Here is a 266494-nt window from a genome sequence, read left to right as displayed (position 1 = left end):
ATACATAATTTTATTTATCACTTATACTTCAATAAAGGTAAAAAATATATATTTTGTTATATAAAATAATAACAATAGTAACAATAAATTCTGCAGAAGTGTAGTGGTTATGAGCACAGACTCTGAAGCTGGACTGACGGTGTCCAAATCCTGGCCCACTACTTACCGGCTAGGTGACCATGAAAACATTGCATATCTTCTCTGCATAGTTTCCTTGTCTGCATAATGAAAATATAATATTGCCTACCTCATTGGGTTGTTAGGAGGATTAAATAGTTGATATTTGTAAAGCTCTTAGATAAGGTCTGGCATAAAAGTAATATCTAAGTGCCAGTTAAATAAAAACACATAACCTCATTAGTGCTTCTTTAAAAAAAAAAACACATAATTTATCATTCTATTCTCATTTAATTTCTCATTACAATAGTTTAAAATTTAACTATTGGGGAGCCTGGATGGCTCAGTCAGTTGAGCATCCTACTTCAGCTCAGGTCACGATCTCATGGTCCAGGGGTTTGAGCCCCGCCTCGGGCTCTGTGCTGACAGGTCAAAGCCTGGAGCCTGCTTCAGATTCTGTGTCTCCCTCTCTCTCTCTGCCCCTTCCCCACTCGTGCTCTGTCTGTGTCTATCTCTGTCTCAAAACTAAATAAATGTTAAAAAAAATTTTAATAAAATTTAACTGTTAATATATATATAATGGAATATTACTCAACCATAAAAAATGAAATCTTGTCATTTGGGACAGCATGGATAGAACTCGAAGATACTATGCTAAGTGAAATAAGTCAGAGAAAGACAAAGACCATATCATTTCACTTACATGTGGAATCTGAAAAAAAAAACAAAACAGGGGCACCTGGGTGACTTAGTCAATTAAGCATCCAACTCTTGATTGAGCCCTGCATCAGGCTCTGTGCTGAGCACAGAGCCTACTTGGGATTTTCTCTCTCCTTCTTTATCTGCCCCTCCCTACTAGCTCTCTCTCTCTCTCTCTCTCTCTCTCTAAAAATAAATAAATAAACATTTTAAAAATTCTTGATAAAATAACACTTAATTGTTAACATTTATATAAAGATGAAAACCTAAGGTAAATAGAAGGAAGTTTAATTATCCACAACAGTATGCTCCACTAATTCAATCCTCATTCTTTTTTTTCTTTTATATTGTGTTTATTAAGGCATGATTTATTTTTTAAAATTTTTAAAATTTTTGAAATATTTTTTTTATTTTTAAGTATCTCTACACCCAACGTGGGGTTTGAACCCACAATCCCAAGATTAAGAGTCATATGCTCTATTGAGCCAGCCAGGTGCCCCAAGGCATGCTTTAAATAGAGCAAGATTCACCTTTTTAGGTGTATATTTCCTTGTGTTTTGACAAATGCATACAATCATGTAACCATCTTCACAATCTAGAGGATATTTTATTACCCCCAAAAGTTCTTCCATTTAGAGTCGATCTTTTCCCATCCGCATCTGGGAACCACTGATCTGATTTCCGTCCCTATAGCTTTGACTTTCCAGAATATTATATAAATGAAATTACACAGTGGGTAGCCTTTTTTGTCTGGTTCTGTGTTTTCATCCATGCTTAGCATGTATCAGCTGTTCATTCCTTTTCTTAAATTTCTATGTTTATATTTTTAAGTTTATTCCTTCATTCTTAACCATTAATCCATTGTTTACTAAGCCTAATAAATCCTAAAACATGGATAATTGTTTGTATTGGAATAGACAATTCTCTGTAGCTAAAATGAGAGTCCATGAGTCAGGGCTTCCCCTGAGGGAAACTTTTTAGATGGCAGGGCTAGGTACAGGCTACAAAGGAGAAATTGTCCAGAAACTCAATGACACCAAAGGCCATTTATACCAAATGAGCTTGTTATGTTCCATATACTCCTTTCAAAATATTAAAAGCCTCAGAGTCAAGTTGCTTCTCAACAAAATAAGGAGTCATTCAGTCCATCAGACTCAGTTCTTACATTGTTCAGTTGACAATTATCTGGCCGTCAGAGGTCTGGGAATTGTGTCCTTGGGATGGAGAGGGAAGTAGAGGGCAAGGAAATTAATGTAACATATTTTATCACCTTTCCCAAGTCCATCAGCACTTTGTTTAATATTTAAAATTTTCCTGTGTATTGGGGCAAACTACTGCTTCAGCCCCTTTAGTAAATTCAGTGCTATCTGCTGAGCTGTGGAGTTCTCTGCCTTTGAGAGAATATGCAAGAAGTTTTTGTAAATTGGCTCTTAGGAAAGAATAGCATTCTATATAAAATTGCCATTTGAAGTTCATTTATGCTGTAGTTTTGTTTTACATTTCATATTTGTGTTCAGTGTTTGAATAAAAAAAATATACCAGTTATCAATATGTCAGAAGCATTCCAACCAATATCTTTTAAGTATTTATTTTTGACAGAGCGAGCACAAGCCGGGGAGGGGCAGATTGTGAGGGAGACAGAAGATCTGAAGTGGGTTCTGTGCTGACAGCAGTGAGCCTGATGCAGGACTCTAATGAAAAGTCAGATCCTCAACTGACTGAACCACCCAGGGGCCCCTCAAAATGATTTTTTAAATACTTCTTTAGATAATCTGTGAGTAATAAAAAGATTCATCCCATCTCTCTCTCCCCAATGTAGATATATCAAATGGGAAATGACCATCAGTAGTAAGTCTTAAATCAATGTTGAAAAGCAGGAATTTCACAATCCCTACTATCAGAATTATTTATAGTATGCAAGTACTTTAATAATCATTAATGAGATAAGATGACATTATTGAATAAAAAATATAGGGGCGCCTGGGTGGCTCAGTTCGGTGGGCGTCTGACTTCAGATCAGGTCATGATCTCACAGTCCGTTGTTCAAGCCCTGAATTGGGCTCTGTGCTGACAGCTCGGAGCCTGGAGCCTGCTTTGGGTTGTGTGTTTCCCTCTTTCTTTGCCCCTCCCCCACTCACGCTCTGTCTCTGTCTCTCAAAAATGAATAAATGTTAAAAAGAAATTTAAAAAAAAATATATGATGCACTTGGATTATAATTTTTATTTAAATATCTTCAAGTAACAGTGAGCTCATTTTTGTGTAAATACAGTAAAACCTTGAATTGGGTTAACTTATTCTTGTGAGTGTTCTGCAAAACGAGCCAACATTTCTAATAAATTTTAACTTGATAAATAGGCGATGTGTTGCAATACATACAAGTAGTATGTGATGCTGAATGTCACATGATCACATTTGAGCCAATGGTTTCTCCCTCTCTCTCTCTCTCACTGCAGGATTGTGGGTGATCATCTCCCCTGCCCAAATACTCAGTCTCAGACCATGGTGTTTGGCAGAAATCAGTGATTTTTCTGAACCTTGGAAGGTGCCCACAACTGGCACTAGTGTATTTTTTGTCACTTCAAAAAATACAGTCCTTTGCTTTTCCATTCAAAAGTAAGTTTAGGAATGCTTTGTTTCATTCTAGGTCAGGCTGCCTACAGATATAGATCCTTTCCTCTGCTGCCTTATTGCCAGTTACATTAAATACGGTTTATGACAAGAGTTTACTAATACTGCACTGTAGTCAACATCTGTGCGAACATATACAATGGCCCCAGGCAGGAAAAGATTCCATTGAGTCAATAGATAGCAGTGATTCTGTCAGTGATAGTGAAAACCAGGAAGGTTTTCAAAGGTAGGTGCAGGTTAATTTGTTTTTCTTTACATTTTGTATTTTCTTCGTTACTTTGTATTGTATTATAGTATTGTAATCATTTTCCTATAAATATTTTTGGGTTGTGGAAAGAATCATTTGAGTTTCCATTATTTCTTATGTGGAAATTAACTTTGCTATACAAGTGCTTTGGATTACAAGCATGTTTCCGGAATTAATTATGCTCACAAACCAATGTTTTACTGTATATAATTATGAATTCAGATAAGCTCTGACCACAGTAATTGAAGTCTTAATTAAATATTAAAAATGTGTCACTATGTATCCAAGTTTTTCAATGTTCTTTTATTTCCTGTTACAATTTTTTATTTAAACTTTAGTCAGTTAAAATTTAGTTAGTAAACATATAGTTTCAGGAGTAGAATTTAGTGATTCATCACTTACATATAACACCCAGTGCTCAATACAACAAGTGCCCTCCTTAATCCATCACCCATCTAGCCCATCTCCCCACCCACCTCCCCTCCAGCAATCCTCACTTTGTTCTCTATAGTGAAGAGTCTCTTATGGAATGCCTCCATCTCTTTTTTTTTTTTTTCCTTATATTCATGTTCCATTGCTTAAATTCCACATATCAGTGAAATCATATGGTATTTGTGTTTCTCTGACTGACTTATTTCACTTAGCATGATACACTCTAAAAAATGGCAAGATTTCATTCTTTTAGATGGCTGAGTAATATTCCATTATATACCACATCTTCTTTATTCATTCATAAGTTGAAGGATATTTGGGCTCTTTCCAATGTTCTAAACACCACAAGTACCCCATGGCTCATTGATTATACTGCTTTGAAATCAGAAACATCCTGTACATTTAGATCATATTGCCATAATTACTATTTAAGTAAAATATGTACATATTCATACATAAAAATATACACCCATACAAAGAGAGTTGGTGAAAAGTCAACTTATAAATTTCATTTTGTGTATGATATGAAGTTACTACACTCATATAAATCTGAGTCCTCCTTGGCACCTAAAGATGAGAAAATCAAAGCCTCCTGTGAAAACTTACTACAAATATTGGGTCATTATTCCTAATGCATAGAAAATACTAACACAGGCTTCACTCACTAGTTGGAGAGTATATTATTTTAATTTTTTTTAAGTATGTGAATGATATCGTCTCCTGAGATTTGGAAGAACACATGGACCTCATTTCCTTGTTTTACACAGACTTACTTTTGTTTTCTCTGGAATAATTGCAATCATAAGATATTATTCGATGAGTGAGATTTTATAAATGTGCCTTGTCTTCCCTCTCAGCATCATCTCCACTTCCATGATTTTGGAATGAGAGGAATCTGGAGAATTATCCCTGGAACATCTGGAATCTCTTTTTCCACAAATATTATACCTAGCTAAAACAATCAAGGGACACTTAGAACTTTGGCAATTTCTCTCCCTGTTAACTTAACTACAATTAAATGTATACACATTTAATTATAAGAAGAGATTCTTTATTAATTTGCATCTTATAGTCGATCTCTAAGGCCCATTAGTTGGCTCCAGAAGCTACGGTGCACTTAATTTACTAAATTTGTTCTGGATTCTGTTCATTTTTTAATGAATCTATTAAACACTCTCCAAATTATTTCAATTACTTGGGACATGGAAATCATCTGTTAAAGAAAGAATTAAGAAGTTATTGTGCTCCTCAGGCACGAGCATTGGCCACCACACCCTTGTTTCAAATGTACTTGGCTCATCCTAATATATCCATCCTACCTACTTAAGGAAGTGAGGATTCTGGTTTCAAAAGTTATATGCAATTCAACACAATGCACATTTACTGAGATATTACTTCCAGGATGCAAACATATATACGACATAGTCATTGCCCTCCAAGGGCTCACCTGATTTGGTGGTAATAGATACAAGCACTGATATCCACATCAGTGATATCCACATAATACCAGGATGAGTTCTATTATAGAAATGCACACAACAACAGATAAATAGGGTAGGGTAAAAGGACATAGAGTCATAAGGAATCTGAAAAGAGCTTATGGATGTGGTAGACTTTAAGCAGACCTTCAAAGAATAGATGGCACTCCAACAAAGATCAGCTGAAGGGAACTTAGCAAAGACAAAGACAGAGAGGAAAACATTCAAATGGGTTAAAGAAATTGTTAGTAGCCTAGCAGAGTTAAGTCATGGGTCACTCAATAGTACAAAGTGGGGGAATAAAACTTAATGTTTTAAAAAGCATATTTATATTTTATATTTTAATACTTAAAATCTTCTTAAGTAAAACACAATATTTTAAAAGCTTAAAGTATTTACAGTAAAGGAGGTGGGAAGAGGGGCCAGGAAATATTTAAAAGCCAATTACAATAAATCCTGACTTTAATAATATTTTCATCTTTTAATAGCCTAGTCAGTATTTCAAGACAGTATCTATGCTAATTATTCTATTTCAAGGTACTATGGTTTTTTTTTTAAATGATTTCACTAAACTAATATACTACTGGACTATATTCTCCAGAACCCTCTGTCAATAGAGAGGTGCATAAAGACATCAATAACATGCCTACATCTTTATTCTTGTAGAAAAAAAATGTATTTCTAATATTCTGTGTGGTTTCCTTGTAGAACCACACCCATATCTCTGCTTCCAAAAGAAGACATAGCTCAAGAAAAAATGTGCATGAATCAGTAACCATACATAGATTTGAATTCCGTTTTTCACATAGCAACCTCATCTCCTTTCCTAGTTTCACTCCAAAGTGGTTTTTCAGCAGCCTGAGAGTCAACACAGAAAAGAGAAATGGAAAACATATCTTTAAGTCCCTCTCTGATGCAAGTCTATGAGTGTTACTAGCCCTTTAAAGTATTTAGAAAAATAAATACCATTCCAAATTCCAAATCCTGAAGAAAGGGAATGAATTGCAAGTATAATCAAACTAATTTTAGGTTCAAAAAAAAAAAAAAAGGAACCTAACAAAAACTCCTTTATTGTCATTAAGAACTTGAAGTGTGATTTCTCTGAAAGGACTGTTCTACCGAATATTCTCTCTGGCAATACTGGGCCATGGGAAATATGTGCTCTGGTCCTGGGGCAGCCTCTGACTAACCACTTGACCTAAGGAGAGCTCCATACATCAGCAAAGCTCAGTTCCTTGTTTGGAAAATGAGCAAGTGAAAGCCCCTTCATATTCCAAAGTATTACTACAGGAACCATTCATGAATGAGTTTTATAAATTCTAAAAATTAATGAAATATAAGCTATCACTATTCTTACAAGCAGACTGTTTGAGAAGAATCTTATTCAATTCTTTGCTTAATAATGGACAGTGTGGGATCCTGCAGTTATTTTTAGCCATTAAAAACATATTTTCAGTGGGTAAAAGGACAAGACAAGTGAGCAATCCCTAAGTTTGGCAGGGTTCCCTTCAGACTGCCTGAACTCAGAAAGAACTTCCAACTGAGCGCTGATCAAATAGAATGAACTAAAAGGAGAGTGCTTGTAGAGAAAAGATGGGAAAGAATAATGAAAGTGTCTGATATCCTCCTGGAAAAAAAAACAGACTTTCCATTTGCCTAAAAGTAATGTACATAACTAAATATTATTCCTTTACTATCTATGACTATGAGAGTTTCAAACACAACTATCTATAAACGATTTTATTTGGTTACATAGAGAAAACACAAAAATGACCTGTGTGGATTCCCAGATCTTTGTTTTGATACTGCAAAGGACTTTCACAACTACACCCCATTGAATTTTCTCAAACATCTAGTGGGATAAGAATCTCATTTTATATGTAATTAATATTAAGTGCAGTAGGGTTAAATGACATGCAAAAGTTAAACAACTAGTAAGTAAAGCATGCAGGACTAAAACCCAGATCTGACTTCCAGTTCATCCCTACTTCAGAAGGTCTAAGCATTCCTGGGTGCTCATAAGATCTTTTTTTTTGGGTGTTACAGGTGAGTCTGTGAAGTTTTCCCTTTTCCAAGTACATATATTAATGAGGCCAGATTTTTTCATATACTTTAACTATTACAACAAATGGCAACAGATTGAAATCAGATGCAAATATGAGAATCATGCTGTTTGCTTTTAAGCCTGAATATAAAGAGATTTGCAAAAATGTAAAATGGTGCCACTCTTTTCATAAGCTTGTTGTTCTGTTAAGTATAGCTATTTTCATAATAATACACTATTTGTGTTAACACAAAATGGGTATATTATTATTATTTTCAATTCATTGATAACAAAAAATTTCTTAGTTTTAATTTCTAAAATAGTGAATATCAATAAGTATAATCTACTAAACTTTACTTAGGATCCTCAATAATTATAAAAGTACAAAGGGCTCCTAAGACCGAACCAAAAATTTGAGAAACACTTATTTATACCATAGTCCAAGCATGTCCATTTTTCTTCTACATGTTTATACAGTATTTAATGTTCAAGTTTACAAAGTAGGACATGCTTTCCCTCCCACACTAGAGAAGAGAAAATGCAGAAAATATTTTAAAAATCATTTCTGTATAAACCTACCACCCACCTTAATACAATCATTGGTTAACATTTACAACATTTATTTCTCTTCAAATACTTTTTATTCAAGAATACATTTTAATATGTAATCTCTTGCTTAATATACGGCTTTTTTCCCAGTTAACGTAAGAATTTAATGCATGCTACTAAAAATTCTATGAACAGCTTTTAATGACTGTATAATACTCTATCACATCCATTCTATAACATATTAAGCTATTCCCTTATTATTAGTTACTTAAGCTGTTCCCAATCTAAAATATTACAAATAAAGGAAAGTAGAGAGAGTTCCTATCATCCAGAAGTTCTCCAGCTTCTGGATGATAAATGAAGGCACCTGGAGGCACACACATACTTTGTTGTGGATGTTGCAGCTGTTGAACTGGCTTTAAAATAATGTTTATTCAGGTTTATCTATTTAGTTTATTAGTGATATTTAAACTGAACGTCAAATGACAAACATAGCTAGCCATGAGAACTTCCAGGGGAAGACAACTCCAGCAAAAGCTCATACAAGTGCATGAAGACTGTATTTCCTCAATATATTTAAGGAATGAGATAACCCATATGGGATTACTGCTTTTCTCTTATATGGGAAAAGTTTTCCATAGGCTCTTGTTGGTTTTTATTCTGCTACCTTAAACTTTAAAACCTTGGTATGATATATATTTAGATCTAGGACTTTATTACTCCTCCCTGGAAGAAGTATATATTACACTTTATCCTGCCAATTTTCCATATGGAGGCTGGGATGATGAATGTTATTTTTATATAATAAATATAACTATATATAGCTAAGATAATTAATGGATTTATAAGTATATAATCTAGTCTGGCAATCATTCATATTTTGTAGTACTGCTGGAATAAAGTGAGCTCTCTTACCACCACTCTGTGATTATTTGATTATGAGCAAAGGACCTTATGAATACGAAACTGTATGAAGTTCATTTTTTAACTTGGATGACATATGGATAGTAAAAGAGGAAATATGTGGTAGGAGATACCAATTTTGTAGAAATCTAGTGGTAAAGAAAGACAGGATAGAAGGCTTACTAGAAAGATGGGAGGGACAAGAAAAAGTTTTATTTATTGGTTTGTAGACCTATAGGCTAGAATCATTTATTTTCTTCAATGATATGTGTGAGAAGTCAATTTAATCGTTTGAAAATTGCTTTCATAATAAATGAAAAATAAATTACAGGCCTGAAAATCGAGTCCTTACCTGTCATTTCAGAACATATATAAGTCACAATTTTGAGGGGTATAGATAAGTAATAATAATAAGTAATCATTAGAAATGATGGCCAACACGAAGATGCGGAGAAAGAGATTTCTTTTGCACTGCTGGTGAGAATGCAAACTGGTACAGCCACTCTGGGAAGCAGTATGGAGATTCCTCAAAAAATTAAAAATAGAACTACCCTACGACCCAGCAATTTCACTACTAGGTATTTATCCAAGGGATACAAGTATGCTGTTTTGAAGGGGCATATGCACCCCAATGTTTATAGCAGCACTATCAACAATAGCCAAAGTATGGAAGGAGCCCAAATGTCCACTGATGGATGAATGGATAAAAAAGATGTGATATATACAATGGAGTATTACTCGACAATCAAAAAGAATGAAATCTTGCCATCTGCAACTACTTGGATGGAACTAGAGGGTATTATGCTAAGTGAAATTAGTCAGAGAAAGACAAATATCATATGACTTCACTCATATGAGGACTTTAAGATACAAAACAGATGAACATAAGGGAAGGGAAGCAAAAATAATATAAAAACAGGGAGGGGGACAAAAACATAAGAGACTCTTAAATATGAAGAACAGACAGAGGGTTACTGGAGTGGTTGTGGGAGGGCGGATGGGCTAAATGGGTAATAGGCACTAAGGAATCTACTCCTGAAATCATTGTTGCACTATATGCTAACTAACTTAGATGTAAATTAAATAAGAATTTTAAAAAAAGAAATGATGGCTAACATTAGGCCAATTTTACCCTAATATATAATTTATTCATCAACTATTTTATTTAATCATTCACTCATTTAACCAAGTTAATACTTTTCCTTCTCTAAAGTCCTATGCACCTATTAACCTGAATAGTTAATTCCCCACATGTAATATGGTGATGTATATTATTATGTATGCTTTCACATAAGGTTTTATCTCTTTAGTAGACTATGGCTAGGAGAAAGAATCAAGATTAATTTTTTGTAACCTTCTGTGAGCTGGATTCCCATAAATATGAATTGTTGGGCAGGCCTATGATCAAAAAGGAAGATTGGGTACTTTTTTTTTTAAGTTTATGTATTTATTTTTGAGAGAGGGAGAGAGACAGCGCAAGCAGGGGAATGGCAGAGAGAGAGAGAGAGAGAGAGAGAGAGAGAGAGAGAGAGAATCCAAGCAGGCTCTGCACTGTCAGTGTGGAGATCACAAACCATGAGATCATGACCTGAGCCGAAATCAAGAGTTGGACGCTCAACCGACCCAGCCACTCAGGCACCCCTATTGGGTACTTTATTAATTTTGTTCTTACTCAGCAAAGATTTATATAATCCACATATGAATGGTCATTAAACACTTAAATGTAAAAATATCTGATTAATGCTAGCAAAAAATATGAACCAGGGGACACTGCTATAAGTAACTACAGAGTAAGATTTATTAAGGTAACATTTAGTTTTTTCTCTTCTCTTTAAAATGTTAAACAACCTTCAAAATTGTTTTGAATTAATCAAATCACAAAGCTGTAGAGTAGCCAGTTAAGAAAATAGAACTCTAAAAATTCAGTTGATAAAGGTTGTTCAATTTAAAGTCTAAATTATGTACAAATACAGCTTTACAGAACTTTGTACAGTTAGAGTTTCTATCCCAATATAATAAATTCCCAAAGGAAGCAACAGATTACTTGGTTTTCTCCTTTTGCCCCTTCAGATTCACTTGCCATCCTTTTTGCACATCTCTTTGCCCCAAGAAGCTGACATTTATAGGTTGCATCAGCAGACAATCTTGTCCTCTGGCTACTTGTTATGGTTTGGCCATTGGGAAGCACAGTAGGGAACTGGAAAGCAGGAAGAGAATGAGGTCAGAGTATTTATTCTCCTGGCCCCCTCCTGCCAGGCTGTGGTTAGAGAATGGCTACATTCCTGTGGAGTAGCTTTTTCCTACAGCAGTATTTCTCCAGGTTCCAGTAACTTCTCTCCTCTTTTTCTCCTTTAGGATTAGAGGTGATAAAATCAGGCCCTGGGTGCTTTACCATTTGCTATTGGTCTTACTTTCCTTCCCACACCTTTGTTAAGAGTGCTTTCATTATCCTCCTTTATCCCTTTGGAGGATTTCATTTCTTGTTGGCCAGGATCCTGATAGATACAATCTATCAAAAACAGAATGCATCTAAGTGTTGGTTGGATACAGAAGAGTATTGGTGAGAGACATACAAAATGATAACAGAAAAAATGAACCAGGTGAGATCAAGGCAGATATTTGCTTTAGCAACTTGTGGATAAGGATTTCACCCATTTAAGAGTGCTTAAAAGCAAAACCGTATAATGAAAATACAGAAAAATTACATTTCTTGAACACTTTGTGCCAGGCATTCTACTAAGTGCTATCCAGGCATTATATCATTTAATGCAAACACTATCTTGAGATACGTTCAAAGATAAGAAAACCAAAACTTAGAATGGTTAAGTATAATCAGCCAAAGACAGTGGTTGGAATTGGGTTTCAAACCAGTATTTTTTATTCCAGAGTTCATTCCCTCAACTACAATGCACTATCACCAAATAGTAGTTATTCAGCCATATAGTTTCTACTTTTTTCAATAATTTTATATATATATATATATATATATATATATATATATATATATGAATGAGGAGGTAGCATAGCATCTTAATCAAATGACCTTTAATATTTACCAGATCAAAGCTCAAAAGTCTATGGGAAAGGATGGGTTGGCAGAAAGGAGAAGGAGAGCTTCACTACAAATGTCAGAGTCAGTCATGCCAATCATGGATCCTGAGAACTAAGTGAAGACGGACCTTGACAGAGTGTTCAAGAAAATAAATCTCAGTCAAAGCTATAGACCTTTCTACCTTGTTTCTTTGCTAATGTTCTTTCTCTACTTTTCTACAATTTCCAGCCCTGATAATTGCCAACATGGAAACTAAAAAATAAAAGGAGAAAATAAATGCAAGCAGAAGGCAGAGGAAGAACAGGACAACACATAAGAAAACAAGGGACATAGTTTACACAAAGAGTTCTTCAGACTCTCAACAAAATTAGTATATGCTATTTCTATTAACAAATCACACAATAAATTATGAGACCAAAAGTTTATATATTAATAGGAGATATAAAGTAAGTTTATCAATATTCAAAAAAGAAATGGAAGATAAAATTAAAAATATTTAACACAAAAGTCATATGTGAACATAAAAGAAATGTAATAAATATTACTGAAAACAGAGAGATAGTGAACAAGTTAGAGGTCCTTACACAAAAATGAAGTGGAAGATAATACAATTATTCAAATATACAAAGGCAATGATAAATATTAGATGACTAGAGAAATCAGAAATTCCATATATACACAATTGGTGCTCTTGAATTATAAAACAGAACAAGTGGAGGGACACGAGGGTAGTATAATCATTTAAACATCTAGCTGTTGGTTTCGGCTCAGACATGACCTCATGGTTCATGTGTTCAAACCCTGCATCAGGCTCTGTGCTGACCGTGTGGAGCCTGCTTGGGATTCTCTCTCTCCCCCTCTCTCTCTCTGTCCTTCCCTTGCTCATGTGTGTTCCCTCTCTCTCCCTCTCTCTCTCTCAAAATAAATAAATAAACTTTAAAAAAATAGAACAATTGAAACAGAAAATATATACAAAGATATGAGAGAAAAGAACATTTTTAATTAAAAGAAAGAACATCTTAAGTATACATATAGAAAGAGTACATGTATCATAACAAAGTTGTTACTGGATGATCAACACCAGGTCATATCTTGTTGGATTTACTGAATTTTCATGATATATAAAAATTATATAAATATTGAGGCAGTTGAAAGTCCAATACAAAGGAGACAAATTAAATTGGCTTGGAAAATTTTTATAGTAAAATTCAGCACCAGAAAAAATATGGAGTGATGTCCACAAAATACTGAGGGAAATGAAAAGTGGCTCAATAATTAATCTTTAAAAAAAAATCTGCAGTGATCAAATTCAGCTAATCAAAAGATGACTTTAAGTACAGTAAAATGGGGATTCCATGTGAAAAGATTATGCATGCTACAAACTGAAAAAATTATGACTGAAGGAAAAGAAAAACCATGTGTTTTTGATGGCCTGAATAACAACTAGCCCAAATTAAGGAGCTGGAGAAGAGAAAGGAAAATAAAATGTACTAATTTTCACATCTTCCATCACTAAAAGTCATTACATACTATCTCAAAATGAATTTCAGAACAAAAGGGCATCTCACTTCTAGGTAGGAAGTAGAAAGCTAACAAGTGCATTGCTCCCATTCTAATAATAAATAAAAGCCAGATAACCTTCACAATCATATTTTTCTTTAACCCAACAGAAGCCTGAGGTTACAGGGCAGCCAAGCAGGCAGCATTCCAACAATATGAAAAGAAGATGGGGTTGTAACACAAATTGAAGAAGAAAGAGATAATGGGCAAAAGTAATGCTTGGGGAGAGAGTGGATGAGAGTTTCTCCAAAACAATAAAATATATTAAAAATATTGATTCAAGAAGCTCAGAGAACACCAAGCAGGATAAATACCAAAGAGGAGAAACAAGACACCTAGCTATATTACATTCAAACTTCTGAAAACCAAAGGTAAAAGAGAAAATACTTAAGGCAACTAGACTAAAAACACAGAAGACAATAGAATATCATTTTTAAAGTAGTGAAAGAAATAAAAAATTCTTTACCTAGTATAAACATCTTTCAAAATAAAAAAGAAATAAAGATCTTTTTTTAGACAAACAACAACTGATAATTCATTACTGGAAGCCCATTACTGGAAGCCCTACACTATAAGAAAAGTTAAAAAGAATTATTCAAGCAAAGCAATAGAATAGAAATATTGTGTGGGTCCACACAAAGAAATAAATATCTCTGGAAAAGGTTAAAATAAAAGTAAATACAGAAGATATTTTAGTATTGTTTTTTACTCTAAAATACAACTGAATGTCTAAAGCAACAAAAATAGCAATTATAACATATGAAAAAGTAAACTATATGATAAAATAGTATAAAAATGGGAATGAGAGAGTGGAATTATAGTGTTGTAAAGTTTAACACTGCATGTGAAGGTTGACTTTGAATCAAAAATGTATATTATAAACCCTAGAGCAACCACTAGCAAAGTATTAAAAAGAGGTATTATTCATAAGTTCATAATGGAGATAAAATGGAATCATACAAAATATTATAATCCAAAAGCAAACTAGACATAGCTAAGGAGAGAATTTGTGAATTGGAAGACATAATTTAAGAAAATATCCAGAATGCAACATAAAAAAAACAATAAAATAAGAAAAATAAAAGGGACATTAAGAGGTATAGAGGTTAGGGGCACCTGGGTGGCTCACTTGGTTTAGCATCTGACTCTCTTTTATTTTAAATATTTATTTATTTTTGAGAGAGAGAGAGAGAGAGAGAGCACAAGTGGGAGAAGGCTGAGAGGGAGACACAGAATCCGAAGTAGGCTCCAGGCTCTGAGCTGTCTGCACAGAACCCAGGATGGGGCTTAAACTCACAAACCATGTGATCATGATCTGAGCTGAAGTTGGATGCTTAACTGACTGAGCCACCCAGGCGCCCCAAGCATCGGACTCTTGATATAGTCTAAAGTCATGATCCCAGGGTATGGGATCAAGCCCCACCTAGGGCTCTGTGCTAAGCATGGAGCCTGCTTAAGATGCTCTCTGTCTCTCTGTCTGTCTCTCTCTCTCCCTCTGCCCCTCCCCCACTCATGCATGCTCTTTATCTCAAATTAAAAAAAAAAAGGATATACATGTTAGAGTAAGAAACTATAACATATATCTAATTAAAATTCCAAAAGAAGAAAATCAAGAAAATGGGAAAGGGGCAATAGTTTAAAAAGATAATGGCTAATAATTTTCAAAATTGAAAATTAACCTGATCCTTAAAGTTAGAAAATGTTAAATAAATAAATAAATAAATAGATAAAGGAAAAGAAAATAAAAACTGAAGCACATTATATTAAAACAGCAGCACACCAAAGACAAAATACTATAAAGGCAGCATTAGAAAAAGAAAGGCAAATAACTGTGAAAGGAACAATAAATAAACTAAAAGCTACTTTCTCTACAATATAAGGAACCAGAAGTCAGTGTAGTTACTTTAGGAATACACTTTAGGGAGAAAACAAAAGTTATCTCAGAAAAGAAGTCTGAATGCAAGCAAAGAAAATTTTATATGTATGGGAAAATCTAAACAATTATTCACCATATAAAACAATTTCTAAAAAGTCAGATGGGTTAATAAAATAAATCAAAACTAAAACTGTATATACCTGTTGGGATTGGGAAGTAAAGCATTTTAAGCTCCTGGTTTACTTGGTAAGAAGTTAAAAATATTAATTTTAGATTATTAATTTTAATATGTGTGTGAAAATGTCTAGGATAATAATTAAAAGAAGAAATAAATTAATGTATAAAATACATTATAATTGGGGATGGAGGATTAAAATGTGAATTAAAAACTAAACTCTATTAACCTCTTCCCTGAAAAAGCAAGAATGGAAAAAACAGAAAAAGTAGGGTAATCAGAAGAATAAAATGCAATGTTAAAAATTAAGTTGTAGTAAATGTAAATAAACTGAATTATGCAGTTAAAAGCTATACGTTATCAGACTGGGTCATGAGGAAAGGTAGGGTTTGAATAAAGGGGAAAGAGGTGAGAAAAATAAGTGCAAGGAAAGTGTGGAGGATGGAATAACTTTGACTTAGTCAAGAGGCAATAAGTGAACTGGCCAGAACTAGGCAGAGGTTTCATATTCAGAAGCAGGAGAAGTTAATTTTTCCAGGTTTAGAATTCATGTGGTAGAAAAGAGAGCTGCTGAGCAAAATAAAGAAATGATACAAGTAGTATATAAGCATGTAGCATAAATGAAGGAGACAGATTAGAATATGAGATTCCACCATTCACTTTGAGGAATGATTCGCTTTAAGGAAGATTCACTGTGGGCATAATGAATTTGAGAATCATTAAAATCATTATCTTTGTTGGACGATTTGGCCAGAAAGTATGAATGAGAATGAGGATAAGGGAATTTGGGATCAGAGACATAATGGTCATTCATTAACCTTTCCTAGAGAACAATTTCAATAACTCATATTTCACTGCTTGTTATACTTAAATTTATCAATGTTTAAATGAAATCATTTACTCTTTAAAGAGTTTTAAGAGTTCAATTGAGAACCATATTATTACAGATACACTCTAAGCTTCTCATCTGCTAAATATTTTTTTCTCTAGTAGCATGGAAATATGTTAAAATGCTAAGAGAGAAATTTAAGCTCAGTAACTTTGCACTGGTACAGATAAAGTATAAGTCTGAAATGGAGTTTTTAAAGTATATTTTGGAAACAAGAGAAAAGATGTCCTTCAAACATACATACAAGTCAAGGAAATAAAATGAGGATATATCATGACTATAATATAATTATTCTGCCTTATTTTTTTGCACCCTCCCAAATCTAAAAGTGGCATTGCTTTCAAGTTCTAACCAAAAGAGAAAAAAAAAAAAAAATAGAATGAACTTAAGTACAACGTAGTCAAGAACCAAACACCAGAACTCTAACTTACAATCAACACACCCATCCCATAAATACAGGAGAAACTCTGGTGGCACAGTAGAATTACAGGGAGCAGACCAGTATTTGCTTTGGCAGATGTGGGGTCTGTGCAAATAGGAACACAGCTGTATGAGGAGTATTTTAGTGTTTCTAAAACTGCTGAATCAGACATAAAAGAATATCCAAAGTTGCAATGTATCAGCAAGTTTAGAGAACAGAGTGCCATTCTGAGTATTTTTTTTTAATTTTTGTAGATTAAGTGACCTACATTAAGCATTTTTGTCACCATGTCAGTCGTAACATAATACTTCCAGGTTCAATATTGAGGGCCACACCTTACATGACTATAGTTCTTGTTCCAAGTTAGATATGTTACTATTTGCCACAAATGTAGCACAGGCAAACTTCAGAAGAGCTGGTGATCTTTTAACCTAAGAGAGACTTAACTGAATGCATAATCAGTTACATATGTCTGAGAATTTCAATAAAAGTGAAATATCTCACGTTGAAATTCTGAAGAGCAATGCTGGAAAATTATTGCGAATAGAATTGGAGAACTTGGTCCACAGCTCTCCCTGTCAACCTTAATTCCACATAAACGTTATTTCTCCAATTTAATAATTTATGCTATTTTATGGAGAAGTTTAGGTCTTTAGCATTTCAAAATGGAAATAAAAAGAAGTACCTTTTCATTTACCAAGCAGGGCTTTGCCCAAAGACGTTTGCTGAGTGAATAATGACCAAATGGTCCCTTAGTGCTTTACTTGTCCCATTTTTGGAAATTTTTAGGACTTCTTTCTGGACTAATTAACCACAACCTATTACACCTTACCTTGTTTCTAAATTACATGTTCATGTGTGTCTGACTTCCCTACTGATTCAGTTTTAGACCTATTTGCGCTTCAGTAATTGTCGAATTGGCTTAAACTTACTTTCAAATTATCAAATCCATTTCATCTTTAAACCTGAATCTCAGCACCCTAGAATATTTCCCTACTTTATTTTTCCCTTTATATTTCTTGTCCCAATATTATTTTCTTTAATGAACATTTCACAAAGACTACAAATAGACTTCAAAAGACTTCATCCTGTGGGCTGACTCCTGATTGATTGATAGTGACCACCTGGAACATTTTACTAGGAAAAGCTTTAGGACAAATCTCTGCATTAAGCAGGAAATAATATTGTGCTGGGTTAATTATGTCTGCTAGGACTTGGAATGGTGGGGTGAAACTGATAGAATACTTGCCATTCATTTTCTTTTTTTATGGAAATCAGTTTCCTTTTTATTGAATTATGTTTGACATAAAACATATAAATTTAAGGTATGCATGTTGACTTGATAAATTTACAAATTTTAATATGATTACCTTTGTAGTGATAGTTAGCACCTCCATCACAACACATAATTGCCATTTCTTTTTATGGTGGGAATAACCAAGATCTAGTCTCTTACCAAGTTTGATGACTACAATACAATATTGTTGTCCATATGCTGTATATACTATGTACTGGAGTTCCAGGACTTATCTGATTACTAGTTGCAAATTTGAACCTTTAAACAATATCTCTCCTTTTCCCTCACACCCTGGACCATGGTAACCATCATGTTACTTTAGGTTTTTGTGAGTTTAGCTCCTTTATACTCCATATATAAGTGATATCATGTAGTATTTGTCTTTCATTGCCTGACGTATCTCACTTTGCATAATGTCTTCAAGGTCTATCCATGTTGTCACAGATTGAAGAATTTCCTTCTATTTCATGTTTTCTTTTTAAAATTTATCTTGTTTTTATCTTGTACTTTAATTCCAGTATAGTTCACATATAGTGTTAGTTCCAGGTGTAAAATAATACCTATTCAACAATGCCATACATCACCCAGTGCTTATCATGACAAGTGCACTCCTTAATCCCCATCACCTATTTCACCCATCCTCCCACCCACCTCCCCTCTGATGACCATCAGTTTGTTTGTTCTCGATAGTTATGAGTCTGTTCTTGGCTTATCTCTCATTACATCTTTCTCTCTCTCTCTTTTTTCCTTTGCTCGTTTGTTTTGTTTCCTAAATTCCACATAGGAGTGAAATCATATGGTATTTGTCTTTCTCTGACTTACTTATTCACTTAGCATTATTCTCTCTAGCTCCATCCATGCCATTGCACATGCAAGATTTCATTCTTTTTTTTTGGCTGAATAATATTCCATATATATATATATATATATATGTATATATATATATATATGTATATACATATATATATATACACACACACACATATATATGTATATATATATATATATATATATATATATACACACACACACACATACATACCACATCTTCCAATATATATTCCAATATATATGGAATATATGTATATATATACCACAATCTTTATTCATTCATCTGTTGACAGACACTTGGGCTGATAGACCATAATTTGGCTATTATAGACAATGCTTCTATAAACACAGAGGTGCACGTATCCCTTTGAATTAGTGTTCTTGTATTTTTTGGGTAAATACCCAGAAGGGCAATTCCTGGATTATAGGGTAGTTTTATTTTTAACTTTTTGAGGAAACTCACAGGAAGGTTGAGATCCCTGCCTTGAACAAATAGCTTTTTCTATTTCCTATTTCTATTTTCTATTTTGTTAGCCAAAAGAGAAGAATGCTATTTTTAAGTCAAAATATCTGAATTAATAAAAGAACAACTCTTTTGTGTTTAGTTTATACCAGTCAGCACCATGCTTTCCATGGATCATCTCCTTTAGCACAAACAATTCTGGAAGGAAAACCTACTTCCATATTTACCATCATCATCTCTAATTTAGAAATGATGAAATTGAGTTTGGGGATGTTAAGTAATGTGCTCAGAGCCTCAGCACAGTGAATAACAGAGAAAAGTTATGAAACCCAGGAAATCTAATCCCAAATCCTATATTCTTAATTACTATGAGGGCTATGTCTCTAAATGAGAAAATAGGCCATCTCTAAGTCTTACTAAAATTATTGAACTGAATATTAATGTTTAGAAACAGCACAGTATTTGGCCTTGGGTTAGATTCCTATGTCCATGTTGTACTTATGACCTAACCCCATCTCTATGAGCCATTCTTGCCTGTGTGTAAAATGGATATAATGTTCCCTAAATGGTGAAGTAATTATAAAGATTAGTAAAATAATTGCATTATAAGATATTTGACCAATAGTAGATGTCAATAATTATTGGCTGTCTACACTCCTATTTTAATTTCCTATAATTCCTGTAAGTGATCAGATCATAAGGGTTTTTTTAAAAAAAGGATATGTAATTTACTAGAGAAGCAAAAGTAATGAACATTCTTAACTATGAATTTGTGTAACACGCCAGAATCAAGATATCACATAAAGAAAAACTGGTGGAGTTTTTAAGTAATTACAGGACCAAACTCATACTACCCTGTCAAAATCCTTATTTCCTAAAATGATCTGTTTCAAGTAGAAGAGCAATTACTCCCCTTCCCTGCTACAAACTACTCTTAGCCTCTCCTAAGTCTACAAAAAAACTTTAAAAATGATTATTAGGTGTGTATGTCACACCATGGCCTAGGAGTGGAAGAACTGAGTATGTAGTGGGAGAAGATAAGAGGAGATATGTGGAGATAATGGGCCCCTGACATCACTGATTAGGAATAGAGAAAGAGATGATTCAAGTGAGTTCAGGCTCATTGATGGGCTCCATAAGATGGACAAGTGGTTAGAAATATGTCAAAGTCAGGTTGTATGACTATAACCACACAAAAGATGGCAAGAGCAAGAATATCCTACCTCAACCCAAATGCTGAAAGGAGCCTCAGGGGAGTAAATTCAACAAAGGAGGACAAGTACAGCACTCAGAATCTTAAGGACATACAACACTCAGCTTGCACGGAGAACACAAGTGGATTCACAGTGGGTGTATATGCCCTCCAGGAGAGCTACATTCAGAGGCAGAAATAGTAGTTGTCTGTACATTGTGATTTGAGGGGAAATAAGAAGTTTCTTCTCCAAAAATATATCTTGTGATGAATAAAAGTCCTTTGAGCTAAGGAGTAGTTCCCTGTTAACTGAAGTGTTAGAGCCAAGCCTGAATACCATTGAAAAGGAAGGAAAATCCACTAATCTTTGTCATTTACAACACACCTGAAACAGTATTTGCCCAGCATACTCACCGTGACAGCAATTTTGTGGAAGTTGTTAGAGATTAATAAAATGTGGGAGGTGGAGAGGGGAAGAGCTGCCACAGGGGACCACATAGCTTTGAAAGGTGACATTAGATGGCTTTGATAAGAATGTCACCTACTTGTAAAGTTTGTAGAATTATTTTCAACTATATTGTGAGTAGCAATTCACTAAGCATGTCTAGGTAATATGAAACTTGGAAGCCTAAATTAAGATTCCTTGATTGGAAATATTCAAGATAATTTTTATACATAGTTTAATTTATACTTTTAAAAGTAGCAAAGGTGATTTTGTAAACATAACATTGGATTTGTGCAATTAAGGACTGAAAAATTGGCCATGTGTGCTCCCACAAGATTGGAGTATATTTAAAAGAAACTAGCAACACCATTGCAGATCAAACAAAAACTTAAGTTTTCTTCTGTAGTAGATGTTAACATGGAATCAAACAAGGGTACATGTATGACTTTTCAAACTTAAACAAGAGAATGCAGGGGTGCCTGGGTGGCTCAGTTGGTTAAGTGCCCGACTTTGGCTCCAGTCAGGAACTCACAGTCTGTGAGTTTGAGCCCCGCGTTGGGCTCTGTGCTGAAAGCCCGGAGCCTGAAGCCTGCTCCAGATTCTGTGTCTCCCTCTCTCTCTGCCCCTCCCCTGCTCACGTTCTGTCTTTCTCTGTCTCTCAAAAATAAATAAACATTAAAAATTAAAAAAAAAAGAATGTAGACTAGAGTTGTGAAGTTATATTTTGAAAAATTGGCTATATTTTCTAATTGGTTTCTGCAACCCCTATTGTTAACTTTAAGTATACAAAGTATTTTTGCATCATTGAAACACATTTTCAAAATTAGGCCAATAGTAACTCAGGGAAAAAAAATTAATAAGCATTTCAGCTTCCATTCTGTTGAACTTAAACCACAAAGAGCTTGCTCTGTGCTATGGGCTGAATGTCTGTATTCCCCCAAAATTCATATGTTAAAATCCTAATCCCTATTTATTTATTTATTTACCCTGAGCAATTTTATTTTATTTTCTTTTTTTATGCTACTACTGGGTATTTTATTATTATTAGTCCCATTACAATACCCTTTGCATTGATGCAACTATTTTCCCTCTCATAAATACATTGTGACATAAATCTAGGTCAGTTTCATTCTAGTGCCATAAATCAACAATGTATTTTAAAATATTAAGTAAAATGCATGACAAACTGAGACATAATAGAATTATCCCTATGTAAACACAAATTGATTATCAACAAACTTACAAAAGTTTAAGTAAATCCAATAATAAGCAACTTGTTGACTGTCAAATGATTTTTGTAATTACAAAACATTTGATTTCTCAAAAAAATCATTTCATAATAACATTTTAATCTAATGATCAATCTGTTTTTAATTTTAAAATAATAAAGCCTCCCCACATATCAAAAATAATTTTAATATATTAACTTCATATTCATTTGACATGTAATTACTTTGATTAATACATTAAAACTAAAATAAATGTAGCACCTACACTAATTCAACTTATTTAGTTATTTTATTTTTTTAATTTACACCCAAATTAGTTAGCATATAGTGCAACAATGATTTCAGGAGTAGATTCCTTAATGCCCCTTACCCATTTAGCCCATCCCCTCTCCCCACCTCCTCCAGTAACCCTCTGTCTGTTCTCCATATTTATGAGTCTCTTATGCTTGTCCCCCTCCCTGTTTTTTATATTATTTTTGCTTCCTTTCCTTTATTTTCATGTTTTGTATCTTAAAGTCCTCATATGAGTGAAGTCATATGATACTTGTCTTTCTCTGACTGACTCATTTCACTTAGCATAATGCCCTCCAGTTCCATCCAAGTAGTTGCAAATGGCAAGATTTCATCCTTTTTGATTGCCGAGTAATACTCCATTGTATATATATATATACCACATCTTCTTTATCCATTCATCCAACGATGGACATTTGGGCTCTTTCCATACTTTGGCTATTGTTGATAGTGCTGCTATAAACATGGGGGTGCATGTGTCCCTTCAAAACAGCACACCTGTATCCCTTGGATAAATACCTAGTAGTGCAATTGCTGGGTCGTAGGGTAGTTCTATTCTTAGTTTTTTGAGGAACCTCCATACTGTTTTCCAGAGTGGCTGCACCAGCTTGCATTCCCATCTTAATCCCTTTTTAAAAGGTATCACTAGGTGGAGCTTTGGGGAGGTGTTTAAATCATGAGGGTAGAACTCTCATGAATGGAACCTCCTTAGTAAAGAACCTCCAGGGGTGCCTGGGTGGCTCAGTCAGTCAAACACAGATTCTTGCTTTCTCTCAGGCCATGATTTCATGGTCCTGGGATCGAGCCCTGTATCAGGCTCAGCATGGAGCCTGCCTGGGATTTTTTCTCTTTCCCTCTCTCTCTGCCCCTCCCCCGCTCATGTTGTCTGTCTGTCTGTCTGTCTGTCTCTTTTTCAAAATAAATAAATAAACTTAAAAAAAAAGAGACAGAGAGAGCCTCTAGAGAGATCCTTAGTCCCTTCCATCATGTGAGGATACAATGAGAAGTCTGCAATGCAGAGGAGGGCTTTCCCCAGAACCTGACCATGCTAGCTCCCTGACCTTGGACTTCCATCTTCCAAGGCTGTGAGAAATAAAGGTCTGTTGTTTATAACCACCAAATTTGTGGTATTCTGTAATAGTAGCCCAAACAGACTGAGACATGCAGTTATTTTACAGTTTCACTGAATCTGCTTTACTGACCTTCATCAGTCATACAACTTCTTTTTTCAAGTTTCCAGTAGGTGCCAGTTTCTGGTCTAAGTGCTAAGATTAAAAAGATCAATAAGCTGCCCACAGGAAGTGCACATTCTAGCGGCTTAGAAAAGCTGATAAATAAGTATAATAGAAGGAAATAAGTGCCCTGGGTCACTGCTTTTTCTGGCCAAATTTCTTGAACAAGTTCTCTACATTAGCTGTCTTCACTTTCACTTCCTCATTCTTTGCTCTACTCTGTGCAGCAGGACCACTTCCCACTGAAGAGGGTCCCCCTGTGATCACTAAGTCCCATGCAGAAGTCCACATGGTTACCTTATCAAACCCTGGGAGCATTCAACACTGTTGCTACTCCATATGTTTACAATTTTTCCTGTTTCTGTTTTTACTCCTGCTTCTCTGATCACTCTCTCCTTTTAATGTCATTTTCCCTCTCTCAATCTTTACTTGTTGCAGTTATTAAAAACTTAACTATCATCTTCTTTTCTTTACTCTCCTCTCTCTCCAAAATCTTAATTGGAATGTGTATGCTAGAGAGTCTCAATATACTTTTCTCTTACTTTTGAGCTACACACTCATTTATACAACAGTTCTCTTAATTCTCCTCTTGGTTGTTTTAAAGGAGTGTCAAACTCAGCTTATCTGAAACCAAATCCATTAGTGTTCTCCTCCAATCCACCCTTCTTTTCCTACTTATTTTCAATCCCAGTTCAAAAGCCACTTCCTCAGGAAATTCCATGCAGCAGAGACCAAGGGCATTTGGTTCACCATGTATGTACAATGCTTTGCATAATATCTGTAACATAATAAGGGATTAATGCATACTTGATTTGAATGAATGGACAATCTATGGGAGTACAGAGGAACCAGTCATTAATTTTATCTGGAAGTCAGTTTGATGGAACAGTTTACTCTTGAAGAATGAACAGGATTTTGTCAAAATATAAAGGACGCAGAAGAGGCAACAGAAGTAAAACAATGGAAGTATTAAATGTTTCAGGAGAATGAACTGAGGACTATAGAGCAAAGAGCATGGGAAGCAGGGACTAGAAATTAGGAGGTGGGGTGGGGGCAGTCAGTCATAAGGGAGGAGAGGGAAGATTAGAAAAAGTGATGAAAAAAGTAGATTGTGACCAGAGTATGAAGAGTCTGAACTTCATCTCACAGTCAATGAGGACCCACTGGGGATTTCCAAGCTGAGGAGGAGAGACGATCTGTGTTTAAGAAAGCATACTGTATTGGTTATTAAGCTATTGATACTCATCTCCAATCCATACATCTATACTTTGTTCTAGAATGCTAATGCTGAGACTGCAAATCACTGTCGTGCCAGCTGTTTCTGTTAGAATCTGCCAGTAGGGGACTGGAAAGGGACACTAGAAGATTCGTAAAAGGGAAAGTGGACTCTCTCCTTCCTGTTTGCTTCGTATTTCTGTCAGAGTCGCCCTGCCATGGTACTTGGGCTTCTTGTGGCCTTCCCAAAGCCAGTCTTTTCAGGCCCCCATGGAGGTACCAGTAACTTCCAGGCACTGCCCATTCCCCCAAGTCTGAGTTTCCATCCATAAAGCCATTCCTCTAATTTTCTAGTTTCTGAATAATACTCCAGCGTCATGTCTCTTTCCGTCTTCTAATAACTTATTGTTCAATATGTCTCCAATTGTCCACATGTGGCTTCTGTTGTTCTTACTGGACCCTGATTGACATAAACACTTCCCTATTGGTTGCAAAATACAGTGATAAGAACCAAAGTTAGAAGACCATTAAAAAACAATTTTAATATTCTAGATAAGAGATAAAGTAAATCAAAAAAGCTGGGAGAAGTGAAGATGATGATGAAAATAATAGTCAACATTTATGGAGCACTTACAATACACCAAGCACTGTGTATATACACAATCCCTATGATACAAGATACTATACTTATTTCCATTTTATAGACAAGAAAACTGTGAGGTTTTAAGTAACAGGCACCGGGGCACACAGATAGTAATGGTGGAGACAGGATTTAAACCCCAGTCTTCTGGTTCCAAAGTCTTTCCTTTTAACAACTAAAAAGGGATTGAATTCTTGAATTCAAGGAATCATAGAGAGGGAGAAGTGAAAAAAAATTAAATTCAAAGACATACTTTGGTGACTGGGTGGATGATAAAACTATTAATGATAATGGAAATTTTTTAAAAATATCAAGTTTGGGTACCTGGTATGAATAATTAATTCAGTTTTGAATATTTTGAATTAAAGGAGCCTGTGGGACATGTGAGGAGTGATGTCAGTTGAAAGCTGAATTTGAGTCAGATCATTTAAATGGTTGACATAAAGATACAAATTTCAGAGCTCTCAGAACAGAGTTCTTAGAACAAAGATAAAGTCATGAAAGCAGATGGTAATGCCTGCTCTGAAAGGGAGACTACAGAAAGAGAGTGAGCAGAGTTTTCGAGCTGTTAAGTATAAATCCTATGGCTCTTTTTTCTACATAAAGCATAGCAAACAGTCTTCAGAAGAAATATATATTAAGCAGTGAAATGGAGACACAGAGAATGAAAGGAAATATATGTGCTATGACACAGAAGAAAAGTATGAAACTATTCAAGAGGTTTTTTTTTTCTTTGAAAGGAAACATGAAGCAGAGGGAAAAGGGAGATAAAGACAGTTCAGAACAAAATGCTTTAGTTCCTACACTAAAATGCAGGATCCCGTAGATTGATCTTAAGCCTTAGAATGATTTGGCGGCAGAAACTAGGATGACATCAGCAAACCAATCCTCAGCCGAGTAGAATGAGTCACATTTTTGTCTGTTTCCACTTGATTAAAATATTTTACATTTGTTGAGCTTGAAAAAAAAAGGACAGAGGAAGCCATTGAAAGTGGAAAACTGAAAGTCCAAATATGGTTTGTTTCTGACTCACCAAAATTGCAGCATCATAGGAACTAACTTTGACTTAAACGGACTTTAACAAAAACAAAACAAGCCAAAAAAAAAAAAAACAAAAAAACCCCTCTATTCGAGAAATAATTCCCCAAATCACATAAAAGTGTTATATGGCTTTCTTTAACTTTTAACTTAATACCAAACAGAGAAAACCTTAAAAAGTATAATCTTCTGTAATTTTTTTAAATATAGATATCAACTGTAGAAAAAAGGGGTAATATTTAAATATCATCTGGTCTTTATAACTTATCTTGGTCAGTTCAGTATAAACACCTAGTTTGGAGGATTCAAATATACCTAAACATTTGCTTCTGTGGAACAGAGCAGGCAGGAAAAGCAGAGTAAAGAAGTGGGAACAGATTTGCTTCTCTACAGGGATTCATGCCAAATAATCTGCAAACAATCCATTTCCTGGCAAATGTCTGCTAACTGGTTTGCTCATGATTTTTTTTTTTTTTTTTACTGTAGTTGCTAATACTGACCTTCAGATCCTTTAACAACAAGAAAGATTTAGAATTAGTCAGAATTCACTTGGAAAGGAAATCATTGCTGCTGACTTCAGGCAGTTATTTTTCTATTGTAAGGCCCAAATTTTGTAAGTGAAAGAAGTCTTTAAATTATAAGGCACTGAATAAACCTTAGTTATTATTTATTTAATACACCAGAGCATGTAGAGATCATCTATGAATGGGAACAACACTTTGGTATCATTTCATATTAAGACAATAGGCTGTTTTCCAAGACTTCATTGTTCTTTGCCCTGTAGTGACATTAGTTAAATATTTTTCATCAGTAAAACTTATTAAATTCTTCAACAACCAGTAGGCAGGTCTCTCTAAATATAACCAAAAACCACAAAGAAAAAATACTGAGAAATTGATTCAGCTAAAGTTCAAAACTATATTATTTCAAAATAAATTTAGATGACAAGTGCCACACCATTACAAATTATTATTACTGTTGTTGTTGTTGTTGTTACCATAACTTGTGATAGACAAAGAATTAAGATTGATATTTTAAGAAGAGTTCTTACATATCATTAAGAAAAAGGCAGACTCCAGTAAAAAAAAAAGGGGGGGGGGCAAAACTATGAATAGGCAAATTACAAAAAAAAGGCCAATAATAAATAAATACATATGAAAATAATTATCAGGCTTACTAAAAATCAAGTAATGAAAAGTTAAAAACAGTAAGCTACCATTCTCATGTCATACTGACAAAGATTAAAAATTAAAATACCCAGGGGGATTCTGGGAAAATGACAAAAGTAGAAACAGTACAGTTTTTAGGCCTTCCAGGAAACCTGACCAAAAATGGAAGGAAGAGTAAAACTAAAACCCATTGACTACATTTACAACAAAATTAGATGGCCAATATCCAAATGTATGGGGACAAACCACCAACAACCTCAAACCTGCATGGAATAGAAAGTGGTGCACAAGAAAGCCAAGGGAAGCCAAGAGGCATCTGATTACTTGAGAAACAAGATAATCCTCAAATAGTTGCCAGCAAATATTCACTGAAAAATCCAGTACCCTGATTTGAGATCAATTGCTTGGAGGGGGAGGTGGCACAGTGAGAGTGATCCACCCAGGTGGATAGGATTATTTTGTTACTGACATTGTTTAGAATTGCCAGTGGAGGCTGATAACATAAAGCAGATCATCACTCAGTAGTTTAGTTTTTAAAAATTCTCTACAGACAATGTGACCCCTTTGAGTCAAGCCACTAATCTCTACTGGCTGTCGTTAGATTCATTCATCAGTTCACTAACTCACTTATTCATGCAGTATTCTTTTCTCTAGGTTATAGAAGATGAGAATTCAAAGATACAAAAACTATCTGCTGCCTTCAGATTTCAACATCTAGATGTAAACAAACAAAAAATATTATATTGTTACTAGTGCTAGAGATTGTATATTCACTAGGATGTATTAATAAGATTAAATAAGTCATATTACAGAGTAGCTAGTAGGATTCTAAAGAAAAAATAGCATAATAAAATGGTCAAGATCACAAACTGGGGTCAAGCAACTCTAAATTCTATTCTGGATATTTGTACTCACTAGCTGTGTGAAATTGGGCTTCTGGGCTTTCTCAGTCTCCATTCCTTCAAACAGAGAAAATAGAAATACCACCTCAGAATGTTATTAAGGAATAAATAAGCTCAGTAATACTCTGAGCCCTTAGCATTGTTTCTGACGTATTATGTATATTCAAAAAATGTACATATTTTTATTATTGAATAGATCTAATAAAATCTAAATTTGTTGGAGAAAAAGGTATGGACCAAGCCATGAATATTTAATTGATCAGTGAGGACCAACATGAAGAAATTGCAAAAGTTTACTTTGAAAGAACACTAAAAAGAAAGGGGAGGGGGGGAGGCAAGAGTAAATTTCCATGTGACAATATTGTAATGGGCCTGCCTCCTTTAATAAAAAAAAATAATAATAATTCTTTTTTTTTTAAACTATAAAGCTTCTTCTTTTTTTAAATGTTTATGTACTTATTTTGAGAGAGAGAGAGAGAGCACGTGCACATGAGTGGGGGAGGGATAGAGAGAGAAGGAGAGAGAATCCCAACCAGGCTCCATGCCATCAGCCCCTGCAGAGGGGCTCAATCCCAAGGTTCGTGGGATCATGATCTAAGCCAAAATCAGACATTTAACCAACTGAGCCACCCAGGTGCCCTGAATTTAGTAAAATAATTATTAAAAAAATTAACACTGGTTCATTATTTAAGAATGAAGATTCATTAGTTACAAATAATATTGAATAGCTCCCTACAGTCTTTGCATTTATTTACTTCCTGAAAAAAGACGGGCATCAGCATCTTATTGTCATAGAAAAACATCAACTGTGGAGGTCAGAAATTCCTTAAAGAGGATCAGGTCTGTAATCAGTGTAAACAAGTTGAGTATATTTACTCTTCTGAATTCTTGCATGTGCCCTAACAATAGTGCACATAATCATATCTTTACAAAATCTGAAAAACATAAGATATTATAACTGTAATCAATTAAGGTCACTTTCCATGCTGACTTCTTTGTCACACTTTCCCTTATGATCCAGTAGTGTTGGAGCAGCCATAGGCATACTGAGAATTCAACAAAGGAGTTGAGTTGGGGATATATTTATTGTTGATTTTGTGGGATATATTTATTTTTTCACAGTCCCTTCCACATATAGTTAAGATATTGCTAGCAGACCCAGTATAGGAATGACTTCCAGAAATACTCCTGCCCATTGTGCTCACAGGCCCAGCAACTAACACAAAGGCTCAGGGCTAGAATGTATATGTTAACATGAACATGTCCTATGGTGCCTTGCAATGAAATAGTGGAGAAAATATAAGCTTTGAAATGCATGAAAGCAGAAACTAGTCTAGAAAATTCTTCCAATCATCAGCTGTGTTCAAGTGAGTTGAACTATTAGTTTAGTATATTTTTCACAATTATTAGTTATACCAAAATTCACATATAACAAGAAGGAAGTATCCTAGTAGAAGCCAAAAACATTAACTTAAAAAGATTGGTTAAAGCTCAGTCAGAAAACTTCTATATACATGACATTTGTCTGGTTTTTAAATTCATATTTACTATTATTTCTTGTCTCATTTTAAGCAAATATTAATTTGCATACCAAATTTGTATTTGTAATTTCATACTCTTTTTCTTATAGAAGACTTCTCTCAAATTGAGTAAGAATCTGGAGGCACCTCTGTGTAAGGGCAAAAATGAACTGGATGAATAAAAGCATCATATTCATGATGACTTAGGTAGGAAGGCAGAGATTACACTGTAAAACATTAGGATATAACATATAAAACAGAATTATAGATACCAGAGTTGTTCATATCATGTTAGAGCTATAAGTGAACCAGCAAAAGTATAGTTTATATTTTTTAGGATAAGGTAATTGGTTGGTTACACAAGACTTGGCTTGGAATCCAGGTTGAACTGCAATGCAAGCCTCACAGCACCTTGGCCAAGCAATCAGGGATGCTGTGGAGCCAGGGTCAGCTTTACAAGCTGTGTAGGTGCAGTAGAAGTGCCCTGTGCTTGTTCATTACTCCACTGTCATCTCCTTGAACTTTTTAGTAAGTTTTGAATAAAGTGGTCCACATTTTCATTTTGCATTGAGTCCTGAAAATTATGCAGCCAGTTGTCTGTAGAATACACATGGCCCATCACAACAGTCCATGTGGGGCTGAAATAGACTTTTAATGTCTGCCTGGCTGTCGTGAGTTGTGGCCTTCTATAAGAAGGACATGACATCAGGTAAGGAGACACTCTGCAATGGAGGCCCACCCTGAAGGAGTTGATAGCTGGGCAATAGTCTCCTGGAGGGGGAAATAGGTAGCCTATTTTCATGTCCATTATTGGCCCAAAGTCCATTTACTCGATGTTGTATTCAGATCTTACTGCAAGCACTCTAAAGATAACTTAAGTTGCCCAATTTTCTCCTTCCTCATTCTAAGTATGAGTCTAAGCCATTTTTCAAACTCTTAATGACTTAGAAAATTTTTCGCTGAAATTTATTTCTTAGTGAGAAGAAAATTCTTTAGTGAGAGAACTCATTATTTTAAATGCATTTTAAATTTACAACTTTAACATAAATTCAGTGCACTAAAAAAAAAAGACAAGTACTAATTTTCTACTGGGGTTTAATATGCCAGCTGGTCCCACTTTAACCAATAGAGACAATTTTAAGTGTCTGTCTTTTTAAATAAAACTTCACTTAGGGACACTTGGGTGGCTCAGTCAGTGAAGCATCTGACTTCGGTTCAGGTCATGATCTCTGGGTTCATGAGTTCAAGCCTTGTGTCGGGCTCTGTGCTGACAGCTCAGAGCCTGGAGCCTGCTTTGGACTCTGCGTCTCCTCTCCTGGCCCCTCCCCTGTTGGTGCTCTGTCTATCTCAAAAATAAATAAGCATTAAAAAAATTTTTTTTTAACTTCACTTAGCTATACTTTCCAAGTAGACTATCCAGATAAGGCCATATTTTAGGAAAATTTTAAATTCAGGGGATTCTTGAAACACATCAGTAATCCCAGTTATAAATTAGAAAATAAAACACAGGTATCTACACTATATAAAGTAAAAGACCCAATGTAAATAATATTTAGCATCCCAATGTTAATTCTGATGCTCTGTGGTATGTAAGCAAGATCATAAGCATGGAGGTCATCACCAACCTTTCCCACCCCTCTTACCCCACTCTTTTTACCCCATAGCAATATTTTTTTAACTTATAGTTCATATTTGCTATTTTCATTGCCTATCTCCTCCCTCTACAAAAAGCTCTATGAGATCAGGGCTTTTTGCCAATTTTGTCCTCCGTTGTATCTCCAGTACAAAGAAGAGTGGCTGACCAACAATCAGTACTCTAAAATAAATTGTTGAAAGAATGAATAAGTGAGTACATAGTAATTTATAAAAACCTTCCTAAAATTGTAATTAAAAATATAAAGTCCATAAATCCACATTTACACAATTAACAAAGGCAAAGTGCTATTACATTATAGCTCCGCAGAAACCAAATGGAGATGATAAAGTAATACTCAAACTCTTAAACACTCCAAATTATAAAAAGTTACAGCATAAACCAGTTTGAAGTTCTCTAAAAGTTACCTTAAATAGCTGAGAGACGTTATTCTGATTCTTTTTTTAAAATAGAGAAAAATTTAGAGAATAGTATCTGGTACTAGTAATTAAGCTTGGTTTATATTTTGCCAATCAGGGTATAATTAAGATTTTACCATTCACAGAGACATGGAAAACTTAAATCCTCAGGGTAGGAAGTGACAGCAAGGAAAGAAATGTTAAAAAGGAAATAATACTGCTAAGATTAACACTGAAAGCACATGTTTGGTATAAAGCCAAATCCAAACATTATAACTTTTTTTTTTAATGTTTATTTATTTATTTTGAGACAGAGAGTATGTGAGTGCATGTGAGCAGGGCAGGGGCAGGGGCAGAGACAGAGGGAGAGCAAGGCTCCCTGCCAGCAGCACAAAGTCTGGCTGGCATGGGGCTTAATCCCACAAACTGTAATCATGACCTGAACTGAAATCAAGATTCAGACGTTCAACCAACAGAGCCACTGAGGCACCCCTAAACTTCTTTATGAAAAGATACTGTTTTTGACAGTATTAGTATTATACTGTTATATATATATATATATATATATATATATATATATATATATAGTTATATAATTACATATAGAAGTATATATAGAAGTATTATAACTTCTTTATGAAAAGATACTGTTTTTAAAAATCCTTATTACTTAACATATAGTGTAGTATTGGTTTCAGGAGTAGAATTTAGTGATTTATCACTTACATGTAAAACCTGGTATTCATCCCAACATGTGCCCTCCTTAACGCCCATCACCCATTTAGCCCATCCTCCCATCCACCTCCCTTCCATAACCCTCAGTTTGTTCTCTGTATTTAAGAGTGTCTTATAGCGGCTGCCTCCGTCTTTGTTTTTATCTTATTTTTTCCTTACTTCTTCTATGTTCATCTGTTTTGTTTCTTAAATACCACATATAAGTGAAATTATATGATGTATTTATCACTTATATTTATTTACTACTTATTATTTGTCTTTGTCTAATTTCACTTAGCATAATATACCCTAGTTCATTCAAATTGTTGCAAATGGCAAGGTTTCATTCTTTTTGATTGGCAGGTAATATTCCATTGTATATACATATATGTACCGCATCTTCCTTATCCATTCAACAATAGCCAAATTATGGAAAGAGCCCGATGTCCATCAACTGATGAATGGGTACAAAAAGATAATTATTTAAGAAATGTAAACAGATAAGCTTACATATAGGTTACTAAAAAAAAAGAAGGTGCATGGAATTTAGACACGAGCTCCTCTTAACTCTTGTAGACCAGGTTTCCCATTTAATAGATTAAAAAAAATTCATTCACTTTTGTCTTTCTCTTCTCTCCTCATCTGCTCCTCTATGGCAACAAGAGTGAAGAACAGTTCATGGCAATGTTATAAAAGTTGAACCAAAATGTGACAAATTAATGACGCTAGACAAAAAAGTGCGTCCTGGAGAAGACCTCAGCAGCCTAGCTCCATGTACACCATGTGTCTACCATAACCTTACTGTCTACAGAATGGAATTGTCTATAATGCAGGTCTATTCAAGATCAAATTGAAAAGCATTTAGCTTCTGATAAATGAATGTGTTCATGATACAGTTACACCACACAGAGTCCATTCTAAGTTATATCTCTGAAGCCTTAAAAAAAATTCTAGGGCATGACTAAAATTAAACAATTAAAATAATGCTTAACTATTTCAATTGATCCAGGTAAATTGGTATCATTTTGTTGTCACTTAAATTTCCTCCTATTCTCAAATAGATTTTAGCTAGTAGAGTAAATTCAGCTGAGTGTGCTTTGGAGTTTAAGCCATATGTCTTCATATGTTAGTGTACATCAAAATTACCTGAGATGACTGATAAAAATGGAAATTCTTAGGCCCCTTTCCCAAAGACTAGTCCCAAGGACTAGGGCTTTGGTCCACATATTAAGAAACATTGGAACAGATACCTGTAAATTTCAAGCTTTTGCTAGAGTTTTGTGGGAGTTTCTAACACTATTATGTGAAACAGACAAGGAACACTTGGATAAAAATATTATTGAGTATTATTTTTCATAATATATTCTCTAATACATCTAGGTCAATACAAAATATTTTATATCTCCTACCAGTTGTATCCTCCTCTCCAGGAAAAGTGCCAGTTCAAGTTTGTTCTCCTACAAAATCAAAAGAAACATCTGTGTACTGGTAAATGCCAGAACAGAAATGACTGGGTAATTTCCTTCTTGGGCTACCAAACAGACCGATCCTGGGCACTTGAAAAAGCACTTAAGGGCTTGACTCTGGGCCATTAGACTTTGGCCAAGGCAAACCTGTCTGCTTTCCTCCACAGAAGGGGCAGTTGTGTTTGCAGTTTAGGAAAGGAAATCACTGATGCCCAGTAGAAAGCCTCCCAGAATTAAGTGGTACGGCTCTGCCGCAGGCTGAATGCAGAACATCACTGAACATATGAAAAACAGATCTCAGGGCAAGAGTCAGTCACACTGGTCCTGAGAGCGACTTCACATGAGGTTGCTCTAGTCTCCTGTGCTGAGAAATTCTCATTCACTCAACACAAGTGTTCCCAGGTTGTATGTCACAATAACCCATGGATAACACTCAAGAACTATAAATAAATTAATTCTACAGTTCCATCAAAAAGGACAAATATCTGGGTTTTATCTAAGTGAAACCAGCTAAAAATGTACTCCTGTATGAATTAGTTTTATACTAAAATATCTTACTAGCTTATGTTCATTAGGAAATAAAGTTCCCCAAATGACTTAGTACATAAGAAACCTCGGCCAAAACAACTTCCAAATGAAGCCGTGTCAGAAAAGGCACCTCTCTCATCCAAATTTAAAGTTTTTTTCCTTATCCACACTATTTCACACACAAGATTTAGTGCAAAAAACTATATGTTTGAACAGTATTATATGCATATAACCAGGCTGGCCTACATTTGCATAATCCATAGTCCTGTTTTTCAAAATTCAAATTTGGGTCTTCAATCATTGGGTTTCTGGGAATAGTAGACCAATCTAGGCAGTCAGAAGGTCAAAAATAAGCCAGGAAATCTAAGAAAAGCTAATCAGGTTGTAATGATATGTACATGTTCCCCTAAAGACATGTATTGGAATATTCACAGCAAAATGATTATTTATAGCCAAAAATCAGTAACCACCCAAATGTGTACCAACAACAAAATGGATAAATTTGTGGTTATAATCACACAGCAATGAGAATGAATGATCTATAATTATGGAAAATTATGCAAAAATAAGCATAATGCTGAGCAAAAAACCAATATTATGTTGTTGGTACATACTGTATATTTCTATTTATATAACACTCAGAAAAAATTAATCTATGGTATATCAGAACAATGGTTAATTTGAGGGAAGAGTAAAGGTACTGATTGGGTGTTGGCAAAGGGGGGATTTCTGGGTTGTTCACAAGACTCTTTAATTATTTAATTACTACTACATGCGTTTTTTGAGAAAATACATGTACACTTTTATGCATATAATACTCCCATAAAAAGTTTATTAAAAATCCTATGAGATTGGGATACTTCTGAGGAAAATTACATAAAAGTGAATTATGAGTGAGAGTCAAGAGCAAGGAAAGGTGGTACCAAGGAGTGCTAAGAGAGAAAAGGAAGAAGGTGGAAGAACTATCTCATAAAGTAACTGCCAGTCTCCTGAAGGGGGAAGATATGGGGATTGAGAATAAAATGTAAACCAAAATGCTTACAGAACATCAAAGATCAAACCAAAAACCAGTTTTTCCCTTAATGAGAAAATACAAAAATCAAATATATTCAAGAAAAATAAATGGCACTGGGTTCTCCAACTCACAGTTAAAAATATAGAGTTCCCTAGCTCATACAATGTAATCTCCCCAGAAATCAGTTGTCCTCTTAATTTAGATGAGATAGATAAAATATACAATGGGAGATAGATAAAATATAACAGAAGGATCATTTTTATAAAACTAAGAAATATAAGCTTGAAGCATGAGCTACTTTAAGCATAATGTGAACTTGATAAATCAAAACCATCGATGCACCCAAAAACCATATCTGGAAGTGAGACAATTTTAGAGATGTGGGAAAATATTTACAAATTATTTGAAAAGCAGAGTTAATATACTCAATTTGCTAGGAATTTTTACAAACCATAAAACAAATGTTAACAGAAAAGCAAAGGACACAGACCTATCACAAAAGAATACAAGTAAATGAAAAGTCAGTCAATCTCAGTGTGTATCAAAACAATTACAGCATTTTGAAATCACACAACTGACAAATATTCTTATAAATATTAACGACCAGGGTTGGTATAATAAAGAAATATGATGGAGATATTTATGCTAAAGCCTCTTGGAGGACAATTAAGCTGAATCAAAACACTTGACTGTACCTACTCAAGTCTGATCCCCAGCTATCTTCACAGAAAATCGGGAAGAGGTAGTTGTGTGGGAACAGGGACAACAGGACTCCAGGATCCAAGTTAGGAAGCTTGCTGGGCTGCTCTAGGGTATAGCAGATAAAGGAACAGGTGGCTGGATTTCCAGGACCTTTGCTATGACAGGAGCTGTTTCACAAGGAGGAGGCTAGAAATGAAGAAAAATATTCATGACAATCTGACCCAACAGGACCAGCTGCAAAATAACAATGGGCAGAAAACATGAATAGACACTTCTCTAAAGAAGACATCCGAATGGCCAACAGGCACATGAAAAGATGTTCAACGTCGTTCCTTATCAGGGAAATACAAATCAAAACCACACTCAGATATCACCTCATGCCAGTCAGAGTGGCCAAAATGAACAAATCAGGAGACTATAGATGCTGGAGAGGATGTGGAGAAACAGGAACCCTCTTGCACTGTTGGTGGGAATGCAAATTGGTGCAGCCACTCTGGAAAGCAGTGTGGAGGTTCCTCAGAAAATTAAAAATAGACCTACCCTATGACCCAGCAATAGCACTGCTAGGAATTTATCCAAGAGATACAGGAGTACTGATGCATAGGGGCACTTGTACCCCAATGTTTATAGCAGCACTCTCAACAATAGCCAAATTATGGAAAGAGCCTAAATGTCCATCAACTGATGAATGGATAAAGAAATTGTGGTTTATATACACAATGGAATACTACGTGGCAATGAGAAAGAATGAACTATGGCCTTTTGTAGCAACGTGGATGGAACTGGAGAGTGTGATGCTAAATAAGCCATACAGAGAAAGACAGATACCATATGGTTTCACTCTTATGTGGATCCTGAGAAACTTAACAGAAACCCATGGGGGAGGGGAAGGAAGAAAAAAAAAAAAGAGGTTAGAGTGGGAGAGAGCCAAAACATAAGAGACTGTTAAAAACTGAGAACAAACTGAGGGTTGATGGGGGGTGGGAGGGAGGGGAGGGTGGGTGATGGGTATTGAGGAGGGCACCTTTTGGGATGAGCACTGGGTGTTGTATGGAAACCAATTTGACAATAAACTTCATATATTAAAAAAAAAAAACCTCTTTCATCTTAAAAATAATTTCTAATATTATTTCAACCTAAAAAACCCTTACTATATCTTAATTATCACAGACTCTCAGGGAGATCCATATTTGAATTTGGCAAAACACCAATTGTATTCTCTTTTCATTATTTTTCTAGAAGATAAAGCTGTTATTTTTTTCTTATTTACAACAAAGAGAATATGAGGAGTGTTTTGAAACTGCTTGTTTTTAAACAAAAAAAAATACTTTTCAACTATGAAAAATAAAAATAACTTTAAAAACAGAATCAGAACAACAGCAAAAACAAACAAATTACAACAAAAACCCCTTCACCTATAATGCATGTTCCAAGTTGGACATTGAATTTTGAGGATTTTCTGAGTTTTCTTCTATTTTTATGTTCTTGTATTGTTTTTTCCTATTGTTTTCTACTTCTAGAACAACGACCGACCGAGGTAAGCTACACAAGTGTGACAATTACCATGTACTGTCGCTGGCTCCCGGGCATGGGCTCTGGAGTTAAACTTCCTGCTTCCCTTCCCAGTTCTTCTACTAATAAGCTGCATAATTTGGGGCAAGTTAAATATGTTCTCTGTGAATATGTTTCCTCTTCTATAAAATTGGGAAAATATGAGTAACATATCCACAATGTTTTTTTGTGAAAATTAAATATCACTGTCTAAAGACTCAGGATAACTGTTAATGCAGTACAAGTGCTCAATAGTGTCTATCATTACATCTTTATCTCTTAACTGTTTCCTTCAATACAGATAAAAAGCACAGAGCATGATTTGTTGGCAATCACATTCTCAAGTACTCAAACCATAAAAGCCTCTGTGGGTAACAAGAACAAGTACTAAACAGAGGAATGACAGAGGAGTAACGACAGCAATTTGGTGGCATAGGATGCCACAGACCCTCTTTCCTCCGACAGAATCACTGATTCAACAATATGCAGAATTCCCTTTATGAGAAATCCAGACAGGTAATAGGCTCCTGCTCCCCAGGAGAGCGCACGGCCACACTGAAGCTGGTGGGAAAATTCACGGCACTGTCTTGCCATGATCCCTCTCCCTGGCACAGCATCACACAATGGAGAGGAAATTCCTACCTCCTGGCTTCTCCTTGGGAAGGAAAAGAGAAGAGCAGACCATACATACATCTAACATTCTGTGCTTATAGTTATTAATATTGTACTTCTCACTTAAAAATTTAAGAGGGTGTATTTCATGTTATGTGCTTTTTACCACAATGATGATGATAAATAATAATAATGATAATAATAATTCTACCAGAGATAAAGAAATAATAATTTTACCAGAAATAATAGGAACCCAAGAGGATGGAGGAAAGAAAGAGGAGAGCCTCTTCTGAAAGAAAACCTCACAAAAACTTGAAATGCTCATCCACACGCAACACTTCTGATCCCCTCTCTAAAAAACGTTCACTTTGTGGAAAAAACGCATTTACAAGGGATGTCTGGGTAGCTCAATAGGTTAAGTATCTGACTCTTGACTTTGACTCCGGTTATGATCTCACACTTTGTGAGTTTGAGCCCTACATCAGACTCTGCACTGGCAGTGAGGAGCCTGCTTGAGATTCTCTCTTTTTTTCTCTCTCTACCCCTCCTTGCTTTCCCTCTCAAAAATCAATAAATAAACATTAAAAAAAATCTATGAAATTGTGTTTAAGATAGCCATGCACTCATTAATGTGGATGCCTATTATGTGCATACACAACTGGCTTGACTCCCTAGCTACCTGAAATGAGTCTTCCATTTTGTTTGATAACATCTTTTTTCAATTTTTTATTATGATAAAATGCACATAATATTAAATTCACCATCTCAACCATCTTTTTTTTAATTTTATTTAATTTACATCCAAATTATTTAGCATATAGTGCAACAATGATTTCAAGAGTAGATTCGTTAGTGCCCATGACCCATTTAGCCCATCCCCCCTCCCACAACCCCTCCAGTAACCCTCTGTTTGTTCTCCATATTTGAGTCTCTTATGTTTTGTCCCTCTCCCTGTTTTTATATTATTTTTGCTTCCCTTCCCTTATGTTCGTCTGTTCTGTGTCTTAAAGTCCTCATATGAGTGACATATAGTCATATTTGTCTTTCTCTGACTAATTTGTAAGCTGTTTCGAAGGGACGCAAGTACCCCAATGTTTATAGCAGCATTAACAACAATAGCCAAAGTATGGAAAGAGCCCAAATCTCCATCGATGGATGAATGGATAAAGAAGATGTGGCATATATATACAATGGAGTATTACTCAGCAATCAAAAAGAATGAAATCTTGCCATTTGCAACTACCTGGATGGAACTAGAAGGTACTATGCTCACCATGTCAACCATCTTTAAATGTACAGTTATGTGGTATTAAGTATATTCATAATGTTGTGAAATCATTACCACCATCCATCTCCATAGCCTTTTTCATTTTGTAAAACTGAAATGCTATGTCCATTAAACAATAACTCTTCTTTCCCCTCTCCCACCAGCCCCTGGCAACCACATTACACTTTCTGTCTCTATGATTTTGACTGCTTTTAAGTATCTCATCTAAGCAGAATCATGCAGTATTTTCCTTTTTTTGACTGGCTTACATCACTCACCATAATGTCCTCCAGGTTCATCCATGTTGTAGCATATATCAGCATTTCTTTTTTTTAAAGGCTGAATAATATTCCTCTGTATGTATAATACCACATTTTGCTTTTCCATTTTGCTTGTCCATAGATGGACACTTGGGTTGCTTCCACGTTTTAGCTATTATGAATAATACAGAAATAAACATGGATGTACAAATATCTCTTTGATACTGGGTTTTCAGTTATTTTGGTTATATCCCCGGAAGTGGAACTGCTGGATCATATGGTAATTCTATTTTTAACTTTTTGAGGAACCACCTACTGTTTTCCATAGTGGCTAGACCAGATTACATTCCCACTAATACAGCACAAGCATTCCAATTTCTCCACATCCTCAAGAACATTTTTTATTTTGTTTTTTTTTTATAGTAGCCATCATATTGGGTTTGTAGGATGGTATGTCATTGTAGTTTTGATTTGCATTTCCCTAATGATGAGGGATATTGAGTGTCTTTTCATGAACTTCTTGGCCATTTGTATATCTTTTTTGGAGAAATGTCTATTCAAGCCCATCTTTGAATTGGGTTGTTTGGGGTTTTTGTTGTTGTTGTTGCTGAGTTTTAGGAATTCTTTCTAAATTCCAGATATTAATCCCTTACTAGATACATGATCTTCATATGTTTTCTCCACTTCTTTGGGTTGCCTTTTTACTCTGTTTTACTCTGTTGACATTTTTTGGTGCACAAAAATCTTCAGTTTGCTTGAAGTCCAATTTGTCTTTTTTTTTTTTTTTTTCATTTGTTGCCTGTCCCTTTTTTGTCAGATCCAAGAAATTATTGTCAAATCCAATGTCATGAAGCTTTTGCCCTATGTTTTGCCCTAGGAGTTTTATAGCTTTAGGTCTTAAACTTAGGTACTTGATTCATTTCAAGTTAATTTTTGTATATCATGCAAGGTAAGGGTCTAACTTCATTTTCTTGCATGTGGGCACCCAGTTTTCTCAGCACCATTTGTGCAAAAGACTGCCCTTTCTCCAATGAATGGTCTTGGCACTCTGGTTAAAAATCATTTAACCACATATGGAAGGGTTTACTTCTGGGCTCTCTATTCCATTGATTGATCTGTATGTTTGTCTTTATGCCAGTGCCACATTGCTTTGATAAATAGTTGATCTGAAATGGAAGGAAGAGTTAAGTGACAGAGATTTGGTGCAAGGATATGCTATTGACTGACATAAGAAAGAGATGATTCTTAATTATCATGTGCCTGTCCAAAAAAAGTACTAATTTACTCCAACTTGCATCTTAAAGCAAGGGGCTATGATAAAAGAGTGAGTAAATATCAAAACTCAAATAACTATAAATTTTATAGATTTTCAATAAATCACTATATATATATATAGTCTTTATAGATTTTCAATGATATATATATATATATATATATATATATATATATCATTCAAAATGCAAGGCATTAGAGACATTGTTGTCGACAGCTTCAGCAGTGATGGAAGACAGAGCCAGTGGCTTTGGTAGCAGTAAAAAAAGATGGGGATGATTCACCTATCAGTGCCCTCAACATCGGACACAGGCAACAGCTCACATGTAGACCGCAGCAAATCAGTAGTAAAATCATGATGTAGCTGCAAGCACTCAACTCCAGAGAGCAACTGCAACCTCTCTTGCATGCATCCACAGCAATAACTTGAATGAGCATGAATGACAAAATTCCCTGTTGGGAACACAGGAAACATTACCACAATGAAGTAAAGCAGGAAAAAAAAAAATAGGTGATTCTCTTGCAGTTGATTGGAGGCTTTGTGTCTGAAGTAGAGAGGAAAAAATATCTGAAGAACAATAGGAGTCAATGGTGAAAGAGCGCTGGCATTTCTAAAGAATGGATGGGTTTGATTTGTATTTCCCTGATGATGAGTGATGTTGAGCATTTTTTCATGTGTCTGTTAGCCATCTGGATGTCTTCTTTGGAGAAATGCCTGTTTATGTCTTCTGCCCATTTCTTAACTGGATTATTTGCTTTTTGGGTATTGAGTTTGATAAGTTCTTTATAGATTTTGGACACTAACCCTTTATCTGATATGTCATTTGCAAATATCATCTCCCATTCTGCTGGCTGCCTTTTAGTTTCGTTGATTGTTTTCTTCATTGTGCAGATGGTTTTTATCTTAATGAAGTCTCTAGTTCATTTTTGCTTTCATTTCCCTTGCCTCCAGAGACATCTAGTAAGAATTTGCGACAGCCGAGGTCAAAGAGGTTGCTGCCTGTGTTCTCCTCTAGGATTTTGATGGTTTCCTGTCTCACATTTAGGTCTTTCATCCATTTTGAATTTATTTTTGTGTATGGTATAAGAAAGTGGTCCAGTTTTCCCAACAACATTTGTTGAAGAGACTGTCTTTTTCCCTATTAGATATTCTTTCCTGCTTTGTTGAAGATGAGTTGATTATGTAGTTGTGGGTCCATTTCTGAGTCCTCTATTCTGTTCCATTGATCTATGTGTCTGTTTTTGTGCCAGTACATATTGTCTTGATTACTACAGCTTTATAATACAGCTTATAGTCTGGAATTGTGATGCCTCCCACTTTGTTTTTCTTTTTCAACATTACTTTAGCTATTTGGGGTCTTTTCTGATTCCATACAAATTTTAAGATTTCTTGTTCTAGCTCTGTGAAAAATGCTGGTGATATTTTGATAGGGATTGCACTGAATATGTGGATTGCTTTGGGTAGTATAGACATTTTAACAATGTTTATTCTTCCAATCCATGAACAGGGATTTTTTTTTCCATTTCTTTGAGTCCTCTTCAATTTCTTTCATAAGTGTTCTACAGTTTTCAGAGTACATCTCTTCTACCTCTTTGGTTAGATTTATTCCTAGGTATCTTATGGTTTTTGGTGCAGTTGGAAATGGGATTGATTCCTTGATTTCTCTTTCTGTTGCTTCATTATTGGTATATAGAAATGCAACAGAATGAGATATGACCTCACAGCAGTCACAATGGCTAAAATTAACAACTCAGGAAACAACAGATGTTGGTGAGGATGCAGAGAAAGGGGAAACTTTTTACACTGTTGGTGGGAATGCAAACTAGTGTAGCCACTCTGGAAAATAGTGTGTAGGTTCCTCAAAAAGTTAAAGATAGAGCTACCCTACGACCAGCAATTGCACTACTAGGTATTTGCCCAAAGGATACAAAAATACAGATTTGAAGGCACACATACACCCTGATGTTTATAGCAGCAAAATCAACAATAGCCAAGTTATGGAAAGAAACCCAATGTCCATCAACTGACGAATGGATAAAGAAGATGTGGTATATATTCATACAATGAAAAATTACTCAGCCATCAAAAAGAACGAAATCTTACCATTTGTAACAACATAAATGGAACTAGAGTGTATCATGCTAAGTGAAATAAGTCAGTCAGAGAAAGACAAATAGCATATGATTTCACTCACATATGGAAATTAAGAAATAAAACAGCTGAACACAGGGGAAGGGAAGGAAAAACAAAATAAGATAAAAACAAAGCAGGAGGCAAACCTAAGAGACTTAACTATAGAGAACAAACAGAGGGTTGCTTGAGGGGAGGTGGGTGGGGGGATGGGCTAAATGGAGATGGACATTAAAGAGGGCACTAAGTGGGATGAGCACTGGGTGTTATATACAAGTGATGAATTACTAAATTCTACTCCTGAAACCGATACTACACTATATGTTAATTAACTTGAATTTAAATAAAATCTTGGAAGGAAAAAATACAGAATGGATGGGATCACACCTGAAAAAAATGCATTCTATTGTGTGAATATAATTGAGACTGAGTTTATGCCTCAAAACTGCTATGGCTTGGGAATACTGATGTATCAATAATATTTAAGAGAATATGCAGATAGATTTCTGGTACACCAAGTTTGCTATTTCAGAATTTTCTCCAAAAAAGGCAAGAAATTTTAGTCTAAAGAAAATATCTAGAAACAATAGTCTCCAAATCAAAGATATATATAATCATTATACTGAGGGTACAAATTATTGCTTTCCTGTTGGTGTCTGTACCTGTATTCTTACTGCCTTCATTTTGTTTCCAGGTAATTAGAGGCTGAGATCTAGGAAAGATAAAGTGTTTAAAATGCTTCCATTTAAGAATAATGTTATTGCTACATTCTAAAGCAAAACTACATGTAGTCACAAGTTAAACAGAGATGATTAAAAATGAGACGTTAACATTTCTAAATTGTGCTGCTGCTTGTCAATGAATATAAACATATTAAATAGTCAACAAGACTTGAGACTTAAGAACTATGAAAAGTAGAAATGAGAAAAGCATATGGAAATAGATGCCTTGGAGTCATTAAACATAACTCTGCTACTACAGCATTACTTTTGTATTCAGAAAATAAAATCTAAGACTATATTTGTTATATCATATTTCTGCTCTTAATCTTTCTATCTCTATCAGTGCAGAGCCTGCTTGGGATCCTCTCTCTCCTCCTCTCTCTGCCTCTCCTTCCTCAAAATATATAAATAAATAAACAAAAAGATTCTGTTTTATTTCTGATTCTGTGCTATTTTCTTTCTTTTCTCTCTTTTATTTTATGGTCTATTTTTCTATGATACCTATTCTCAGGATATTGTAAGTTGTGAATTCTGTTTGTAGTTCCATTGGTGTTTACTTTTATATCTTTTAATGACATAAGGGTATAGTTGACAGCTTAACAGGTTCAGTAATGAAATAAATTCTATTGATTACCTCTGAAGAAATTATTAAATTACATACTTTCTCAACCTTTTTCCACCTCTCTACACACACCCTGGTTTTTGCTTTTATGCTCTGGGATTTTGAAATCACAAAAAATTGTCACATTTAAAAAAATTATTTAAAATTATAATACATATTATTCAAGGGATTACATTTATTTTTTATAATTCTACGTATGATAATAATTAGACTAATTAGACTCAATTAAATGCTTAAATAGACTCAAAACCCACTACCACTCCCTTCACACCATGGACTTGCCATTCGACAATTCTTTCTTTTTTTTTTCCCCCTAACTAGCTGAATTGAGTGTTTAGATGGAGATTTTGGTATGATAGATATGTAAGTAATGTATTTCTGAGACTTTGGGTACATAAGAAAATTTTTTGTTGCATTTATATGGGAATAATAGCTTGGTGAAATATAGAATTCTTGAATCACTCACTCTTTCCTAAAATTCTGGTAAATCATGCCCCGTGTATTCTGAGAATATAGCAGAGAGGTAAACAGCACAGTACCAATAATATATATATATATATATATATATTATATATACATATACATATGTACATATTATATATATATATTATATATACATATACATATGTACATATTATATATATATTATATATACATATACATATGTACATATTATATATATATATATATATATAAAATTTAGCTCTGCTAATTACTTGTTATGTGATATTTAAAAATTACATAACCTTTTCTTTGTATTCTAAATCTGTGTTCTCATCTGTAAAATGGGACTATTATCTCTCAGGTTAGATGTAAGAAATTAATGACATGTACTGTATTAGTGCTATCTAATAGAGACATAACATGAGCCACATGTTATAAATTTAAATTTTCTAGCACTCACATTTAAAGGGGAAAAACAAAAAAAATATATTAAATTTGGGGCGCCTGGGTGGCTCAGTCCGTTAAGCGTCCGACTTCGGCTCAGGTCATGATCTCACAGTTCGTGAGTTTAAGACCCGCGTCGGGCTCTGTGCTGACAGCTCAGAGCCTGGAGCCTGCTTCACATTCTGTGTCTCCCTCTCTCTCTGCCCCTTCCCTGCTCATGCTGTGTCTCTCTCTGTCTCAAAAATAAACATTAAAAAATATATATTAAATTTAAAAATATATTTACTTAACCCAATATATTCAATAATACATTGTCATTTCAATATGTAAACAATATAAAAATATCAATGGGATATTGCATTCTTTTTATACTAAGTCTTCAAAATGTGGTGTATATTTTGTACTTATACCTTATAGCTAAACATATAGCATATATAAAATTTGGACATGCCACATTTCAAGTGCTCAGTGAGCACATGTATCTAGTGGCTATCATACTGAAGAATATAGAGCAATATAATGCAACTCATTAGAATACCTGGCATAAACATTCAATAAATTATATATATTTTTGTTGTCTTAATATTATAAAGAAGTTTTATTTATTTTATTTTACTCAGAAAACTCTTTTACTTGCTTTCTAAATAACTTGTTTCTTCTGCCTAAATATATGCAGGAGTCTACTTTTTTAGCTTAAAAACTTTCTAAGTAAAGTCTTTATTGAAATATAATACAGAAAAGAGCACAAATTATAAGTGTTGACCCAAAGGATATTTACACAGTGAACATGTAACCACCACTGAAATCAATAAACAAAACAGTATCAATATCTCAGAAGCTCCCCTATAATAGTTATAACTTCCCAGGTGGCTTCAATCACTATGATGTCTAATTTTACCTATTACTAAACTTTATACAAATAGAAACATATGATGTCTATCCTTTTATGTCTGGTTTCTCTTGCTCAGCATTATGTTTCATACATATTGTTGCATGAGAGTTTGGATTATAATTCTTTATTATATAGTATTCCATTGTATGAATATACATTTATTTATGCATTCTTCCATTCTACTTTTGATACACTTTTGAATTAAATCCACTTTGAAGCTTGTGCAAAAACAACCAACTATAGCAGGACTGACTGTCATCCTTAGACTGGATTGCACACACTATTGGCCCTTAGCTGGTAGCTGAGAACTTGCATTTGGAAAGGGTTCCTGCCACCCTTATTTTAAAAGGCTCATTGTATCCAGACTGTTTATAAAAACAATATGGTTTATGTGAACATTGCTTTCCTTCTGGAAGACTGGCATTCTGGTGCATGCCATGTAAAGGCTGCATACTTGACCAGCCCCAGCAAAAACCTGGAGTACTGACCTCTACAGAGGTTCCCTGGTAGACAGCATTTCACAGATGTTATTTATACCTTCTTATTGGAATAATTAAGCATGTCCTGTGTGACTGCATTGGGATAGAATTCTGGAAGCTTTTCAGGCTGCCTCAGGACTTTGCTCCATAAGCTTTGCCCTGTGCTGATTTTGCCTTGCTTTGTTACCCTTTTGCTACAAGAAATTATGCTGTGAACATGACTTTAGGCTTGTTGAGTCCTGTGAGTCCTCTAGTGAATCATCAAACTTGGGGGTTGGTCTTGGCAATCCCTGACACAGGGCTATTACAAATAGCACTACTATGATAATCTTGGCCATTCCTTTTGGTAAGCATATGTTGAATATATATATACAAAGGGGTGAAATTGTTGGATCATAGGATAGGTATTCAGCTTTACTAAATACTGAAAAGTAGGTTTCCAAAGTGGTTATACCAATTCACACTCCTATCAATAGTTTATGAGAGTTCTAGTTACTCCACATCCTGTCCGACACTTGGTATTTTCAGTTTAGCCAATTTGGTGACTGCAAAGTGACCTATCATTTTGGTTTCAATTTGCAATTTCCTTGATGACTAACAAAAGTTGAGCACCTTTTCAGATGTTTATAGGCTTCTTGTATGTCCTTCATTGTGATGTGTCTGTTCAAGGTCTTTGCAATTTTTCTACTGTGTTGTCTCACTTTTTCTTATTTTGTAGGCATTCTTCATGTATTCCATAAATAAGACATTTATTATTTATATATGCATGTGTGTATGTTTATAATATGACAAATATCTTCTCCCACCCACTCTCTTAATGTTATCTTATAATAAGCAGATGTTCCTAACTTTAGTTTATCAATTTTCCCTTTATATCTAGCAGTTTGTGTGTCTTATTTAAGAAATATTTACTACTCCCAAAGTCATAAAGATGTCCTCCTATTCTTCTTCTAAATGATTTACTCCTTTAACTCTTACATTTAAGTCCACAATTCACTAGAAATGATTCTTTGTAAGTGTTGAGGTTTTTCTTTTTTCTTCAAGTCCAATAACATCGCCAGGATTGATTCACAATTCATTACTATTTATTTTTTCTGTAATAAGTTGTACGCTTTTGATCGTTTACATCAGTTCAAGAAAGTTTTTCTTTGGGGCACCTGAGTATGTCAGTTAGTCAAGTGTCCAACTCTTGACTTTGGCTCAGGTCATGATCTCATGCTCCGTGGGTTCAAACCCCACATTGGGCTCTGCACTGGTAGAATGGAGCCTGCTTGGGATTCCCTCTCTCTCTCCCTCTCTCTCTGCCCCTCCCCACACATGTTCATGATCTCTTTCAAAACGAATAAACTTAAAATTTTTTTTTCTTTGTAATTATATTCCTAGATACTTTACTGTTCCATTTCTTCTGTCTTTCTTCTGGTAACACTATTGCTTCCCATTCCAATACGCTCTATTTGTGATAATTTCTCTAAAAATTATGTTATCCTTCTGTTTCATTCTCTTTTATTTTCTTTCAACTTTATCTCTTATTTTATAGAGTTCACAAAAGAGGATGAGAGTAAGATCATAGAAATGTTTACCACTACAACACAATAGCAGCAAACAAGGCACCTGGGCTCGAGAAGTGAAATAGAAGTCAATATTATAGTAAAAAAAAGCTTTTTTAATTACATATAAAATAACACACATAATAAGTAGCACAGAATTCAAAGGAGTGAGGAATCACATTGGCCCAGTGTTAAAAAGGAATGTACCTCAGAGAAGTTGATGAGTTTGAGGATATGATAATAAAAACATTACTGTGGGAAGAACCAAACTATGTATAATAGCTGGTATTTTGGTTATCTTGGTAATATATCTAACCACTATGGACCATACAAATTTGTAATGACAGAGTGTGTATTTTTAATAATGAACCAAAATCTATATTTTTATTTGGCACAAATTTTCCATTTGTTCATGGAAGTTTATGAAAGCCAAAAAATAATAATTAAATGTGACAAAGAAAGTATAATTCTACATTTGATGGGCTTTTGATTTCCTTGGCACTGAATATCTCAAGGTCTAGTTATGATTCAAATAAATGTAAATGTCATCATGTTATTTAAGATTAGGTGTTAGAGCTATTAGATCCATTCTGAAGCTTTCATTGAGCCAAATGAAAATAAGAACTGACCTTAGTCAAGCTTTTCACTGAAATTAAATATCCTCATCATAACTAAAATTATCAATGGGATTCAGGAAGAAAATATACTCTTTGCAAGCTATTATCTTCTGCATTCAGAAGAGTTGAAATATATATGCATGTAATAAAAGTTCATGCTAATTTTTCAGAATATTTCCAGTTATACTTCTTTTTGGCTTGAGAATTTGCACTGTTCCAATATCATTAGATCCTTTCAGCGGCTCTGTCATAAACATGATTTTTTTTCCTTGTGCTAATGTTTCAAAATGCAAATAAGGTAGCCAGAAGGACATGTCCAAAGGTGTCTTACTGAGTATTACCATCTTGATGAGTTAATTGCTGGCCAGGAACTGGGCCTCCCATTTTGCAGCTTCACAGACCTGATTTTTCTTGTACATTGACAATGAATCATACACCTGAAGTATGAATTCAAAGTTCAAATGGATACACATTCAGTGAGAAATAAGATTCTAAACAGAACTAGAATATTTGTATCTCTTGCTAGGAAAATGTACATAAGAAACCAAACATAATTAGAGATCACTTTTTTAAAAATTAACTACTTAGAAAAATTAAATATTTGCTAGATACTGCTGAAAGTAGCATTATGTATCCTTTTGCAACAGAGATCAAAAGTTCAAATGCCCTAGGGTTCAGGAAGTTAATATCCATTAGCAAAGGGATCCCAAATGAAGACTGCTGAATTGAAGGACTGCAGGACTTTAACAAAAGAGTTACCAGATACTCACGTCTAGTTGATCATTGTAATGAGGGAGTATAGATCCAGAGTTGACAGATCTTCTGGTTTTTAAATTTTTTCCAGTTTAATTGAGAAATAATTGACATACATCACTGTATAAATTTAAGACACATGGCATAATGGTTTTACATATATCGTGAAAATGATTTCCACAATAGGTTCAAATAACATCAATCTTCTCATATATTGATACAATAAAAAGAAAAGAAAGAAGAAAAAAAGAGAGGAAAAACTTTTTTCTCCTTGGAATGAGTACTCAGGATTTACTCTCTTCACAACTCTCCTATATATCATACAGCAGTGTTAGCTACAGTCACCAGTTACATTGCATCCCTTGTACTTATTTATCTTATAACTGGAAGTTTCTGCCTCTTAACAACCTTCCTCCAATTCTCCCTACCCCTCTCCCCACCTCTGGTAACCACAAGTTTGTTTTTGTTTTTGTGTTTAGACTCCACATATAAGTGAGATCACACAGTATTTTGTCTTTCTCTGTCTGCTTATGTCACTTAGCATAATGCCTTCAAGGTCCATCCATGTAGCTGCAAATGGTAGGATTTTCTCATTTTTTTTATGACTCAATATTTCAGAGAGTGTGTGTGTGTGTGTGTGTGTGTGTGTGTGTGTGTACGCACAACTTCTTTATCCAATCACTCATTGTTTCCATGATGTTTTCATTTAGTTCCATGACACTAAATTGTTTCCATGTTTTGGCGATTATATACAATGCTGCTATGAACATGGGCATGCAGATACCTTTTCAAGTTAGTGTTTTCATTATTTTGAAAATATTCCCAGAAGTGAAATTGCTGAATCATATTGTAGTTCTATTTTTAATTTTTTGAGAATTCTCCATACTGTCTTCCATAGTGGCTGCAACAATTTACAAACCCACCAATAATGAACATTCCTTTTCTCCACATCCACACCAGCATTTGTTGTCTCTAGTCTATTTGACAATGGTCATTCTAACAGGCATGAGGTGATATCTCTTTGTGGCTTTCATTTGCATTTCCCTAATGACAAGTGGTGTCATTTTGATTTTTAGTTTTATGCCATAGTGGTTAGAGAAGATATTTGGTACGATTTCAATCTTCTCGAATTTGATAAGACTTGTTTTATGGCCTAATATTTAGTCTAACCTAGAAAATGTTCCATGTGTGCTTGAGAAGACTTTGCATTGTGAAGTTGCTGGAAAGAATGTTCTGTAGTCTATCAGATCCATTTGGTCTACAGCATTGTTCAAATCTGCTGTTTCCTTATTGATTCTGTATCAGATGGTCTATCCATTGTGGAGAGTGGGGTATTAAAGTCGCCAATAATTATTGTATTACCATTTATTTTTCTTTTTACCTCTCTTATTTTTTGCTTTATATACTTAGGTACTCCAATGTTAAGTGTGTAAATGGTTACAATTGTTATGTCTTCTTGATGCATTGACCCCTTTATCATGATATAATTAGCTTGTCTCTTTTTTACCATTTTTAATTTAAACTATTTTGTCTGCTATAAGCATAGGTACTCCCTGCTTTTTTTTTTTTTTTTTTTTTTTTGGTTGCCATTTGCTTAAAGTGTCTTTTTCATCTTTTCATTCTATGAGTGTCTCTAAGGCTAAAATGAGTCTCTTACAGGCAGCATATTGTTGGATCTCTTTTTGATGTTGTTTTTTGTCTGGTTGTTTGTTTTACCCTTAAGTCATTCTATGCCTTTTGATTGGAGAATTTAATCCATTTATGCATAAGGTAATTTTTAATAGGTAAGGACTTACTACTGCTATTTTTTTTATTGTTTTCTAGTTGTTTTGTAGATCCATTGTTCCTTGTTTCTTATCCTACTATCTGTTTTCTGTTTTGATGTCTTTTGGTATCAGTATGCTTTCACTTTATTGTGTTCTTTCGTGTAATCAGTAATTACACAAAATCTGGTAGTACCAGATTTTCCCTTGTGATTTCCATGAAGCTTACATAAAATATCTTAAACTTATAACACCCTATTTTAAACTGGTAACAACTTAAATTCAGTAGAATTATATACTTGACACTTTCACTACTCTTCCTCTCATATTTTGTTATTGTTGCTACAATTTATATGCTTTTTATATTGTGTAACTAATAACAGATTATGTATTTGTGTTATTTTTGTTACATTCTTTTTCTTAACTTTTAAACTGAAGTTGTGAGTTATGCACCACTATTTCTATATTGCAGTCTAATTATGACTACGTATTATAATTATCAGTGAGATTTTTGCTACCTTTTTGTGTTTTTATGATGCTAATTGGCATTCTTTTACTTACACTCAAAAACTCCCTTTAGCATTTCTTGTAAGGCAGATCTTGTAGTAATGAACTCCCATAGGCCTTCTTCACTCTTTTTCATTCTCTTCTCTCTCTCTCTTTTTTTCCTGCTCCTCTTACTGGATAATTTCCAATTTCTAATTTCCAGGGTCACTGACTCTTCCACATGGTCAAGTCTACTTTTGAAACTCTACTGAATAACACATAAACATTAGTGACATACGATAGGGGATTAATGGATCAATGAATCAGTCAATAAATCTGTGGAGGAAAAATCTAAGACATCAAAATATGCTCAGAAATACACATCATGAACAAACCCATGTTCATTATATTTTGATTTTCCTATCCATTGGTATGTGTTCCCTAAAACTGGACTTCAAACTTCCAACTCTAGTCACATATTGTTTTATCATCAAAACCAAAATACAGTTGATCATTGAATAACACAGGTTTGAATCGTGCAACTCCACTTTCACATAGATTCTTTCCCCACAAATACAGCACAGTACTGTAATGCATTTTGTCTTCTATATGATTTTCTTAAAGCATTTTCTTTTCTTTAGCTTACTTTATTATAAGAATACAATATGTAATACATATAACATATAAAATATGTGTTAATTGTCTATGTTATTAGTAAGGCTTCCAGTCAATAATAGGCTATCAGTAGTTTCGTTTTTGGATAGCCAAAAGCTATATGCAGATTTTCAACTACATGAGGCTGGGGTGGGCACAGTGCCCCTAACCCCCGTGTTGTTCAAGGATCAACTGTAGCTTGACACTCAGACAAAAAAGATCCATTAATCCCTCATTGTATACTAATATTATTTTATATAACTTTAATTTTCATTCTTCAACCTTCTGTAATGTTCACTGGTGCCTTATTTTCTTCTACATCAAATATAATCATCACCTCACCCCACCATATATCCTCATTTATCTCTGACACAAGTGACAGAAGAACACAGTTCTTGAAACTGAAGCTTCAAGAGGAGCATTGTCTTGCCCAAGGCTATATAATCATCATCATCATCAGCAGCAGCAGCAGCAGCAGCACATCTAGGGTTCAAATACAGCTCTAGCCAGCAGCAAGCCCTCCTTCTTTTCACTGTATCCCTCACAGACAAATATACCCTACTGGATCCTACTTTACTGTGATCACTTCTAACTGAAACCCTATCTGTTCGCATTGTACCCATCCTTTATGTCCAATTCAAATTTTGCTGCCTTCCATTTAAATATACATATTTTTGTGATAAACATCATTACTATAATGCTGAAAATGTCAGATTGAAATATGTTAACTTTAAAATATGCTTTCAAAAATAAAATATAAAGTAGAAAATTTGAAAACCATACAGCAGGCTGAACTTCATGGTGGAAAGAATAAACAATGGATAAGGGAATGGGTTGCAGAGAGCAAACTGTCAGATGATACTGCAGAAGCTGAAAAAGTTAAGACACAGACCTCTCAGTTCCCAGCAGCTTTCAGATATAGGATGGAGCACCCTGGCCAGTCCAAATCCCTCCAACCTTATACTCATGGTGTCCAAGACTAAATGGAGACACCAAAATAAATGAGCCAAGGGTCTCATGATATGAGACTCTGCCCTGTTTTGATGGAGGATACAGGATCAATTAATAGGAATGCAGTGAGCCCCTGAATGGATCAGGAAGATATAACCACTCAGGAAGAAAAGGGCAAAGAAAAAAGCAAACTAGGAATACTAAAGCCAAGTGAGTGGTGATCAATCCTTTTCCATTTGGTAAAAGGATGGAGGGCAGAAGAATACCAGAAGCTTACAGGAAGGAGAGGAAAGTGAGGTAGATATATCAGAGAATAAACATAGCCTTATTTGATAGGCCAGATTTAACTTCATTAGATTTTAAGGGGGAAAACAAGTAGAAAGAAAAGGAAAGAAAGAAAGAAGAGGAAATGAAAAAAGCAAAAGGGAAAGGCAGAAGGAAGCAAGGAAAAAAGAAAGGATGGAAGAAAGAAGGAGAAGGTATTTGTCTTTTGCAATTATGTTCAATCTAGCAAAAATCTAGCACCAAACTGTGGGATTTATGACTATGGTTTCTTATAATTTATAAAAATTCCAGGTTTCATGAGAGTAGCATTCATGCCTCTTTTTTTTCTATTCAAATAATTCAACAGACCACAACAGAAATACAACAGAGCAATATTTTATAAAAGATACTACTTCCTTGCTATCACTCACTCTAGGCACACAAACTTAATTGCAACAATTAGATAAATTTAATACATGGAAGAGATGCTTTAGGTAAAAACTAAATTGATTATTTGAGATGATGAAGCTCAAACTATGGTATGCATACTATATGTGTTTTACTCTAAAGTTAATTTCAGCATATTTAAAATTTCTCAAATTAAATAATATACTGTTGGGATCCAATATGAACTTCTATCTTCGTCCTCACCAATCAAGACAGTTTCAACTTTTAGCCAAGACAGAATTTGCTTTAGGTCTAAAGAGAATGCCTCTTCCTGGGTTTCCCAAACACCTCCTCTGTGTGCACAACTCTGTCCTGTGCAATATGGACCTTGTAGAATGCCATTTGTGCCACTAAACTTGATTTTTTTAGTCTCATACATTCTTTAAGACATTTCTGAAACTTAAATCTTTATCAGTTGATCTCTTACATTAGCTTTGTCCAAAAATATAGTGTCCAGAAGACTTGTGCATTTTCCCTAATTTCTCTACAGATGAATTCTTTCTCTTATTATTCTTTCCTTTGGCTTCCTTCCATTGGTATGTTTTTATCCTTCATATTCTTAATTGCAGTGTGGTAATGGGACATTTTTAGAGTTAATCTTGCTTGGAAGAACAGTTTACAATTTGGGTAGAGTTAGAGTTGAAACATGTTTTCCATATCATTACCATTACAACTTGTGTTTAGTATGATTCTTCTAACTGGAGAAGCTTGTGGTATGTGCTGTTGAACCATTTCATGGCTAATATTATGGAAATCACAAAAGCATTTTGCCTGTGATGAAAATGAATTATATTTTAACAAAAAGAGATTTGTTGATATTGTCAATTTTACTCATGGACCATTATAAATATTTATGATAATATTTGGTTATTTTAAACAGACATATGGAAAAAATCAATCTTCCTAGGAAAATAAAGTATATTATATGAAACTTTCCAACGGTTCACAAATAATGGAAAAACCTAGTTCTAACCCAGAAATATAATTCAAATTGTGACAGGTCATGCATCAGTTAATTTCTCATTAGTTCTAGTTTGATATATTTATTTCATAGAATAATTTATCAAAAGAGTTGTCCCAGCTATGTCAAAACTAAGGCTGGGAATTGTAGCAAATAAAATTGGTGACATCCTCAATAGCACTTAGCTAATCTTCCTTGACCACATGAGACTAGGGAGCCACATAGAAAGAAACTGAATCTGTCCACATTTGGGCTTTGGTTATATGTAGACATGTGATATACTGCAGTGTGGGGATGGGTAAATGTAACTAAAGCCAAATAATAGGCTGATAGTGAGGCTTTCCTAAAAGAAATATCATTAAGTGTAGAATGTGGAATATATCGAATATGGAATAGAGAATATGGAATAATGGAAAAAAAGCATAAATGGAGAATAATTTCAGTCCAGTGGGCCAGATTTAGCAAAATATCTTCTTAGTAAAAGATACTGGTGGTTGAAGATAGAGCCTAAAGAGATATTTGAAGAAATCAGATCCAGCCTTCCGGACTGGAGAGTGCTACCTGCGGTCCTTGAGAAAGAGAAGACTATGGGGTAAATGTGAAACAACTCTATTGCTTCCTACCCAAAGAACTTCAAGCCAATTTTTCTGAGGAATAACAATTGCCCTTCCACTTGTAAACAAAACAAAAAGCAAGACTGAGATGAAGGAAATGTTTCTCTGCTGGTCAAATAAAAGAGGTCACTCTTGATCTAACACAGGTCAAATAGTGAGAAGGTTCAAACATAGGTAGCAGAGAAGCTGGTTGTCTTTGAACCTTAACAAGGGATCTGGGCAGGTCATGGCTCCAGTGCAGATAGGTCAAGATTATGCTGACAACATCAAAGATGGTACAAGAAGCATCAAAGTGAAGAGCAGAGTATTGGACAACAGCCCAGAGAGTTGGCATGTACAAAGGTAAAGGTGGAGGACTATGAAGTGAATTAAAGAAGAGGTAAGAAATGAACCTTTCCTTGGGAAATCCCAGAGAGCCAAATAAAAGACAGAGAACCATTTGACAGCTGGGGACTGTTTACCCAGCAGTCTTATTTAGTGTTCGCAAATCAGTGGGTAATGATTTAAAGGGGCTGTGTACCCCATCCTCTCTCCCCAAAGAGGTTCTGTGGTTAAATAGGATTGTGAAATATGCTCCCATACCCCCCTTCCAGATTTATAATACATATTAGAGTCTGAAAAGCTCTGCTGCAGAGAAACCCAAAATGATTAATGATCAATGTATCTGCCCATAGGGAATCTTTTTTTTTTTTTTTCAACATCTCTATTGTCACACTGATGTTTACATGGCACATTAGTTTAGAAAGGCTAGTTCAATTTTTTTTTTTAGTTTCTAAACTAACACAACATAGCATATAACCCAATGCATTGAACAATGATAAGTTCTAAAGATATATTTATTTGATGAATGTTCAAAACCTTTAAAATCAATACATATTCTTACTTTCTAGGAGTAAAATTAACTTATAATTCATTTGGAAAAATTCCCCAAATAATTTAGCTGCACTTAAAAAAAACATTAGTTTTAGTTAGTTGTTACTATTATCTCCCTAACATTATAAAAAGGGAATGTATATATTTAATCTACAAAATGTCACAGTTTTTATCCTAATAGCATGTGCTTTTATCAATGTCCAAATTAGTAGTTTTCATTCCCAGGATACAGCTTTGTATGTCATAATTTATGTTTGTACAATAAAGTCTGACATTTCAGAGAAATTTCCTTTATCTACAGCTATTTCCATGTTTTAAAAAATTGGAGAAGAAACAGATGTTGAATTGTGATACATATTTCAAACTATTTCAAAAATATTTGGCAGCAAGTGCTGGAGCACTAATGGAAGAACAGCTCTGTATAAATGGCGAGTTTATTTTGCATGCACTTTTCCTGAAAGAAAAACTAATTTGAAATGAGACAAAGGAGAAATATTAATGTGTATTATATAAACATTTATTAATATGGAAAACAACTTTTAGAGAATATTGTATTTCATCATAATTTTCAGTCTCTATAAAACCATATAGATGTACTCATACATGTAATATATTGAAAATATTTCAAGTACTTTCCTCTTACTATAATCTGTGATTTACAAAATTAACCCTGATGATTTTACCCATCCTTTCTACCTTTTAATTTCTACTACAGCTTTTAAACTAACACTTTCTTGAGAAAATAGACTAATCCATTATCCACTACTCTTCTACAATAATTTCTGAGAAATTCTTGTGGTTGAGTAACAATTCAAGTTCCTGTGCATATCTGGTCACTTTGCATAATATGGTCAAGCTATGTTTCCACATCATTAAAACACCTTTAAAGTATTGTTAGACTTCTTTGGTAGATAGATTAAAAGATTAGTCCACTAAAAAGAAGGTTATTATAATATTTCAAAGGATCTGGAGGGGGGGGGGAATGCATTAGTTGGCTTAATTCAAAATTTGCAGTGAATGTTTTTAACCATTTGTCACAGGGGTAGCCAATTCTGTAGTTTTCTTTGGCATACCAAGAAAGATTATACCAAAACACAGTTCTGGGGATGAAGTTAGCAATATATAGGATAGACATGCATTATATCAGATTATTTTTTCCTTTGCTAAAATCCTCTCTGAGGGCCGCTGAAATGTAATACCATTGGTAACACTAGTTGCAATCATATACCAAAATAGTGAAAATTCAGAGACTGTCTACATGTCACATCAAAAGAAGGTAGCAGTTTTAAAGAAATGAACCTGTCATTAATGCAAAGTTTATATTCTTTTCCAGTTGGCTTTGAACTTTAAGCTTTCCTATATATGCTATGGCCAAATTCCAGCAACTTGCTAATTTATAACTAAGGAGTAGATTGGTTATAGTTTCCTATGGTAATTCAGGATCCAAAATTTCTGTATTTAAAAATAATCCAGAATTTATTAGGTGTTTTAGCATACTTGAAGTACAATAGTTATCTTTGTCATTTTATTACAGAATTCCAAATAAAGGTTTTAAAAGCAGTCCTTTTATCTATGGTCACTTTTGATTAGATACTCCTGCTTAATTATTTAATTAAAAATAAAATATTCAAATAACAAAGACACCACTCAGTCACAGATCTCAGCTGGATTAAGTGTTCTTATCCATATATCATTCCATGTACATGGGTATGGTTGTAAAGAGGAGGAAAGAATAGCATATTTGACATCTGGTCTATAGCTAAGCTATACCTTCCAAATAAAATACACATTATATGAAAAGGATAAACAATATTCAAGATCCTTAAGGTTGTAGGGGACTAGAACAGCAGCTCCCATTTATTTTAAGGCTTACTGTATAAAGAATACCATTCCTACAGCTTTACATATACTAACTCATTTAAATCACACAACAAACCTATGAAGTTAGTACTGTATTATCCCATTTTATAGATGGTGACTAAAGCATAGAGTGATTAAGTAACTGCTAAGATCTTGCAGTTGGTAAATAGAGGAAGCATGGTTAAAACTCAGGCAATTTGACTTCATAATCCATGCTCTTTACCAAGTAATGAAGTTTAATAAGGCTCTTTTGCATTTCTAGAGACAAATATTTTAGCCAGTTGCTCCAAATGTTCTATGTTCAACCAATTTGGGGTCATTTTAGCTAGAATCTTCAAAAGAGTGTCTAAACTTACTGATGTGATTTCCTGCAACCCCTTCCCTCTCCTACTTGAAAATTCATCTTAGTGCACTACTATTTTCTCTATTTTCTTCTTTCATCTAAGGAATAAATATCCCTATTCCTTTCCAAAACTAATTAAAGGTTCCACTTTAGTGTGCTTAATTTCATTCCCTACCATACCCTATAAATTATCTTGGTGCAGAAGTATCCCCATACTACTTGCTGCACGCTATTTCTTCCCTCACCCAAGACTAACATATTCACATCCCTAGTTGCCTCAACTCTACTCCACTCCAGAGCCATCATCCCATCTTCACTCCTTTACCTCTTGCAATTTTTATTTTAATTTTAAAAGGGTGGCTAAACCAGTCACCATAATTTAGTCAGAGACCAAAAAGAAATCAAAATATGCATTGTTAAATTGCTTTGGTGTAAAGAGATCAAGACTTGGATCCAAAAATCTATCCTGGTTAATGGTGTGGATTCTTGGCATCAATAAGTTTCAAAATGTGAGCGATAATACCTATCCCATTGGGTTCCTGTGAGAATTACATGTGATCAAGTGTGAAAATACCTCTCAAACTCATCTTGGAACACAATAGATAATCACGAAATATTTGCTGAATATGAATTATGATGGTTATAGTAATAAAGTTAAAAATTATCCTTTATTAACAAATGAAGAAAGAGATCAGAATGGATAAAAAGGGAGAGAGCACATTTGTGTGAAGGAGAGAGACAGAGGTCAAAATGGAGAAAGAGAGAACAAGATTGTATAAGCACTAATTCCCAGGAGATGCTCTGGAATTCATTTTATAGAGCCACCTACTGTGTTCCGGGCAGTGTTCTTGGCACCTGGGATTCATTAGTGAACTAAGCAGAAAAAAAATCTTTCTACTGTCTAATTTTGCCTACTCCAACAAATTAATCCTTCTAAAGAGCCACCATGATGGGTTCTTTCCTTGTTTGAAAGTCTTCAGCAGTTCTTCATTGTCTATTTGATGAAATTCAAACCCCTTAGTCTGTCACTCAGTGTCTTTTTTATTTTTATTTTTGATCTTCAATCTATTTTTTCCATCTATTTCTTACTATTTTAACTTTTCCCATATGTGAATTCTCAGGAGACTTAAGAAACAGTATTTTGAAGGGACTCTAGAGCTCCTTTAGAGTTTCAGAGCTGAAGATATTTGAGTATGACTAGGATATTTGAGAGGCTTGAGGAGAGGGTGGAGTTGCAGATGATGGGGCTGTGAAGAAAAACCGGACTGGGGCTCGATTATAAAGGAAATGATATGCCACACTAAGAAGTCTGAGCTTGCTCTTAAAGGCAACCAGACATTATCCGTTTAACGAAGGAGTGATATGATCAAATCTGTATTCTTCAAAGGTAATTCTGGAGACAATGTTAGAGTAAACTTGAAGAGGAGAGGTCTAGTGGCATGGAAGAAAGCTGACAGTATTACAGTAATGATGAGAGGTGGCGGTAGCTAAATAAGGCAGTGGAACTGAAGTGAAGTGAAGGATCTCATTCCTAAGAAACCTTTCAGTTATTACCAATGAGTTTCACAAAGAGATTTAATGGTTATATGGCTCTGGAGTCAGACTTCCTTTGTCCCAGTCCTGTCTTTCCCGCTTACTGTCTGATTTACGTCATTTCCTTATATCCTTTTTTCTCATCTGTAAAGTGTAAATAATCACAATATCTACCTCCAAAGATGCTGTGAGAATTAAATTCAATTATCTATGCCAAGTATTGGCATTGTGACTGGGTAATTAAGTGTTCTATAAGTGTTAGCTATAAAATTATATCCCTAAAATGTGGAAAATCAGATGCATCATTCAGGCTTTAGGTCTCCCTCCCAGCTTTGTGTGTCTTCAAATTTGTTAAATGTTCCTTATATTCTACATATACTGCATTTTTACCTCTGGTGGATCACACTTCCATCTGCCCAAATCCAGGCTAATACCACAGTCCACAGTTTAGTCACCTTTAAAATTCCCAGAACTTAAGTTAATAAGGTTTGAATTAAATTTGATCAAAGTTCTCTAAAAACCTTACCAAAGAAGCCCCTGAACTTTCATAGGACTTTGAGTCATCCTGAACCTTACCACATACAATCTTGCATTTGAGGGCTTGCTGTATATAACTCATCTCCCCTCACTACTCCACGAATCACTTCCCCACTGCAATTCTTCTGGTGCTTTACCCCTGATCAGAGTTTATACTTGATCAGAATTCTTAGAAGAATAAATCCAATGCATAACTATTTATTGAATCACTCACTCATGCAGTGAGAAATAATTCAAATGAAAGCCACCAAATAGATTATAAATTTCTTATTGCCATAAACTGACTGTCCTTGCAGTCAATAATAACCTTTCATGTGTCATTGTCGTGGAACCTGTTGCTAGGAAGTAATCTGAAAGGTGTTCATTAAGTAATCTTGAGTTCATACAATTTGGTCTTCTGTTGATTGCCCTTGAATATTTTATTATTCTCACAAAGTCTTTCCAACAAGTGAAACTTAAATCTTCTCAATTAAGATAATTTTAAGTTTTAAGCATATGCTGTGCTATAATTTAACAGAGATGATAGTTGTTTATCCTGGTTGGGTCACATTACATTTCATCGTGTGGGCAGGCATCTAAATGTTTCGCAAATAGCAGTTATGAGGGGTGTAAATATTGGTTGGCTTATACTTAGTTTAGAAACTCAAGGTTTCTATGGCCAATGATTTAAACCGATATCACTGTTCCACTAAAAGATCTTGGGCAGGGCTTTATAATGTCTTGGGAGGGCAGCCAGGCAAACACATGTGTCCTCCAGATTTCCAAGCCTGAGACTGAGAAGGGAAAAAAACCTGCCTGAGCACGCGCAGGGCAGACCGCATCCTCATGGCCACTTCTCCTGGCCTCTGGTGTTGTGTTCCTGCCTGGGCCCTTGACAACACTCCCACACTAACGACTGCCACTCGAGGCCCTGTGTGACATATAACATTTCCCCTGACATTACACTGACATTACAGAATCAGGCTACCTCTGCTTGTCACCAGAAGCCAAAAGACAGTATTTCACTGCATTAAAAGCAAATGCTGCTGAGGGATGCCAGGAAAAATGTGAACCTCTGGCCCATTTGGGAAGTAAACCAACTCACAGATTCTTGCTTAACCTAGCAACAAAACTCCTATCATTTGCAAGCATCAGGACACGCTTCTTTGATTCTAAAGGCATCATAATCATTCTGTACCTTATGAACTCTATCCTGCTATCCGCAACAGCTGTTATGCTTATTAATAAACTATACAAAGAAAGCATTTGCGCACTCCATTTTACTTCCCTTCCCAAGGAGTAAACTTAAAGTCATAGAAGGTAAAAGTGAGATGTCATTCCCCCTTCCGCCAATAGAAAATAGGCTGGCCAGGTTCTTTCCCACATTATCAGAACGATGTGCTCTGATCCAACCACTTTGGTTGATATGAGTCTAAGAATCCAAACATAAATTTCAAATGCTGATTAGGTGAATATGTGATTAAGTTAATTTAAAAATAGTTAAAATCCAAAATATTAAAAGTCTAGTTCAAATACAAATTCCATGTGAGTCAAAAATTTGCACTCCCCAATTAATTATTAAAACAGTCAAATTTGTGTAGTCATTTGACATTCTTTCCAGTGTGCAATAAAATTTATAGGGTAATTTTAATGCCATCTGTACTCTTACTTTTTCTCCACCTTCTTTTCCCCAACCCCAACTCCCAAAATCTCTGTTCTGAAACCCACTATTATTTGGACAAATGTTTGAAAAATCATAATATCTTCACAAAACAAACTAAATTTATGCTGCACATGATATAATAATTCTTTGTGCATCAAAATGGTCACTGTCAAATACATAAATATTTTATGTTTTTTTAAATTTTGACATGATTCAATTTGATAAAAAGTTATTGATTCTTACAGGCTGTTTCCAATGCTAGACACTTTATACAATAAAATAAGCTCTCTCAAAGACCTTATAATCTAATTGGTAAAATAGCTATAAAAATATTTACTTATAACATGCGGGGTGGGGGAATGATGTAAGAACTAAAGTGAATTGCAAACATGTTGCAAGAGCAAAGTAGGAGAAACTATTCATCTTGTTGAGGGAAATCAGATAATGTTTCATAAGGGGAGTGGCACTCAAGCACCTTGAAACATGAGACTGTGATAGAAAAGAACTGGCAGAATATTTTATTCTCTGGAACATCAGCTTTAAAAGTACAAGGAGGATGAAGGGACTGACAGATAATGTGGAGTGGACAGAGTATATGGAGGGTTGGAAGAGGGAGGTGGGGTTTTATAGGTGATTAGAGAATGGTTTTGACCTTCAGCATTTATTTATTTATTTATTTATTTATTTATTTATTTATTTATTTATTTATTTATTTACTATACACTCGGATGTATCTAGTGCATGTCTGCTATATCCCAAGCAGAGCACTTGGTACTGAGGATTCATTCAGTGGGCGTTAAAATTCAGTCCACACCTTCCTGTCTAGAAAATCTAGAAGGCATATTTAAAATTTTTTGTTTCATTTTTGAAGGCAACAAGAAGCTTCAGAAGGTCTTTGTGGAAACAGTAAATGAGACTGTATTGCGAGAGCACTCTATGGTAACATGTTACATAGATTGGAGGGACAAAAGATTGAACGTGGGAAGATGGGTTTGTCTTGAGGGACACTTATTTCCCTCCTGTCTACAGAATGAGACAGAATGAGGGCAAATAGCAGTACTATCCAAGGCTTCTCTTCTCACAGTGAGGTAGAAAAATGACTAATCAAACTGATGAATTTCAAAGGATAAACAAGGCATAGAGCCTTGACCATTTCTCTTCCTGCCCTCTTGGGAGAGCTTCAGAGAACTTATGTTCCCCTCAGGTTCTCCAGGCTCCCAGTTATCCACACTTAAATGCAACTGGGTGAGTAAGGCTGGCTAATTCAGGACTTTTAATTAGGAAAGTAAATTTGGAGATCTTTCCAAATCAACAGAGTGCCATCAATATTTTTTGCATACTTTTTTGAATGTATCATATCCACTATTATTGGAATTTAAATTACTTATAAATGTTTCTATTACAAACAATACTGCAGTTGGTGAAATGCACATTACTCATGTTACACACCTTTCAGTTTATCTTTAGGATAAGTACCCAGAATCAAAGGTTATCTACAGTCATAATTTTAGTAGACATTGCTAAATTGTCCTTCATAGGAGCTGCACTAATTTAGGTACAGCAACATATGAAAGAACCAATTTGCCCCCACCATGTTTACCAAAATATTATTTACATTTTTATGCAAGGTTCCTTCATTTTTAGATGATGTCTCTTATAGACCATTTTTTAATTGTGGCACACTGAAATTTTTCATTTTTGCTATATTTGCTATTTCATTTTGCTATTTTTGCTATTTGCATCATATGATGCTTGTAAACTTAAATAATCCATGAGATTCTGATATACAAAAACTGTGCAAACATCAAGGCTTGTGAGTTCCTTTGATTATTTGATTTTAATGTTTTATTATGTCATTTATCTCATAATATACAGAAAACATTATCTAACTCTCAATGTAATGAAATTTAATTTTAGCATATGACCATAAAACAGATTTTGCCTTTTGAACTGGAATTTGAAATACAAAAATATCTGTATCCTATTTAGATTTAGTGTTTATTACCACAGGTACAGTAATTAATGTCATCATTGTCAATTAAACACTTTAAACATGCATGATATGTAGGTAAATGGATCAGATCTTAGGAATAGAGAGAAAAATAAGATAATGGCTGCCCCCACCAGTTAACAATTATCATAAAATATATTTTTAAAACAATTCTTCCAGGTATAATATAACCTCAAATGGAGATGTATATATTTTATCTTACCCATTTAAGTCTTTTTAGCTATAAGCATACTACATCACTTTTTTTAGTTTATTTATTTTGAGAGACAGAGTGAGCAGGGGAGGGACAGAGAGAGAGGGAGAGAGAGAGGATACCAAGCAGGCTCCACACTCAGTGTGAAGTCCAACATAGGGTTTGAACTCATGAACCATGAGATCATGTCCTGAGCCCAAACCAAGAGTTGGATGCTGAACTGACTAAGCCACCCAGGTGCCCCTATAATATCTCTTATAAAATACACCTAATCCCTTTTGTTGTGAAATAAGCATATTTAAGTTTATTGTAAAAATAAGTTCTGTTTGGTTAATTCCTGTCATTTCTGCTGTGAATTTAATTTCTGTCAATGTTAAGAGTATAGTTCCAGATGATTAAACAGATAATACCACAAACTTCGGCAGAGTGACCATCTGCCCCATATTTTCTTCCACTGTTCCACAAAAACTAAAATATTTGGGCCAATAACTACCCTAATGGTATCTAATTCTGTGGCCAAAATAATTCATTGTATTGTTGCTTTTTTTCTATAATTTTAAATTATCATCATTTTCTGAACAGATATCTTGGCTAATAACACCCTATCATCTTATTGGGAATAGAAGATGATAACTAATTCAGTAAAAAAATGAAAGTGTCCAATTTTTGTTTAACATAGTAATTCTGGGCCCAGTACTGCTTAAAGAGCAATATGGAGTTTCTTAATTAAATCCTACCTGCAAGTGGAAGATTGTAAGGGGAGGTGATATGTGTTTGAGTTTGTGTGCAAAATGGGAGGCATGCAATATTAAAAGGATTCTTTTTCTTTCATATTGGGATTTTATTTCTCTCACCTGAAGGAAGGACAGGGAACTGCAGCAGCTCAGAAAATATCCTGGTGGTTAGGGGGGCAAGAATGGTGACACAAGAAGAACATACAGGAGAATGGATGTTAACCTCAGCCCTGACAGCCAAATGGGTCTAGGCAAATTACCTGCCAAACCTCCATCTGTCTGTTCAACTGAAAAGGCTGACCATATGGTCTCTAAGATCCCTTCCTGGTCCAATATTCTAGTGATGTTCTGATAATTTCAACCTTATCCAACCATGACTCTCACCATCAAAACACAGCAGATTAGAGAAGTAAAGCTTATCTGAGTAGGAAATCTGAGTAGGAAAGTAGTGAATTGTGACTCCTTTTACACACATCAGTCAAGTAATCTGTAATGAACCCGTGATCCATTTTAGCTGAGAAATGGCTTTGGTGGCAGAACAGTTGTTATCCAAAGAAAAATTTCCTTCTCAAAATGTGAAAAAATATATAACTGAAAGTGGTAAGCCATTCTAAGATTTTCCATTTATAAAGTCCTAGAGTAATATTCATTCAAGTCTAATTTTCCAAGGTTATTTTTAACTTCACACAGTAAAAATGTGATTGTTCTCCTTTACTATGGCAACCATATGTCACTAATTTTCCAAGGCAGTCTCAATTCCAATCATTTTGTTCCAAATTTAGACCAAGTTTTAGACGTTTATCTCTTTTTTAAGTGTAGGGAATATGATTACTCATATACTTAATTATTCCCTTTTTGTGTCTTTCTTCCCTGATTATAATAAAAAACATGACATGAGAAGACTAGACTAAGAGATCCAGATTTTCATATTTCATATCTTCGCACTTGGCTGATGGCTACACAGACTGATGTAGTGACTAAAGAGGCTGGATGGACCCTGACATAAGATTTACCCTTTAGGTAGACACAGATATTGGGAGATATTTGGCTATAGTAACCGACCACATAGAGTTAAGAAGCCTGGGAAGGAAGGCAAAGTCAGGACTGCTCTATTGTTGATGACATTTACAAATGGAGATATTAGGGTCCTTAACAGAAGAAAGAAGCCAAATAAGTTTAGGTAGCTAAACAAACTGGCAGTTGTCTTCTAGGCAGAATATACAAGGCCCAAAGAACCTTGGCAACTGGGCTGAGATCCCAGTTACTACTAAAAATCCACACAGGGAGGAGATAGATAAGGGCAAAGTGGGTTATCAAGTTCCAAAGGAAACACCCAATATTAGGCACAAGGACATATGGAAGTAAGTAAAGTGTTTATTTCTTTAATTTTATTTTATATTGCCCGTAGATATGATATTGCATCCTTAAATCCAGCATACATCTCTAAAATATAAGTTGTTTATGAATTTTGTTGTATTACAGGCCTCTTTGAGAAACTGCTGAAAGGTACAATGTCAGGAAAAAAATACATACACATATGATGTCTTATGGAAATTTCAGGGGATTCACAGCTTCTTAGAAAGTTACCCACAGACTTCAATTTTAAACCTTTAGCATAGAGAGATGTGACTTTGTTGGGTGATCTAGGAGTGCAGTGACCAGCAAATACCAAGTCTAACTGACAGCTAAGGCTATTTAGATAGACTACTGACCAGTGAGGATGTCCCAGTTTCTAGAATTAGGAGAATAATTAAGAGTCAGCTTCCATGGGAAGCTAACGCTATTTATTACCACCATCTGAGTGCCCTATTTGGTTTAGAAAGTGGAGCAAAGCTGACTTGTGATGTGAAAATCAGTGGACCCAGCTAATGGGAGCTGAGTCTAACAAAGGTTGAAAAATAAGGTATCCAATGAGGTTGAGGCAGTCAAAGAATCTGCTGCCTGTGGACCATGCCTGTGGACACAGACAAAAATAGCGGGATTTTAAGGGTCAGACTTGAATAGTAAAGGTCAGAGGACAGGGTTCTGCTAATGGTTTTGGCAAAAGGTAAAAGGAAGGAAGGAAGGAAGGAAGGAAGGAAGGAAGGAAGGAAGGAAGGAAGGAAGAAAGAAAGAAAGAAAAAGAAAGAAAGAAAGAAAGAAAGAAAGAAAGAAAGAAAGAAAGAAAGAAAGAAAGATGGTGACCAGATGTTCTCCATTTAAAATCTGTAAAAGGGAAATTACATTACAGTAGGAGGAATTCAGGTTATATAAAAGGAAAATCTTCCATCCAATGAACTTTGTAAAGCATTAGATCTAGTAACTGATGAACACTGTTATTCTTCTTCCATGAAATGTTAAAAAATAGAACAGATGTTTGTGTGTTTTCAGTGATTTGACAATAAGGTTGTCAGAAACAAGTGATCTGGTCAGACATATTCAACATATTCAAACTCTCTGAAAGACTGGCACATCTATATTTGACATTTATTTGACAATTTTTATAATTACTTCTGAAATCCATTGAATTCCTCTTCTCTGACAGTTCACCCAAACCTTTCTATCCAGAATTTTGAGGATAAAATTATGCTTAATATAATTCAGTCAACATAATCACACAGAATCCATTCATCATCTTCAGTATTCCTATTAATTCAAATTAGTACACATTAATAAAAATTAATAGCTAAAATATGAAAATACAGCAGTGCAATTATAACTTTTGAAGTTCCATTTTTTAAGCAAAATAACTCTCATATCTACATATGCATATATGTGGAAAATAGTATCTTAAGTAAAGTACACTCTGGAAAACTATGCAGAAAATAATGGAAAAGTAAATACAAAAGAAATTCTGGAAAGACTGTTAGAAAAGTAATGAGATTTACAGATTGACCAAAAAAACCACGAAACCTCCAAAGGATAGTTGACATTTGGTCAGTCAGTCAGTCAGAAAAGAGAATTGGCTGCTGGTCAGGAGAAAATGTGACTCATAAAAATCTATCTCCTTCATCATACAATGCATAGGAAGCAGACATCCTGCTAGCTAGTTTTTGGTCTTAATTCTAAGAGACAGTAACTACTTTATATATTCGGCTTTGTGACCAAGCTTAGATTTCCTATTCTTTCAACTTGTGATATACATAGCTCAGACTCACACAGAATTTGGGGTAAACTGTCACAATCCTCCCATCCATTCACACCATCCTTTATTTTGGCCAATTGCTGAAGCAAAATTGCCATGTCTATCACCTCCAGCTGAAGTTTGACTTTTTAGCCAAACATTAGGAAGCATAGTAGTGACTGCTATAGCAACAGACTAAACAGACAATCTAAAAGGCAGAGTTAGAGGAAAAGGTAAGCAATTCCAAATACAGAGAGGTATGAAAGCAGTTAAAGAATTTTCAAACACAACCCCAAGGCATAACAAGTAAAAGAATCCACATCAGCTAATAGTATTCTTCATAAAAGTGTAACTATTTTCTATCAGTTTTTGATAAAAATCGATATTTTTGTCACTATTACCATCTAAGAATTTATTAAATGGTTTAATCTCAATTTCTAATGAACTAAAAATTAAAAGAACAGTTTCAAAATAAGAATTCTAATCCAAATTCTAACTTTTTAAATAAGATTATATACAAATAATTTGAAATTATTCCATTCCTTTAAAGTTACTGCCAGCTAGCTTTCCAGTTGAAAAGGAAAATATTAGCAGCACCAAATGTAAGCCACAAAGGAAAAAAAAGATACCACCTGTGCAGACTCTACCTCCTTCAGTTTTTGTCTCTAAAAGTTTTTAGTTTCCTCAGTCCTTCCATTATTAACTCACACACACACACAACAAAAAACTCCTGGAACTAATAAGTGATATGAAATTTGCAGGATACAAAGTTAATATACAAAACTCAATTGTTTTCCCAGGTACCAGCAATGATCAATGGATAAAATTAAAAACACAATACCATGTACATTAGCATCTCCCAAAATGAAATACTTTGGTAACAGAACATGTATAAGATCTGTATGAGGAAAACTGAAAACTGATGAATGAAAAAAAAATAACTAAATAGAGATATATTGCATGGTCATAGGTAGAAAAACTCAATATTATCAAAATATCAATTCTCCCAACTTGATCTATAAATTCCATGAAGTCCCAATCAAAACCCCAGCAAGTTTTTTTGAGGATATTGAGAAACTGCTTCTAAAGTTTACATGGAGGAGCAAAAGATTCACAATAGCCAACACAATATTGAAAGAGAAGAACAAAGGGTACTGACACTAGCTGATTTTAAGATTTACTGTAAGGCTACAGTAATGAAAACAATGTGGTATTGGTGAAAAACTAGACAGAACAATGGAGCAGAATAGAGTCCAGAAATATATAGATAGATAGATATAGATTACATTGATATAGATAGATATAGATAGATATAGATAGATATAGATATAGATATAGATATAGATATAGATATAGATATAGATACATAGATACAGATGATATAGAGCCAACTGATCTTTGACAAAGGAGCAAAGGCAACGCAATAGAGAAAAGACAGACTTTTCGTTAAATGGTACTGGAACAATTAGACATCCATATGCAAAAAAATTAATCTAGAAACAGACCTCACATCCTTTACAAAAATTAATTCAATGTGGATCACAGACCTAAATGCAAAATTCAAAATTATAAAACTTCTAGAAGATAACATAGTAGAAAATCTAGATGATCTTGGGTTTGCTGATGACTTTTTAGGTACAGCACCGAACATGTGATGCATGAAAGAAATAATTAATAAATTTAACTTCATTAAAATTAAAGATTTCCATTCTGTGAAATATACTGCTAATAGAATGAAAGGACAATCCACAAAAATAGAAAATATATGCAAAACAATCTGATAAATAAAATACTATTACACATTTCTTCAAATGTATTATATAAAATCCATACCAAAAAAAATGTCATGGGACTATTTTCTCTATAACAAGTTAATTCTAAAATTCATACAAGATGATAAATAAGATGTGTTGTATTGGTTCAGCAAAAGACAAATGATGCAATGGAACAAAATTAAGAACCCAATGACAAATGCATGCATATATAAACACTTTAGAGGGGCGCCTGGGTGGCTCAGTAAGTGAAGCATCCAACTCTTGATTTTGGCTGTGGTCATGATTTCACGATTCCTGGGATCAAGCCCTGTCTTGGGCTCTGCACCGTCAGATACTCTCTCTCTCTCCCTCCCTCTCTCTCTCTCTCTCTCTCTCTCTCTGCACCCTCTCCCTCAAAATAAATAAATAAACTTAAAAAAAAAAAACTTTGCCAGGATCCTGGGTGGCTCAGTTGGTTAAGCATCCAACTTCAGCTCAGGTCCTGATCTCACGGTTCATGATTCAAGCCCCGCATCAGGCTCTGTGCTGACAGCTCAGAATCTGAAACCTGCTTCAAATTCTGTGTCATCCTCTCTCTCTGCCCTCCTCTGATCACACTCTGTCTCTCTCTCTCAAAAATAAATATACATCAAAAATATAAAAAAATAAAAATAAATAACTTTGCGTATAAAATATGGAGCATTGCAAAGCAGTGAGGAAAAAGATGAACTATTTAATATGAATTGACGATTTAAACAAGAAAAACATATTTTTAATTACAGAAAAATATAGAACATATTTCTGATTTCACTTTTTTTTAATCAAACACAAAAATGTAAATCATAAGGATGACTGGGTGGCTCAGTGGGTTGAGCTTGATCTTGGCTTCAGCTCAGGTCATGATCTCATGGTTCCTGAGATTAAGCTCCATGTCAGGCTCTGCAGCACAGAGTCTGCTTGGATTCTCTCTCTCCCTCTCTCTCTGCCCCTCTCCTGGTCACATGCACACGCATGCTCTCTCTTTCTCTGTCTCTCAAAGTAAATAAATAAATTTAAACATATATATAAATAAATCAAAAAATTAATTATGAGAGTATGAGTGGGGAAGAGGGGAGAGAGAGAGAGAGAGAGAGAGAGAGAGAGAGAGAGAGAGAGAGAGAGAAAATCTTAAGTAAGCTCCACACCCAGTGTAGAGCCTGATACAGGACTTGATCTCACACCCTGAGATCATGACCTGAGCTGAAATCAACAGTCCAATGCTTGATGACTAAGCCACCCAGGAGGATATATTTGAAAAGCATGTAACTGACAAAGGGTTTGTGTACTATAAAGTCTATACCAGGATACATGTACAAGAATGTTCCAAACCAGCAATAATTTAATAAGCCCAAATTCAGAAATAATTCAAATGCCCATTAACAGTAAAATGGATAAATAACTACTGGCATATCTATACAAAGTAATACTATGCAGTGATGAAAGTGAAAAAACTACAACTATTTGCATTTAGCATAGATAAATCTTAAAAATGTAAATTTAATAAAAGGAAGGTAGACTAAAAAGTACATTTACTATATGATTATATTTATAAGTTCAAAAACAGAAAAAAACTATTGTTTAGAGATACATAAATTAGTAGTATATTTATAAGAAAAGCAAAGAGATATATACAGTAAATATCAGAATAATCATTAACTCTAGAGGAAAGCAGGTTAATAAGCAGGAATGCCCATGCTAAGTGTTTGAATATGATAAATATATGTACAACCCAATAAAAAACAATCCTCAGACTCAAAAAGAAACAACAATAAAATTGAAATTTTGATTGTATGCCTCATAGTAGAGCTGAAAGAAGATCTTAAAAGCAATTGAAAAAGGACAGATGACCTAAAAAAAAAGACCATTTCTCACAAGATAACATCTTCAAATTTCAGAGAAAAAGTACTGTCTAAAAAGAATTCTTTACTTAGCTAAAATATTGTACAAGTTGAAGAGGGAAAGAAAGATTGCAGAAGAAGACCTAGTAGAAAAGTGATCTTCCATTTAAGCAATCACAGTTGGGCAGAGGAACATACTGAATTGGTACCAATTGTTTGAACATTTTGAGGGGCAGATAGATTCTTCAGGACAGTTATAAAGGGCCAAATGTTATTTTAAAAATCCCTGGTAGACTAAGACCATGTATAAAAACTAATTCAAAATAAATCATAGATCTAAATGTAAGAACAAAAAAATAAAATTCTTAGAAGAAAGCAGAGGAGTAAATCTTGGTGACTTTGGATAGGCAATGGTTTCTTGTATGACACCAAAAGAATAATCAAAAGAAAATAATAGACCCCATTTCCAAATGAGGTCACATTCAAAGTATCAGGGAGTCAGGGCTTCAACAAATCTTTTTAAGACACAATTTGATCCACAGCAGATGTGAATAGACATTTCTCAAAAGAAGATATACAAAAGGCTGCTAAGCATATGAAAAGATGTTCAACATCATTAGCTATCAGGGAAATGAAAATCAAAACCACAATGAAATACTACTTCACATCCACTAACATGCCTAGAATAAAAAGATAATAACAATTGTTACAATGAAGAATTCCTACAGCATAAAAGATAATAACAAATGCTGGCAAAGAAGTTAAAAAACTGAAATCTTCATATACTACCAGTAGGAATGTGAAATGATGCTGCCACTTTGAAAAACACTCTGACAGCTCTTCACAAAGTTAAACAGAGTTACCATATGACCCAGCAATTCCACTTGTAGGTATATAAATAGAACTGAAAACATATGTCCACATAAAAAATCTGTACACCAATATTTATACCTCCATTGTTAATAATAGCCAAAAGACGAAAACCACCCAAATGTCCATCAACTGATGAGTGGATAAACATTTATATGGTAAGTCCATACAATAGAATATTATTCAGCCATAAAGAGAAATGAAGTACTGATATATGCTAGCACATGGATGAACCCTGCAAACTTTATGCTGAGTGAAAGAAACCAGACAAAAAAGACATATTCTAAAATTAAATACTATTACTGTTTGCATCTGTGAATATACTATAAAACAGTGAATTGTACACTTTAAAAGGTTGAATTTATAGTATATGACCTATAGCACAGTAAAACTGTTATAAAAAGAAAGAAACTAAAATATTGCCTCAAAAGAGTTTTCTGTCACTAGTCAAATGAAATATATAGATAACCTATGACCCAGCCATTCTACTCTTAGGTGTGTGTTTGTAGTTTTTATCCAACAATTCTTGGATGGTTACATAATAAAATCTCTGAAAATGTTTATTATGGTGCAATATGTAGTCCTGGGGAGTTGGAGGCAACCTGCATGTCCATCAGTAGAAAAGTACAGGTAAAATACAGTAGATACATACTGTGTAGTATTAGGCAACCACTCAAATGAGACAGATTAGATGCACATATTTCAATGTTTCCATGTGAGGGAATCTCAACAATATGATGCCTGGACCAAAAAAAGGGTATATACTCATTATTTAAAATTTATGCACAAAAATATTCATTTTGCAGAAACACATACAAATGAAAATATACACATTAAATGCATTTAAGTGGTTGTCTAAGGGCTAAGGAATAAAATAAGAGTAATGTATATAGAAATAAAAGGGAATTAATTCCTATGTCATGTGCATATCATCTTAAAATAGCAATAAAATAAGAATGCCAGGGAACTGAGGAGCCACGATAGCAAATGCAGAGTAGAATGGAGATTGCTGCCCAAGGCTGGGCTTTTAGAAGTTCCTAGAGACATGATTCACACGAGCAGGCTGACTCCATTGAATGGACCAGCACTAATTAGAGCAAATATAGATAATGTATCTTACATTATATTTATGTTTACAGAAATGCTTTTAGGGTCAAGAATAAGGGATTTACTAAAAGTCATTTGGCTGACTATGAAAATGACTCTAACAAATCAAGTGAGCCAACCAAACTCATCCTAAGAGTCTTGCCAGATATATTTTAGTTGGTTTCATAGCTCAGTGCTTTTAATCAATCCATTTGTTGTTGTTTTTTTTAATATTTTCATATATATTACAATTCCTCCTATATTTTTTTATTTACTAGCACAAAAATATATCTCCATATATTTAGGTTTCATTTGTCTCCCTACCTCCAAACTGACATTAAAAAAAATTCCACTTTTTTTTATATTCAGTAAATATTCAGATAGACTTCCGGTTTATTTTTTCCCACACCCTTTGGGTCACGGAGGTGTTTTTTTTTCTTTTATCATTTAAAACGGAAGTTCTTCATTACTATGGTCTTTTCATTTACTCAGTCTTATGAGCACCAAACTAAAAATTCTAAGAAAATTGTCATTATTTCCACAAGAACAAAAGTTATCATTTCACTTCTTAGATATAACATTCTCTTCTCTTTGAATAAAACTTCATTTTGTTGCCTAAAATTGTCAGTTCCAGCACCATTTCTCTGGCTTACTGAATATGTGGCAGAAGTTTAAATTATTTCCAGACCTCATGCTATTTTTATGTTAGTCATCTGAGCAAATTCTATTCAACATACTCTTCACTTAGAAACAACTTTTCAGACAAACACCCTACCTCCAAATAGTAATAAGCAATGAGAATTACTGTGTCTGAGGTTCAGAGAAAATCCATGTCTGACAAGTATAGATTTACCTATTACGTAATGGTTTAAAATAAAAGAAATTTCTCAACTTTGAGTGAGCATATAGAAAACAATAGGCTTTTTTCTGGGAATAAACTTTAAAGAATACACAAAGTTCACTTTACCAGTTGGCCAAAAGATGAATCATCTCTTTTTAACAAACAAAACTTAGAGGGCACATAAACGCAACTCCTAGTGGCTACTTCGTATAAATTTAATTCACCATTAAAACAATACCCTTTTTGCACAGAGCTATACATTAGGGAAGAAAACAATGTGTAGCTTTTGGTTAAGACAATTTTCTATACATGAGACTTGAGTGTTAGCAACTTCTGAGCAGTTGCTTAACCCCTTAGAGCCTTAGTAAAAGAAGGATATTAAATAAGATGATCACTCATGTCCCTAAAATTGTATAATTCTCTGAAACAAAAAGTCTAGCCTCATCTTAGTGGAATGAAATGAGAGATTCCAAACATTTGGTCGGTTACCAACTGCAATACTTAACCATTTTCATGATCAGGAAATTCTTCTTGAATAACCTAAATCTTAAGCCTTTCCAATAATTCTTTCTATAACGTGGCTAGGAAATAGATGATTACTTTCCCTTGTATGGAAAAAATTTAATTCCATACTAGAATAGAGCTAATAAATCACACCTCACATTTTCTTTTCCAGGCTGAATAGCCCCCAACTTTCCTTAAAAATTTCAATTTCCAACTATTTAATCATACAGTGGCTTTCCTGCGATTCTACTCCAAGTTTTCTAGATTTTAGCTATGGATCTCAAACCCAGACAACAAAATCCATAGAGGGTCTGAAAAGAGCTGAGTGTAATTCTCTACCAGTTGTGGACATGGACAAGCAGCACAGATATTCAGGACCACCAATTTTGTGAAATGATTATAACCTGCTTTTGGCCAAGAATGCCAGCGTAAATCACTGAGTGGTTCTCCTCTACCATCCACAAACCAGAAGAACGTACAAATAGCTTTACTTTACAGTATTCTATGGAAAGATAGATTTCAAGTTAGGTGGACCAGAACACTGGCTATTTTCTGATCTCAAACAATAGCAATGTGGACATGTGTTGTGCTTTTGTACTGAAGTCTCAGATAAAATTACCTTGCCATGATGAAAGGCAGTATGATGACAGAAAGTATAAAACGTTTTGAATGTGAGCTCTGATTCAAAATTGTATCACTTATTAGCACTTGACAGCCTATGTCCTTCCATAGGTTATCATTTAATTTCTCTGGGCCTTAGTTTCCTCAAACACCATTGAAAATACCAATATGTACCTCCTAGGATTGTTGTGAGATTTTAATAAGATAATTAAGGTATAATCCTGATGTATGTTACCCTCCTGTCCACTCAGGCTAACTCTGGCACAACACCAATACAAAATTAGAATTCTTGACAAGCATCAACAGGAAATCCATTTATAGCAAGCATATTATAATTTGAGTATTTTTGCTGAAGATTTACAAGGTCTCAGGGGGTGCACATACATTTCATTCACTCATAGCTCTCTTTAATTTTCCCCAGATTTTGGCCACAAGGTCTGTTTTTTCCTAAAGTTCAGTCTTGCAGGTACCATCTCCTTTCTCTTGTATCATTGTCACCACTTTGACCGTCCTGCTCTTTGTTATTGTGAACAATTAGGCTCAGCCCAAGGTTCTGCATAAACACATAGACCTTCCCCTAGAAAGTGCTCAGCAAATGACAGAAATCACTAGAGAATTATAGGTACCTGTTTTTCCTACTACAAAAGCAAAGGCCTTTCTTGATAAGGTGCTTGATGGCCACCTTCCTTCCTTCATTCATCTTTGTGGGAAACTGCAGTAAAGGGAGTTATTATGTCATGCCAAAAACTAAAAATAATAAATACTGAATCATGATAAGTATGTTAATCTCAAAAATACTGCTGTTTTCTGTTTTACAATTTATAGTTTCAAATATTTCTAGTGTCCATGGTCAACCACTATAGTTAAAAAGTCAAAACCAAATGCATTGATATTCTTCTAAGCAAGAACTGGAGGTAGTGATTGAATAGGCATTATTATTTTTTAAGCCTGTGTATAATTATTTTTATCTTACTTAACCCATGTCTTATCTCTAGTTATGGTATTCCAGTTTTGCTCTGCTAAATGAATTATTTCTAAAAGAATAGGCCTTGGCTGGGGAAGCTCTTCTAGGATTTAATTTTTTTTGGCTATAGTTAATCAAACTTTGAACACACAACAGTGGATTTTACTGAGGCTCTGAGCCAATTAACAGGAAAATAATATTTAAGACTACTTACTATTCCATTACAAATCTTTCTTACTTTTGCATAGAATTTATTCAACCATGTGACACTTGTTTTCTAAACTTCATAATTTTTAAATTATGTTAGCAAAGTATTTTTACTAGGATTATATTATTTTCATTAAAAAAACAAAATATTGCCTTCTAAATATCTGCAGCATATTTTTCTAATTCACCATTTAACAACTTTTTTCAAAATATTATTTATATAGTAAATTAATGAATATATAATAGTTGAAACATGGAATATTCCTTTAATTTTGTATATATATTTTTTCAAATAAAAGAGAATGCTTTCTTTAAAAATTTCAACCTCTTGGAATTAATGCTACTGCTCATAATTTAGAGGCAAATCTTACAGATTACCATTAATTTGCTTTGCATTATATTTTAAGCCTTTCCTTCTAAATACCACCAACGAATCTATTAACTGCACATATGTAAGACTATAGAAAGCTTTTTTATTTCTAAAAAATAATATTATTTTTAATTACTTACAATAAGCCAACATGATAGACCAATTGATTTAGTACTTGTATCAGGTTGAGCCTTATGAAATTGACACTTTTTAGGTAAAAAATGCCCAAATATCACCAATTTCCTACAGTTCAAACTAATAATTATCTTTCTGGCCCAGAAGAAAAATACTGACACATATTCCTTCCTATTGGTCACACATTAAGCCACTAGGAAATTGTGGTTATCTGTCATATGCACTACACAGACAGCTTAGGATTTCAAATTTTTATCTCAAACAAAACCAACTTTTGTATTTCTTTTCTCCAAATTAGGCAGTCCGTATGTTAAAGGCAGAGTTGAAGTTGGCCAAGTTTGGGGACTTTTATTCATTGCATGTAATGATCACCACACACTATTTAATGCCATGTATTTCCTGGATTTTGTCTGCTGAGATGTCTTACCCACTGGCTTACTTATGGTAAACTGTTTCCTTTGAGGTTAAGGACATAGAAAAACCTGGGAAATTTTTTCTGATTTCACCAATGACATCAGACTTCCAAGATACCGCTAAATATGTACTAGATTTTAAAAGTGAATGTTCACCATATTGCATACAATTATTGTCTTATTGCCACATTTAAATTCTGCTAAGGAATTGCTCACTTATGAGTCATATTACACAAGTTTGAGTCACTTAAGGCTCTAGCATTTTAGAAAAGTATATATAAAAATATATTTAAACAGAAGTTGGCATGTTTTTATATTATTTCTGGAAAATAGCATCATAATTTAGATTTAATATATTTTAAAAATACAAGATTTATTTTTTCCTATGCAATAATATATTCACTTATTTCATACTTTTTGGCAGTTTTCCAATATTTTTTAGTTATTTCCATTACTTCTGTTATTTTGAACTTCCCATTCAATTGCTTAAATCATGTCTAAAAATTCAATTCTTAATTTGGTTGCATTTTAATTTTCATATTTTTCTAATGTAGAAAACGTATATTTCATGAATGCAGATCATTATAGATTAAGTTGATTTTTTGGAGTAAAACAGATCTGCTTTTGAATCTCAACTCTGTTGTGTCATGTATCAGCTATGAAACTTCGGGGACATTATTTTACCTCTATAACTCTGTTTTGTCATTTTTAATGACGATAATAAAAAAATTATATGTAAAAGTTAATTTAGGTATCAAATATACATAATTTTATAATAGACATATATTAAGTGCTGAATAAAAGTACTATTTATTAATAGTATTATTATTTACCCAACAAACCAAAACAAGAAGTTCTCTAACCATAGATCTTTTAATTATCTAGGGGCTATCTACACATATGAATAAGTTAATCAAAATGTTCTTAACATGGCCCTAAAATTCGCTGAAGCACAAAACAGAATTAAGGTAAATCAAATAAGCAAGAACAAGTATGGCTTATTTGGTTAAATAATGGGTTGAAAACCCAGGGGCTGGGTTAATTATTACCTGTGAATTTAAATCAATCATCATAAATCCTTGCCCCTCTCTATGTCCCATAAAAGCAAAACATTACAGACATTACAAAGGCCTACCTAGCCATTTTTCCTAGACTTAAGAATCACAGGGCAGAGTCCTTTGCAGGCTATAGTTTGGGAAGACACTAGGTTTCAGAAACAAGAAAAGCCTTGCTAGCCTCAAGTTATACACAAATCCTATGGAAACAATATATGTTAAAATAAAACCAAAGTAGATCACCCTGTATTGTAATTACATATAGTTAATCACAGATCCAGCATCTTCATCACAGGCTTATTTAAAATATTTTTAAAAATTGGCCAGTTGTCAGTGTCTATTTATTACTTTACCAAATACATTGGAGAAAACAATGGTGATTTTCCAGTCCCCACTGGCAGTATTTGAGTAGGGGTTAGGAAATTTCTTTCCCCTATAGGGAAAATCAGAATATTTTTAGGTTTCCAAAGTGAATGAGTCTTAGGGAGGTCCAAGTAACATTCCCCGGAAACACTACTTTTATTGCTAAAAATAGGGAGTTTCCTCCAGGAATATAAATTACCCCCACTCCCAATACGCTAGCAGCAGACACCTGAGAGATGTTCAAATGAGAGCAAGAAATCATAGAAACTGTAGATATGTACTGTGGTGCAGTCAGTACTAGCCATAAAGCCAGAATAGACAGGGTATGGTCAGTGCAGGAGATAAAGCCAAACTGATCAGTGTATCCAGGGTGTTCCATATGAAAAATAATCTATGTGAAAAATTACATAATTAAGTCTGTGGTCATGGGGCTAAAGCAGGATCCCCTGGTAAAATAGGAGATGTGATTTCCAATCCTAGTGGTTCAAACAAAGAGATAATCAGTACTGAGAATGAGCTATGAGCACACAAGGCAAATTAAGCACTACTGGGCCCAGTGTATCACCTTCAACAACGTAGTATAGCAAACAAAGCCTGGGTCTAAAGTTATGCTTGAATCAAAGTAGATGACTTACTTGAAGCTAAGTGGAAGTATTTGAGAAACCCTGCCGCCAACTGGTAAGTCTTGGCTTGAAATTTTTGACCAGAACCACATGACACAGAGGAATAAGGGATGGCTCAAAGGTGAATTAGGACCCTGACTATAAACAACCATGCCTACATAGATGTAAATGCTTAGAAGAGAAACTCACTTTAAGCTAAATATAAAGAATTATATTTATTCCTAAGTTAGTCGTTGGACAGAATTTACCTTAGGCGTTTTTTCAAATAATCCTTTGATGTGATTTCAAGTTATCTCTCAGATATTATAACCTGATAATCTGAAGGTTGTTATACATATAGCCAGGAATTGCTGTGCAAATGACATCCTTAGGGTTAGAGAAATGTTAGTTCCAGAAATGTGACCCAAACAGGAAACACTTGGGGTGACTAGATATTACGAGGAACATAAAGTTTACATACATGTGTGTGCACAAATATTTGTATTTCAGTTAAAGTTCTGCTTAATAAATAGGAAAGTATCTTAGAAAATATTTTCTGCCACATTTTTAAATCACAATTGATTGTATCTTTATTGTATTCTTCCCATTTGTAAGCTGAATTAGATATTCTCCTCCTGGCCAGAAACTGGGGCACAAATAGCTAAAGTTAGAAAAAAAAATATTAAGTTCCCATGAAGAATCAAATACTTTTTTAATTTCTGGAAAATTAATTAACAAAGTCATTTCTCAGTGACAGTAGAGTTTTCCACCTTGGCTTTTATTCAGGAAATTTTCCTGGAGGATAGCAGATGGCATTACCTTTTTGTTTGGTTCATAATTAAAGAGAACATACAGGTCTGTCAAAATAACTTATTGTATACCAACAACCTGCAAAGCACACTTCTGGGGAGAAATAGAAAATAAAACATTAGAGGGCATGAGCCCTGATTTCAAACAGCTTTTAGAAATTTTTCTTTGCTTTCACTCTTAAAATGCATTATAAAGGATCTCTTGCAGGGTTTTTCTTATATATCATTTGGCATATTCTGAGCTCTTTCAGTCTGAAGTCTTCCATTTTTCTTCAGTTCTTAAAAATCCTATGTTATTATTTCTTGAAATACTTTTATTTCTTTTTAAAATTTTTCTCTTTTTCTGGAACTGCTATTAGATATGGATACTTCTTTTAATTCTCCATATTTCTTAACTATTTTCTCAATCTATCACATTATCCCATTCTAATGCCTTCTAGGAGAGTGTATTGACCTTAAATTTAAAATCATTAATGAGCTTTTGAGCTGAATCTTTTCCTTTTAGTTCAATTTAATGAATTATCTTAATAATCATGTGTTCATAGCCATCACCTCCAACTGGTTCCTCTCCATAAGAGTTTGTTTCTGCCTCATGTTTTATTATACTCCTTTAGCTCTCAGAAAAAAATTTTATGCTTATTTCAAATTCTTCTGTTTAATTTGTACTTCTTTTGAAATGTGTTATTCCATATACTTACAACATTAAGGAGATAGGAGTAAACTTACGTTCAATGCATCACTGAAGGAAAACAATGGTAGGAAGATAAAAAGAAATAAAAAATGAAAAAAAAAACAGACATACCCTACTATATAAAGGAAAAATGACACAGATTGGAGAGAAGAGGGTAAGCTTTCAAAATAAAAGGAAAAACAAGCAAATAAGATAAAAGTAAAAAACACAGATTCCTAGACAACAGTGAAGAGAAATATCTAAAGACTTAAATGACAGATTCTTTTAAAAAACAAACATATAATAATGGATAGGAAAATAGAACCACTTTCAATTGGTTGACATATATAAGAGTTGGCTACTGTCAAATCTTTAGTATGTGTAGTTAAGGTATAATGAATATAGCACTTTTGTAAGGAAGTCAGAAAGCCACAAACACTTTTAGACCAGATATCAAAACCTAATTTTTAAAAGGCTAATAAAAACAAAATTTTAAAGATAAGGATTTGTTATTTTTGTAGCTAGTGTTTTGTAAGATAGTTTATTAAAAAGAGTCTATAAAAATTGCTGAATTGAATTGAAGTATAAGTATATAAGTATCAGGTACAAATATAAGTATCAGGTACAATATGTCTAAAGTATTTCACAAGCAGAGTAAGAAGTTGGAAAGATACCACTGGGAAAGGGAAAAGCTTCAAGTTTTCAAGTTTCAAACTTATGTAATGCAAAAGGGTTTATTCAAATGGAAAGTTAAAATTAGTTCTTTTTAATTTAAACTTATCATCCCAACATAGATTTCCTTTTTCCCTGGAATTTCATGAGCCATGTATTCTTCCCTACAATAATTTAAAGAATTCTTTTTCAACATTTTTGCAGCATTTATTTTGAGATAGTATAACTACCTGTTGGGATCATTCTTGTAGGTATAGGTGCTGTTGCTTCCTACTATGCTTGAAATTACTGTGCAAACTCTATTCTTCATATAATTATTTTAAAATCAATTTTGGGTTTTATTTGTCAAAAATTCAGAAATGGCAAAATTAAAACCACCAAAGCTATGAATAGTAGTGACTAAGAGTTTATTTGTCATATAAGAAAAGTTCCCAAACCAGGAGCTCTCAAATTTAAAAGTGATATGAAACTCAGGCATGGTATCACAGGATGACTTAAGGAGCGAAAATCAGGAAGTTGTTTAACCATTACAGTGATTTACTAGGACTATGGAGTTTTCCAGGTAGCTGGGGATTGGCTAACCGTGATTATCTTATACCATGTTTAGGGAGATAACTTAAGTTTCTTTTATGTTTATCAGGGCATTTACAAGAAATAAACTAAGTTAAGTTTCTCTTACGTTCATAAAATAAGTTAGATTTGGTTTTGCTTACATGGCTTTAATGGTTATGTCTGCTGAGGGGATTTGCAAGTCTGCTCTCCATTTCAAGTCAATTTTAACAATTTCTTACACTTTTTGCTTAATATCAGATAGTATACAATAAGAATTAATATTATACAGGTATTCAACAATAAACTATAAAAGAAGAAAATAAGAGATCTGGAATATGGTTTGTTTCAGAGAATTTTTCTAATCCATTCCAGCCCCCAAATGAATTTCTTGACAATATTATTTCAATTATTTCTGCATTGTCAGGATAGAGTATATACATTTTACATTTGGGCAAATATCGTGAAATAGTTCTTATCTGTTTGATAAATTAAGGCTCACAGTCTGAAGGATTTCTATGTATCTGTAGGGATAAAATCCAAGCAATTACCCAGCTATAAATCAATTTTCAGTCAAAAAGAAGGAAATAATTGACTTTGAATCAATCTGCAGCTTCCCACTCAAGAAAGCACAGGATTATAATTTATTAACCAATAATTCTAACACTATTTAATAAGTATACAATTTTTTCTTATTGGAATGTATAAAAGTGAATTTAAAACAATGTATATGTACATCTTATAATAAATTAGCTTTATAATAACCTTGAATATTTATTATATCACTTAACCTTATAAAACCCCTGTGAGATTGCCAGCATGGATATTTTTATTATTATTGCTTTGATTCTATAAATAAAAACTAATGAGTTCAACTAAATCAGCAGACATGTTCATTTCATAAAACTGATATAAAGTGGAACTGTACATCTAAACATAAATTGAACTGAAAGCCAAACTAGTTCATCATATTCAGTAATAGTAAAAGGAGCTTTATGCATCAAACCACTGACCTAAAATGCCACATGGTTATGAATAACTAGGAAAGAACTACAGCTGGGCAGCCTACCTCATGTAAAATTGCAATGAATGGCATGGTTTACATGAGTAAATACTTTGAGTTTACTGGATATTTAGCAGACAGTGTCTCAAAAAATCAGACTCTCCAAGCAGTGACTAAAGGATAAAAATGTGGTTTTCACCAACCCATCTTTATGTTTGTTTAATGAGGCAAAGAATCTCAGTCCCATATTAATTTTTTGATTACCAACTACACTGAATGATCAGAATGGCTGCCAGTAATATCATCTCTAAGAACAATTAAATTCAGCTGTCTACAAAAAAACTTACTCATTCAACGAATATTTACTGAGTGTGTACTATATCTATGGAGATATAGCAATGTACAAAACAAAGCCCCTGGTTTTGGGAACTTAGATTCCTCTGAAAAGATCAAACAATAAAGAAACTACTAAGTAAGTAAGTGCCATTAAAAAGAATAAAGAAGGTGAAGGGGTGATCAGGGGTGATTTGGGCAGACACCTGAAGGGAGTGAGGGAATGAGGTTGAGGATATACATGTAAAAAGAGTTTCCTAAGCAGAGTATCAGCAACTAACTGCAGAGGCTCTGAGTGTGCCTGGCATATAAAAATGGAAATCCTTCTCTCATCAGGCCAAGTGAGGCAATGGGACAAGGCTGGCAAGTGGAGGACAGTAATGAGAGATGGTTGACTAGAGCATCTGGAAGGAATCTGTGTATTAAAATTTCATAAGTTGCCAAGGGATCAAAAAGGAGCAAGGTCTAAAACACAGAATATCACAGCAGAGAGCAGTGAGTCTCTAAGCATATGTAGTCAAGGTACAAAATGTTGAAAATGGTAAGGGTAGGTTCTCACTTAGCCTCAGTCCTTTAAACATGCACATCTCATCCACGCATCACCAGTCAGACCTCAGGAACTTCCGGAATATGAACTGCCCCCTGCCACCACTACCATAACCAAGGGGAAGTAATATATGTTGAGAATAACATTCAGATATATGTCAGAAATCCAACTGCAATGTCTTATCAAAAAAAAAAGTTTGCCTCCCTCACTTTCAAATTTAGAGGTTAGCAGTCTCATGCCAATGTATCAACAACATAGAATCATCAGCATCTTCCATTACTTCAGGGTTATGAGATAGTTATTCCATATCCAGCAACCCCCATCCCAAAGAGGTTCAACTCCCCACAAATCCTCAGTTAATTCTACAAAAATACCCATTGAACTTTCATTTCTCACTCAGTGGCCATAACTGTGTTAGCTACAAGGGAGTCTGGGAGTTAGTTTTTGTAGAGACACCTAATGCTACCTCCAACAATGTTGGAATCTGAAGCGTTGAGGAGTTATGATACAAACAACCATAATTCAGAAGTCAAGTAAAGGAAAGATCCACATTCTACTTAATCAGCAAGTAGACCCACTAGGGCCAGTGACAAATCAAGTGTTCTTTGACCTAAAAATCCTTTGCATATCAGCAGTAGGAAGTGGGACCCCACATTGTGAACATATTAACATTGCCATTATTAATAATCAAAAGGTGAAAATGAAATAAATAAAGATAAAATAAAACTTGATGACATATAATTTTCTAGCTCCATACTAGCTCTTTATTCAGCTCTGGAAATATATAGATATGATAATGTATTTAAAATATTTATGTGTTTCTCTGGAATGTTAGTGCAAAGATAAAATGATACTAAACATTTCAAAAAAAAAGCATGATATTATAAAACAAATATAAATGTTGGTAATATAAGATCAGCAATTCCACTCCTAATCCTTCTGGTTTCTTGTCTGATATAGTCACTGCCAACTATTGCACTTGTAATACGAAAATAATAAAACTATGACCAGAGTAAAGAAAATTATTAGAGAAGCTAGTAGAAGGCATATATTAGCTCTAAGAAATGTCACATAACAGAATGTAAAATTCTGTTTGTTTTTATCTATATAGAAATCTATATAGAAATAAGATGGATTGATTTCTAGCACATTATTTGTACACATGTTGCCTTCCACTCTTGAGTTATATGTCTATGTGGATCCTTGATTCCTCTTTCCTACATCAGTGATTTTGCTATCTGAGTGGGATACAGAGACAAAAGAGGTTAGTACATGTGGGCAGGATCAGAGTAAATTGCTTGATTCAGAAGAGTTTTTGTGTTTGATGATATTTGAATACTTTTAAAAGACCTAAATCATAGAATAAATACAAAATTGCTATTAGATACTACAAATAATATACATCATATTTTCTGTTAAAATCAATCTGAAGAGGGGCGCCTGGGTGGCTCGGTCAGTTAAGCGTCGGACTTCAGCTCAGGTCATGATCTCGCAGTACGTGAGTTTGAGCCCCACGTCGGGCTCTGTGCTGACAGCTCAGAGCCTGGAGCCTGTTTCAGATTCTGTGTCTCCCTCTCTCTCTGCCCCTCCCCTGTTCATGCTCTGTCTCTCTCTGTCTCAAAAATAAATAAACGTTAAAAAAATTTTTTTTAATTAAAAAAAAAATAAAATCAATCTGAAGAGAAACAACTAAAAATCTATGATGGTTATTGAACAAATCAAGCATATATAGTTTTCTACATCTTAAAGTATAAAACTGAGAAATAATATTCAAGGGCTGCCTATTCAACTTCACCAGTGTATATATTTGCCTCCTATGTCATCAAAATAGTTAAGGGTTTTTAGTTAAATGCAAGGAGGTAAAGAGCTATGGAACCTTTGTGTAGAGAAATATACTATTAATATTTAAAAAGTAAATGCAATAAAAATAGATAAGGGAAGGTTGGAAGATGGCGGGGAGGGGGACGCTGGGCTCACTGCGCATCCTGCTGATCCCACAGATTCCACCTACACCTGCCTAAATAACCCAGAAAACCGCCAGAGGATTAGCAGAATGGAGTCTCTGGAGCCAAGTGCAGACGAGAGGCCCACGGAAGAGGGTAGGAAGGGCGGCGAGGCAGTGCGCGCTCCACGGACTGGCGGGAGGGAGCCGGGGCGGAGGGGCAGTCTGCCGGCCAAGCAGAGCCCCCAAGTCTGGCTGGCAAAAGCGGAGGGGCCGGACAGACTGTGTTCCGACAGCAAGCGCGACTTAGCGTCTGGGAGGTCATAAGTTAACAGCTCTTCTCAGAAAGCGGGAAGGCTGGAGGACAAAGGGAGAGAGAGCTGCTGAGCCCCCGGACGACAGAGCTCAGTTTGGCGGGGAACAAAGGTGCTCGCCAGCGCCATCTCCCTCGCCCATCCCCCAGCCAAAATCCCAAAGGGAACCAGTTCTTGCCAGGGAACTTGCTCGCTCCGCGCAAACACCCAACTCTGTGCTTCTGTGGAGCCAAACCTCCAGCAGCGGATCTGACTCCCTCCCGCTGCCACAGGGCCCCTCCTGAAGTGGATCACCTAAGGAGAAGCGAGCTAAGCCTGCCCCTCCTGCCCCGGTGCACCTTGCCTACCCACCCCAGCTAATACGCCAGATCCCCAGCACCACAAGCCTGGCAGTGTGCAAGTAGCCCAGACGGGCCACGCCACCCCACAGTGAATCCCGCCCCTAGGAGAGGGGAAGAGAAGGCACACACCAGTCTGACTGTGGCCCCAGCGGTGGGCTGGGGGCAGACATCAGGTCGGACTGCGGCCCCGCCCACCAACTCCAGTTATACACCACAGCACAGGGGAAGTGCCCTGCAGGTCCTCACCACTCCAGGGACTATCCAAAATGACCAAACGGAAGAATTCCCCTCAGAAGAATCTCCAGGAAATAACAACAGCTAATGAACTGATCAAAAAGGATTTACATAATATAACAGAAAGTGAATTTAGAATAATAGTCATAAAATTAATCGCTGGGCTTGAAAACAGTATAGAGGACAGCAGAGAATCCCTTGCTACAGAGATCAAGGGACTAAGGAACAGTCACGAGGAGCTGAAAAACACTTTAAACAAAATGCAAAACAAAATGGAAACCACGACGGCTCGGCTTGAAGAGGCAGAGGAGAGAATAGGTGAACTAGAAGATAAAGTTATGGAAAAAGAGGAAGCTGAGAAAAAGAGAGATAAAAAAATCCAGGAGTATAAGGGGAAAATTAGAGAACTAAGTGATACACTAAAAAGAAATATATATGCATAATTGGTATCCCAGAGGAGGAAGAGAGAGGGAAAGGTGCTGAAGGGGTACTTGAAGAAATAATACCTGAGAACTTCCCTGAACTGGGGAAGGAAAAAGGCATTGAAATCCAAGAGGCACAGAGAACTCCCTTCAGACATAACTTGAATCGATCTTCTGCATGACATATCATAGTGAAACTGGCAAAATACAAGGATAAAGAGAAAATTCTGAAAGCAGCAAGGGATAAACGTGCCCTCACATATAAAGGGAGACCTATAAGACTCGTGACTGATCACTCTTTTGAAACTTGGCAGGCCAGAAAGGATTGGCACGAGATCTTCACTGTGCTAAACAGAAAAAATATGCAGCCGAGAATCCTTTATCCAGCAAGTCTGTCATTTAGAATAGAAGGAGAGATAAAGGTCTTCCCAAACAAACAAAAACTGAAGGAATTTGTCACCACGAAACCAGCCCTACAAGAGATCCTAAGGGGGATCCTGTGAGACAAAGTACCAGAGACATCACTACAAGCATAAAACATACAGACATCACAATGACTCTAAACCCGTATCTTTCTATAATAACACTGAATGTAAATAGATTAAATGCGCCAACCAAAAGACATAGGGTATCAGAATGGATAAAAAAACAAGACCCATCTATTTGCTGTCTACAAGAGACTCATTCTAGACCTGAGGACACCTTTAGATTGAGAGTGAGGGGATGGAGAACTATTTATCATGCTACTGGAAGCCAAAAGAAAGCTGCAGTAGCCATACTTATATCAGACAAACTAGACTTTAAATTAAAGGCTGTAACAAGAGATGAAGAAGGGCATTATATAATAATTACAGGGTCTATCCATCAGGAAGAGCTAACAATTATAAATGTCTATGCGCCGAATACCAGAGCCCCCAAATATATAAAACAATTACTCATAAACATAAGCAACCTTATTGATAAGAATGTGGTAATTGCAGAGGACTTTAACACTCCACTTACAGAAATGGATAGATCATCTAGACACATGGTCAATAAAGAAACAAGGGCCCTGAATGATACATTGGATCAGATGGACTCGACAGATATATTTAGAACTCTGCATCCCAAAGCAACAGAATATACTTTCTTCTCGAGTGCACATGGAACATTCTCCAAGATAGATCATATACTGGGTCACAAAACAGCCCTTCATAAGTTTACAAGAATTGAAATTATACCATGCATACTTTCAGACCACAATGCTATGAAGCTTGAAATCAACCACAGGAAAAAGTCTGGAAAACCTCCAAAAGCGTGGAGGTTAAAGAACACCCTACTAAAGAATGAGTGGGTCAACCAGGCAATTAGAAAAGAAATTAAAAAATATATGGAAACAAACGAAAATGAAAATACAACAATCCAAATGCTTTGGGACGCAGCGAAGGCAGTCCTGAGAGGAAAATACATTGCAATCCAGGCCTATCTCAAGAAACAAGAAAAATCCCAAATACAAAATCTAACAGCACACCTAAAGGAAATAGAAGCAGAACAGCAAAGGCAGCCTAAACCCAGCAGAAGAAGAGAAATAATAAAGATCAGAGCAGAAATAAACAATATAGAATCTAAAAAAACTGTAGAGCAGATCAACGAAACCAAGAGTTGGTTTTTTGAAAAAATAAACAAAATTGACAAACCTCTAGCCAGGCTTCTCAAAAAGAAAAGGGAGATGACCCAAATAGACAAAATCATGAATGAAAATGGAATGACTACAACCAATCCCTCAGAGATACAAGCAATTATCAGGGAATACTATGAAAAATTATATGCCAACAAATTGGACAACCTGGAAGAAATGGACAAATTCCTAAACACCCACACTCTTCCAAAACTCAATCAGAAGGAAATAGAAAGCTTGAACAGACCCATAACCAGCGAAGAAATTGAATTGGTTATTAAAAATCTCCCAACAAATAAGAGTCCAGGACCAGATGGCTTCCCAGGGGAGTTCTACCAGACGTTTAAAGCAGAGATAATACCTATCCTTCTCAAGCTATTCCAAGAAATAGAAAGGGAAGGAAAACTTCCAGACTCATTCTATGAAGCCAGTATTACTTTGGTTCCTAAACCAGACAGAGACCCAGTAAAAAAAGAGAACTACAGGCCAATATCCCTGATGAATATGGATGCAAAAATTCTCAATAAGATACTAGCAAATCGAATTCAACAGCATATAAAAAGAATTATTCACCATGATCAAGTGGGATTCATTCCTGGGATGCAGGGCTGGTTCAACATTCGCAAATCGATCAACGTGATACATCACATTAATAAAAAAAAAGAGAAGAACGATATGATCCTGTCAATCGATGCAGAAAAGGCCTTTGACAAAATCCAGCATCCTTTCTTAATAAAAACCCTTGAGAAAGTCGGGATAGATGGAACATACTTAAAGATCATAAAAGCCATTTATGAAAAGCCCACAGCTAACATCATCCTCAACGGGGAAAAACTGAGAGCTTTTTCCCTGAGATCAGGAACAGGACAGGGATGCCCACTCTCACCGCTGTTGTTTAATATAGTGCTGGAAGTTCTAGCATCAGCAATCAGACAACAAAAGGAAATCAAAGGCATCAAAATTGGCAAAGATGAAGTCAAGCTTTCGCTTTTTGCAGATGACATGATATTATACGTGGAAAATCCGATAGACTCCACCAAAAGTCTGCTAGAACTAATACATGAATTCAGCAAAGTTCCAGGATACAAAATCAATGTACAGAAATCCGTTGCATTCTTATACACTAACAATGAAGCAACAGAAAGACAAATAAAGAAACTGATCCTATTCACAATTGCACCAAGAAGCATAAAATACCTAGGAATAAATCTAACCAAAGATGTAAAAGATCTGTATGCTGAAAACTATAGAAAGCTTATGCAGGTAATGGAAGAAGATATAAAGAAATGGAAAGACATTCCCTGCTCATGGATTGGAAGAATAAATATTGTCAAATGTCAATACTACCCAAAGCTATCTACACATTCAATGCAATCCCAATCAAAATTGCACCAGCATTCTTCTCGAAACTAGAACAAGCAATCCTAAAATTCATATGGAACCACAAAAGGCCCCGAATAGCCAAAGTAATTTTGAAGAAGAAGACCAAAGCAGGAGGCATCACAATCCCAGACTTTAGCCTCTACTACAAAGCTGTCATCATCAAGACAGCATGGTATTGGCATAAAAACAGACACATAGACCAATGGAATAGAATAGAAACCCCAGAACTAGACCCACAAACGTATGGCCAACTCATCTTTGGGAAAGCAGGAAAGAACATCCAATGGAAAAAAGACAGTCTCTTTAACAAATGGTGCTGGGAGAACTGGACAGCAACATGCAGAAGGTTGAAACTAGACCACTTTCTCACACCATTCACAAAAATAAACTCAAAATGGATAAAGGACCTGAATGTGAGACAGGAAACCATCAAAACCCTAGAGGAGAAGGCAGGAAAAGACCTCTCTGACCTCAGCCGTAGCAATCTCTTACTTGACACATCCCCAAAGGCAAGTGAATTAAAAGCAAAAATGAATTACTGGGACCTTATGAAGATAAAAAGCTTCTGCACAGCAAAGGAAACAACCAACAAAACTAAAAGGCAACCAACGGAATGGGAAAAGATATTTGCAAATGACATATCGGACAAAGGGCTAGTATCCAAAATCTATAAAGAGCTCACCAAACTCCACACCCGAAAAACAAATAACCCAGTGAAGAAATGGGCAGAAAACATGAATAGACACTTCTCTAAAGAAGACATCCGGATGGCCAACAGGCACATGAAAAGATGTTCAACGCCGCTCCTTATCAGGGAAATACAAATCAAAACCACACTCAGATATCACCTCACGCCAGTCAGAGTGGCCAAAATGAACAAATCAGGAGACTAGATGCTGGAGAGGATGTGGAGAAATGGGAACCCTCTTGCACTGTTGGTGGGAATGCAAATTGGTGCAGCCGCTCTGGAAAGCAGTGTGGAGGTTCCTCAGAAAATTAAAAATAGAACTACCCTATGACCCAGCAATAGCACTGCTAGGAATTGACCCAAGGGATACAGGAGTACTGATGCATAGGGGCACTTGTACCCCAATGTTTATAGCAGCACTGTCAACAATAGCCAAATTATGGAAAGAACCTAAATGTCCATCAACTGATGAATGGATAAAGAAATTGTGGTTTATATACACAATGGAATACTATGTGGCAATGAGAAAGAATGAACTATGGCCTTTTGTAGCAACGTGGATGGAACCGGAGAGTGTGATGCTAAGTGAAATAAGCCATACAGAGAAAAACAGATACCATATGGTTTCACTCTTATGTGGATCCTGAGAAACTTAACAGAAACCCATGGGGGAGGGGAAGGAAAAAAAAAAAAAAAAAAAAGAGGTTAGAGTGGGAGAGAGCCAAAGCATAAGAGACTGTTAAAAACTGAGAACAAACTGAGGGTTGATGGGGGGTGGGAGGGAGGTGAGGGTGGGGGATGGGTATTGAGGAGGGCACCTTTTGGGATGAGCACTGGGTGTTGTATGGAAACCAATTTGACAATAAATTTCATATATTGGAAAAAAAATAAAAATAAATAAAAAATAAAAAGTTAAAAATAAAAAAAAATAAAATAAATAAAAAGTAAATGCAGACTTGTTTGAAAATGAAGAGGAAGGAAAGAAGATCAGAAGGAAGGAGAAGGATGGAAAGGAAAGAAAAAAATAGAGAAGAGAGAGAGGAAAAGAGAAAGGGAACCAGAAAAGTAAAAGGAAGATAAGAGAAAGCAAAGCAAAGCAGAGAAAATTCAAAGAAAGGAAAAAAATTAGTCTATGAAGCTTTTGAAAGAGCAAAATGTGGGCCGAACTTAATCCCCATGTTCCTCCTCCAAGAACCCATAACCTCAGACTAATCATGAGACAAACACACAAATATCAATGGAAGGATTCTACAAATTCGTGACCAGTACTCCTCAAATCTGTCAAGATTATCAGAAATAAGAAAATCTGAGGAGCTGTCACAGCTAAGAGGAACCTAAGAAAACATGATGACTACACATAAAGTACCCTAAGTGAGATCTGGAACAGAAAAAAAAAAAGATACTACATAAAAACTAAGGAAATCTGAATAAAGTATGGACTTTACTTAATAATAATGTATGAATATCGGTATCAATATTGGTTCATTAATGGTGTCCAATCTGCCAAAGTAATGTAAAATATTAACACTATGGGAAATTAGGTGTGGGAATATGGAAGCTCTCCATATTATCTTCATATTTTTTCTGTAAATAAAATAGGACTATCCTAAAATTAAGTTTATTTCTAAAAATTTGGGCTTGAAAATCATTCTAGCAACTTCAAAACTTAACCATATGAATCCAAAGTCAGTCACTAATCTGAACCATATTCACCATTAATCTAGAAAAATGTTCTAAAATTACATGTTACAAAGAATAATGCTGCTTAGCTTAACTAGTGAGAACCGGAATCCTTAGAATATATGGTACTCTTCCAGTTCTCTCAGGATAAACATCTTCAGCCAACAGGTTGGTTTTTCCTCATTAGGCTCCTCTTTGCAAACAGAAAAGAGTGAAATTGTCATGGGTAGCACAGGAAATATATAGATCTCCATCATGATGTCCATCACCTTAAATCTAAACACTGACAACTGTGGATGTTTTTAAAACGTGAAGCATAACAATTGCTACCTCTGGGGTCAGGAAGACCTGACTGGCTATTCACTGTCTCTGTTTCATTCAACAATTTACTTAAACTGTTCTCATCTCTTTTCCCAGTTTTAAAATAGATATAATAATACAACTCACCTCATAGGCTCATTATATGATTTACATGAAAGAATGTATGGAAATCATTTAGCACAGAAATTGACACATAGTTAGCTCTCAAAAAAGATCAGCCAGGTTTTTAATTTCTTCAGAACTTGTCCTCACTTGTTGTGGCAGTCACTAGCACTATTTGCCAAATATTTCTGGGTCTACCTCCATTCAAGGCATTTGTAAGTTACGCTTTCTGATCCTCTTTTGGTTGGGAGGGCATGAGACATTCTGAGATGCATGTCTCTTCTAAGTCAATGGGAGATCCTGCAGATGTCCTTCCCTTTGGCAAGGGGACCACTCATGGTCAGGCAGATATCTGACTACTCTGTCACCCTCGGCCTCTGACTAATATCAATCAGTAAAGCTCTACTGTGTGACCCACAATGGACACACAGTAGAAGTAAACCTTCCAGGTCCTAAGCCACTCAGATTTGATAAGCATAACCTAGCTTGTCCTGCCTAACATACTTCAGTTCTCAAGATTAGTAACAAGTTTCTTATAACCTACAATTCAAATTAATATGTCATGTTGAAACAGGCTTTTATACAGACCTGGCTCTGTTAACAGAATAGGTAAAAATACCAAGAATGCCTCATACAAAGAGAATGAAGTATTTCTTGTGTTAGATAAAAACAGAACTCTTTAAGCACTGTAAAAGAGGGAAAGGAAATACTTACTGAATAGATTTACCACAGTTTTCTCTGACCCAAGGATCTTATCAAAACTCACTCGATGTTCAAAGGTTTTTTTCAAAGTAGAATTAGTAATAAATTCTTTGGAAGAGTCTTTTAATTCTATTTTTTTGAATGTTCCTAATCAATGACCACTTTTTTTTGTTTTAATGTGGCAGCCAAATACAGCTGATTCTTGCAAACCTGAGGATTGACAAGAAGAATATAAGGCATGCTTGAGTAACAAAAACTTTACCAGGGTGTTTTATTGTTCAGAGATGGGAGTTGTTCTTGTTAATTTTGTTTATTTTATGAAGCCACTTCCTCTATGATATCCATATTGACACTTCTGAGGTAGCCTCCAGTTTACTATTGTGTAAACATGCACATGTGTGTGTGTGAGAGAGAAAAACAGAGACAGATAATGAGAGAGCACAAGTGGGAAGAGTTCTTCTGAGACTATATCCTTTAAGGAGAGAGAAAAATTGAAACACAGAGCAAGGCCTGGTAAACCCCTCTGCTGACTGCTATGCTTGAATATGAACATCTGGTTCTGAAATAGGCCACCAACAAAAATTTGCACTGTTCCCCCTAATGCTAGAGCACATTTCAAAATTTCCCCAAGGTTTGAAAAATCACAACTGTATTTTACTTATTATAGTCTGGGACCCATCCACGCCTGAACACTGCTTGTAATTCCAGGTCCTGCACCTCTAGAGAGAGTTAAAACAATTTGAAAAGATCTCTTGAGTTCTAATAACCTACATTCATAGTGCAGTTTCTCATGTGTATCATTTCAATTGGTGCTCACAAAAATCCTAGAAGATAGGGAAGGCAAGAAATATTATCTTCATTTTATAGAAAGAAAAGCTGAAATTGAGATAAAATAACTAATTCTCAGAAGGTCACATACCACAACTACAAGGCAGGACTAGAATGCACCTGGGTAATCTAACATGGCATCGTCCCACTAGCAATAATGCTTCCAACCAAGCACAGCGTCAAAGACATAGTTTCAGAGTTAGTGGTAAAAGCGGTCTCTTAAAGTAAAAGGGGAAAGATTTTTAAAGATAAAGTGTCCCTGGGGAAATTCCTTTGATGATTAGAATGTCCTTTAGAGGTTAATTTCTTTATTATAATATTTTTTCATACTTTTCTGTTATTAACTATAACCAGAGAATCTTTCTGTGAAGCAAATGAATGGCCAGCTGAGGCATGAACATTTCTGACTGAACAGATCATTTAATTAGGACGTCACCCATTTCCTCAAGGAACACCAGATGAACACATTTTGTATCAGTACCATAATATTCCATAACATCTCACTGGCATATGTTTCAACACTACCTTATTTCCCCAGGCAGCCATTTATTTAATTTAATTACACTTCGAGATTTAGTACCTGGATTCTTTGGGTGGCCTAAAGGTGCCTCCACAGAAGCTCACATGTGGTAAAACAAATGACTGAGGACAGAGAGAGCACTTAAATGGCACAGGCTGGTCAGATTGCACAGTTTGGCACTGCATTTAGTAAATTATAGTCAAGCAGCTTTTAGTTGCATCCTAACTGTCCATTTTCAGATGGTACTTTTGCCAAACACCAGATCACTAGGGCTCATTAAAAAGCTCAAATAGCACATTCAAATTTGGAACTATAGGTCTTATTTATTTCTAGTTTTTCAGCTGGCAGACATGAAAAGCACTTTTGAGCAGCAAAAAAAGATGAAGAAATAACTTACAGTGAATGGAAAATGTTAGGAAAGCGAGGGCTAGACAATCCTATGAGTCACTACTGAGATATCTAAAGGCATAGGGATTCCAGTCCACTCATTAAAGTGTGGGCTGAAATGTTGCTTTATTTTTCAAGAATTTCCATGGGAGGCACTTGGAGGGAAAAACAGGCGGTGGTCACACTTGACTACAGCCAGAAAAGGCGTATCTTGAGAGTGGTGAGACACTGGCACAACCTGAAGACACTCCAGAACACAGACAAGATTTCTACTTTTAAATGATTTTAAGAGTCTTTATGGTACTATTTCAAAAGTGAACACAATGTTTAAAAAGAATTGTTCTAAATGAATGCACATAGCTTCTAAAATTATTTTTAATTTACTTCTGGGTTCATAAATACAACATAGAGTTAGTTTTGTCTAATATTTAAAATCTCATCAGGGTGCCTGGGTGGCTCAGTCAATTAAGCATCCGACTTCGGCTCAGGTCATGATCTCACAGTTGGTGGGTTCGAGACCCCTGTTGGGCTCTGTGCTGACAGCTCAGAGCCTAGAGCCTGCTTCAGATTCTGTGTCTCCCTCTCCCTCTGCCCCTCCCCCACTTTTTCTCTGTTAAACCTTCCAAAGTTTTAAAATAATAAAATAGGGGTGCCTGGGTGGCTCAGTCAGTTGGGCATCTGACTTTGGCTCAGGTCATGATCTCATGGTTCATGAGTTAGAGCCCTAATTGGGTTCTGTGCTGACAGTTCAGAGCCTGGAGCCTGCTTCAGATTCTGTGTCTCCCTCTCTCTCTGCCCCTCCCCCGCTCATGTTCTGTCTCTGTATCTCAAAGATAAATAAACATTTAAAAAAAAAACATTTAAAATATAATAAAATAAAATCTCAGAATGCCTATTTCTAGCAAAGGAAAAAAAATAAGACAAGAACTAATTTTATTTTTTTTTTATTTTTTTTTTTTATTTTTTAATATATGAAATTTACTGTCAAATTGGTTTCCATACAACACCCAGTGCTCATCCCAAAAGGTGCCCTCCTCAATACCCATCACCCACCCTGCCCTCCCTCCCACCCTGCCCTCCCTCCCACCCCCCATCAACCCTCAGTTTGTTCTCAGTTTTTAACAGTCTCTATGCTTTGGCTCTCTCCCACTCTAACCTCTTTTTTTTTTTTTTTTTTTTTTTTTTCTTCCCCTCCCCCATGGGTTTCTGTTATGTTTCTCAGGATCCACATAAGAGTGAAACCATATGGTATCTGTCTTTCTCTGTATGGCTTATTTCACTTAGCATCACACTCTCCAGTTCCATCCATGTTGCTACAAAAGGCCATATTTCATTTTTTCTCATTGCCACGTAGTATTCCATTGTGTATATAAACCACAATTTCTTTATCCATTCATCAGTTGATGGACATTTAGGCTCTTTCCATAATTTGGCTATTGTTGAGAGTGCCGCTATAAACATTGGGGTACAGGTGCCCCTATGCATCAGTACTCCTGTATCCCTTGGATAAATTCCTAGCAGTGCTATTGCTGGGTCATAGGGTAGTTCTATTTTTAATTTTCTGAGGAACCTCCACACTGCTTTCCAGAGCGGCTGCACCAATTTGCATTCCCACCAACAGTGCAAGAGGGTTCCTGTTTCTCCACATCCTCTCCAGCATCTATAGTCTCCTGATTTCTTCATTTTGGCCACTCTGACTGGCGTGAGGTGGTATCTGAGTGTGGTTTTGATTTGTATTTCCCTGATAAGGAGCGACGTTGAACATCTTTTCATGTGCCTGTTGGCCATCCGGATGTCTTCTTTAGAGAAGTGTCTATTCATGTTTTCTGCCCATTTCTTCACTGGGTTATTTGTTTTTCGGGTGTGGAGTTTGATGAGCTCTTTATAGATTTTGGATACTAGCCCTTTGTCCGATGTGTCATTTGCAAATATCTTTTCCCATTCCGTTGGTTGCCTTTTAGTTTTGTTGGTTGTTTCCTTTGCTGTGCAGAAGCTTTTTATCTTCATAAGGTCCCAGTAATTCACTTTTGCTTTTAATTCCCTTGCCTTTGGGGATGTGCCGAGTAAGAGATTGCTACGGCTGAGGTCAGAGAGGTCTTTTCCTGCTTTCTCCTCTAAGGTTTTGATGGTTTCCTGTCTCACATTCAGGTCCTTTATCCATTTTGAGTTTATTTTTGTGAATGGTGTGAGAAAGTGGTCTAGTTTCAACCTTCTGCATGTTGCTGTCCAGTTCTCCCAGCACCATTTGTTAAAGAGACTGTCTTTTTTCCATTGGATGTTCTTTCCTGCTTTGTCAAAGATGAGTTGGCCATACGTTTGTGGGTCTAGTTCTGGGGTTTCTATTCTATTCCATTGGTCTATGTGTCTGTTTTTATGCCAATACCATGCTGTCTTGATGATGACAGCTTTGTAGTAGAGGCTAAAGTCTGGGATTGTGATGCCTCCTGCTTTGGTCTTCTTCTTCAAAATTACTTTGGCTATTCGGGGCCTTTTGTGGTTCCATATGAATTTTAGGATTGCTTGTTCTAGTTTCGAGAAGAATGCTGGTGCAATTTTGATTGGGATTGCATTGAATGTGTAGATAGCTTTGGGTAGTATTGACAATTTGACAATATTTATTCTTCCAATCCATGAGCAGGGAATGTCTTTCCATTTCTTTATATCTTCTTCAATTACCTGCATAAGCTTTCTATAGTTTTCAGCATACAGATCTTTTACATCTTTGGTTAGATTTATTCCTAGGTATTTTATGCTTCTTGGTGCAATTGTGAATGGGATCAGTTTCTTCATTTGTCTTTCTGTTGCTTCATTGTTAGTGTATAAGAATGCAACTGATTTCTGCACATTGATTTAAGACAAGAACTAATTTTAGATTCAAAGTTTTCTTTGTAGGAAGAAATTGTCATCTACTATTTTTTCACAACAGGAACAAAATGAAGAATAAGCTGAGAAAAAAATGTTACCTTATAGATATTAATGTAGAGTGAATACTATAATACTTATTACCTACTTCCTAGAAAAAAAATTAGTTTATGCCTTTGAGACAATCTGCCTAAGTTTGAGAAGTGTCAGTTCCATCCCTGAGCATCCATGGTGGCCAGGAATTAGAACACAGTGCAATCCCAGCTCTCTCACTTACCAGCTGAAAGTTTCAGTGTCTTCTGTAAAAGTGAAAAAAATAATAGTACCTAATTCAGGGAGTTATTGTGAATTTAATTAAATAACATCAGCAAAGTACTTGGCACATAATAAATGGTACTTGCTACTATCATTAAATTTTTAAGAAATATTTTTCCACAAAAAGTTAAAGAACAGCTGAATACATAATGTTATTTGCCTTTCTAGTTTTGTTACTGACCACTGAGATTCGGTACAGATGTGTCACAAGCACACTGAACACAGGACCAGTGACTTAAGTAAGGATAAAGGGAGTGCTGGGGGAGATGTAATGATGTATATGTGTGGAAAAGCCCCACTTTCAGGCCTCTCTTCCATTCCGCTTGACAAGTATTTGATGAACTCCCACTCCTCCAACAGATTCCTTATGCCCACCTTCAAAAACTACTCTCGATGATAGGAAATGATTTGCACACACAGAACAATGAAATATATGATTAGATGCTAAAATCAGTGGTATCATAAAGGTTATAAAGTGGATATTAAACAAATCATGTCAATTTATAAGATTTAGAGCCATACACCTGCAAAGCCAGCTGCAAATTCATATATATATATGTATATATATGATGATTAATCTTAATGTATCTCCAAATTCCATACTCTACTAATCTGCAAAAAAAAAAAAGTAAAATTCCAACAACTTTTGGACATCTAGTTTACTTATGATTTCTAAATTAAATTGGAAGTCCACTAACTTGGGTTTCATCTATCTGAATTTTAAATGTAATTTACCTAGTAATTTCTCAAACATATCAAAGATAAAAAAATTATGATTGTTTCACCTCTATGAGATCAAGCCATTCAAGGATTTTTAAAATTGTGTATTATACACGTGCAAGAGCGAAGAGCAAAGGCAGTGTTCAACAGATGTCAACATCTCCATAGAAAAAAGATCAGAAAAGAAAGTATGCCCCCTGGTGTTTATGGAATGAACAGATGTCCAACAGTTTCTGAACAGGAGTCATAGCTGAGAAAAAATTGATTTGCTTCCCTCTGATTTTCTAGATCTTGATTCCAGCATGTTGTAACAAGTTTATGACCATGCATATGTAACTAAAGCTATTTCAGACAAGTCCAGTCCTTGCCTCTCTCCTCTGCAAAATACAGAGGTGTTAGATTGTTTATCTGCTTGTGCTGATCTTCCTACTGAAATTTTTAGTACCTGAAAGTAAAAGAAAATGTTTTCCTCAGTATGATTATGTAGTTATTAAAAATCTCTATATGCAAGATCAAACAGTCAATAATAAAACTCTCTGGGGGTAAAGTCAAAGGAATTATATTGAATTGTCATCATTCCTTCAGCCATTAGCCCCAATCAGAAACCACAGTAAATCACCATTAAGAATCTTAGTGAGTTGATAGGAACTCCAGCACTTAGAAACTGCCTCTTGACCTACTTGTTTCATACAGTTCTATTAGCTCACAAATACTTTTGACATTAATCATTCACAGCCATTTTTGCTACATGCTCTTAAGGATTCAAGGCACAGTTGTAATTAAAAAGCAGTATAATACAGCGGTTCTGAGCACAGACCCTGGGGCCCAGATTGCTTGATTTCAGCCAGCTGTACTGCTGACCAATTAGTTGCACAAGCTTTGGATAGTTTATGTCTTTGCCTCCCTTCTTTCACCCATAAAATTGGGATCATATTTAGAGCTACCTCATGAGATTATATATACCAATATATAATAGAACTGTGTCTAGATCATAGTATTACTATACAAGAGATTACCAGCATCAACATTATTTGTTATTTTATCACTATTTATTTCTTCACTTTAGTCTCATGTATTGCTATAATGCTTTATACAAAATAAGGTTTTGAGGTTGGAGTAATTTAAAATGTACTAGAGCATCCAGAAATAATTAAGAAATGTGTGTCGAAGAAAATAATACAATTTTCCTGACATATACAAAAGAAATCTTAAGGAAATTGAGTTATGCCATGTTTATGATATGGAAAAAGAATATTATAATGATGTAGTGTCAACATAAATATTTTCATTTAAAAGTAACAATAAATCTAATTAAAGCTGACTTTAAAACGTAATGAGAACTTGGTAGATCTCAAACTAAAAAAATCCAGACATATCAAATGAAGTCTGATCCAGTGGTCCAACAATGACATAACATATAAATTCTTTCTATCTCAGTTCTTTGCCTATATCTTCCATCCAAAGCCACAAGTATGGGCTTCTTTCCCCAGCATCCCCTGGGAGTACTGAGATTCCCTGTAATTGGATTACTTAGGTGACTAGCCCACCATCCGTGTGACAAGAAAGATGGAATGTACTGATCAGCTCATCTTCCCTGAAATACTATGGGTCCCTAAATGAAGAAAAAGGTCTGATGGAAATGGGGTAGGTGGGAAACATACTTTAAGAGGACACACAGCAAACATTGATCCACATAAAATTAATTTGTAGGGAAATGGAATACAATTAAAATTCCAACGTGGTTTTGGAGGGTCTTTTAAGAATTTTAATCAGTAAGGGGTGCCTGGACAGCTCAGTCAATTAAGCTTCCGACTTCAGCTGTCATAATCTCACAGTCATGGGTTTGAGACGCGTCAGGCTCTGTACTGACAGCATGGAGCCTGGAGCCTGGAGCCTGCTTTGGATTCTGTGGCTCCCTCCCTCTGCTTCTCCCCAACTCGCACTGTCTGTGTCTCTCAAAAATAAAAAATGTTTTAAAAAGTTTTAGAAAAAAATAATCAAAGAAATTAAACTTCTAAGAGATCAATTAAAACAATAAAAATGTACAAGAAAATTGGTAAATGATTTCAATGTATACTTCATAATAAAAGAATATGAATAATTAACAACAAGAAAATGTTGTTAATCTCATAAATTGGCAAAGAAATAAATATTAAAGCAATAAAGTATAGCCTTTAAGGCATAAAAATAGGAAAAATTAAAATATATGTAACAATATCTTAGTCAGTTTGGTCTACTATAAAGGAGTGCCATAGACAGGATGGCTTATAAACAACAGAAATTTATTTCTCACAGTTTAGGATGTTGGAAGTCTGAGATCAGAAGCTAACATGGCCAAATTCAGGCAAGAGCCCTCTCATTTCCAGGTTGTAGACTGCAGACTTCTTATATCCTCGCATAGTGGAAAGAGAGTAAGCTAGCTCCCTGGACTCCAATAAGGGCACTAATCCCATTCATGAGGGCTCCATCCTCATGACCTAATTACTGCCCAAAGTCCCCTCTTCCAACCATATTCTGGATTGAATTTCAATATATGAATGGGGGACATTTAGTTCATAATAATTGGTATACAATAAGGAAGTATTGTCAATACATACATAACAAAATTATATTGATTAAATTTCCTACAGAAAATACTTAACAATCTCTCTCAAAAATCTCAAATATATTTTAGTCTTTTGACACAATAATTTCTATTTTAAGACTCTATCCTAATGATGTCATTTAAAAACACAAAGATTTATACATGAAAACATTCAATGTACAATTATCAAATAAAAATAAAACAATAAAAATTGTTCTATAATAAGGGAACTAGAGAATAAATTAAGGCTATATCAATACTAAGCAACCTTTTATGCAAAAGCTCCAACCTTTTATGCAAAAGCTAAATATACATATAAGGAATATCTACAGGTGTGAGAAAATTCTAGAATTTGAGAGAAAAAACAGTATACAAAATGTGTGTGTGTGTGTGTGTGTGTAATCTCACTGAAGGAAATTGGGGAAAATTAAACAAAAATTATTAATGAAACCCCTGGCTGTAATACAGGTGACTTTTATTTTCTTATTTATAAAAATTTTCTACAGTACCTATTTTAAAATGATATAATGAAATCAAAAGCAATCAATGTATTAGAAAACCTTTCATTTGCAGTTAGATTATTATGCGTTATTTGCAAAATAATCCTTTTATAAAGAAACATTTAATCATTAATATACATTATGTATAAATTCCTATTTTCATGTATCAGGTTTGTTTACAATGATGTACATTTGCAAAATACAGTAAGGAAGTATGTTTTGGTCATTATTAATCCCAGAAAAAAAAATGACCAAAAACAAGTTCCTCAAAATACTTCCCAAATACAATTCATAGTCCTTTACTAGTTTTAACATTACTTTTTGGTCACGTTTATAATGCTAAAGAAATAAAAATTGTTAAAAAATGAATTCTGTAATTGAGGAATTGGAGATAACTACCAGCTAAATACTGAGGCCTTTTTGCATAACAGAAATAATGTGCATCAGATTTTTATTCTAAAATAATATACAATATTAATGTAATAATACTAATGTGTAGTATTCAGATTTGAACAAGTTGAACATGTATCAGTGTATCTTCTAGAATTTCCAACATCCCATTTGAATATTTTGAGAACTTGCATTGAGTCTAGTGCTCAAAGGATTTGGACTGAATAAATGAATTTGAGATTCCATCTTCTAGATAGTTATTGAAAACACACACAGATGCACACACTTTATTATACATAGGACACCTCAAATCCCTTTTAGAAGGAGGTATGCTAGAAGGAATGAATACATGAATGTTATTAAACCTCAAAACAAGGGAAAATGTCTTTGCATATAAGGACCCTTGGTTGAATTAGGCAGGCCATGAAAAATGTGCAAATTCATAGATAATGGCATTGTTGTAGATTCTAAAGTACTGGACTTCATCCTTGATGATAAGCACATTTTAGTAAATAAAAAGTGTTTCTAAATTTTATATGCTGTTCTTCTTTTATGCTGATAAAATACATTATGTCAAAGAAACATGCAATTAAACTTTCAAAATATTTAATGAAGTCAGTTAAGAACTCTCATTTAAAGGAAGGCATAACTGTTGGTGGGAATGCAAACTGGTGCAGCCACTCTGGAAAACAGTGTGGAGGTTCCTCAAAAAATTAAAAATAGACCTACCCTATGACCCAGCAATAGCACTGCTAGGAATTTACCCAAGGGATACAGGAGTACTGATGCATAGGGGCACTTGTACCCCAATGTTTATAGCAGCACTCTCAACAATAGCCAAATTATGGAAAGAGCCTAAATGTCCATCAACTGATGAATGGATAAAGAAATTGTGGTTTATATACACAATGGAATACTACATGGCAATGAGAAAGAACGAAATATCGCCCTTTGTAGCAACGTGGATGGAACTGGAGAGTGTGATGCTAAGTGAAATAAGCCATACAGAGAAAGACAGATACCATGTTTTCACTCTTATGTGGATCCTGAGAAACTTAACAGAAACCCATGGATGAGGAGAAGGAAAAAAAAAAAAGAGGTTAGAGTGGGAGAGAGCCAAAGCATAAGAGACTCTTAAAAACTGAGAAGAAACTGAGGGTTGATGGGGGGTGGGAGGGAGGGGAGGGTGGGTGATGGGTATTGAGGAGGGCACCTTTTGGGATGAGCACTGGGTGTTGTATGGAAACCAATTTGACAATAAACTTCATATATTGAAAAATAAAAAATAAAGGAAGGCATAGTGATTCTTAACTAAATTCCATGGATTGAGTCCATAAATCTGAATAAACATTTGATTTCACACACTTTGGATATAGATAGTCTTCTCTCTGAAAGGTTTAAAGAAATGCCGGAGTCCTAGTCCGGTGTCCTGTACTCACTCGAGACAGAAGACTGGAAGATTTAAGTTTCCAATCAGAGGAATTAGCTCTGGTCTCTGGATCAGAAAAACTAGCTCTATACTCTTAACTACATTCTAGCAGTAAATAGAAAGCAATTTTTCTCATTTTGCCACACATGCTATTTCAAACATTCATTAATTCCTACAACTGCTTAAGAACAAAATGACAAAATCCATAAAATTTTGAATTCATTTTCATTTTCTGTTTTAATTTCTTATACTTGAAATCTATTATTTCATTCCTGGCATCTTTCCCCCCATAACTGTATTATTACATTTGATTAAATTTAAATTTAATGATGGATAAACTCTTTCAGAGTAGCTGTTATTCTCATTCTAGAAATACTTCAGACATACCATACAATGTGATTATAAGCCACATTCACAAAGAAACTCACTTGGAAATTGTGACTCATTGTGTGGACAAGGTCATTTCTCTTCATCATAGCTTGAATTTTCATATCTTGGTAAAATTTTCCTCATTCTGTACTACGGAAAAGTTTTCTGTTTTTTTCCCCCTCTATGAACAATTAATGATTTTTGGTTTAAAAAGAGAGCTTGCTATATCCTATAATGTTTTGTTTCAAATCTTGGATTATATAAAATAGTATTTTTAATAATATTTATAAAAGAAAATACAAAATATTCTAGTATCTCAAATAATGATGGCTTTCACCTTAATTTCAATTTCAATTATTTTTCTAGATAAATCTATAACACAGATTTTTATTTTTATCTAATAAATAAATAAAATCTTATTTAATAAATGCTTATTTTTACTACTATATTTTTATCCAAGGGCCTTAAAATGCCCAAAGAATTCTCCTAATTTGACTGATACATAAATAATTATTGACAACTGACAATAATTGACAATTGTTAAATGACAATTATTATCCCATTTTGAAAGAAGCAACTATAGCCAGGTTCAATTTTGACAGCTGATTACATCTACTCAGCATTAGCCCTATGTTTTCTGGCTTCCAGATAAATTTCATGAACAATACCCTAAGTGAAACTAAATTCTAGTCTTTTTAAAAAAAATTTTTTAATGTTTATGTTTTGAGAGAGAGAGACAGAGACAGAGATAGAGAGTGCAAGCTGGGGAGGGGCAGAGAGAGGGAGACACAGAATCTGAAGCAGGCTCCAGGCTCTAAGCTGTCACCACAGAGCCTGATGCAGGGCTCAAACTCATGAACCGTGAGGTCATGACCTCAGGTGAAGTTGGACGCTCAACCAACTGAGCCACCCAGACGCCCTGAAACTAAATTCTAGTCTTAAACCTGTGGTTTAAGCATTTAATCTCGGAGTCTTAACTTCCTCAACAATACAAGGAAGAGACCTAACTAGACTATTTTAAATACTTGTTTTCGGTCCTAAAATAATATGATCCCAATATGAAAATCCAGTCATATTACCACAAAAATTGCTTTTCTCTGATTTAAGTCATTTCATTGAAATAAACCTCTAAAACATTTTACTAGGTAGAATCTGAGTTTGCTGTTGTTGTTATTGTTGTTATTGTTGCTTTGTTTTGTTTCATTCTTTCTGTCTTAGATTGGTTTTTAGCTTAATCAAATTAATCATGTAATCAATTTCTTCTTTTCCTTCCCCATTTCTACTATTTTTGTTATAGGTCTATTTCCATTCTTAATAGTTACCCTGAAAAACCTTCACTTATCTATCTAGGAAAAATCATCAACATCTTTATCCATATGCAATACACAAAAACTATAAAATATGGGGCACCTGGGTGGCTCAGTTGGTTAAGCCTCCAACTTTGGCTGAGGTCAGATCTCACAGCTTGTGAGTTTGAACCCCGTATCAGGCTCTGTGCTGGCAGCTCAGAGCCTAGAGCCTGCTTCAAATTCCGTGTCTCCCTCTCTCTCTGCCCCTCCCCTGCTCACATTCTGTGTCTCTCTCTCAAAAATAAACATTAAAAAAATTTTGTTAAAAAAGAACTATAAAACAGTTAGTTCTGAACTCTTTTGCCATCTTCCATGTTATTTTTATCTGGTATTTTGGTTCTACCTTGTTTTTAAGCTCTCCAAAATGTAACCACTTTACACAGTTAATTATTTAGGTTAACCCACATCTTTATTGCCTATTTGTCTCCATTTGCTTCATTCATTCCCTTCTTCCTTCTAGGTTGTCGTCTAATAATTCTTTCCTCAGTAATCTGTGGGAAGTATCCTCCCAATTCTTATTTATCTCAAAATGTCTTTATTTTGTCCCCCACACTTGAATGATTGTTTGGTCCTTCAGACTTTGTCCATAGTAGTCCTTCTCTCTGCTTGCTTTTAAGATTTTTTTGCCCTTTGTATTCTACAATTTCATTCTGATATTTCTAGGTGGGTATTTTATTTTATTTTATTTTATTTTATTTTATTTTATTTTGATAGCTTGTCTTCTTTACCTCTGGTTCTCAGCCAATAACTTATTGTACTATAGCTATTTTTTCATTTTCCCTATTTTCACCACTGAGATTCCCATCAGATACACATTTAACATCCATGTTCTATCCTTTATATCTATTGACTGTGTTTTATTATTTTCTATCTCTTAATTTCTCTGTGCTATAGTCTAGATGATTCTCTCAGGTTTCCACAAATTCTCTCCTGAACTATGTCTCTTTATATATTATTCTACTTTCTTATGTTTTATTTCATACTGTCCTCTTATTTCATTGTGGATTCTGCTCCACCTTTATCTTTTTTAACAACTTAACTACACTTAAAGATGCATTGAGATTGTTTATTATTTTCTATTCTTGAGAGTGCTAATCTTCCTGTTTGCTATGCCTGCTTACTCTCCCTCACAGTGGTTCATTTGCTAATGTAGTTTATGATTTTTAATTTCTTCAGTGGGTCTGTGTTTTCCACAGAGTCCTCTATTCCTTGAGTTGTCCTGACAGATCAATTTTGTACTTTTTTTGCTCACAGAACACACTAGATTTTAATGGTTTTTGACTGGTTTTTATTCCAATTTCTCAGCCTGTATTTCCCATACCATTCAGGAAATATTCATTGTAACCCCATTTGGAGCAGACCCAGGGTTTCAGTTTCTCACTAGTATCTTTTTTTTTCCACTTGAAGCCCAAAACAGAGAGCAAATTATTAGGCTGCCTCCCAAGGTCTGTGTTTCTAGTTCCATTTTTGCAAGCAGACCACTACTTTAAAGCACTGTTTTTTATGCTGAGTACTCAATACCAGCTCCCCAGTTCATGTGGATCAAATGACATGGCTCTCATCCTTCTATGGGTATTAAATTCTCATCCCATAGAGCCTATATCAAACGTAACACCCTTGTGAGCTTTCATTGTCCCAGCTACCATTTGGCACTCTGCCTTTATTTCTCTCACTTCCTGGCACTTGTAAATTACCTTTTCTCTCATTGACAATACTGTATTTTAAATTATTTTAAATGTAGCCTCAAATTATTTAAGAAAATTATTTTTCTAAAATAGTTTTTTGATAATATTTTCAGATCATGATCTGCATTGGTTTAGTTCATCATGTTCTATAAGTATTAAAATATAAACCTAAAGACATACACCTATGTCTTTGACCTATTGTGTCAAATAGCACTTCCACAAGAAACAACTACTTTAGTGGTTAGAAGAGTGAAGATGAATCACCAATTCAAGTATTAGGATGGGGCCACCTGGGTGGCTCAGCCGGTTGAGTGTCTGACTTGATTTCAGCTCAGGTCATGGGGTTGTGAGGTGGAGCCCTGTATAGGGCTGTGCACTGACAGTGTGGAACCTGCTTGAAATTTTCTCTTGCTCTCTCTCTCTCAAATTAAATAAATAAACATTCAAAAAAATATTTGGTTGTTTTATATATATATATTTATTATATATATAATAAATATATATATAATAAATATATATATAATAAATATATATATAATAAATATATATATAATAAATATATAATAAATATATATATAATAAATAAATATATATATATAATATATATATATATCTCCTTAGTCTCCAAATCATACTAAATAGGTTTGTATGAAATGGAAAGTTAGAGAGGTCTAATCAAAGAATGAATTAAGACAGTACATGCTACTATAAGACAAAGAGTTACAAGATCATAAAACTTACTGAGATGAGAAAAAACAAGGCAGGCACACTGATAAAGATATCATAATAATTTGTCCAGGTGACAAATAACTGGAATTTGGATAATTAATTTGGTGGCAAAGACGGAGAGGAAACACTGTATCCAAGAGATGTCGTGCAGGAGGAAGCAAAAGCAGCATTTGTCAAGGTGCTGGGATTTGTGGAGAAAAGAGTGAAGAAATGCCTCCAGGGTAATGAATTTCTAGAAATGCCAAGAATGCAATTCAGATTCTATGAAGTTACAATATCCCACAAAACTCATATGTGAAAAAATGTAGTTTATTTTATTTTCTTTTAATTTAATTTTTTGACTCTGAGGCCCCATGCTGCCAAATGTAAAAACCTAATTGAGTCACCTTATAGTAAATGTAATCCACCTGAGTGATTTTCAGTTACCTCAGTTTAAAATGCAATCGTAGTCTCTTTGTCTCCATTTCCTCTTCCCTGAGGCTGATGCTATCTTCCAGGAATGTGTATAAAATCCATGCCATAATAATTCTTAGGTTCTCAGTTCTATCCCTTGTCCTCAGGGCCTCTGAAAGGTCCAGGTCCTACCATGACCTCAGGTGGCAGAGGAAAGATCTTGCATCCTGCTGAAACTTTATGGTTCCTGCTGGAACTTTATGGGTGAGTGCAGTGTTTGCTCTTCCCCTTACCATTTTTGTGAAGTTGCAACCATTATTGACCCAAGTGGGACAAGACCCTTTTGTTCTCTTATCCTTGACACATGGTGAGGAACACAAGCCAGGTTCAATGCCTACCCTTTTTCCTCTTCTTTACCCCCAAAATATTCCTTATCCCCAATCAGGAGATTTCTCTGACCACAGGACTGTGCTACATATAGAGGGTGCAGAGCTTATCTGTGGGTTGCCACTGCCATTCAAAACATCCCTTCATGCCACTTAGGAGAATCTGGTATCTTTGTTTGCTCTCCATGTCCTACAACAACATTACCCTCCTTCCCCCTGTACAAATGATGGCTCTATTTCCCTCTTTGGACAGAGATGGAGAACGGGGTTAGAACTTTGGGTAAGAAAGCACATCGGTAGTTTCACTTATTCTATCACATAGGATTTCCCAAGGTGCAGAAGGAACTGAATAAATGGAAATATATTTAAAGAAAGACAAAGAGATGTATTATAACCAGAACATGTTGAGTCATCTCTCACAAGACAGAAAATTCAAAGTTGGCAAAGGCAAAGAAGGTGTAAATAGAAACTAAAATTAGAAGCCAAAACTGTTTACTAAAAGAAAAGAAAAATCCCCAGGAAATAGTAAGGAAAAAAGACAAAAAATAATAATAATAAAAACAAATGTAATAATTCCTTTGATGAATAATAAAAATTAAAGAGGTCACGGAAGAAATTAAAAGTGGAAAGAAGTTTATTAGTCAAACATAAAAAAGGTTTCTAAAAACTCCAATAAATTACATTCTATAGTACAAAAGTTTTGTACTAAAATAACTAACTATTTTCAAATTAATATTTATCAGTTACAATGCTTTTGGCTGCAAGTAACAGAAACCCTGTCTTTTTATTTTTGAGAGAGAGCTAGTGCTCATGAGTGAGAGAGAGGCGGGGGGGGGGGGGGGAGGGAGAGTGGAGAGAGAGAGAGAGAGAGAGAGAGAGAGAGAGAGAGAGAATCCCATGCAGGCTACATGCTCAATATGGAGCCAGATGTGGGGCTCAATCCCACAACCCTAGGATCATGACCTGAGCCAAAATTGAGAGTTGTACGCTCAACCAACTGAGGCAGACAGGCACCCTAACAGCAACCATGTCTTAAGATAGTTTAAATGTTAAGAAAATAATTATTACCTCTCATCAGGAGGTCTAGAGGCTCTGTGGATCTCAGGATAGGACTTCATTGGACCTCTGGACTCCCTACTGTGCCAATCATTACTCTTTTCATGGCTAAACTTTATCTTCAAAGGCTTAGGTTCTTTCTATTTCTCCACTCTTCTTTATTCTTGGTTTTATTTTAAGGCTAGTGCACTGCTGGTTATATACAATCTCAAAAAATGGAGAAGAAAATAGAGAATGTCCCTTCCTGTAGTGTAAGATGTAAAGAAACTTACATCTCCCAAAAGACCCCATCAGTTCTCAACTTATTCCTCCTGGTGTGGAACCACCAACTTTTGAGCTGGGACAAGGACAGTCAGGGTCCCAGCATTCTCAACAATGACACACACATGGAAGAACCTCCAACTCATGAGCTGGAGGCAGGAGGAAGAAGACCCCCCCGACACACACACACACCTCTCAGCCACGGTCATCAAGAATTTACCCTCATCAAGCAGCTGGGGTCAGGATAAGAAATGGTAATGTTAAACTCACTTTTAATTCCCTCTCTGTCATTGGTTTCTTATCTATTTTCCCTCACAACATCTCTCAATTAACTTTTCTGTCAGTTGCATTTCTCTTAAAATCCTATATCCCCATCTTCACACCTACATAATAACAACTAACATTACAGTGTGTTCACTCTGTGCTACACACCTAAACATATCATACTATTGTTGTTTAGTATTCACACAACTCTTCAAGATACTTTGTGTTCTTATCTCATTTTACAGATGAGAAAACAGCACAGAGAGGTTAGGTAGCACTCCCAAAGTCACAAAGCTAATAAGAGACTATTAACATCTAAAATCAATCCACTATACTACCCTTCTCAAAAATAATCCTATAATATTGCAAAGTTGGATTTACTTCATTAATTACAATGGACAAAAGGACAAATGTAAAACAGAAACATGTTGGAAAACAAGACTTAAAATAATGATACCATTTAACTAATTTGTCTTTTTAATTTTCAATATTTTTTCCATAATGAAAAGTAAGCCTCTTTGATTAGGTTATGATTAGCTTTTTGCCACAGCAGAATACATAGGCCTATCTTAAGTATATAGTTCTTGCCCTTCATTTTTATTTGGGAGCATATTTGCAGAGTAGGGGTGGAAAGAAGTTGTTTGGTCTGAAGGGTTTCAAGCTTCATTTTTTATATTAATAGCTTAGGATGAAATTTATATCCCATTTTATTTTTTATAAGATGATGGTAATATCAAGAGGAGAAAACTTCAGTATATTTTAACAGTGTAAGGTGACTCTTGGGATCAAATCCATGAAACATATCTTAAAAACATATGAGAAACATCTGTATTTTTAGCATAAAATGGGGACTCCTTAAATAATAATATAGAGTGTCATTATTTAAAAACACAGGTGTCTGGGGCTCTCCGGGAAGCTCCAATTTCTCAGAGGCTGCCCGCTTTCCCATCTGTACTCCTTCGGAATCATTAATGCAAACTGGCATCTCCTAGATGTGTCTATTTCAAAAACTGATTCATGGCGACTTGCCTTTGAACTCACACAACTGACAATTTATTTGTTATTTGATGAAGAAAATCAAGACTTTTTTTATACTATGTAAGATGTTCTTTTAAACATTCTTCATAGAAGTCTAATACCATATAAAACCACAATCACAAAAATGCCATTCATGTCGTTGATTGTAACTTAATACCCAAAGTCTTAAAATTCTTACTTTTTCCAGAAGCTGAAGTGTAAAAGAGGTGGCCTCTCAGTGCACATTTCTCCCATTATTTCTCTATTCTATTTGCCAATACAATGAAATATATTTTATCAAATGAAGACCACTGCAATCTCTAACAGTTGGAATATAAACATGAAATCACTTGTTTTTTCAATCACTGGTTTCAAGGCTTTGTCAAATCTCTTTTTCCCATCCCATGGTATCATACTTAGTAGATTCCATAATTTTCTAGTCATTTTTGGTTATAAAATTAAGTCCAATATAAAACTGCAAGCTCAAACTCAATCTAAATCTCATCAAACCCAAGCATGAGAATGGACCTGGACTGCTGGGGTAGTGATAGGGTAGGGACTAAAGGGAAATCTATACATCCCTATTCTCCTTTTGTTGCCCTTTTCCTTCAAGGCCTACCTCCTTCACTTGTAGACATAGGGAGAAGGGAAAGGGAGAGGAGCAAGTGCCTCTTTATTTAACTGGCTGCTATTCTAGCCTTCTCTGTATTGGCTGAGCATTGATGCCCTATGGATAGCAGCCATCCAAATGCTTAACTCTCCTGGGAAGGGTGTACAAGTTCTTGGAAAATCTTAAGAGGTCCTCTTAAACTATAGTTCTCTGAAAAAATAGGATAAGCTGCAGGTCAGCCTCATTTTCCAATCCCAACTGCTTTCCCTAGCAATTCATCCACTACCTCTTCCTGTTGGGACCTCCCTCTCTAGCAAGAAGCCCTATAGTGTGAGTGCCTTAGCTCAGGCTGCTATAACAAACACCATAGACTGTGTGGCTTGAACAACAAACATTTATTTCTCACAGTTCTGGAAGCTAGAAGTCTAAGATCAGGGTACTAGCACCATTGGGTTCTTGGTGAGGGCCCTCTTCCTTTCCATGTCATCACAAGGCCTTTCCTTGGCATGTGCACATACACAGAAATCTTGTGCCTCTGCCTTTTTTTATAAGAGGATGGGGGCATTAATCTCATCATGGGAGCTCTACCCTCATGACTTCATCTAAACCCAATTACCTCAAAGATCAAATATGATCGCTGGGGATTAGGGTTTCAACATAGAAATCTTGGGAGGGACCCAAACATTCAGTCCATATTAGTGAGCAAGCAGGCCTAAGCTTGCTTGCTTTCCTTGTTATACACCTGGTCTCATCTTTACACCAGATAATAAGAATACAGGCTCTTTTCATTCTGCCAACAATCTCTCATTGTGTTTTTCCTTTGTGCAATAGGCCAAGAAATAGACTAGCAAGTTTGCTGGCTAAGCAGACATCCAATCAAGAAACACAATGCCAGCTGGTAAGAACTCCCATTCTTTATGAGCGATTCTCTGGGAGCACTTTTACTCCCATTTTGGCCTTAGAAAAGAAAGCATCTCTATTCTTCCCCAAGGAGGGGAAAGAGTGAAGCCTCTCATATAATAACTATATTCATGATGACTCCTGTCTCCCCAGTCTAATCATTTCACATAAAAAGGAGGGGGGTGGGGATGGCTGATGCAAAAGTGTTAGTTCTGACATTTATTTATTTATTCCCAGCTCTGAAGGGGAGTGTTAATAATTCCTTCTTTGGGGCAGTTCTCTTTAAATTGTTTAAATTTAAGCCTCAGATTTTTCATCCCTGACCTTAGACACTGAACATAGAATTGCCACTGAGTATCCTGTTGCAGAAACAAATTTTCACATTTTTAATGTTACTCCATAGCTTTTGGCTACCATTTTCTGAAGTTTTTTGTTTTTTGTGTTCTTTTTCTCTAAAAGTAGTCAGGAAAATATCATATTGAACCCATGGTTATTTGCATAGAATTAATAGTTGGAATTTTCTAGATTAATATCCAAGAAGGTATATCTTTAAGCTAAAGTTTTAAGCTAAAGTTCTAAAATAATTAGTTTTTAATATTCACTTTGATATGTAATTCCATTAGTTTTCAAAACATAATAATTTGGAAACTCCATTAGTTCACTGATGTCCTCAAATTGCTTTGAGGTAATCACTTAAGCTCATGCTGCATTTTTGTCAGGCAGAGATAGCATCAAGTTTAGGAAATCCTGTATCCTCAACCCATGAACCCACATTGATATACACCTCAATTCTATCTAATCTGCACGGATGAACTGCCAAAACTTGATATTAACATTCTGCCTATTACTTGTAGAACAAACATATTTCAGCATTTTAGGAGTGCATTTCACAAATGGCACAATATAGTTTTTGGCTATTAAATATGATGAGCCCATAATAAATATTGCTTGAAGATACCTACATGTTATAAGGAAGGCATCATTTTCACTGACAAATAACTCATGCTTGGAAAGATAGCAATGCCTTCTGAAATTATCAGTCTGATTTAAACTCCAGGTCAGTCCTTGTGCTTCCATATTCTATTGAAGTACATGCTTAAGCAAAAACTTAATAAAAAGTGGCTCTAAATCAAGAAGTTCTTTCTGAACATAGATCCAACTACATGACATCTTAGGGGAAAAAAAAGGAACACCCAGAATTTTTAAGGACTAACTGTGGGAGCAAGGTAGAACTAGAGAATTATATAAGGATGTCCTCTATGGCCTTTACAGTTCATCATACATAAGGATATATTGACAACAGTTCTCATGGAAAACTATAGGATTACCCTGTACTTCAAATCCCTCCATGGGGTGCACAAATCTTCAAGTTAGATAACCCTTAAGTATTGTTATACAAAGATACTTGAAACAAGTAAGGTCAAGGTTCTGATGCTTTAATAATACCACTCACAATCTTCTGACTTAAAATACATATTCCTTGCTACGTTATATGTTATACTTCCTTTACAGTTTGTCTTTTTTCTCTGCATGCAAATTTGTGTGGAAATATCTTTCTGCACATTTCTGTCTTTTCTTCTGTGGCTGGATATTTTTAAAAATCTACTGTCTACATTCTCAGAAGACAGTCAGAAACTACATAAGAGCCTATTCATCTAGAGATGTCATAAAATTAAGAAACTTTGAATGTTCCCAGATTTTCTTTATTTTCTCCACTTTATTTAGAGGTATAGAAATAAAATAGCTTCTGCATTAGCCAACTTGGAGAAATAAAAATAACTCTGTTTGGGAGCAAGAAATAAGAAGATAATAAATGTATTTCACTTTTCAGTCAGTCCCTAGAGGAGAAGAACCCCCAAAAAATAAGGTTATGACCTTCCTCAGAGAATAGAAGTAGACATGTCTCCAGGAGCCATAGCAAGAAGAAGGGAGATCTCTGAAGAGAGGTTAAATCTCAGAAGTAGTGATTGGGTTAATGGTGTATGCCTAAGATGGTTCTAGAACACACAAAGTAAATCCAAATGGAAACAGGCATAGGTTTTGGTGTCAGACATGTTGTGGGGGTGGGGGGGGGGGGTCATCTTTGTGATGCCACCATAAAGACTACAAAGGTGACTTTGGAGAAGTCATATATTCTTTCTAAACACTATTTCCTTTCCAGGAAAATGGGCACCTCAAAGGATTTTTTATGAGGATGAAAAAAGATAATCACTTTTTTAACTTTATTTATTCTGAGAGAAAGAGAAAGAGAGCATGCCCACGTGGAGGAGGGGCAAAGAGAGAAGCAAGGGCATAGAGAGAGTCCCAAGTAGGCTCTTCACTGTCAGCATGGAGCCTGAAGCAGGGCTCAAACTCATAAACCATGAGATTATTACCTGAGCCAAAATCAAGTCAGACACTTAACCAACTCAGGCATCCAGGTGCCCCTAAAAAAAGATAATCTGTGAGAGCATCTATCTCAATGTTTAGAACATTAAATGCTCGTGGAATAAAAGACAAACATAAATGTGACACTATTAATTACACTGGAATAATAACATGCTTAAAATACACCTTTTAATGCCCTACACAGCTCATGGGGCCTGTTTAAATAACGTATTATCTCCTAGAATTAGGATCATTAAAGACTTGAGAAATAAGAATCCCTGTAATTTTATATTTGAAGTTATAACATTTTTATGTCTTTATTTATGTTTATATTCTAAAGAAAAAAAATTGACTAATTATTTGTATTATTTCTTTTTAATATATATATATATATATATTTTTTTTTTTTTTTTTTTTTTTGCGAGAGAAAAAAAAAAACAAGCATGAGTGGGAGAGGGGCAGAGAGAAAGAGAGAGAGAGAGAATCCCAAGCATGCTCAACACTGTCAGCTCACAGCCTGATGCAGGGCTCAATTCCATGAACCATAAGATCATGACTGGAGGCAAAATCAAGAGTCAGACACTTAACCAACTGAGCTACCCAGGATGTTTAACCAAGGACGCCACCTCATCATTTGTAATATTTCTAAAAGTACAGTAAATAACAATGGATTTATATATCTACTAGAGATTGCTGAAATTATATCAACTATCACTTTATATCAAAGACTGTCACTGAAGAAATAACATGGTTAATTTGGTGAACAATATGGTTTTACTGTAGAAGTAACCTAGACAGAAATTCTTTGAGATTTAACTTATTCATTAAGGCTAAATATAACATTCTTCAAATTCAGAAGAAACAAAACATAAGGTATTCTCCATAAGATATTTATTTTATTGCATCTTTTTTTCATGAAAAATCTAAGAAAATGCCTAAAAGTACATGGAGAAGGTATTTCTGGAGGAAAGAGTTTTATGCTGTATGTAACCCATAGAAAGCATTTGTCTGTATCTAAATCACAGAAAATCAGAAACTGAAACACAAATAAGATTTTGCTTCTATATATGACAAAACTTATATTGTGATTGAACTAAAATTGGAGTTTATGACATTATGTTCCACTGATTGAGAAAATTATTTTATTTGAATAAAGTTTGGTACTACATTCTTCACCTAACCTGGTAATTTTATAATGGACTTCCTATTTCCCTATATCCTAAACTTTAGAGTCCACTGAAAATCCACTTTAATTTAATTTAGTTAGTTGCTATTAAGTAACAGCGTATTTTAGAGGTATTTGCCTATTCAAATGATTAAATGTTGAAATTGCCCAGGGACTTTACCATAATCACGATTATAAGATTTAAACTTTTGCACTGAAATCTCCCAAAATATTATATACTATTATTTAGAACTTTAAAGTTTCCCTAAAGTCAACAGAAACCATTTTCATACCAGCATTTTAGGATAATGAGCAACAGGTAATGATACCAAAAGTCTTAGCTTCAAGAGCCAGCAACCCACTCAACATCCTTATCTATTTCATCTCAAGAAACACATAAAATACCAAATGATTTCACTAAAATCTAAAACGGCACAAATCAACAACAACAATAACAACAAAAGAGAAACAGACTCATAAATACAGAAAAAAAAATGGTGGTTGCTAAAGAGAAGGAGATGGGGAAATGGATGAAATAGATGACAGGGATTAAGAGCTATAAGCTTCCAGTTATAAAATAAATCAGAGGGATGAAAAATACAGCAAAGGATATATAGTCAATAATATTGTAATAATTTTGTATGGTGACAGAAGTATGATATGTACAGTGATAACTACACTTACTGGTGAGCATTTCATAATCTATTAATGGTCAAATCACTGTTTTATACTTGAAACTAATAATATTATTTATAATAATATATGTAAACTATACTTCAATTAGAAAAGTGAAAGAAAAGAAAAAGAAAGGGAAGGGAAGGGAAGGAAGAAAGAAAGAAAAAGGAAGAAAAGAAGGAGAAATTTAGTACACAAAACAGAAACAAAACTAATAAATTCCTATCACTGCACATTTTTAACACTCTGGTTGCCAAGGTATATGCCAGGTACTATATAACAAACAATAAAAAAAAAAAAATCTCTCAGCAGTCTAGGACCAATACATGATTGGAGTGGGGGGGGGGGTCTTTTTAGTTTTGTTGTTATTGTTTTGTCATGCTAAATCCAATGTGTACATTTCTGGTTGGGTAACTCTTCAGGACATCTTTCCTTCAAGCAGTGTCTTAGTGATCAGAATTCTTTTCATCTTGTGATAAGACCATATTCCAGACCCTTCCTTAGAAAGGGTCTTTCTGCCAGATCCTCTGCATTTAACCAGCTCACAAGCGTAGAGAAAGCATGTGGAAATTTGAAAAGAAAAGAAAGTTCTTTGAACTCACTGCCATTTCTGTGCCTTCCCATGCACAAAAATAAAGACAACGGGCTTACTATTCTTGTTTCTTGATAAAAGGAAGCAGAGAAGTTTGTCAGGCAAAAGAAACATTTCCCTATTTTAACATTTATTTATTTTTGAGAGACAGAGAGAGAGCATGAGCAGGGGCCAGAGAGAGGAGGAGACACAGAATCCAAAGTAGGCTCTAGGCTGTGAGCTGTCAGCACAGAACCTGACACGGGGCTTGAACCCACGAACAGTGAGATCATGACCTGAGCCAAAGTTGGACGCTCAACCAGCTGAGCCAGGTGCCCCAGAAACATTTCCCTATTAATAAATTATTTTTTAAAGGGATGTATCAAGTGATTGTTTACACATGGAATAATAGATGGTGGTTTTCCAGAAAATATAAAGAGATTATTTATAATCTTATTTTTATTAGCCTTTATATGAAGTCCAAGGTATATTATTTTTTAAAAAAGAACTTGTGAAGTCATTTCTGCAGAATGGTACACTAATCTGCATGGTGTTCTACAGTAATTAAAATGCCACAGAGTTCAAGTCATTAATATTATTTTATGGATAGTATATACCTACTGGCAAAGTCTCAAATATCAATTTTCCTAGCTAGAATTTTAGTAGGAATGAGATTTTTAAGTGATTTTGATTATTCTAGCATTATTTTCTCCATATAAATTATAAGAAATATTCATTTGGTTTTGATGTTATTTCATGTTATTGCTTTTAAATATATTTTGTTCTTTGATAGCAATAAACAATGACACATATAGACTACTTCCTGTATTTCAGGTAATATTATAAACATTTTTCATGTACTATTAGGTCCTAAGATTGAACCAAGATTGTGTAGTTCAAGAAGCCACATTCTTAATGACTAGCAATGACTCTTAATAATATTCTTGACTTTAAAGAACATATAAAATTTTTCAATAATTTATTTCTATGTATTACCAAATTTTCCAAACCATTTAATCTGCCAGTTTGATTACTTAAGCCAAGAACCCATTTTCACCCACATTGATGGAGGGGGGAAAGTATATATAAAACCCAAAAGCAGGTAATCCAAAACTTAGGTGACTTTAAGTTAATGAGAATCATTTCTATGTTTAAAGTGCAGACCCAGTAAAATTACATTAGAGGTACACTTATTTGCAGGTGACAAAAGCAGTTGTGTGTCAACATGCAAAACGTCTCAAACTGAAATTTAAAAATTGTAAAATTGATTAGCTGGTGTCCAAGAGTATCTGACTGACCAAGATATAGGAGAGTAAGTGTGATTGTAATTCTAATGAAATAAAAACATAAGCACTCACTCGTCCCTAACAAACGTTTTCTCTTTAGTATTAAATTTAGAAGCGTTTTGTAACTCAGAGCTCCTGAATTCTCTAGACCGATGCATGATACACAGAACTGAGATACCATCATGTTGTTTCTTTTTCTAGACTATATATCTGACCCACAGTAGTGCACTTGTGTCTGCAACCACTGATATGAGCAGTCCCAGCCAGGGCTGAATTCAAACTGCATTAATATTTCATCTCATCCCAGTGTCTGAGAGGAGAGTTGGTGCGAAACTAACTTATAAAATGAAATTAAAGTACAAAGAAATATATTGGAGGTTGAATTGTGTCACACACACCCCCGCCCCCCGCCATCCTGCCCATGTTGAAGTCCTAACCCCCAGGAACTCAAGAATGTGACCTTTTTGGAGAAAGGATCTTTACAAAGGTAATTACAGTGAGTAAAGTGTGGGCTTTAACCCAATTAGTTAGTATCCTTATAAAAAGGAGGAATTTGCTCATAGAAGTAGTCATATAGGGAGAATGCCATGTGAACATACTGATGATCATCTACAAGACAGAGAGGAACAGATCCTTCCCTCACGGCCTTCAGAAGGTACTAATCCTGTCGACACCTTGATCTTGGACTTCCAGCCTCTGACCTGTGAGACAATAAATTTCTGCTGTTTAAGTCACCCAGTTTGTGGTACTTTGTCACTGCAGCCCTAGCAAACTAATATAAGGGCAAAAAAAAACCAATTAAGTTTCCCTCACCAGTAGTGTCAACCTATGTGACACTACTTATGGCCTAATCAAAATGTTTAGGGAGTTCCCCTGTCTCGACTACCCATTTTTACTAAATTCTCCACTTCTCTCACTATCTTCTGGCCTTTGATTTCTATGTCGGTCGTGAATTAGTTGATTCCCTCTGTACACCTCCTTCTTCTAGTTATTTAATTCACTTTTTCAAAAAAGGAGGATTAATTGTCATGAACTTATCAAATCGGCCCAAGAAGAAGCCCTTTAAACTTATTCTACACCACAGCATATTCTTTCTAAAGTTTTTCTTTCTCTATTAACTTCTTCAAGTAATAGTACCTAACAGGTAAATGATATTTTGATGAAGTTATTTTGACAAGGTGTTATTTTAAAGTAGCTAAAAATCAAACCATTAAACTTTTACTACCTACTTTTACTTTCAATTAATTTGTGAAACAAATATCACTCTATCTCCTCCCCCAATCCTAGGAGATGGGATTGAAGAGAAGCCAAAGACAGTGAAGTTTGGGGGCATCTGTATATACAGCCTCTTTGAATGGGCTGAAATTTTGACAGAGCTGCTTTAGCTACTGACAAGCAAACCTCTGTCAGAATCAGAATGCTGCCTCCAAATACACAAGCTGCACCAGACTATGATTCATTTATTCATCATTATACATCTGTGTTCCTCAAATAAAAGTATGCAAATCCCCAACATATGATTTACTGTGCCAAGAGATGCTCAAGAGCAAAGCTAGACATGACATAGCTCCTTCAGGTGTCTATTTTAATCATATTTGAGAATAAAATAACTGTACCTATTATTGTCTTTATATTAAGACAAAAATGAATATGGCATGAAATAAAATGAAAATTACATAAACTTTTCAATTAAAACATGACATGAAGAAAAGCCTGCACCTCATTACTCCTCTCTTACTCCCTACCATCCATGTTTCTTCTTTTTTGTCTTTAGTGGTCCTTCAACAGAAATGTTTGAAAAGCACTGCCTTAAACAATTACATACCTCTCCAACACACACATGCATCTTCTTTCACATGTTTTCCACCTACTTAGCACTTAATCATTCGTATGTATAAGTGTGTGTGTGTGATCTGCAATGATTTTTCCTAAATTATTTACTCTTATACATTTGCATATATTTGAGAGTTTCAAGTTTATCCCACTGAAAGATTAAAAGAAAAGAAATGAAAATACAACCTAAGAATGGGAGAAGATATTTGCAAATAACATATCTGATAAAGAGTTAGTGTCCAAAATATATAAAGAAAACTTATAAAACTCAACACCCAAAAATGAATAATCTAATTAAAACATGGGCAGAGGACATGAATAGACATTTTTCCAAAGAAGACATACAGATAGCAGACACTTTAAAAGATGTACAACATCACTGATCATTAGAGAAATACAAATCAAAACTACAATGAGATACCACCTCACCCCTGTCAGAAATACAACAATACAAGAAACAACATGTGTAGGCAAGGATGTGGAGAAAGGGGGATCCTCCTAAACTGTTGGGAATGCAAAATGGTGCAACCACTCTGGAAAACAGTATGGGGGTTCCTCAGAAAGTTAAAAATAAAACTACCCTATGATCCAGCAATGGCACTAAAAGGTTTTTACCCCAAAGAATACAAAAACCTTAATTCAAATGGATACATGCACCCCAATGTTTATAGCAGCATTATCTACAATAGCCAAACTATGGAAAGAGCCAAACCTCCATCAACTGATGAATGGAAAAAGAAAATGTGATATAGATAGATAAGATAGATAGATAGACATGAATATATATATATATATATATATATATATACACATATGTATGTTAATATTACTTAGCCATAAAAAAGAATGAAATCTTGCAATCTGCACAACATGGATGGACCTGGAAAGTATTATGCTAAGCAAATAAAGTCAATCAAAGAGAGACAAATACCATGTGATTTCATTCATAGGTGGAATTTAAAAAATAAAACAAATGAACAGAAAAGGAAAAAAGACAGATAGAGCGGGACAAAGCAAGAAACAGACCCTTAACTATAAAGAAGAAACTGTTACCAAAATATATAAAAAAACTTATAAACTCAACACCCAAAAATTAACAATCCCATTAAAACATGGGCAGAAGACATGAATAGATATTTTTCTAATAGTTAACAGAAGAGAGGTGAGTGGGGAGATGGGTAAATTAGTTGATGGGGATTAGGGAGTGCACTTGCTGTGATGAGCACTGGATTTTCTTTTCTTTTTTTTTTGATATAAAGAATAGAATTTATTGATTCATCACTTACATGTAATACCCAGTGCCCATCCCAACAAGTGCACTCCTTAATATGCATCACCCATTTAGCTCATCCCCCCACTCACCTCCCCTCCATCAACCTCAGTTTGTTCTCTGGAGTTAAGAGTCTCTTATAGTTTATCTCCCCCTTTATTTTTATCTCATTTTTCCTTCCCTTCACCTATGTTCATTTATTGGAGCACTGGATTTTCTACGAAAGTGTTGAATCACTATACTGTACATTTGAAACTATTATTACACTGTGTGTTAACTAACTGGAATTTAAATAAGAACTTAAAAAAAAAGCAATTAGAGCAAGTCAAAATTTACAAAGCATCATTAAGCTTAAAAAGCAGGTTGCAAGGGCCACCTGGCTGGCTCAGTCAGTGAAGTATGCAACTCTAGATCTCGAAGTTGTGAGTTTGAGCCCCATGCTGGATATAGAGATTACTTTAAAATAAAACCTTTAGGCAGAGGAGTTAAGATGGTGGAGTAGTAGGGGAACCCTATACTTTCCTCGTCCCTCAAACACATCCAGAAAAATATCAAATCATTGTGAACAGCCAAAAATCAATATGAGGACTGAGAGAACAAACTGCACATCCAGAGGGAGACAAATGGCCAGATGGTGGAAAGTAGGAGCTTCAGAGTTGATTGGAAGAAGAACTGCAGATGCTGTGGAGAGGAAGAGCCCTGATCACAGAAAGAGGAGAAAGAGAGGAGAGGGAAAGAGTGAAAGCAGTGCACAGGGGATTGCACAAGAAAAACTCTTCCCCAAAAACGTTAGGCAAAGGAGAGGGGCTGACTATCGCAAGTTTTTATAAGCAGTAAAGCTCAAATTGTAGCTTTAGAAGTCTACACCATTGCTGGGGTTGTGTCTGGTGGGCTTAGTGGTGATGGGGCTGGGGTTGTGTCTGGTGGGCTTAGTGTGATGAAGGAGGGCAGACCCCAGGAATGGACAGTGTGCTCTTAGGATCTCCTGGGTCACATGGGGAGAAACAGTTCACCTTCTTGGAGTGTATTTGGGAGAGGTGGCACTGTCTCTCAGGGGACAAAAGAGAAGGGGATGTCACTGAGTGGTCCTTTTAATTAGCATAAAAGCAGAGGCACCTAGTGAAAGGAGCTAACCTAGAAGCCAGCTTTACACTCCACTTTACTGCATACTCAGCCCCACACAGTCATGCAACTACTTTTCTGGGACAAACTGGCACTCTCCACAGTGTAGTGAGACCCTCCCCCAGAGAATTAGCTTGGGTCTAAGCCCTGCCTGGTCCCTAAAATTTGTAACTTTGAAACCCAGTCACACACCTGAAATAAAATACAAGAGTACTGTACCACCAGACAGCTGGATGGCTCAGACACAGAAAGGATGAAGGCAAGGTTCTGACAGAAGCCTGGGACAGAGAGGGGAGATTGTTCACTCTTCTGTGAGGGCTTCCTGAATGGTGGCGGGTGCAAACTCCCCTCTCAGGGGATGAGACAGTGGGATGACACCATTTCCCCCTTGCCCATCAGCATAGACTTCAGTGATCAACAAAGCACCCCCAGTGGAGGCGGGAGTGGCTTGCCCCAACCCTGTCACTGCACCCTGCAGGTGCATCTTTACAAGGGCAAGTCTGCCTGAGAACCAGTGCAGCAGGCTTCTCCCACAGAAGATGAGCACAAACCCCCAACATGTACCAAGTCTACTGATCATAAAGTGCTGGTCCAGGGAAAATAGAATCTAGCCTTTTCTAAAAAGCAGACCAAAACACACCTAGTTAGAATGCACCACACACTAGAACAGGTCCAAACACTCCAGGCAAGGAGAAGCTCTACAGAGGACTGATCTGAGGGAAAGAGCAGCCAAAACACAGTACCTGGGTGAACACAGCATACACCATAAAATCTTCTTGAAGTGCCAGGCCCTGGACAGTGTATGACCTCTTCTTAACATGGCCATTACTCTCGGGAGCAGGAAACATAACAGGCTCTCCTAAATACACAGAAGGCAGAGACCTGGACAAAATACTAAGACAGGGGAATCCATACAAACAAAAGAGAACTGGAAGATGTTGCAGCCAGGAATCTAATCAGAATAGATATAAGTAATAACTCTGAACCAGAATTTAAAACAACAATCATAAGGAAATGATCTGGGCTTGAGAAAATCATAGAAGACACTAAAGAATCCCTTTCTGTGGAGGTAAGAGACCTAAAAACTAGTTAGTCCTAAACAAAAAAAAAAAAAAAAATGCTATTAACTGAGATCCAAAACTGACTAGTTGCAATGACAATGACGATGAACAAAGCAGACGAACAAATCAGAGATACAGAAGATAAAATTATGGAAAATAATGAAGCTGAAAAGAAGAGGGAAAGAAAAGTATTAGATAATGAGTGTAGACTGAGGGAACTCAGGGACTCCATAAAGCATAATAACATTTATGTCAACAGAGTCCCAGTAGAAGAGAGGGGGAAAGGGGCAGAGGTTTATTTAAGCAAATTATAGCTAAAAACTTCCCTAATCTGGGGAAGAAAACAGTCATCCACAATCAGGAAGTACAGAGAATTCCCATCAAATTCAACAAAAGCCAGCCAATACTAAGACATATCATAGTACAAATTGCAAAATAAAGAGCAAAGGAAAGAATCCTGAAAGTAGCAAGGGAAAATAAATCCTTAACCTACAAGGGAGGATAAATCAGGTCAGCAGCAGATCTCTCTACAAAAACCTGGCAGGCCAGAAGGCAAGTAGCATGATATATTGAACATGATGAAGAGAAAAAATATGCAGCCAAGAATATTTTATCCAACAAGCTGTGTCATTCAGAACAGAAGGAGAGGTAAAGACTTTCCCAGATAAAAACTAAAGGAGTTTGTGACCACTAAACCAGCCCTACAAGAAATATTAAAAGGAACCCTTTAAATGGGAAAGACCAAAACCAACAAAGACTGGAAAGGAACACAGAAAATCTCTCAGAAACAGCAACTCTACAGGTAATACAATGACATTAAATTCTTATCTACCAATAATTACTCTGATTATACATGGACTAAATTCTCGCATCGAAAGATACAGGGTATCAGAATTGATTAAAAAAAATGAGACTCATTTTAGACCTAAAGACACCTCCATATTGAAAGTGAGGGGATGGAGAATGATCTATCATGCTAAGGGACATCAAAAGAAAGCCATAGCTATATCAGACAAACTAGATTTTAAACCAAAGACTGTAACAAGAGATTAAAAAGGGTATTATATCATAAGTAAGGGGTCTATCCAACAAGAAGATCTAACAATTGTAAATATTTATGCCCCCAATTTGAAATAACTCAAATAGATAAATCAATTAATAACAAACATAAAGAAACTCATTGATAATAATACAATAATAGCAGGGGGCTTTCACACCCCACTTACAGCAATGGATAGATCATCTAAGCGGAAAATCAACAAGAAAATGACTTTGAATGACACACTGAACCAAATGGACTTAACAGACACGTTTAGAATATTCATCCTAAAGCAACAGAATACACATTTTTTCGAGGGCACATGGAACATTCTCCAGAATAGATCACACACTGGGTCATAAATCAGACCTCAACAAGTACAAAAAGATTGAGATCATACCATGCATAATTTCAGACCACAATACTATGAAACTTGAAGTCAGCCACAAGAAAAAATTTGGAAACCCGCAAATACATGGAGGTTAAAGAACATTCTACTAAATAATGAATGGGTTAATCAGGAAATTAAAGAAGAAAATTTAAAATATAGGGAAGAAAATAAAAATGACATGACAGTCCAAAACCTCTGAGATACAGCAAAGGTGGTCATAAGAGGGAAGTATATAGCAATACATGTCTACCTGATAAGGAAGAAAAGTTTCAAATACACAACCTAACCTTACACCTAAAGGAGCTAGAAAAGGAATAGCAAATAAAGCCTAAAGCCTGTAGAAGAAGGGAAATAATAAAGATTAGAGCAGAAATAAACAATATAGAAACAGACAAATAACAAAAAACAAACAAACAAAAAAACAGTAGAACAGATCAACAAAATTAAGAGCTGGTTCTTTGAAAGAATTAATAAAGTTGATAAACCCCTAGCCAGACTTATCAAAAAGAAAAGAGAAGACCCAAATAAATAAAAGCATAAATGAAAGAGGAGAGATCGTAACTAACACCACAGAAACACCAACAATTATAAGAGAATATTATGAAACATTATATGCCAACAAACTGAGCAATCTGGAAGAAAGGGACAAATTCCTAGAAATTCACAAACTACCAAAACTGAAACAGGAAGAAGTAGAAAATTTGAACAGATCCATAAACACGAAATTGAATCAAAAATCCCCCAACAAAAAAATGACCAGAGCCATATGTCTTTCCAGGGTAATTCTACCAGACATTTAAAGAAGAGTTAAAACCTATCTTCTCAAATTGTTCCAAAAAACAGAAATGGAAGGAAAACTTCCAAACTCATTCTACAAGGCCAGCATTACCTTGATTCTAAAACCAGACAAAGACCCCACTAAAAAGTAGAATTACAGGCCAATACCCCTAATGAACATGGATGCAAAAATTCTCAACAAGATACTAGCAAGTCTAATCTAACAATACTTTAAAAAATTATTCACTATCAAGTGGGATTTATTCCTGGGTTACAGGATGGTTCAATATTTGCAAATCAATCAGTGTGACATACAGTAACATAAGAAAGGATAAGAACCTCTCAGTAGGTGCAGAAAAAGAATCTGACAAAATACAGCACCCATTCTTGACAAAAAACCCCAACAAAGTAGGGCTAGAGGGAACATACATCAACAGCCACATATGAAAGACTCACAACTATTATCATCCTCAATGGGGAAAAACTTAAAGCTTTTCCTCTATAGTCATGAGTAAGACTGGATGTCCACTCTCACCATTGTTATTTAACACAGTACTGGAAATACTAGCCTCAACAATCAGACAACAAAAAGAAATAAAAGGCATCCAAACTGGCAAGGAAGAAGTCAAATTTTCACTCTTGGCAGTTGGCATGATACTCTATATAGAATACTCTAAAGAATTTACCAAAATATTGCCAGAACAAAGTCACAGGATGTAAAATCAACATACAGAAATCTGTTGCAATTCTATACACCAATAATGAAATAGCAGAAAAAAAAAATCAAGGAATCTATCCTATTTACAATTGCACCAAAAACAGTAAGATACCTAGGAATAAACCAAACCATAGATGTAAAAGATCTGTACTCTGAAAATTATAGAGCACTTAGAAAAGAAGTTGAAAAGGACACAGAAATGGAAAAATATCCCATGCTCATGGATTGGAAGAACACTGTTAAAATGTCTATACTACCCAAAGCAATCTACACATTTAATGTACTCCCTATCAAAATACCATCAGCATTTCACAGAGCTAGAAAAAACAATCCTAAAATTTGTATGGAACCACAAAAGACCCTGAATAGCCAAAGCAATCCTGAAAAAGAAAACCAAAGTTGGAGGCATTACAATTCTGGACTTCAAGCTATATTACAAAGCTGTAGTCATCAAGATAGTATAGTACTGGCACAAAGCAGACACATAGATCAATGGAACATACTAGAAAACCAAGCAATGGACCCACAACTATATGGTCAACTAATCTTCAACAAAGCAGGAAAGAATATCCAATGGAAAAGACAATCTCTTCAACAAATGTTGAGAAAACTGGACAGTAACATATAGATTGAAACTGGACCACTTCCTTACACCATACACAAAAATCAGTTCAGAATAGATGAAACACCTATATGTGATATAGGAAACCATCAAAATCCTAGAGAAGCACAGGCAGCAAACTCTTTGTCCTTGGCCTAGCAAGTTCTTACTAGACATATCTCTGGAGGCAAGGGAAATAAAAGCAAAAATGAATTATTGGGACTTCATGAAGATAAAAAGCTTCTTCTGTACAGCAAAGGAAACAATCAACAAAAGTAAAGGCAGTCTTTGGAATGGGAGAAAATATTTGTAAATGACATATCTGACAAAGGGTTAGTATCCAAAATCTATACAAAATTTATCAAACTCAACACCCAAAAAACAAAAAACCCAGTTAAGAAATGGGCAAAAGACATGAACAGACATTTTTCCAAAGAAGACATTAAGATGGCTAACAGACAAATGAAAAGATGCTCAACACCATTCATCATCAGGGAAATACAAATGAAAACCACAATGAGATACCACCCACACCTGTCAGAATTACTAAAATTAACAACACCAGAAACAACAGGTGTTGGTGAGGATGTGGAGAAATGGGAACCCTCTTATACTGTTGGTGGGAATGCAAACTGGTGCAGCCACTGTGGAAAACAGTATGCAGTTTCCTCAAAAAGTTAAAAATAGATTTACCCCACGACCCAGTAATGGCAGTACCAGCACATTTTTTAATATGTAAAAAAAATCGAAGAGATACTTCATAAAGAAAGACATAGAGATGGCCAATTAACACACAAAAAGTTCCTCAACATCATTAGTAATCAGAGAAATGCAAAAAAACAAAAACAAAAACATAATGTACTAATGTTTCAATCTCGCTTGAGAGGTTAAAACAAAAAGACTAATAATACTAAAGATGACAAGGATATGGAACTCCATTCATTGCTGGTAAGATTGTAAAATTGTATAATCAACTGTTTGGCAATTTCTTATAAAATCTTATGATGCAGGAATCCCATTCCTAGGTATTTACCTAAGGGACATTAAAACATACATTATAAAATGACTTTTACATCCCTATTTATAATAGCCAAAATTGGGAACAGTGCAAATGTTTATCATCAAAAGAACTGACAGTGGTATATACTTATACAATGGAATACTACTGAGCAGTTTAAAGGAATGAACAACTTAAACACACAATTTGGATGAATCTTAAAAACATGCTGAGCCAAAGAAGCCAAACCCAAGAAAGTATATACTCTATGATTCAACTGTTATAAAGTCCAAGAACATGCAAAACCAATCCCTGCTGTTTCTAATGTGTGGAGGACAGGGGTGGTGGAAGAATGACTAGAAGGGTCACATGGGAACTTTCTAGGTTATGGAAATGTTCTACATAATGATTTGGGTGGTGACTGCACAGTTTTGTACAATAATCAAAACCTTTTGAACCTCTGCTTTAAAAACTAAATAAAAATAGAAAAAATCTGTAAACAATAAATTGAGAAATTATTCAGACTCAAAGAATTTATGAGCAAAGGATTGGGTATTCTTTTTTCTGGCCCACTTTTTGGTCCATTCTTAACATTGATAGCTATGTTCATCAGATATGCATTTCTGTCTATATTTCTCCAAATTCAAGCACTAATATTTAAACTAGATTAAATGACCCCAGTGCATTCAGACACACCACACTTAGAAATACCCTTTTCTGACAGAATTATGAAGTGCTTTTTGACATGTTTTTTTAATTAAAAGAAAACGTATGTCTTCAATTACCAGTACTATAAGCTTTCAAAATTGTGGGAGTAATCCAAACTACTTCCTTCAAAGACAACTGAATTAAACATACTCACAGAGGAAGCATAGATTAGGATCATTATTTGTATTTCTTTTAAGAGACCAGAAGAACAGAAGAGGTTACAATCTTGTCATTTTATGCAAGTCTTCTGTTCTAATATATCAAAAACTTGATAAACCAAGGTCATGAAGGACAGCTGAATAGGAATCAAAGTAAACAGTGTACCTTGTGGCCAACAGAGCCTGCCAATATGAGATTAGAACTCTCCATCCTAGCAAGAAAACGTTTTGGAAAGTTCCTTACAACATTTTATGACTCACAGATATTCCCAGAGGTTCCTGTTTCCATCCTGCAGTAGACAGTGTTTGAAGACGTGCAGTTCTCATCAACTGTTGTTCTTAGGCAACTTGGCTGAAAGGTCTGTTTAAAAAACATTTGTTGGAAAGATGATATGTTTGGATGTTTTAATTTTTTTAACCAAAATTCCAGATTTTAAATCTAGTTTAACTCTTAATTCAACATTGACTTAAAGAATAGCCTAAGAAGAATTACTATGTTACATAATATGTATTACGAACTCAGCAATTTTCCCACTTGAAAACTCCCAAACCAGGGGGTACATATTGTTGGCACAGTCCCCCTTGCATATCTTTCCAAACTGCCTCCAGATCCCTGGCTCTGTATTCAATAGTTCTGGCTCTGATCTTGGCCACCCAGTTCAGTACCTCACCTTGGCTTCTGCTTTGACCAACACTGCCAAAACACCTCCCAGCCCACCAGGACTTGATTCCTGGCTATTCTCCACTTTTGTCTAATCCCAGTTCTCTCTTTCCACTCTAAATATTGAATATCATTCCTGGGGTACATTTTCTCCTCATATTCATCTAGCCCTATTCCACTCTACTTGCAGACAGAACTCCAAGGCCTATTCTCCACTCCTAGACAGTTCCCCTACTGCTTCCTTTTCTACTCCCTAAAGTCCTGAATAATAACCACCTGGTTCTTAACAGTTCCCATCATCTACATATGATGCTATTTGTTTTCCTGAAAATAACTATAAAGATACAGACATGAGAGAAAATATAATATTATAAAATATTTTGGCATCTTCCCAATAAAAGTTATTTAATAGAAATGTAAATGGAAGAACTGATCTCTTTTGACTCCTTAAATGACTCATTACTACTCTATTCCCTAGCCCAGTGCTCCATCTCTCTTATACTCCTGTCATTTCCCTCACACACGCTTTCTTTGACACATTCCTCTCCCAGATTCCACACCCAACCCCGTCTTGATTCTGTAATGGCTCAGACTCTCCACAGATGCAGTAAACTGGGTCCAGCCCAGACGCATGTTTAGTTTGACTTACACAGCATTTAATTTTTTTTCAGTTAGTTGGCAATATTTAAAAATTGGAAGAATAAGCCTAAAAGTAGAGATTTCCAAAAAAAATGAAAATGGAATATTGAAGAGATATTTGCACTCCCAAGTTCATTGCACCATTATTTACAATAGCCAAGATAAGGAAACAACCTAGGTGTCCATCAACAGATGAGTGGATAAAGATGTGAGATATAGATAGATATAGATGATATAGATATAGAGATAGAAACAAAGATACATCTGCACACACACACACACACACACACACCATGGGATATTATTCAGCCATGAGAAAGAAGTAAATCCTGCCATTTGTGACAACACAGATGGACCTTGGGGACATTATGCTAAGTGGAATAAGCCAGACAGAGAAAGACGAATACTGCATCACTTATATGTAAAATCCAGGGGTGGGGGATGCAAATTCATAGAAACAGAGACTAGAAAATTTGTTGCCAGATAAAAAATAGTGATTAAAGTTGATAACACTTGTACAATTGAAATTTGCAAATAGATTTGAACTTAAAAGTTCTCACCAAAAAAAGAAAAAAAGATAAATGCATGAAGCAATGGTATGTTAATTAACTAGATGGGGAGGGGATCTTTTCACAACATATATGTATATCAAATCACCCAATGTACACTTTAAATATCTAACAATTGTCCATGCCAATCTTATCCCAATAAAGTTGAAAATTTTTAAAATTAGGTGTTGTTTGTTCAAGTTCAAGGGTCAGAAAACTATAGTTTCAAATTTGTGCTCATACATAAAGTTTTATTACAACATGAGCATTTTTCATTTGTTTATGTCTTATTTATGGCTACTTCTGTGCTACAACAGCAGAGTTGAGTAATGGGACCGAGACCATGTGGCCAATAATATTTCAAATACCAAAGCCAAAAATATTTAGTCTGCCCCTTTACAGAAACCATTTGCAAACCTCTGTTCAAGATGGTTCTCACCACTGGATGCTCCACCCACAGAAATTCTAATATTATTAGTCTGCAGTGGGTGCCGGTGACTGATACCCAGAGATTCTGACGTCATTGTTCTGCAGTAGGTACTGACACTGGTATTTTCAAACTCCCAGACAATTCTGATTTGCATACAGGTTTGTGAACCCCTTGTTTAGTTAATCTAGATGCCTTCAACAGTCTATTACTCTTGTCTCTTTCTCTGGGAGTACATATTTCCTCTGTTTAAATAGAAAAAGACTATCTTCTATCCACCTTCACAAGTGTTCTGAACAATCCAAAACAGCCCTTTGTATCATCAGAAATACATCTTGTAGATAATAGCTTAGTGCTTTTTAAAATACATAATATTATCCTCAGTTTGAAGGTGGAGAAATTGAAACTCAAAAATGTGAAGAGCCTTTCCTAATTTCTTTTCTTTTAATTATTTTTAGTAATCTCACCCAACATGGGGCTCAAACTCACAAAGCTGAGATCAAGAGTCATATACTCCTTGGACTGAATGAGCCAGGTATCCCGTAGTTTAGTGTTTTTTAAAAACAGATTTGGGCTACAGCACAGACCTATCAAATAAAAGCCTCCAAGAGGCAATAATTTTTAAAGCTCCCCAGATGATTCTGATAAGTAACTAGACTTGAGAGCAACTACTCAGTTTTGAAGAGGTCATTCGTATAGCTACATTCATTGGAAGCTTAACTAGGGTTAGAATGTCCATAATAGCCTTCATTCTTCAGGGTGTCTCTGTGACGTCTGATCATTCAGATGTCTAACTTGAATATCTTTAAAGCATGGCAGTTAGGATGCAAAAGGTAAAGACAAGAAAGCTGCAAGCCCCTTGGGGCCTGCACTAAGAAATCTCAGAATGTTACTTCTGCCAAACTCTGTTGGCTAAAGCAAGTCAAAAGTCCAGTGCACATTCAAGAAGAGGGGAAAGAGCCTCCCTCTCTTTATGTGAGAAGCAGCATACATGTACAGGAAGATGAGATATTGATGGCATTCATCTTTGGAGACTACCAAAAGAAACTAGTAAGGGAGAAAAGCAAAGCAATGGTAACAGTCAAGCATTAGGACTGTGGTCTGAGTAAAAGAAAAGTATAAACAAGAAAAGAAGTATGAACAATGGAGTATCAGGCAGGAATGTTTCTCAAAGAAATATTTTAACTAAGGGAGCTGTTTTAAATAAGGCATTTAAACTGAGATATTTGAAATGAGGTTGTTGGGCTTTCAAAAAAATTTAACTATATGAAGAAAGTGAACAAGAAGTGAAGCATTCCAAATAGGGGTAAGATTTGAAATACAGAGATATGGAACATGATAAGAACAAAAGCTGCAAGTGCTTTGGTATGGATGGAACAAAGCTATTTGTGGATGGAGTGGCTTTCCAGCAAACAGATGTACAGTGGAGATTATGAAAGAGGTCTAGGTTAGAGACACGGATTTGGGAATCTTCAGATTCCCAGAAATGATGGTAGAAGGTCAGAAAGTTAGACAAAATAGGGTCATGTCGGGGAGAAAATATAATGAGAAGGGCACAAGACCAAGAACAGAGATCTGGAGGTCACTGATATCTGAGATCCTACATAGGAGATGTGAGAACTAGCAATAGGAAACGGAGAACAACTTAGTAGAGAAATATCTAGGAAGAAAGGGAGAGTTTTCAGGAAGGAGAGTGGTCAACAACGTCAATTGCAACAGAAAGTGGGTCAAGACAAAAGCAGGAAAGTGTTTATTGGATTGGGGGATATGTAGGTCATTGGCGAATTCAAAGACTGTTTCAACAGAAAAGGAGCAGAACCTACATTGTAGGGGGTTTAATAGAAAAGAATTGAGGAGGGGTGCCTGGGTGGCTCAGTTGGTTAAGCGGCCGACTTCGGTTCAGGTCATGATCTTGCGGTCCGTGAGTTCGAGCCCCGCATCGGGCTCTGTGCTGACAGCTCAGAGCCTGGAGCCTGTTTCAGATTCTGTGTCTCCCTCTCTCTGACCCTCCCCTGTTCATGCTCTGTCTCTCCCTGTCTCAAAAATAAACAAAACGTTAAAAAAAAATTTAAAAAAAGAAAAGAATTGAGGAAGTAGAATAAGTTAATGTAGCCCAATTTATGCAAACACTGCTGTGAACAGAAAGAGGGGATGTTGACAGATCTAAAACAGTCAAAATGATACTAATACCCTGACACATGTACATTAGTACATATTAATAAGTGTACATTAATACATATTAATAATAGCACATATTAATTAAGTAGTACATATTCACTGTGAATGAATGAATAAACATGTAGTATAAAGAAGCAATTGACTTTCATAGAAAGCAACAACTTCTTTAATTATCTCTTCCAAAGTTCTCAGCATGGCACATTAATGTAACTATGATTAGTCCAAAGAAACCCTGGATTATTACATTATTTATGTTCATTGCTTACCAAATGCTAACAAATCCTGGCACTGGATATATGCGAAATCATGAGCAACTAAAGGCAGCTTGAGGCAAAAGAAAGAAAACTAGATTGAGTTCTGCTTTAGGTTTCTAACAACTCACTTGTATGACCTTAAGGAAGCCCCTTCATCTCTCCAAGGCCTTGGTTTGCTTTCTGTAAAATGAAGTATAAATTAGATCACGGATAGAAAACAGGCATCAAGTGATTTTAGTAATTGTAAAACCTAACTAGAACCCCATAGGCAAAAATTTTGAGATGAGAAATTACTATCAATGTTCACATCAGTTTTTGGTTTGATCCTATCAAGAGGTATATACACATTTCACAAAACATATTCCATATCAAGTAGTCAAAATCATCACATACATATCTCATGCTGAAGACTCAAATCAGGGAAGCATTTTTTAAATATAAATCAGAAACACCATGCAGTGGGATGGTTAGTTGGCTCAGTCAGTTAAGCAACCAGCTCAAGTCATGATCTCACAGTTCGTGAGACCAAGCCCAGTGTTAGTCTCTGCACTAACAGCATGAAGCCAGCCTGGCATTCTCTCTCTCTCCCTCTCTCTCTGCCCCTTCCCACTTGCACGCTCACTCTCACTCTCAAAATAAATAAATAAACTTTAAAGTCAGGGGCACTGGGTGGCTACAGTCAGTTAAGCATCCGACTTCAGCTCAGGTCAGGATTTCACGGTTTATGAGTTGAAACCCCACATCAAGCTCTATGCTGACATCTCAGAGCCTGGAGCCTGCTTCCAATTCTGTATCTCTCTCTGTCTCTCTCTGTCTCTCTCTCTCTCTCTCTCTGTCTCTTTCTCTCTCTGCCCTTCCCCTGCTTGTTTCTGTTTTTTGTTTCTCTCTCTCTCTCATAAATAAATAAATAAATAGTAAAAAAAAAAAAAGAAACAATGCAATGAATTTGCTACTTGCTTTTTTCCTACTTTTCACATTAAATATAATTTGAAATATATATGACTAGAGAGAGAGAAGAGAGAGAGATTTTACAAGTTAAGAAAATAGAAACCCACACTTAACAGAGGGAATTTATTCGAGGGAATTGGTTCTGCAGGTGTTAAGATGGCTGCATATGCAAAAATAGGACACTCAATAAACAGCCACAATGCCTGAGGTTAAAGTACCAAAGGGAAAAGATGGAGAAAACCAGAACCTAGAAGCTACAAGATCAAGGTCCCAGAGTGGATGCTTTAAAAAAGGGACTTGGGCTGGCTGCTGCTGGAACTTCTAAGAGAACACAATAAGACTTGTTCTGGAAGTGCCAAAAGCATCTGGAGGCTGGAGTCACTTCCATAGCTGGGGCCACCAGCAGGATCTTAGGAGAACTGCCATTTTGGAATTGAGGCCAAGAAGAATGGTAGAAATTTTAAAACCGTAAAAGTCTATACCCTCTCTCATTATATAGAAAGCCCAATCCCCAGTACCTTCCAGACCCACTCTAAAACCTCCAAGAATCTGGCAAGAAAATCTGAGGAATGAAATTTGCAGGGTCCTAGTACCACAGAATAGAGTCAAAAAGGAGGACCTGAAACTGAGAGACAATAGGTAGACAACTGGCACAAATTATTTACTCAGAAAAGTGAAAGTTGACTGCATCATAGTTAATAGCAAAAAAATTAATGTTGAAGAAAGTACCTTAGAAAATGTAAGAATTACGGAAATTTATACATGAACTCAGGAAATCTATACATGAATAAATAAACATGTCCTAGCAGAAAAAAAAGAAAGCTGTTCCATGCTTAGGAAATGACACACAGAAAGACAATTTGAGCCTCGAGGAAAAGATCCCTATTTTAAAAAGGCAAATGACATTAGAATGAGAATCATAATCATAATATTAAAAGTTCTATGTAGTTAAATTGGGCCCCAGGGGTAAGAAATTGGCCCTCACATTAGTGCTACAGACCATCGTGAAATGTCCCACAAGACACTGCTGCCTAACACCTAGGATGCTGGGGCTCATAGGCTCAGAGCAAACACTGCTCAAGAAGTGCCCTAAAGTTAAGATGGACCAACAGTGACATCTGCTGCCATGGGCTTATTTTTAAAAGGGCCAATTTCAACATTTTAAAATTAAGTCTCCTGCCAAACCATTGGACTTCTGCTGCGATGAGTCAGCACTTCTGGAACTCCTGTTTGTCCTCTGTGCTATTAGAAGATTTTCTAAGTGAATGCAGAACATGGGAAAATGAGAGAATATTTGAAAATGTAACTAAAACAAACAAAAAACAGTGGGGGTGGAGGCATAAGTGATGAGAAAAGAGACTTTGCGTTGTCTTTTCTCATCCTGGTTTTCCTTTGGCTAAGAAGTCCAAATTAATTTTGTAATTGTTAGCAAGCATGAGCATGTTCTCAGTAAAAAGGATTAATTTAACTGCTGCCAGCTTCAGAGGATTCAAACCCAAAATTTCAGCATAATATAACAGACCAGAAAAAAAAAAAAAAGTCAAATGATCAAAGAAGATGTGGAAAATGTTTAGAGTTAGTCTTCCTTAGGAAACTTCTTCTATTTATCTAATTGTTTACCTTGATTATACCTCCTTCTACATCTGCTGGCCCTCGGGCTTCTTTTCTGAAAGCCAATAGAACAGAAGGTTTGAATCAAACACCATGGCTTTTAAAAAAATACATATAATCACCAGTGTAACATGGTCAGTAGGGTTCATTTATATAAACCAGTAGATACCAATTCAAAAAAAATCATGGGTTAATTTATTTGCTTGAGAAAAAATGGGAAGTGATAATGAGTCTCGGCTCTGGTTATTATGAAAGAAGGTGCATAAGTCTGACCAATATTGCAATGAAAGAGATCTGAATTAACAGTTCTGACTTTAGTACAGGTTCTGACCACTCACTAAATGCATACCGCCTTGAGGAAATCATGTAACTTCTCCAGGCCTCAGGTTTCTCTCCTACAATATGAAAGGATTGGACTCTATGAGGGATGAAAAAACAGTTTCAACTCATTTTTCTTCTTTGGTTACCTGGCATTGGCTACTTATAAGTAATCCTAGAGCTGCACGCAGAAACAATGGAAAAGTTACTGACCCATTAGCAGGGCCACATGGAGTGGCAGCATGCATGTCACATATATACCAAGCTCAGAAAGATTATTTCTCCCAGGATTTTTTGCAGCTTTAAATTCTATTAGCTGTCATTTTTAGTGCCTACTATGTATCAGCTACACAAGACACTCAACAGAATCATTTACAACCTTCATCATATTTTAAAGACAAGGAAGGAAACTTGGAAATATTACATAATTTTCTCAAAGCTACACAACATAGCTTGACTCTATTATTAACATATATCCCAACATTCTCTATTGTAAGTAAAATCTTGACTTTCATATTTTGAATCACATCCCTTAGTCCTGTTGAAACAGAAAAGGTATATAATAACATCATTGTGTCTTGCCTGATGATACCTTAATGCACCTATATTCCTACAAAAGAAAGAACAAAGGTTTGACATCAAATTGGGCTAGCCCACATAAAATGAAAGGTTAAGGCAGGAGCTTTGAGAAGAATGGGCCCAAGAAAATGCTTTCTTCAGCAGCCTAGGAAGGATTGTTTTTGAAAATTAAAAGTGACAGGGGCGCCTGGGTGGCTCAGTCGTTTAAGCGTCCGACTTCGGCTCAGGTCATGATCTCACAGTTCGTGGGTTCGAGCTCCATGTCAGGCTCTGTACTGACAGCTCAGAGCCTGGAGTCTGCTTCTGAATCTGTGTCTCCCTGTCTCTCTGCCCCTCCCCTGCTTGTGCTCTCTCTCTCTCTCTCTCAAAAATAAAATAAAAACATTAAAAAAAATTTTTTTTTAAGTTACAAAGGAAGAATCAATAACTAAACCTCATGTTCAACTTTCAAGCAAATAGAATTCTAAGCAAAATCAGAGGGATACAGAATCCAGAATTGAAAAGAACTGTAAAAACAACACAACTGTGCTGCATCACGGGTCTACATAGACAACTTAATCGGTCTGGTACTCAGGGATGTACTAGCTGCATGTCAGTGCTTGATAGACACACTTTGATGATGCAGTTTACAAATAATTCAGAAAATAGATTCCTGATAAGAGATACTTTTTGAAGCTTCTTTAATTTGATGCAGTATTTCAGACATTTCTTAGGCTATAATGTCCCGGTGTAGGAGAAAGCAAGACACTATAATTTTCAGTTAGAACAAACTCTTCCTATCAAATAACAGAATCTTCAGAAGTCTTTGAAAGTGGCACCAAAAAATTGGTCTATCTTGACTAATTACAGAATTACATACTGATGCTTTCAGAATATATACTCAGAAACTCACAGCTGCCTTTGGAAAATCACCCAACAATATGGATTAGTAAAAAAAAAGTTTTAAGAAACCCAAATGCAAGAATGTACCCACTGGAGAAAAATGATTAGCAGCTAGATTGGATTTTATATCAAAGTACCTCATGGTCTCTGATTAGCTGACTGATACATTCATGTTATAAACATTTATTCTTTACTTATTATGAATTTGGCACTCTGACAGTCACCAAGAGTAGTTTACAAAATAAAATACTCCTAACTTTGAGGAGTAGACACCTAGTTGGAGACAGATAAATAAATAAATTAAAATGCAAAGTGACAAGTAAATCAACTGGTTTATGTCTGAAATACACACATATTACATGAAAGTGAAGTAATTAATTTTCCTTCATGAGATCAGAGATGGATCAGAAAGTGATCAGACAGGGGCGCCTGGGTGGCTTGGTCGGTTAAGCGTCCGACTTCGGCTTGGGTCATGATCTCACGGTTCGTGAGTTCCAGCCCTGCGTCGGGCTCTGTGCTGACAGCTCAGAGCCTGGAGCTGTTTCAGATTCTGTGTCTCCCTCTCTCTCTGCTCCTCCCCGTTCATGCTCTGTCTCTCTGTCTCAAAAATAAATAAACGTTAAAAAAAAAATTTTTTTTTAAAAAGAAAGTGATCAGACAGATAACAGGGCTGAACTGAAAATCAATACATTTCTTAGAACACAAGTAACTTGCATGTTATTTGCATGACATTACGACAGTAAAAATATGTTAAAACCAAAGCCAGATTCTTATACTGGCCTCGTTCATATATAAGATAGCTCTGAAAAAAGTACAATCCATAACCACATGGGGAAAATGCTACTGGTATAATTATATAAAGAAAAGTGTTGCATTATTTTCCATCCCTGCTATTATGAGGTAATAAACAGCATTCCAAAGTGTGAGCACCCATCATGGCATCATGCACTTAGAAAATTAACACAAGAAAAGTCCTACAAAGAGTGTTATTTCACATGTGCTCTGTGACTAATTCTGTTTGTGGAATGAACTGAGCCGTGGTCATAGGTCACATTCAGCCAGCCAAGAGAATGTTTCCAGAGTGTAATTGTTCTGGGCATCAAGGCACTTTACAGCATGTTCCCATTGCTTTTTGATAGTTTGTGGCCAGGAGACTGCTGAGAAAATATTATTCACCCAAATTAGACTGGACTAGTCAACCGCCTGGTTATTACATCTCCATGTCAGCACAAGCCAGGTCGGCAACCAAACTTACCAGATGTTTCTAATTTCTCTACCTTCTGAACTACATGTTGGGTTTTTTTTTTTTTTCTGACTTTGAAGTATTTCAAACAAAGGACTTTCTGTAATGTCTCAGGAAACTTACAAGATTAAAATCCTGGTTAATATCAGAATAAGAGTCCTGCCCTCCTGCCACTGCCACATTGATGAGTCTTCCTCCCTGCTACACACTACTTGTGAGAATCTCTCAACAGAGTTTTTGGCTCTGGGAGTCTCATTCACTGATTTCCATCTGGCTAACAAACAGAAAAACCACTGAATTCTACATATGCTCTGTTGCTGTCTTACCTAACACAAAGGCTACTTCATATTAAGGCCCACTGTTAATAAAAATGATCAAGGCACATATTTTTCAAACGAGCAATTGCATTTCTAGAAAATTACCCAACGATTTCCATACATGTTCACAAGGAAGCATACATAAGGATACCCACTGCAGCATGGTTTTTAAGACTGGGAACTTGGAAATCACCTAAGCATCTATCAGTGGGGGATTGATAGAATATTTTATGCTATATTCACACAAGAAATAATATTTAGCACTTAAAATAACTAGGAATGTCTTCATAAACAATAATAAATTCTCATAATAATTGTTAGGTGAAAAGATAATATGAATAACTAGGACCATTGTATGTTTGTTATGTATATATACTTTTTGTATACTTTTCTGTTTTTAAAGTTTTTATTTTAATTTCAGTTAGTTAACATACAGTGTTCTATTAGTTTCAGGTGTACAATAGAGTGATTCAACATTTCAACACATTACTTACTCAGTGTTCATCATGATAAATGTACTGTTTAATCCCCATCACCTATTTCACCCATCCCCACCCACCCACCTCCCCTCTGGCGACCATCAGTTTCTTCTCTATAGTTAACAGTCTGTTTCTTGGTTTATCTCTCTCTCTTTTTTTCCCCTTTGCTCCTTTGTTTTATTTCTTAAATTCCACATATAAGCGATCATATGGTATTTGTCTTTCTCTGGCTGACATATTTCACTTAGCATTCTCTATCTCCATCCATGTTATTGTAAATAGCAAGATTTCATTCTTTTTTATAGATGAATAATATTCCATTGTATATATGTACCACATCTTTTTCCATCAATAAGTGGACACTTGAGCTGCTTCCATAGTTTAGTTATTGTAATTAATGTTGCTATAAACTAAGAGTGCATGTATCTTTGGATTAATGTTTTTGTATTCTTTAGGTAAGTACCCAGGAGTGTGGTTGCTGAATTGTAGGGTAGTTCTACTTTTAACTTTTTGAGGAACCTCCCAACTGTTTTCCACAGTGGCTGTACCAGTTTGCATTCCCACCAACAGTGCAAGAGGACTCCTTTATCTCCACAGCCTTGCCTGCACCTGTTGTTTCTTGTGTTGTTAATCTTAGCCATCTGACAAGTGTGAGGTGATACCTCATTGTGGTTGTGACTTGCATTTCCCTGGTAATAAGTGATAGTGATATGTCTGTTGGCCATCTATATGTCTTCTTTGGAAAAATGTCTATTCATGTCTTCTGCCAATTTTTTAATTGGATCATTTGTTTTTCAGGTGGTGAGTTTCATAAGTTGTTTATGTATTTTGAATACTAACTCTTTATCAGATATGTCATTTACAAATATCTTCTCCCATTCCATAGGTTGCCTTTTAATTTTGGTGATTATTCCCTTTGCTGGGCAGAAGCTTTTTATTTTGATGTAGTCTCAATAGTTCATTTTTGCTTTGTTTTCTTTGCCTCAGAAGACATATCTAGAAAAATGTTGCTGTGGTTGATGACAGAGACGTTACTGCCTGTGTTCTCTTCTAGGATATTTTAGTTTCAGGTCTCACATTTAGGTCTTTCATCCATTTTGAATTTATTCTTCTGTAAGAAAGTGGTCCAGTTTCAGGTTTTTGCATGTTGCTGTCCAGTTTTCCCAACACCATTTGTTGAAGAAACTATCTTTTTCATTGGATATTCTTTGCTTCTTTGTCAAAGATTAATTGACCATATAGTTGTGGGTCCATTTCTAGGTTTTATACTCTGTTCTACTGATCTTTGTGTCTGTTTTTGTGCTGGTATCATACTGTTTTGCTCACTACACCTTTGTAATATGACTTGAAGTCTGGAATTGTGATGCCTCCGGCTTTGCTTTTCTTTTTCAGGATTGCTTTGGCTATGTAAAGCCTTGTGTGGTTCCATGCAAATTTTAGGATGGTTTGTTCTAGTTCGGTGAAAACTGCTGTTGGTATTTTGATGGATATTACATTATATGTGTAAATTACTTTAGGTAGTATAGACATTTTAACAATATTTGTTCTTCCAATCCATGAGTATAGAATGTCTTTCTTCAATTTCTTTGTGTCATCTTCAATTTCCTTCATCATTGTTTTATAATTTTCAGCGTACAGGTATTTTACCTCTTTGGTTAGGTTTATTCCTAGGTATCTTATTGTTTTTGCTGCAATTATAATTCCTGGGTTTTTTTCTTAAAAAAGGGAATGATTTTCCTAATTTCTCTTTCTGCTGCTTCATTATTGGTGTATAGAAATGCAACAGATTTCTGTAACTTGATTTTGTAACCTGAAACTTTACTGAATTCATTTACCAGTTCTAGCAGTTTTTTGGTGGAGTCATTCAGGTTTTCTATATACAGTATAATGTCACCTACAAATAGTTAAAGTTTTATTTCTTCTTTACTGATTAGGATGCTTTTTATTTCTTTTTGTTGTCTGATTGCTGGGCTAGGACTTCCAGTACTACCTTGAACAAATGAGAGTGGACATCCTTGTCTTGTTCCTGACCTTCGGTGAAAAACTGAGAGTTGATAATTAAGGATGATGTTAGTTTTTCATATATGGCCTTTATTATGTTGAGGTATATTCCCACTAAACCTACTTTGTTGAGGGTTTGTGTCATAAATGGATGTTCTTTGTCAAATGCTTATTCTGTGTCTATTGAAGTGATCATATAGTTTTTATTCTTTCTCTTATTGATGTGATATATCATGTTGATTGATTTGTGAATATTGAATCACATTTATACCCTGGGAATAAATTCCACTTGATCATGGTGAATGATTTTTTTTTTTTGATGTGTTGGATTCATTTTGTTGTTTTGTTTTTTGTTTTTGTTTTGTTTTGAGGATTTTTGCATCTATGTTCATCAGAGATATTGGTCTGTAGTTCTTTTTTTGTGTGTGGTATATTTATCTGATTTTGGTATCACGGTAATGCTGGCCTCAGAGAATGAATTTGGAAATATTCTTTCCTTTTCTATTTTTTGGAATAGTTGAAGAATGGGCATTAATTTTTCTTTATATGTTTGATAGAATTTCCTGTGAAGCTGTCTGGTCATGGACTTTTGTTGGGAGTTGTTGATTACTGATTCATTTTCTTTACTGGTTATCAGTCTGTTCGAATTTTCTATTCCTTCTTGTTTCCATTTTGGTAGTTTATATGTTTCTAGGAATTTATCCATTCCTTCTAGATTGTCCAATTTGTTGGCATATAGTTTTTCATAATATTATCTTATTTGTATTTGTGTGATATTGGTTGTTATTTCTCCTCTCTACTTGTGATTTTATTTATTTGAGTCATTTCTCCTTTTTTTCTTGATAAATCTAGCTAGAGGTTTATCAATTTTGTTGATTTTTTCAAGGAACCAGATCCTGGTCTCATTGATCTGTTCTATTGGGGTTTTTTGGTGTCTGTATCATTTATTTCTGCTCTAATCTTTATTATTTCCTTCCTTCTGCTGATTTTAGGTTTTGTATGCTGTTCTTTTTCTAGTTCCTTTAAGTCTAAGGCTAGGTTATTTGAGGGTTTCTTTTTTTTTTCTTCTTGAGATAGACCTGTATTGCTATAAACTTCCCTCTTACAATTGCTTTTGCTGCATCCCAAAGATTTTGGATTGTTGTGTTTTCATTTTCATTTGTCTCCATGTGTTTTTTTTTTTTAATTTCTTATTTGATTTCTTGGTTGACCCATTCATTGTTCGGTAGCATGTTATTTACTCTCCATATATCTGTGCTCTTTCTAGATTGCTTCTTGTGGCTGATTTGCAGTTTTATTGTACTATGGTGAGAAAAGATGCATAGCATAACTTTGTTTTTTGGTTTTTTTTTTCCCAAGACTTTATTTAAATTCCAGTTAGTCAACATACAATTTAATATTAGTTTCAGGTGTAGACTTTAGTTATTCCTCACTTATATACAACACCCAGTGCTCATTACAACAAGTGCCCTTCTTTTTTTTTAATATGAAATTTATTGTCAAATTGGTTTCCATACAACACCCAGTGCTCATCCCTCCTCAATACCTCCTCAATACCTCAATACCTCCCCTCCCTCTCACCCCCCATCAACCCTCAGTTTGTTCTCAGTTTTTAAGAGTCTCTTATGATTTGGCTCCCTCCCCCTCTAACCTTTTTTTTTCCTTCCCCTCCCCCATGGTCTTCTGTTAAGTTTCTCAGGATCCACATAAGAGTGAAAACATTGGTATCTGTCTTTCTCTGCATGACTTATTTCACTTAGCATAACACTCTGCAGTTCCATCCACGTTGCTACAAAAGGCCATATTTCATTTTTTCTCATTGCCAAGTAGTATTCCATTGTGTATATAAACCACAATTTCTTTATCCATTCATCAGTTGATGGACATTTAAGCTCTTTCCATAATATGGCTATTGTTGAAAATGCTACTATAAACATTGGGGTCCAAGTATCCTTATGCACCAGCACTCCTGTATCCCTTGGGTAAATTCCTAGCAGTGCCATTGCTGGGTCATAGGGTAGATCTATTTTTAATTTTTTGAGGAACCTCCACACTGTTTTCCAGAGCGGCTGCACCATTTGCATTCCCACCAACAGTGCAAGAGAGTTCCCGTTTCTCCACATCCTCTCCAACATCTATAGTCTCCTGATTTGTTCATTTTAGCCACTCTGACTGGCGTGAGGTGGTATCAGAGTATGGTTTTGATTTGTATTTCCCTGATGAGGAGCGACGTTGAGCATCTTTTCATGTGTCTGTTGGCCATGTGGATGTCTTCTTCAGAGAAGTGTCTATTCATGTCTTCTGCCCATTTCTTCACTGGATTATTTGTCCTTCTTAACACCAATCACTTATTTAACTCATCCCCCTGCCCACCTCCCCTTCAGTAAGTACGGTATGACTCTGATCTTTTTTAATTTGTTGAGATTTATTTTGTGGCCTTATATGTGATCTACTCCAGAGAATGTCCCATGTGCACTTGAAAAGAATGTGGATTCTGCTTTTTTAGGATGGAACATTCTGAATATATCTGCTAAGTCCCTCTGCTCTAGTGTGTCATTCAAAGCCACTGTTTCCTGGGCGCCCGGGTGGCTCAGTCAGTTAAGCATCTGACTTTGGCTCAGGTCATAATCTCATGGCTCATGAGTTCAACTCCCACATCAGGTGAGCTCAAGCCCCACTTCAGGTAAGCTCGAGCCCCGCTTCGGATAAACACAAGCCCTACTTCAGGCGAGGCCCACTTCTCTCTCTCTCTCTCTCTCTCTCTCTCTCTCTCTGCCCTTCGCTCACTTGTGCCCTCCCTCTCTCAAAAAATCCAGTTTCCTTGTTGATTTTCTGTTTGGATGATCTATCCATTGATGCAAGTGGGGATTAAAGTCCCCTACTATTATTGCCAATTAGTTTCTTTATGTTTGTTATTAACTGTTTTATGTATTTGGGTGCTCCCATGTTGGGCAGATTTACAATTGTTGTGTCTTCTTGTTGTATTGTCCCCTTAATGATTATATAGAGTTCTTCTTTGTCTCCTGTTACAGTCTTTGTTTTAAAGTTTATTTTGGGGGTGCCTGGGTGGCTCAGTCAGTTGAGCGTCCGACTTCAGCTCAGGTCATGATCTCACAGCTCGTGAGTTCAAGCCCCACGTTGGACTCTGTGCTGGCGGCTCAGAGCCTGGAGCCTGCTTCAGATTCTGCTTCAGATCCCTCTCTCTCTGTCTCTAACCCACTCGCATTCTGTCTCTGTCTCTCTCAAAAATAAACATTAAAATAATTTTTTAAATAAATAAATAAAGTTTATTTTGTCTGATGTAAGTATTGCTACTCCAGCTTTCTTTTGACATTCATTTGCATGATAAATGTTTCTTTATCCCTTTACTTTCAAGCTGCAGGTGTCTTTAAGTCTAAAATGAGTCTCTTATAGGTAGTATATTAATAGGTATTGCTTTTTTTTTTTTTATCCACTCTGTCACCCTATATCTTTTGATTGGAGCATTTAGTCCATTTACACTAAAGTAATTGTTGATGGATATGTATTTATCGCCATTTTAATATTTGTTTTATAGTTGTTTCCGAAGATTTCCTATGACCCATTCTTGTCTTCCTTTCATGGTTTGCTGGTTCCCTTTAGTGATACATATGAATTTCTTTCTCTTTATTCTTTGCATATTTATTAGTGGCTTTTGATTTGTGGTTACCATTTGGTTTATATATAACATCTTCTCCATATAGTAATCTATATTATATTGATTGTTGTTTAAGCTTGAACTTTATTCCCTTCCTCCCCACATTTTAGGTAAATGGTATTATACTTTCCAGCCTTTTATTTTGTGAGTTCCTTGACTTATTTTTTACAGAAATATTTATTTTATTGTTTTTGTGTTTCTTACCTTCATATTGTCACTTTTCATCTCTCCTTTCCAAAGAGTTCCCTCTAATATTTCTTGTAGATCTTGTTTATTGGTCATGAACTCCTTAGTTTTTGTTTGTCTTGGAAACTCTTTATCTCTCCTTCCATTCTGAATGATAGACTTGCTGGATAGAATATTCTTGGCTACAGATTTTTTGTATTCAGCACTTTGAATATATCATGTCACTTCTTTCTAGCTTAGAAAGTTTCTGCTGAAAAACCAATGATAGCCTTATGGGGTTTCCTTTGTATGTTACTGTCTTCTTTGGTCTTGCTGCTTTAAATTTTTTTTTATTTATCATTATATTTTGCCAATTTAATTACAATATGTCTTGGTGTGGATCTGCTTTTGTTGAATTGTTGGGTGTTCTCTGTGCCTTCTGGATCTGGATATCTGTCTCCTTCCCCAGATTAGGAAAGTTTTCAGCTATTATTTCTTCAACTAAATTTTCTATCTCCCTTTCTCTCTCTTCCTCTTCTGGGACTCCAATAATATGAATGTTATTATGTGTGATGGAATCACTGAATTCCTGAAGTCTATTCTCATTTTGCATAATTCTTTTTTTCTCTCTTTTGTTCAGCTTATTTACTTTCCATTATTCTGTCTTCTAGGTCATTAATTTGTTCCTCTGCTTTCAGCCTGCTGTTCATTCCACCAAGCATGTTTCTTATTTCATATATTAAACTCTTTAGTTCTGCTATGTTCTTATGACTGTGTTAAGGGTCTCACTGATGCCTTCCACTCTTCTCTGAAATCTAGTGAGTATCTCTATGATCATTACTTTAAATTCTCTATCAGGAAAGTTAATTACAGGTTTCTGTCCTGTTCATACATTTGGGGCAAATTTACCTATTTTCTAATTTTTCTAAGTCTCTGTGCCTGCTTTTGTGTGTTAGGAAAGTCAACTACGTCTCCTGTTCTTGAGGGTAATGGCCTTATGAACAACAGGTCCTGTAATGCCCTGCCATTTAGTGTCCCCTACTCCCCAGGGTCTAGCACTTCTGGGAATGTCTCCAATGTGTGCTCCATGTGCTCTGTTGTTGTGTCCTGGCAATTTTATCCTTTAGGCTCTACAGAGGCTCTCCTTGCCTGTGTTGGAGGCAGTGTTTGGTCCCTGGCCTTAATATGGGAAGATTTAACTATGTGTGCTCTGCTTATTAAATGAGACTTATTTCCACTGCCCCTAGAACCAAGGCCCTTAAAACTCCTGGGTCAAAAGATGTGGTGTGGGCAGGGGTTTAGGCTGGTCTTCTGGGGAAAGGCTCTGCCATGCTGGAATGGAGGCAAGCATGGCTGGGAAAGGCAACTCCAATGGAGCAGAGAGAGGCAGGGCTTCGTGTAAGCAATTCTGGGTAGCCAGAATTGGCACTTTGCCAGTTCCCACAGATGGCTCTGTGTTTATGCTGAGGAGTGGAGGAGGAAAATGGTCCCCGCAAGTTCCTTTGCTATTGGAGGGGTCTCTCCATGAATGCTGTCTCTCTGGGACATGCTCTGGGATGAACAAATAACTTCCTTACTCTGTGCCCCAGGTGTTCTTCAGATAGCTGTTTCCATGCCAGTCTTGCTGACCTTTAGAACTACAGTCTTTAGGCCCCACTTGTTGCAAATACCCACAAAATTTGGCCCCTCTCACTTTCCAACCCAACTTCTTTGGGGATTCATTTTCCCCATGCACTACTCTGTTTGTTAGTCTGTTTCTTGTTCTTCTCCACGAACATGGCTTCCTCCCCACTGCACTGGTCATGATCCATTTCTCTCCCAAATCACATCTCCACATTTCCTACCTTCTTTTTTTTTTTTTTTTTTTTAAATTTTTTTTTTTTCAACATTTATTTATTTTTGGGACAGAGAGAGACAGAGCATGAACGGGGGAGGGGCAGAGAGAGAGGGAGACACAGAATCGGAAACAGGCTCCAGGCTCTGAGCCATCAGCCCAGAGCCTGACGCGGGGCTCGAACTCACGGACTGCGAGATCGTGACCTGGCTGAAGTCGGACGCCCAACCGACTGCGCCACCCAGGCGCCCCATTTCCTACCTTCTTTAATGTGGCTTATTCTCTACTTTTAGTTGTGGAGTTTGTTCTGTCAGTCTTCAGGTTGATTTCTGAGGTATTTAGGATGATTTGGTAGTTATCTAGTTGTATTTGAGGAACAAGGCAAGCCTAGGGTCCTCCTACTCCACCACCATCTTCCCTGTACTATGTAACTTTTTATAGCTTTTAAATTTTAATTTATTGCCATGTGCAAGTATTGCTTACTCAAATATTAAATACATTTGGTGAAAATAAAGTAAAATCAAAATAAAAACTGAGGCCTTGAGGAAACTAAACATAAGAATTAATGGAAAAGGTACATGGTGGAAAGAGGGAGGAAAGAAGGTGAAAAAAATTGTGAGAACTCTATCTTCCAAAAACATGGAAGGATCTCTTAGATTGGCCTATCTCAGTTCTGATTCTTTGCAACCGCTCATGAGTGGCATTTGACACTTGACTGTGGACTCTCCTCTTCTGTGAACTGCTTTGCCCTGACTCCTCACATGGTTTTCAGTGACTCCTCCTAGGCAGTTCATCTCCCTTCTCCCTGAGATTCTCCTTCAAGGCTTTGGCTGTGGACATTTAACACAGCTTAGTGACTAGTCCTCAATACTTCAGATACTCCCTTGATGACATATTTCACTCACATTTTGTTCTTGGATGATTCACACAATTATACCTCCAACATTTGTCTCCCTGAGGTCATTTGTCTCTTGTCTTCCCTTTCTCTTTTTCATCTCATTGCCTTCCCATGTGTACTCATTCTGATTGCCTACAATTTCCACCAGTTGTAATTTATTTTTTTAATGTTTACTTATTTATTTTTGAGAGAGAGTGAGCACAAGCAGGGGAGGGTCAGAGAGAGAGGGAAACACAAAATCTGAAGCAGGCTCCAGGCTCCAAGCTGTCAGCACAGAGCCCATGGGGAGCTCGAACCCACAAACCATGAAATCATGAGATCATGACCTGAGCCAAGCCAGACACTTAACTGACTGAGCCACCCAGGCACTCTTCCACCAGTTGTAATTTAAACACTGAATGATATCTTCCCCAATCTCTCCTGCTTCCCTGATATATATAGATATAGATATAGATATAGATATAGATATAGATATAGATATAGAGATATATATGCATATATATACGTACACACACACACTGCCTTCAAAACTAAATGTCATATTCCTCAAAGTTAAGAAGATTTTTACAGTATTCTTAGTATCCATCCCTCCTTTCATCCTTCTTCCAGCCAACAGTAGTGTTCTATACCAGATTCTTACCCAATAAATTCTTATTGAATATTATATATTTATGAATAAACTATTCATTCCCTCCTTATATAACCACAAGATTAAATATATAATTCAGTATACATAATAGAATATAAAATTTTTATTTGTGAGTTATTGGTTTATTTATTTATAATCTAAATTGTTCCACAATGAATTTGAGACAGACAGTTAGAATCATTTGTTTACATGTGTCCTCTTACTAGACCAAGCTTTTTAAGGCTAGGGCCTATGTGTTATTCTTTTCATATTGCTAGCGACTGACTCCCACTAGGAGCTTATAATAATTCTTTATTGAAAGAGTGAATATAAAAAACAAAAAGAAGATACATGTTCACAAGTATTTTCCAAAAAACCTATTTTAACATTTAGTAAATTAATCCTAAGAAATGGTTTGTGTTCATATGAGATAAAATGGATCTATCACTATTGTAGCATGGATGAATGAAGCCTACAAATTCAGATATGCTGTAAATGCAAATGTATCTCCCACTAACCCACTGTTGGTATTATGAATCTGTAAGGTAGGTTGGAAAGTACAACTTGAGTCTTTTTTAAGATTCTTCCTATTCTCCAGGGTTGCACTGAGGTTTAAAAATAGGAACGGATCTTGTAGTGTTAAGGACCAGGGGAGATGAAAAAGTAATATGGCCCTCAATCACTTCTCATGTAGAGATTACCACTGAGAAGTCCATCATGTAAAAGCATTATGGTCTTTCAGGTGCACTTTCATTACCCTTCTTGAAGCATAGGAATATGTCCACAAAGTTTTCCATTCCCCATCTGCTAAAAGTCTCATGGAGTATTGCCTGATAGCATCTTTTCAAACTCCACTCCCTCAAGGTCATTGACAGGAAGCAGAATGGAACCCTCAGATCTCTAAAATACCATAAACTTTCTAGGCTTTCTCTTCCCTGCCCAACCTATCTCTTTCTAGTGTCAAGCAACTGTCCCTTCAAATATCCAGCCAAGACACTTTCCTTTACATTTATGTCTACTTTATTTTACCAATTGCACAAATCCTTCCTCTATTATGAGGTTTAAATTTCTAAAACAAAAACCAAGTTTTATACTTCCACCTAGCCACATCCTCCACCACTTCCCCTGAGATAATGAGCCCAGAAACAAATACTTACTTGAATAGGGGAAGGAAAAGAGAAAAATATAACATGAAGCTTAAAAACTAGGTTGCCCTATCAGTATATTATCCCATTCTGTTTTTCTCAGATCTTCCTATCATTTGTCATTATCATTACACTCATATATAACTCCTTTCAGAGCACTTATCATCTCAAATTTGGGTCACAACAGCCTCAAGTCTTGAATTCACCTAGGCTTCCATCATCCCTTCCCTCTGCAAAAGCATTTAGTATGCCTCTGCATAATCTTCTGTTATCTGTTGCAGGAAGCATAACTTCTATGAATTTGAAATTTTTGCATTTAAGTTATTTCAACCTAACTTATTTCCACCTAAATCCAAGAACTCAATCTCTTTTCCAAAAAAAAACAAAAACAAAAAAACAACAAAAAACAATCCTGCTATTGCTTCCCTTATGCTTACATACTCACTTCATGTTTATTTAGCTCACATTGTTTATCTCATCTTAAATGCTCTTAACCATTTTCTCATCTTATATAAACTTTATCCAACTTTTAGAACCAACTCTGGATTCATTACCACAGCCCAGTCTTTCTGTACTTCTCTTATGCACAGTAGTTTCATCATAGAATGTACATTGCCCAATCTGACATTTAGTTATGTATTTTTTAATTTATTTATTTAAATTCAAGTTAGCTAACATACAGTGTAGTATTGGTTTCAGAGGTAGACCCAGTGATTTATCACATATAATACCCAGTGTTCATCCCAACAAGTGCCCTCCTTAATGCCCATCACCCATTTAGCCCATCTTCCTACCCACCTCCACTTCAGCAACCCTCAGTTTGTTCTCTGTATTTAAGAGTCTCTTATGGTTTGTCTCCCTCTCTGTTTTTATTTTTTTTCCTTCTCTTCCCCTATGTTCATCTGTTGTGTTTCTGAAATTTCACATATGAATGAAATCACATAGTATTTTTCTTTCTCTGCCTGACTTACTTTGCTTGGCATAATACACTCTAGTTCCATCCACATTGCTGCAAATGGCAAGATTTCACTCTTTTTGATCACCAAATAGTATTCCATTATATATATCATTATACACACACACACACACACACACACACATATATACACACACACAAATATACACTTCTTTATCCATTCATCGGTCAATGGGCATTTGGGCATTTGGGGTCTTTTCATAATTTGGCTATTTTTGATGATGCTGCTATAAACAATGGGGTGCATGTGCTCCTTTGAATTAGCATTTTTGTACCCTTTGGATAATACCTATCAGTTCAATTGCTGGGTTGTAGGGTAGTTCTATTTTTAACTTTTTGAGGAACCTCTGTACCATTTTCCAGAGTAGCTGCACCAGTTTGCATTCCCACCAATAGTGCAAAAGTGTTCCCCTTTCTCCGCATAGTCACATCTGTTGTTTCCTGGATTGCTAATTTTAACCATTCTAACAGGTATGAGGTGATATCTCATGGTGGCTTTGACTGTATTTCTCTGATGTTGAGTGATGTTTAGCATTTTTTCATGTCTGATAGCTATCTGGACGTCTTCTTTGGAAAAGCGTTTATTGATGTCTTCTGCCCATTTCTTCACTGGGTTATTTGTTTTTTGGGTGTTGAGTTTGATAATTTCTTTATAGATTTAAGATATTAAGCCTTTATCCAATATGGCATTTGCAAATATCTTCTCCTATTCCATCAGTTGCCTTTTAGTTTTGTTGATTGTTTTCTTAGCTGTGCAGAAGCTTTTTATCTTGATGAGGTCCCAATAGCTCATTTTTGCTTTTATTTCCTTTGCCTCCAGAGACATGTCTAGTAAGAAGTTGCTATGGCCAAAATCAAGGAGATTTCTGCCATTTTTATTATGTGTTTTCTTAATTACACCTTAATTATTTCACATATTTTGTTCTCTTTCCCTCCACTAACAGCAAGGACTCTGAAAACAGGAATATATCTTCTTACCTCCTTCATGATACCTGAGACAGAATCTGACTTGTAATAAACACCAAATCAATATCTGTGTGGTGAGATGATCATGTGAATTACTTACCAGTGTGGTCCCTCCCAACCTCTGCCTACTCCCACTACCCCCAACATTCACACATACACACTTCCTTCAAACTGACATCCCTCCTCAAATCAGGGACCAGTGAAATAATACTATACTTATCCTCAGAACAGGGTTATTCTAGCAGAAATGCAGAAAGAACAAATAAAGGATGAAATAAATTCTCAGTTCTTGACGTTAAAAATAAAGTTTTAAAGCCCACAAAGAAACAACAAAAAGTCAGAAAGTCTGCAATATAAAACATAAAATAAATGCTTTAACCAATGAAGGATGAAGAAATTGGCTTTCCCATTCAAGAAGAAAATTTTTTTTACATTTATTCATTTTTGAGAGACAGAGAGACAAAGTATGAGTGGGGGAGGAGCAGAAAGAGAGGGAGACACAGAATCGGAAGGAGGCTCCAGGCTCTGAGCCATCAGCACAGAGCCCAACATGGGGCTTGAACTCACAAACCATGGGATCATGACCGAAGCCGAAGTCGGACACTTAACCAACTGAGCCACCCAGGCGCCCTTCAAGAAGAAACTTGTAAAAAGAATAATAGAGTAAGATGCTTATGTGAGTCTCTCAGAATGGACTCCATCCTCTATTATTCCCACTGCAAGTAAGTGTAAATAGATCTCTAATATATTTAAGTACTGAAAGCTTATTCTGTCTTTCCTATCTATTGATAAAGGAAGAAGCATGCTATCAGACTCCAAATAAGCAGTGGCATGAGAGAACAGAAATGATTTTATGCGTAGTTGGAGGACATAAGAAGTTCAAGAAGTATGGAGGGCTTTAAGCTAAATGAGTGAAACATTTTCGCTTTCAAAAAGAGGATAGGCAGAGAGAGAATAAGTCCACTACATGTACTGAAAAATTACTAAATTAAGCTTTCTGCATCTAGATAGACTGGATGTTCAAAAGAAAGCTTAGGTTGAATTACAAAAAAATAAACACAGTTACATTACACTGCCTGAGAAATATCATACTCACTATATTTTTTTGACTAAGTGATTAATTTGTTGATTAATGGATTCATAATAAAATAACAAAAGTTTGAGTTCACCTCAAAAGTTGAAGACACAATTTCTAAATTGTCCTAAATCCATTTTAAGAAATCTGTTAAAATAGTCATAAAATTTAAATAATAATATAATCTCATGGATTACAAAAAAGAAAAAGCTTCAAGAAAAAAACTTCCTCAGAAAATACAATGCTAATTAATAAAGTTCAATTTCATGCCTATAACTATAACAGTTAGATGAGAAAAAGAAAATAATGTGATCACATAACATAAATATCATTAACAGGATAATAATATATTAGATCATATTTTTAAGGCATTTGTCAGTTTTCTTATACAGGCTAGGATGCATAGAATACAGGCCAATGAGGGTTGCCTACATGGCTTAGTCAGTTGAGTGTCTGACTCTTGATTTTGGCTTAGATCATGATCTCACGGTCCTAAGAATGAGCCCCATATTAGGCTCTGCGCTGAGCATGGAGCCTGCTTGGGATTCTCTTTCTTATCTTCTGCTCCTCTCATGCTAGCATGCATGTGCTTTCTCAAAAAAAAAAAAAAATACAGGCAAATGAGAAGACAATGATTTCAAGACTACAAATCACAAATTTACCATCTTGAGTCTTTTCACAAAGCTATCAATCACCACCAATCACAGAGCTTGGAAAGTAAGAATTTTAACCTATATAGTCTTTAGGTAATCACATAATGAGTTTATAAGGTCACAGGGCTGTTGAAGAAGAGTGTAGAGTGTTATAAATGTTGCAAGCCAACAAAAAGTGTTCAACTTATGCCTTAAATAAAGAGACCACTTTCCCTCTGCCTATAATTTTTCTCCTAATTTTACCAACAGTATTCTGTCAACGCAGTACACTAAAGCCATGATGATGGGAAAATATCGGTCATTTGTTTCCTTCTTACATTCTATGAGTTATTAACCAAGAGCAGAGCTGGATGATTAACTACTTGTCTTAGTGCAAAATGTTCCAGTTGTGTCTTCACTGCCAGAATTTTTTTTTCATTTTTGATTTATAACTTTCCTGGCAAGCATATTATTAACTTTACATCTCTGCAGTTAACTGCCAAATGTGAACAATAAGTTATTCAACATATCAGCTTTCCTATTCTGAGTAAGACTCATTTCTACTTGGTGAGGAAATATCCAGTGGAAAGTGCTAAATAGTAGTAGGAAAATACTCCATGTTTTTAAATTAAGAATCCAAACTCATATCCAGGCCAATAATTAAATGTTATAAGCTTGGTTTAGGTAAATTTTCACTTCAAATATTCTTGAGAATGTTTTCAGTCTCACTCACTGAATAATGTTTAAGTCCCATTTGTAAGTATAAACTTAAAATCACTAAAAAAGGAAAACAAAAATTAAGTTCTTATACCATGTACAATCTTTGAAGGAATATGTATTCCTCCAAAACAGATGGAAGGAAATTATTTCATCTCATTTAACACTGATTTTAAATAGTAGCCCAAAGACCATGCAGAAGCCTCAACTGAGGCAGATGCTTGCTAGAAAATGCTGCCCTCCTGGGGTGCCTGGGTGGCTTAGTAAGTTAAAGCCTCCCACTTCAGCTCAGGTCATGATCTCATAGTTCACAAGTTCGAGTCCCATATCGGGCTCTATGCTGACAGTTCAGAGGCTGGAGCCTGCTTCAGATTCTGTGTCTCCCTCTCTATCAATAAACATTAAAAACATTTTATGCATGTGCACGCGTGCTCTCTCTCTCCCTCTATGAACAAACATTAAAAAAAAAAAAAGAAAAAGAAAATGCCACCCTCCTCAGATTTGCCTCCTATCTCCTTTCCGGTCTAATACAGAATATCTACGACCAAATGTTAGCATAACCTGACCTGAGAATTGCTCTCAATGCTAGTGAGAAAAGGGATTTTTTACCAAAGCTGCTATAAAGTCCTGCTAATGTGAACCTGTAGGAAGCAGGACAGCATGCCTGGAAGTGGCTCTTGAAGATTCTGAGCCAGAAGGGGATATGAATTTAAAGCTGGATCAGAGAAAGTTTGTTGATATGGGGGCACTCTCTGTGGTTCAGGACTTAATGCCCTGGCAACTTCTGATATGCTGCTGGATGGCTGTTGCAAGCCTGGGGAAAATGTGGCTTTCTTTTCAATACATTTAAGATGTTAGAACTGTCCTAGTAGAGTACTGAGGACAGGAAGCAAATGTCCCAGACAAGTGAACATGCTATAATGATTCTATTACATAAGACTTGAGAATCTACCAGCTGAATTTCCCTGGAAGGGGTTGGGGAACATTTCATTAACTATGGTGATAAGGAATGCACTGGAGAGAGAAATGCCACAATTACTGAGAATTTTAGTAATGGCTGTCCTCTGCAAGCTGAAGTTGATGACAGGACATGCTGTTATTAAACATGGCTCCCTAATATCAATGAGGATGATAGGATTCCAGAATAGCAGAGGCAGCTGGCAGCACTTAATTGTCAGAGGAGAGGTACATGTAATAACTATAATTGGCAGCATGGTGAAATGATATCTGGGGCACCCTGACCCACAGAGAACTATCATGATGACTAATAGACCATGGTTCCTACGAGCAAAACAAATAGTAACAAAGGAGTTTCTTGAGATGAGGGATACTTAGAAGACAGATGGATAACTGGATAGGCTGGTAGGAGGTAGGTAGGGAGACAGACAGGCATATAGACACACAGAGAGATAGATGAAAGACAGATTCAAGAGAGATCAAGAATGGATGAACAGAAGGATGATATCAACTTCCCTGATGGAAAATTGCAATCTTTCACCTACAACTGAGTCAGTTCTTAGACAAGAACTCATCAATTAAAGGAGAGGTCATATCTCTCTAAGGAAAGACCCTAAAATACCAGAGCAATTGATGGTAGTGGTTCCCTCAGTCCTTCCCCACAGTGACTTAGGGTCATTTATCAACTAACTACATTGAGGAAAGGGGAACCAGGATCTTCTGATGGCTACTGAATTCAGGATCTAAAATCACTCTGATAACAGAGACCACACTACAACACCCCACATCAGGTAAGATAGGAAATCAAGAACAATAATGTATTCTAGGTGGAATGACAGAGTTTAGAGCCAAACTCAAAGACTTATAAATACAGGGATGGTGTTTCCCATTAGGAATCCATTTAATTCACCAGTCTGGTCATAAAAAATCAAATGGACCAAGGCAGATGACAGTATAATCCATAATTTAATTAAATACTAGTCCCAATTTCAACTTTTTTTTGCTAAATGTGGTATTTTTACAGGTCAACGTGGCCTCTAGTATGTGTTATGGAGCTACTGATCTTGTGGATACCCATCAGGAAAGTACTAAAAGCAGTTCTCATACATCTGAAATTAATAACCACTATACACTTATGGTATCACCCAGGGATATGTTGAATCACCTTTCTTCTGTCACTGCATAGTCCTAAGGGACCTTGATCATCTAGACATTCCATAGAACATATCATTGGTGCAATATATGGATAACTTGATAAACAGAACTGGTGAGCAGGAAATGGTAAGCACTCTGAATGTCCTAATAACATACACAAGCTCCTAAAAATGGGCTATGGATACTACAGAGACCTAAGGGCTTGATATATCAGTCAAGTATTTAGAGGTCCAGTGGTCTGGTGCATGCTAGAACATCCTTTTCAAGGTAAAGGGCAAGTTATTGCACCTTTCACTTCCTACCACTTAGAAAGAAGTATAGCACTTGGAGGCCTTTGAGAATATTGTTTCAATCCACTTATCAAATGACTTAAAAGAGAGTTCTGTAGTAAATATAGACCAAAGTACAAACCACCCTGCCACTTGGGCCACACATCCCACCAGGCCCCATAGTACTAAACAAATTTATATTTATATACGTAATTAACATTATGTAGAATCTCTGTCAAGACCCAATATGAGAGTCGCAGCACAGACCCCTAAGGTTCTAGGTCAAAGTCATGCTATCTACAGTAGAGAATTGTATCCTATTTAAAAATCAGCACCTAGCATGCTCTCGGGCTATGGTAGAAACTAAATGTGTGACCACTGGAAAGCAAGTGGCCATCAAGCATAGCTGCCCATAATGAACCAGATGCTGTTAGACCTGAGAAAGTTATAAGGTTTAACTGGCCCCAGAAACAATACATTTTTTTTAAGTTTATATATTTATTTTGAGAGGGCATGGAGGGGCAGAGAGAGAGACAGAGAGAGGGAGAGACAGAGACAGAGAGAGGGAATCCCAAGCAGGCTCCACGCTGTCAATGCAGAGCCTGACACAGGGCTCAATCTCACAAACTGTGAGATCATGACCTGAGCTGAAACCAAGAGCCAGAAACTTAGCCAACTGAGCTACCCAGGCACCCCAACAACACATTTTTCAAGATCAGTGCCATCCAGGTACCTCCAGCACAGAACCAAGGAAATCTAAAAGACACAAGTAAGCTTCACGATTGGGTTGATCATGTACCAGTAACTCACCATTTTCTTATACCTATGGGCTTATGGGACAGTTTCTTACAACCAGCTGACAGAGAAAAAAAACCCATAACTGATTCATGGATGGTCTACTAGATATGTTGAGGCAAGATGAAAGTAGACTACTGAAGCCCAACTCAAGGGGAGATCTGAAAGACAGCAGTGAGTAGAGATTCTCTGAATGGGCAAAACTTGGAGCAGTGCAGCTGGTCATCCAATTTTTCTGAAAAAAAAATTAAATAACTGGTTGAAGATAAGAATATATATAGTCACATAGACAGTGGAAAATGATTTGGCCTGGTGGGTCAGAGGCTAGGAAAGAGCAAGAGTAGAAATTCAGAGATAAGACAGTCTTAGAAAGAAATGTATAGATGAGCCTGTGGGAACAGGCACAAAATTTGAGCATCCTTGAAACACACTAAATGCCCCTGAGAAAGCACCAATTACAGAAAACATACTAAACAACCGGGTAAACATGATGATTTATCCAGTAGCTGTCTGCCAGCTTCTGTACTTAGACATCTTACTACTTGCTCAATGGGCCCAAGAATACAATCGTGATGCTGGAAGAGATGGAGTCTATACATGGGCTCAATCCCCAACCAAAGCTCATCTGGGTAGTGCTTCTGCTGAATATATATAGTAATTTTAGCAACAGATATAAAAACTGAGACCTTGTTAAGATCATTCTTCAAGATCAACAATCTTCCTGATGGGAAGTCAATAATATAGGCTCTCCTTGGTGACTCTTTTCACCAAGAAAGGGTAATGACTTGTTCTCACCAAGATTTACAAGTATTTTAGGTATGGACTTTCTTTTCCTACCTGCCCTATCTCAGCCAACATAACTACCCTAAGGCTCACAAAGAATATGACTTAGTAACATGGAATTCCATATAAAATTGCTTTGAACCAGGGAAACCACCCAACAGCAAAGGATGTGCAACAGTGAGCACATAACCATGAGAGCAACTGGCCAAAAGAATTGTATTATCCATAAGCTATCAGTTTGGTAGAATGTTAGAACGGGAACTTGAAAGGTATAGCTAAGGTACAAGCCAGGAGGTAACACTCTGTATGTTTGGGACACTCTCTTTCACGATACTACATATACCCGAAACCAAATTACCATTAATTTTTTCTGGATTCAGTAACTACATTTTAGAAGTAGGAGTGGCTCTTAAGGTCATCCCCAGGTAAGTTCTTAAGGAATTTTGTGTTTCTTGTCCCAACAAATCTAGGCTTTTAGGTCTAATGTTCCAGATTCCCAGAAGAAGGATGCTTTTGCCAAGGGACCAATTTATGAGTCTCACTAAAATGAAAGCTACAATTGTCAAAATTGGGATCCTTGTGCTGATAGACAAGTAGGCAGAAAAAAAGATTACCATACCAGTAGGGGTAATTGATCCTTATCATAATGAGGAAGTAAAGATGATGCTAGAAAGTTGGGGAAGGGAGGAATGTATTTGACACTAAGTTGATCCACTGTCATATCTATTAGTATTTATTTCACTGCCCAGTAATAACTGTAAAAAGATAATTAAAGCAACCATGTTATATTATAAGGACATGGTACCCAAAGGTTCAAATTTCTGGCCAAACCACTAGAATAGCAGAGGTTCTAGCCAGAGTGAGAAGAATCTAGAATGGATGGTAGAGGAAGAAATGATAAACATTAATTACAAATTCAGGACAAAGGGCTATAGCTCATCTCATTAAATACCTGCTGTAAATTTTCCTCCAGAAATTGTGACCACTCAAAATATAGAAGAAGCCATTGTACGATGGATTGATCTTTCTGTGTGAACTAAATGAATCTCAGCAGAGGAAGGGATGGACAATAGTGGACACAACTGATGTTTTACCTAGATCTCACTTACTGGTTTTGTGTGTCTATCCTTTAGACTCTGTATGCTCTGTTTCCTTTTGGGTAGATTTAACTAATTCAGAAGATTTCCCTTTGGCTACTGGAGAAGTTTCAACTGCACTCTCAAAAAACAAGAAGTGCCTGGAAATTTACACCCTACTGGAGCAGCCCATAGCCAATGAATAACTGGTGTGGGAATATAAAATCCCAGCTTCCTTCTCAAGGTGGGACAATTTCTGAAGTCTTATTTGTGCTCCAGCTCTCCCCACAGAATCATGCAAAGGCTAGGACTTTGCCTAAAATCTCATCTTTGCTTAGCTTCATACTTTTCCGTTTTCCATTCTACTAGTCATATTTAGTGAATATTTTCATAGTAAATCCCTGGCTTCTTCTGGGTAACCAAACTTAAGACACAAGGCCTTAGATGGTTTTCCATACAAAGGTCCATGCTGAAAACACTTTGGGGGAAATTAAGCAAACAAAAAAGAAAATAATCAGGAATTTTTTCAAGTGATATGGAAAATAAATGTAACAAAATATCTTGACAAAATGAATAGTTGTCATAAAAATCCTACCAAAAAAGCAAAATATAAAGTATATCTATAAAAATCTAGAAGCAAAATTTTGGTCATATGATTAGGTTTTGGAAAGAAATTAAGGGATTAGAGAGTACGGCACAGGGCTTGTCTTGTTATAGCGAATATGCAGATATTAATAAATTCCATTAATCAAACAGGAGTAAATAAGCATGAGTAGGACTTTTAAGAAAAAGGCAATCACTATAAAAAATAGAATGTATTGGGCGCCTGAGTGGCTCAGTCGGTTAAGCGGCCGACTTTGGCTCAGGTCATGATCTCGCGGTCCGTGAGTTCAAGCCCCTCGTCGGGCTCTGTGCTGACAGCTCAGAGCCTGGAGCCTGTTTCAGATTCTGTGTCTCCCTCTCTCTGACCCTCCCCCGTTCATGCTCTGTCTCTCTCTGTCTCAAAAATAAATAAACGTTAAAAAAAATTTTTAAAAAATAGAATGTATTACTTTTAGCATGCAGAAGAAAAAGTGGAAGAAAAAGAAAGAGAAAGAAAATATATGAAAAATATATGGGGCACCTGGGTGGCTCAAACAGTTAAGTGTCAGACTTCAGTTCAGGTCATGACCTCACAGTTCAGGAGTTCGAGCCCCACCTCAGGCTCTGTGCTGACAGCTCAAAGCCTAGAGCCTGCTTCACATTTGGTGTCTCCCTCTCTCTCTGCTCCTTCCCCACTCACGCACTCTCTCTCTCTCTCTCAAAAACAAGTAAACATGTAAAAAAATTTTTCAAAAACATGAAAAATATAAAATAAGGTGAAAGAACTAGTTCTTAATATAACAGTAATTTCAATAAATTTGAATAAATTAAACTTACTCATAAAGGAAAAGATTCTCAGGTTGGATCACAAAATAAGATCCCACTACATACTGGCTATAAAAGACAGTCTTTTTTTTTTTAATGTTTATTTTTGAGAGAGAGAGAAAAGAGACAGAATGCAAGTGGGGGAGGGGCAGAGAGAGGAAGACACAGAATCGAAGTAGGCTACAGGCTCTGAGCTGTCAGCACAGAGCCCCACGCGGGGTTCAAACTTGCAAATCACCAGATCATGACCTGAGCTAAAGTCTGAAGCTTAACCAACTGAGCCACACAGGCACCCCTGAAAGATAGTCTTAAAAGGCATGGAAAGCTGAAAATAAAACAGAATCCAAAAAAGCTGTGGCAGTAATGTTAATATTGGATACATAAGAATTTGAAGTACAAAGATCATAAAGAAAAAGGACATTATATTCTTATTAAAAAAGCAATAAAGAATATACATCCACCAAAAACATGGGATATATATTTTTTTATAAATATTCACTCAAATTATGCCAAGAAACAATAAACACAAGTGCAGGAAGAAGTAGATAAATTCAACAGTTAAAAAGATTGTAATACAACAATCAAACAGATAAAAAAAAGGAGTAGAAATATTGAAAACCCAAACAATACAATTATATATAAAACACATCAAACTCTACATGCGAAAAACAGAGAAAACATTTTATTTTCAAACACCCATAATTGTATGAAAATACAGCATGTGCTGGGCTACAAAGAAAGTCTCTCAATAACTCCAAAAGATCAATATCATATAGATTTTCTTTTACTATAATGCAAGAAAATTATGTTAATCTTGCTATTAATTAGTTAATTAAATTATAAGCCATATTGCTTAAAAATAAATTCAGCTCAACAAATTGGAAATAGAGCAACAGAAAATTCACACACAAAAAGAATATAGTAAACAAAAACAGAAGAAAGTTATTTGAAAAGTATTTTAATAATATAAAAATTCTAATAAGACTGATAAGAATAAAAAGGGATCGAACACAAAAAAATACAAAATGAAAAAGGGAAATAATTATAGACGTAAGATTTTCTTAATAATAAAGCAGTTTTTGGACAGCTCTATGCTAATAAGTTTTAAAGCCTAGAGGAAATGCATAATTTCTAAGAGAGTATTAAATACCAAGGCGCATAAAAAGAAATAGAGAACTTAAATAGAATAAATACTAAAAAAATGTTAAGTGGTAATCAAAAAAATGAATAGTCAAAGTCTATAAAATGGCAGCTTTTTCTCCTCCCCCTTAAAACTAACTTTTTTCATACTTTTTTTTTCATTTCCTTTCATCATTTTCTAGGACCTCCAAAAATTTTTTAAATATTATTAGTAATAATAAAATCATTGTCTTCTCACCTATATTAAAAGTAATATATAAGTTTCTCCATTAAGCATAGTATTTGCCAAAGGTGTTTAGTATATAACCTTTATCAAGTCCAGGAAGTTTCTTTCTTCTAGGTTTCTAACAGTTTTTAACCATAAATGTTTTCTGAACTTAATCAAATTTTCTCCATATATAATTAAAGTTATTATATATTTCTGCTCCTTAGTCAATTAGTGTTGTAAATTACTCTTATAGATTTTTCTGATGCTGGTGTCCTCACATTCCTAGAATAAACCCTATTTGATTATGATGTATTTTTTACTCAAGTTATTTATGAATTAATTATGAAGTTTTCCTATATTATTTATTTTTGAAATAATAATTTCAATTATGTGATCACCCATCTAGAAAAATATATAGTATCAACAGCCTCTTGGGAATAATAACAGATTTCAAAATATTATCAAATATAAGATCAACTTCATCTCCATTAGAGCTTCTTTTTTCCCCCCAGTTTTATTGAGATAAAATTGGCATACAGCACTGTACAAGTTCATGATCTGACTTCACAATTTCTCTTCAGTTGTGGGTGGCATTGGGATCTGGCTCAGGAGAACTAGAATTGGTGATCCATTTAGTGTGAGTTTAGTAGACTATATTTGTAGTTCACATCCATTTCTACAATCTACTGTGCTGACCCAACTGTCACTGTGAGAGAAAGGCATACACAGCGTCCTGTATCTCCCAACAGAAAATAGTACATAAAGGTAGAAAAGACCTTAAATGTGCAAACCCAGAAATTCACCTAGGGGAAATTCTTCTAATCATATTTATAAAATTGTAACAGAAGGATCCAGCTCTCCCCAAAGCCTGGACAAAACAGAAGTAATCTATCAGGAATATACTAATAAAGCAACTAATACTGTTATAAAGGCACTAAACATATTCCCGTTTGGGGGATTTTGTGAAATAGTATTTATCAGAATTCCTGGGTTTATAGGACAAACGGATAAACTCACAGTTACTGGTGCAGCTACAGGTATTTGTTCTTACCTATATTTATACAGTCTTTAATCCATGAAAGAAAAAAGTCTGGGGTGCCTGGGTGGCTCAGTCAGTTAACCATCTGACTTTAGCTCAGGTCATGATCTCAGAGTTCATAAGTATGAGCCCCATGTGGTGAGTCCGAGCCCCAGGTGTCAGGGCTCTCTGTTGTCAGTGCAGAGCCTGCTACAGATCCTCTGTCCTCCTCTCTGTCTGCCCCTCCTCCAACTGTGCTCTTGCTCTCTCTCAAAAATAAACATTTTTAAAAAGAAAAAAAGAAATAAAAAAAGAAAAAAACTTTATAGAAGTGTACCCTTGGATTCTTGTGAGTGCTTCATTTATTTTACCTTGTGTAGCACCAACCCCAGAAGTCCCTTCTAATGATAATGATTGAAATGATAAATGTAAAGCACTTATAGCTCACTGCCTTACATATAGTAAGTATTCAGAATATAACAGCCATGATTATTAACATTGCTCTCCAACAAAGTCCTACTTCAACAAGGTCCATTAATGCTGTCTTGTGATGTATATCAATTCTCTTTTGCTTCTATGTACTATTATTATCTATACCAATGGTTCTCAGCAAAGAGCTATTTTGCCCCCCAGGGGCACTGGGCAGCATATGAAGACATTTTTGGTTGTCACAACTCGGGAGAGATACCAGAGATCTCTGGTAATTAGAAACCAAGGGTTCTGTTTACCAGCCAACACCAACCCAGAACAGCCCCTCACAACAAACATTTATCCAACCATAAAAGCCAATAGTGCTAAGGTTGAGAATTCTGGCCTATAGCTCTCTTTCTGCTTAATTACCATCATAGTCCCCAAGTACCAAGCACAGAACTTTATGTGTGTGTGTGTGTGTGTGTGTGTGTGTGTGTGTGCCTATTCAATCTGTAAGACAGACTGGAAATTTCTCTAGTGTTACTAAAGGGCCACCCCTCTCTATAGCTTCTCTTTTTGGTAAGCAGACTGAAGATGGGCCACTTCCTTATGCTGTTGCTCCCATCTCCAAGTGCTGGTTACATGCAAGTGATCAAGGACCGGGAACTTCAAGCTGTTATCCCAGCTCTTCTAGAGGTTTGCCCATCTTCCTGATTATGTCCTTGTCATAGATTTCCTTAAATCAGGCAAGTCATGCTTTTCCTCTCCCTGGTCCTTCTCACATCCTTAGAATGGGATTGGTCAATCCTTCTACCAGAAACTTTTGTAAGGGATATAAGCATTGGCACACAATCCCATTTTATTTCATTAGTAAATGTAGTGCATAGAAAAACTACTGTGATAACTCATATACTCAGTAATATACACAGAAATTCTCCCTCACTCCTGCTCTTCAGAGAAAACTAGATAAAACTATATTCCAAAGACATTCTTGAGGTCCTTTTCCTCAGTGCAGGCTCAGAAAAACTTGTACAATTCAGAGCCCATGACCACATCTGATACTTTCCTCTTAAAGTGATCAGTGGTCCCAGTTTGCCAGGACAGTCCCAGGTTGGCACTGAAAATCTCATGTTCTGGGAAATACCTCCATCCCAGAAAAACCAGGACAGTTGGTCACTTAATTCCTACTCAAGTGCTTCTTGGCATATACAACAGCCTCATTAAAATAATTTTGTGATAAAGCAAAATTCCATATTGACTTCCATGCTAGATTAAATTTGATTACTTCATTGGAGTATAACTCCAGGACATTATTTCTCCCAGACATACTTCACTCCCATTCCCATATTGCTGGTGCTGTCACACCACTGCCCTAGGACCACTCCCTATGCTAAGAGGCCACCTTCCACTGGCACAAAATGGACAAGACAGACTCAGTTGCTTCACCCAAAAAGCTTCTTCCTCAGAGCTTAGCTCCAAGACCAGTATCTTATTTAATAGAAATAGCAATTTAAAAACTCTATCTATAATGGTGACCCTTCAATGCTGTCATAGCTGCTAGTAATTCAACCTATTGCTCTGATTTGCCAGTATCAAGTCCTTCAGATATGTTTCAGTCATCTTCACAAAGCAGTAGAATTAGTATTACCCACCAAGACCCTTAAATTACTGAAAATCATCAGCCATCTGTTTTTATGACAGTCTTTACCTGGATAGGACCCACTTCTAAGCAATCTGGATTTTAATGGATTTTAACTTTTAAGTCAAACATCTTCCTTTATGACACAAATTTATTTTCTAATTCATCTATCTTCAAATATCTATTATAAAACCCCCTTTTATCCCTGTTCCAGCTTACATAAACAAATAACAAATATTTGTATTTGTTTTCTATTGTTTCATAGCAACTCCGTGAATTGGATAGCTTAGTTATTGTCCACTTTTATAAATGAGAAAATCTATTAGAGATCAAAAGAAAAAAAGATAAACAAGCTCCTTTTGAGGATATATAATTTTGTTATCTTTGTATTTGCAGTCCAAAAACACATCTTAAATGTACCGTTTTATTCAACAACTCTGAGTTCTTAAGGTATCTCATTTGCAATGAAAACACCCTTACTGAAAACTATCAATCCATGTCAACAGCCTTTGGCCGAGTGGCAACTACAAGTGCTGATATATATCACACGGCACAACATACACCATACAGCATATGTTTAAGAAAATCTCTAGTTTTCTGAGAAAAAAGATACTACAATTATTGTGGATTTCATCACCAAAAACACCAATCACATGTAAGCAAATGCCAACATCATTTAGCAGTTAAATTCCTGTTAATATGCTTTCCTGTGTGCATTACCTAACACTGAAATCAACATATTTACTGCAAGAGAATTTTTAACAACCTACTACATAAAATCACCAGTATGATATGTCCAACAAAATTTATTGTGTGGTATTAATTTGGAATAATGCCACAACTTGCTATAATAGTCTTTATACAACAGCATAAATGCTGAAAGGACCTGTATGAGTTTATACCTAAAGGAAAGTCATTAATTCTTTTTTTGCCACAACTGAGACTTTGTTCTCTAATAGATGATGCGATTTCTATGTCCTATCCATTTGTGGGGAGGGCATCATAAATTAGCTCTCCCAGGCACCACAATTAATTGTCGTATTCAGGTGATCACAAAGAAAAAGGAAAGGACTGTTCTTGGAGTTCGAAGTAACTCCTCTTAAAGTTATTCTCTCACTAATGAATAAAAGTCGTTAATCTACTACAACAATCTACTGCAACATTGGAATAGAAAGGATTTTTCCTTTGTACTATGAGAACATGCCTCTATGTTACAAACAACAAAATAATAACACCAATATTTTACAACACCAAAATAACAATAATAACACAAATATTTTATTTAGACAACAAACTAAAGTCCAGAATGTAAAATGCAGGTTCAATTAAAAGAAGACAGTTACTGTGATTTAAGTTAGAACATGTGTCACTAATGCTCAAATATAATATTATAGACATGTTTTGAACTTCCCTAACCTATTTTATCTCTAAAAACTGTCAAATTCTTTTTTTTAAGTTTCTTTATTTTGAAAGAGACAGAGAGAGAGAGAGAGAGAGAGCGCAGAGCAGGGGCAGAGAGAGGGAGAGAGAGAGAATCCCGAGCAGGCTCCACAGTGTCAGCATGGAACCTGATGCAGAGCTCAAACCCACAAACCATGAGATCGTGACCTGAGCCTAAGTGGACACTTTAACCAATCGAGCCACCCAGACACCACTCTTTGGATCAACATCAATATCCTCTAATGATATATTTGTCTGACACTAATACATCAATGACAACTTTCTTTTAGTTGGGATTTGCTTATTTTTTCCATTCTTTAAATTTTCAAACTTTTTGTAGCCCTTTCCTTTAGATGTATATTTCGTGTAGAGAATATAACTGATTTTATTTTCATTTTTCAATCTGGTAATCTCCGCCTTTGAACTGGGAGAATTTGGTACATTTGTTTTGGTTGTGATCACTCAAACTTCTTTCTAAAAGCTTTTTAAATATCTGTACGTTCTGATTTTTAAATTGTTTATTAACTGATTACCTAATAACTATGAATTTCATTTGTTATAATAGGAAGATGTTGGCACCAAAAAAGATAGGAACTACCGCTTTATGATAATGTGCCTAAATGAACTCTTGGTCATTTCTAAGAACTATGTATTTCCAAAACAAACTTTCCAAATATGTTTGTGATAGTTCTATGAGCATTACCTAACACTGAAGTCAACAAGTCAACAAAAAACAGGTCAACAGAAGTCAACTGAAGTGAACCAAGTCAATGTTTGATTGATTTGTGTTACTTTTCCACTATTTCTGCTTGCATTATGGGAACTAACGTGTTAATACATAGCTAACCTATACTGTGCACTCAATTATTCCTCATTCATTGATAAAAGACATAAACTTCATGTGTCGATATCCTGTATTAGCTTCACTTATAAATTTACCAGACTAGTAATAATAATAAAAGTTAACACATACAGCACATACTATATGCCAGGCATTGCTCTCTGTATTTTCCATATTTTGGATCATTTAATTCAGCAAGTCAGTTATCTTGCCATAACAAACATCAAATGACTTCCTATTGTTTTTAATTCTTTCCATTATCAGAAATTTTTAATTCTCTTCTCTCTACCTTTAATTGTACTTTCATCTCTCTCCTTCTTTACCCATGGCTGGTTTTTTTTCCCATTTTTAGTAAAGGCAGTGTTATGGATTGAATGTTTGTGCCCCCGCCTTCAACTTTATGTTGAATTCCTAACCCTTAATGTAATGTTATATTGGGTCTTTGGGAGCTGATTAGATCACAAAGGTGAAATCCCCATAAACAAGATTAGTGTCCTTATCATACGGACCCCAGAGAGCTTTCTCTTCCTTCCACCATGTAAAGACACAGCAAGAAAATGGCTGCTTATGAACTAGGAAGTAGGCCCTCAGCAGGCACCAAATCTGCCAGGGCCTTGATCTTGGACTTCCCAGGCTCCAGAACTGTGAAAAATGAATGTCTGTTGTTTTTAAGCCCCTCAGTACATGGTATTTTGTTACAGCAACCCAAACTGATTAAGACAAGCAGTGTGGTAAAGCTGAAAGAGCAATGGAATCTGGAGTAAGAGAAATATACTTTGAATCCCTCTTCTTAAGCCTGTTGATGTCATGGTAGCCCTAAACTAATTCACACCCTACTTCATCTACAGGATACAAACAACATCTCCTTTATCCAGTTACTGTAATAATTAAATGAAATAATATATGAAAGTAGAAGATGTTCAATGCGTATTAGTTCTTTCCTCGCCGTCACATTTACAGTTTAAAGCCAACAGAATTATATAAGTCTTACTCTAACAACATAAACTTTTAGTCTGCAATTAAATAAAGCATTTTCAAAAACATCTCTGCCCACTGCTCAATCTAAAATAAAACACACTTGTGTACAACATACACATACACACTCAATGCACACAATCCATACATACACACGACTGGCACACAAAATGTAGACATAATATACACACACTCACACCCATCACTCATACAACATACACGTATAAGACATACAACATAACACATACATAATAAATAGCCTATTTATACAAACACACATACTCACACACACAAATCTATATACCTAAACCATACTTCATTTCCTTCATAGCATTTATTCAGTGACTGGAATTATACAATTGATTGAATTACTTATTAAATACCTGTGTTCAGTACAATGTATGCACTAATGGAAAGGAGAAGCAGTTCAGCTATAGGTCCTTTAAAAAAAACTAATTGTGATGTGGAAATGTATAATTCATTGATTAAAAAAAATGAGGGGTGCCTGGGGAGGCTCAGTCAATTAAGCATAGAACTTCTGCTCAGATCATGATCTCCCAGTTCTTGAGTTCCAGCCCCCCACATTGGGCTGTCTGCTGTCAGTGTGGAGCCCACTTCAGATCCTGTCTCCCTCTTTTTGTCCCTCCCCACTTGGGGGCATGCACATGTGCTATTTCTTTCAAAAATAAATAAACATTAAAAAACATTTTTAATATGAAATTTATTGTCAAATTGGTTTCCATACAACACCCAGTGCTCATCCCAACAGGTGTCCTCCTTAATGCCCATCACCCACTTTCCCCTCCCTCCCGCCCCCCATCAACCCTCAGTTTATTCTCAGTTTTTAAGAGTCTCTCATGGGGGTGCCTGGGTGGCTCAGTCAGTTGAGCGCCCAACTTCGGCTCAGGTCATGATCTCACAGTTTGTGAGTTCAAGCCCCCCGTCGGGCTCTGTGCTGACAGCTCAGAGCCTGGAGCCTGCTTCGGATTCTGTGTCTCCCTCTCTCTCTCTGCCCCTTCCCCATTCATGCTTTGTCTCTGTCTCTCAAAAATGAATAAACATTAAAAAAAAATTTTAAAAAAAAGAGTCTCTTATGGGTTTGGCTCCCTCCCTAACTTTTTTTTTTCCTTCCCCTCCCCCATGGTCTTCTGTTAAGTTAAAAAACATTTTTTTTAAGTGAATACTTACTTTAGGCCTAAAAGCAGAGGGGCAAAAGAGTGAGGAAGAAAAAGCTTCTGTTCTCTTAACACTTATATTCTGATAGGCTTTAATATTTATGTTCTTAGAAAATTCAATTATATATTCACTCTTTAGTTACTTAAACATCAATATTGAATAAAGTTCATTGTCCTTTTAAGGATGGACACAGGATTTCAATAAAAAAGAATAAAATGGAAACAGGCTCCACTATATGCTAGAGTTTGAAGTCACTGGACAAGTTACTTACCCTCTAAGTGCCGGGTTTTTAGAACTATAAATGGAGAATCCTAATCCTACTCCACAGAAATGGTGCAATGGTTAAATTAATTGCTGGAAAACAGGAAAACACCTAGAACAGAGTGAAGTGTTCAGTACACATTCACAAAGACTTACTATAGTTTATAATTTTCTGAGATTGGTAGTACAGGATGGTTATTATGGCACTAATTTTAACCATTAACAGAGTGCTTACTTTCAATTCAGTGAAATGTTTAAAATTGATTCAGGATTAGCTAAAATCCATATATTATAAATAATATACAATTATTTCATGGATATATCTCAAGGTCATGTATGTCCATTTTTTTCAAACTTTTTAAAATACTTTTATCCAGTTTGCATACTATATATAAATAAAACATTGAAAATGGAGAAAAGTCTATCTTGTACTATTTGTTTATACGTATATGAGAAAATTCTGTAATTATTTAAGAAGCTATAAGTGGCAGTATCTCTGCAAGTGGATTAGCAGGAGGATTTTTCACTTTTTATTTTAAGGTCTTCTGTATTGTTTAAGGGTTTCACAAAGAGCATGTATCACTCACATCATTAGCAAAACAGTAAATACAGATTTTTTCCAAAAATAAAATCATTATAAAATGGAATGTATCCCTTTTTTTTACCTCTGATTAAGCATTTTTGCATAAGTGGATATATTTTAAAATCACATTTTAAAGAACATGACATGTTGATTTATTACTTCATTTTATGTTTGCAGACTTCATTATATTTATATAAACAAGGTTTATTTCTTGAATACTTTCATGAACTCACTCCCTCATATTTGATGTTAGGACTATTCCAGAGGGTGAATTTTGCAAGCCAATCAGTTTGTACCAAAGGCAATGACTTCATATTTTGGGAAAGTTGACATGTTTTAAAAAACAGTTTTTCATATGCTACACTTGGCACTAACTTCAGAATGCCCTAGATTGTTCTGGATCATTTCATGGCAAAATTAATTTCTACATTACCTCACCCCTCCCCAGAGGTAGCCCTTTTTTTCTGCTCAAGCTAAGCAGACATTAATATCTCAGCAGGGAAAATATGACTCTTTCAATTTTCATAATAGCCTTTTCAGTCCCAAGCATTACAGTGTTGCTTACAGTTACTGCTTGATAACTACAAAAGGTTCTTTTCAGTTCAGTCAAACATTTATTGATCATCTTACTGATTATCAAACTGGGTTAACCTCAAAAGTTACAAAGATACCTAGGTATTCTCTGCTGTCCAAATATCCATCAACTAAGAAAGATATCTGAAAAGAATTTCAGTATGAGCACTGAGGACTAAGACCCACAAAGAATAGGAACCTCTCTCATTTCTACTTTTCAAAACAAGCATGCATTCTTCCATTTAAATTGATATTTTTGTCTTATAAGTTCCTACTGAGTAAAATCCCTTTACACTTTTCTTTGTGCCAGGCTTTCTAGATGGCTACAAATAATCAAACTCAAAGTAATATTTATGAATGACATCAATAAGAAGTGTATGGGAAGAAATATGGCAGGGACATATACTTATGATCTCAGAATCATGTGAAACTAACTTCAATATGAGAAGCTTAAATCCTAAAAGAACACAAAAAGAACACAGCTAATGGGGACGGGGGAGAAAAGATAGGAAAGAGATAAAATATATATATATATATATATATATATATCAGTTCTATTCCTGTATCCTGTAAGCAAAAGTATCTCCAACTCACAAAATGCATTTAATCCCCCATGTGCCTAAGGCCCTGGCATAGCTTCTAGATGCCCATTTTGAACTTCTTTCTTTTTAAGCAATGGGATGATGTGCTGTTTTTGCTGTGAAAACACACGTGACAGAACTTATCCTTGAAACCAATTTCATTTTTGTTCAAAAAAACACCCTATAAAGGAATGAGAAGCAGCATGCATAAACCCCTATCTGAGAAAACAGTCATGGAAGAAGTATCTGGTCAAAGGACAACTGTGAATTGAGAAAGAATATTTGACTATGAAGTAGAATATGAAAAATGAAATGACACTTGGTATAGTGCATGCGTGACAAGGCACCGAGTAGGGCACAGATTTTGCTAAATATTAAATTAATAAATTATTTTTCACATATATTTTTCTTTCCTAGGACAATCTCACAGTTTAGATTTCTTGAGGGGAAAAGATTCAGATTCCTATGTGCTGACGTTCCTGTGGTCTAATTTTACCCTTTATCACTCTTAGAAATTGACCATGACCTCAAAATAATCTTTATTGAATTTTAATTTATCATATTTTTTAAATGACTGCTAGAGATCAGTTTTATGGAAAAACTGGAAAGCCACACTTATAGGGCATGTATTTTTTTTAAGTTTATCTACTTTTTTTGAGAGAGTACATGACCAGGGGAGGGGCAGAGAGAGAATCCCAAGCAGGCTCTGAGTTGTCAATGAAGAGCCCCACATGGAACTCGAACCCATGAACCATGAGATCATGAGCCAAAATCAAGAGTAAGATGCTCAACCAACTGAGCCACCCAGGCACCCCAGAACATGTATTGTTAATGGAAGCATTGCTTAAAAAAATTATCAAAGATCCACTTTTTCCTTAGTATTATATGAAGAGCACCAAATTAAAGGATAGCTGGAGCTTTTAAAGAATTTTTACAAAGAATTTTTGTTGTGCTTAAAAGCATTGCAACTCAAAAATCTTCTAAGATGAATGTTTAGTACTCAATACAATATGTATTCTCCAAATTTAAAGTGGGCATTTGGGTTAAGCTATGGGTGAGCTAAGGAAGCTATAAATAAATAAATAAATAAATAAATAAATAAATAAATAAATAAATAAATATAAACATATAAATCACCAATGTATAACAGATTACAAATTGTCCTTTCACACTATTGATTTGTTTAAAAATACCTTCCAAACAAAGGAGAATGAAGCATCTTAATCTTCAATAAAGTTAACAGGAAATATGACCGCTTAGGAGATTTAATTGTCAAATATGTTCTGAACAAAGTGTAAAGAAAATATTATATACCAAGATGTAAGTTTACCCCAAATATTTATAAATATATACATGTGTATTCACCTATATTAAGTACATGAATCGAAAACAATTAAAATGTAAGCTAATAAAAATAGGAAACAGGCATTTAGAAGGCCTGTATTTACTTAAGAATGAGTCTACTTGGGGTGCCTGGGTGGCTCTGTCAGTTAAGCATCTGGCTTCGGCTCAGGTCATGATCTCATGGTTCATGGGTTTGAGCCCTGCGTCGGGTTCTGTGCTGACAGCTCAGAGCCTGGAGCCTGCTTCAGATTCTGTGTCTCCTCCTCTCTCTCTGCCCCTCCCCTGCTCATGCTCTGTCTCTCTCTATCTCTCAAGAATAAATAAACTTAAAAAAAAAAAAGAATGAGTCTGCAGAAGTACAAAATGTAATTACTGAGATATTTTAAATGAACATAAGAATTATTGAACTGCTTATTATTTATTTCTACACCAATCTGCTTTACCAGATAGCATTACTTCATAACTATATTTTGCTTAGATAGGTTGAAGACCCCATTTTTATTTACTGAGCAGTAATGTGTAGAGATCATCAATAATTTATTGATTTTATGATTATTTTCTTACCTTCAAAAATGGAATAATGGCTTCTTCTGTCAACTAGTTTGATGTCTGTGTTTTGTTTATGTGTGTTGTACAGTTTATCAATGTTTAAATCCTTATAGAGAGAATTCTAATTTCTCAAGTTAGTCTGGGTTTTAGGGCAATGGGGAAGTTTGTCCAGTGCAGTATTATCTATTATTACAGTAGACTTACAGGTCTGGAATTAGTCTCATAGCTAATTGGTCAAAGATCTTAGTAGGTCCAAAGTAGTTAATAAATATCACAACTTAATAAAAATTATGATATTTGAAAATAATCAGATATCTGGAATTCAGAAGGAGTGACTAAAAAGGAAAAAGTAGTTTTATTCTGCATGACCCTTTCTACTAGCATGTTAACAAAGTTCGAAGATTAGCAGAGATCAGAACAGCAGAAAGAAATCTACTCGTCCTGGGGAAGCTTTCAACTCAGCCCAAACTCCAGCTCAGCTCTCACTCTTCTTGTCTTTCACAGGGAGAATAAAATCTCTGCTCTTTTCTATTTTTCTGGTACGCAGGATGACTTCATGCATCTAGCTTTTCCACAGTGTGTGTAAGCAAAGGCTGCTTTTTATGGCCCTAATAAAATATTATACTTTATTTTGTTCCTTGATTCCCTTTTATTGAATACTTGAATTTTTATACTTACAATCTTTGCATTTTATACTATTGGTTAATACTGGTATTTGATCACCTTCTAAGACTTTCCATTTTAAACTCTAGTTTTCTTTATGTATTTATCCTTTTCTAGACTCACTATCAACAATGAAAAACTTATGTAATTATTCCATCACCAAATACATCATATCTTCCATAGTTTACCCAGCATAAGTTCTGAGAAGATGAGGCCTCCAGGCTACTACAGTTGGCTAACTTTTTATCATATTCTTGGTATGTTTTAAAAACAAAATAGAACGTATTTGTGGCATAAATAGCGAAATCTTAACCTGGCCCCAGGTTAAGTGCAATAACCAAGAACAACAAAAACATGGCTGCAACTCCCCTCTTCTGGCACATAGAAGATTTGCTAATCAATTATAGTATTCTTTCCCTCTGCACCCAGATGCAATCTCAGAATCTTTTTCAAAACAATGCTCCAGGCAACCACTCTATAAATATTGGCACAGGAACATAAGTACATTTGTATTCTCGGGTATAGAAAAGTTATTACAATTTCGAGTTTATGTATCTATGCAATCATGAAAAATCCTAAATTTAGTAGTTGTCAGTTTAAATTTTTTTTTTAACGTTTATTTATTTTTGAGACAGAGAGAGACAGAGCATGAACAGGGGAGGGGGCAGAGAGAGAGGGAGACACAGAATCTGAAATGGGCTCCAGGCTCTGAGCTGTCAGCACAGAGCCCGACGCGGGGCTCGAACTCACGGACCGTGAGATCATGACCTGAGCCGAAGTCGGACGCTTAACCGACCAAGCCACCCAGGTGTGCCGGTAGTTGTCAGTTTAAATGGAATAAATATTGGAATAGGTATTCCACCTTTCCTTTGATAATCATTAACACAGGCAAAGCACATACATCCACTTGTAATATGCGAAATAATAAGTGTTCGTCCATGAGTAAGACAAAGGCATTATGTCCACAACTTTACAAGCTATGCAGAGGTCCAATCCCAGTATTAGAGAACAGGTAGAAAAGACTCTAAATTTCTTAAATAAATAGTGATTAATATTATTATTGTGTTAAAATTATGAAATTAATTAATACATACCTCATCAATTAAGTGTATGAATAATTAAATGACTAAAATTTATCTTACAGGGCAAAGTCCAAACACTTTAGCTGCATCTGCCCCTACTTTCTACCATGTGCCAACCAGAACATACGCTACATTCCAACTATGCTGGACTATACTCAAGCACAGTATGGCTTTTCACATCCCCAGACATTGGAAAGTCATTTCTTTTGCCTTCCATGCCCTTCCTTCCTCTGCTTTACAATTCCTACTTGTCAAGACCCAGGGAAAAACTGGCTTTTCTGAAGCCTTCTCTCAACTTGGGCATGTCAATCATTGTCACCCCAATGTTCCTGGAGCACTATGTACAGACTTAGTTGCTCTCACTAGATCATAATACTATTACTGATCTCCCATAAATGACGAACACGATCCTCAAAGACAAGAAACACTGGTGCTTTCATGTCTGTGTCCCATTTCTTCAACTGTAATTATACAAAGTAGAAACTCCACAAATATATTTTGAATGAATAAATGAACATTTGAACCAATTATACGTTAACATGAAATGAATCCAGGTTTTACCAAGAGCCTTTCTTAGGTTCACACTAATCTTGCTATGCCATTATGAAATTCTTAACTATGCTATTTTTGCAAGTCTGATTCATGAGTGAGAACCTTGCAGCTTCTGTATTTACCCATCCTAATCTCTCCACTCTTTCCTCCTTCCCCATCCCTGAAAGGAGTTGTGAATACTACAGTGATTTTATTTGAAAGGAAAAGAATCATGCATCATTATAGAGTAAACACATTAGATACATGATTTTTTTCTTTTGTGAACCATTTATTTAATAATTTGTATTGAGTAAATGTGCTGAGTTATTCTGAGAGGCCTGAATTGTGATTATGAGTCACAGTTGACCCACTTTTTAAAGGCATAAGTGGCACCCAACAGTTGGGCATATCCTTTTCTTTCAAGAGGTATCTGAGTTAATCTTGAACATAAATGATCTACTTATAATATATTATAACATAAGTTCTCCTCCTTTATTATGATTCTCTCTTTGAAGAATATTATTTTCTGATCATTGTGATGAAGGAAATCTTCCCCTCCTTTACTCCAATATGCCCAGTTCCAAAATTGATTTCTTTTTTAATGTACATATATTTATATCCTACTGTTTATATAAAATATGTGACACAGTTTACAGCAAAATCCCATATAATAAATACAATTAGAAATAGAAACTTGTTGGGGCACCTGGGAGGCTCAGTTGGTTGAGTGTCTCACTCTTGGTTTTGGCTCAGGTTATGATCTCTCAGCCGTGAGACTCCACACTGTGCTGGGCATGGAGCCTGCTTAAGATTCTCTCTCTCTCCCTCTGTCCCTCTCCCCTGCTCGCTCTCTCTCTCTCTCAAGTAAAAATTAAAGAAAAAAAAATAGAAAATTGTTGCCATGTAACAGATGAATGAAATATAAAATTCTTTAAAAAAAATTTTTTTAATGTTTACTTTTTTTTGAGACAGAGACAGACAGAGCACTAGCAGGGAGGGGCAGAGAGAGAGGAGACATAGAATCTGAAACAGGCTCCAGGCTCTGAACTGTCAGCACAGAGCCTGATGTGGGGCTCGAACCCACGAAACACAAGATCATGACCTGAGCCGAAGTCAGACACATAACCAACTGAGTCACCCAGGTGCCCCTTAAATAGAAAATTCTTAAGAACAACTTAGATTCTGTCATTTAGTTTAAATTCTGGTTTTTAGTTGCCTGAAAAACAAGGTAAAAATGAAATACAGAATGAGTAATAAGCTCAAAATGGATTAAAGACCTAAATGTGAGACCTGAAACTATAAAAATCCTAGAAGATAGCACTGGCAGTAATTTCTCTGACATTGGCATAGCAACACTTTTCTAGATATGTCTTCTGAAGCAAGGGAAATAAAAGCAAAAATAAATGATTGGGACGGTATCAAAATAAAAAGCTTCTGCACAGTTAAGGAAACAATCAACAAAACTAAAAAGCATCCCACTGAATGGGAGAAGGTATTTTCAAATAACATATCTGATTAAGAGCTAGTATCCAAAATATATAAAGAACTGATACAACTCAACAGCCAAAAACCAAATAATCCAATTTTAATAATGGGCAGAAGATATGAACACATTTCTCCAAAGACATACAGGTGGCCTACAGATACATGAAAAGATGCTCAACATTACTCATCATCAGGAAAATGAAAATCAAAACTACGATGAGATATCACTTTACACCAATCAGAATGGCTAAAATCAAAAACATAAGAGAAAACAGGTTTGATGACAAAGTGGAGAAAGGGGAACCCTCCTGCACTTTTGGTGGGAATGCAAACTGGTACAGTCACTGTGGAAAACAGTATGGAGGTTCCTCAAAAAGTTTAAAATAGACTCTTTCATGATCCAGTAATCACAGTACTGGGTATTTACCCAAAAACACTAATTCAAAGGGATACACATACCCCCTATGTTTATTGCAGCATTAATTATAATAGCCAAGATACGGAAGCAGCCCAAGTGTCCACTGACTGAACATGTAAAGAAGATGTGGTGTACACATACACACACACACACACACACACACACACACACACACCAGAATATTATTCAGCCATAAAACAGAATGAAATCTTGCCATTTGCAACATAGATGGAGCTAGAGAGTATAATGCTAAGCGAAATAAGTCAGTCAGAGAAAAACAATACCATATGATTTCACTCATATGTGAAATTTAAGAAACAAACAAAACAAAACAAACAAAAAGGGGAAAAGAGGAAGAGAGAAACAAACCAAGAAACAAACTCTTAATTATAGAGAACAAACTTATGGTTCCCAGAGGAGAGGTGGGGAGAATGAGGGAAATAGGTGCTGGGGATTAAGGAATGCACTTGTCATGATGAGCACTGGGTGATGTAAGAAATTGCTGAATCACTGTATTGTACACCTGAAACTAATGTAACACTGTATGTTAACTATACTAGAAATATATAATACGATGTAACGTAATATAACATAACATATAATATAACATAACATAATATACTATAATATATAGAATGAATAATCTAATTCTTATTTAAAAGGGAAAAAAGCTAACATGGCAGATACAAAGAGGAAGGAGATATTTCTGACAATGAATTCTAAAACAAAGTTCTCGCCGAAACTTTTATGTGTGAAAGATGAAACACTGAGTAAAAAGTGAACATTCCCCTCAACAATTATATTTATAATTTTCTGGAAATTATATAGAAATATGTTTGGAAAATTACGTGGAAATTATATGGAAATATTTTCTGGAAGAGTTCTATGACTATTATTTATTTTATTATATTTTATAGGCATATTTTTAAAACAAAACTCAGAGAAGATGATTACACATCAGGCTAAGTTAGTATGGTCCAAAAATAATCTTCTCACAGTCCAATTTCTCCAGAGACAGTTGTCAGACAATTTAAGAAGTGGTTCTTAATTCTATGTGACCTTTGAACCCTTTTAAGAATCACTTGAATACTACAGACCTCTCAGGACACTAATACACATGCATACCAGTGTTGTATACAATTTGAGGGAGTTCACAGACCCCTTGGAGCCCATCCATAATTCCCAAGGACTACAGATGAAATACCCAGTTTTTAAACAATTTTTCATACATATAAACTTCAGATTTAACATTTTTGATAAAAGAGAAGTAAATGATTCAAGGCTGCAGTTTCACTGAAATTCCTAAAATTAAATTCCTATTTAATCTGAATGACTGAAACCCTCAGGGCAAAATTCCTTCCTCTGATGATAATAACTTTTTTTATACTAACAGTATATTTATCTGCCACAGCAATGTCACTTTCATTTTCTGCAGGTATTTTTTTATGGCTAGATGAAAGGGGACCCTTAGCCTCTGGTAAATGAACTGTCAGATCATAATGTTGACATCTCATTATTAAAGGTCACAGACAGGCAAAGTAAAAGGTACTTAAAGCAAAACAACATTTCTTCAAAGGTATTTGGGATTTACTCCAGCTCAAGAAAAGGTATCTGACACTGAGTATTTTTTACGTCCTTGGTTCTTTACAGACATTGCTTCATTTAATTTTCATAATAATTAGGCATTATCATATTATAAACATGAAGAAACAAACCTCTGAAATGTTAAATAACTTGTCCAAGTTTTCATACTAAGTGACAAAACCAAATTTCATTCTGAGGCTCATAACTCCAAGCTTATATATGTTCTAGTACACCATGTTGACAATCAACTCCTTGCGTGGCACGCTAGTGTTGGAAGGAGTTGACAAAGCTATAACCTCAGAGACCTCTTCTATAATTCTTCCCAGAAAAGTAAGTAAGAACGAAGGTTTTGTGTGAAATTAAATCACTGACATTATTAAGATTCTTCCCTAATTGGAATTACCCACCTACTTCCTCAGTGGTCATTTATTTAACCTGACTTGTTCAATATACACTGGTCGTTTATGGATTTTAGAATATGTAACTCCTCTTAAAGGGAAGGATAACATGGTGAAAGAAAGTCTCAGCAGTTAAAAATGCCAATCACATAGCTGGTGGTTATCTTTATTGCAAGGAATTTGGTCTGTGAGTTGTCAGAATCATTCACATGAAATATTTTAAGAATGTCAGTGATAAATGGAATGGGATAATGGGGTCTATCTAGGTAGATGAGCTGTTCCAGAACCTACCACTGTGAAATAGAGCATCTAATCTCCCGTATTTGGAATGTGGATTGTGCTTAAGTTCAAAACTGTCACCCAAAACTTTTCCTTCTTACTTTAAATTAACTAAAAAGTAAAAATAGTAAATAAGTAAATAGAAATTTAAAAATAACAATAGTAAACTGTTTTAACCTAATAATATTTTTTAAATAAGCTGAATAAAAAATAGATGTAAAGGTTTAAAGCTAAAACTAGAATTGAAACATAACAGTATAAAATGACCAAACATACTACAAAAAATAAATATAAAAGTATAAGAGAAATTTGACTGTTTTTGTCCCTAATTTTTAAGTGAAAAAGCATAATGGAATAGACAATTTTAAAAGCTAGAATTTTAAAATAATAAAAGCATAATTAATATAGATCTTGTTATAATTTATACATGTATTTATGCCATCTGATCATTTTTCTATATTAAATACGGGATTTAAAAAAAATGAATCCACCATTTTAGGAAGAGAATAAAATGAGTCACCTATAGATAACCTAATTAAGAAATTAAGCTAGCCTCAAGACATTTCACCAGCAAACTTTAGTGCCAGAAAAGAATAGAGCGACATCTACAAAGTTCTTGAGGTAAAAGTATGACCCAAGTATTTTATAATACTCTGCCAAATGAACTGCCAGATGATAAAGTTTATAATTTGTAGCACAAACTCAAAAGATACAACATCTCTAAGTACTGTTCTTTTTTTCCTCCCAGCTCTATGGAGGTATAATTGACAAATAAGATTGTAATATATTTAAAGGGTATAATGTGATGATTTGATATATGTATACATTGTGAAATGATTATAACAATCAAGTTGGCTAACACATCCATTCAAATACACAATATAATATTATTAGCTATAGTCACCATGCTGTACATTAGATCCTCAGACTTACTCATTTTATAACTGAAAGTCTGTACCCTTCATCCAACATCTCCCCATTTCCCACACTCCCACTCCTTGGCAACCACCATTATATTCTCTGTTTCTATGAATTTGATTTTTTTTGGATGCCACATATAAGTGAGATCATATAGTATTTATCTTTCTCTTCTGGCCTATCTCATTTAGTATAATGCTCCCACATTCATCCATGTTCATCCATGTTGTCACAAATGGTAAGATGATCTTCTTCTTCTTCTTTTCTCTCTTTTTTTTTTTTTTTTGGCTGAATAGTCCTTTGTGTATATATACCACATCTTTCTTATCCATTCATCCATTGATGAACACTTAGGTTGCTTCCATATCTTGGCTACTGTGGATAATGCTGCAATGACATGGGACTGCAGATATCTCTTCAAGATACTGATTTAATTTCCACTGGATATATGCCTAGAAGTGGGATTTCTAGATTATATGAGAGTCCTAATTTTATTTTTTTAAGGAACTTCCACACTGTTTTCCATAATGGCTATGCCAATTTACATTCCCACCAATAATGCACAAGGGTTCCTTTTTCTCCACTATGTATACATGGAGCAATGGCTAAAAAGTCATTCTACTTATATTTATATCTGTCTCTAAAAGGTGGGATGTGAAGGTACTTTGTTATCTTATCTGTACATTTCTATATTGCTTAAATGTTTTTAAAAGGTATTATCAATTCTGTGAAAAGTAAAGTAATAGTTCTTGACATTTTACTTAAAATCATGGAAGAATCACAAAAAAAGATGGAGCAGTACACAGATAATGTCAAGATGATAAATAATTGAGGTATCTCATGCAGCCTTCTATATATGGAAAAGATTGTGCAGTAATGGCACAAAAGAAGACTGAATGAGAAAACGTGAATAAAGTTGCAAAATGACATCATTGATATATCTTTCCTACCTCAAACAGCTTTTAAATAGAATTCAAGTGCACATGGAACATTCTCCAGAATAAATCATGAACTGGGACACAAATCAGCCCTCAACAAGTACAAAAAAATCAAGATCATTTCATGTATATTTTCAGACCATAACGCTTTGAAACTCGAAATCAACCACAAGAAAAAATTTAGAAAGACCATGAATACTTGGAGATTAAAGAACATCCTACTAAAAAGAATGAATGGGTTAAATAAGAAATTAAAGAGGAAATTAAAAAGTACATAGAAGCCAATGAAAATGATAACACAAACAAATGAATGATAACAGCCCAAAACCTCTGGGATGCAGCAAAGGGGGTCATAAGAGGAAAGTATATAGCAATCCAGACCTTCCTAAAGAAGGAAGAAAGGTCTCAGATACACAAACTAACCTTACACCTTAAGGAGCTGGAAAAATAACAGCAAATAAAATCCAAAACCAGCAGAAGGCAGGAAATAATAAAGATTAGAGCAGAAATTAATGCTATCGAAACAAACAAACAAACAAACAAAAAACCACAGTAGAACAGATCAATGAAACCAGAAGCTGGTTCTTTGAAAGAATCAACAAAATTGATAAACCCCTAGCCAGGTTGACTAAAAAGTAAAAGGAAAGGTCCCAAATATATAAAATCAAGAATGAAAGAGGAGAGATCACAATCAACACTGCAGAAATACAAACAATAATAAGAGAATATTATGAGGAATTATATGCCAATAAATTGGGGAATCTGAAAGAAATGGACATATTTCTAGAAACATACAAACTAACAAAATTGAGACAGGAAGAAATAGAAAATTTGAACATACCCATAATCAGTAAAGAAATTGAATTAGTAACCAAAAATCTCCCAAAGCAAGAGTCTAGGGCTGGATGGCTTTCCAGGAGAATTTTACCAAACATTTAAAGAAGAGTTAACACCTATTTTTTTGAAGCTGTTCCAAAAAATAGAAAGGGAAGGAAACTTCCAAACTCATTCTATTAGGCCAGTATTACCTTGATTCCAAAGCCAAAGACCCTAAACTCATTCTACAAAGCCAGTATTACCTTAATTCCAAAACCCAGCAAAGACCCCAAGCTCATTCTACAAGGCCAGCATTACCTTGATTCCAAAACCAGACAAAGACCCCACTAAAAAGGAGAACTACGGACCAATTTCCCTGATGAACATGGATGCAAAAATTCTCAACAAGACACTAGCCAACTGGAGCCAACTATTAAAAGAACTATTCACTATGATCAAGTGGGATTTATTCCTGGGATGCAGGGATGGTTCAAAATCTGCAAATCAATCAATGTGATACATCACAAACAAAAGAAAGAATAAGAACCACATGATCCTCTCAATAGATGCACAGAAGAATTGACAAAATACAGCATCCTTTCTTGATAAAAACCCTCAAGAAAGTAGGGACAGAAGGAACATACCTCAAGATCATAAAAGCCATGTATGAAAGACCCACCACTAATATCATCCTCAATGGGGAAAAACTGAGAGCTTTCCCCCTAAGGGCAGGAACACAACAAGTATGTCCATCACAGTGTCTCATCATTGTTACTCAACGTAGTGTTGCAAGTCCTAGCCTCAGCAATCAGACAACACAAAGAAATAAAAGGCATCCAAATCAGCAAGGAGGAAGTCAAACTTTCACTCTTTGCAGACAACATAATACTCTATGTGGAAAACACAAAAGATTCCACAAAAAACTTCTAGAAGTGATCCATGAATTCAGCAGTCACAGGATATAAAATCAATGCACAGAAATCGGTGGCATTTCTATATACCAATAATGAAGCAGCAGAAAGAGAAATCAAGGAATTGATTCCATTTACAATTGCACCAAAAACCATGTAATACCTAGGAAGAAACCTAAACAAAGAGGTGAAAAGTCTGTACACTGAAAACTATAGAAAGCTTATGAAAGAAATTGAAGAACACACAAAAAAATGGAAAAACATTCCATGCCCATGGATTGGAAGAACAAGCACTGTTAAAATGTATAAAATGTGTAAAATGTTGGGGCACCTGGGTGGCTCAGTCGGCTTAGCGTCCGACTTTGGCTCAGGTCATGATCTCGCAGTTTGTGAGTTCGAGCCCCGCATCAGGCTCTGTGCTGACAGCTCAGAGCCTGGAACCTGCTTCAGGTTCTGTGTCTCCCTCTCTCTCTCTCTGTCCCTCCCCTGCTCGTGCTCTATCTCTCTCTGTCTCTCAATAATAAATAAATGTTAAAAAAAAATACTAACAAAAATAAAATAAAATGTTACACATCTATTATAATTCAAATAACTACTTAACAATAAATGTTCCCAATAATTTAAACTTTTCTTTTAATAAAAGAAATAAACAGCTATCTACATGCCTAATTATTGTCAGGGCAGCAATAAACTTAAGGTGATATAAAGCTGAATGCTTTTGTATTAAAGCCAAAGAATTTCCCTTTTAGACAGTCATAAATAAATAAAATAATAGCCAGTGTTTACACAAGTGGCTAAAGATCATGATATCAAAATTTATCTTTGTCATACAGTTAATTCTACTTATAATTTTTCTGATTTCTATGTATAGGTGATCATAAACAATATAGAAAAACATTTTGGTGTATATATATCTTCTATCCAGCCATCTAACTAAATTCTCATTCTATAACTTGTACATTTTCACTCGAATGAACTTGTCATGGGTGTCTATATTTGTTTTCTAGGGCTGTTTTAACAAAAAAACCACAGTCCAAGTGGCTTAATTCCAAAGAAATTTCTTTTTTCACAGTTTTGAAAACCGGAAGTCCCAGATCAACATGTTGACAGGTTTGTATTCTCCTGAGGCCTCTTTCCTTGGCTTGCAGGAGAAAACCAAGCTTTCTCACCATGCCCTCACATGGTCATCTGTATTGTCTGTGTCCTAGTCCTAATCTCCTCTTCTTATAAGGACACCAGTCATAGTGAATTAGGGTTCAACTGTTATGAGCTTATTATAACCTTATTTACTTCTTTTGTTTCTCTGAATATGATCAACTACATTGGGGGTTAAGATTTCAACATATGAGTTTGGGGATGGGGAAGGGGATGAGGGGACACATTTCAGTCCAAAACAATTTCTTAGGATACAAAGATATATCATAGACAAGAAAAAGAAAAATAATTTTGTTTTCTTTTCCATTATTTTTTCATTTTCTTCCTATTGCATTTTAGAAAACTTCTAAAATAATGTTGAATAATAATAAAGACGTGGTCATCTCTGTCCTTTTTCTAATGGTAACAGAAATTTATTTAATGTTTCATCATTTAGAACAATATTTGCTATTTACTTCTGACAGTCTTATCTTAATTAAGCATATTCTGCTATTCTTATTGCACTTAGCCTTTAATAAGTAACTGCTATCTTCTATTCAAAATTTTCAGCATCTATTGATATAATTATACAGCTTTCTTCTTTAATTGGTAAATGTAAACAATTAAACTCCTCGGTTTCTGATACTGAAATAACCTTGCATCCTGGGATGAGTTCTACTTAGTCATGATGTATTATTCTTTGGAGGCATTATAGTATTCTGTTTGCCAATATTCTCTTTAGAATTTTTCATTCAACAAAATTTAAAATTTACATGAACTTTGATTCAATAATCCCACTTGTGGGACTCTTGCCCATAGAAAAGAAAGATAATTCCCAACAGGTTAAGATGTTTATGCTTAAAGATGTTACTTAGCAAATATTAAATATCACAGTTTAAAGTAGAAAAAAAGTTTTTAAAAGTTATCCCATAAAGTTTTTCTTTTTTTTAATTTCATCTACTGATTACATAGATGGCCTTCTCATCATATTATAATACTGGTAATTTTACATAAAGATTGGATTGTAACTGATGCAGAGAGAAGGAGGGGGGCAAAGGGATGGATTTTTTTTAATGTTTACAAATTAAATCTCGGCAGCCTAATCAGAACCCAATAATCTGATTCTAAAATTCACATGAAAAATAAATGACATGGGAATGTCCAAAAAATTTTTAAAACAAGTTTGGAGGCTTAATCTAATTTCAAGACTTATAGGAATCATAACAGCATAGTGTTGGTTGAAGGATAAATTTATGGTCAGTGGAACAGAATATAAAGTTCTTAAACAGGGCCACACATGTGGTTAATGGATTTTTGACAATGGTGCCAAGGAAACTCAAGAGAGAAAAGAAAGGCTTTTGTACAAATAGTGCCAGAATAACTGAATATACACATGGAAAAAATGAACCCCATTCCTTACATAAGATGATACAAAAATATAATTTAAAATGCACATAGTTCTAACATAAAAGCTAAATCTATACAATTTCCAAAAGAACACACAGAGAAAAATAATAAATAAGAGAATGGGTAAACAAACTAATATATTCAGAATATATAATATTACTCAGAATTAAAAATATTAATCAAGCAGCATGGATGAAACTCATTTTTGAATGAAAACTAATGAAACTCATTAGGCTGAGAAAAAGGAACCAGACTAAAGAGTACTAACTACATGAGCCCATTTGTGTGAAAGTTAGAACAGACTAACCTAATATATAGTGGAAGAAAGTGGGACAGTTGTTGCTTGGGCCAGGAGTAGGGTGGTGCTGGAGGGGTCAGAAAATGTGGTTGGTAACACAGGAAGAGTAGAAAAAGGGAAAAGCAAAGAGAAGACCATAACCCCCATCTTTTCCCCAACTTCCTACTTGTGTATTGCTGATTCTGAGAGAGGAAAAGAGCCATACATACAAAACAGAATCAAAATTTTAATTAGCACAGGAGTTTGGACATTTTAATTACTAAACTTCAACTCTGCTCTTTGACTTGAAGTAACCAGAGAACAATCTCCAGAAATGTTATGTTATGGGGTCTGAGTTTTCTTCCAAGGGAAGAACTGCATAGAATATACTTAAGTGGAGCATAAATTATAAAAATCAAGTCCCTTGATGCGTGCAGGGAGTGACTTGAAAAAAAAGCTTCAGAAAAATGGACCATACACACACTTTTGCTGTTATTTGCAGCAAATAAAAATGTGTGTCTAACATCACTGAGGTATTGTTTTCAGGGTGTAAAAACAATAATGGAGGGCTAATCAAAAGCCAGTTGATGCTAATGTGAAAAAGGAAAGTGTTGAGCACAGTTTAAAGCTCCAGAGTTGAAAGACCAGAGATGCCTTTTGGAAAAGAAGACCAAGACCAGGAGAATCAAGTTTTCAACATATGGTTAGTACATCTGATCCCACAAAGGGCCTCATACTGAACAGGCAATGGACAGTGTTAAGATCCCTGAAAGGAGTTTTAAAGACAATATTCATCTGAGCAGGGAAATCCCATGAATAAAGAGGCATCTGGGAAAGTCTGTTTTTGCTCTACTATGAGAGACAGAAATCTCAGGAAAGGTCATTGGGAAGTAGGGAGACCTCTAAGGAGGCTGCCGCAGAAGTCTGACAAATAATGGAAATGTGCCGAAACTCTAACATGGAAAGCTAGAAGGAGCCTTGGAGAGCTTCTAGGCCAACATTCTCTTCTTGCAGCCAAGCAAGCAAAACAGGTTCATAAAATGTAACTGACATAAAAACTCAGATGTGCAGCAAAACCAAAGTTCTTTATTTTGTCTAAAACCAATCTGTTTCCTGTGTCTCCACCTAATACCTAGCAGATTTAAATATAGACATATTAGAGACATAAATATAAACAGAGAGATCTCCAGTACATTCTGGTCATTACCCTCCGAGTAATGCTCAAGTAATATTCTCTCAGTTGAATAAAAATCCTCTTATGGGAGCCCCTTCCTGCCCAACCTCCAGTAAAGTCACAACCATTTTAGGTGTTGTATTCTCCTGGTATTGGAGTAAAGGGGCCTTCAGCCTCATGCCAGTCCTTGGACTGGCATGTGTTGGTCTCTGAATTGAGGCCCCCTGGCCTCCTAGTTACTGTTTGCCCCATTGGCTTCTGTTGTTGCAATTTATGACCAGCAAATTTATGGTCCATTCTTTTGGCTCAGACTTTGTTCCCAGAAGAAATTGGCCTCTTCCTTTAGCCAACTCAGCTTTTTCTCCATTCTTACTGGCTTCAAACTCCTGGTTACCCTGCAGCCTTCACCCAGTGCCCTGGCCTGATGGCCTTTTCTCAACCCCTGCCATGAGGTCACCTCACCTGACTATCTCTCATGTTAGTGTCCAAACCCCTCCCTTCCCCACATTGGCTAGGGTCTTTCCCCCAACCCCAATCCTCTCCCTGAGTCCCAGTTAGGGTAGTAAGAAAGAGCCATATGACACTGACATCCCATCAACTTCCCAAACATCCCTTCAACCCAGGCTAAAGCCAAGAGAGGGAAAAACAGAACACATATTTCATTGGTTCCATATTCTGCCTCTTGGCTATCACTTCTGTCCACCAATCCTCATGCCAAAAAGGAGGTTAGCTCTCCTCTTATGTCTTGAACTTCATCCCCCTCTTCTCTCTGACCCAAGTCTATTACCCCTTAGAGAAATTAGGGATTTCTTCACTAAGCAGTAATGACAAGAAATACATTATACCTAAAGAGCCTGGGCTAACCCTAATATAACAAATGGACTTAAAAGGTTAAGAATTCCTAATTCCTCCAAAGCTTTCAAATATGCTTTCAAACCTATTCTCTTAATAATTTATCAAGTATGTGCCTTCTATTAACCAAAGAAAATCACAAGGCCATCCCATATTCAAAGGATAGGGAAATAGAATCTACTCCTTAGTGGGAGAAATTATAAAATATTGTAACCAAATATTTCAAGCCAACAGGGGAATAAGAGCTTTCCAAAGCTCCACCTAACATCATCTATTGGTATATCATTTTCTGCCCCTAGCTACAAGAAAGGCGAGAAAATGGAATCTTTCTGCTAGACCCATGGTTGTCTAAAATAAAAACAGAGTTCTTATAGTAGAAGCAGAGATAGAGAAGGGATCTGGAAGGCAAGCAACCAGCATTCTCTACCACATTAACTACCTCCCAAGGTTATATGAGTTTTTCTGAGTCTGTGTCCTTAATCCTTAAATAAATATTACCCCAAAGTAACATCTGTTTTCATTCTATGTTGCCAAATAGGTGCTTAATAAGTTTAAACATCTTTTCTCCAAATAACTGAAATCCCCTGATATGTCCAGCACTGTGAAATGTTAGAGAGCCCTCCCCACTAAGGGATTACAATTGGTGAATAAGATGGGCTGGTAAAGAGCTAGGAAGTAATACAGCATTTACACATGTATACACAGAGCACTGAGGGAGCTCAGACAAGGTACAGGATTGATCTTCAAAGCTCATTCCTGACTCTTTCTGGTAGAGCATTTAAAAAATTCAGCATTTACTCATTCAACTTGTGCCAGTTTCTGTTCTAGACACTGAGACACAGCATTAAAGATGACTGCCCTGGAAGACAGTATCATGAAGCCATTATTGTTATATACAAATAAAGAGTGGCCTGGCAGGGAGTGCTAGAGGGAGCATCATGGAAGTGTGGTGGGGTGGTCAAGGAAGGCATCTTTAAGGAGGTGACCTTTGATGAGAACTAAACAATGGGAAGAAGCCAGGTATGTGCAGATCTGCCTTCCAGGTCCAGAGAACAGTCGGTACAACAGTCCTGAGTTGGAAGCTTGCTATGAACAGAAACAGGGCCAATGTGACTGGTATGCAGTGTGAGAGAAAAAGATCTATGGGGGATGACAATGGATACATAGGCAAGCATGTACTTGTAGGTTATGATGAATGGTTAGATTTTTGTACTAAATTCAATGGGAAGTCATTAGATTTTAAAGCAGAAATAGGGTAGCATACAATTTATGTTTTTAAAATATCATGTGTAAAAAATAAACTGTAGGCAAATAGGATGAAAGGAGAAGGAAAATAAAATTAGGAACTAAGAGCTTACTGCATTCACAAACTAAAAGGGTATTATGCTCCTTTTATTTTCATAAAATTAAGTGATAGTAATGCTGAGCACAGAATCCATCCAGTATACTCAGTCCATCCAGTATATTTCCTCTCTCCCATTCATTCATTCTCTCATTCATTCATTCTGCAAATATTTTCTAAGTCCCTTCTATGTTATAGGTACTGATACTAACCAGCACAGCCTAAGATCATCCCCAGTGCTTTAGGCAATTCCTCTGATTCCAGGAAATGCTAATGGAAAAACCACTGAACAATTCCTAACATCCTATCTCAGGCTATCTTGAGTAACTATGATTAAATATTGTAAATCAGATATCTTCTGGTTCTAAAATTCTATGTTTCTATGATAGTACTACATTATTTTAGGAATTTTTAATAAATTACTTTGAAGAAGTAAGATTCAGAGAGAAATACGAAGACACAAATATGGGGACACATTTTATTCATTATACTAAACAAAAACTTCTTTTTATGGACAAATGATAAAGATTCCAGAAATTTTTTCCAAGACCGTTTTTACCTTGTTCCTCAGAGAATTTATCTGCTCTAGTGTCTATAATGCTCAAATCCAAACTGTCAGTCCAATCTTTAGTGTAGAATCACTCTATAAATTTTAAATTGGAAAAATGCAATTTGGCTTTACAACTATACATATGATCGGTTTGAAATTTGTAAAGGGGCTATGACATTATTGCTTATTCCTGTTATATTTTCAGAAGAAGAAAATACAGTCATCTAGAGCTCCTAATCCCTACACCTCAACCATACACCATATCATAATTAATAACTGGATCACTGATGAAAACAAATGCTATTCCAATCCAAACTAAGTATCACTACAATGAGAAATCTTAACTTCTAATGACCTGCTAGTATTAATGAGTTATAGTAAATCTAAATATATCCAGAGACTGGAAGGAAGACATTATTGCATCAAGCAGTAAGATCCTAACAAGGCATTTTGTCCTTTAGTAAATTTCATAAAACGTGGAAACATTATGAAGTATTTTGAATTGGAAAAACACATTAGTCAATGGAGGCACACTGGTCTATCATTCTAATGAACAAGATGACTGAGCCCTGGAACAGACGCAAATTCTAATAAACCTCCTGGATCTGTAGGGCCTGCCCCAAATCTGGTAAGTCCAGGCTATAACATTGCCTAAATAAAGCAGATTATAAAATAGGTCCCCAAAGGATGATTCTGTGTAACTCTAGACTCACCCCAAGCCCAGGAGCTCACCAGCACACATCAGAACCGCATATACCCAGATGATTCAGACCTTTGAAACAAGATAGGCATGGTCACACCAAAACATATCTATGTGGCATGACTCAAGAGTCACCAAAAATGTTTGCAAGGACAAAAACAGGCCTAATAAATAAAATATTTATTTTTAAGAAATAAAGCCATAACGATTGAAACTACCAAAGGTTAGTAAAATTTCTTCAGGATCAAAGAGTAAAGGTAAACTTGACTGCTCACACATCCTATGCAGAAAAAGGCCCCAAAAGAATGGAACAGACCAAGTTAGAATTAATGTGAATCAAATCAAATCTGACTGCTGATGCCCACCTAACCAGGCATGGCCAGTGGGGTTGGGAGGGAGGGAGGAAAATGGTTATAGAGTAAGGGCTACACACAGAGATAAGCCAGGAATAAAATGTTGGGATAAGAAGCTATATAAACACAGTGGCTGCCCTGCTCTCAGATATCATAAAGAACACATAGTATGGGCAATGCTCACCTATGTTCCAGGTTGTTTAATGATCTTAATAATGAGTTCCCAACTGCAGCCTTCACTTTACAATGTAACCAAATACAAGAAAATTAAACATCAAAGGTAAGAATAGGTAGTCAGTACTTAGAAGCCATTTCCCTGATTTACTTAGCAAATTGAGCCACTTATACCAAATTAGCAAGGCATGAGTAATTTATTTTTGGAATTCATTAAAATTGAACTATTTTCATTCTCTGAAATTGTCACCTTGGGATAAGATTCCTGCTATAATAATTGGAGCTAGTTTCTTAAAATAATAAAGTTTTCCTTTAGGTCATCAGTTTTGTTTAGTTTAAATGCAAAGTTATTAAAGTTGGCTTAAAAGGAAAGTCATTAGGGAAATTAGTGGTTGTTGTTTTCAAAGACTTTTAAAAATTACTTATTTTTGAAAGGTATCCAAAGCAATAACACTCCTTTGAAAGTAACAAATGCTCTGAAACTCAAATTTGGCTAGATCTTCTGAGATGGCATTGAGATTTAGATTAGAAATCAATCCTGTTACCTCAACAGGATAGGATACCCCCTAACCCTTTGTTCTATGAACAACATCTAACAGACATAGGGAATTCAGTTTAGTATTGGAGCTGCATAGGCTCCTGGGCTATATGGAAGCAAGAATTGTGGAGAACATCTCTGACTTATGGCTATGGTTCCACCTACTACTGGCAAACTTAAAATGAGAACCCATTGCTCCTAGTAAATAAAATAAATTAATTTGCTAGTTCCTTAGGCAAAGGCTGATTGTAGACACAAAAAACAGAACCAGGGTAAACAACATGATAATATGAACAAAATAGCAAGATAGTGACTCAGAGCAGGTGATGTACAAAGTGTAATTTACTCTCCATTCCTTTTTAGGAATAGGAACTAATTATCTGCTATATTACATATACTCTTCTCAGAGAGCATCCACCTGATTTCCTCCATTAGTATAAAGAACAGAGTTGTTAGTTCTGAAAAGATGAATTTATAAAGCCTTTTTAGGTATATTCATTAAGTGTCTTATTTCTGGAATATAAAAGGAAGAATATTAAAACTTGTTTGAAAAAAGATTTGGATCACAATAGTTCATTCTACATGCTAAATTGTTTAATTTGTTGCCATTGATGTTGTTGCTAATTAGCCACTAGTTCTTGTGATTTAAATGGATATGTTTTCCTTATATCAATTATGCATCTCAGTATGACATCATATTGAAATAGTGTTCCCAGTAGGAACTATTCTATGTAAGTTATTAATGTTTAGCTGAGATATTAGTTTATCCTTTATTAAAATATCTCTTTGCCATGTTAATACATGATAATACTCCTTTATTCTCACTATTTTAAAAATAAAATAATGTGCTAAGCGAAATAAGTCAGTCAGAGAAAGACAAGTGCCATATGATTTCACTCACATGTGGAATTTGAGCAAATTTAATATTGAAATGTATAGAACTATTTTTTACTTGTATGCATCCAGTTATAAAGTATTTTGAAATTTTAGACACTGAACTTAATTCAACAACTCAAAATTCCACATAAATCTGGAAAGGAAAACTATGGGATATCAAAAGCCGCCAATGCGGCTAAGAACCTAAGAACAGATATCTTTACACTTTGTTGATAGGACTTGGATTCAACCAGAACAACTGGGAGTATGTGTTCAACATCAAGAAATACTTCCTCAAAAATGTCATACTGACTTTGACCTTATCCTCTACAAGAGCAGTTATGTCTCCTGTGCTCCTAACTGTCCCAAACTTTCACATTCATATCAAATGATTATCTGTCACTTTTCCCTCATTCTTAAAACAAAATCAGACTTTACATTTCCCTACCTCTAGCAGTAAAGAATATGCCTTCCATCTTCATCTGACTTTATAGGAAAAATGTGCTTCCACATCCCCTGACTTAAAGAAGCAAATCATTCTACCTATTACCAGTAGAAATGGCTTCCCTCCATCAATCACTCCCATATTATAAACAGCTTGGACTCAGCCTTGCAGCAGAGTGGAAGGAGGAAGGGGTAAGACAGAATAAGAATTCACTGCAGTTGTCCTAGGAGTCATGGGCTCAGCAATCACGCTCACCACATGGCCCAAGATGTAGGCCATCCTTTGAAGGACCACCTATTTTCTAACCTTGCTCGGAAGCGTTGTTCAGCATCTTCTCTTTGGATTTAGTTTAGTGATGAATTATTTAGTGATGAATTACCTGAGCAGCTTAAGTAGCTACTCTGACAGTACTGTCACCAGACAAGGAGAATTAATCAAAGAGATGCCACATCTATCTGTAAAAGGAAAAATCCGTATACTAGTTACATCCAATTTGCCCCCTGAGTCATATCTTATTACTCCTGATTACTGCACAGAATTCTGACAAATGAAAAACTTTACTGTAAGAGTAGATTAAAATAAACTCATTGCCAATTTGCTTCTTAAATTAGCAGAGCCAATTTAACATTCTATGTGTGCCCCTGGAATTCATAGTCTTCCCTCTTTCTGACTTTTTTAAAATCGCCAAATCCTTTTTACAGAAAAAATGCAAAAAGAGGCTTGGTTCCAGCTGTGACTTCATTCCGTATGTCTAAAGATACTACACGTGTCCAGGCTAAGGCCTGGTAACTTCTATATTTATTCTTCAGTTCAACACTTTAAAAAGAAATTAACTATAAAATAAAACTAATAACTAATGGGACTAGACCATGTCTCATTTTATAGTAGCTAGAAATTTTCATATTTTAAGAGTTTTGACACATTCCTGTTAATTCATTTTTTAATATTACCATCAGCCCAAATGCTTGTTAAAACTAGAGAAACCTATCTTTCTACAATCTAACTAACATCTCTACTTATATTTTACAAGACTAATTTCTTCTCTTAGAATGTGAGTCATTGTCAAAGCTCTATCTGTATAATGTATGACGGTTGATGGGATGGGTTCATGATATGAGGAATGCTGTTTGTAACAGATTTAAAGTTGGATTCTCCTAGACAACAGTGATACAAACTCTTTGCTAATCACCAAAAAACAGTTATAAAGTGATAACTAGATTTTTCAATAACTACTTTTTATCCCTCCTTTCTTGCAGTTTCTCTTTGCTCTGCTATTCCTAGAATGCCAAAAGAAGTGAACTTTAAAGAGCCTTTCCTTTATGCCAAAATCCTCTCAGTGTTTCTCAGTTACAGTGGCAAGACATATTAACGTCTGGCTTTTCAAGGCATGCAGGGCCTTCACACAACACTAGCTCCCAACTGCCTTTCTGCTGTTAATGCCTTAAAGACATACTGTCCATTTAATTTTCACACCTTCTCAACCATTTTTATGCTTTATCATCCTTCATAGGCATTTTCCTCTGCTCAACTATATTAATCAGCCTAAATCAGGCCTTTCCTCTGGCACACCGCCTAATTACAAGTTACCGTGGCAACCAACCCTCTACAATTACGTACTAGTTATTATTGTGGTTTCTTTTCAAAGATCTACCCCTCCAGCAGAAAAGTTAAGTTGTTCCCGGATAAGAATGACCTTAACCTAGTTAGAGTAGGTAATGCGCTGTGCGAGAGTAAGACATGATATGACTAAGGAATATCAGGAAGATTCTGGAAAAAAAGAAGTATCCCTTTACAATTCTTCATGCAAAGGTTCCCTTTTAAAATATGAATATTCTTGGAAGAGTTATGCTATAGACTGAATATTTGTGTCCCTTCCAAACTTCATATGTTGAGAATCCTATTTGCCTTTGTGATGGTATTCGGAGATGGAGCCACTGGGAACTAATTAGGTCAAAGAGTGGAGCCCTCATAATGGGATTAGTTCCCTAATAAGAAGAGACACAAGACAGCTTGGTTCCTCTCTCTGGTCTCTGCCATGTGAAGATACAATGAGAGAACGACCATCTGCAACAGGAAGAGGAACCTCCCCTAAGAATTTGACCATGTTGGCACTCTGATCTAGGACTTTAGCCTCTTGAACTTTGAGAAATAAATGTTGTCTAAGCCACACAGTTTATGGTATTCTGTTAGAACAGCCGAAAATAACCTAGATGGGTTAATTCAGCAAACTATTCACATGACAGAGTCAGAGATTTATAAAATATTTTCATCTCTGTAGGCTTATAAAGACACAAAGAATAAGAGGCAAGATGGAGTAGGGAAAAGGTGTGCAATAAAATGAAGTGAAGCTCACTGAAGGCTAATTCTACCTAATTAAAAACTGTCCCTGTCCCAGCGATTCACATTTTGCTCAAAGCAAAATAAATATTCTAAACTAGAGTGAATAATAACTAGTCTTGATTTACACATTTTAATTGTTCATTTTAGGTCTGTCTTTCCATGAGATGGTTTTTAGCAGTTCCAGAATTTGTGTTATTTTCTTAAGAGTACAATGATCATTGGGGCGCCTGGGTGGCTCAGTCGGTTAAGTGGCCGACTTCGGCACAAGTCATGATCTCACAATCCGTGAGTTCGAGCCCCACGTCGGGCTCTGTGCTGACAGCTCGGAGCCTGGAACCTGTTTCAGATTCTGTGTCTCCCTCTCTCTCTGCCCCTCCCCTGTTCATGCTCTGTCTCTCTCTGTCTCAAAAATAAAATAAAAACGTTTAAAAAAAAAAAAAGAGTACAATGATCATTATTAAAACTTCCACAAAGCTCTTTGGATAAAAAAAGATACCAGAGAAATGTCTGAGTCACTATAAGCATAATCTTCTAAAAAGAATTTCTAAGTCAATAAAATTACTCCCAGATGATGCTACAAGAATAATTAAAAATAATTTTTTTAATATTTATTTATTTTTGAGAGAGAGACAGAGAGACAGAGTGAGAGTGGGGGAGGGGCAGAGAGAGAGGGAGACGCAGAATCCGAAGCAGGCTCCAGGCTCTGAGCTGTCTGCACAGAGCACAAGGCAGGCTCGAACTCATGAACCATGAGGTCATGACCTGAGCCAAAGTTGGATGTTTAACTGACTTAGCCACCCAGACGCCCCAAGAATAATTTAACTAAAAGTTGAGAAACTGTCAAAAAGTGCCTACAATTTTGAAAAGTTCTGTGTCATACTTTATTGCACACTTTTTAATGTCATTTAAAATGGTTTCATACTTATCATGATCCTTGGAACAAGGATAATTTTTTACATTATGAATTAATGAAATAAATGAAACAAAATTTATAAAGAAAACCATAGAGTAGATATATGCTGGAAAGCAACATCTACCAAGGTCACATCACAATTTACAGGCCAAATTTTAATCTCTCCTTTTCCATTTTATAAAACCACCTCTATGCATACACTTGGAATCCAAAACAAAACAAAAAATAATGAATTTCAATAAACTCCACAAGCTCTCCTTTTATTTTTTACCTTAGAAATTCCAGATACAACTTGGAATTTTTTGTCACTACTACATTATTTTAGTTAACAATCTTAGGAAAACATAGCTGATAGTTCACATTTCTAAATGAAATTTGGAGCAAAGACAGCATAGAAAGCCACACTTAAGAAGCTACTGGCTGATTTCACAATTTTGCATGAGAAGTGGTATCTACTTTGTTTTTTGTTTTGTTGATATTTAGAATACACCATTTACAGGGGCGCCTGGGTGGCTCGGTCGGTTAAGTGTCCGACTTCGGCTCAGGTCATGATCTCGCAGTCCGTGGGTTCGAGCCCCGCGTCGGGCTCTGGGCTGACAGCTCAGAGCCTGGAGCCTGCTTTGGATTCTGTGTCTCCCTCTCTCTCTGCCCCTCCCCCGTTCATGCTCTGTCTCTCTCTGTCTCAAAAATAAATAAATGTTAAAAAAAAAAAAATTTTAGAATACACCATTTACAGAGAATATATATAAAGTACTAGATCAGAATCAAAATATTTGAGTGAGAGTAGAAACCAAGATCCTTTTATTCAGAATTTAGAAAACTCTATTACCATTGGTCCAAGGTATCAATATTAGCTTTGCTAAACTTCGTAAAGTTTAAGCAATTTATAGATATTTTCTTAATGATAAATGAGCTAGATGAAAAGCTGAAGTGTATGATCTCAGACATATTATTGTCTCAAACTTTCATTCCCAGTTTGTTCCTTCTTAAAATATTTTCCTTGAGTACCCCCAGGGTACATGTAGGCAATTTGGAAACCACTGATATAGAGGAAAGAAATGGGCTTTAAAGATACTTCAGGTCCTGGTTCTGTCACTCGTGAGCATAAGCAAGTCAATTACCCAATTTCCCCTCATAGGACTAAAAATTCCTGTCATAGAAGTATTGTTAAGAATACAACTTTTTGAGGAACTTCCATACTGTTTTTCTAGAGTGGCTGCACCAGTGAAAGAGAGTTCGCATTTCCCCACACCCTCACCAAACACCTGTTGTTTCTTGCGTTTTTATTTTAGCCATTCTGGCAGATGTGAGGTAATATCTCATTGTAGTTTTTATTTGTATTTCCCTGATGGTGAGTGATGTTGAGCATCTTTTCATGTGTCTGTTGGCCATCTGTAGGTCTTCTTTGGAAAAATGTCATTCATGTCTTCTGCTCATTTTTTAGTTGGATTATTCATTTTTTTGGGTGTTGAGTTGTACAAATTTTTTATATATTTTGGATACTAACCCTTTATCAGATATATCATTTGCAAATATCTTCTCCCATTCCATAGGCTGTCTTTTAGTTTTGTTGATTATTTCCTTTGCTGTGCAAAAGCTTTTTATTTTGACAAAGTCTCAATAATTTATTTTTGCTTTTGTTTCCCCTGCTTTAAATTCCCAGGAAGGAATTCAAATAAAAATGTAAAAAAATAAAAAAATAAAAAAATAAAAAATAAGATGATTATGTAAATGTTCCTAGCATAGATCCTGGTGTCTAGAAGACAGACACTAAACATTAGTAGTTCTCTTCCTTTTTAATTCAATTATTCAACAAAACTTTGTTGATCAGTTATAAATACTGGTGCCAGATGCTGGGGGTACAAAGACAGCTAAGACACCATGTTCCTTCCATTCAAGATCATAGTTTAACAGGGGAGACACATATTGGCAATATGGTAGGAATATTTCAATACTTGAGACTTATTTATTCAGTCAATTAGTTATTATGTGAGCTGTATATATCAGACATTCTACTTGGTATTAGAAATTTAAGGGTAAAGCTTAATCCCATTGGAAGGCTTTCAATCATTGATTCTACTTAATATCTAGAAGGATTCATATTTTCTCTTTCATTCAAGTCAGTTTTGTTAGGTTGAGTTTTTAAGTAACTTGTTTATCTAAGCTTTTTAATGTATTAGCCTAATTTGGCTTATAATATTTCCTTCCCACAATTTTAATGTCTGTGGATCAGTGGTGATGTCCCCCATTTTCATTTCAATACTGGACATTTGTGCCTTCTTTCTTTTTTCCTTGATTAATCACATTGAAGTTTTATCCATTTTATTGGTCTTTTATAAAAATCAAATTTAGGCTTCTTAATTTGCTCTATTACATTATTTTTTCTATTTCCTTAATTTCTGCTCTTACCCTCATTATGTCTTTTATTTTTAGTTTGAGTTTAATTTGCTACTTAATGATTTTAAGATGAATTATTGATTTTTAGCCTTTATCCTATAATAAATTTATTGAAGACCATGAATTCTCCTCTAAGCAGGACTTAAGCTGCATTCCACAAATTTTAATATGTTATATTTTAATTAGCATTCAGTTTGAAATGTTTTCTAATCTCTATGGCAATTCTCTAAACCCAGGGATTTATTGACTATGGTATTTATTAATTTCCAAACATTTGGTAATTTTCTAGTTGAAATTTAGTCATTGATTTCTAGAATAATTAAATTGTGTTCACTGAACATATTCTGATGTTCAGTCTGATTAAATGTGTTGAGACTCTCTTTGTAGCCAAGCACATGGGAAATATTTTATATTAAGTATTCTGCAGTTGCAGGGTGCAAGTTTATATGTGTGCTAAATATTTATATATTACATAATTTTTATTATTCAAATTTTCTTTTTATTATTCAAATTAAATAATGTTTGTTATTATTCAAATATTCTTCTACATCTGCTCAAACTAGCAGTTATTTAAAGAGGTTATAAGTCTCCCACTTTGGTATAGTTTTTTCCATATTTACATTTAGTAAAAGCAATGTTTGCTTTCTATATTTTGAAGGCATTTCATTAGACACATGTAATTTTAAATTATATCTTTCTAAAAGATTGACACCTATTATCTATATCTCCTTTTACATTTACAATGTGTTTACAATGTTACGTTTACAACCTTTTACAACGTTTCTTGCTTTGTAGTCTATACCAACTTTCTTTTGGTTGCTGTTCCCATGATGTATCTTCCATAATCCTTTTTCATTCAACCTTTCTGTGTGCTTATATTCAACCCGTGAGTATCAGAACAGAGTGTAGTTGGGATTTGTTTTTGTATCAAGTCTTATAATATTTGCCTTGAAATTGTTATATTTCATCTCTTTACATTTCATGTTAAATAACTGATCTTTTGGGGTTCAATCTTCCAAATTAGCATTGTTTTCTTTCCTGCACTATTTTCAATTAATTATGTAGTTTTTATTATTTCATTTCCTCCTTTCTATTATCTAAACATTCCTTTTAATATTAAAGTTTACTGTACAGGGGCACCTGGGTGGCTCAGTTGGTTAAGTGTCCAACTTCAGCTCAGGTCACGATCTCACAACTCTTGAGTTCAAGCCCCACGCTGGGCTCTACACCACAGAGCCTGGGGCCTGCTTCTGATTCTGTGTCTTCCTCTCTGCTCCTCTTCCACTTGCGTTCTCTCCCTCTCACAAAATAAACAAACATTTTTTAAAAAAATTTTAAGTTTACTCTACAACTAGAACATGCATCCTTGATTCTTTTAACTCTAACAGTATATATACCATTTTTAGACAATGTGAGGACTTTAGAATAATTGTATTCCATTTCCCCTTGCTCAAATTTTATGCTCTTTTTGTTACGTATTTTAAAACCAGCAGGATAGTAGCATTGATTAATGCAATCAATACCATTTGGATGCATCCATGTATTTACTTTTTCCATAGGTTTTCATTCCTTTTTGCATTTTCACACTTCCAGGTAGAAATATTTTCCTCCTATGTGAAGTACTTCATTACTATTTCTTTTAGTACAGATCTTCTGAAGATAAGTTCTTTCAGTTTTTGTTTACCTAAAAATATTTACTTCATCCTCCTCTTTGAAGGTTATTATTTTATAGGATAGAATTTTTGTGGCTGATATATATTACACATTTCTTTGCATTAAATCATAATCATACTATCTTCTGTCTTCCATTGTTTCTATTCTATTGAACAGTCAACTGTAAGACATTGTGCTCATTTGACAATGAAACCTCTCCTAGTCTGATTTAATTTTTTGCTATGATTTTCAGCAGTTTTACTATGATTTGTTTAGATATGTTTTTTTCCCTTCCATATTTATCCTGCTCAGAGTACACAGTGCTTCTTGAATATATGACTTGACTTCTTTAATAAGTTTTGGAAATTTCTCAGTTATTATCTCCTCAAATATTGTTTCTGCCCCATTCTCTTTCTTTTTACAGAACTCCAATTACACATATGTCAGACCTCTGCACATTGTCTCATGTCTCTTACATTCTTCTCTACATTTTCTATTCTTTTGTTTCTGTGATTCTGTCAGAACATTTTCTTATTTTCCATATACCAAATTGCTAATTCTCTCTTTAGTTGTACCAAATATGCTAGTAAGGTGCCCATTAAGTTCTTAATTTCAGATATTTAGAGTTCTAGAATTTCTATTTGACTTTTTTACAGTTGGCAGTTTTCTGCCAAAATTCTTCCGCCTTGACTATTAATCATCGTTATTTTAAAATCTGGGAACATCAGCACCTGGACCTCCTGAGAGCATATTTCTATCATCCTTTGTTTGGGTCATTTATTTTACTTCTGTATGAGTGGATTAGGTTTTTATTGGATGAAAAACGCTGCAGATTTTAAGACTGTAAATATAATCTGAAGATCTGGGTGATGTTATCTTCCTCCAGATAATCTACTTTTGCTTTTGGTAAGCATCAAGGCCAAGAGAAGTTTGCTTTAATCCAAATTAGAGATCAATATGATTTGAAACTGGCCTTCAGTTCCTGGCCTTCAAGGCTAGTAAATTTCTGATTTACCCCTATTCTAGGAAGCAGCCTTTGAAGGTCCCACCTGAAAAGGTAGCCTATTTAATGGAGTCTACCCCCTTGACAAATCCTCAGCTCCAATTTTTATTCCTCTACCTCCATAATACTCAAAGAAGCTTCCCTCGGCTTCTCAGCATTTCAACCACTGGTTTCGCTCTTGAGATCTACAATTTCCTTGAAGGTGAAAGTATCAAATCCTGGGCTCATTTTTATTAGTTTCCATCTTCTTTCAGATCTTGGCTTAGAAATACTAGTAGCTATCTAATGCCTTCATAGAGATATTCTTTTCTTTTTCATAGTTTATCCAGACTTTATAATCATCCTCAACAGAACTGATTTTAAGTAACCCAGTCTACAACTGACAACAATGAAACTCTCTGGCCCATGCTCTTTTTAACTTCAATTTTTTTATCTATTGGCTTTTGGCTACTCTCTTTCTTCTACATTATATCACTTAAATTTGCAATCTTAAAAAAATATTTCCAGCCAGATTATTGGTGCATTCACACTAGTCTCAGGTAGCTCTGAAAGTCTATATCAGGAATGCAATCTGGAGGAAAAAAAAAAAAAAGGATAAAGAAAAAAAAAAAAAACATAATCCAGCAAAAATGCTCCAGTATCCAGGATATTGTAAATGTTGACATATCCTCAAGTTATCCCCCCGCCTCTAGTTTTTACTTTCTTAGCATATCCATTGTTGTGGGAATTCTGGGTGATCCACCTGTTACTAGACTCTAGTGTTCTGGGGTTATGGTGGCTAGGAGAAGCCAAAGCTACCACTTACTAGTTTGACATAACTGGAAAGCAGATACTTCCATTTGAACTATTCCACAATTAATTAAAACAAAATAATTAACACTGGAATGAGTACTATGTTTACCTTCATGGTCAACAACCATTGTTCAAGGGAAACAGAAAAACAGCCCTATAAATAGGTGGTATAAGCATAAAGTAAGGTTTATTAGAAAGTAAACTTACAACTGGAGAAAACATCAGATTGCACAAGATACCAGGAGTGTTTATAATCCTACAGAACAGAGCAACTGGACTGGGCAGAGCTACGTTCATCCTGTAAAAAACCCTGCCCGTGTATCACTGTCAAGTGGTATGGGTGCAAGATAAACTTCAGGTGGATTATTCATCAATGGGAGCTTCCTGGGTGAAAGAATGTTTAAAGAAAAGGGGGCATATGCAGCTCAAATAAAGTATTAATTATTAGAAACATAGCAGGTGTCAGTGAAAGATCTTGTTATGCTCACTGAACAAGCATGCTCCTGCTGAACCAAGTTTTTGCAAAGCCACCAAAAGGGAGAAGAGAGAGCCACCAGGGTAATTTCCAGAACAAACCGAGGCAAGATGTATCTTTTCTCAGTTTTAGCCCCAGTGCTACAGTTATGTGCATTGTTCAGACACTTGGTTCCCATGGGTCTCCATCTCCTCTTCAGTGCACTAGAGATAATAATAGAGACTTGATAAATTTAATTCCAGCTATGGTATTAGGACACTGTTTTCTAATTCCTCACAAAGTGTGGCCAGGCTCAAGCTTTACATAACACAATTTGCTCTTACTCTAATCTACTTAGATCAGTGGGTTCTCAGCCTTAGCTGCACGTCAGAATCACTAAGATGTCAATTTTCACTTTTATTACAAACTAGGTCAAACATATATAAGTAATTAGAAGAGTACATGAACGCTCATGTATCCATTACCAGACTTCAATAATTATCAATATTTGGCCATTCTTATTTTGTCCGTATCTTCAGCCACTCCACACTCCATCCCCATTCAATTATCATTATTCTTAACAGTTTTAAGGTACAATTTAACATACATTAAAGTACAAAAATCTTAGAAGTATAATTTTGATAAATGAGTACAACCATATAATTCACATCCCTACCACCAGATAGAATATTTATTTCCAGCTTCCCTGAAAGTTCTCACATTTGGAACTGCTTTTGAACTTCATATAAATGGAAACATACAGTTTGATTTATTTTGTCCAGCTTTGTTTGCTTAACATAAAAGCACAGAATTAATGTTTTTTAAGATACATTCCAATGTATATTTTGTGGAAACAACACATTTCACAAATAAAATGAAGAAATGGTAGACTCCATCTCTGAGATAGTAACATCTCAGACACTACTAAAAGTTGACTAACATCCAAGAGAAATATCCAAGGCCATCCAAAAGCATATATTGCTAAAATCTGAAAAATCAGTTTTAGTGCATATTTCCTGCCACCAATTATAGTCTTATCCTTGCACTTCACTTCAGTCTAAATGTTTATTTTTTTTTGAGAGAGAGAGAGAGAGCACATGTGCAAGCAGCAGAGGGGCAGAGAGAGGGAAACAGAGGATCTGAAGCAGGCTGTGCACTGACAGCAGTGAGTCCACGTGGGGCTCGAACTCACAAACCACAAGATCATGACCCAAGCCGAAGTCAGACACTCAACTGACTGAGCTAGGTGCCCCAGCACTTCACTTCAGTCTAAAATCAAGTTCTTTCCCCTGCCAAACCCCACCAGGAAATGTACTCCTTGAGGGTCTTGGGAGATAATATCTATATGGAAAAAGGTTTGTAACTAAACATGATTGACCCAGCTCTCACCTACAGCCATGTGTCTAGGAAAAATGAAAACTGGCTTAGACTGGACTACTTATATCTTAAAAGCCCCTTGGGCATGGTATTCTTCAGATACAAAAAACAGTTATTAATTTGTTAATATATCTAAAGTGTGGGAAATTCAGAATTGGTGCATGCAAGACCTTAACAATGTTCACACAAGAGCCCGAGATAAATCATCACAAAAGCAAGAAAGATAGAGCTATAATTTATATGGGTTGAAGAAACTGGAAGGATCATTTCCTATAAACTCTAAAGGGAAAGTACTGTAATTGGCTTGCCTGTTACAACCCAAATATCTGTGGACATGTATTAATTTGTACTCTTTGTGCTGGCCAAGTTCTTCCCAAGCAGGAAATGCATTTGAAAATGTGTCAATGGCTATACCTTAAGAAGGTGTTTTAAGATTATACCAAATTTTCAAGAAAATGATGTTTTTCAACCATTTTTGCTTCAAGTAAGTGTTCAAACTCCATTCTGTAAAAGTTTTCTTAAAAAATGTTAGTTAGAAGGTAAACAGTCATAGGAAGTACACGGTAAGAAGAAACTGCAAAGTTTTTAAATCCTTTGCCTTGAGTCTGGAAAGTGTAAGAGTAAGGAGGAGGTGGAAGGAAATGTTTACATCTCTCAAAACATAGCTACAGCTGTTTTGCATCAAAGGAAATGTTTTTAAAATGTGCTAAAAGCTAGCTCAAAGTACCTAAAAAGAGATTCACTACACATTGAAAGGGATGTCCACCTTCCTCAAAACTTAGTTTTCTAAACTAGTGTTACTTGGCATTGTATTTATGTGATCATGATCTAACATTTTAATCGCAAAAGATAAGACTCTGTTTTTGAAAAATCCAAAAGCCTCCAAGAGCTCAGCAGCTGTGGATGATTAAGAATGTAAATAGGCTCAAGAGACTGATTCCATTTCCAGGTTCTCTGTTTATGAATCACCTACCCAGAGACATAATTTTAATGGCAGCAGAATTTCTTTCTAAAGCAACAAATAAATTCACTTTTGGAAACACTGCAGCAAGACCCTTCTTTAACTAGTACTGTTGTACTGAACAAAATCAGACTCCATTTTCTTTGCTTTAAGACATCTGTAACAGTTGGCATGTCAGAAAATGAGAGATTCTCTGTTTTTCATTTTCTAGGAAAAGAAAAATATTAAGGTTGTATTTCCAGTCACACTTAAACTTCAGATCTTGTTATGGCAGATGAAAGATCTTTCACTGAGGATGGGTACAGTATTTTTGATGGTGAAACTAGAGTGCATTACTTAAGGCTGATCAAGCCAAGATTCAGTTGACTGGTTCTATTAACCTGGGCTGTTAACCTGTTAATCTTGACCCTGATTCATGTGCTTGATTTACAGTTCAAGATGAAATCCACTCTGACGTCTGTGTTGTAAAAAACTGTGCTGTGTTCGTCAGCCAGTTATTTAGCACAAGAGGCCCACTCCAAGTCAGAAAGCCATTATTCTTTCTGAGTGAAGGACAATGGGAAGCAAATGCAAATCTAAAGAGAAATAATACTCAGTTATCTGAAGTAAGAGGCTATACCTGAAGCTGAAGCTGAAGGTAATTAAATCTCATTGACATTAATATCCTGCTCATTACAAACCACAGAACTTGGATATGTGCAGTTTTGCTTTTTGCCTCTCCGATGGTGTGATGTTGAAAATGTGTCGATAGCATTGCTATGTAAACAGACTTGGAATACTACATTCAGACTTTTAAAAACATCTGTGTCTATCAAAACATCAAGTTATACACCTTAAATATATATAATTTTTGTTAATTATATCCCAATAAAGGTGTTTTAAAAAAATTTTTCTGTGACTCCTAATTCTTAATTCTGGTTTGAAGACCACAGCATATAAATTATAAAAAGGAAAGCAACACAGAGAATAAAACTCAGTGAATACGGTGACCTTTGATGGTCATTCTTTAATTGGAATATAATATAAATGTATCAAATAAATACATTTTACAGCTTAAACTTACACAATGTTATGTCAATTAAATCTCAAAAAAAATTAAAAAATTGGAATATAATAAAAATTTAAATACCATGATTCATACATACTAGTTTATCTTTTTACCACTAGCCTTACTTTAAATACCCTTACATTTTATTGATTTCCATAAATCCACTCAATGCTGGGACATATGCCCTAGTCAATCAGAAATGCAAATCTAATTGCTCAATTAGCATTGTCCTACAACATTGTGTAAGGAATTCAAAGAAACGAGGAATTTTTTTTTACTTCTCCTCAATACATTCTCTGACAAGTCCTAGAAATAAGAGTTAGATTATACTTCTAACTGGGAGGTGAGGTGAGAAACCTTAAGAAATTATGAAAATTCAGATTGAAATTACCACTTAAATCCTTACTTTTCAGATTTACTTCATCTGAAAAACAGAACGTGGATGGAACTAGAGTGTGTTATGCTAAGAGAAGTAAGTCAGCCAGAGAAAGACAGATACTGTATGATTTCACTCGTATGTGGAATTTAAGAAAGAAAACAGATGAACATAGGGGAAGGGAAGGAAAAATAAAATAAAAACAGAGAGGGAGGCAAACCATAAATACAGAGAACACACTGAAGGTTGCTGGAGGGGAGGTAGATGGGGAGATGGGTTGAATGGGGGATGGGCATTAAGGACTGAACTTGGGATGAGCACTGGGTGTTATATGTAAGTGATGAATCACTGGGTTCTACTCCTGAAGCCAATACTACATTGTATGTTAATTAACTTAAATTTAAATAAATAAAATTCAAAAATAAAAAGAAAATTATCTTAATGCAAAAAATAAAAAACACAGTATTTATAACACCCCTTTCTAAGACTGAATTTGTGACAAAATTATTAGTGAATTATTTTTTTCAAGTGGCTTTCATAAATGAAATTACTGAAGCTTTACAATTTATTTATGAAATCACTCAAGCAGACCAGAAAACCTGAAGAATATCGTGTTAGTTTTCCATCCACTCCCTAACTGCACTTTGCTGAGAACTTTAAAATGGAAAGCTAAGTACTAAGAATTTGCTTGTTTTAGAATTATAATTCAGGCTGAAAAAATAAAGGAGTTAAATGTCAGCATTAAATGGAAGAAAGCAATGTGAATGCTTTTTTCTACATTTAGAAGTATGTTTTATTCTGATCCAATAGAAAGATGAGATATATAAAATACTCTGAAACATCCAACAACATTTTTTTAAACATCCACAATTGCCCCAACAAATAGCATCAGTCATTTCCATGTAAATAAGACCATGGAAGCAAGACGAAAAGATGTATGATTTGAGAATAAAACAAATACTAAAATCAAAAGTAGAAAAATTTAACTTATTTTTATAAAATAGGATTATCAAAAAAACCTACAGCTAATGAAACACTTTCATCAGTGATCCTAAAAACTAGAATAAACAACGTGGAATTTATTTTTTGAACATGAATTTCTCCACATATACTTTGAACCTGGGTTTTGCTTTCTAAGGAAAATATTGTCCATTCTTTGTGAGGAAAACTCTGTTTGTTACATTTAATACATAAATTATTCCTGTTATATGTAACATATACAAGAGCTATCTTTTAGCTAAGTTGCCCATTAATAAAGGCCAAATTACCAATATTAATTACCAATACAGCATTATAATTATACATCTGCATAATTTTTCACTTAAACTTTGCTTCTTAATCTAGTAGCTTTATATCATGAACTTGAATGATTAAATATAAAGACAAATTCAAGGAGACTTTTGGGTTTATGTAACAAAATTATGTGAATTACATGGAATTGCATAAATTTTACTCAATTGATGTATTTTACTGATGCGTGTAAAAGGTAACTCACTAACTTTAAGAACATCGGCTCATTATGATATCTATCTAACTTTTACTATACAGAAAAAGGTTACATACTACCACCCTGAAGTAACATAAATCAAAACATTATTATGAATCAAGAACATATTATAAATTATGTATCAAAAATTTAAAACTATAATCACTAGTTTTTAATTTTAAAAAAGATTTTACATTTATATTTCCAAACCGTTCGACCTAATTCTGGCCTCACCCTGTCTTTCCATTCTCATCACCTAATTACCACATCCCCCACCCCAGTATCTGAAGAAAACCGTAACAGAGTCCAGGTTCCACAAACCCACCCTATAATGCTCATATCATCCTGCTGCCTAGAAAATCTGCCTTCCCTTTCACTGCTAAGAGAAATTCTCCTCCATCATTCAATGCCTAGCTCCAATACTATCTCCTCTGTAAAGTCTTCTTTAGTTCCCCAGAATTGTGGGTTGGCTCTTCTGTGCTGCCAGACACTTTTAATTGTGTGTCTTTCTTTAACACCAGGATCTGTCTTTAAGGCTAGCATGGTACCTGGGGTAGGCCCTTAACAAATATCTTTGAAAAAAGAAAAGGAGAAAGAGGAAGAGGAAGGAAATAAGATACAAAGAAAGTAAAGTCAGATACTACTTCCAGTAACTCTACTTTTGTTTTGTTTGTTTGTTTGTTTTGGTTTTTTTTCTGGAAATTTTTGGAATCACCGAGTGTATGACTTGAACTCTATGAACTATTATCAACCTAATTCAGTTTGGGAAGACTTTCAAATATGGTACATTAATATCTCAAAACATAGTAATAAGAAGGTACATAGGTGTTGCAAAACATCTGCCTTTATTACTGCTAATCTTTAGGAAAATCACAGTTCAGAGTTATTATTTAAATCACAGTATCAGTAAGATCTAGTTTGGTTTGTACTGTTAGAGTGAATAGCTTCCTAATTAAAGAATAGTTAAACAAAGCTTACAGAGAAGGAAATAGAACTATACGGTTATTAAAGAAGGACTTTAAAGCAGATTCTAACATTTATTTGGGGCAACTGTTTCCCAGGAATGAATTTCTACACACTAATGGGGTCAAAGACACTACATGATTCCCTAGAGACCCTTTTCTACTCAAAAGAGCTTTCAAAATAAAGTAGGGGTAGAATAAGAGGCAAGGAAACTATTCCTTCGTGCACCAAATGCATTCTCAGAGTACTAACATCTGTTTCAGTTTACATGCTTTGAGAATGACTTTATACATGGAATTAAACTTAGGCAACATGCCTAAGAAGCCTGTCTGCAAAAGAACTACATGTACCATCAACAGCTGGAATTTGTATAGGTCCACATTCTACACAGTCTAATATCCTGGGAGTCACCAGTGACTCCAGTCTCAAAACCTAAAGGTCAAAGAACAGCCCCTAATGCTCATGAAAATTTTACAGTAGAGAGGGATAAGAAAGTAAAGGAATTTGATTCTAAAACAACATGGCATGTTAAATTTTAAAGAGATGTTTTTGTAAATAAAGAAAAAGATACAAAAAGCTTTTTGAATTTTTTAAAGTTAAGAAATGCTTATTCAATAACATTTCCCTAGTCTTATTAGGCATTAAAAATCTTTTTCCTGTGCTAATAGGACAATTACAATGTCTCACAGACTGAAGTAGAATACAAAACCTGTAAAATTAATGATGTTCCTTTGCTGCCACCATGTGGTATATCTGTACCTTTGCAGTCATAGTTTGAAGTTTGTAAATAATAACTTTTATACCTAGTTCTGAAGTCTTCATCATCAGCTCAAACCGTTGGTATGCAAATATTATCAAAGTTTTAGGAACATAGGGTCGGTTCACAGATAATTTACATACTAATTAATCATCAACCAATAAGTAGGAACTATTTTATCACAATGTAGGAAGCACTGAATTATGATATCTGGCAGAACAGTATATTGTCTTGATCACAAAAAAGCACACATCTGTTAACATCAAAAAACACTGACAAACCTCTGAAAACTATCAATCATTGGTGAAAGAAACTGAAGACAACATAAACAAATGGGGAAACATTTCATACTCATGGATTAGAAGAGTATAGTTAAACTGTCCATACTATCCAAAGTAATCCACAGATATATTCCATCCCTTATCAAAATACCAACCACATATTTCACAGTACTACAACAAACAATACTAAAATTTGTATGGAACCACAAAAGACCCAAATAGCCAAAGCAATCTTGAGAAAGAAGAATAAAACTGTATCACAATCCCAGATTTCAAAATATACTATAAAGCTGGAGTAATCAAAGCAGTATGGTACTGGCACAAAAATAAACATATAGACAAATGAAACAGAACAGAGACCCCAGAAATAAATCCACACTTATATAGTCAATTTGACAAATGAGGCAAGAATATACAACGAAGAAAAGACAGTCTCTTCAATAAATGGTGCTGGGAAAACTGGACAGATATATGCAAAAGAATGAAAGTGGACCATTTTCTAATACCATACAAAAAATAAACTCAAAATGGATTAAAGACCTAAATGTGAGAAAAATCCTGGAAGAGAATGCAGGCAGTAATTTCTTTGACACTGGCTGTAGCAACATTTTTCTAAATATATCTTCTAGGTCAAGGAAAACAAAAGCAAAAATTAACTATTGGGACTACACCAAAACAGAAAGGTTTTGCACAGCAAATGAAACCATCAACAAAACAAAAAGGCAACCTACTGAATTGCAGAAGATATATTCAAATCTTGAATACTTAGGAATACTTAGGAAGCAACCTAAGTATTCATCAATAGATAAATGGATAAAGAAGATGTGGTGTGTATGAACGTATATATATGTATATATGTATGTGTATATATATGTATGTATACACATATACATGTGTGTATGTATATATATATATGAATATTACCCAGCCATAAAAAAGTATGAGATCTTGCCATTTGCAATGACAAGAATGGAACTAGAGTGTATTATGCTAAGCGAAATAAGTCAATCAAATACCATATGATTTCACTCATGTGGAATTTAGGCAACAAAACAGATGGACATATGAGAAGGGGGAAAAAAAGAGAGAGAGAAGCAGACCATAACAGACTCTTAACGACAGAAAACAAACAGGGTTGGTGGAAGGAGGCTGGGGGGAGGAGGGTGGGTTAAATGGGTGATGGGCATTAAGGAGGGTACTTGTTATGATGAACACTGGGTATCATGTGTAGGTGATGAATCACTACATTCTACTCTTGGACCCAATATTATACTCTATGTTGACTAACTAGAATTTAAATAAAAATTTGGAAGCAAAAAGAGAGAGAGAAGAGAGAGAGAGGGCAAACCAAGAAACAGACTCTTAGCTATAGAGAACAAACTGATGGTTACCAGAAGGAAGGTGGGTCGGGGATTGGGTTAAATAAGTGATGGTGATTATGGAATGCACTTTGATGAGCACCGAGTGATGTGTGGAAGTATTAAAACACTATATTGTATACCTGAAACTAATATTACACTGTATACCAACTAACTGGAATTTAAATCAAAACTTAAAAATAGGGACACCTGGGTGGCTCAATTGGTTAAGCATCCAGCTTCCACTCAGGTCATGATTTCATGGTTCGTGAGTTTGAGCCCCACATCAAGGTCTCTGCTGTCAGCACAGACCCTGCTTCAGATCCTCTGTCCCCACCTCTGTCTGCCCCTTCCCCCCAAAAAATAAACATTTAAAAAAAGCTTAAAAATTAAAATTAAAAATGTAAAAGAATACTAAGTTTGGCAATAGGTATTCTATTTCTTGTCATGTTTTGAAAGTACTAATATACTTCACTTAAATATAAAAACAACTCGTCTCTAACCTTATAGTAGACCCATAGACCAAATTAAGATATTCTTCTCTGATATCTCTTCTACACACAAATGACCTCACTATAACTTGCAGCTTCAGAATCCAAATCCTTGTGGCCTTCAGTTTCAACTTTTGTATCCCAAATTCCTATGTGGGAGAATCTGATTGGCTCCTTAGTTCAGATACCCTCTCCAATTGTCTGTGTCTTAAAGGGATATCTCTGAGGCAGTAGTTTCCAAAGAAGGTCACTTATAAGATGATGCCTGGGGGTATGAGATTTAAAAATTATAACTTCAATTTACCTTTATTATTTATCTCAACCTCATCTCATCTGGCAAGAAGCTTCCCTGCTTAAAAGCCAAATGTCCCACAAGAGACAATATTTCTTGCACCAAACCCATACACATTACTTCAGAGTTCACAGGAGGGACATGCTCAATTACAAGACTGAACACACTCAGAGGAGCAGAAAGCATCCTCATCAGGTATGTATGGTTCATTTATGGTTCCTCCTTAACCAGATGCAATTTATTAATCAGGGGTCATTTTACCATAAGTAATATTGCCTGTAATATAATTGATATCCTATCTTTATATGGTTTCCAGTAGGACAGAGATAGAAAGTTAACTAAAGGTCACATTACCACAGTAGAAGGAGTCAAGGTTTTATTAATCCTTTGCCCACACTCTTCACAATGGGTCCTTTAATGTACTTAACTGGGATTGACAAATTTGATCTGAAGCTCCCCTCAAACAAGGAAACCACAGGCCAGAGAGTGTTAGTGGAATTAGGCACCCTCCTCTCTCCTGCACCATACCCACCTCCTAAATCTCCTGTCCAAAAATGCTCAGGGAACATATTGATTGCCCAGATATATCTCAATGTGCATGGGACTCTTAAGACCCATAGGAAAGAAATTTATCCCTATCTACATACAAATTGATTGAGATATAGATACTCATCTGATGGAATGACTAAAAAGAAGGGGTATAGAACAAAAAAAGGCCACATTATAAGGAGATTCAATTGCACCCCTGAGAAAAAAGATCCCCAGGACTAATAAATATTTTAGGACCTGAGAGTCAGGAGATCATTGGTTTCCAGTACTGTTTCAAACTGTTCTTAACTGCATGCCTATTCATCCTCCAAAAGTGCTTGTGTAGTAAAATGAAAGGATACATTGCCGCAGGTTCATATATGCTCTCAGGGATGACTGAAAGCATAGGAGAAGACTGTTCCCTACTGGTTGGAGACACAGGCAAACATCAATAGAGCAGCTATATTGCTGGCAGAGGGTCCAGTCATAAGAATCCCAACACCTGTATATACCTTGACAAAAAGTAACCTCACCAAGAACACACAAACTAGTGAGACCAAAACATTCCATAAAGGGAAGGAAAACCTGGAAAAGAGGACACTTCCTTTGTGTGAATATATACTCTTGAGGACTGTATTTTACAGAGATGACTATTATGTCTCCTGTCTTTTCTACAATAGGATGGTACCGCTTCTTCCTTTGAAAAGTCAGTCAACTTCCCCTTTAGTTGAAACTAGGCAGCCTTGGGACTGCTTTCAAGTCTCCAACTCTAATAATGGATTCAATCTATTTCTCCTTGAAGTTCTAACAGTTTTTGCCTCACATATTTTGATGCTCTGGTGTTAGGCACATACACATTAAAGACTGCTGTCTTCAGGGAGAATTGACCCATTTATCATTATGTAACGCCCCTTTCTTGCTTGTAATTTTCCTTGCTCTGAAGTCTGCTTTGTCTGAAATTAATACAGTTCCTCCAGCTTTCTTCAAAAAGGTGTTAGCATAGCATATCTTTCTTTACTTTTAATCTGTGTCTTTACATTTAAAATAAATCTCTTATAGAAAACATATAGTTGGGTCTTCTTTTTTTAATCCACTCTGATATTCTGTTTTTAATTGGTGTATTTAGACCATTGATGTTTAAAGTGATTATTGTTATAGTTGAATTAATAGCTACCATAAATTTTTCAGTTTTCTATGTTTCCCTTGTTCTGTTTCTTTTTCTTCCATTTTCTGCCTTCTCATTTCAATTAAACATTTTAACTGTCTTAGCATATCAATTCTATATATGTGTATGTATATACATATATATATTACTATTTTAGTGGCTGTCCTTGAGTTTGCAATATACATTTACGACTAATACATGTCCACCTTCAAATAACACAATACCAGTTCACAGGTAGTGCAAATACTTTAAAACAGAATACCCCTAATACCTCCTGCCTTTTCCACCCTCATGACATTGTTTTCATTTATTTCATTTATTCATATGCTATAATCATCCAATAATTGTTGCTATTACTATGTTGAACTGTTGTCTGTTAATAAGAAAAATGAAAGATTTTCTATTTCCTTAATTTATTCCTCCTCTAACACTCCTTTTCTTTATTTAGAGCTGAGTCTGACTATCTCATTGTCCTACTTTCTAAAGAACTTCTTTTAACATTTCTTGCAGGACAGGTCTATTGGAGATAAATTTCCTCAGTTTTTGTCTGAGAAAGTCTTTCTTCTTCACTTTTGAAAGATAATTTTACTGAATAGGAACTTTAAGCTAGTGATTTTTGCTTTCAACATTTTATATATTCCACTCCACTCTCTTCTTGCTTTCATCATTTCTCAAGAGAAGTCCAATGTAATTCTTATCCTTGTTTCTATAGTTAATGTGGTGTGCGTTTTTTTCCCCTTTGGCTTCTTTCAATATCTTCTCTCTGTCCTTAATTTTCCACAGTTTGAATATGATATGTTTAGGCATAAATTTTTGGTACTTATCCAGTCTGGTATCCTTCCAGCTCCCTGGATCTCTTATTTGGTGTCTATCATTAATTCTGAAAACTTCTCAATCATTATTACTCCAAATAGTTCTTCTTTTTCTATGTCTCTTTCTTCTCCTTCTGGTATTACCATTATACACACAGTTATACCTTTTGTAACTGCATCACAGTTCTTAGATATTCTATTCTATCTTTGCATTATTTTTTCTCTTTACATTTCATCATTGGAAATTTCTCCTGACATTTCTTCAAGCTCACGGATTCTTTCTTCAGCAGTGTCCAATCTATTAATGATCATATCAGACATTCTTCACTTCTATTACAGTATTTTTTTTATTGCTAGAATTTCCTTCTGATTCTTTCTCAGAGTTTCTAGCTCTCTGTTTACACTACATATGTGTCCTTGCATGTTATCCACTTTTTCCATTACAGCCCTTAGCATATAGTTGTTTTAATTTCCAGTCTGATAATTCCAACATCTCTGCCATCTCTGTGCCTGTTTTTAATGCTTCTACCATTCCTTCAAACTAGTTTTTGTCTTTTAATATGCCTCATAATTTTGTTGAAAGACATGATGCACTGGGTAAAAGAAACTGAGGTAAATAGGCTTAAAAAGGTTTTGTGTTTATCTAGCTAGGAGTTTGGCTGTAGTTATTGTTTATAGTAGCTTTAGTTAAGCCATATTTATGGCTTTGGTAGCTTTAGCTTTTATTTAGCTTTAAGTGTCAGAGGCTAACATATCCTATGGTATTCTTATTTTTGTCTCCCTTCCTGTATTTGGGTTTCCCTTTGTCTTCAGACTTCCCTAGAGATTTATCCTTATACAGGATCTGAGTCATGCAGTTACTTCAGTTATATACCCATTTTATTATACAGCAGAGCTATTGATGTGGTGGTAAAGTGTGAGGGAGGGGAAGTTTCTACAGTGATATGATCAGATCCCAGTCTTTTAGTGTATCTATTCCCCTACATTGTAACCTTCAGGAGTGCTTCTCAGATTTTTCCATCTTAAGTGAGACAAGAAGGCTAGAGAGAATAGAGTTGAGTATTTTCCTTCCCCCTGGTCAGTGGGAATCCAGTAAAATCCCAATCAGTTAGGCTCTGGTAAGATAGCTATCAAGGGCAGGACTTGTCAAGAAGGAGAGAATGCTCTGGGCCTATTTTAAAAAAGTGTCCTGGACACATGAGGGACTTTTCATCTCCCATCTTCACTGTAAGAATCTGTTAGAGTTCCTGAAGGCAAAACACATGAAAGTGTGAGGTATTTCTAAGACTACGATCCCATGTGTTTTTTTTTTTTAACTCTTAAACTTGTCCACACTGGTCCTCCAATAATTTGTCAATTACAGTTCAAAATTTTTTTTTTCTAGTACTGGCTCCAGCAGTGATTACTGCTCTTGGGCATCTGTTCTAATATGTCATGATTCTCTCTATCTACCTATATTCAGTTTTGAGAGCAGGGGCAGTACTTTTTCCTGTAACCTCAATTCTTTGAAGGATCTCAGAAGAGTTGCTGATTTTTGGTTTGTTCAGCTTTTTCTTACTGTGAGGATGAGAGTAATGACTTCTAAGCTCCTTACATGCTGAATTATGACTACTTTGACACAGCAGTGGGGATCCTTAGGACTTCTTATACTAGGTCATAAAAAGTCATGAAGCTATTGATGATTTCCTTGAGATTCTCTCTGCAGGATGTCAGCCAACATGTAAAAATTTCAACTACCCTGACACTGCACATTGGAGAGGCCAGGTTATCTAGGTTGATAACCCCAGCTAAGTTTGCAGCTGACAGCCAGCATCAACTTGCCAACTATGAGTAAGTCATTTTGGATGTCCAGTCAAATCAACCCTTCAAAAGACTGCAGCCCAGCAATGTAAGATTACAGCTGCATAACAGACACCAAGTGAAAAGTGCCTAGTCAAGCCTTTCCTGAATTCGCCACCCACCAAAACTGTGAGCAAAATTAAACCGTTTGTTTTATGCCACTATGTTTTGGGGCAATTTGTTACATAGTAGTAATATGAGAACAGACTTTTGAAATACTATTATACATGTGACAATTTAAGTTTAGTGTGTCATACTCTTTTACCATGGAATTGATGAAGAGCAAATTAACTAAATGACTTCAATTTTTATGGAGTTTGTTCAAAGAAACTCTAAGTTTGGTCTAAAACTACTTACAACAACCCAATCCCTAATTGATCCCTGGGTCTCTGAATGAATGTATACCAACATGAAATAAACCACAGAAAATATATAGCCCCTCTAAAAAGCAGTCTGCTAAATGCCCACCTCAGATGTAGCAATGGAGAACAATGAACAAGGTAGATCTTACCATACGCAGAACCGGAGACTATAAGAATTAGTTCGAACCTCACTCAGGTCAAGAAATTTGAATCAAGTATAAACCAAGCATATAGGAATAAGGGAGAAGTTTACAAGTATGGGGGCTTTCTGAGAAACGCAGTGCCTAGGATGTGTGTGTCAGATAAACCTCAAGGTTACTTAAGAGTTCTTAATAAAACAAAACAAAAAAATTGTTATAGCTATACCTTTTGAAAGACTTGACTGATGATAGAAATTTGTCACTGAATAAGAAATGTCCCTAAAGGGTCTGTTGACTGAAATATCAAGAGTTTGTAGGTATTCAGTCATGTGACCAGAAATAACAAGTAAGACCCAGCCTAGAGAGACAATGACAATTACATTATGACTTGTTCCTGAAAGTGAATTAAGATGTCATCAATTATAAGATTCCATTGACTGTAAGACATATCTCAATCAGAGATCTGAAAATGTTTCTTAAACTTCATAAAATATTTCAATGGTTTTAGATACGGAGTTACTACCCATAATCTAATTTAAGCAACTGGTTTCTCTCACAGTCTCAAAGGGAGGGGTTGGAGAAAGACCTGTAGTACTATCCTTGTCGTTTGGCCCAATATAACTCTGATAAATATTAATTTTCTGCCTTTCTGCTGTCTTCTCTCATTAACCACTTAGAGTAATGAATCCAGCTTTTCCATGTCTTTCCCTCTCAGCATTCAGTTGACCTAAATTTTATCTGCGTTAATCTTTTTCTTACAGAACCTTGCTTAAGGCTGCAAAATACAGGCAATACTCTCCTACCGCTTGACTTAGTATTATTGCCTTGGTAAATACATAGTCTGATTCTCAAGTAAGAGTTTAACCAAATTTAAAAATGCTCTGAAGTTTATTGTCCACTGTGAAATATCTATTGATCATTGTAGCATTAGTTTTATAAAACTATTATTATTGGATAAAAGCTCCTCTACTAGAGAAACTCTAACTGCACCATTTTACCCCTGATTATAAACGCTTGACTCTTACTTTCTTTTTTTCAGTAAGTTCTTTGAAGTAATAACTTTATTTCTAATACCCTCCAAAGATGACCAATGACTTTGTTTTGTTTGTATTATTATGAACTCATGACTTCAACCATAACATGTTTCAATCCATTGCAATTATTATTTTTGATACTCAAATTGTCCCAACTCAGTGAGACCCTCTTCAAGTTGTTCCTGAGTCCATTTAACTCAACCTCAGTAGTCTTTGATAGCTCTCTTGCTTTCTGGTATGATAAGAAATCTTGTACATCTCTGTCAGCCATTTCTTCAAGGACCTTTGTTTCCTTTTAGTAGAAAATGGAAGTTATAAGCCACACCCAGGCTTAGTAACAAAATGCATTTTTTAAAGTTTATTTATTTTTGAGAGAGAGGGGAAGGGAGGGGCAAAGACAGAATCCCAAGCAGGCTCTGCTCTGTCAGCACAGAGCCCAATGCAGGGCTTGACCTCATGAATCCATGAGATCATGTCCTGAGACAAAATCAGGTGCCCACCCCAACAAAATATGTTTTTAAAAACAAAATAAGTTGTAAGCCCATAATGATGCTTCCAATTCAAATTTAGATCTTCAGATGTTTCTAATAGACACTCAAGGTAAATAACCAGTAAGCAAGGTCTAGACTGTCTCCAAACACGACAGTACTTTTGTCTTTTAGCATTAGGATCAACTGGGAAGCTTCTATAACCCTAATGCCCAAAAAGAAAGATCTCAAATCAATAACCTAACTTTACACCTTAAGGAACTAAAAAAAAAAAAAAAAAAAAAGAAAGAAAGAAAAGAAAAGAAAAGAAAGCTAAATTCAAAGACAGTTGGGAAAAGTAATAAAAGTTATAATAAAGATAAAATAGAATAGAGAGAAAAATCAATGAAACCAAAATTAGGTTCTTTAGAAAGATCAACAAAATGTTTCATTGACAAATGTTTAGGCAGACTAAAAAAAGAGAGAGAGAGAGAGAGAGATGATGCAAATAACTAAGATCAGAAATAAAAGTGGGGACATTACCACCAGTCTTACAGAAATAAAAAAAAATTAGAATGGTATGAAGAATTATAAGCAAATAAACTAGGTAACCTAGATGAAATGAGGAAATTCCTGCAAAGTTATGAATTACCAAAACTAACAGAAAAATAAATAGAATATCTCAATAGACCTATAACAAGTAGAGACTGAATCAGCAATCACAAACTTCCCAACAAAGAAAAGTCCAGGGTCAAATTATTTTACTGGTGAATTCTACCAAATATTTAAAAAAATTAAAACAAACCCTTCATAGCTGCCCAGAAAAAAAATAGAAGATAAGGAAACAATTCCTAACTCATTCTATTAAGCCAACATTACTCTAATTCCAGAGCCAAAAACACCACAGAAAAGAAAACTATAGGCCAATATTCCTCATTAATGTAGTCATAAACACTCAGCAAACTAGAAATAGAAGGGAATTTCCTCAATAAGATAAAAGGAATTTATGAAAAACCCACAGCTAACATGATGCTCAATAGTGAAAGACTGAAAACCTTCCCCCTCAGATCAGGAATAAGACAAGGATGCCCACTTTCACCACTGCTATTCAGCATTGTATTAGAAGTTCTAGTCAGATCAATCAGGTGAGAAAAAGAAACAAAAAACATGCAAACTAGAAAAGATGACATGATATAATAAATTTTAAAAAATCCTAAAGAATACACAACAAAAAACTATTAGATCTATAAATGAATTCAGCAAAGTTGCAGGATACAATATCAACACACAAAAATCCATTTTATTTCTATACACTAGCAATTAAGGGGGAATAAGAAGTGACTTAAAGGTAAAAAGTTTCCTTTTGGAGTGACAAAAACATTCTTGATACAGTGACAGTTCTGTAACATTGTGAATATACTAAATGTCACTAATAAAAACTTTATACTATGTGTACTTCACCACACTTAAAAAAAAAAAAAAAAAAACCAACTCTGATGTCCAGGTGACACTGCAGACCAATTTCATCAGAATCTATGGAGGTTTCATTATTTTCTAAAGCACTCCAGGTACTTCTTATGTATAGCTTATATATAGTAATGAGAATTTAGTAAGAGATTAGTATAAATAGCTAGACTATCCCTTGGGGATATAACAGGCATAAAGTATTAACGCCAGGTACTTAAGTATAGAGTTTTGTGTAAGTTCATTTTTATGGGGATAGGGCTTCAGAGTCTACTGAAGAGCTTATTTTGCATAGCTGTCATTAAAATGTGCAATTATTTTAGCTTTATGAAGTTTTTCCCTATTGCTTTGTCTCTTGAATTGAGATCTGAGAGTTAAATTAGAATCTTCAAATTTTGAGATGTCATTTTGATAATCTGAGAAAAAAAATTATCAGTATAACAACAAAAGTTGTCTTTTACAGTGAAACTCCCCAGTTGAATTATATCTTAATTCTGAAAAAAATAGAATATTATCTATGTTTCTAGTCTTCATAGACACCCCCATTCTCCCTTCCTTCCTCCTAAACCGAGAGTCAGCATCACTCTTCTGAAAAGGACCAAACAGTAAATACTTTAGGTTTTTCATGACATACAATTTCTGTCACAACTACTCACCTTTGAAACTGTAGTGCAAGAGCAGCCATAGACAATATATTAACAAGGAGGCACGCCTGTGTTCCCAAAACTTTATTTTCAAGAGAGATGACAAGCCACATTTGGCCTACAGGCCACAGTTGGTTGAATGCCATCCTAAATGGTTATTCCATATCTTCTCTCTCCTCAAACCTCCAACAACTCCTTCCCAATCCTTATCTCAATTGATTGTCTTATTTGCTGTTTCACTGAAAAAATAGAAAGCAAACAAAAGAAAAATTTCAAATTCTCCCATAAATACATCTTCCCATCTACCTTCATCTTTATTTCTTTTCGTTTCTATGGTTGAAGTGTCAGTGCTCCTGGCAAAGGCCAATCCCTCTACTTAAACACTAGATTCCATCCTTTCTCACCTATTTAAGAAGTGTTCCTGCAATTATTTGCTTACTTTCTTTGATTGTCAGTTTTTCTCTTTCTCCTATGTCTTTTCTATCAGCCTACTATCTGCTATATCTTTACCTTAGAAACAGAAAGAAAAAAAAAGTGTCTCTTGACCTCACTTTCCCTCTAGCTATTATCATGTTTCTTCCTTTCTCTGTACACCAAAACTCCTAGAAGTCCTACTATCTTCAATTTCACTTCTCTATTCTCTCCTGAACCCACTCAAATCAGATTTTCATTCCCAGCACTCCCATCAAGACTACTCTTATCAACACCCCCAGTGATTTCCATATTGCTAAGTGCAACAGTCAATTCTTTGTCTTCTAGCTATTTAACCTATCAGTCACAGTTGACAAAAAGATCAGTTCTACCTCTTTCTTCATTTGGCTTTCATGGCATCATACCTTCCTGGTTTTGTTCGTAAACTAGCCAATCTTTTTCATTTCCTCTTCATCTTCCTGATCCCTAAATATTAAAGTACCTCAGAGACTCAGTCCTTGGACCTCTTCCATTTTCTACCTACACACACTCCACTGGTGACCTCAGCCATCCTCATTGCCCCTCCATATAACCTATATCCAAATGACTCCCAAATTTATATCTCTGCACTAAATTCCAACGGGATATTCAGCTGCCTACTCAACATCTCCATTTCAATGTCTTATAAAAAACTCATACCTAGTTCCACACCCCCCACGCCCCACACCCCCGCAAAAAAAAAAAAAAAAAAAAAAATCTGTTCTCTTACAGTCTTTCCTTCACAGAACATGATCTCAATATTCAAAATTCTCAGTTCTAACCTCTGGAGTCATCTGTTCTCCCATAGTCTTACATACAACATTTCATCCATCAGAAAACACTATTTGTTTTACCTTCAAAATATACCCAGAACGCAAACATTTCTCACCACTCTTACTGCCCGAGTCTAAGCCACCATTATCTCTCAACTGCACTATTTCAAGACACTCCTAGTAGGGCTTCAAGCTTCAAACCTTTTTTCCATACTGTGGGAGATGCAGGAGAGAAGCATCAAAGGAAAAGACTTCAAATGGGAAGGGCTGGAGAAGGTGCAAGGCCTTAGGACATGTTTACATAGCACTGCATCTGGCTTACAAGGAACACCTAGAGCCATTAACAGTGTCCAAGGCCAGATCCTCCTTCACACCTGACCCTTCCTAGTGTTATAGAAACCAATTAACTCAAAATTCAACCTTGAAAAGCTAAACCATTAGATTGATCAACACACTTGCTTAGCTGACTTTATGCATGTAGTCTTTAGCAATTATCCTAATAAAAAGAAGCTTCATTCTAGAGTCGGGCCGGCCTCATTCCGACTCGAGTATGAGGACCTTCACTTAACTGCACTTTGTTTGCAGACTCATCTTGTGCGACTCCGGCCATACTCCCTGCAACATCTCACCAGTCTCTATGTACAAGAATCAGAGTAATTCTATTAAGAAGTTAACCTAGAGAATTTCAGCTCCTGTCAAACTGGAATTAGGGTACTCTACTCTATCTCTCCCACTAACTACAGCTAAAAATTCTAAACAAAATACAAATAAACTAACAGCTGCCTCTGCAAGGTAAACACAAGTGGTAGGGTAGGAAGATGAGGACTCCAAGGAAGACCTAGTAGCAAGTGACAAGAAATGAAGCAGCTCTCTCTTTCTCCTACCCCCATTTGGGAGTAATGTCCCCTATGAGATGGAGCTCTTATAATTCTCCTGGATCCACCCCAGATGAGATCCAATAATAAAGGTACAGTTACTCAGCAGCAATGACAATGGTGGAGAGAGGGAGATGGCCATATGGCCCCACATATCCTTTGCCCTTACCACATAGCCTCATTACAAGGCCTTACTGTGGAAAAGTATGCAATAACTTTTCCATAGGAAAAGGAGGAAAAAGCCTGCGCTTTCTAATCAGAACACCAAGAAGGAAAATCAAGGAAGCCCAAAAATATAGAATATCACAGAAGCAAGAGTTGGAGAGAGGTAACTTTTAAATCATTAATACTGGGCTCACTTCTGAGCTATGCATGCATGAGACTACGCAGAATTAACATGGCCAAGGCTTGAAGGATTTTAATAGGATCCAGGATCTCTTAACATTACGTCTGAGATAAAATATGAAATTATTCAACACACAAAACCAAAACCAGAAAAATCTCAATAACTCTTAAAGGAAAGGCAATTAACAGGCACCAACACCAAGATGACCCAAATGTTGAAATTATTAGAAAAGACTTTAATTCAGTAACTATAACAATACTCCAAAAAGTAGGCAAAATGCTCTTAAAAGAAATGGAAAGATAGAAATTTTCATGGAAAAAATAGAGGCTGTAAAAAAGAATCAAATGTAAATTAATTCAGAATGGATCACAGACCTAAATATTAACTATAAAACATAAAATTCCTTGTATAAAATATAAGAGAAAATCATCATGAGTGTGGAATAGGTAAGAAGGTCTTAGGTCCAACAATAAAAGTATGATCCAGAAAAGAAAAAAAACTGATAAACTGCACTTCATGCAAATTTAAAACTTTAGTACCACGAGAGACACTATTAACAGAATGAAAAGACAAGCCGTAGTTCAGAAGAAAATATTCACAATTCACATATTTGACAAGGAAAGTGTATCCAAAATAAATAATCTCAAAACTCAACAGTAAGAAAACAACCACCCAATAAAGCAATGAGTAAAAGATAAAACCCCACATTACAATCTAAATTTCAAATAATGGATTACCTAGCCCTGGCTACCTTTCAATTGTTGCTAATTGCCTAACACCAAATAAAATTGCCTAACACCATTTCATCAGTCCTTTTCCCTCATGAGTTCTTAAGAAAACATACTATCTTATAACTCTCTCCTTATGTACCCCCCCCAACTTGAGACTACAAAGCAAAGTTAAATGTCTCCCCTTTTTTGGCTGCCATTAGTTATTCCCCCTAGCTTCCCCAATAACACATAACTCAGTTCCACAAAATATTCCTTCAAAATAAAAATGTAGCTATCCCTCAATCCTACAATACTTATTCTAGGAATCTCTCCTATAGCAATGCTGTCACAAATTCATGTTCTCTATAGCACTATTTGCCACTTTACAAAATGGAAATGACTAAATATCCACCTTTGGGAAAATGCCTTAATCAATGATGGCACGTTTACTCTGTGGAATACTATGCAGTCACTAAAAAGGAGATAAAATCTGTATGCAGTGAAAAACCTAGAGAGAGGGAAAAAAGAATTATGTAGTGCCTTGTACTGAAGAATAATGTGAAAGTATATGGATACCTAGAAAAATATCAAGAAGCATACACACCAAACTTTTAGCAGTGGAGAGATATCCATGGGTGGGAGAGATCCTAATCATATTTCTGTACTGAATTATTTTACAGCAAATCTGTATTAACAATGAATTTTTAAAGTATTTTTTAACCTGCATAACTTTAACAAACATACTCATCAGGTTAAACCTAAACCTCCTCAGAGAAAACCATTTTCTCTCATATTATATAAGTCTTATTTTCTTTAGCACACAATCTGTCATTAATTTGTAAAACAATTTTATTGTCCCTCCCGTGGAAGGTTAACAGGACAGGGGTCCCATCTGTTTTGCACCGTACCTCACAATAATTATTGTCTCCAGAAAACTGATAAATTGTAACCTAGCAAGAGGTAACACGTACAGGGCAGACCTGTTCCTGCTAAAATTAAGCTGTCAGGGGGCACCTGGGTGGCTCAGTCGGTCGAATGACTTTGGCTCAGGTCATGATCTCTGGGTTTGAGCCCCATGCCTCGCTCTGCGCTGACAGTGCAGAGCCTGGAACCTGCTTCAAATTCTGTCTCTCTCTCTCTCTCTCTCTGTCCCTCCCCCGCTTACAATCTCTCTCTCTCAAAAATAAAATAAGACATTTTTGAAAAAAGACATTTAAAAAAATAAATAAAATTAAGCTGTCAGTGGCTCTTCACTTAGTAGTGGTACAGTGCCGGCAAGGGGATTGATAAATGTGTACTTAATGAGTGAATAAAGGTAAGTGTACCCCTAATAGACCTGGACCACGAAGAGGATGTACACAGCGTTATAAAAAGGAATGGTGATAGAGGCCTACCCATGCTCCGAGTTCGGGGGCTCCTAACCCTACAGGCAAGGTGGACTAATGGAAAAGCTAAAAGCAAAGCAACAGGCACAAAAGAAAAAAGAAAAAAAAAAAAAATAGCCAAACTGGGAGCAGCGGCGTCGGAACTTGGGCCGAAGTGGGAGGGAATGTCAGATCGGTGCGAGCAGCTCCACCGAACAGAAAAAAGGATGCACCAGAATTCCGGAGCAGGAGCCAAGGTGTCCAAAGGAAAAGGCAAGGCCTTCGGAGTTGCGGAGATTTTGTAGAGACCTATGCTACGCTCGGCGGAAAAGGAGAAAATGACGGCTAATGAAAGGGACAAACATCTATGCAAATAGTAGAAAGCTACCTTTCCACCCAAGAACTAAGCTGAGCGGTGAAACCAGGTGGCACGAATATGTTGGCGTCATCTCGCAGCGCCCGAATCACTACCGAGAAAGGAAAGGCCTTGGTGAGTGGAAAGAGAGGCCGTCTGGAGGTCACGTGATACACAATAGGCCACCCTTCCCTTCTGGCGAACGAAGTTGTAGATAGAATCAAATTAACAGGCCAGAGAGAAATTTATTTGTACTAAGAGTTCAAAGATTTCTAATACAAATTCATTGTCTCACCTTTCCTACCTGTGTTGTAATTTAAAGTTGCCCCCAAAAAAGATGGCGGCACAGGCGCTGGGTTCTACCATAGAGACTGAGGCCTAGAGAAGCCCGTGCACGCCTTTTGTGGGCTGAGACTCGTGCCCTAGCGCCCGGCCTCCGTCAAGGAAGTTCGGGGCTTGCGGGCGGTCGTGAGTTCCTGCGTCTGCGCGAAGATGGTGGAGGAGGAGAGTGTCCGCGTGGTTCGTTGCGGCGGCAGCGAGTTGAACTTTAGGAGAGCTGTGTTCTCTGCGGATTCTAAGTATGGGGCCACCGCGCACTGTCAGCCGGGCTGAGGGACGTGAGTCCCCGGGAAGGGGGAGGAAAGAACTGTCAGGCCAGTCCGGACTCGCCAACCGGCGGTTCTAGGCTCTGGGAAGGGGGCGCGTGCGGGAGTCCCCAGGCCCCGCGTAAGGGAACGGTTGCCTCAGTGCTGTTTAGAGGAGTGAGAAACCACTTAGTCCCGTGGCACTGCAGGCTGAGGCTTCTTTACAGAACAGTTTACCTGCAGGTGGTTGAGGGACCGGGGGCGGGCCCACGTGCCTGGAATCAGCTCTGCCGTGGGGCGGCGAGAAAGTCTGGGCAAAGGTCTGTACATCACTGCCCTTGCAGTACTGCGAGGAGTGTTTTTTCGGAAAGAGTCGTGACTTTGAATTACTGAAAGATCAAAGATTTCCATTTTCTCCACACTCTTCTTTCCCCTAAAGATGTATTTTGGCAACCTTATTGCAACTATGCGTGATACTGATGTTGGAGTCTGTGCGGAATGATTACGTATGGAAGCCCTGGTCTCTATTCTCGGGAGTTCAGTATAGCTGGAAACCAAACTACTCCCTGGGTTCAAAACCCGGTTCTTACATTGTGTGACCTTTGCAAGTTCTTTATCTTTGCCTCAGTAGTCTCATCCTAAAACAGGAATAGTATTTTGTAATCCAATTCCTAGGGTTGTTGAGAGGGTTAAGTGTTTTTAATACATATAAATCAGGTAAAACAAGCCTGGTACTTAATGGCTCAGTGTGTGTCAGCTGTCATTGCTCTATTGTCAGTATAATTTACAAATGACATCTCGTAGAAAGAGGTTTTCAAATCATTTAAGGACCGAGTGACCCTTAATTAACCCTTTCTGTCTTAGAAGAGTAACGGTAATATCTTATGAAAGTTTGTATCCCCCACAGTGTCTTGCTTATGGGTGTATGATAGTTGTTGAATGCATGCATGACTGAAGGAGTTTTCATAAATAGCAGTAGAGGCAAGAAAAAAAAAGAAGAATCCTTGGTCTTTACATGAAAGAGAGCTTTGTTGATATTCATCTTATAAATCAGGAAGAAACTGAGATTTCAAGGTGTCAAAGTTCTGCTTACAGCTAGGAATCCAGTTTCTTTTTCCAGTGTAGTGCTTCTACAACTTAGGATGAGATGCAGTGTGTTTCATTTACCAAGTCCTACAATTCGTTTTAAAGTATTTGTCAGCTACGTATTATTTATAACAAGCTGACATGACAAAAATTAAGATAATTTTAATATTGATCCTATTTTCAAGATTTTACAGTCTAGTGAGGAAAAACATAATTAGTAACAGATGTTGCATACTATGGTTCCTTGGGAGTTACTAAAGAGAGAGTACTTCAGACTGGTGAGGATGGACAGGTTGCTGAGGAAATGACATTTAGGCTAGGCCTAAATAGGTGAATGGTATTTTGACTAGAGGATATGGATGGAAGGCATTCCAGATAGTGGGCACAGTATAAGCAAGAGTAGAAACCTAAATATATTGAACAGACTGTGGTACAGTTAGCTCATATGACTACTATATGAAGAGAGCTAGTGAGGTTGAAAAAGGAATGTGAAGCCCGTTCTTGGTTGTTTGGTCCAAAGAGACTATTTTTTTTATTCCCTAGATGGAGGGCGGTGGAAGGTAACATGATTGTGTTTCTTCAAGAATGTTAATCCGAAGACTATGCATAAAACTAAGTAATAAGTGGTGGAGAGTGGCAAAATCAGAGGTAGGTTGACTTAGCATACTTGAGGTACACAGTTGGCATAGAGGAGGGAGTTACATAGTGAAAGTTTCCCTTCAGTAGTGGGACCTTGCAAGACTAACAGGAGTTTGTTCCACCACTGATATTGGGGGAAGGCATCCAGGTGAAGTGCGCAGCTTGAAGTTGCTGGGGTAGGGTGGGAGGGGTAGGTAGTGTGATGTGTGTAAAGTCAGTATAGTTTGTAGCATAAAGTATAGGGAAGTGGTGGGAGAAGAATCTGGAAGAGTACAGACCATGGCTTAAAAGGCTAATGCAGGCATTCAGACAAGAAATTACTTTGGCCTAAACCAAGATAATGAAGATGAAGAGAATAGACAATTTTGGAGTGAATCAGCACTTAGGATTAACGAGATAGCGAGTTCACTTTGGGACCTGTTGAGTTTAAAGTACCTATGAAATGACCAGGTGGACCTAATAAGTAGGTAGAAAATCAGTACTGAAGTTTGGGGAATTTGGTGAAGATTTAGATGTGGAGTGTTTGGGTTTTGTTTGTGTCTATATAAAAAGTAGTAATTAAAATCAGCTCTCTAGCAAATGAACAGGGTCATAATGAACTCATCAAGGCTTTGGATATTATCTAAAAGGTACTACAGGTGTTGGCTATACAAAATTTTGGCTATACAAAAATTTATACAAAAAGGAATAAGGTAATTTTGTATTTTGCTTCAAGGAGGTCATCAAGAAAGCTGAGATAGTAAATAAGACTAGAATCGTGGAGTTTTATCTGTTTCCTCTTGTTCATTGGGTCCTCTTGGAACTAAGACAAAAACTCTGTTCTGCCTACTTGAGGGGGTTGTTACAAGAGGCAAGTTGTGAGGTGGGTATACATGAGAATAGCTTGTATTCCTGTATCAGTTATTACTGACTCCCAGTCCAGCACTGTTTATATTACATCCTTTTAGCTCCCACAGTTACATGGTGCTAAGCATTAGGTTGCTAAGGTATAGAAAATTTAAAAAGTAGGTCATTCTTGTCTTTTAGATTCCTAAATTCCCACAAAGCTAGTGTCCAACTCTAAATACTCTTTTGCAGACCATTCTGTATACTGCTGTAATAATTTTCCTTAAGTGTTACTATCATAACTCTCACCCTTATTCCTAGTCTTGCTCAGAACCCTATTAATCTTTTGTTGCCTTCCTTATCTACAGCTCTTTTCTCTGGCATTCATGACTTTCCCTGATCTAGCTTGACTCTCCTTACCCAATTATTTCCTGACATAACCCATCATATACACTTTGCTTGTTAGGTCATTTCCTATGTCTTGTAGGTACTGTGTTAATTATTTCCCAGCTTATGTTTATGTTGGTATTCTCTTTCGTTCCCAGCTCTATGCATCCTTTGGAGCCTCATTTAAATTCTGGTTCCTGTTGGAAAGCATCCCTAACTTCTCCATTTCAGTAAAGTTGATTGAATCGTGGTAGGCATTGTGGTCTATGCTTTACATGCATTTCTGTCTGCAGGGTTTTAGGTATTCTGATTTTATGAAAGCATTTGAGTGTGCTAACCATACTGTGTGTGCTAAGGGTGCATTTGCATGTGTTGTTTCCTTTAGTCCTCATAATAACCCTGTGAGAAACCATTACCTGCCTTTTACAGCAGAGAACAGTGACGTTTTAGAGAATTAAATTCTCCCAGCATTCAGCCCATATGTGGTAAAGCTGGCATTCAAACCCATTTGTTTGACTTCTTAAAACTGTGTCCTTTTTCTACCTACTATATTTCTATTATTATTTATAGTAAGTAAACACACCTTTCCTCCCCTCAAAGAGCTTACAGTCTAGTAGGGGAAGGCTTCAATATGCTGTGTGGTCAGTGCTCTTATAGAGCTAAGCCTACCATTTTGTATAAGCACATTAAGAGTGGTGCTGCTCTAGAATGAGAAAATGCAGGAAGGCTTCACGTGTGCTGAATCTGTCTTAAGGAAGTAGTCAGAAAGAAAGAGTATTCTGTGTAGACAGCGATGTATACAAAAGCAGGGAGAGAGTGTTTCTTTTGGGGGCTTGCTTTCAAATTTAAAGCCATTCTCTGTGGAGGAGCAAGGAGAGAGGACATTCCTTTTCTCTGGGAAGCATATCAGAATCAGGGAGTTTTCCTGGCACATAGTACCCTTCACCCACCACCATCTCAGGGAATGCCTAGCCAACCTTTTGGTATAATGGGGTGTCTGTGGGGAGTGGGAGGGTAGTGGAGTTGTAAACCACTTGACTAGAGGACAGTTTTAAAATGACAAAGTAGCTCCACTTAGATCAGGTCAAATCACCAAAGGCCTTAGGAGTTTAGATCATATCCCAAAGGCAGTGGGAAAACATTGACAAACTGTAATTTAATTTTATCTTTAGAGAAGTAATGTCAAATTTGCAAAGTTAATCTGGTGTGAGTGGGAAAGAGGAATTGAAGGGCCACACCTGGAGACTGTAAGAAGCCCTTAGGTCCAGGCTGGAGATGTTAAGACTCTGAATTAAGGTACTCATGGGAATGAAGAGGAGGATCCAGCCAGAAGGGTAACCATATGTCTCAGATGTTTTGTTGCTTGAACTTGCTTAATCTTTTAGACAGTGAAACAAGTCATTTCATGATTGCCTCCTGGCACTTAGAATAATGCATCCTGATTTCAGAGAGGTGAACATGTGAAAAAGCAGGTGTCTTAGAATTGATAAAATAGGGTAGTAGTGATCCTGGTCAGCATTAGAAGATTTACTCTTTTGTTATCTTGTAATTTTTTTTATTGGTTCATTTTATCCAGATAGTTTACAAAATCTCTGAGAATTGAGTGGGTTCTGTTCAACAAACTGGATTGGACATTGGGAATCAAAGATAAATTTAAGGCATTTGCCCGATGGGAGCTTATGGCCTAATAAGGAAGGGGGATATATTTGTAAACAAGTAATGGCAGCACAGTGTGAAAAGTAGTAGGATCAAGTCATGTACAGGTTGCTTTGGGAACACAGAGAAGAGATCTGGCCTGGGGATTCTGTGGTTTGTACCTTCTGTACTGCATGGAAAAACACCCTATTAGACATGTATAATGTTCTACGTAATAGGCACAGAACATTTTTTATTTTGTAGAGACTAGAAGGTTTGTACTACTATACTACGAGCTCTGTTCTGTGGTTATATCCTCTGTGGTTATATCCGTAATGAAAATTGCCAAATATTGCCCCCACTTAACTCCTTTTAGTAATTTAGTAGCCTCTCCTATTTTGAAGAAAGCCACAAATCCAGAAAGACAAAAACAAAACCAACATTTCGGCAACAAGTGAAAGAACTGTCACAAAGTCTTTGTACTTTGCTATAAAAGAGGCCTTGCCAACTAGAGAGAGATTTGACTTAGCGTTTGTAAGGTGGTGTCCCCAGTGAACAATGGAGAGCAGGGGGGACATGGGAAGATGCTGTTAGAGTAATGGTACGTGGTAAGTGAACATAGCACACAATTTTTAGTATGTAGTTCTTGAAACTGTTGGTTTTATTTTTTTTTATTTTTTTTTTGAAACTGTTGGTTTTAAAAGAAACCTCTGTTGCAAGTGAAAAAGATTTTTCATGAACTATAAAACAAAGATTATGCTGTATACAGAATACATGAAATTTATTTTTTTCTTATTTCCAGGTATATCTTCTGTGTCTCTGGTGACTTTGTTAAAGTTCATAGCACAGCTACAGAAGAATGTGTACACATATTGCAAGGGCACAGAAATCTGGTGACTGGAATCCAGCTCAACCCCAACAATCATCTACAGGTGTCAAATGATTTATAATTAAATGTAATATTGGCTTTGTTGTTACCAGAAAATTATGATTTGATTTTAGCTGGGAAACTTACCAAGTTACAATTAGAAAAATACATGCATCCCTTGCTTTTCAAAAGTTCGTATCGTGCCACTTCGTTTTTATAAAAAAAAAAAAACAAACCAAAAAAAGATGAAAATCACAAATAGCATTCCGTGTTTATTTTGCAGCAGGGTGATGTAGAGGCAGCACGCACCCCTGGCAGTGAGAGTGGCCCCACCAGGCTCCTTCCCCAGGAACTGCTCAGCATCAAGCTACCATAGCTTTAAGCTATGATCATCTGTGCTTTATCTCAATATATGTTGTACATCCATTAGCAAGATGAATCCCAAAGTATCAGAAAAGCCTAAGAGAGGTTATTCTTTGGATGTGGGAATGCTCAAAATTGTTTGTATAAATTAATGGTAATTGCTTCTTTGTTTTACACCATTTCCACCTTTCTATGAAAGGTTTCATAGAATTACTCTACTTTCAGGTAGCAGCAGAAACCTATATGTTGATTTTTTTTGATTCAGGGTACTTTTTAACATTTTTAGTTATTAAAATAGGGTCACAGCCTAGATCTACATTGCCCATGCTGTATTCTGTAAAACCATTTATTCCAGAGAATGCTAATAGATGTTGCTTGAAAGAAAACATTCTTGGCTGTGTGAGTTACTGAAATTGAAGGTTAGGCACAGTTAGATGAATTTCTTGGTTGTAGATCTTCTCAAATACTTTTATATGCATTACAAATATCCAAAAAGGGTGCATACTGTTTGGTGTTTCTCAAGCTTAAATGTCCTTAACCCCTTGGTTTCTGGAACCCATTTTTCAAAATGCTGGCCAAGAGGTATTGATGTTTTAGATCTTTTCCTTTACATATGAGGCTCTTTAGTGTTGGTGCAGATGTTATCTTAAGGCCAGTGCTGGACAAGAAGGATTAGTCAGTGGATGGACCAGTTAATTTCAGGGCAAACTTGGGAATCTAATTTAGTCCAGACCTTCCCACTCACCCCACAAAGCAGCTCAGAATTCAGAAATAATGTCATTTTAATTCTGTTCTTAAATTTCAGCAACCACTAAAGACATCTCAAAAATGGTTGACTCGTGCTCTAGTTTGTTTTGTTTTTTTAATTATTTATTTTAGAGAGAGAGAGAGAGAAAGAGCATGAATGGGGAAGGGGCAGTGAGAGGGAGAGGGAGAGAGAGAATCCCAAGCAGGGTCCACACTGTCAGTGTAGAGCTCGATGCAGGGCTCAATCTCTCAAATGATGAGATCATGACCTGAGCTGAAATCAAGAGTTGGATGCTTAACTGACTGAGCTACCCAGGCACCCCTCTCTTGCTCTAGTTTTTTATCAAGTTCCATTTTTCTAGATTACTTACTGCCAACATGGAAGTTATTGCTTGATACAAGAATGGGTTTATTTGTATCGCCATTCACTGTGTTGTTATCACAAAGAAGTCGGGCCTAACGTAACAGGGATCTTTTCTTTCAAAAATTAAATGAGCTACTACATGAAAGTCAAAGTTAAGTAGCTTTTCTGCAGAGTGCAAGCACAGTTTACTTTCCTTGCTGTCCTCTGAGGGTTTAACAGAACAGTTCATTGTTATGTGTAGCACTTGGATGTTTTTCTTAGCAGCAGTATCCTTTCATTAAAACTGGAATTTGTGAAGTCGGTATGACTACGTTTTGTAGCCAAACAAAAACCATGTATCATTGCATAAAAGATCTATTCACGTGACTGAAAGTTAATAAAGTTAGAGAATGCTTTTATTGAAAGGTTTGGTTGAGGTGATGAGGAGTGCAGATTCTCTGCACTTCAGAGTCATAGGATTTGTGTGTTAACCATTGTGTTTTGACAGTGATTGTATGGTTGGTTGTTATGTTTTACTAATCCTTTTTCATGATCCTTTCTTTATATGTAGTAATTGTGATGTATATTTTCTACATGACATAATTCTTTTACTTGAATAGATGATACCATTTTCTGTTCTCTGATTCCATGTCCTCATTGGCAGAAATCTTAAAATTGCCGCTTTCAGAAAACTTAAAATTCTTTATAAATGTTCTAAGTGATGTATTTTCACCGTAATGGCAACAAGTAATCCAGTGTAGCCTTAGTAAAATTAAGTCCTCTGGGACAAAGCTAAAAATACATGCTATTAAGGCCTTCTGGTGCTACCAAAGTGTGGTGCACAAACCAGTGCCACAAATGGTTGGTTACCATTCTGCAATGAGATAAGTGTGGGAATTGAATGACCCAGAACTGTAGAGCACTGTGACATTGCCACAGCATTCGAGTGCATGATAACTTAATTGTAGTTTACAAAAGTATTGGTCTTTAGTGTGTTGGATTTTTTTTTTTTTTTTTTTTTTTTATAAGAGGACATTCTCAGATCATTTGAGAAGCAGTCCTTTAATGTATGTAAGATGAAAGTGGTTTTGCTAATAAGAGAGGACTGGGCTCTAGACAAGCTCTTAAGTATTTTCATAGCTCAAGAACTTACCATCTTCTTGAAGATAGAGGATTGACTTTTTCCCCCTCATTTTAATTAAAACTTGAAATTACTTCACAGAGCTCTGATTAGATTTTCTATTTTAAAAAATAATAGGAGTAAGTGACTCTACCTCTTTAAAGCTAAGGATTTAATGAACAGAAAATGCCATCTGTATTGCTTAATTATTTGTTTAATATCTTAATGAAGTTGTATTTTGTAATAAATTCTGTACTATTTTTACCCTTTTAGTTGTATTCTTGTTCCTTTGATGGCACAGTTAAACTGTGGGACTATGTAGATGGCATTTTAATAAAGGTACGTGGATTGATCTTCCATTTTTATCTTTTGAAAAGGAATGGCAACATAATGTAATGACAGACACATTGTTTTTTTTTAGAAGGCCTAATAGCCTTTTAAACAAGTTGTAAAAGTCACACCATAAAAGAAATTGGACTGTTTGAAAATTTTAAACTTTCAATGAAAAGATGAGTAATAAAATTGGAAGAAAATATTTACAAGAGATATTATCCCTAAAATACAGAAAATTCCCAAAATCAATAAGGAAAAACTAATAACTCAGTGGGAAAAAAATTGGCATAGGGTAAGAATATGTAACTCCCAGGAAAAAAAATAACAAATAGCCAGTAAATGTGAAGAGGTGTTTAATCTCATAAATAAAAAATGACACAGCATTTTTCCCTATCAGTTCCAAATTGGAGACTGCAAAAAAAAAAAAAAAAAAACAAAACACTAGTAATAGGTAAAGTGCAGAGAAACAGATACTTTTGTACATAATCAGAGTACAACTGATAATGAAAAAATAACTTTATTCCAGCATCTCACTTGTTAGGAATTTCTTGTTGAAATAACGACATGTATGTGTAGTTATTACAGCATTGTTTACAGAAGAAAGAAATTGAATATGATCTTGAGGTCAGTTAAAATTTTATATTCATTCATTAGAATACCATAGTACCATTTAAAAGACACATGTGGATCTATATGTATTAATTGAAAATGTATTCAACAAATACATATTGAGTATATTCTATACACCACATACTCTTCTGACGTTGGGATACAGCAGTGAGCAAAATGGGTTAAAAAAAAAAAAATCCCTGCCCTTTATGGAACGTAAGTTTGGGGGGTGGGGAGGACAGGTGATAAATAATATGGTGCTTTTTATCTTTCAGACTTTCGTAGTAGGGCTTAAACTTCATGCCCTCTTTACTCTACCCAGTGCTGAGGATTCTGTCTTTGTTATAATAAATAAAGAAAAACCAGGTATAGTATAATTAACTTATTTTGTTTTATATAGCATGGGTTTACTGTTTCCATAGTTTCTCAAAAGTTAACATCTTGGTTTTAGTCTGAAGTTAACAGTTTTTGGAGCTGGCATTTCAGTTCCTTCTGTTGTTATTGGATTTATTTTGGGGAAGCCTCATACCAGTTGTGAAATACATAGGGAATGATTACTTAATATATAGTTGTAATAATAGACTGCAGAGCTCAGAGTTCAAAGCTGTGTTGCAGAGGTGGACTAGAGTTTATCTTTCTACTGAACTTAATCTGTCATTCTCAAGTATCACTATAATTTTACCCATTATTGAACACCCCTTTGACCCTGAATCTGTTCAGAAATGGTATAGAAAACAGTTTGATATTAAGAGGTAATAGTGTGATTAAATTATTAATTACATTTTTATTATTGGAACATATTTCATTGAAATTGCCATGTTTCAGAGCATTTTATGAATTTCTGGAATATCTTTAGTGGTCACAAATAATTACCCTATAGCAGAGAATTTGATACATCAGAACATTGACATGAGGGATATATCCAAAGAATTTTTGTAATATCAGAATTCAAGAAGGTTGCTGCACCTCTGGTGTTCTCTCTAAAGTATAGCTGTATACAGAATTCAAAGATGAAAGCAGCTTTAAGGTAATTACTGAGCAGTCTGCTACACAGCCTCATGGCTCATTAGCTAAGTGAATCCTTTCCACGGTGTATTTTTGTTGTTTTGGGGGGGGGGGGGGGGGGTTTGAGGGGAGGATTGGTTTTGTGTGTTGTTTTGGCTGGGAAAAATTGGCAGATTGTTTTCTATCATGGACTTTTATTAAAACTGAAAGTTAAATCTGTTTTTAAGCTAAAAATCATTTAGTGAATGAAGTCTGTTAATGATTAATATTTATCTGTCAGAAATGTGAAAGAATAAAAGCAGTAAGTTTAGTTTTGTTAGCCCATAAACAACCTCTAAAGTATTCCAAAAAATGTTCTGGAAATGGCAACATTTCTTAAAATAATTAAGTCTCCTAGTTGACTATTTTAGATAAAACTCTTCAGTATTTAAGCTCTGTTTTATAGAAGAGCGTGTGGATTCTTAAGGTGTATTCACATCCTTACTAAAAATGTAGGTTCCTAATCTCCCTAACTGACCATTGATGCACTAGTTGTGAGATTTAGTCTAGGAATCTACATTTTTATATTTCCCCGGGTGTTTATACTCATCACTCACAGTTGGTAACCACTCTGTATACTAACACTGTGATTCTCAATTGCAAGAGTAGTTGCTAATAGTTGTAGCAAAACTTGCTATCCGTATCAGTGAAATCAGCAGTTCTTAACACTGGCTGTACATTAGAATCACTGCAAAGAATTTAAAATTTTAAGATTCTCTGTGGTGGGGCCTGTTTACTTGAAAATTCCCTAGTTTAAGTCCAATGTGCAAACCAGGGTAGAATACTGATCTAAAGTGAAGACCTTGGCATTTGCCTTTTGGAGTAAACCAGATGCTATAATCTAATTGGAATTCTGTTTATAGTGGGATTAATGTTACTCTCCAGTACTTGGCCCATATCATGAGCACTCAGAATATGAAAATCTAGTTAGCTGTTAGATAAAATTGTGAACCGGGCTTGAACTAGCATTTCATAGAATAGATTTAAATTCATATTCTTCATTTGTTTCATCTTTGTTCCACAATGCAAAACCAGTCTCTGTTAGGAAATTGTATAAATCATATTGAAGTGTGCTTCTGGTTTAAAAATAAATTATTTACATGTCATCTTTTATAGTATCATTTTTTGACTATATGTAATTCATTTAGTGTCTAACTGAAAACCTATGTGCCACATTCTATTCTGTTGGAGAGAATAAAACGGACCATCTCAACAGTCTGCTAGTCTGATCTAGCAGACAAATCAGTCATAAGATATAAGAAGGTGAAAGATGTTTTAGAGAAAAATATAGCAGGGGAGGGGAATAGGCAACATTGGAGAAATACCTAGTTAAATAAGTGGTCAGGGAAGGTTCTGAGAAGAATAAGCCGCATGGTCATATTGGGGAAGCATATTCTATAGCATTTCTGACATGTTTGAGGACTAGGAGGGAGGTTGGATTGGAGTAATCCAAAGAAGAGTAGATAATATACAGCCTTGTATGCCATTGAAAGGACTTTGGTTTTTATTCTGAGTAGATAAAAAGCCATTGAAGAGTTTTGAGCAGAAAAGTGAAATGTTAATTGTAGTAGATTCACTGGCTTATTGAGAATAGACTAAAGAGGGACAAGGATAGAAGTACAGGCTACAGTTAAGAGGTACCTCTTACCAGTTAGATGATAAGAAATGATTGAGTTCTGGGTATCTTTGGAAGAGACAGCCAACAAGATTTACTAATGGTTTGAATATGGAATATGAGAGAGAATTCAAAGATAACTCAAGGATTTAGTCTAAGCAACTTGGTAAATGGTGGTGCCACTTCCTGCAGTGGGCAGAGGGGAAGACTAAAAAAAAAAAAATCAAATGTACAGGGTTTGGGGATGTGAAGTTTGTGATGACTGAGAAGGCTAGAAGAATCAAGAGTTCAAAGCAAATACTAAACAGGCTGGAAAATGGGAAAATGGTAAATCAATGTGTTACAGAATTTCATATTCATTATAATGTCTGAGAGGATAAGGAAATAGCATACATAGTAAAATATAGCTATATTCACTTGTGAGTTTTTTTAAAATGGGATATAAAGAGAACAGCATGTCAATATTCTAGAAGAGATTTATCCTATAAATATGTGGCAAGCACATCGCATTTCTGAAAGCTCTCGGCTGGTTTGTTGCCTTTGGCTGCTCAGTTCAGTGATATACTATATCCATTGTAAAGGTCAGCCTAATACTTTGGAAGACAGAATGCACCAGTAAGCTAAATTGTTTTGTATTTCTATTTAGAGAGAGCATGTATGTATACGAGTTGTGAAATTAGACTGCCATTCAGAACTTGTATATTCAAATGAACAGTCCAGGGTGAAGGTACATTTTGTTCAAGATGGCCTAGAATTATTATCTTGGCATCAAATGTATCTAGAATACTAATTAACAGTTTCCTGTTAAGTGCACATGTTCATTTTCTCTAGAGAAGCTTTATATTAATATAGCTTCCTTTGGCTAGATGTATTTCAGCTGGTTTCAGTGAAACTGCCAAAATCATCAAGCCAAGAGATAGAAGCGAAGGAGCTCTCCTTTGTTTTGGATTATATAAACCAGTCACCCAAGTGCATTGCCTTTGGAAATGAGGTAAAATTTTAGTTTCCTATTTTGTACATAAAATCTCTTTTCAGCAATGTTTGCTCTGAGCATTTTATATGCCAGTGATTGAATGTTGCCTTGAGTTATAGTATTTTTGTTAGCGAAGAAGTTTGTTCCGTTGCTTTAGCATTTATTTTTGGTATAGAGTTTTTAGGATACTTAATTTTGTGTATACCTATTGCTCTTGTAAATCCTCTAATTGTTCAAAAAATACCAATATTTTGGCATTTGTATTCTTTCTTAGCCTGCCTCATGTAAAAGCTACTCAAATCCTTTCATTTTGGACTGTGTCTTTAGAAAATTATGTCTTCCTGTCCATAATCAGTGTGCCCATTATAGAAAATTTGCAAGTTAAAAATAAAGTGGAGAAATTAAATCTTACCAGTGATATTTGGGGAATGTCTTCCTAGACTTTTTCCTAAACATTCATAAAATAATTTTTCTCAAACTCAGTTAGGATCTGAAGACTCTTTACCTTTTTTTCCACCTGACATTGCAGCATGAATGTATACTTAAATGTTCATCAGAAATAATAACTCTGTTATGTTTATACCATGATTTATTTCACCTTTCCCTATTACTAACCTATAACTATTTCCCTATTACTAACCCTATAACTAACTTTTTTATTTTAAAATCAGGTACCACCAAAAGCCCCTAGATGACATTGTGGTGGCATGTTTCTATAATCTAAGTTTATAGCATTATTTTGGCATTGTTCTCAAAAGGTTTAATTTCTTATGGTGGAGGAACGTAACGTTAAAGACTGACAGTACTGAGCATTGGGAATATATGGAACAAAGATAAACATCTGTCCTTACCATGAGCCAGAAGTTACACTCCTTGGTAGAGAAATGAGAACATGACCATAAAATGACCTGTACAAGAATGATTAGTATTCATAGTAGCTCCAAAGTGGAAACCCTAATGTTCCTCAAGAGAATAATTTGTGATATGTATTAATTTATTGGAATTCTGCTTCATAATAAGAGAAACGAATGACACAGAAAAGAGCATGAATGAATCTCAAAAGGGTGATTTTGAACTAGAGTTCAGACACAAAAAGTATATACTGAACCATTCTGTTTATATGATGTTCTGGAACAGACAGGTAAACTGTGGTGATAGAAATCACTGGTTGCTGGCAGGGGCAGGACCATTGGGAAATGACTAAAAAGAGGAGCAAGGAAGCATTTTTGAGGTGAAGAAAATGTTCTAAATCTTGATTTCTTGATTGTGGTGGTGGTGGTTACATGGATATATACATGTCAGACATTGTATTGTATGTAAATTATGTCTTAATGGGAAAATTTCAAGTCATTATTCTTAAAGCTAGAGAGTTTAGTTTTCAGATATAGTACCTAAGTTTGTCTTTTAATTTTCTATGATTATTTTAACAGGAGTATCCTTTCCATAGCTACCTATATCATTTTATATTGATATACTCAATCTGCAAAAAAAAAAAAAAAAATTGTTAATTGTGTTAACTTTTGTGATGAGAACGTTTCTTCTTAAAGAGTGTTGCGTATATTTGTGAATGTTATCTTCTCTTTGAAATACCAGGGGGAATATGTTGCTGCAGTACGGGACTTTTACTTGTCTGTTTATTTTTTCAAAAAGAAAACAACATCAAGGTAAGAATTCCTTTTTGATCATTTTATTTACTCAAATTTGTTGCAATTTTATTTCATCTTCATACCTGTGATCCAGAGTTGTGTCTAGTTTCCTGTTGCAAGTGATTGTGAAACCACTGGATTTAGAGGTAGAGTTTTTAACACAACAATGCATGCGGTTGAGAGAATCAATCATTAGTCACAAACACCTAGGGAGCTTTGTCCAGCCAAAACTCTTTGTCCCCTTAGATTCTGGTGTTCATACACGATGTCAAAATTGGATGTAGTTGGAAAAGGCTACCCCAGGTGGTGATGCTTATTGGCCAGCTTTGGGGCTTTGGAGTAAATATAGGCTTTGAGATACCTGGGTTTAAAATGAGTCGGGGCACCTGGGTGGCTCAGTCGGTTGAGCGTCCGACTTCAGCTCAGGTCACGATCTCTCGGTCCGTGAGTTCAAGCCCCGCGTCGGGCTCTGTGCTGACAGCTCAGAGCCTGGAGCCTGCTTCCGATTCTGTGTCTCCCTCTCTCTCTGCCCCTCCCCTGTTCATGCTCTGTCTCTCTCTGTCTCAAAAATAAATAAACATTAAAAAAATTTTTTTTGAAAAAAAAATGAGTCAAATTTAGTTTCTGCAATCTCACTGTACCTCAAATTAGCATATATTTAAAATAGGCATAATACCTATCTAACAGAGTTGTAAAGATGAATAAAATAACATATTTAAGGAGACTAGTGCGAAGCACGCATGGTGACTCCTCAAGTGACACTCCCCTCTTCCCTTTTACCCTGTCAGGATTAACATTTGTTTTTCTTTGCAGTATAATAAGGATCCTGATACCTTTGGATACATTAGCCAGTTGTCACAGATATAATTTATTAGGCTTGTTCATACCTAATGTTAAAACTTAGCTTCAATTGACAAGAAATTTGAACAAACTTGGCTCGAGCAAAAGCCACTAAGAAGACTGTCTTGGCTTTATTTCAGAGTCAGTGGCCTCTGTAGCCAAGTTATCATGGTAGAATATTAGTCATGTGAAGTTTATACTGCGTAAGTGTTTGCAAATTCGTGATTCTTAGACACAGTATATTTTTTTTTAATCCTGTATTTGTATTCAGTGAATTTTGAGAATTCTCCAGTTTGGTTAATAAGGGACAAACTCCTCCCACCGCCCCCCCCCCCTTTTTTTTTTTAACTACATTACCACTTACCAAGAGACTTTAATAAGGGACACTTTTTTTTCTTCTAGGTTTACTTTATCATCATCAAGAAATAAGAAACATGCTAAGAACAATTTCACATGTGTAGCATGTCACCCAAAGGAAGATTGCATAGCAACTGGTCACAAGGATGGCAAAATTCGTCTTTGGTCAGTTGACTCATGAAGAGTATGGTGAATGTGTATATTATATTAGTCCTGTACAACAGAGCTATCCCTGGGTTCAGGAAAAAAGGATAGTACTGAAAAGCCATTACTGGTGATAGAGATTAGGCTTTGCTGGTACCCTGTTTCTTGTATTACTGTGCTCTTCATTGCATAGACTTACTATTTTAAAATTTGTAAGCTTGAGCTTGTAGGAGGAGTTAATTCCATTTTGTCTCTGATTGCTTTATTGAGGAGAACTTTTTTATCAAGCTTTGAGTGAAAAGACAAGTAACAAGAGCATATACCTAATAGGATACCATGATCTATTGTTTGTAGAAGTGACTCTGGTTAGAGAAAATGTAATTTTTACACATTGAGACCTACAAGCTTAATAATATAATTTATTATTTTTGGCATATATTATGTTCATTATATTTGGCATGCCATTACTTTCCTGACTTAATGCCTTTGGTCAAAATAACAATTTTGGTTTTCTCCAATAGGAGGAATTTTGATGATGATAAGAAATACACATACACATGTTTACATTGGCACCATGATATGGTTATGGATTTGGCTTTTTCAGTGACAGGTAAGTGCAAGTTTAATAATTAAAATAATCTTTTGAAGTATGTGGATCAGTATTCACTGCATTTATAGTTTGAAAGGTGTAAATTTAAATCATATTAGTTGTTTAAAATGTATGTCTGCAAGGTTAAGTGCTTGTTCGTAAGAATAGCTGTAGGTTATCAGAGCAAATGATTATGCTAGTGCTTTACATGCACTACCTCATTTAATTCTTAAAGCCATGACATAGGCATCGTCTTTCTCCTTTTGCATGTAAAGGAAGTGAGATTTGTAGTTGAGAACTAACTTGCCTAAGGTCACACAGCTGGTAAGTGGGATTTGGACCTATGTCTCATTCAAAAATTTATGTTTTCAAATATTGGATGAGTTGTAGCTCATTTACACAAACTCTCATGTAGCTAAAATGGAACACAAGGTCTGAATTATTTAAAATGTGAATGTGAATGAGGCGATCTACTAGGGTGGAATGTGTGTGTGCATATGTATGTCATGTTCCAGGCAGTGTCATTTCTTCTGCCCTTCATCCTCACTTCTATTTTCTTTGCTGTGGCCTCTACCCTAATCTGGGGCAAGACCGGTTAATACTTATTGTCACCGACTCTTCTCTATTTTGTTACCTTGTGCATCTTGTCTGCCACCTCTCACAGCAGTTAGCAGTCACAGCTATCTGTGGTGGCTTTACTTAAGCCTTGGAACATTTAGGATTAGCCTTTTCAGATGGGTCTTGGGGAAGAAGGAGTAGTTCGGCTAGTTGGCACTCAAAGGGAAGAAAAGAATATAGGGCACCCTACCCTGCACCAATGCTTTGATGTAGGCAACTAACCTAGGCTTATTAGAAAGTTGAATTCTTGTTTTTATATTATAAGCCACGTGACTGTTTCTAAGAGAGAATAGTTAAAATGGTATATGGTTATCAGTAAAATGTCAGCATTGATCCTGTATATGTATAAGAGAATTAATAGAAAAAGAAAATTAGTTGCCTGTGTAAATGAGCTACAACTTCTAGTTGCTTTGAGAACAGGTTATAAGTTCAGGCAAATATGAACAGTATAAACTGGGCTGGTGCTTTGCACCCAGTCACACTGTGTGTGAGCACTGAAATTGCTGAGAAATTTTATCATGGGTGTAGAAGTTTATTTACTTTTTCTACATCTATTAAGATACTCATGATTATTCTCTTTATCCCATAGTAGGAATTGATTACACTTATTTCTCAAGTGTTAAAATAATCTCACATTTTTACAATAAACTCAACTTTGCAATATATTATCCTCTTAACATATCCTTGGATTCTGCTTGCTGATATTTTTGTTGGAGAATTTTCATCGGTCATGAAATTGGCTTGTAATTTTCTTAAAATTTATTAGTTTTAGTAAAGGGTTATGCTGTTCTTGTAAACAAGTTGAGAAATGTTCTCTTTTTTATTACCTGGAAGAACATAAAATTGGTTTATTTCCTAAATGTTTGGAAAATTTTGTCATTGAAACTATCTGGCCCTAGATGATGTTTGTTTCATTTAGTTTTTCCTCATTGGCAGAAGAACTGGTCAGCAACAAACGAGTCAGATATTGTTGGAAAGGAAAATCCTAGGATCAGTGATTATTAAGTGTGTTATCTTAAGTTTATTAAAAGCTAGGAAGACACTTGTTTGCATATCTTTAAAAATAGTGTATTTCTCTAACATGGTAAGGAAATTTTAAACGTTGATTATATTTTTCTTTTGATTTTTTTCCCCCCCAAACACTTCGCTTTTCATTTCTGTGGGTGGATGAGAAGGCACCAGTCTGCTGAGTGGTGGTCGTGAATCTGTCCTTGTAGAGTGGCGCGATGCAACAGAGAAGAATAAGGAGTTCCTCCCCCGTTTAGGAGCTACTATTGAACACATTTCAGTCTCACCAGCAGGGGATTTGTTCTGTACTTCTCACTCTGATAATAGTAAGTCTGAATTTGTTGTGAGGAGATGGGGTTGTATAATGCCTAAATTATAACTCTAGGGATGGAAAATCTAGAGTCTAATTAAGAGTAGCATAGGATTTAACGAGGATTTTTTTCTTCCATTCTTCCTTTTTTCTCTACCCCCTTTTTGACTCTGAATGCCACCAGAATCCAACATTTTCAGGATCATTTTTATGAAAATGTAGAGCTAAGTGTATTTGGTTCTTGTTGTACCACTTCTATTTCGAAACCTTTACATGTGAGATGATGTGGGCATAGAAAGTGAGCATCTGTGCTTTCACAGATGTAATGACACTTTCAAAAAATGCTCATGTGGCCACTCTGCGTTAAGAGTCCTGTGCGTTCTGACAGGGGTGGCGCAGTCTCATACGCCTCCAAAACTTTTTGCGCATTCTCTTACTACGGAGCCTAAATGTAGATCTCAGAGCTCACTGCCTCCTTTCCCTTCAAAAAACATAACTGTGAACAATCTATTAGTGCCGTGACTCGTTTCAAGGTAAATTGTGTCTTTTAGGGTAAGTTTCTGAATTAACACTTGATATATTCATATGCACAATTGATAAAACTTAAAGCCTCCAGAAAAACTCCTTCTCCCCAACTCTAGTATTTTAGCTAAATCACAAAATAAATTCTTGACTTTCTAATAATACTCTGAGTAAATTGAACTTACCAGTTTCATATTCTGGTGTATTTTAGAATGACATAAATTCAATTGATTTTTTTTTTTTACCTTGAAGTTCTGACCAATCTATGATTTTTTATTTATTTATTTATTTATTTTATCCACAGAAATAATAGTCATTCACAGAAACCTTGAGGCTTCTGCAGTAATTCAAGGCCTAGTGAAAGGTATTGCAAAACCCAATGGGTCTGCACATTTTAGAAGTGTGAATATTTGTATGAGTTTAACTGTTATTTGTCACTTCTTTTGCAGACAGTAATATCTTCACCGGTTTGATGGTTGATCCCAGAACTAAAGCTTTGGTTTTAAATGGAAAACCTGGCCATTTGCAGTTTTATTCTCTCCAGCATGATAAGCAGTTGTACAATGTAAGATTTTGATTCATTAATTAGCCTTAAATCTAATGAAAGTTTCCAACAGCATCACTAGGGTCAAGTAACTTATTTAGTAGCTTCTAAAAAACACTCTGTGCCTTTGTTTAGTTCAACATTATCAGTACTATCTGTGGTTACTTAGTTGAATTGTTTACAGCATGGTTCTAATGAGGCCATGGTTGCAAATTAAATCTACATGTAAGTCAGCTCTTATGCTGGCTCCGTATTTTTGTTTCAGACTGCATTCTAACTATCTCTCACACACAGCTGTGCCTTTGAGTCACAAGAATACAGAAATAAGAATATGAGGGTTGTAAATACAAATATGTCTCTGTGGTAAAGTGTCACAAATTTTTGGTGTAAAAAGGGATGCTTATTAATCCTGATAAACACAATCCAGACTTCCTACTTCTTTGTGCCCCACGGTACCCTTTATAGATTTATCATAATGGCTATACACTTGATCTGTATCACTCCCCTGCCTTTAAACCCTTTAAAGAAAGGAAATTTATTTCTTTGTACATTTCCAGTACAGTGCCTGGAAATAATAGTTACTTGATCCATATTTAGTAAATAGACAAGGGAATGGGATAAAAGAAACAACCATACATAAAATTCTGTCTACTTATAATGTTGCTGTCTTTCTTCACTTCCTAAAAATTGTAGGTTTTATTTTTGCTCTTCTCATTTTTAATGATACAGAATTTAACATTGGGATTTTATGTAAAGCTCTTTGTTTATAGAAACAAGAGACAAACATTATCAACTAAAGGTTCTGTTGTATCATGTGAATGGGTCGGTCATCACTAAAGTTTAAGGTCATTGGAGAATAATAATAATGCTACTGAACTGGTGCTATATAATGTGCTTAATAATGGCGGTTTTGGTATCCATAACTAATATTTCCTTTTTTTCCTTTAAAAACCTGTTACTATAGATCCTGGAAATTATCTGTAATTCCTTAAAAACTTGAACATGTATGTGTTTACATTAATAAACATTTTGGATTCTTTTTTTAACCCTTCAGTTAGATATTATACAGCAAGAATATATCAATGATTCTGGTCTGATCCAAATCGAGCTAACAAAGGCTGCATTTGGCTGCTATGGTAACTGGCTTGCAACAGTGGAACAACGTCAGGAAAAGGAAACAGAGCTTGAATTACAAATGAAACTGTGGATGTATAATAAGAAAACACAAGGGTAATACTACCTATGTGGCTATTTCAGAATGGAAGATATTTGACTTTTTATTTTATGGTTTCATTGGTCTTTAAAATGTTTCATTTTGATAAATTTTAGATTTAGAGAAATGAGAGAGGTGTTATTCTCCAAATAAAGCCTTTAAGCTTTCTGCTTTGAGAAAGTATTGGTGTCCTCCAAGTTTTAATGTCATCTCAATGCATAAATGAAGAAACATGAAAAAGTGACACCGCAAGGACATAGTACCTAATTTCAAGCAGATCCAAAATTAGAACCCAAATTTCTTAGTTCCTTTGCTCTTTCATTAACATTATGCTACCTTCTTCGGAAAAAATGGCAGTGGTAGGCAGCAGAAGTGTATTGTAGTATAAGGTGCATGTTTTGATTAGATGGGTTCACTAGTTTCATACGTTGATTATAGTAGCCATTTATCAAGTCCTTGGTGTGTGCCAAGAATTAGGCTTAGTGCTTTTGTCCTACCGATCTTCACAGAAATACTGTAAGAAAAACTTACTTTCGGGGCGCCTGGGTGGCTCAGTTGGTTAAGCGGCCGGCTTCGGCTCAGGTCACGATCTCATGGTCTGTGAGTTCGAGCCCCGCATCGGGCTCTGTGCTGACAGCTTAGAGCCTGGAGCCTGTTTCGGATTCTGTGTCTCCCTCTCTCTCTGACCCTCCCCCGTTCATGCTCTGTCTCTCTCTGTCTCAAAAATAAACAAACATTTAAAAAAAAAAATGAAAAAAAAAAAAAAAGAAAAACTTACTTTCTACATTTTACAGGTGAGGAAACAGGCCCGGAGGGATTAATAGATTGTCACTAGTCATGCTTCTTATAACATGGACTTTTAAAAAATCACAAGACAGTTTTCTCCTGATGTTCTTTTAAGTACACTGTGCTAGCATAGATTATCTTTCATAGCAGCACCCTGTCAAGCTGGAAACAGGCTTTGAAAAAGTATTTTCTATGACTGTAAATATTGAATACTGACCAGGGAAGTTTGAATAGGTAGTTCTCTTTCTGTATTTTCTTGCCACAAGTAGGGGCTTTCATAGCCGTTCCATTTTTTGCTTATTCTCTCAAAGGTAGATAGTAAGGCATCTGAGTTCTGTACAGTTTTCTTGCAGAGTTAATGCAGTAGGCTTTCACCATAAGTTGACCGTATACATAATCATCTCTATATTGTGTAAGTTACATGCAGACAAAGATAATGTGTTAGAACTCTTTATGTCTTGTGGCCATTAGAGATAGAACACTCAATTGTCTGTCTAGATGATAATTGTCAGTTGCCCATTCCTAAAGATGCTCTTATAAGATGTACCATAAGAAATTCTTACATGACAGTATATATCATATTGTTCTGATGTAAAAATAAATTGATTTCCTTTCTGTTAGGTTTGTTCTTAATACAAAGGTTAACATGCCACATGAAGACCACATCACAGCTCTCTGTTTCTGTAATGCAGAAAAATTTGAAAACCCCACCTTGGTTACATCTAGTAAAGATGGTCACTTCAAAGTATGGATATTAACAGATGATTCTGATATATACAGTAAGTTAATTAAATAAGGTATATCAATGCATAATTTAAAAAATGTTTTAAAATATTTCTCTTTCATGAGTTGTATCCATTCTGGAAGAACATTTTCTACCTTATTTAATGCTGTGGGTCTTGATTAATTAAGTGCTGATTGTTTTTGTTAGGGTACAGTTAAAAAAAAAAAAAAAGGCAGTTCCTTCACTGTTCCACTAGAGGGAGGTCAGGATCTCCAGGAATGGGCATAAATTTCAAACCAATCAAGCTTTGTAGCATTTCTAAAGTTTCAGGGAGGTGGTTTTTTTGTGCTTCTTTTGTAATCCTTATTGCTTATAACTACCTTAAAGTATTATCTAGCATTTATACCACTTCTGAATTATATGATCTATGTTTTCACAGAAAAAGCTGTTGGCTGGACTTGTGACTTTGTGGGTAGTTATCACAAATACCAAGCAACTAACTGTTGTTTCTCTGAAGATGGCTCTTTACTAGCAGTCAGTTTTGAGGAAATAGTTACAATATGGGATTCAGAGACATGGGAACTTAAATGTACATTTTGTCAACGAGCTGGGAAAATAAGGTAAATAATTTGGGGAGTATATCATTTTTTTTTTCTTTAACTTAAATGAGTCTTTCCACATAAACATTATTGGTAATTTATGCTTCTGCTAAAGGTAGTCTGTGGGTCAGTGAGAGTCAGCAGCAAACTAAAGTGTTGGGAAGCTAAAAATTCTGGGTATGTGAACCATTTGCTGTGATTTTACCCCTTTCTGAAATCCAGATTAACATTTAACTCTTGACCTACAGAAATTTTTTCTTTATAATAAATACTTTTCATGGTTGTGCTACATAATGGAAGCTGATAACCCTCAGTGGATCCAAACAATCCTTATCTTCTGTTTTCCCATAAAAACAATGTCGTACTGAAACTTTGTTGCATCTAAGAAGGGCAGAAGAAAAAGCATCAGTTATCTGCGATTTTACTTCAGGCAACTGGCATTTGAGGACAGACTTGCAGATGGCGAACAAAATAGTTTTTAATTCCCAACATATTTTGCTTTGTAAAACGTCCTTCAGAATTCATATTGTTTCTTCCTCTACGTTAAACGAGCATAAAAAAGGGTTTTGTTAAATACCTTTGTACATTTCACATACATGTTGTCTATAGTATGTGTCAATTATACTGTGCAGCATATTAGAGAAAAAAATTGATCATAAACCTGTTTGTAAAGAAACAAAAGAGCTAAGTAAACCTTTCCTTTTGCTCTCTTTAGCCCCTTTTTCCTGCAGGATAGTTGTAAACAAAAATATGTGTCTATCTAAAAATCTGCATTGTGTAAAATTATACTAGAAGTCTGCAATCCCAAACTCGGTGTGCTGGAACTGACAGATAACTTCCTTGTGGTTTTAATATAGGCACCTTTGCTTTGGGAGATTGACTTGTTCAAAGTATCTTCTTGGTGCTACTGAAAATGGCATTCTTTGCTGTTGGAATCTGCTCAGTTGTGCATGTAAGATCTTGTTTTACTATGAAGTGACTTGGCAAAGCATATAACAAGTGGCCATCAAACTTCAGCATTTTAGGACTTCTGGGTCATATCTTCGTGTCTCTATCCAAAGAGTATATGATTTGTCACATGTCATGTGATATCACCAAATTTTGGAGGGCTAAGCCTATAATAGACATACTATTATTTATAAACTGCCTAATTGGCCATAAATTGATTTCCATTATCCTGGCCTTTCTCTACTATGTATAATTTTCTGTTGCCTTCCATGATATCTGTCCTCATAACAATGTGAGGAATATTTCTGCTAATTTGTAATGTGCATTAACAAGCAGTATCCCTAACAGCTTTAATTTGTACCCTTTCACAAGCCTCCTAACAAGTGTGGACTTACTTATTTCTACTCATTTCATTCATTGGTATTTTACTCAGTTGACTATGTTTGGAAGGCATGGTGGTTGCTTAGTAATGAGCATATGTGACAGTCTCTTTTTATATTCTCTACAGTGATTCTGGTTAACATTTTGCCCACGTTTAGCAGCTACGGTAAAGCACTGAAATAATAACCATGTCATAGTATGTGGAAGGAGTACTTTGTTTTTCCACTTCCTGCCCCTAGCTTTAGTGCAGCCTTCCACAGACATTTTCAGTTTGTTTCCATGTGTTATTTGGAAATGTAAAATCCGTCTTCTTAAGAATAATAGAATTGATTGTCCCAGTAAAAATTGAGTATGTACTTTAAATAACAGGCTAAAAAAAGCTTTTGGTAACTCTCAGAAGTAAATTGCTCTTTTTCTGCTCTGCCCCCCTTCCCCAGTGGAATGGAGTGCAAAATTAAATGTTAGAGTTATGGAACCTGATCCTAATTCAGAGAATATTGCTGCAATCTCTCGGTCTTCAGTGGGTTCAGACTGTAAGTACACACCATACTTTGTAACACGAGTAAATCTCTTACCAAAATTTTCTTTTTAACGTCTTTAATATAATTTGAGTTAGACTTGCCTTTAAATCCAATGTTTGTTTTAGGCCATTTGGCCTGAGGTGTGCTATTGCCCTCTCTCGAGTTAAAGTTTCTTGATTTTGCCCCTCTGAAGCATTTCAGGAAGCTTTAATCATTCTTCCTCTATGCTCTTGAAACACTTCTACAGATCCCTATTCTAGTACCTACAACAAAATAGTGCAATAATATCTTGGTGTCTGCCTTCTGCAGTAGGACCTGGTCTCTGGAACGGGGATTCTTCTTCCTCTTTTTTTATCTTCATATCCTCATTCCTAACCTTCTTGGCACGTAGCAGGCACCCAGTAGATATTTGTTGAATCAGAGCCTAAAATAATCATGACCTGGGCCATTTACTCAATGGGGTAAGTCCCAGGATTAGTGTGATCTGCCAACCTGAGGCTGGAACTGACCTTTGCAGGCAAAATGTTATTGTCTGTTTGTTTTTTCCCTCTAGTGTTTGTATTTAAACCTAGTGAGCCAAGGCCATTGTATATTCAAAAGAATATCTCCAGAGAGGAAGTCCAGTGGGGAGTGTTTGTTCCACGAGATGTCCCTGAATCATTCACCTCAGAAGCTTACCAATGGCTGAACAGATCCCAGTTTTACTTCCTAACAAAATCACAGGTAACCATCCCACCTCAAAAAGGGAACCACTTTATATATATAATTTTCATCTGATTTGATATTTGAGAGTAATAGCCCATAACTGGTGGAGCAGTTTCATTAAAAGATTACTTCCCAAAAGAAGGAATCCATTATGCTTCACACAGCAGTCTTATTAGTGTAAGTATATTAGCACCACTTTACCCCGTACCTTTGAGATTCTTCTAAGTAGTGTCTGTATTATCTCCATGACTGTGGAAAGGCAGAAGACAACTAAAATCCTTTGAATGGTAGCTATTAGTGTGGTTGATATATATATTTTTTAAATACAAGTGTGGCTTCTGGTTGATCCATCAGTTGAATTCTATTTCATTACTAGTCAGTTCTTAAATAAGATTTCTCAGAACAATCTTAACTGTCACAGCAGTTTGTCACTAAATATGTTTGAAGTTTTCTATTTGGGCAGATAAACATATCAAGATGAAATATTGACCTCATTTTTTAACTCTACAACAAATTTTTATTTAGCTTTTGCATCATTAATCTCTTTTCAGACTTTATTAACATTCAGTACAAAGTCTCCAGAAGAGAAACTCACACCAACAAGCAAACAGGTATGTTTTAGCCACTAATGGTGCAGACTACATTGCCTCCCTACACAGATAACCTTATCTGTTTGAATTCAGCTATGAGAAGAATGTTCCACCTGCCCTAATGTGGAATTAAACATATACTTGTAAGCTACTTGGCCTCTTTTGAGATTATATTTGCTTTACAAATTAAAACTACATTTTAGAAATATCAAAAATATATGCTTGTGATTTAAAGAGTCAAATAGTTATACAAGACTTTCAGGAAAACTTGTTAACATCACTGCCATCACCCACAAAGATCATCACTTTCAACTCTTCTAGCTGGAGTTTTTATTTGCCTATCTCTAAGAAACATGTCTATGTTACTAATTCTTTATTTTTCAGATTATTTGTTAACTGATCAAGTTGTTACTCTTTTTCACACCACCACTTCCCTCATGTACATAACATACACACCTTTCCTGTTCCCCAGTTTTCTCAGTATAGACAAATCAGGTCAGTATTCATTATAACCAATAGCAATTCACAGCTGAGTCATGTAGTAACCAACAGATTATTTTTCTTTTATTTGCAACTTTGTTTTCTCTAGGGTTAATGATTATCTTCTTATTTGTATAGTTTTCTATTTGCTCAAGTTGTATAAATATTCTCTCAGAATTTTCAGGTATATTAAGTATTCTTTCAAATCTTGAGTATTTCCCAGGAGCCTGTGATTTGCTTCAGTCCGGACTGATTGCTCTATAAACTTACAAACTTGCTACACAGTAGTTGTCATAGGATCTACATTCACCATCATTTGGGGAATCATTTTACCTCTACTCTAGTAGATCTTATAGCTTTCCCCTTTCTTTGGTCACTCCTTTGCTTTGATGAAGCACATTCTGTTAGTGTGTGGGAGGCAAATTTAAGACCTTGGATGTTTGGGAATGTTTCTGTTCTCTCCCACTTGAGTGGTTGGTTGAGTTATAAAGTAATAGGTTGAAAATCATTTTCTCTTAGAGCTTTGGCGGTATTGTCCTATTTTATAGCTTTGGGTGTTACTGGAAGTCTAATACCATTCTTATTCCTATTCCTTTGTCTGTAAACTAGCTTTGTTTTCCTCTGAAAACTCCTTGAATTTGTTCAACAAGTTATTGTTGAATATGTATAGGCCAGGAACTGTTCTAGATGATTGGAGTACACCAGTAAGCAAAACACTCAAGTCTCTAAACTTAATGGTGTTTACACTCTAGCAGCAAGATACAACAAGCATGAAATAAGTAAAATATGTAGTACTTTAAGAAGTGGTAAGAGGGTGCCGGGGTGGCGCAGTCAGTTTGGTGTCCAACTCTTGATTCCAGCTCAGTTTATGGTCCCAGGGTTGTGGGATCGAGCCCCACATCAGGCTCTCCTCTGAACATGGAGCCTACTTAAGAGTCTCTTTCTCTCTCTCTCTACCTCTCCCCCCTCCCCCGCCATTAAAAAAAGCGATAATTATGGATGGAGGAAAAGAAGAAATGGGTGTGGGGTGCAGCTTGCCATTTTATGTAGGGCAAAGTAGGGCTTGATGAATAAGAGACTTTGGCTTTTCTTCCAAGTAAAATGTGGAACCCCGTGGAGAGTTCTGTTTTTTTTAATGTTTTTTATTTTTGAGAGAGAGAGAGGGAGACAAGAGATCCAAAGCTGGATCTGCACTGTTAGCGCAGTTTGATGCAGAACTCAAACTCCTGAACCTTGAGATCATGACCTGAGCAGTCAAAGTCAGATTCTTAACCAACAGAGCCACTCAGGTTCCCCGCCCCTTCGAGAGTTTTAATCCAAGAAATGACTAAGAAAGAATTCCTTCTTTGCCTTCAATTTGTCTATTTGTTACTTAGTGCTGGACCTTCTCGAATGGTGCTTTAATATTCTTATTTTTTTACCTGTTTTCTTTCTACTTTCAGGGAGATTGCTTCATCTTTATCATCTTATCTGCTTTTTTCTCTTTCGCATACTCCCACATCCTGCATATGTGTGTTTTCCATCTGTTTTGGTGTCTTTCATTTCAGAGGTTTTCATCAGAGTCTGATGATTTCTTGGCTGTTTTTATTTAAAAGTGATCAAAAAAGTCATTTGGAAGGTCTTTGCCTAAGTAGAACTTCTCTGCTGGCCTCCACCATCTGGCTATTTTTGAGAAAGTCTCCAAAGTCATTATTTTTAGGTCTTTTTATGATTGCCCAGATAAAATTCTTCTAAGTTCTTGCCTAGAGGATATCAACCTGGAAGCACGTTCTGTGAAGTACAACTGCCTGCAGCTGTGACGACACTGCCACCAGCCCCCACCAAGCAGTTCAGTTTAAAGTCATACTTTTGTTCCACTCTCCCAAGAATGTACTTCCAGCCCTCTGCTGGGGCTCAAAAGAATATCTAGGAATCTGAGTCCTCTCTAAGCAGACATTCAGCCTGGCTCCCTGGTTATTTGTTAGCACCAATTCCTGGGCCTTTGCAGGATTCCACAATATAAATCAGAATGCTTCCCAGCCAGCTTAGGATTCTTTCTCGGGTCTACTAAATTACTTATCACTCTTGAACCTGCTTTCCACCTTCCAACATGTTATTTACCCATTTTCTTTCTCCTGTGGGTTTATGTCCTTTTGAAAACCCATTTGCTGTCATTTGTCATTGGGGGAGAAACAGTGGTAAGTATTTTGTTCTGTCAGGTGTCCACTGTTAGCTTTTCCCATAGTAAGTGGGCTGCTAGACCTCAGTTGCTTTACCTATAAAGTGTAAGAATCATGCTAGATAGTTTTTAAAGTTCTTTCCATCCTTGACATTTTACGACTCTGTAGTACTTTTTTATGGAGTCAAAGGCAATTCTTTTTATTGAAGAAATTTCCCTTTGTCTTAAATCTTTATAGCTACTAGCAGAAGAAAGTCTTCCAACAACCCCATTTTATTTCATATTGGGAAAGCACAGGGAACAGCAGGATGAAAAAATAAATGAGGCTTTCGAGAGTGAACTGGTACAACTACCCTTAACAGAAAATATACCTGCGATTAGTGAGGTAAGTGATTCACAACATGAAACAGATTAAATACGTTAAAGCACCTTAAATTATAGTTTTTATACAGTTTATAACATAATTTTTGAATAATTATTTGTATACTGTGCAGTTTTAATACCTAAACCAATAACATAAATTTGCAATTCCAGATTATTATGGTCTGACCTGACAGGAGGGGAGAGATTATTGTTCGCTTAAGTATAGGAAGGCGGGAATAAATTTTTTTTTTTGGTTTGGTTTTTCTGTGGAGAAACCCTGTTACATTCAGCTGGTGGCATTAAATCATTTTAAATGAAACTCTATTTTTCTTGTTTTTTTTACTCTAGCTTCTTCATACTCCAGCCCATGTATTGCCATCTGCTTCCTTCCTGTGCTCCAAGTTTGTAAGCTCATTGCTGCTGTCTAAGGAGACCAAGAGGTAAAGCGGTTTTTAAAATATGTTTAGATATTGTTTTGGGAAACAAGATGGTTATGTTAGCCTTTATTAGAATGTTCTTTCACTTTGAGGCTTCAACATGTGTGGGTTAGGACACTGACCTGCACAGTCAAAAATCTGTGTGTAACTTTTGACTCCTATAAAACTTAACTAATGCCTACTGGTGCTTGGAAATCTTACCAATAACAGTCAATTAACACACATTTTATGTGTTGTATACTGTATTCTTACAGTAAGATAAGCCAGAGAAATTAGGAAAATCATAAGAGAATACATTTGCAGTATTGTACTGCATAAAAAAAAAAAAAAATCCATGTATAAATGGATCTGCAGTCCAAACCCATGTTCTCCAAGGGTCAGCTGTATTTCTCTTTATTTAAGCTTTAACATGTAGTTAAAGGATATATGACGATTAAGCCAAGTAAATAAAATACATTGAAAATAATTTTCAGGAAGACCTCATGTGTGTACGGTTTAAGGATTTGATCTATGATTAAAAATTACACACCTGTTTTTTATAATAACCGTAATTTATTTTAAAAAAATTTCATGTTTGTTTGAAAGAGAGAGCAGGGGAGGCATAGAGAGAGAGAACCCCGAGCAGGCTATGTGCTGTCAGTGTAGAACCCAACATGGTGCTCAGTCTCATGAACCGTGAGATCATGACCTAAGCCCAAGAGTCAGATGCTTAACTAACTGAGCCACCCAGGCGCCCTAACCCATCATTTTTAAAGTGCACTTAATAAGGTTTTTCATTTACTTTCCCTGTATGGTTACATTTCTACATAGGTGTCTTAAATTAGAAACTTATTGTTTAGTTAGAAAAATGTGTGTTTAAATTGTTTTGTTTTATTCTGTTGTAACGAAAGTGGTGAAGAAATTCCTGAAGACGTAGATATGGAAGAAGGAAAAGAAAGTGATGATTCAGATGAAGAAAATGATTTTACTGAAAAGATCCAGGATACAAATAACACAGACTTGGGAGAAGACCTTCTACATCAGTTGTCAAAATCTGAAGAAAAAGAACTAAGAAAATTCAGGAAAGTAGACTACAGCTGGATAACTGTCCTTTGAGCCTTGGAGATGGGGGAAGGTTCTTGCACTTTGTGTTTTTTTATTGTACATTGATACTCCAAAAACATCTAATGTTATTTCTCTTCTTAAAATATTAAATGTGGACAGGATTTACTTTTTAAATAACTGGTAATTCAAAGCTGTCTTTGCATCATTCTTAATGTTCCTGGGTGCATTCATATAGACACCATCTCCTTTTTTTTTTTTTGAGTAACAAAAAAGCTAGTTTTCTCACAGGTGATTATAGCATATGTCCCCTTATTTGCAATTTGGAGATATAAATAGTCGAAAATTAAAAGATTTTGTTGATGATACTGTTGTTAAATTTAACATCAAAACTCATTTGATAACCAAATAAGACCTGAACAGATGTGATGTTTCTGTAGTCCTGCTTCATACCTTTTGGTGTATTTATTTCTCATAGAGAAATGTGGAGCAATTATTTGATTATGTGGTGTTCCACAGACCCCACTAAGGGTATTAAATAACATGGGCTGCCTACAATCTGAAAAATTCTAAATTCAAATCATTTGGCCCTGAGCCTGTTGACTAAAAGCTTATCTACTCACAATTTTTAGGAAAGCCTTGGAAAATAAGAAGAGCTGATATTACTTTGTCAGTGTTTTCACTATGTGTACTGAGTCAAAGAACAACTACCTTTTTTCTGTTTTGTTTTTTTTTTAGTGTTTGTTTATTCTTGCGAGAGAGACAGAGCATGAACGGGAGAGGGGCAGAGAGAGAGGAAAACACAGAATCCAAAGTAGGCCCCAGGCTCTGAGCTGTCAGCACAGAGCCCGACGTGGGGCTCAACTTCACAAACCGTGAAATCATGACCTGAAGTCAGACGCTTAGCCAACTGAGCCACCCAGGTGCCCTAAGAACAACTACTTTTTAACCAAAAGTCCCACTGCTAATAGAGGAGAATGCAAGTCTCTGTTTTATATTAAAGTACTGAAGTGGCTACTTTCTAACCATTTAGCATTTGGAGTTTTCCCACTCTATCCCTATTAAACTGACATTAAAAAATTAACACAAAAACAGTAAAATATACAGCTCTCCAGTCCAAGACCATGACATAGGATGACCCGGAACTCCACTTCTCCACAGACACACCAAATCTATACATATTTCTGGTGCAATTCCTGAGGACTAACTGAACAGCTTCTGCACAACAAAAGATAAACCACGTACACAACAGCCAAAGAGACAGAGACACAGTAATGGAGAGAACATCTACTCCCCACACTGCAAACTGCAGTGGAGGAATAGTACTGAGGAATTGCATGCAAACAGTTTTGTCTGCCCTGGAGCACAGGAAAAAAGCCATGGTTTAAAAGAGCAACTAGAATAGAAACTGTTCAGCCCTAGAACTCTGTCAACCAGTAGGAGAGCTGCTGCCCTCACTCCAAGTGAGGGCTTGGTGAGTGTCATGGTTTATGTTCTCCCTCCATATTGATAGCATGGATGGGAGCAAGGTCAGAGCACCCTAACCAGCTTAGCACTTTAATGAGTCCCAGATCCGTAGCCCCAGTGTGATACTGAATACCCCTGGTCAGTACTCCTGTAGCTGCAGGCATCTTGCCAAGGTGACACAGGTACAAAGTACTTGGAACACTCGAGGCCCAGCCATCCCACCAGGGCATCCCCAGCCCATGCCAAAGTCAACAGGCATTCACAGTTTACTTCTAAACTTGAAGCAATGGTCCTGTGTATGGTCATTTTTTGTGTAGCTGATCCACTTAATTCATAGAAACAAACACAAAATGAAGCAAAATGACACAGCAGAATATGATCCAAATGAAAGAACAAGATGAAACCTCAGAGAAGTGAAATAGTGATAGGCAATAATCTGATAGAATTTGAAGTAATGATCATAAAGATGCTCACCAGACTGGAGAGAAGAGTGGAAGAACTCAGAACTTCAACAAAGAGAAAATCCAGAAAACCAATTCTATTTGAATGCATTAACTAAAATGAAAAATAGATGGAATTAACAGATTAGCAAATGCAGAAGAACGGATCAGCCATCCGGAAGACAGGCTAATGGAAAGCACTCAAGCTAAACAGGAAAAAAAAATTACAAAATGAGGATAGGTTAAGGAACATGTTGGACAACATCAAACCAAAAACATTCACATTCTTGGGGGCCCCAGAAGAAAAGAGAAAGAGAAAACTTATTTGAAGAAACAATAGCTGAAAACTCCCTAACCTGAAGAACTCTGGTTCAGGAAGCACAAAGAGTTCCAAATAAAATGAATCCGAAGAGGTCCATACCAAGACACATAATTAAAATGTGAAAGATTAAAACAATTTTAAAAGCAGTGAGAGAGAAGCAAATAGTTAAGTACAAGGGAAACCCCATAAGGATAAAAGCTGATTTTTCAGAAACTGCAGCTCAGAAGGGAGTGGCATGCCATAAAGTGCTGAAGGGGAAAAAAACCTATAACCAAGTATACTCTACCTACGGAGGCTATTCAAAATAGGAGAAGTGTAAAAAACAAAATTCTAGTAAAAGTTCAAGGAATTCATCACCACTAAACAGGCCTTAAATGTTAAGGGGTGCCTGCATAGCTCAGTTAAGTGACTCTTGATTTTGGTTCAGGTCATGATCTCACAGTCATAAGGTCAGGCTCTGCGCTGAGCATGGAGTCTGCTTGGGATTCTCTCTGCCCCTCTCCTGCTCACACATGCACTCTCTCAAATATTTTTTTAAATGTTAAAGGGACTCCTTTAAGTGAAAAAGAACATAATTAGAAATAGGAAAATCAGGAATAAAGATATAAAATATACATAAAACAGGGAGTAAAAATGTTCTTCTAGAATGTGTTCGAACTTAAGTGATTATCAACTTAATGTAGACCGCTATATATTTAGGATGTTATAGATGAACCTCATAGTAACCACAAACCCAAAACCTGTAATAGACACACAAAAAAGTAGAACGCCAACCATAACACTAAAAATCATCAATCACAAGGAAACAAGCAGGAGAAGAAAGGAACAAAGAAGTACTAAGAAAACCAGAAAACAACAATAAGTACATACCTATTAATTACTTTAAATGGTCTAAATTTGTCAATCCAAATACAGGATTGGAGTGGGGGGACATATTTATGTGTTACCTGCAAGAGACTTCTATCAAACCTAAGGATATACACAGACCAAAAGTGAATAGGCAGAAAAATACTTCATGCAAATAGAAATAAAAAAATAAAACTGGGATAGAAATATTTATATCGTACAAAGTAGACTTTAAAACAAAGACTATGACAAGAGACAAGGACGTTACCTAATGATAAAAGGATCAATCCAACAAAAGATACAAAACTTGTAAATATGCACCCAACACTGGAGCAACTAAATACATAAAGCAAATAACAGACATAAATGGAGAAATTGACAGCAATAAAATAGGGAATATTAACACCCCAGTTACATCAATGGATAGTTCATCCAGGCAGAAAATCCATAAGGAAATAGTGTCTTTGAACAACATGTTAGACCAAATGGATATAACAGATATGTACAGAACATACCATTCAAAAACCTCAGAACATATTATTTTCTTTTTTTTTTAATTTTTTTTTTTAACGTTTATTTTTGAGACAGAGACAGAGCATGAACAGGGGAGAGTCAGAGAGAGAGGGAGACACAGAATCTGAAACAGGCTCCAGGTTCTGAGCAGTAAGCACAGAGCCTGACGCAGGGCTTGAACTCACGGACCGCGAGATCATGACCTGAACGGAAGTCGACCGCTTAACCGACTGAGCCACCCAGGCGCTCCAGAACATATTATATTCAAGTGCACTTAGAACATTCTCCAGGATAGTTCACATGTTAGGCCACAAAACAACACTTTAATCAATTTAAGATTGGAGTCCTATAACACACCTTTTCCAACCACAATGGTAAACTAAAAATCCTCCCCCCCGCCAAAAAAAAAAAAAAAACCTAAAAAACAAACGTAATCTAAACACGTTTCTAAATAACTAATGGATTAATGAGGAAATCAGAAAGTACAAGGGAGGCAAGTAAAAATGAAAACAACTGTCCAAAATCCTTGGGACACAGTGAAAGCTGTTCGAAGGGAAATTTACAGCAATACAGACCTACCTAAAAAAAAAAAAAAAAAAAAAAAAAAAAATCTCAATCTATCCTTATACCTAAAGGAAGTAGAAAAACAAAGTGTAGTAGAAAACAGGAAATAATGATCAAAGCAGAAATACATGAAATACAACAAAATAGAAAATACCAATGAAACCAAGAGCTGATTCTTTCAGAATATAAAATTGATAAACCTTTAACCAGACTCCTCAAGAAAAAAAGACACAAAATCAGAAACAAAAAAGACATAACCACCAACACCACAAAAATACAAAGGATTATAAGAGACTACTGTGAAAAGTTATATGCCAATAAATCAGACAATCTAGAAGAAATGAATTCCTAGAACCAATTTTCCAAAATTGAATCAGGAAGAAATAGAAAACCTGAAACCTAATTACTAGTTACAAATTGAATTTGTAACCAGAAAACTTCCAAAAAAGTCCAGGGTTCCAAAATGAATTCTACCAAGCATTTAAAGAGCAGTTAACGTCTATTCTCAAACCATTCCAAAGAGTAGAAGAGGAAAGAAAGATTCCAGAATAATTCTCCAAGGTCATCATTATCCTGATACCAAAACCAGACAAAGACATTACAAAAAGAAAGCTACACGCCAACATCCCTGATGAACATAGATGCAGAAATTCTCAACAAAATATTAGCAAACTGTATTTAAAATGCATTAAGAGTATTCACCACAATCGAGTTTATGGCTGATGTAAGGAAAATTCAGTATTCACAAATCAATCAATGGGATACACCACATTATCAAAATGAAGCATAAAAATATAATCTCCATAGTTGCAGAAAAAGTATTTGACAAAATTCAACATCCATTCATGATAAATCTCAACAAAGTGGGTATGGAGGGAACATACCTAAACATAATTAAGGCCATATATGGAAAACAGTGAAGATCATACTCTGGTGAAAAACAGCTTTTTTCCTAAGAACCGGAATAAGATAAGGATGTCCACTCTCACCACTTTTATTCAACATTGTATTAGAAGTCCTAGCCACAGCAACCAGACAAGAAAAAGAAAAGGCATTCAAATGGGTAAGGAAGAGGCTAAACTATCACTATTTGCAGATGACACAGTACTATGCATAGAACCTAAAGACTCCACCACAAAACTTTTAGAAATAATAAATGAATTTAGTAATGTTGCAGGATAAAAAATACACATATATCAGCTGTGTTTTTATACACAAAGTAGCAGAAAGAACTTGAGAAAACAATCCCATTTACAGTTGCACCAAAAATAATAAAATTCCTAGGAATAAACTAACCAAGGAGGTGAAAGACCTGTACTCTGAAAACTATAAAACACTTATGAGATTGAAGACAACACAAATGGAAAGATATTCCATGCACATGGATTAGCAGAATTAATATTAAGATGTGCACACTATCCAAAGCAATCTACAGATTTAATCCAATTCCTATCAAAGTACCAACAGCATTTTTCACAGAATTTGACTAAATGATAAGATGTATATGGAGGCTCAAGAGACCCCAAATAGCCAAAACAATCTTGAGAAAGAACACATGGAGGTATCACATTCCCAGATTTCAAGATATACTACAAAGCTGTAATAATCAAAACAATATGGAACTGGCACAAAAATAAGACACATAGATCAATGGAACAGAGTAGAGAGCCCAGAAAAAAAAAAAAAAAAAAAAACAAACCCATGCTTATATGGCCAATTAATCTATAACAAAGGAGGCAAGAATATACAAATTGATTGTTGTCAGAGGGAAAGAGGTTGGGGGAATGGGTGAAATGGGTGAAGGGGAGTGGGAGATACATGCTTTTAGTTATAGAATAAGTCATGATGAGGATAAAAGGTGCCACTTAGGGAATATAATCACTGATACTATAAGGTTTGTATGGTGACAGATGATTGCTTATGGTGAGCATAAGGTAATGTATAGAGTTGTCACATCACCATGTTATTCCCTTGAAACTAATGTAGCATTATGTGTCGTCAGAACAGTCAAGTAGACAAATTATAAGAGCACATTTCGAAGAATGTTAACAGAATTGCTATAAATGGCTTTTTAGTGTGTTTGAATCAGTATCCAAGTAAGGCCTATACAGTTTTTTTAACTAACAGCTAGATTGAGATATAACTCACACACTATGCAACTTATTTAAAGTGTACATTCGGGAGTTTTTTAGAATATTCACAGGGTTGTATACCATCACCACAATTTCAGAACATTTTCATCACCCCAAAACTCGGTACATTAGCAATCACTTCCCATTTCTCCCAACCTACCCGACCCCACACCCTCGGCAACCATTAATACTTCTGTGTTTATAGACTTGTATATCTGGACATTTCATATAAATGGAATCCTATCATATATGTGGTCTTTCTTGGCTGGTTTCTTCCACTTAGCATTCATGCCATAGCATTTGTTTCATTTTTTTCATTTTTCATTTTTCATTTTTTTCATTTCACCTGGATATATACCCAAGGGTGGAATTGCTAGGTTACTCGGTAAGCCTGTGTTTAACTTTTTGAAGAATCACAAGACTCACAAATCTATTTTATATTATTTACATTCTGTGGAGCATTCATTCTTCCAAAATCTAGTCCATTGAATTTAGGTCTGTTTG

At 35.6% G+C, this 266494-nt stretch overlaps 1 protein-coding gene and 1 long non-coding RNA gene across 3 annotated transcripts; one reads left to right on the top strand and one right to left on the bottom strand.

Moving 5' to 3' along the window:
- Positions 1–36923: 36923 nt before the first annotated feature.
- On the bottom strand, positions 36924–229455 carry LOC109274424 (uncharacterized). Its single transcript, XR_002083599.2, has 5 exons — positions 229307–229455; positions 229045–229123; positions 224151–224377; positions 132180–132279; positions 36924–37198 (listed from the first exon to the last, which is right to left on the bottom strand). It is a non-coding gene; the product is annotated as an uncharacterized LOC109274424 (long non-coding RNA).
- On the top strand, positions 229039–259893 carry WDR75 (WD repeat domain 75). 2 transcript variants are annotated; one of them, XM_019461941.2, is made up of 22 exons: positions 229039–229146; positions 234970–235099; positions 235319–235481; positions 237882–237947; positions 238826–238916; positions 242076–242200; positions 243776–243846; positions 245071–245190; positions 245691–245779; positions 247552–247710; positions 248521–248580; positions 248666–248781; positions 249815–249990; positions 251381–251538; positions 251923–252103; positions 252940–253034; positions 253849–253944; positions 254486–254655; positions 255189–255248; positions 258104–258250; positions 258577–258668; positions 259556–259893. In XM_019461941.2, exons 3-22 carry the CDS (start codon positions 235470–235472, stop codon positions 259758–259760), a joined length of 2289 nt encoding a protein of 762 aa, XP_019317486.2. In that variant the 5' UTR covers positions 229039–229146; positions 234970–235099; positions 235319–235469; the 3' UTR covers positions 259761–259893. The 2 variants fall into 2 exon arrangements, with proteins under 2 accessions (XP_019317486.2, XP_019317485.2); XM_019461940.2 differs by lacking the exons at positions 229039–229146; positions 235319–235481 and adding an exon at positions 229461–229589.
- Positions 259894–266494: the final 6601 nt, after the last annotated feature.

This window comes from Panthera pardus, unplaced genomic scaffold (genome assembly GCF_024362965.1).
Source record: "Panthera pardus isolate Hobbes unplaced genomic scaffold, ASM2436296v1 HiC_scaffold_10, whole genome shotgun sequence".
In the NCBI taxonomy this organism is placed as follows: domain Eukaryota; kingdom Metazoa; phylum Chordata; class Mammalia; order Carnivora; family Felidae; genus Panthera; species Panthera pardus.
The sequence above is the reverse complement of the archived record's forward strand: the minus strand, read 5'-3'. Positions and strand labels throughout refer to the sequence as shown.

Coding starts and splice junctions, on each gene's coding strand:
- WDR75 (XM_019461940.2), top strand. CDS start 229,504: ATGGTGGAGGAGGAGAGTGTCCGCGTGGTTCGTTGCGGCGGCAGCGAG. Junction 248,782..249,814: donor ATGATAAGCAGTTGTACAAT/GTAAGATTTTGA, acceptor TTAACCCTTCAG/TTAGATATTATACAGCAAGA. Junction 255,249..258,103: donor TCACACCAACAAGCAAACAG/GTATGTTTTAGC, acceptor AAATCTTTATAG/CTACTAGCAGAAGAAAGTCT.